The sequence below is a fragment of the Ylistrum balloti genome, unplaced genomic scaffold (genome assembly GCF_031769215.1).
Source record: "Ylistrum balloti isolate Yb309-2 unplaced genomic scaffold, AGI_CSIRO_Ybal_v1 Utg370288, whole genome shotgun sequence".
NCBI lineage: Eukaryota > Metazoa > Mollusca > Bivalvia > Pectinida > Pectinidae > Ylistrum > Ylistrum balloti.
In genome coordinates, this window is record NW_026782219.1 from 744,564 (window position 1) to 1,032,921 (window position 288,358).

At 35.1% G+C, this 288,358-nt stretch overlaps 13 protein-coding genes across 14 annotated transcripts; 7 read left to right on the forward strand and 6 right to left on the reverse strand.

Moving 5' to 3' along the window:
• The first annotated feature begins 4,556 nt into the window (after positions 1–4,556).
• LOC132552944 (uncharacterized) lies at positions 4,557–18,693 on the forward strand. The gene is made up of 9 exons (XM_060217143.1): positions 4,557–4,643; positions 7,863–7,926; positions 10,062–10,195; positions 12,018–12,199; positions 12,803–12,987; positions 13,255–13,351; positions 14,839–15,016; positions 16,093–16,210; positions 18,620–18,693. The coding sequence occupies exons 1-9, from the start codon at positions 4,557–4,559 to the stop codon at positions 18,691–18,693; spliced, it is 1,119 nt and encodes a 372-aa protein (XP_060073126.1).
• A 21,962-nt stretch (positions 18,694–40,655) lies between these two features.
• On the forward strand, positions 40,656–41,531 carry LOC132552946 (carbohydrate sulfotransferase 14-like). Its single transcript, XM_060217144.1, has one exon. The coding sequence runs from the start codon at positions 40,656–40,658 to the stop codon at positions 41,529–41,531; it is 876 nt and encodes a 291-aa protein (XP_060073127.1).
• Positions 41,532–44,876: 3,345 nt separating this feature from the next.
• LOC132552947 (carbohydrate sulfotransferase 14-like) lies at positions 44,877–45,752 on the forward strand. The gene has a single exon (XM_060217145.1). It carries the CDS (start codon positions 44,877–44,879, stop codon positions 45,750–45,752), a length of 876 nt encoding a protein of 291 aa, XP_060073128.1.
• Positions 45,753–55,989: 10,237 nt separating this feature from the next.
• On the forward strand, positions 55,990–56,865 carry LOC132552948 (carbohydrate sulfotransferase 14-like). Its single transcript, XM_060217146.1, has one exon. It carries the CDS (start codon positions 55,990–55,992, stop codon positions 56,863–56,865), a length of 876 nt encoding a protein of 291 aa, XP_060073129.1.
• Positions 56,866–66,843: 9,978 nt separating this feature from the next.
• On the reverse strand, positions 66,844–80,634 carry LOC132552949 (sialin-like). Its single transcript, XM_060217148.1, has 12 exons — positions 80,475–80,634; positions 78,903–78,991; positions 78,406–78,499; positions 76,761–76,906; positions 73,497–73,584; positions 72,505–72,594; positions 72,220–72,353; positions 71,551–71,700; positions 70,993–71,125; positions 68,855–69,000; positions 67,475–67,567; positions 66,844–67,005 (listed from the first exon to the last, which is right to left on the reverse strand). Exons 1-12 carry the CDS (start codon positions 80,632–80,634, stop codon positions 66,844–66,846), a joined length of 1,485 nt encoding a protein of 494 aa, XP_060073131.1.
• Positions 80,635–82,196: 1,562 nt separating this feature from the next.
• LOC132552960 (amyloid-beta precursor-like protein) lies at positions 82,197–128,482 on the forward strand. 2 transcript variants are annotated; one of them, XM_060217160.1, is made up of 11 exons: positions 82,197–82,329; positions 92,182–92,376; positions 94,215–94,332; positions 96,810–97,028; positions 120,062–120,273; positions 122,254–122,349; positions 123,397–123,555; positions 124,093–124,321; positions 124,814–124,942; positions 125,145–125,368; positions 125,700–128,482. In XM_060217160.1, the coding sequence occupies exons 1-11, from the start codon at positions 82,255–82,257 to the stop codon at positions 125,967–125,969; spliced, it is 1,926 nt and encodes a 641-aa protein (XP_060073143.1). In that variant the 5' UTR covers positions 82,197–82,254; the 3' UTR covers positions 125,970–128,482. The 2 variants fall into 2 exon arrangements, with proteins under 2 accessions (XP_060073143.1, XP_060073144.1); XM_060217161.1 differs by having other exon boundaries at positions 82,197–82,308.
• Positions 128,483–133,540: 5,058 nt separating this feature from the next.
• LOC132552919 (large ribosomal subunit protein mL37-like) lies at positions 133,541–143,089 on the reverse strand. Its single transcript, XM_060217120.1, has 9 exons — positions 143,040–143,089; positions 141,991–142,114; positions 141,225–141,374; positions 140,298–140,395; positions 139,314–139,450; positions 138,729–138,853; positions 136,965–137,147; positions 135,955–136,094; positions 133,541–133,875 (listed from the first exon to the last, which is right to left on the reverse strand). Exons 2-9 carry the CDS (start codon positions 142,094–142,096, stop codon positions 133,594–133,596), a joined length of 1,221 nt encoding a protein of 406 aa, XP_060073103.1. The 5' UTR covers positions 142,097–142,114; positions 143,040–143,089; the 3' UTR covers positions 133,541–133,593.
• A 233-nt stretch (positions 143,090–143,322) lies between these two features.
• Positions 143,323–146,596, forward strand: LOC132552921 (transcription termination factor 4, mitochondrial-like). The gene is made up of 2 exons (XM_060217122.1): positions 143,323–143,409; positions 145,122–146,596. Exon 2 carries the CDS (start codon positions 145,157–145,159, stop codon positions 146,360–146,362), a length of 1,206 nt encoding a protein of 401 aa, XP_060073105.1. The 5' UTR covers positions 143,323–143,409; positions 145,122–145,156; the 3' UTR covers positions 146,363–146,596.
• Positions 146,597–155,688: 9,092 nt separating this feature from the next.
• On the reverse strand, positions 155,689–161,089 carry LOC132552950 (uncharacterized). Its single transcript, XM_060217149.1, has 2 exons — positions 158,855–161,089; positions 155,689–157,728 (listed from the first exon to the last, which is right to left on the reverse strand). Exons 1-2 carry the CDS (start codon positions 161,087–161,089, stop codon positions 155,689–155,691), a joined length of 4,275 nt encoding a protein of 1,424 aa, XP_060073132.1.
• A 9,427-nt stretch (positions 161,090–170,516) lies between these two features.
• LOC132552958 (fibroblast growth factor receptor 4-like) lies at positions 170,517–197,637 on the reverse strand. The gene is made up of 20 exons (XM_060217157.1): positions 197,625–197,637; positions 188,012–188,199; positions 187,417–187,645; positions 186,947–187,097; positions 186,491–186,630; positions 185,657–185,814; positions 185,014–185,245; positions 183,243–183,387; positions 182,653–182,798; positions 182,009–182,128; positions 180,185–180,304; positions 177,079–177,233; positions 176,124–176,195; positions 175,670–175,853; positions 175,187–175,297; positions 174,486–174,664; positions 173,710–173,832; positions 173,081–173,192; positions 172,133–172,229; positions 170,517–170,694 (listed from the first exon to the last, which is right to left on the reverse strand). The coding sequence occupies exons 1-20, from the start codon at positions 197,635–197,637 to the stop codon at positions 170,517–170,519; spliced, it is 2,853 nt and encodes a 950-aa protein (XP_060073140.1).
• Positions 197,638–224,676: 27,039 nt separating this feature from the next.
• LOC132552951 (tetraspanin-7-like) lies at positions 224,677–238,352 on the reverse strand. The gene is made up of 6 exons (XM_060217150.1): positions 238,287–238,352; positions 234,466–234,696; positions 226,608–226,715; positions 226,177–226,362; positions 225,556–225,639; positions 224,677–224,766 (listed from the first exon to the last, which is right to left on the reverse strand). Exons 1-6 carry the CDS (start codon positions 238,350–238,352, stop codon positions 224,677–224,679), a joined length of 765 nt encoding a protein of 254 aa, XP_060073133.1.
• Positions 238,353–242,194: 3,842 nt separating this feature from the next.
• Positions 242,195–257,156, reverse strand: LOC132552917 (sodium/potassium-transporting ATPase subunit alpha-like). Its single transcript, XM_060217118.1, has 19 exons — positions 257,106–257,156; positions 254,990–255,163; positions 254,551–254,754; positions 254,329–254,442; positions 253,677–253,811; positions 253,106–253,223; positions 252,570–252,838; positions 252,024–252,222; positions 249,928–250,039; positions 249,516–249,648; positions 249,034–249,226; positions 248,474–248,649; positions 247,605–247,959; positions 247,377–247,478; positions 246,833–247,082; positions 246,412–246,586; positions 245,943–246,073; positions 245,309–245,410; positions 242,195–244,951 (listed from the first exon to the last, which is right to left on the reverse strand). Exons 1-19 carry the CDS (start codon positions 257,136–257,138, stop codon positions 244,831–244,833), a joined length of 3,096 nt encoding a protein of 1,031 aa, XP_060073101.1. The 5' UTR covers positions 257,139–257,156; the 3' UTR covers positions 242,195–244,830.
• A 14,780-nt stretch (positions 257,157–271,936) lies between these two features.
• LOC132552955 (protein amalgam-like) lies at positions 271,937–277,486 on the forward strand. The gene is made up of 8 exons (XM_060217155.1): positions 271,937–271,997; positions 272,601–272,746; positions 273,297–273,516; positions 274,757–274,917; positions 275,735–275,846; positions 276,111–276,258; positions 276,674–276,822; positions 277,263–277,486. The coding sequence occupies exons 1-8, from the start codon at positions 271,961–271,963 to the stop codon at positions 277,379–277,381; spliced, it is 1,092 nt and encodes a 363-aa protein (XP_060073138.1). The 5' UTR covers positions 271,937–271,960; the 3' UTR covers positions 277,382–277,486.
• Positions 277,487–288,358: the final 10,872 nt, after the last annotated feature.

A 288,358-nucleotide genomic window follows, 5' to 3' on the forward strand; every position in this document is an offset into this window, starting at 1 on the left:
TCTGCAGAGGGTATACCCCAGTTATGTATATTACGTCACGAATGGGGATGTCCTCGTCCAATTGACATTTGGGGAACCTCGGCAATGTCAAAACGAGGCAAGGGAATTTCCCAAATCGATAAAAGTTTATTTTTAGAACATTTGTTTAAACTTCACTGATAGGAGCATTCTTCCGTCAGTTTATCGATACGATGACAAATCTTTTTCTAGACCGCATGCACAGTCGAGATAAAATTATTCAACATCGAAAAAGTTAATTATGTTTTTTTGTGGTATTTGAATTCTTTAATTAAGTAACTGTACAATGGAAAATACACGAATTATATTTCTCTTGGAAAAAGCAGATCGAAGCATCAGAGATTTATATGTGTAGACTAGAGACATGTACTAAGATATAAGAGCATTTTGCTTATGTTCAAACTAAATATACACCTGATGGAGATAATATGTGATCAATGACGTCATCGTGTTAATTCTCAAATTTAGAGGTTGACTTAAAATGTTTTCCTACAATTTATAAACGATTAGTTAAAATACTAGGGATATTAAATTCTTGGCGTCACTTTTTTTTCAAATAAACAGCAAACGAAGAAATCTTTATTATGAACATGTCCTGATTGTCAAAAAAACAGTGTGCCCTTCCAACAGCGCTTATGTAGCATGTATACACACAGGTAATCTATTAATACCAATATATTGGTGTTAATAAACATGCTACAGTGTTCATCATCTGCGTTCAAAAATCCGTGACAAAAGACAATTTACCACAGTGTGTTCATCGTATAGACCTCCAATAAAGAAAGAAAGAAAGAAAGAAAGAAAGAAGGAAAGAAAAAGATAATGTTAGGGGATCTGAGAAACTGTTACAAGCCAGAAAAATTACCTGACATGTTTTTGTTTTATATTCATTCGTTCATTTTTAACTCTCTCTCTCTCTCTCTCTCTCTCTCTCTCTCTCTCTCTCTCTCTCTCTCTCTCTCTCTCTCTCTCTCTCTCTCTCTCTCTCTCTCTCTCTGCTCCTCTCTCTGTCTCTCTCTCTCTCTCTCTCTCTCTCTCTCTCTCTCTCTCTCTCTCTCTCTCTCTCTCTCTCTCTCTCTCTCTCTCTCTCTCTCTCTCTCTCTCTCTCTCTCTCTCTCTCTCTCTCTCTCTCTCTCTCTCTCTCTCTCTCTCTCTCTCTCTCTCTCTCTCTCTCTAACGTTCGGTCAAAATTTCACATGAACGTTAACACTGAAGTCTCCTAAATGTCCGTGCACGTGCCACAATAACATGCTCATGCTCATTAAAGTCTCATGCTTACGTACAAGACTGTACAGTAAGTAGCTCATATGATTTATTATTGCGACAAACACAAATATATAAACAATTTAAGGCAAATAACGAATGTCACCGGTTTAGCAATTGGTTATAGTGTGTATAGGAATATGACTCTCGGAGTTAGCTCCCTTCTCTCACAATGCAATGTATTTCAATACAAACCAAGCTTTATTTTTCTATCTCTACAAAATGTAAACTTCTGTCAAATGAGAGAAAAAAAACAATTATTTGTTAGTAAAATGAAATGAACACATTTATTTGTAACTTTTTTTTTCAGAGAAGCCCCAGATATCTAAACATTTTGTTGTGTGTAAGTTTCATTAACATCTGTATAATATTTTTATAACGGATTGTTTAACTGGAGTCGAATCATTGCACAAGCTACATTATACTGTCACATCTGCGAAGTTAAGCGCAATAAACTGGTTTCAAAAATATATAAAGTGTACTCATATATGTCGTTGCACTTAAGAAATATCCTTAAGAAAATTGACAATTACACAATCTCGGTTATCTAAGTGATTGAACAGTCCCTACTTACAAAGAACCTCAATACGGGACATAAAATACAAAAAAAAAAAAAAAAAAAACCTTCGGAAAAAAAGATAATTTAAAAGCCACGATTAAAACTTTGAATTTTCCTCAGTCGCCTCAAAGTTTTTAAAATTTAAGCCTAAACATTCCTGATGAGTACTTTGACGAAACAACTGTAATGTTGCATTTTAATTCATTATTTGGCATTACTGCATACAATTTCTAGTTTGTATTAAAACTGCTATGAATTTGTGTGTGTTTTGTGCAATCATAGAGACGAAGATATCTTATTTCAGACATCTCAGTGATTGGGCAGTCCCTGTCTACAAAATCTGTGTGGACACGGTAAACAGAATAAGGGCAAATTTATCCATACCTGTCCCGAAACGTTTCTGTGTCAATAACTCAATTATTGTAGGGATATTCATATGTGTCTATGTTATAAATAATTGTCGTGTCTCAACTGACTTTTGTCGCCCTTCTGACACCATGAGTAAGGACCACGATAGCTCAAGCGTAGACGGAAAGGCTCTCAATATCTATCTTCTTGCCTTATCTCTCGCGACAAAGCCATCAGGAAATCGCTGATAGATATTCAGAATCTTCGGACTAGCTCAGGCAACAAGGAAATCGCTGATAGATAAACATAATCTTCGGACTAGCTCAGACAACAAGGAAATCGCTGATAGATAAACATAATCTTCGGACTAGCTCAGACAACAAGGAAATCGCGGATAGATAAACAGAATCTTCGGACTAGCTCAGACAACAAGGAAATCGCTGATAGATAAACAGAATCTTCGGACTAGCTCAGACAACAAGGAAATCGCGGATAGATAAACAGAATCTTCGGACTAGCTCAGACAACAAGGAAATCGCGGATAGATATTCAGAATCTTCGGACTAGCTCAGGCGATGAGAGCCAAGGTTACAGTTACGTTATTCGACGCTCCCTACCCATGGCAGTTTGTGTTTCTCATAAGTTATATTCTTAGGAAAAAATTTTACTTTATTGCTCTAGACAGCATGCGGCGGGCCTCCCGTTTGTTGTTCAGCGAGGAAACTACCACGATAAACCCAGCAAACAAACAAACCTGACTTAATGGAGGGTTTATCATAGTTCACTTATGGTACAAATAGTATAGATGTAATATTCTCCTCTTATTCAACTATCATTACTAACTGCTCTGGAGCTTTAATGACTAGCCTTGTATATCATCAACAGTTTTCTTAATCAAATAGGAATAATTCGGCAATATCATTTTGAATTTAAAATTTGTTCCTTTCTTTTCGGAACAAATACTACTCACAAAATTGAAATGCATTTTTTACATTCACATATATATATATTCAGTTTGCACGACTTCCAGTCAAATGAAACCAATTCATACTTATATCGACACGACCTATTTATGTCATCGGCCTCTTTGGACACAACAGTCTTCGGTGAAAATGTCGACCATCTCCGAGTTGCTTACTCCGCATAAGAATGATTGTAAGTCCAAAGAACGCCATCTTTCTTGTTAGGTTTGCAGACGACAGTGCAAGTTGTTTCGTATACATTACGTCATCAAACCCGACGTTCAAATTTTTCAGCCAATGGAATAATTTAATTTTTCACTCGATGAAATTTCGTTATATAAATGAAATGAAATTGTAAGGTTTAATATTGAACGCATCTTTCTTAAATCTGTTTGAAATATTTGAATAATTCTGTTACGTTCTCCAAGCACATCTTCAACACCTCAGATATAGCCTTTCCGATAAAGATTATTGGAGGTGGTTATACGTTTAATGTATTACTAGAAGGTGAGATAAGAAATTGTAGAACTGGTCACGCTCTGGTCAGACGTTAAGGACCAACTCTTAAAATCACTGTCACGAAACCCCGACCCCCGGTCCATATATGGTCACTATAATACATATATATGGTCCGTGGGTCGGGAATTCCTGTAAAACTGGTCACGCTCTTTTTAGTCATTAAAGACTCACTACTAACATCAATGCTACTCACGACCGGATTATGGTTAAAGGTACGAAACCCCGACCCCCGGTCCATATATGGTCACTATAATACATATATAGGGATCGTGGGTAGTTTATCTTATAAACACAGGTATGGCCTGCTTCTATAAATAAGTCGTTAAAAGACATCTGTCGATGTTATGTCAATATTGCTGGCTGTCACTTAAGAGTGAATCATACTGGCCAACCGCTCACAGATATTGTAACGCATGCGCTATAAAGTTAATTATGAATAATGTGATACCACGGACTTGTCTATATTTAAGTCCGTGGTGATACGAAGTTTTTTCCCAGTCTCGAAACATGGTAAATTTTAGGTTGGAAGAAACATTTAAATCTATAACAAGTTTTTTTGTCTAATTTTTGTTTCGACTGTAGAAGTGTCATTATTTGGCAATATTGCTTTTAAGTCTTAAAAATTTTGAAATGAATTTATGATCAGAAAGTTACTTCTGATTTGTTGAAATTAAACATGTCCAGCAGCACAAGAGGAAACTCGTTAAAATTAGTGAAACTTCAGGAAATACAACTTTGCACGCAGAATAGTAGATACATGGAACAGTCTTCCTGAACAAGTAGTCTCAGCCAGGACAACCAACCTTTTCAAGAACAGAATTGACAAGCTCCGGGAAAACCACCCTCTAGGGTTTGACTTCACAGCAAGCTATGGACCAGATACCGGAATGACGGCATTTCATTATGGGGTGTTTACGAACAATTCTGAGCTGCCTATAGAGGACAGTAGGTCCTGCAGGTGGAAACAACATAAGGTAACATATTCGTAGAATTTTAGCTATATGCGTTCGTATGTAACAGAAATCAGCCTACCGTAAATATTGGACGTGGCACATTGCGGCAAAACTTTTAGCGCGCGCGCGGAAACAGCACGTGAGAATGCGAGTGAGATACTGAGCGGATGTGATGTAATGAGCAGAAAACCTGTTTGTCCAGTAAGTATTGTCTATGTGTAGTAATTAAGTGTTGAATGTAGGGAAGTTTTACCTGGCCTCACTTTAGTAGAGAGCCCAGAGCTTCAACATCGAATTATGATAATAGCCAGCCTAGCGACCATGAGAGGTAGCGGCACTAGAGCCTAAAAAATTGTAAACGTAAGTACTATGTGTAGAATATTAGCGTAATCTAATCAGGTATCTATTTAATAATATATTTGATTAAAGGCATATTTTTGTTTAATAGTAAACTTGATATTTTGGAAATGTGTTCATTCAAATTTCGGGCGTGGTCGATTTAGTAGACAGGGAGTCGGAAGGAGCATAGGTTTTAACGTGTGAATTGTTTTATTTATAGTGTGTTATGAACGAGTCGGTCTGAGAGCTTGCCGGACTTAGTGCCGAGAAAACCCTCTTCACACTGAAGGGGTGGGTATTTTTAATATATGTAGTATAATTGGATACCAACTGTTATTTCTATATAATTTATAGATTGATTTTACAGTTGTAATGAATATGTATATTCAGTATGTCAAACCAATGTAACTGACTACGGTCAGAGTGATCTGGATATATGGTTATATTATATGGTTATCTTATCGTATGATTGTGTTTGTATTGTAGTTATATGATGTATTTCATGTTACAAAGTTTTTATTTTATCAATAATAAATCTAAGAGCAAAATAACCCAGTGATCTTATATGATGGCCTTATTCCATGTCCATCTATTGTTTTATATTCTTATATTAAGTATGCATAAATTCAAGCTATGTGCATAGCTTATTTTATGCAGCGACACACACACACACACACACACACACACACACACACCCTCTCACACACACACACCCACACACACGCACACACACACACACACACACACACACACACACACACACACACACACACACACACACACACACACACACACACACACACACACACACACACACACACACACACACACATATATATATATATAAGTGTAACATATTTACAGTGCCTCTTTACTCACTAAATCTGACCATTACTGTTTAAGGGTTTTTATTAGCCCTGCGTTCTTACTGTCAGCTGGTTTGACGATATATTTATACTCAGTCTCCAGGGAAAAAGTAGAAAAAAATGGAAGGAAAAAAAAAAACTGGAGCATCGTAGTTATGCAAAGGAAAAAAATCTCCAATGCTAACCCCACCATAATACCACCTTTATTTCTATTTTGACGTTTTATGTTGGTCGTTATGCAAGTCATGTATGATTTCAACACTAAAACAAATATCCCCTCATATCAACAGTGATCTTATCGAAAAATATTCCATTTCTTTGTGCGATAAGAAGCTGGACGTGTTTTATACTCGTTAGTTTGACTGTTGGTTCTGTTGTTGTATACATTGTTCTCTTTTGAGTACCTGACATTACTCACTTGGGTTAAACCTAATCAACATGAAGAACAACATGAAAATGCCGTGATATTTATAATAAATAGACAAACCGTTACATTCTCCTACATTTCTTTTAACTAAATACATCTATCGACAGATTTAGAAGCATTATGGTCCGCAGTTACCCTGTTCATTTGTGTCAAACAGGGTTGCGTTATCATGTTGCACAGAGACATTACAATGTCAATACATCTGCTCTTAGTCTTGCCAAAACAGCTTTAGCATTACTCCTTTTTAGAAGCAACTCATGGCAAAGTATATATCGGGACATTGTAATTGATTGGCATCGTTACCCGATCCCGGAGGTAAAAGGGACAGACAAAACCATCACATACCTACGATTTCTACTTTTCCTTAGGAGTATTTGTACGGTTTCCAGAACAATGTATCAAACTATACCCTACACGTACGAAATGTCTTTGCTAAGTTCCTTAAAATAGGACTATATAGTTGAAATTGGCTTTATGAAATTTGATATCGCTGAAAATTTACCTAACCTTATCATGGACGCACGTCCAATGAAGATCATCATTCATAAGAATTATATAACACATTTATAAATTCTATGTACTGAAAAGGTTTTTGGTATCAAATCTATTACTGAAATAACTAAAATTGTAATATTGATAATAATTTGTCAAAATTTTTCCAAAAGGACACACATTAAGTGTTAATGATCTTGAATTTCTAAGTCGCTAATCTCCTATCTCCAATTACTAATCCGATGCTACCTTCAGTTCCCCCCTTGGATATGACACTGTTTTCACGAAGACCAAGATAAACGATTCCTTTTGAACGTATTTCGGATAATTTTCAATCTGTCAACCAGTTCTAGCTTAATCTGCTTAAAACAACCGCATGTGGATGGTGAATACATCTTGAGATAAGTAAAATGATATATTAAAACATAAAGGTTAAATTGTCCGGTGAAAATAACTTCGAATATTACGAATATGATTCAGAAATGAAAGCACTAATGCTTAATATATTCGACATGTTGGTTTAAGTTTTTTTTATAGATATGTTTTAACAAACTAACAGTTTCTTTTTTCACCATTATATCAAGGCAAAACTTGGGATTTCTGTATCATTTGCAATATGCGTGTTCATGCAACATGCTGGGTCACATTTTCGTGTATCACGGATACTCACCATCATCAGTTCTAACTGGGTGCATTGGTGTCGCATCTATGGTTAACGACCGTGGCATTGCTTCCTTGTCGTAACCGCTTGTGACACAGTAAGTTTAAATAAGGAGAATGTCCTTGATTGCCGTCAGTACCTTTCCTTGGTGTCAAAGAGGACAGACAAAACGATGATATATCTGCAATTTCTTCTTATCCTCGTGAGTATATATAATATGATGTATGTATTTGTTACTATTTCAATGCAGCAATTTTGTGTGAAAATGATTTCGTTTGAATAAAACAAAATGACCATAGACGTCTCTAAAGATATTACTGAAAGCCTGCAAGTGTCGTAACAATTTTTCAGAGTACAAGGTGAGTTTGAAGATCTCTACGAATAACAGAGTAATTTCTGTAATTTTTTAAAATTTTTGAATATTTGTAGTAGATTGCTGTGTTTTTAAATTTCAGTCCTCACTGAGTTATGCCGTCGCCTTTGTGACTCCTAGCGATGTTTCAAAGCTTCTTTCGTATGGTAAGTTAAAACGAGGCACTGTGAGACACAGGGACTTGGCACGAACCATATATATATGTATTATAGTATCAAGGGTAATAACTCCCGTGATGGGAATATTAAACATATTTTTTAAGAATCACGTTTTTGTGTCGACTGCAGAGCTGGCGGACACTTAGGGATCACTTTGTCGGCGGCGTCCGTACGAAAGTTTTCCAGACTTTTTTCGGTTATGCTTTAAGTTGTCTAAATGAAATTTAGTATATGGCTTCTTGTTGGAAGGGTACAGATTACTTTTGATTCTTGGCTGTCTGTGACCCTTCTTGGCAGTGATATAACCCTTTGAATTTGGAAAATTTCTCAGGAATAATGCTTTGTACAGTTTTCTCTTTATGCTTCGAGTTATAGAAATTTAATTTGGTATTACAACTTTATGGTTGAACGTTGCACATCCAGTTCGATTTCTGGGTGAGCGTGACACTTTATGCAGGTGACACATACAGTTCCGAGGAACTCTTGTTATATTCTAGGAGCAGATCTTAGTAACACATACATTAAATTTAAGAGCAATGCTTTATCTTTAGAACGAGTAGTTAATGAATGATATTGGCCAAATATTGACCAAGCTATGACCTAATTCTGAAACATATGTAGAAATGGACAGGTAGTCATTTCCCTTGTCCGGTTGAAATACGCTCTCTTTTCTAATGGATATCTCAATGACAAGAAATCTTCAAATCTGTGGTTGTGGCGGTATACAATACCTATGACGTGACCACACAACGTCCTTTGATATTGGTACGTCTGGTATGTTGCAGAAATTCCATATTAACATCAAAAAGCGCAATTTCTTCCACAACACCTGTCATGTTTTCTTTAATGTTGGCGGTCACTGGTGTACGCCGTACTCAGTCTAATTAATACAATTAAGTAATAATAAAAAATTAAAAAATCAATAATTTTCTTTAAATATATCTTGAAATATTTTTGAAATCTTACACTTTGAATGAATTAAATACATTTACATAATTGTTCATATCAGCGACGTGTATCAAGCATTCGTGTTCACATCGGCGATTTGTAGTTTGGAGGGGGTGTAAAGGACCTCTTTCACGAACAATCTAATTTTGCCCACGACCCGATTTAATCCAAACCATGTGGCATTTATAGCATCCCAATGCACTTCCCGGAAATAGCACTTAAAAAATTCAAAAGGCCCATAGGGCCTAAATTATTATAGATTTTGTGACATTTACTGAGGGTATAAGGTAAGGTTAAGAAATGGCTCCATAACAAGGCAAGGGTTCATCGCAAGGCTTCTTATAACCACTTATTTTGTTCATTGGAATCTATTTGTCTATTTAAGCAAACATTATTTGTCAAATTTGGCATAAGAAAAAAGTTATGATCAATTAAATGAAGAAAAGTGTGTTTTTTTCTTGATTTTTGGATCAAAGTTTGATGTTAGGAGGAGTGTTTCAAACTCTTCCGGTTTCGGTGCACCCAAGCGCTTTTACTATAATTTGGCCCCTTGCATTTGCTGTTTGCCGAAAAATTGAAAAAAATCGTGACCGGTAAGTTTGTCAATTAGCGGCTTAATTGCGTGGAGTCAGAATATCGAAAGTGACGTCATCAGATGCCGTATGTATAATTGGCACACTAATCTTAAAAACTGTAATAAATAAATAAATAAAGAAGCCGTTTTTAAGAAATCAGCTTCAAAACGAGTAACATTTCCTTTCTAGGAAAAGTGATTTTAAAGAAAAAAAAAAACCTCAAACATTTTGTAATCTGACAATGATCACTTAGTTCAATTCTGTGTACAATTTCACGGGAACATCCATACCAACTGGAATTTGCGAACACGCCTTTTTTAAACTAAAACTCTACACAACATTCGATATACAAAATGGAAATAACAAACTCAGAAACAAAAACTGCATTATTCGATTTTCCAACAACTCAGTATATGGATGGTTTTAATGTGTGCGTGCAAAGTTAGCAGGCGCTGGGCTAGAACCACTTTGTTGCTTTTATTGGAATCCTAATGAGATATTTAAACGGTATCGTTTTCGGGATTACCGTTTTTTGTAGTGTTTTTTTTTTTTTTTTTTTTCTTATTTATCAACATTTGACCTTTTGTTTTTGTTTATTAGACTGTTTACCAGATGGAATAATTCATGTCCATGGAGTTCCAAAGGGGTATACTATCACCAGTATCCACGGTGGATCTAGCTGTCAAGTGACACAGATCGAAGCACATGACTATGCCCTTGGACGTTCATGCACGGTATATGAAACATTTAAATATTTTTGGACAGATAGTGTGCATTTTGATAGAATCAACAATTTGTATATATGTTCCGTGTAAGTGATATGAATTTAAAATAACAGAAGAAGGGTATTCATTTTTTCTTTTCGGTCAATATTATCATCATGAATGTTTATTGATGTTAAACGTTTAACTTTATAGCTACCTATTTCCTGCATATCGGGATATTTTCGTCCTTGTACTATTAATTATACAAGAATTCACTTGATATCTATTTAACCCTCCCAGGCCAATATAAATGGGTTTGGTAAGTGTGACAAATTTTCGTCCCATGTTAAAATTCCATGGAGTCCATGGACTCGGGTGTTCTAAAATTAGACACACATATTTTATGTATCTGTGTAAATAATACAGCATCCTCTAAACTAGAAAATCATCATTTAAAACTTGTTTATTAAGGTGTTGTATATTCATACCTTGGTATAATAAATGTTTTAATGAAGTATATTTTGCAATAGGATACTAGCGTCCATTTAAAGGTAAAAGTTTCAGTCGAAATCAGTAATATTTGGCACTGTAATCGCAACAATAATAGAATTTGAAAATAAACTGTTATTCCATTTGTATTTTGACATATGAAATCAAAACAAATTATTTCCGGAAGAATATCTTCATGGGCAATCCTGCTACAGGTTTTCCCCTAAAAATCTAATCAACTGCGGCTTGTTAACACCAAAACGAGGTTGGGAAGGCAGAGATGCTACTTCCCTACCTCAGGAAATTCACAATGGGAAATTCGAATGAGAATCTGACAGCCCATTATAGAGAGCTGTCCCTGCTTGGCTTGTTAGTTAAAATCGAAGTAAGTGGTGGACATAGACGTATATAGTATGTCCCAATTGTTATGTTCTAGTGATTATAACTCGTCTGTCAAAAAAAAGTGACACATAAAGTTCCTAAAAGTATGTCAAGAGCCTGTTAAAATCTTGTCACCAAACTCAACTAAGATATTGTTAACAATAAAACAAAAATTACGTCGTGGCTTTAGAAGTTTACTGCCGTTAATATTCATTTGAATTTAACATACTTTGAGGAAAATAATATTTGGTACAGCATGGTACGGGATAAGAAGAATCAATTTAGACCCAATAATAAGAAACAAAAATTGACCAAACAATCAGATCGCCTCAACTTTCAGTATTCAAAGCTTTAAAACCATACATGTGTAGACTCTGCTGTTGATGATTTCAAATATCTGAAAACTACGAAATTTATTATTTGTTTTGATAATTTTCAACCTTTATTCTTTTGTAATTTCTTGTTCATTCTCTCAAGTTTGTCTTTTTTCTCTTAAGTATTCTTTTCTGTTCATATGCTGTTTTTTTTTTCTAAGAAGATTTTCATCGTTAATGTAGGAAATTGGAGACAAAAATATCAAGAATAATTCTATTATGCATACAGGGAGACATCAACTATCACATGTTTTCCATCAAGAAGATAGTGCATCTACATTTTTATCATTCACCTAGTTTTTCGACATTTAAAGCATTTGGGATCACTGACGACTCCTAGAAAGAGGAAATAGCCGAATGATGTTTTGTAAATAATTGTATAAAAAAGATGTTCTTTGTGTGTCTTTTGTACAATCCTTAGTGATTGCCGATGGTAGACTGTTCTTTCACGTTTCACGCCTATCGATGTTCAATCCCATTGGATAGTGGTATGGTTAAGAATATACAATTTCTACATGTACACGAGGAAAAAACAAAGCACAGTATATTTTTTAATCGATTTAAAAATAAGAATTCGAAATGAAAACATTACGTCCCGTTTTTTTCAGCAACATGAGTATTACAACTACCCGTACTACAAGTACTTATATCGCGCTGACATACAGATCAGTCACTCGTCCTCAAACATCGTTGGAGGGAATGGCTTTAACCCTTTCCGTCTGATATGTGACAAAATCCACTCAGGCGGAAAGGTGTTCGATCTCGTAACACACATGTATGTCAACGACAGGTACTGTATCTGATATTGTGTAAGTAGAAAATTAAATATTATCAATGAATGTAAAAATGGCTAATCAATTGTACGGGTTGAATTTTTTTAAATAACAAGGTAAAATGTATGGTCATGCCCCACTTGTATAAAACATCTCAACTTGAGATTTCATCAAGTCGAGATTTTCCTCAGCTGATATCTCCTCAAAAACGGCTTGTATAAAATTTTCTCAATGAACAGGAGGAAGGCATCGGCTAGGATGTCCTGAAATTCCTTGAGAAATTTTCATACAAGATATTTTCAAGGAGACATTAGCTGAGGAAAATCTGGGCTTGAGGAAATCTCAAGTTGAGATGTTTTATACAAGTGGGGCCAGGTCACCAAATGTAAGGTTAAACCTACCATTCGCCTTTTCCTGAATTTGTTGTAAACACTGTACATTTGAAAGGTTTAAATTATCTCAAATACAAGTTGACATTGTATAATAATCTTTCAAAATAAAGAAATGAGAAATAAAACAGAGTAGTTATTTTGCTGAGATATTAAAAAAAATTAGCCGTTAACATTGTTATAATAAATAGCTCAGATTAATGAGTTTTATTTCTACTTTTTTCACAGGAGTTCTCGTTATGGTTCCAGTGTTATCCCGACACTACCTTACGCCAGGAAATCAGAAAATAACCGGAGATATACACGTCAACCTGAAATGTTTTTCTCAAAGTCACAATATTCAAATTATCCTGACTATTATAATGATATTATCACCGGAAGCTTGGTATATGTTCACATCAGTAGCGGTGACCAACGTAAGTAGCTTTTTGTCTATATCAGATGATATTTTTGAATAGTAATCATTATCAAAACTCGTACCGTTTGACTTAGCACTTCATACCATTTCTACTGCCATTCAAAACATGTTGTTAATAATGCTTATTTGCTGTTCTTTCAGCGGTTTTCTGATTTTTGTAGAACAAATTAATTATTGACGTGTGACAATGGAAATGCAACAGGGTTGGGCGGAAATATAAACATAGTGAAATTATTGCTGAAGCTAGTTGTGTTACCTTTTGTAGACTATGCTGTGAGACCAGAAAACTGTACTGCCAGAGCATCGTATTACGATTACGGTGGAGATAATTCAGTTGAACTATGGGATGTCACGAAGGACAGGTACATATTTCAAGGATAGTTTTGGTCACTATGGAACCAATTAGCAGCAACACCAATCAAAAGTTACAAATCACAGCCTACAAGACTACTTATGTTGTTTCCTTTGTTGTCTCTACCTGCAGGACCTGTTGGTCCTCTATAGGCAGCTCCAATTAATCACAATTTGTGTATGTTGTCCTTCTGATGTCTGCTCCATAGTTTTCCGTGTGATTATATCCCAGTGGGTGTTTGTTCCAGTAGGCATCTAGTCTATTTTTGGATTGGTTTGTTGTTGTTGCTGTCACTACCTGCTCCGGGAGGCTATTCCAGGTATCCACTATCCTGTGTGTGAAGCTGTATTTCCTGATGTCCCTGTTGTACTGCTATTTATTGAGTTTTAGTGAATTCCCCTGGTGTTCCTGGCTGTATTTAATTTCAGTAGATGTTCTGTTACTTATCATATACTCCCTGTATTATTTTGAAGACCTCGATCATGTCGCCTCTCATTCTTCGGTATTTAAGTGTTGGCATCTTTAAGTGTTTTAATCTCTCTTCATAGATCATGTCTTTTAGCTGTGGCAGCATTCTTGTTGTCCTTCTCTGCACATTCTCTAGTAGCTCCGTGTCCCGCTTTCTGTATGGTGACCAGACCAAACTAGCATATTCCAGGTAAGGCCGAACTAGTGCCTTAAACAGTAGGCAGAAGGTTCTTTTGAATGGATGAGACCTTGCACTTATCTGGATGGAATTTAAGCAGCCATTTTTCACTCCACTGAAGTAGCTGGTCGAGGTCTTGTTGTAGTAGTAACGCATCACTGCCGTCCTTCATTTCTCTGAAAATTTTCGTGTCGTCTGCAAACAAATACACCTCTGATAGTACACAATCCGGTAGGTCATTTATAAGAATGAAAATAGAACTGGCCCCAACACAGATCTTTGAGGTATTCCACTGGTAACTTCATGCCATTTTGACTGCGCTCTATTTACTTGGACACATTGTCTTCTGTTTGATAGAAAAGTATTCCACCCAGATACATAATCTCTCATGTATTCCGTACATTTTCAATTTTTCCATAAGGCTACGGTGTGGAACTTTATCGAAGGCTTTCATGAAGTCCATGTACACTGTATTTATGACTCCTCCTTTGTCTAGGACAAGACGGAAGAGGTTGGATAATGTAATGGAGAATATATTTCAAACACAAATAACTTATCTGATGAAGAAAGGTCGTGGCATTTAAACGCGGGTTATCGCTCTCTTCGGTCATTATTCAAAGCTAACAAAACCACGAGCTTTACATTTCATGATTGATATCAATTCAACGTCAGTTTGAAAGTGGTAATGACGATCTTGCGAAAGTAGACAACAGAATAAGAAGTCGTTTTCGGTCAACTCATATGAAAATACGATTTTATATACACCGTCAGAGATATTATGAAACAAGTCATTAATGGTGTTTTCTATATTTAAATTTTTTGTACATAGACGTTTCTATGTTATAATCTAGGTGTGTGCTGGAGCCGTATCTGATGGAAAAATTTGTCAGCAGAGACAATGACCAAACCGCGGTTTCTGCACCCCTGTATGCATTCCATTTTGGATCCAGGTCCGACTACAACACTCACGCTGTATATTTTGAATGTTCCGTTCGTGTTTGTAGCCGTGGATCTTTCAGCTGCAATTTGGTAGATATATCCTCATATGTTACATTATGGTTTTTTTTGTTTTCGTATTCTGAAAAAAGGATTTTGACAGATTTTGTTTCTTTCCTGCGATTGATATTTTATAATCATCTAGTAATCATACACTACATTTTACTTTTCCTGTTTCAGTACTCATAACCAGGGAAAATTAGCACACGTATACGTGTGTGTTAGGAAGACGGTGTATGTGTTTGTGTATATATGTACGTGCATGTGTTAGGAAGACGGTGTATGTGTTTGTATCTGTGTACGTGCATGTGTGTTAGGAAGACGGTATATGTGTTTGTGTATATATGTACGTGCATGTGTGTTAGGAAGACTGTATATGTGTTTGTGTATCTATGTACGTGCGTGTGTGTTAGTAAGACGGTATATGTGTTTGTGTATCTATGTACGTGCATGTGTGTTAGGAAGACGGTATATGTGTTTGTGTATCTATGTACGTGCGTGTGTGTTAGGAAGACGGTATATGTGTTTGTGTATGAATGTACGTGCGTGGGTGTTAGGAAGACTGTGTATGTGATTGTATCTATGTACGTGCATGTGTTAGGAAGACGGTGTATGTGTTTGTGTATGAATGTACGTGCGTGGGTGTTAGGAAGACGGTGTATGTGTTTGTGTATATATGTACGTGCATGTGTGTTAGGAAGACGGTATATGTGTTTGTGTATGTATGTACGTGCGTGTGTGTTAGAAAGACAGTGTATATGTTTGTATCTTTGTACGTGCGTGTGTGTTAGGAAGACGGTATATGTGTTTGTGTATCTATGTACGTGCGTGTGTGTTAGTAAGACGGTATATGTGTTTGTGTATGTATGTTCGTGCATGTGTGTTAGGAAGACGGTGTATGTGTTTGTATATATGTGCGTGCGTGTGTGTTAGGAAGACGGTGTATGTGTATCTATGTACGTATGTGTATGTGGCTTAGATGGCATATGTGTGCGCTATGCTTCTTCATCTGCTCTTTACAGAGAAAATCATACGTCTTTCTCGTGATTTTCGAAGGTGGTAGTAATGATGACATGACACCTATTATCTTAGGATAATATGTATTGCAGAATGTATGTGATGATGTAAGGCGGGGAGAAAGGAGTGCTGAAGACGATGATGATTATGACCATCACTTGGTGACAAAGACATTGGAAATACGACAGAATGGGAATAGCTCAGACAAAAGTAAGTATCTTGTGCTGGTTTGGTTTAGTTTTACATTATTAAAGACATATTCCGCCCAAGTTAGGATTTCATAAGATGTTTTCTTTGCCGGACTCGATTTCCCTAAAAATCAACTTTCGCTATTAATTTGATGAAAATTGGATCTCTTTACAAATGTTCACGATGTCCCCTGATGACGTCACAGCAGGTTTGCGCCTAGTAATACACTGGAAATAAACGAAAATGGCGACTCCCACGGAGACACGTTTGTAGCAACACTTATTTTTCTTACAGGAATATTAATACCTGTTAGTATTACTTCAACGACATTGTGGTTTTGCTTCGCAGCCTCGCTTCCAAAATGTCACGTGATGAACGCGCTATATTTACTCATTCTAATCTTAAAGTGGTCAAGGGGTGTTTCCATCAATTTCGCCTGTCCGACGTGACCACAGGAAGGATATTTTAACGCTTACAATAATTTTAATAGTCATAAGAGATGCATTAAAATTGAATGGAGCAACAAACAATCTTGGTGAAATATACCTGTAAACGTATTGTAAAGAAATATTGTCAATTAAGGAAGACCACCTGACGTGTGAGTGGTGCGTGTACATGTTAACAGGATGCGTGCGTTTAAGCCTCTTTGTGACTCAGTCACTTCACAGGCCCGTGAAGAACTCCGAATGAAATACTGACTACAACACAGACTTGCTATGAACTCTGGTTAAATACAGTCATTTGTAAGTTTTGTGAGTGACTTGGAGTTAATAATGTCTACAGCATTGTGAGTAACTAATCACTAATCGAAATGGGTATGTCCCCATCACCCTGATTCCCCTAGGCATGGAGTTCATGAGTGAGTTTATCCTCCTCATTGGGATGTTGGCCCATTTTTCCGAGAGAGCTGCTTTAACTTTGTCAGAGTAACAGGGGGAGGCTGCCGTCGTCGAAACTGTCTATCCAGCTGGTCTCGCAAGTGCTGAATAGGGGATAGGTCGGGGTTGTATGGCGGCCAGTCCAGTGGACGGCTATTGTTGTTTGTGAGAAAGTCGCGACAGATCCTCGCTACAAAGGGCCGAGTTTGTTTTGCCGCAAAAATGGGACAACATGCGGTCTGATGATCTCATTTCAATACCTAGCGGCAGTTAAATTACCCGCTACCACAACCAGTGGTAATTTAACTCCATGTGAGATTCCTCCCAATACCATAACCGATCCACCCCTAAATCTATCCATCTGTACTACGCAACAGTCGGCAAAATGAAGTCGGTATACACGACATCGAACGTCTGCTCGAAACAGGGTGAACCGGGACTCATCAGTAAGCAAGACTCGCCTCCACTTCCTCAATGGGAATATTCTGGAGGCATGTGCCGCCACCCAAACCATACGACGCTGGCGACGAACAGCGATAAGGGGCAGACCTACAAACGGATGACGTGCCCGCAGATCAACTTTCCACAATCATTTCCTTACAGTTTTTGCAGGGATAGGACGATTATGAGTACCTATGGTATGAAGGACAGATGCAGTGGCAGTAAGGTGCGGACGCGCGGACGCCCAGACCTAGGTCGGTCAGAAACCAACTCAGTTTCCCTTAGACGCCTAAGAAAACATTCTATACTGCAAATATGGACACCGAAACCTGTATTTGCTTTTAATTTTGCATAACCATCCCAATGGCCGCACCCCTTTGAACTTCTGTCAGCCGTGCCATTGTTTAATGCTATCAGAAATTAATCAAAATATCAAAAAAATGATTTGTTTCTATGAAGACTGCCTAATGGTATGACGAGCATTGTAACTCAATGTCACAACACTGCTGTGCACGAGATTTTCCCGTTTCGTGCTTTCCCCGGAAGACATCGTCATGCAATACAATAATGCAACATTCGATACAGGACCACGTGCACTTTAACCTAGAGAGGTGTCTGACCGATTTTCATTGTTTTTTAACAACGCGTTCGCAAGATATTGCAAATAATGTCTCCCTGTGTTTATTTATCCCTTGAGTATATATATATTCTGTACTGATGAGTAAATTTTGATAATTTTACTGAGACTAATGCGTCGCTAAGAAAATATAGTGTCAATTGAGCAGAGACTTATTAGAATGACTCCGAGAAAATATTTTCTAAAGTGCAGATTTAAAATCTACCCATCGACTCGTGAACACCTACGAGAGAAAGTTTCCACAAACATGCGTCTTTGAATAAGTTGCACAGCTTTGTGAATCTGTATAAGGACCATCTATGCTACGCAATGTTTTCAAAATTTCAGAACAATTGCACAAGGTCTCTTAACTCAGAGTCTATTGTCTACTCTTGTGTAGAACTAAAGAGTTGCTTAAGGAGTCAACATGATGAAGTGCTATTGTAATTTCGGCAAAATGTCACTTTTTTTATTGTGTTGTGTTTTCTGTTTTAGAACGGTGCTCCATCGTCACTACTGTGCTTGGTGTTCTTGCCATGGCATTTTCCAGGAAGTTCATGGGCATGTGAATCAGAAAACCACAGTACCTACATTATTAACGACGAATATAAGTATACAGAAACAAATGAAATATGCTGAAACTCAGAAGTCGATTGGACATAGTGAAATTAAATGAATGTATTGATAAATTTGTTGAAAAAAATTAATAAAATATTATTGAACAAACAATTGTACAAGAGATATACAACTGAATAACACATTTTGATTAAGATGAAGTGCAGCCAAATAAAGATTGACTACTCTCCTGCTTCGTTCTTTTGACCTGTCAGTGATGCCCCGGACATGAAGAGTTGACATCTAGAAGGCGACGAAGGAAAATCAACCATTACCGTATTAACGATAATAAACATGATAGGTTAGATAAGAAAGTGCACTCGTCCCATACTTCAGTAAGTTTGAAACAACCCATATGAATTAAAATGTTGATTGTACGGCTAGGGAAAGGCAGCATTTACATCAAATGATTGTACAAAACACTCTAAACACCTTGTAATATCGAGATAGAATTAAACTGCACCATACATCTGCTTCGTCAGTCTAGGATTAGTGATGCCATGTCAGTGAAAATTTAACTTAGACAACAGGAAATCAAAATTGATCGAAAAGGATGATAACTGTCTAAATATTAAAGTAGATTGGATGGTGCTTTAAAAAAAAGAAAATATGACAGTAGAACCTCATTATCTCGAAGTCGGCGGAACCGTGGGAAAGCGTGAAGTTATTCGAGTATTCGATTTAAATGAATGCGAATGTGAAGTACAGAGAAACCGTTAGGTCACTCAAAGACCACTGAAAACATAATACCGTACACTACAAACCCACAGTCAGGCTATTCATAAAACAACAAAAATTACAACCCTACACAAAAATTATTACATAAAACAGTACGCGTTTTAATCCCGCAAGATTTTTCAGTGATTCACGCAATTTTAAGTGTCGACATTTTTACGAGGAGGAAGTATTATCAGCAGACATAACTGTTGAAATAAACATAAGGATTTAGACATGCTTTTAACACTTTTATACATGTCATTTATTTCCAGCATTGAATAATTCTAAAAGATTATCAAGCACCGATGCTTTGATGTCTGATTCATATCTACAGACTGTCAGTGAACCTTTTCTGTTTATCAACTTTGATAAAGGAGTGACTAGTGAAATTTTGACACTGTCATCCTTTCAATTTCCACGTTTTAACACATAATGTTTGTTTTTAAAAGATGCAGGTTCGCACGCTAGTTGTATGCAGGTTGGTGATAGTTATGGGGTAGATTTATAGTCGCCATAGTGACCTCATTACAAAATATCCTATTCCGTTGTGTGATATGAAACTGGACGTGTTTGATGCTTGTTAATTTGCCTGTTGGTTCCGTTGTTATATACCTTGTTCTCATTTGAGAACACGACATTACTTACTTGGATTGACCAAGGTTTACATCACAGGTGTCGTCGATGAAGTAGAAGACACTTACTGTTCCAGAACACCTGGTCTTGTTGGCCTTGTTCTTTTTCAGAAGTCTCCATGTAAATCTTTCTTTTGTTCATATAAATCTGATCGCCTGCATTCTCTCAGTGAGGTAAGGTTTTGTAAATTGCAAAAGGACACCCCATTTGTTTTAAGTTAATGTAAAACTACCTTATAGTTAACCGTATTAAAAAGTTTGCCAACGTTTGTTAGAAAACAACACATGTAAGATGTTCTTTATCGTTGTTCTTCAACCTATCATCTACAACACTGAATGATTTGGTCGAAAACCAAACCGGCTGACACATAATATTTTGCTTTTAATCAAACTTTTGATAAAATAATCTAAGAGAAGACACTTGGTTTCTCCTGCTAATTTCCGTAATTTTTCCCCTCAGATATTTCTGATATGACTTCAATGACTTCTGATTTTTGACGTTGCCCTAGTTTCATCAAATTTGAGTTTGAACTAAATGCACTATGTAAAGTAATTCCTAATATGTATACACTATTTACATCAAATAACAGCTATATTTTTGTCCTTCGTCGGTATATGTTGCACATATTATATCACCGTAATTCAGAGACAAATTACTTGTATATGACCTATACATTAATCTTTTCAACCACATTAAAATTAATTGATTCACTGAAATATTTCTAACGTGTGGGGCCCACATAAAGATTTTCGATAAGAAACGTGAAAGAATTTCTATCTATCTTGTAATAATCTTGGTTAAGACATAATAATTATGTCTCCATAAAATAAAGTAAAAAGTGTTCTGAGCTTTTAGTAAATATTAAATTTATCTTTAAAATGTTAACAGTTTGATAAATATGTATCCTTTTAGCCTTTTATCACTCAAGTCGATCAACTTCTTATAGCGAGTTCAGTAACCTAAAAAAGCAGTACGTGGTCACAGTATGTAATTTATTTATTTTGGACATGAACCTGCGCTGTGGTGTTGAAACTAATTGATTTTGCCATATTAATTACTCTAAAAGGCAAAGTTCTTGAATATGTTGATCTTTCGACATATACCTTAAATTCAACAACGTGTGGTATAAACAAAATGTTATTCAACAGTTGCATTGCTTATCCAATGCCCTGGGAGTTGAATAGCACGTGGTATTGTGGTAGAAACAATCAATACAGAATGTCTTTCAGGGGATTTTGTCAGTGTAGTATAGATATTCGTTCCTTTCACCTCTTTTTCTGTTGATAAAATCAAAAGAAAACACTTTAATCCCAATACATCAGTTGAAACATACGAAACTCTATACCACAAAGATGAATAATAATTGTTTACTAGTGACATTTAGTGCATTTTATCACTATTTCAGTAACTGACTGTTTTCAGTAACATCATAAACAGTAAAATAATAGTAAAATGCTGCTTAAACTATCTGAAAAATTATGAAATGAATTTGAAATTGATCTAAATATAAATGCGAAATCAAATTTCAGATTGCGGATTCGATGTCGCTTTTGTGAATTTTCCTCATCCAGACAGTAGCATACCTACTACCTTAGTTTTGCATGACGGTAGTTGATTCGATATTCCAAAGTTTGTTACATAGATCGTGATTGTCTTGAATGATGTCAACAGCAAATAGAAAAACATACATCGCCGCTTCCCATCCAGCTACGTATATCATGACTGACTTAGTATTCATATAACCATAATTGAAAAGTTGCCAGACATAAAAAAAAATACAGATTATTTATATTTCCTACATAGAAAAAGTACTTGCCTTGCTAGATAAAAGAGGTAACCTTACCTACATTATCACATCTTTCCATAAAAGAAAGACTGGCTGATCACGCGTCAGTATTACAATCATTCAGAGTGCCAAGTAATGGTAAGGATACGGACCTCCTTTATTGATACTAGATTCGTAAACTTCACTAGGATCTATATAAACCATGTTTCGTTGCTGGCTCGTCTAGTTGCTCAACTAAACCTGAATCTTACTACCGGCAATGGTATTATCAAAACACGGTTACTTCAAAGAGCCACGTCCAATTGTGAACATCCTTTTCTAAAAATACCTCTTCTAAAAGAGCCTTTGATTTTTCCATAATGTACTCTACCATATCCTATTCCAAATCAAGAAAACCCATCATATTCAAAAATGATGGGCGGCGGTGGGATCTCTGGCTTACTAGTCTGACGCTCCACCAATCGACTTAAAGAGAAGTTCTCTCTAACGGCTAGTATTTTACCAGGGTTACAATTGTTAGGAAAGATTTGGTATAAAATAATCTCGGTATCCGGTTATTTTGCGTATGAATTTATAAATCAAACAGTAAAACAGTTGTTTGTTTTCATTTGTATACTTTTCTTTACGTTATATATATACATTATATTGTCACTTTGTAATATCAGATTTTGCTTTAGATATTTACGAAGTCAGACTCTTTATCTGTAGCAAATATCAAATACGAGCTTTCAACTTTATATTGTTAGTATTTATCACGCAATCATGGCAATAAATAAATTAATAAATAAACATGAAATGATGAAAGAAAACACAAACATCAAAAACACAACAACATCTAGATTGAAGTTGGATTTGTTCAGATAAAGCCTCAACTTTTTCTCAGCAACAGGTGATCAAACAGACAATGCTAACGAAAGCCAAAAACAAATTATAGTGTAGATATCGTATGATGGTTATTATGTTAACCTTTGGTGTGGAGGTGCTATGTTGTAGCCGAATAGTAAGAAATCTTTCATGAATACTGTTTGTACTTTCCTTATTGTTTCGTCACCTACTTCTTCGTAGGCATGGCGAACATACATCTCCCTTTGTCTTGTCTTCTCTTCCATCGTCATTGGTCGTGACGTCATGATTTGGATAATAACGGAAGTAATTGTACTGGTTTTATAGTCAGAAAATGTTTGAAAAAAACGTTTTGGGAATAAAGCATCTTTACTGACATGTCCTTGTATCTGTAAAGTAGCCCAGACCTTCTCCATGTGTAAAACACGAGACGGACAATCTTTCTGGTAAGTGGTATAATCTGACAAATACGAGGCAATGAGTGAATGTATCGTTTGTTCAATTCCCTTTGGACTGGTAGCTGTTTTTATTGCTGCTCTTTTGGTCTCTGTCAAGTTTACCTTATCAAGGAGGTATAACATGTCTCTGTTTAATGATTCTTGTCTACTCAACATGTCGTATTTTATTCCGCAAACATCACAGAGGTCAGAAACTGGAACCAAATGTTCGTTCATTTCCTCACCTGCCAAGGCTGTCTCTGTGACGTCATCCAGAAACTGATTGAAGGTAATACTATATCCACACGTATTTCCGTCGTGTTGATAGGGACCTGCGCCAACAGCTTTCATAAGTGATCTCCCAAGTCTTCCGAGTAGAAAATATTTATCGATAAATACCGAAAACAACCGAGTGTAAGGATCCCTTGTGACAAGTACTTTTGTATCGAACTTCGAAACACTGTGTATATTAATTTCATTATGACCATGAATGGCATTTCGGTTGATATTAAATACATTGTGAGACCTATTGGTTGATTCAATGGCCATGATCACTGCTCCCCAAAACGAACTTCCTGCTTTTGGAACTTTACAACACGAAATATTTGTTGATTTCGATCGGAAAAATACTGGCTTTCTTCCATTTACTTTTAAAAAGGTGTAATTGGTATCACATGCCTTTGACATGAGGTTCAAGCGGTTTTTCAGGACATTGGTTGTATTGTATTCCTCATAAGTTGAAGATAGAAGATTCGAATTGAATGAAACACTAGCCAGACCTGAGTTGACCCATTTCTGTAATATTTTGGCCAATTGTACGTCAACGACACGTATTGGTTTCGTGTTGATTGTTTCTGAAATATAGAAAACATGATATGTTTATGAAAAGCTTTTCCCCCGGCTTGAATAAAATTCTGAAGTGAGACATAAAAACTGTACTGAGTAAAGTAAACGTTAATTGCATGTACACTTAATGCCTTCCTTTGTAGCAATAACTTCTTTTATTTCATTAGAAGTGTTTGTCAAAGTTCACGGTAAAAAATTGGAAACCACCGAAAAGGTCTTTCACAAGGAGTACGCATGCCAAATTAAAAAAAACCAAATATCTTATGATGCAATAGTTATAACCAATATTCATTTTTTCAAAGGTAGGTCAAAGGTTACGGTCAATGTCACATAGTCAAAAATTATGGCACAACCAGTAAGAGTTTGTCACCAGAAACACCTATCAGATATGAAAGCCCTACCTCTTACGATGCAATAGTTATTGACAACAGTCAAACAAGCAAAATGACAAGCAAACAGCACAAAAAACATGCGTCTTTCGATCGGGCGAAATGATGTACATTTCTGGATAGCCATCTTCGCAATTTGGTGTCACTTTTGAAACAAAGAATCGTTATGTTATAACATACTTATTGTCTTTAACATTCGACTGAAGTTTTTTTTTCATATCCGATTTTCGTTTATTCATTCACCAGAAGATCATAAAATGTCTTCTCGTATAATGTGTTGAGATGTAATGTATTTGAATAAAATTAGATATATATTTTTTTGGGTATAAACTTCTGGCAAATGGACCACTTTATCGTAAATATGTCACGTTCTCAAATAAGAAAAGGAATAATACAACAGCGAAAGCAACAGGTAAACTAATGAGCATCAGTACATCTAGCTTCATGTCACACAAAAGTGGAAGATTTCTAAATGACAGGTCACTACGTCGACCATAAACCTCCCCCATAATTTTCATCAGCCAGCCTACAACTAACGTGCGAAACGTTTGAGGTTTTTCTCAGGATAAGCACTTCGTCTATGCTTAATAGCACTAGTTGATTTAAAAGAGTGTATTTGTTCCAAAGTCACACGTGTGAATATCATACTTAAAAGTCAGTATACCATACATATACGTGATAAAACTGTGCATTTGTCTGTATTACACAGTTGTTGTCCTTCAATGACTCGTTAGTGATGCTTCAAAATAGAAATTTTAGGATGCGAATGAAGAAAATAGTCCAACAATTTTTCAGTGCTTATGATTTTGAAATTACGTCAAGTAAATTTATAAAAAGGCGATTCTAACTTACTGTGGATTCATTTATTTTCGTTGGGTTCAATTTTCGTTGTTTCTACAAATTAGACAGTTTCGTGGACTCATAACTTCGTGGATTTTTGATTCTGTGGGAAAAAAATAAAAACGTTAGAATTTTCTCTTTTTGCTTCCAGTCGAATTTTTTTCTGTTTGTATTAAGGCTATGTTCACAGGAATTAACACTAATGACAAGAATAAAAGAACGTTTTTTTTTCAAGATGGCGTCCTGTGTTTTTATAACGCTGTTTACAACAGTCTCGCATTAATATCAAACCACAAATCAGTATATATCCTGGCGTGTAATCAATCGGTAATTATCAGAAACAATTGTTTTCAGTGGATAAACATTGTGTGCTGATCAGTCGGTGTACCGCAGTCATATGAAAACACCACGCGTATCGATGGGACCATGTGTGTAAACAGGTGTGTAAACAAGATCTGCATTATTAATAATTATTGTGAACCTGTAGTCGGATAGAAATACGGATCCAATCTTCAATCGACAGGATGGTCCGATCAAGCCTAGTGTCCACAGTATCGCTAACGACTGCGATCCCATCATACTTAGCATCACAATGGGTACTTACCCTTTGTTATGTTTAATGATATATAATTATATATCGTTGACACCAATTTAGCGTATCCATGTCGAGCCTCAGACTACCCGACTCCCGACTAATTACGGGGCTTCTGTCATTACCGGTGGACGTTTCCGGTGTCGGCAAAGATTACTTGGTCAAATTTCAAAATTACTTTAGTAAGTAGTTCATATTTCGTTGTGTTTTTAAATTCGTGGATTTGCTCATCCATGAAAACAACGAAAATTGGACCCCCACGAAATAAAATGAATCCACAGTATATAAAAAAACTAACAAACCTTACAACATTGACGGGCTTGCCAACTATATTTAATCAACACAAGACTTTATATGTTTTAATCAGAACTCGGCTAAAAACAGAAATACAGCTGGGCAAGACGTAAGGGTATGCTGATCAATGTATTTCTTATCACAAGTTGGAAAGTCACAATAAAGGTAGTTGATAAACCTAGTGAACAAGGCATCTTTTATCAAAATTTTAACAGATGGATAGAGAATAAACGATGATAAATTATAAACTTAGAAACGTGTCTGTATTTTTTCACACTAGGAAAAAACTTGAGGATTTTTTATCATGAAATAATGCATTGTTCACTGCTTTCCATGAACAGCATTTCGGTTGATATTAAATACATTTCCAGACGTTTTGGTTGATTCAATATGGTCACTGCTCCCAAACACAAACTTCCTGCTTTCGGAACTTTACAACACGAAATATTTGTTGACTTCGATCGAAAAAAACTGGATTCTTCCATTTATTTGTGGCAGTGATACGTTTTTTAAATTTTTCATTTAAAAGATAGGAAAACAACTGAGCAAGATTTTTTTTCAATTTACTTTTGTCGACAATAAATTAATATCCCAACAAACTGGGATCTCAAAATAAAGGAAGCTGATTTAAAACCTAGTAAGCAAAGAATCTTGTTTCTGACAGATACAAAAACATATTATATCTGTTTACCAAAACTTACTCTTTAATATACTTTGCTGGATTATCATTTCATGAACACAATCTATAGGACAGCACTGCATATTTTCATAAGAATTATAATAGGTTTCGGAATGTTTTGTCTTTCAAAGAAAGTAGTAACTGGATAAGTTGATAAACTTACATGCTTGAAAAATTAAGGTATTCGCACACCTCAGGTTTACCAGTCCTGGCATTCTGTCGGTACCGTATTTTTTTTTACTCCTTTGTCAAAGCTTACACCTTATTACCTACGTGCGGTTGTTCAACGCCTTCTGATCTCGAGAGGTACGATAAGCTGCTTTTTCACGACATCTGATTTATATAAATAGTTCGTGCGGATTTATTGCAATACCACAAGCCTTGAATACGCGCTTAGAAATAAAGAAAGTTGGTTCTGGTGATTTACGTTATAATCAGTAATCAATCTGGATAATTAAACGGAATTCCCCGTCAACAGCCATAAACATCAAAATTACGACATGAAAAAAACCCAAACCCAAAACAAAATAATAAATAAATCAAAATTAAAACGAAATAAATCGTTCAGCTATAAAAAATGATAAATAAATAAATAATGATAAAACACAAAATAAAAAGGTTCAGCTATTTGGATTCAATGTACATGTATCTTTATGTTGATTTGTGTTGAGGTATGGTAGTGGACTCATTTCTTAGGATAACTGCACTTTTAAAAAAAAAAATCCTTGGTCGTCTCCAAAGTTTGAGACTCTCGGTATCACAGATGTATTTCAGCTGGAAGAATTTTCTGAACAATGCAGTTCGCCGCTACTGCATCTAAATATTATTTTTTTAGAATGGTGTTATTCATTTGGTGTTTTTTGTACAATGCTTTTAATTTAATCCTAAATCTATAAGTCAAACCGGTTTATTATTTTTTATCCTGATAGAAACGAAAATTTGTTTCATCTGATTGGATGATAGATTTGAAATACACGTGAAAGTAAAAATAACTTTTTTTCTCGTTTAGAAATCTTTTCGTGTAATTTTACAATATATATGTGCATGATATACATTCCCTCAAATAGCGCTGTTTTATCTAACTAATTGTTTCCTCATGGCAGCTGAGACATTGAATCAATTATCGCATTTGTGTTAAGAGTTTGTCTATTTGCTTTGGGTCCTGTATCAAGGATATACATACTTTTATGAATGGTTTGTAATAGTTTATAGTTTTCGCATTTAGACATTATGAAGGATAATATTTCATAAAAGTCATGAATTGGTCTTTGTTTCATTTTTATTCATTTTATTTTAAAGATATTTATGTTTGCGATTGCTTTCTAAAAACAGTAAAATAGCAATAGTACGTACAGCGAAATAAGTAATCTTTTATGACCCTGGTTAAACGCTCAATACGGAAAGTAATATAAATGCATAACATATTTAGCAGGTTGTTTTTACATAGAATCAGTCACTCTGTTTCTCATCACATTAAAACCAACACTTACTTGAGCAAGGCTGCCACGTTTTCCCATTAAAGACATTAATTATCAATAATGTGCCAGCTAGAAACATTATCATTAAAACCTTCCACCTGGTCATGACATAAAGTTTCGCTCGATACATATTTTGTGTCTGGACTGAATGTTGAACAGGTAAGACGAATGCATTATCAGCAGGTATGGTAATCGGGGTACTGCAGATACCCAATCTGATTGGCGGAAAAGCATGTTACTTCCTCTTGTTCTTATCGATCCTTTCGTGCACTTTTTTGTGTCAGTAAATATGATAAATAATTGAGTGATAACCTCCAGGTGATGATTTCAAAACTTCCTCAACAGCGTTTATGAAAAAACAACCCTGTTATCAGTCGGAGGATATCCAGTAAATGTGTACCATGTCATCAACGTAATAACACCAAATTGTATAACTATCCTGTTATAAATATGACAACAAATATTATATACCCCGTGCTGAGTGTGAAAGCACCCAGAACGTAGCTACCCTGATACCAGTGTCAAAGCATTGAATAAACAATTATTTATTTTTAGAGTGAGAACATATTTTACAGAAGTACCCTGATATCAGTTTAATAACAATCATTGCATGACTTCCTGTTATCAATGCGATAACAGCCGTTCCATAACTTGTTATCAGTGTGATAATAACCTTTCTATAGTATTCATTATAAAACGCATAGCAGTGGCAAACGAGAAACATAAAATTAGCTTGAGGTTTGTCCTCTCAAAAAACAAAAATAATGTTTCAAACGATTCATATTTGTTTCTGACAAACTATAAGGTTCTACTCAGTGGTTAACAATACTAATTCAGTATTACTGTTAATTAGATTACTACCTTTTCTAATCGTTTTAGTAGCAGGGCTGTATAAATTAGTGTCAAGTTAGCATAAATATGCAGGAAGTTTTTTTTTATATCTTTTCTCCTAAAAAGAACACTCGTAATAATCGTTCATTTAGTATCTTTTAAAGTGAGTAGAATCGGATAAATAAATGTATGCAATAAAAAAACGGAAACAAATGTATAATTTTGATCAAACTTTCTTTTTTTCAATGAGTAATCAAACGGTTCAATTGCCTTCAAAATTAAAGCAATTTCTGTTTGAAATAGTTTAGAAGTTTAGCAAATTATTTGAACATTCGAAAAGATTATTGAAAAATATATATCTAATTGGGAGCATATGAAAGGTAAACTTCATAGAATTCATCAATATAGAAATGAAGGTTTTACATAACCTAAAACTCAGCATCAGTTATTATGCTGGGTTACTATCTAATAACAATAATTTATATCATTACCTTGTTTAGGCATTCATGAAGTGCATATCTAGATTTAGATTGTTCGTTAATCGTACGGTTCGACGGAATGTTAACAAGAAAAGGAAAAGCTGTAATTAGTCTTATCCTTGTGTACTTATTACATCAACTTCAAAATGTCATATGTAAATTTCTTAAATGACGTTGTTGTTGTTTAAACGTCACAGTTAATTCAATATTCAATGACTTGTCAATGTAAGGATTTTCGTGCAGGACGTCGGCATCTGACAAACTCACAACATAAGGGTTCGAGAGATGTAGGTTGACGAAAATAATTGGTGAGTTCTACGGTCCTCATGATGATTTCATTTGGAAAGATGAACGTTTTTGATGTTCCTTGATATACCCGTTGGATTCATTGATATCTATCATGTTTTCAAGACTTTTCTTTCTTGGATTGGCCAAGATTAACATGGCGGGTGTTGTCTATGAAGCAGAAGACGATCTTGATCCTCCAGGCCTTTTTCTCTTTGTATTTGAAGGACTTTTTGTGTAATTCTTCCTTTTGTTCTTATTATTCCAGACCTAAAAATTAAAATATTTTCAGTCATGGCATTCATTAGATACCGTATTTTACTTAATTCCTTTCTCCATATCTGACACTTTAAAGCGTATGCTCCGCGTTGCTTGTGTGCTATCGATCAGAACGTTGTGATCACAAGAGGTTGTTTATATCACCATAGACTCGACCTTAACTGATGTCAAATAAAATATCATCTTTTAAAAATGTTTCGCTCGTAAGTATCCCCGCAACAACTGACCTTCAGTACGCGGTTAGCAATAAATGTGAGTATTACTGCTTCCAGTCTCGTTTGAACCCACAAGCAATACTTTGTACGCATTAGTATTATGAAAAATACAAATAAATAATAAATATGTTGACAAATCAATATGGTAAATGTGTTTGAGAAGATTATGTAGTTTCAATACAGTCACAGCACCAGTACCTACAATAAAAAACTGAAACATTGTTAAATGAAGAGAATCCCATTTCAAAAGTTAAAATTTCTATCAAATGGATAATAATATTTAGCTTTAATACATCTCTGTTGTATTTAATTATTTACATTTATGCAGTTTAATTCAATTCTCGAAAATAGGTTTTAATCAAAAAATATATATTTTATGTCATTGGTAAAATTCAATACGGAAAGAAGTGCGTTGAAATAGTGACTAAAGAGGCAAGTTGTTTTCATTGCTTTATTTTTATTTATTTACGTATTTATTCATATTTGAATATATGATTAATGTATTTGGATGTAACTGAAGGGGTAAGTTAGCGGTTTTGCGTTTTAGTTTTGATTTCTATTTATCTATTTGTTTATTCATTTGAATATATGAATATTTTTTATGAAGTTATTTTGCATCTTAGATTTCTTTTTTTTATTCTCTTTTTTTATTATTTATCATTTATTTATCTATATCCTTATTTAGATATATGATCATTTTATATCAATGTTACTGAAGAGGTAAGGTAAGCTATTTTGCGTTTAACATTTCAGTCTAATTTCCATGTTTATTTATTTATTTATTTATTTATTAACCGTATTTTTTGTTGTTTTTCCCATTAAACATTCATTATGGAATAGATCAATGGAGTTATCACCAGATTCATCATGCTTATTACAAACCCTACCATTGCACATTTCAAACCATTCACTATTCTGACATGCGCACGTTATTAATAAATATCAAAAAAAGTGAAAGTAAATTTGTTTTATCTAAACTAATGCATGTTTTCATATTATTTGGCAAATTGTCCATTGCACTCAGGTAATACCGAATTCATCTGTATTTCTTTACACCTTGTCCTCACTTACAAACAACATTCCCTTTATATAAATTTTGTTAATAGTGCGAGCGAATATATATTGCATTGCCAAAATATATAAAGACATAATTGTATTTAGAGATAACTTCGAGCGACGAAGAGTCAACAAAACATTCCGTAGCTCGACAGATAATCTTTCTGGCTTGGTTAAAGGAAACTCGGGGTTACAATGTACGTGTACAGTGTGCAGTTCAGGGGATTTCTCAAGCTTATCGAACTCCAAAGGTATTATATAGCTATTATTAGAACTTTTCTCATATAAAAGAGTAAGATGTGCTATTTTGATTTTTCTTTTCCATTGTAAGGTTAATCGATCGTACCATAGTCTTTGATCAATGATTTGATATGTTGTGTTTTGACGGGAAAGCTTGGTGATAGGAGAAGGTTACAGGTCAAACAATGCTTAATACAATAAGGCTTTTATCCGTAGTGAAGTATCAGTATTACTATCGACCCAAACGGTCTCTGTCAAAGCCAGACTATAACCTGACAAATTATCAATAAAAAAAATCACAAAATGAAACGATAGAAAAACGTTAATCAACTCCATGTTTCGTTTCCAGTGAACTTAGAAATTATTAACACATAAAAACGTCATATCATATTTTGTATCCTTTTCTGTTAGAGTTTATAAGAGGACATTTCTACTTTTGGTTGATTTTGTTTTGATAGTCAACTCCAGTTAGAATCATCAATCAAACCATACAACCACTTATAATATTTGTAGATGGGATATGGAATCCTGTGTTCTGTAAGATTATATGTCTGCAGTTAATATCATTCACGGAATTTCTGCTATTTGGATATTTGAATATCGAAAAGAAAAAAAATACCAACACATCAACATAATCATAATCCAAACCAATATTACATAAAACTGGGATAAAATATGAATAAGAGAACGATTAACACGGAGATACCTTAAAAAGTAAAAGGAGAATAAGACCAGGTGTTCCGGAAGAGTAAACAAAATGTAACATCATTATATAGTGGGGATTTTTTGCTGATTTCGTGAATATTCTTAATTTAGGAAACAATATTTCACGATGTGCAGCAAAATTAGCATTTTTTTAGTGGATAAAATTAACACTGCCTGTCTATGGATAATCGGCTGTCAACGAAAGAAGCATTTAAAAAAGGGAGGGAAGCGGGGTACACGAAACTTGAGCCCGATAAAACGTGTGATTAGGTATTTTTAATGTTAAGAATCAGGTGTCAAAGTTATAAATCTCTCTCTCGCTAAATGCAAACAGTAAGCACAGCACGTCAGCACTTTCTAAAGATATATCTTATCAATTTTTGCTTCAACAACGACAATGTCCATGTCAGTCCTAGTCAATTCAATTACGTAAATTTGTACACGCCAAGCTACCTTTTTATTAACGACCTAGCGTGTAACCTTCAACATTGAAGTCTTTCGTGATCGTGCCTGATGATAAGAATATTGATTCTTACCCTGCGTTTACTTTGCGTTCACTTGGTTGCAATAGGAATCACCTGTATTATCACCTATTCGATTCGATTCCTGACTACTACTCCTCTAAATTAATTCAGCAATTGATAATGGAACATTAAACAATATAAACAAATTGAACCTCAATGACATTCTAATTAGACGGATGAATATTCATGTACATAATGAGATCGTAAACCAGATGTCCAGGAGGAGTAAGCGTCTTCTGCTTCATCGACGACAGCCGCAATATAAATCTTTGTCAATCAAATGCAGTAAAACTCACTTGTGTCGAACACGCTTTAATCGATTACATCGGATAATTCGAATGTTTTTTTTTCGCTCCTGTTTTTTCTCCTATTTATCTTAGTAAATTGAACACGAATGGTTAGAACACTGTTGAGTTGAATACTGTTTTTTGTTGAATATATATTGTCATCCCTTCTAAATTCTATAAAAAAATATTTTTTGTGTCGAACATTCAGGCTTTACCTTATCTCAGGTAAATATTTCTTGGCTTCGGTCCCAATGACTGAGCATGTTCGGTCACCCGTATATGAGCTCTATTGTAATTTTCAATCGACATTGATCTCTGCGTTTACACAGGTCACATGTGACAGTAGGAATTTAAACAGAATAAGGCAACCAAACTTAAAACAAAATACACTACAGTATGTTTACTGTAAATCTACAGTGTTTTGCGCATGACTGCCGGAGACCAAAACGAAAAGACAAGCGATAACTACCGCACCGATGCAGATTAATAAAAGTACTAGTTAGTCATTGACACGTTTGCTTACTATTTTAATATAAACAAAGTTCGAGGTTTATTTCATTCCGGTTTACGGTATGTGCTCTTACGGTGCTGTACCTGTAAAGTAATGCTTTAATGACGTTGCCGCGGCCTTCACCTTTTCGTAACTGACCTCAGTGCTATCAATTTTATATCAATGTAGAACGGGTACGTATTTAATGAGTGTTATATTAAAACATTGTTGACAGGGCTTGTTACTCTTAAGGATATTTATGTGAGTACAATAGTTGTATTACTTAAGATATCGATTCCGAATTATGTGTATGACAGTGGGTGCGTATCCCCACGTGTGCTGTATTTTTTGTTTTATATTTGTACTTTTTACTGTTTATCTACAAAAAGATATTATTAGTGTATGAAAATATAAAATGCTTTATTTGTTTATCATTCATTACTGTGACGTCATGCTATAAGACACATATGCGGTATACAACCGATCAAAATAGGGGCTATTTTCGATGCACAATGTCTTTGTTCATAGAAACACGGTTAATGTCAAGTTCTCAATTGAGAACAAGGTATTGAACAACGGAATCAACGAGCAAACTAACTAACATTAAATACATCTTTCTTCGTATGGCAGAAAGAAATAAGATATTTCTCAATGAGATCACTATGATGACTTAAATCGTGATAATGGGAGCAGGCCATAGAATATCGAATCAACTGCGACATATACACACCATAGGTTGGGAAGGTAGGAATGTTGCTATCCAGAAATAGAAAAATTCTCAAAAGGTAAATTGAAATCATCACGTTTATCATACAACTTAGTGGAAAGCTGTCCATGTTGGTTTCGTTGTAGGAAAATATCGCGATAAGCAGAAGCCATTCTGTGGTGTTATTATTCACTTCATCAAAAATATCTACTTTATTCATATTACTACAGTTGAGAAACAAAACTTTTACTTCACATTGGTTAATGGTCACATTGAAACGCGCACTTTAAAAGATCAGTTTGATCAGTTTCAGGCAGAGGAAAAGAACTTTTTGTGAATTAAGATAATCCTATAAAAGTCTTTAACGTCAGATGACCGTAAAGGCCCAAGGGACTCTTCTTGGTCAATGCCACGTACGTATGAAAGATATACAAGTCTGCTTGCTTTCTCCCATGTTCAATGTCACAAGGGTGAAACATATCAAGATTTGTTTTCCAACCTGGAGGATATGTTTAAATAGATATGTATGATATTTTGCTGAATTAAAAATTGTTTAATTAAAACTAAAAATTTCAAAAATTGGTGATAATAATGTCTGCTTATATTTTATTTATTTTTTATTCTATTTAAGTACTTCAATCCTCAAAAATATCCTTCTGATAATTATTGATCTCGGACAGTCCGGCATCGGTTTAGAACTTCGACTGCTGGACAGTACTAGCCTTCAAATTTAAATAATTCAGATGATATGAAATCAGGAAACTGCGTTTTAATTGTAAAATACAAATGAACACATTTTACCAACATTTGTTTGTATATCAATTTTGAATCGCTGGATATTTGGTTTTATAGCTGTTGTAATGGTATCTGCAAGATCAAAAATAATTATTTCATCCTTTTTACAAAATATTTTGGAGTTTTTACTGGATTTATAGAAATAAATGTTTACTTTATTCAATGGTTAATATTTTAAGCTGGTGCTATCATTGTATGAAAAGTGTTCAATGTATATTGAATTGAATATCCCAGGCCCTCTTTCAAAGCACAGGTTTACTAGATTCTGGTCCTTTCTTCATAGGTATGCATACAGGCTGCGACATCATCTTTGCATTAGATATCAAAACCTATTGACTTAATGTTTTAATACTCTTAACTTTTCTTCAATACAGTTGAGTGTTGTCCAATTTCGATCTGTCTTTTTCCGGCAACGCATTCTTTGAACAACTTCTTTAGAACCATTTGACGTAGGTTTATGATACCTGCTTGACAGCTTCCTGGAAACTCAACAGAATTTTTGAAATGCCAAGGACTTATAGCCTAGTTCACAGGAGGTGACTTCTATAATGCATATGAAACCCTCAAACACGGTCTTCTGATACTTTGCTTCTGATCTAGCTTTCTTTGGTCAACAAAGGTTTACCTTGAAAAAAATGGGTCATATTTAATAAAATGAAGTTTTCTTTCTATTTATTGAAAAAAAAAGTTGGTTGGTGGTTATGATCTTTACCCAGAAACTTACAGACATTTCGTAGTACTTAGAAGGTCTGCAAACAATTGCGATAACCATGACCTATAATCAATGTCACACGGATCAAAAATGTATTTAAACACTCCAATGATTTCAAACCAAAAGATAAAACATTTGCATGTACTAGCAGTCGAGAAATACACATAAAAAAATATAATTTTCTTTATTAACAACAAATACCACTTCTCTCCCTATTAGTAACACGATTGAAGCATGCAACAGTTGTGTCAATTATATGACATACAAATTAAACACATTTCTGATTCAAAATTCTAGTTCCAATACTTTGGTTTCATATGTGGCTGTCAAAACTGACATTTTGAACCAAACAGCTATATAGCAATTTTTTATATATATATTTTTATATATGATTCCTATGACTTTAAAATATCTTCCATACAAATACGGTGAGAACATTTTGTTATGATCTCCCGCCCCTCTTTCACTCGAGGATTAACAGTCTAATTAAATAATATAAACAATAAATTCAGGTGAAATTGATTAATACTGTTAATAGAATGGATGATTGTATTATCCGTGAGTTCCCTTTAAGTTGTTCTCTGTGTTATTGACGCAACAATATCATATTATTTTTTTGTTTTACTGCACAATATGGCGCCATTGGTTTTATCATGTTGTCACGATATTGGTTAATACTCTCGTCAATCACAACAGTTGGCATATGGTTAGAATCAAATATCACCATCAAATTATTATAATTCCACAGCCAGTGTTATCTCGCTAGCAAAGATTCCCTATCGCCTTGATGGTTTCCGACTTCCGTCACTTAATCATGGTTGATCAACAAGCAGAACGTTATTCTCTGGACTCTCTGGACCACCGACGTTATTGCGATGCCGTTTCCTTGAAACGAACCCAATGCAGGGTCGCCTTCCTTTTAACTGGTAAACTTTCAACCAGCTGCCGATTGTTTGGGCAGACACGCAGCACCCAGTAAACGTCTGATTAAGTCAATAGTTGTCACAAACTGATTGCGCATGTGTACCATCGTATTCAACCGTCGTCGCCAGCGGTTGTCACGTGGTGTTCATGTTTCTAATTATGTATTAGGGCTAATAGATAGACCTTTAGAACGTATTTGAAAATCAAGATGAAAAAATATTCCATATCAATATCATGATTGTTGTCTGACCCGAGGCTCTGACAAAAAATCAACCCGAGGGTGGGAGATTTCTCTGTCACAACCTCTGAGGGTAGGGGATGATTATTATTCTCCCACCCTATTATTTCCGCCACGATGTCAACAAAATATATATATGTAGTATATATATCAATCGTGAGATAATTGCATTGAAACGATACAGCCACATAAAGCTTAGGCACTATGTTCCGGTCGAACTTCCGATTAAGCACGTGCTAATCGGCACGTGGCTATCTCACCCTAGGAGGTGACAAGCTGATCTATCCCGGCTAAAACGGGATACATGGCTGTGAATGATGGGAGAATACCTAATCATCCAGATGGTAACACGTGGCGAACAAACGATGCAAAGTATCAATAAAATTCAAACACAAGAAAAGTTATGTATTGTTATATATAGGTCTATAACTCGTCAGCTGCAACAAGCGGTAACAAACAGGTGAAATGAACAACCAATCAAATTCGATGTTTTAAATACTTGATATACGACAGTTAGCTGAAAACCTTTACTGGAAACATAATAAAAACGAAAAGGACAGTGACTACTACAGTTCATACAACACGTGTTAAACGATTCACATCTGAACGATGTCAAACTTTAAGGTTCCAGTCAGACGGACGTTGTTAATGCTATTGATGTTGACTGGAATAATAACTTTTCTATTGGTGATTGGTTCAGAACGAAAAAAAAGTTCGGTGCCAAGTAAGTATAAAATTGCTGGTCTTTTTATCGGTTATTTTGCTCGGCACAAGACCATAAATACATACATAAAAAGTAAACAGAATTTTAAAAGGAAACATAGCTATTAACGAACCGAAACTAGATTCATAACTTTTAAACTGGTCTTATTCTCCCTGTACCTTTACAGGCTTTCAGGAATGGCCATGCAAATTTCTCTTCTGTTCATCTTGTTCATAGTTTTCTTGAATTTGATTTTGGGTTATGGTTATTAGATAAAGTTAGAAAGAAGGTCAGAAATAAAGGAGGCTGGTGTTAGTGATTACGTTGCAATTAGTTATCAATGTGTATGAAAATTGAAAGTGTTTTCCACCAGAAACTGTCATTTACACCTTTAAACAAGTATGTCCTGTTTTCCTGTTCCTAAAGTCGTGTGAAGCCACAATGTACATATAACTGTAGATATGTCTATGGGGATTATGTAGTGAAACTCTGATCACAATCCAGAACAAAACAAAGGATGTTTAAAGTTACTTTCAGTCGCCTTTGTTTGAATATTCATGTCACTGACGTATTCGAGAAGGAAGAAACAACTGTATGATAAACTTTGATTGGCGCTACTCCGTCGCTTTCTCAATTAATATTGAAAGTTGAATTTCGTTCGTACAATCATTTGAATCAAACCCTAAATTTATCAGCACACCTGTTGATCCTTATGATGCACCTGGAAACGCCGATTCGTTTCCTTTGAAGAGATGACATAAAGATTGAAATATAGTTCCCTCGAATCTGACTCAAGTTCTAGCAATATTTCATTCCAACTTACTCGTGACCATAGTTTATGTTTCGAAGAAATATTTCACGAGTATCCCTGTAAATATTACTTTTGTTAATATTTTCTCCTACTTTTTTATTTTGGGTTCGATTGTGTTCACATGGTGGTATTTTTGGTTGTTATTGAGAAGTTGGTGGGTACTTCTCCGTCTTAAAACGGTTATGATACCAGCTACGTAAAATTGGACTGCCTCCAAAATCTTGCTATTATGATACAGGTAAAATATTTGTAATTGTACACGACGTTTTGTATAATACTGAAACGCATTTTTGCTCATGTCAACACAATCATAATCCGTAATCAGATTCATTTAAAGTAGAGCAAAATATTAAAAAACGATTTACACAGAGACACGTGAAAAAGTAAAATGCTAATAAGATCAGGTGTTCCGAAACAGTCTTCTGCTTCATCGATGACAACTGCCTTGTAATGTCACGTTGTCGAATGAGAACAAGTATATTACAAATAACTTACAAGCACTAACAAACACGTCCATCTTCCATCTGTCGTACAAAGAAATATGTTTCTCAGCGTCATTACTATATCTGAAAGTGAATTTAAGCGACTTTGCAAGGTCTTTGTAACCTGTTTTGAAAACAAAAACAAGTTAGCCAACAGAGGGGCACATTTAGTTCCTGTAACTTCGACAACCGTCAACTAGAAGATCTTACCAACAGACGGTTGGCATACCTTTGGGAACTAACTACGCCCCTCTGTGGCTGACTAGCATTTACTTTCATACAAGGCTGAATTTATTGAAGGGCTTATTAAAATAGGTCACACAGACCTTTCAAGTTCGATTAATTCCACTTCCAGATATGTTGATGACGTCTTGTCTTTAAAAACTAAGAAATGTATTTAACTCGTAACATATATACCCACCAGAATTGAAAATAAAAAACATGACAGACTCTTCTACATCTGCTGACTATTTCAGTCTTTTCCTTAAACGAAACCGTTCTCAACCTATGGTCTTTATATGTCACATTTGGTTCGATATCCAAGGTATTTTCCCCATTGGCACATGCAAGAATTCGTCAACTTACCCACATACTATTTATAGAGTGTTTCAAAAGATGCAGGCTAATAAGAAATTGAGTTTTCGGTTGCTAAAGTAATATCATTTCGTTGTTGTATACATTGTTCTCGTTTTAGAACGTTTTATCACATTCTTTACATGTGTTATTCTTTCTTTTGTTAGTATGTTGCCCTAGTCTTATGGAATTTGGGTATTGGTAATGGTTATGCTGACATGTTGGTATTTTCTTGAAGTTTCTAGTAAAGCCTTAAAGTAACAGAATGCATTTTTTTCAAAGTAGACTGGTATCGTTTTCTCTATAAGTTTTATTTTCTATATATAAAATCTCATTCATTAATAAACAATTACAATGCTTTCGCCTATACATATATGATATATAGATATATATATCTATCCGAAACCAATTTATTAATATGCAAATGCAATACTTTCGTTTTCATGTATCTACAAAAAAACTCAATTAATTATGAAATATCTGCAGTGCTTCCGTATTCATGTAAATATTTGCAGAACATCTGTGTTTACGTAATTACATTATCATTAAATATCTTCAGTGTTTCCGCTTTTGTGCTTACATTATTACATTGTCATGAACTTTTGCAGTGTTTAACCATTGTTTTATGTAATTACATTTTTATTAAATATTTGCAGTGTTTCCGCGTTTGTGTTAACGTGATTACAATATTATTGCAAATTTATTTTGCGTTCTCGTTCTGGTACCAATACCAAACGATGATATCGCATTTTTTTTTCAATTTCAGTAAGACAAGAAATACAAAGAACAGGTCCAACCGAATCAACCAATGTACATCTCCAATGGCTTACGATTGGACAATCTGGTTTATCGAAAGACGAAGTCTCATCATTTGACGCTGGCGACAATCTGACACATCGTTTGATTCATCTGAAGGAAGCCTGTAGTTATAAGGTATCACTTCCACAAATAAATGGAAGAAAACCAGTATTTTTTCGATCAACATCAACAAGTATTTCGTGTTGTAAAGTTCCGAAAGCAGGAAGTTCTTTTTGGGGAGCAGTGATCATGGCTATTGAATCAACCAATATGTCTCAAAATGTATTTAATATCAACCGAAATGCTATTCATGGTCATAATCAAGTTAATAAGCACGATGTCTCGGAGTTCGATACAAAAGTACTTGTCACAAGGGACCCTTACACTCGGTTGTTTTCGGCATTTATCGATAAATATTTTCTACTCGGAAGCCTTGGGAGATCACTTATGAAAGCTGTTGGCGCAGGTCCCTATGAACATGACGGAAGTACCTGTGGCTATAATGTTACCTTTAATCAGTTTCTGGATAAAGTCACAGGGACTGCTTTGGCAGGTGGCAAAATGAACGAACATTTTATTCCAGTTTCTGACCTCTGTGATGTTTGCGGAATAAAATACGACATGTTGAGTAGACAAGAATCATTAAACAGAGACATGCTATACCTCCTTGATAAGGTAAACTTGACAGAGACCAAAAGAGCAGCAATAAAAACAGCTACCAGTCCAAAGGGAATTAAACAAAAGATGCATTCACTCATTGCCTCGTATTTGTCAGACTATACCACTTACCAGAAAGATTGTCCGTCTCGTGTTTTACACATGGAGAAGGTCTGGGCTACTCTACAGATACAAGGACATGTCAGTAAAGATGCTTTGTTCCCAAAACATCTCTTTGAAAACAGTTTTGATTTCAAAGCCGACAATATTACTTCAATAATTCTCCGTTATATCGAATCTCATCCTATGACAGATATCATGAAAAAGCAACAAAGAGCGATGTTTGTGCGTCGTGCCTACGAAAACGTAGATGATGAAACGATAAAGAAAATACAGATAGTATTCATGAGAGATTTCATATTTCTCGGCTATGACATAGAACCTCCACACAGAAGATTATCAGAGTAACTCAGAATTAACACGCCAAATGGTCCTTTATTTGTATAGTTTATTACACTTTCAGTTTATTAAAACAGCGAAAACAACCATCATTGGGATTTATCTTTTACGGATGTAATGAACCAAACGACGATTATTTCACAAATGTTAATCAACCACCGCAACCTAGCTGCGACCTTTTTTTTTTCATTTGAATAATGACACGGTTGAAAATATACTGTTATACATCACGACATTTTTTCAAGTATTTTGGAATTTCCTCAGTGGTACGATACCGTCGTTCTTGAAGTGACACTCAGCTCCCGTAAATAAGATATTCACCGGTTGTGGAATTGATGTATATACAAAATTTAACTTATATTTATTAATTCTAATTATGAATTAGGGCTAATAGTTAGACTTTTAGAACATATTTGAAAATCAAGATGAAAAAATAATATCTCTTTCAACAACATATATATGTAGTATATATGATCGATCAGAATTTAGGCCTTTAACATCAATGATGCATTCTGGAAGGATAGAACGTCTGTATGACGCAATTTGAATAATTATTTCTCTGTACTGTATTTAATTCAAATCCAGATGGTAACACGTGGCGAACAAACGATGCAAAGTATCAATAACATTCAAACACAAGAAAAGTTTTGTATTGTTACATATAGGTCTATAACTCATCAGCTGCAACAAGCGGTAACAAACAGATGAAATGAACAACCAATCAAATTCGATGTTTTAAATATTTGATATACAACAGTTAGCTGAAAACCTTTACTGGAAACATAATAAAAACGAAAAGGACAGTGACTACTACAGTTCATACAACACGTGTTAAACGATTCACATCTGAACGATGTCAAACTTTAAGGTTCCAGTCAGACGGACGTTGTTAATGCTATTGATGTTGACTGGAATAATAACTTTTCTATTGGCGAGTGTTTCAGAAAGAAAACAAAGTTCAGTGCCAAGTAAGTATAAATTTGCTGGTCTTTTTATCGGTTATTTTGCTCGGCACAAGACCATAAATACATACATAAAAAGTAAACAGAATTTTAAAAGGAAACATAGCTATTAACGAACCGAAACTAGATTCATAACTTTTAAAATGGTCTTATTCTCCCTGTACCTTTACAGGCTTTCAGGAATGGCCATGCAAATTTCTCTTCTGTTCATCTTGTTCATAGTTTTCTTGAATTTGATTTTGGGTTATGGTTATTAGATAAAGTTAGAAAGAAGGTCAGAAATAAAGGAGGCTGGTGTTAGTGATTACGTTGCAATTGGTTATCATAGCAAAAAAATTCCCTAATTCCTCTGGACGGCATGCAACGGGCCTCCCGTATGTTGTGCAATAAGTTGCTACAGAATAACCTAAAAAAAATAACCTAAATTGTTCATCAACCGATTAACCAAACAAACAAACAAAACAAATACATGTAAATGCAAATAACAGGGACAATTCGATGCATTGTATGGAAATTTTGAAATTCTTCTCTTCATTATGGTATATATTTCTTATTCCTTATACTCAAAGGTTTATTTTAGCTCGTCTAGCTGTTCAACCAATCCTTTGTCAAAACTACTAACCACCAAGTACTCTCTAATCTAGGTTAGTTATTTTTATACTGTTTACTCAAAAAGTGGAATAAATAGTATGTGGATTTTGAAGAACTCCAGAGAGCTTTTGACCATTCTTCAACAACCCCTTCTAAAAGACATTTTTTCTATAAGAACATTTAGTATTTCAACCCAGTACACCACCATACCCCATTCTAAACTGAAGGAACGATTTCGTTCTCTTGCTTAGAGAGTTTTTCCAGGAAAGGTGAACAGCGGTATAAACATATGGCTGTGAAATTTATTTGAGCGTATTTCGTTAAAAACAATAGATCCAAATCAAAGATGAAATATAATGAGGACGAAATCATAAAAATGATTGAGTTTTAGGTTGACAACATATTCGTGGAGTTTTATGGTCAGATCTTCCAACAGACGGTTGGCATACCTTTGGGAACTAACTACGCCCCTCTGTGGCTGACTAGCTTTTACTTTCATACAAGGCTGAATTTATTGAAGGGCTTATTAAAATAGGTCACACAGACCTTTCAAGTTCGGTTAATTCCACTTCCAGATATGTTGATGACGTCTTGTCTTTAAAAACTAAGAAATGTATTTAACTCGTAACATATATACCCAACAGAATTGAAAATCAAAACCATGACAGACTCTTCTACATCTGCTGACTATTTCAGTCTTTTCTTTAAACGAAACCAATATGGATAGCTTTTCTACAAGATGTCTGATAAACGTGATAATTTAAATTTCCTTAATGTGAATTTTCCAGTTCTGAATAGCAATATCCTTCCGTTCTCAACCTATGTTACAATATATATGTCACATTTGGTTAGATATCCAAGGTATTTTCCCCAGTGGCACATGCAAGAATTCGTCAACTTACCCACATACTATTAAGAGAGTGTTTCAAAAGATGCAGGCTAATAAGAAATTAAGTTTTCGGTTGCTAAAGTAATATCATTTCGTTGTTGTATACATTGTTCTCGTTTTAGAACGTTTTATCACATTCTTTACATGTGTTAATCTTTCTTTTGACATTTTGGTATTTTCTTGATGTTTCTAGTAAAGCCCTAAAGCAACAGAATGCATTTTTTCAAAGTATAAAATCTCATTCATTATTAAACAATTACAATGCTTTCGCCTATACATATATGATATATAGATATGTGTATCTATCCAAATCCCATTTATCAGTATGCAAATGTAATACTTTCGCTTTCATGTATCTACAAAAATCTCAATTAATTATAAAAATATCTGCTGTGCTTCCGTATTCATGTAAATATTTGCAGAACGTCCTTGTTTACGTAATTACATTATTATTAAATATCTTCAGTGTTTCCGCTTTTGTGTTTCCGTAGTGACATGGTCATTAACTATTTACAGTGTTTCCATCATTGTTTTTACGTAATTACAATATTATTACACATTTCTTGTACGTCCTCGTTCTGATACCAATACAAAACGATGATATTGCATTTTTTTTTAAATTTTTTTTTTACAATTTCAGTAAGACAAAGAACAGGTCCAACTGAATCAACCAATGTACATTTCCAATGGCTTACGATTGGACAATCTGGTTTATCGATAGACAAAGTCTCATCATTTGACGCTGGCGACAATCTGACACATCGTTTGATTCATCTGAAGGAAGCCTGTAGTTATAACGTATCACTTCCACAAATAAATGGAAGAAAACCAATATTTTTGCGATCAAAATCAACAAATATTTCGTGTTGTAAAGTTCCGAAAGCAGGAAGTTCTTTTTGGGGAGCAGTGATCATGGCTATTGAATCTACCAAAACGTCTGGAAATGTATTTAATATCAACCGAAATGCTATTCATGGTCATAATCAAGTTAATAAGCACGATGTCTCGGAGTTCGATACAAAAGTACTTGTCACAAGGGACCCTTACACTCGGTTGTTTTCGGCATTTATCGATAAATATTTTCTACTCGGAAGCCTTGGGAGATCATTTATGAAAGCTGTTGGCGTAGGTCCCTATGAACATGACGGAAGTACCTGTGGCTATAATGTTACCTTTTATCAGTTTCTGGATAAAGTCACAAGGACTGCTTTGGCAGGTAGCAAAATGAACGAACATTTTATTCCAGTTTCTGACCTCTGTGATATTTGCGGAATAAAATACGACATGTTGAGTAGACAAGAATCATTAAACAGAGACATGCTATACCTCCTTGATAAGGTAAACTTGACAGAGACCAAAAGAGCAGCAATAAAAACAGCTACCAGTCCAAAGGGAATTAAACAAACGATACATTCACTCATTGCCTCGTATTTGTCAGACTATACCAATTACCAGAAAGATTGTCCGTCTCGTGTTTTACACATGGAGAAGGTCTGGGCTACTCTACAGATACAAGGACATGTCAGTAAAGATGCTTTGTTCCCAAAACATCTCTTTGAAAACAGTTTTGATTTCAAAGCCGACAATATTACGTCAATAATTCTCCGTTATATTGAATCTTATCCTATGACAGATATCATGAAAAAGCAACAAAGAGCGATGTTTGTGCGTCGTGCCTACGAAAACGTAAATGATGAAACGATAAAGAAAATACAAATAGTATTCATGAGAGATTTTATATTTCTCGGCTATGACATAGAACCTCCACACAGAAGATTATCAGAGTAACTCAGAATTAACACGCCAAATGGTCCTTTATTTGTATAGTTTATTACACTTTCAGTTTATTAAAACAGCGAAAACAACAATCATTGGGATTTATCTTTTACGGATGTAATGAACCAAACTACGATTATTTCACAAATGTTAATCAACCACCGCAACCTAGCTGCGACCTTTTTGTTCATTTGAATAATGACACGGTTGAAAATATACAGTTATACATCACGACATTTTTTCAAGTATTTTGGAATTTCCTCAGAATATTTTTCGAAAATACTGTAAAATGATTCATTTTTGTTGGGTTGATTTCATGGGTAATCATAATCCGCGAATTTATATGTCGATGTACTGCTAAAATTGATATAAGTAAATCTAGATCGTCTTTACAATACAACAATAAACTAGGTTCATCGTATACACTCTACTTAACTGGAAATCAATGACACGGCAGACTCTTTTAAATCTTTTTTTTTAAAAACTTCCCTTAATCATCCATATAGAAAATTCAACTGCTACAGCTTTATACCAATATGTTTAATAATTTCCATTGTAAATTTTCCATTTCTGGAGGGCAACCACCCTGTTTCCCAACGTATGGGGCTTTTTCTTTGAAATTCAAAGGTTTCGCAACTGAGAAACTTAACACAGGGTTTCGAGAGACACAAGTTGATAAAGATTATGGAAAAGTTTTATTGTCGTCATAATGATATAATTGGTATATGAATGTTTCCTTAAACGAAATGAAGTTAGACGTGTTTGATTCTGTTGGTTCCGCTGTTGTTTACAGTAATCTCATTTGGGACGATGCATTACATACTTGGATCGACGTATGTGTGCAGTGGAGTGTATACGATTAAGCAGAAGATGTTTACTCTTCCGGAACACCTGCAATTTTTCAGGAGTTCGTCTAAGTATTTTTTGTTCATATTTTGCTCCAGATTTATTGGATTTGACGTCGGTATTTTGCCATGTCCTGTAATACATCTTAATTCAAACTCAAAATCGCTGTAACGATGGCAAATATGAACTAAAGAAAATCTGTCTCGGTTGCCCTTGAAAGACTGCACGGAGAATAAATCAGTCCGGTGGTTAAGAAGGGTAAGTGACTTTTACTTAAATGTTATATATTGTGAATACTTAAAAGACCCTCGCCCGTTCATATGATTCGCTGCAATATCTTTTAAAGTATTTTGTACACGCTTTTTAAACATAGTTATCAGAACACATCCTTCATATCTCACAGATGAGTTTAACAGTACTCTGTGATTGGGCCGGTCAAGATCACATTTTGATTTTTAACTGCAATGTACTACTTGGATGTATCAGTATATTTGTACATTTCTTGTATTAAGAATTTTGGATTGAGGATCAATTAAGTTAACATTTGCGTAAAAGTAGCGTAAGCATCCGTCTTCTTACCGAATAAAAGTTGGAACTTCAAAGATTAAGCCTGTCGGCAAATCTTAACTGATGTAGTGAAATAATGTTGGCTCTCCACTCCTTTCTAGACTTTACCTGAACATATCTATACATCTGTAGGTCTCCGATCCAATTATGTACATGAATATTCCTCCATCTACTAGTAATTAGAATGTCATTGGCGTTCAATTTTATATTTTATCAGTTGCTGAATTCATTCAGAGGAGTAGTAGTCAGTCTTAAGGAAACGAATCGAATAGGTGACAATACAGGTGATTCCTATTGCAACAAAGTAAACGCAGGGTAAGAATTAATATTCTTATCAACAGGCACGATCACGATTGACTTCAGCGTTGCAGGTAACACGCTAGGTCGTTAATAAATAGGGAGCTTGGCGTGTACAAACTTACGTAACGGAATTGATTAGGACTGACATGGATATTGTCGTTGTTGAAGCAGAAATTGATAAGCTATATCTTTAGAAAGTGCTGACGTGCTGTGCTTACTGTTTGCATTTAGCGAGAGAGAGATTAATAACAGTTTTATTGAATATGAGTTTGGATTATGATTATGTTGATGTGTTGGTATTTTTTTAATTTTTTTTTTGTATTATTCATTAATTAATTTTTTTTTCGATATTCAAATATCCAAATATCAGAAATTCCGTAAATAATATTAACTGCAGAGATACAATCTTACAGAGCACAGGATTCCATATCCCATCTACAAATATTATAAGTGGTTGTATGGTTTGATTGATGATTCTAACCGGAGTTGACTATCAAAACAAAATCAACCAAAAGTAGAAATGTCCTCTTATAAACTCTAACAGAAAAGGATACAAAATATGATATGACGTTTTTATGTGTTAATAATTTCTAAGTTCATTGGAAACGAAACATGGAATTGATTAACTTTTTTCTGTCTTTTCATTTTGTGATATTTGTATTGATAATTTGTCAAGTTATAGTCTGGCTTTAACAGTTTGGGTCGATAGCAATGCTGATACTTCACTACGGATATAAACCTTATGGTATTAAGCATTGTTTGACCTGTAACCTCCTCCTATCACCAAGCTTTCCCGTCAAAACACAATATCATTGAATCATTGATCAAAGGCTTCAGTACAATGCATTGATAATATAACGTTAATACTAGTGAAAGGCGAAATCCAAATAACATATGTTACACCTTCTATAGATGACTAATAATAACAACTATATAATGTAATTACAGTTCGAAAAGAGCAGTTGGATAATGTTAGTTCCCAGCATAACTATCAAACATCAGCTTAAGATGATTTTACTCCTTATAAAGAGCCTAAGGCTTCCAGGAGGGGATATTTAAGATACTATGAAATAACTCCTTCAATAAATCAACTTTTCTACGTTAAGAACATTTGAAAATATAATATTGTCATCGTTCCAAACGTGTCATATAGTATTATTTAAATTCTCCAGTCCACAGTCGAATTGTACTAAAGCATCTATTGAATAATAACTCATATTTTAACACAAATTAACAATTAGATGTATTAAAGTCAAATAGTATTGTCCATTTGATAGAAATTTTAACCATTGAAATATTGAGGTGGCATTCAGGTTGGTATTGATTTTTTTTTTCTCTTCATTTAACATCGTTTCATTTTGTTATTGCAGGACAACATAATCTCCTCACGTATATCTACCTTTTTGGTTTGTTAAACTATTTCATTTCTTTTCTGCTTTTTTATAATATTTATGTGCACAAAGTATTACTTGTGGGTTCATACGAGACCGGAAGCAGTAATTCTCGTGCACATAAATTACTAACCGCGTACTGAGGGTTAGTTGTATCGGGGTTACGTACGGGCGAAGTATTTCTAAAATCTTAGATTTTATGAGACATCAGTTAAGGTTGTGTCTATGGTGATATAAACAACCTCTTGAGGCTACAACGTATTGATCAATAGCACAGAAGCAACGTAACGCATGTGATTTAAGGTGTCAGGTGTGGAGAGAAGGAATTAAGTAAAATATAATTGTAAATTGTTAGTGTGCAATAATATGAACAAAAGAAAGAATGACACAAAAAGTCCTTTAAAAACCAAAAAGAAACAGATTAGGTGTTCCGGAAGAGCAAGGGCGTCTTCTGCGATTTGTAAAACTTGGACAATCCAAGAAAGTACAGTCATGTTCCCAAATGAAAGTTCAACTTCATACAGCACGACGAAATAGATTAATTCCATATGAAATCACTATGTCGACCGTAAAATTTATTTTCGTCAACCTGCATCTCTCGAACCCTTATATTGTGAGTTTGTCAGTGGACGACATACTGCTTCAAAAATCATACATTGACAGCAAGTCATTGAATATCGAACTAACTGTGACGTTTAAACACCATCAACGTCGTTTAAGAAATTTCCATATGACATTTTGAAGTTGATGGAATATCCAGATTTCATCATGTAATAAGTACACAAGGATAAGACTAATTACAGCTTTTCCTTTTCTTGTTAACATTCCGTCTAACTATATGCATGACTAACACGTTAAATCTAGTAGCTATGTGATGGGTGTTACTGCAGTGATATCCAGAATACTTATGTTGTGGGTGTTATCATACCGAAAACAAGGCCTTTATGCGATGGGTGTTACTGCAGTGATATCCAGAATACTTATGTTATGGGTGTTATCATACCGAAAACAAGGTCTTTATGCGATGGGTGTTACTGCAGTGATATCCAGAATACTTATGTTATGGGTGTTATCATACCGAAAACAAGGTCTTTATGCGATGGGTGTTATTACACTGCAAGGTAGCTATGTAATGGGTGTTACTGCTGTGATATCCAGAATACTTATGTTATGGGTGTTATCATACCGAAAACAAGGTCTTTATGCGATGGGTGTTATTACACTGCAAGGTAGCTATGTAATGGGTGTTTTAACACTGATAACAATTATGCGATGGGTGTTATTACACTGATATCAAGGTACTTTAATTACACTTAAATAGGGTAGTTATTTCGTTGTGTGTTTTTAAGCTGATTACGGTGTAAAGGTGTTAATAGTTTTGTTTTCCTGATGATGGGGTAGTTATGTAATACGTGTTATCACACTGATAACAGAATAGATATGAGATGGATAAAATTACACTGCTTAGTTATGGAAGTTGTGAGCTTTCACTGACAAGGTGGTTATGTATTGGGTGTTATAACACTGATAGCATGGAGACAAGAGAAGGTATGGTTTGGGTGTTATCATAATGATACCAGCCTAGTTACGTGATGTGTATTATACTGATAACAGAATAGTTATGTTAGTTGTGTTATCACACTGATAACAGAGAAGGTATGAATTGGGTGTTATCATCGTGATAAAAGCCTAGTTATGTGATATGTGATATACTGATAAAAGGATAATTATGTTATGGGTGTTATCACACTGATAACAAATTAGTTGTTATTAAGGAATTATGACTGTATCACGTGGTAGTAATAATACTTTTATAATTTGAAATGTTTAATGAAATAGAAAATATTCATGAATTGATTTTGGTTCAAACGAAAGTATCATGCATTTCCACCAATCAGATTGGGTGTCTGCAGAAACCCGATTTCCAGACCATTAGTTCCTTCTTATCTGATAGAAATATCACTCCAGACAAAAATATGCACCGGGTGCATTTATGTGCTGGTTAAGTGGAAGTTATTCATGATAGTGTTGCTAGATGGCACATTATATATAATTGACATTGAGAACTCGGTTTTGACCCCATAAGGATTTGAACCCCTGTGTTATGAATTGTTACTCAAATCAATTTGAAAATCCATATTGATTTTGTTGTAATGAAATCAATAAAGCAACATGCAAACTTTTAACCTAATATTATAAGAATTATAGATTTTATAAACGTTTCTCCGGTGCACAGTTTCTTTTTTCCGTTAGTATATAATCATTTATGTCTTTGATGTGAAAAAGTTGCAGAGTCGCAGCCTTGTTCAGTTAAGTGTGGGGTTAAATGTAACGAACAAATAGAGTGACATATTTCATGTAAGCAAATGATGATAGTTTGTTTTCTTAAAATGTTTTATGGTTTGTTTATTAATATGGCAGTTATGAAATGGATGTTATACTAATAACAGGTTAGCTATGAAATGGTTTTAATCGTACTGATACCATGGTACTTCAAGGAAGTGTATGATCACATTGAAAACAAAGGATCTATTTAATTACTGTCATGACTCAGATATAATGGTAGTTACGTATTTGATGTTAACACACTCATCATGGGGTATATAACGATTATCACAGTTATATCAGGAAAGCTATGAAATGAGTGTTATCAGAATGATAACATTGTCATTACAAAATGTTTTTTAGTACACTAATTATCGGAGTAGTTATCTAATGAGTGTTAATCACATTGATAATATGGTAGTCATTTAATGGATTTTTTCCCACTGATAACAGGATAGTTATGCCATAAACGCTGTAAGGGAATTATAAAATTATTATTAGTTATCTCTCAATCATTAATTTTTTTTACTGAAACAAAAAAAAAAACAAACAAACAAACCAACCCCCCCCCCCCTCAAAAAAAAAAGTGCATGTGGATTGATAAGAACAAGAGGAAGTAACAAGCTTTTCCGCCAATCAGATTGGGTATCTGTAGTAACCCGATTACCATACCTGCTGATAATACATTCGTCTTACCTGTTCAACATTCAGTCCAGACGCAAAATATGTATCGGGTGAAACTTTATGTCATGACTACCAGGTGGAATGTTTTAATGATAATGTTACTAGCTGGCACATTATCAATAATTTATGTCTATAACGGGGGGAAATTGCAGGAGTCGCAGCCTTTCTCAAGTAAGTGTGGGTTTTAATGTAATAAGAAACAGAGTGACTGATTTTATGTAAAAACAACCTGCTAAATATGTTATGTATTACTTTCCGTATTGAGCGTTTAACCAGGGTCATAAAAGATTACTTATTTCACTGTAAGTACTATTGCTATTTTACTGTTTTTGGAATGCAATCGCAAACATAAATATCTTTAAAATAAAATGAATGAAAATGAAACAAAGACCATTTCACGAGTAATGTGAAATATTATCCTTCATAATGTCTAAATGCGAAAACTATAAACTATTACAAATCATTCATAAAAGTATGTATATCCTTGATACAGGACCCAAAGCAAATAGACAAACTCTTAACACAAATGCGATAATTGATTCAATGTCTCAGCTGCCATGAGGAAACAATTAGTTAGATAAAACAGCGCGATTTGAGGGAATGTATATCATGTACATATATATTGTAAAATTACATTTCGAATATGCGATGAAATGAAAAGAATTTTAAACGCAAAAAATTAAGTTATTTTTACTTTCACGTGTAATTCAATTTTATTTCGCTTTGTTTCCCGTATTGAGCGTTTAACCATTTATGATCATTTCTTCCTTCATCTTGATTTTCTTACTGCAAAAACTATTGTTATTTTGCTTTGAAATCAAAGTAAAAAAAATGAAACAAATACCGTTTCATGACTACTGTGAAATATCATCGTTGTTCTTCATAATGTCTAAATGCGAAAAATATAAACTTTTACAAAACATTCATTGTTCCAATTCCTTCAATGTCTCAGGAGCCACGAGGAAACAATAAGTTAGATAAAACAGCGCGATTTGAGGGGATGTATATCATGCACATATATATTGTTAAATCACATTTCGAATATTCGATGAAATGAAAATAATTTTAAACGAAACAATTAAGTTATTTTTACTTTCACGTGTATTTCAAATCTATTATCCAATCAGATGAAACAAATTTTCGTTTCTATCAGGAAAAAAATAATAAACCGGTTTGACTTATAGATTTAGGATTAAATTAAAAGTATTGTACAAAAAACACCAAATGAATAACACCATTCTAAAAAAATAACATTTAGATGCAGTAGCGGCGAACTGCATTGTTCAGAAAGTTCTTCCAGCTGAAATACATCTGTGATACCTAGAGTCTCAAACTTTGGAGGCGACCAAGGATTTTTTCTTTAAAAAAAGTGCAGTTATCCTAAGAAATGAGTCCACTACCATACCTCAACACAAATCAACAATAAGATACATGTACATTGAAGCCAAATAGCTCAACGATTTTTTTTAAATTTATTTTTTGGTTTTATAATTTTTGTTTTTTTAAAGAATTTTTTTTTTTTTTTCAAATTTTTATTTTGTTTTCTTGTTTTTGTTTCTTTTTTGTTCTTATTTTTTGGATTTATGTATTTATTTGATTATTTATTTTGTTTTGTTCAGATAATTATGACGTTTATGACAGTTGCTGGGGAATTCCGTTTTAATTCTTATACAGATTGATTACTAATTGTAACCTAAATCACCAAGACCAAATTCCTTAATTTCAAAGCGTGGTATCACAGAAACATCCATATGAAAAACATCAAGGAAATGCCAACATGACAACATAATCATAATTCAAACTCGCATTCCGTAAACTAAGGGCAAAATATGAACAAAAGAAAGATCTACACGAAAACTCCTGAAAAAGTACAATGAAAAGAAGACCAGGTGCATCAAATATGTCCATCTTCATCCTACACAAAGAAATTGTCAATGGGATAACTATGGCGACCATAAAACCCATAATTTTCATCAGCCTCCATTTTTAAACCCTTTTGTTAAGTTAGTTGACGACTTCTTACATGGAAATCGAGATAATAGGAACAGACTCTTGAATATCGAATTAGTTGTGACTTATAATGACATAGGTTGGAGATATTGCAATTCAGAAATGGAAACAAATCACAATAAAGAAATTGAAATCATAACGTTTATCATGCTGGTTGATGGAAAGCTGTAAACGTTGGTTTCGTCTGTCGTATTTTTGATTTCCTGTTCTGGTGGATATATACAATGGACGTTGTCAATTCATCTGAAGGTGAAATTAAACGACTTTGCAAGGTCGTCACGGTATTACATTACATGTGATAATTTGCACGTCCTGGAAGCCTTAAAGAAGACAAGGATTGGTGTTGTTGTAAATTAATTGCGATGCTAGCAAAACAAGGATACTGACTTACTTTCATGTTATATAATACCATATTCTTCACTTATGGGTTGATTATCTCTATATCTGCCTACATTACATACGACGTGAAAAAGTCGCAGCCTTGTTAAAGAAAAATGTGGTATACTTGCTAGCTGTTTTAACACAATATGATGCAAGACTGAGTGACTGATTTTATGTAAGCAACACAGGGTATCCTATTAATAACCAATAACCATTTTTACAAGACAGAAAACACTAGAAAACAATCTCGGGATTTTTTTTAAATTACTCATTCAGTGTATCTCCATTTTTCGTCTATATACTATGGACCCAACACCTGTGTCAACTGTTCAGATATTGGATTTTTTGTTTTGTACTGTTTTGTACTTTAGCCTTAACATGGTACGTTTATGGTAGCAAATTAAACGGATTCATACAGAAATATAGAAGGAGAAAGAAACAAATCTTTTCGACAAAAATCACTTCTAGGATACGTTTTTTCCCTAAAAATATGTATTGATCATCTCCGTTTGATTGACAGTCGGTAATGTCATGTTGAGTACATACAAAGACTTGAGTATTCTCTCATAAATACACAAGTTCAAAGCCTATAATTTGCTTAACGCTCATTACATAATCTGGAACACGTTATATATATTTTTTCTTAATTATCGATAAGAAATGTAAACTACTGAAAGCATTGTAACAATCTAAAATAAAAATCGATATTGAATTTATTTATTTCTTGTTAAGGAGTTCAAAAATAATACAAATTTTACTATATATTTTCATGAAATAATACGTTTTCGACAACTTGACACTTAATTAAAAATCGTTCATGAAACTCCCCTGCACTAATACATATGAATAAGTAGGTATTATCATAAAAATGCCATAGAACCGGAATAGAGGTACGCATTACCATTTAACTTTTATGTAAACCCTGACAAATCATTGTCGTCGACTTTTTCTAGGTAGCTTTCATAATATAAAAAATCATCATGTTTGCCCTAGCTTCGAAAAAAAACGAACATGTTATCATCATATTCATATTTCTCTGTTGAAGTGTCGAATTCTTAAGCACTTGAAACAAGATTCTTTCCTCACTAGGTTTATAATCACCTGCCTGAAAACAATCTCTTACATTTCACACGCTAGTTGTATGCAGGTTGGTGGTAATTATGGGGTAGGTTTATAGTCGCCATATTGATCTCACTGAGAAATACTTTATTTCTTTGTGTGATATGAAGCTGGACCCGTTTGATGTTCGTTAGTTGGACTGTTGGTTACAATATTATTAAACATTTGCAGTGTTTCTGCTTTTGTGTTTACGTAATTACATTATTTTTAAAATATTTGCAGTGTGTCCGCTTTTGTATTTACGTAATTACATTATTATTAAACATTTATTGTGCGTCTTAGTTATGGTACCAATATAAAACGATAATATTGCATTTTTTGTTGTTGTTTTTTTTTTAATTTCAGTAAGACAAGAAATACAAAGAACAGGTCCAACTGAATCAACCTATGTACATCTCCAATTTCTTACGCTTGAACAATCTGGTTTATCGATAGACAAAGTCTCATCATTTGACGCTGGCGACAATCTGACACATCGTTTGATTCATCTGAAGGAAGCCTGTAGTTATAACGTATCACTTCCACAAATAAATGGAAGAAAACCAGTATTTTTTCGATCGAAATCAACAAATATTTCGTGTTGTAAAGTTCCGAAAGCAGGAAGTTCGTTTTGGGGAGCAGTGATCATGGCCATTGAATCAACCAATATGTCTCAAAATGTATTTAATATCAACCGAAATGCCATTCATGGTCATAATGAAATTAATATACACAGTGTTTCGAAGTTCGATACAAAAGTACTTATCACAAGGGATCCTTACACTCGGTTGTTTTCGGTATTTATCGATAAATATTTTCTACTCGGAAGACTTGGGAGATCTCTTATGAAAGCTGTTGGCGCAGGTCCCTATCAACACGACGGAAATACGTGTGGATATAGTATTACCTTTAATCAGTTTCTGGATGACGTCACAGAGACAGCCTTGGCAGGTGAGGAAATAAACGAACATTTGGTTCCAGTTTCTGACCTCTGTGATGTTTGCGGAATAAAATACGACATGTTGAGTAGACAAGAATCATTAAACAGAGACATGCTATACCTCCTTGATAAGGTAAACTTGACAGAGACCAAAAGAGCAGCAATAAAAACAGCTACAAGTCCAAAGGGAATTAAACAAACGATACATTCACTCATTGCCTCGTATTTGTCAGACTATACCACTTACCAGAAAGATTGTCCGTCTCGTGTTTTACACATGGAGAAGGTCTGGGCTACTCTACAGATACAAGGACATGTCAGTAAAGATGCTTTGTTCCCAAAACGTCTCTTTGAAAACAGTTTTGATTTCAAAGCCGACAATATTACTTCAATAATTCTCCGTTATATCGAATCTTATCCTATGACAGATATCATGAAAAAGCAACAAAGAGCGATGTTTGTGCGTCGTGCCTACGAAAACGTAAATGATGAAACGATAAAGAAAATACAAATAGTATTCATGAGAGATTTCATATTTCTCGGCTATGACATAGAACCTCCACACAGAAGATTATCAGAGTAACTCAGAATTAACAAATGATCCTTTTTCGTATATTTAACCGCATTTCCTTGTGTATAGTTTAATATCTTTTTACAGTTTATCAAAACAGTGACAACAACGAAAACATAAGGATGTATTTTATACGGATATCATGAACCAGATTTCAATTTATTTTGCTAATTTTAACCCACCATCGTAACCAAACTGTGACCTCTTCAGTCATTTGAATAATGGCACGGTTGAAAATATACAAGTATACATTACATTTCTTTTAGGTACATTTAGGACATTTCTCAGTTTCATTGCAATGTGACGCGGTGCTTCAACGCCGAACTTTTTTGTTGTGATTTCAATAAAATTTCGACTACTGAACCATTGAAATCAGCAGAACATATAACATAAATCAAAGTAATATTTACACCCAGGTCCTTGAAAAATGCACAATACTTACAATACCAGGTTTCGGGTAAGTGTCTTCTGTTTTCAATATAGTATATCAATCCCGGTCAGATTGCCCCATCCAGATCTTTATTTTTATTTCGTCTAATTTAGATTTCTCTGCGTCGCCCCCTTTTTTTGTAGGTAAACATGTGCATGACGTTTTCATGTAATCACCCAATATTTTCGATATGAGAATTTATGGAGTAAAAAAACAAATATTGACCGGGGTTTTTAATGTCGTTATCAATTGAGTACTACACGGATTAAACAATATTATGATGCAGGTTGATTTATCACATGTATTTGGCTACACTTAATCAATTTACATAGAAAGGTGCCATCCACCTTCGTGTCTTTTTACGTTTCCGGCAAGGCATTGATTATCGAAACGTTTAATAGCATGCTTGGTTTCAAGATTTTCAATGTGATCGTTTTGGCTCGTCATATCTTCTAGCTTGTAAGGAAAAAAATCGACAAAGAGAAAGAAGCATATCATAAAAGTATTGTATATAAAGTATCATAAAGTATTGAAAGACTTTGCAACTAAAATTATTCCACATATGTATCGTCAACTATACATTTAGTCAATACTGTTAAATCTTTTTAAAACAATACCAAAAGCTCAATTATCTACTAATACATATTTTAATCGATATTTGGACGTGTGAATTCGCACATTAAAAATGACCCATGAAAATTAACACTTGCACAGTATGTTAGATCTCCTTCGTGACTTAAGAAATACGTTCACCCAAAAATGTAAATAAGAATGTACAAGTATGATATATAAGGGGGAAAATGGGTTCTGATCAATTTATAATAATTTGTACTGCATCTAGTATACATAGCAATTTACATTTGTATATTTAACAGAGGAGTTGCTAAGCGCCTACATTTTATTGACACTTGTATTTTTGATATAATTGGCTCTCTTAATGTAAATTTTAGTGTATCCTAGAGCATCTGAACATAGTTTGCATTCTTTCCGGAACACCTGGTCTTATTCTCCTGGTGTTTTTTTTTCAGGAATCTGCGAATTTATCTTTCGTTTGTTCATATTTTGTTCTAAATTTGAGTTTAGATTATGATCATGTTGATATGTTGGTATTTTCCTTGTTGTTTTTCATGCCATGAATTTTATTCCGAATTAACATTTTGTTAAAGATTTCAATACATTTTTGAACATTGTATGATAAGACTTAAATACTAAAATGGGTTTCACTTATCTAGAGTTTAGAAAATATATGTGTTCAACAATGTCTACAATGTGTATTATATTTATTCGTAACCATTAATTTACAAAATATCTAATATTTCAATTTCATATAGGAAATTCAACTGCTACAGCTTTATACCAATCTGTTTAATAAGCGTAATTTCAATATTTCTATTGTAAATTGCAGTATCTGGGTCACCAACAAAAATGAATACGTTACACAGTTGTTTTAATATATATATACATTTTATCAAGATAATAACCACTAACATGTTTAGCGCCATTTGCTTCGACATGTTTTCCTATTGGTAGTCATTGCAATGTGACGCGGTGCTTCGACGACGAACTTTTTGTTGTGATTTAAATAAAAATTTGACTACTGAACCATTGAAATCAGCAGAACATAAAACATAAATCAAAGTAATATTTACACCCAGGTCCTTGAAAAATGCACAATACTTACAATACCAGGTTTTAGTGTCTTCTGTTTTCAATAGTATTTATCTAATATTTCAATTTCTTATATATCATAAAGTTTATGATGCAGTTTGATTTATTTCCAGTTGATGACAATGTCTGCAATGTGTTTCTTAGAAACTATAAATTTATTAAAATATCTAATAAATCAATCATTTAATTTCATATACATTTTGTTGTTTGTAGTTGATGACGTCTCGTCTTTGAGTAACAATACAACAATAAACTAGGTCCATCGTATACACTCTACTTAACTGGCAATCAATGACACGTCAGACTCTTTTAAATCAGTCGCTTTCCTTAATCATCCATATAGGAAATTCAACTGCTACAGCTTTATACCAATCTGTTTAATAAGCGTAATTTCAATATTTCTATTGTAAATTTTCCATTTCTGGAGGGCAATCACCGTTTCCCAAACGTGATGTTTTTTCTTTGAAATTCAAAGGCTTCTCAACTGAGAAACTTAACACAGGGTTTCGAGAGACACATGTTGATAAAGATTATGGAAAAGTTTTATTGTCGTCATAATGATATAATTGGGATATTTATGTTTCCTTACACGAAATGAAGTTAGACGTGTTTGATTCTGTTGGTTCCGCTGTTGTTTACAATAATCTCATTTGGGACGAAGCATTACATACTTGGATCGACGTATGTGTGCAGTGGAGTGTATACGATTAAGCAGAAGATGTTTACTCTTCCGGAACACCTGCAATTTTTCAGGAGTTCGTCTAAGTATTTTTTGTTCATATTTTGCTCGTCGGTATTTTGCCATGTCCTGTAATACATCTTAATTCAAACTCAAAATCGCTGTAATGATGGCAAATATGAACTAAAGAAAATATTTCTCGGTTACCGTTTAAAGACTGCTTGGAGAATAAATCAGGTTCAGGAGGGTAAGTGCCTTTTGCTTCAATGAAGACACTCTTCGTCAATCCAAGTAGGAAATCTCACGTTCTCAGACGAAACCACGGTTTGTAAAACCTAGTCATGGTATAGTCAATGAAGTATTATGTGGTCCATTCTCGTGTCAGTAAAAATATATGTATTTGAAGGGATGTCATATCAATGTGACTGCAATAAGGCATTTCAGTGAAAAGTCAGCTACCCTGGCCCATCGGGCCAAGAGGGGTTAGGTTGCCATCCGGCATCAACTTTTTGCATTACACTGTAAGGAAAGAGTTCATACATTTTGTCTATTATTTCATTCTTATTGTATAGGAGATCTGGATAACGAAATATTCTGCTATGAAACAAATATTCAGCAAGTCTGTTTTCAACATTTAATACATATGTTTGATACAGGAACATATATATTTCTGTAACGACACACTGCTAATAATTTATTATGACAAAAATATACCCTACATACATGTAACATTGGTATATTCAACCCTTTATTATAGATATATATTACTTTCACATCACAAAATCCAGCTTTTACATCATACCTTCAAAACCATTGTCTACACATAAAATTACATTGACATCAAATATTCGGCACATACACATATCATATGAGACATTTCTTAAAACTGGCTATGAAAGGAATAGTTAGAATCAATTTCACATTTGCCTCCACATGTTAAACAACGTGTTTACCTCCCTTGTACATCATATCAGGGTTAAATCTAATCAGAGCTACAACTAATTAATTATCTCCCCATGTACATTCTATCATGGCAACTTATTAACAATCTACCCTACTCTTGTTTAATTACAAATTTACCTCCCCTTGTACAACCTTTCTCTTGTTTAATTACCAAGTTACCTCCCTTTGTACAACTCTTCTCTTGTTTAATTACCAATTAACCTTTCTTTGTACAACCCTTCTCTTGGTTAATTACCAAGTTACCTCCGTTTGTACAACCCTTCTCTTGTTTAATTTCCATTTTACCTCCCTTTGTACAATCCTTCTCTTGTTTAATTACCAAGTTACCTCCGTTTGCATAACCCTTCTCTTGTTTAATCACCAAGTTATCTCCCTTTGTACAACCATTCTCTTGTTAAATTACCAAATTACCTCCCTTTGTACAACCCTTCTCTTGTTTAATTACCAAGTCACTTCCCCTTGTACAACCCTTCTACTGTTCAATTACCAAATTACCGCCCATCGTACAACCCTTCTCTTGTTTAATTACCAAGTTACCTCCCTTTGTACAACCCTTCTCTTGTTTCATTTCCATTTTCCTCCCTTTGTACATACCTTCTCTTGTTTAATTACCAAGTGACCTCCTTTTGTACAACCCTTCTCTTGTTTAATTACCAAGAGACCTCCTTTTGTACAACCCTTCTCTTGTTTCATTCCCATATTACCTCCCTTTGAACAAACCTTGTCTTGTTTAATTACCAAGTTACCTCCCTTTGTACAACCCTTTTCTTGTTTAATTACCAAATAACCTCGCTTTGTACATACCTTCTCTTGTTTAACTACCAATTTACCTCCCCTTGTACAATCCTTCTCTAGTATAATTACCAAGTTACCTCCCTTTGAACAATCCTTCTCTTGTTTAATTGCCTAGTTACCTCCCTTTGTACAACCTTTCTCTTGTTTAATTACCAAGTTACCTCCCTTTGTACAACCCTTCTCTTGTTTCATTTCCATTTTACCTCCCTTTGCACAACATAGTAGGGTTGAAACTAATAACCTTTTTACCCCCTCTCCCCTATAACACTGTACATTGTAAGAGGTACATCAAATTGCAAGTATTAATGAGAAAGATTTACAGAACATGATTTAGTTCTTGTCCTTCGAAGGCAAGAATCTTGGATATGCCGGTTGTGACAACAAACTGTGAAATTTGCATGTGGAAAAATAAACTTGTTACATGCTATATATTATATGAAATATACAATAGCTATGCCTTATGAATATCTGGTGGGTAAAAGTTTACTGTCTCAAGGCATTTCCATCAAATCAAAAATACATTATATTAAGAGGAGATAACTCACAATGAAACATCAAAATAATTTCTTTCAAAATTAAGTACTGTGTCCCTAATAAAAAAAATTAGTGATGGGAATAAGATAAAATGAAAAAAATCAACTCTATAAATAGATCTGGGATGTATTAACATTATCACATGGACAGCATGATAATAAAAGTCAGTTATAACAAGAAATAAATTATTAACAAATGAATTTTGATTAACACTGAATATCTCACATGTAAAACGAAAAACCAAAATGCTTATTCATTGTGCATTTTGGCTGTGATTTTTCCAAATACAGAAACTGCCTAACAGAATACCCTGAGGCCAATACATTACATCTAGGTCTAACAAAATTCAGGTGAAAGTATTATCACAAAGGAACCAAAACATATAATTGTTAATAATTGGAATAAACAGAATATAAGTGGGCATATGGCTAAGTATGTATGTATTTCTAAATAGATCTATTGATGTAACCACTAAATAAATTGTTAATTTGTAACAGCTGAACACTTTAAAATTCAGTATTGATGGTTCAAATTTTCATGGTTTCACCAAAAGCATGATGCAACAAGGATACTTTATAGCATTCATGAGAAATGGACCTCTCTTTTATGTATTTATTTCATTTCTCGTGGTGCATTTTATTTATTGATTTTTTTTTTTAATTCCATCTGTGGAAAAATACAACCCCTAGAAAATAACACGCTTTTCAAAAGGCTTACTTTTTAAAAAAAAACTTCTACTATAGGTCTTTGAAGTAAAAGGTGTTATTCATTTGTGTCTTTTCTACAATCCTTTGAAGTAACAGATGGTAGACATTGCTGGTGAGTGTTTAGTTCACTATAGCCATAACATGTATACCACGTTTTGATTCTTTCCAATTATAGCAAGGTACATAATATACACATTTACTTGAAATTCTTCTCTAATTATCAGATATATGAAAATTATTTATAGAATTATTGAGCTAGTGTTCATTCACGTCTAAACTCTGACATTACTTTCGATCACTTTGGGTTTTCCTCAGTAGCCTCCTAGGCTTCTGAATATAAACCTTTAGCATCATTGATGAGTCCTAGATAAAGAGCTTGGCTGAACTGTATCTGATTTTATTTGTATCAAAGGGTACTATTCACTTGCCTCTTTTATACATTCTTCCATGAAGTGAAAATTGAGGACAGTAAGTGACATGTTTCCAGCTTTCTGAGTATATATTACTATTTTTTAAAACTCAAAATACATAACAGCATTATGACATTTTGATTTCATCACTGACTTCTCAAAAATATTGGAATGTTCAGGGCTTTTTTCACTCATTTTGGAAAGGGCTATTTTATTTCATTTGCAGAAGAAAATTGCTGAAATGAAAAAGAAATTTTAAGATGTAAACTATATAGAAAACTATAGATTTTGTGAATTTGGTAATACAATAAAATAAATCCAAATGGGAATGGCGCCTATATTCAGCCATATACAGGCCCCTGAAAAAGCCCTACCTAATTCTATTGTTTGGAATGGTCTGAAGTCTGAATGTCAAATGTGTGTTGGATATAACTATAAAGATAATTTAATAAGTATCATTAGTTTCATTAAAACAAATTAGTAAACAACAATTAACATAAAAATCAACAACATGTAAATAATTTTCATCACTCTATATAATGCAATTTTATATCTACTGAGTGGCAGGAATTTATTCTAAATACGCTTTAGTCATTCTGCTGCGTAAATTTCAACCACATGTATGAGTTTGAATATGAACCTTGCATGTACAGTTTTCCTACTGAAGTCACGAAATGGAAATAACAAGTTTACAGTACCGTATATCAATGAAAATAAAATACCTTGAACACAAACATGACCATTAAGATTTACAGCTGTCTTTAATCATATTTATATATACATGTTTAAATATGACGTAGCATCTTTATATTACAGCTGCAAGTTAATTGACTAGATATAAAAAATCTGGCAAAATAAATAAATAGATAAACAATAAAAAAACAGAAAATTAATTGACAAGCAAATATATAAGAAAATTATTAAATCAGAAATTAATTGACAAGTTGAAAATATTTAAAATATTTGAATTCAAATTTTGAACAATCAATAAAAAAAAAATTAATTGACAATATAAATGAAAAATAAGAAATCAGAAATTCATTGACTAGTTGAAAATATTTAAGAATCTAAATATCGGGAGTTCATTGATTAGAAAAAACTGTTAAAAAAAATAAAATCTTAAATATATATATTTCTGTATGTAAATCCTTGATGAAAACAATACTCAATGCTAGGTAACCTGTAGCCGAACAATCACAGACAACATTTTTAATCACAAAACAATATCATAATACATACAAGTAATCACATTGTGATGGAATATTTCCAACAGCAGTGGTACAAATTTTTTCTGCTTATCCTATTTATATCTGTGAAACCCCTAATAAGCCCAGGGTTTGTACACATTACATGGGCTTTAAAAAGACAATGAAATACTGTAAAAAACAAATAGTTTTGACAGATTTGCTTTAACAACGTTTGTAAATTAGAACAATCTCAAAAAAAATGACATGCCCCAAACAAAATAAATATCCCAATAAAATAATCGAAGATGACCATATTAATACAAAAATATTGTTATAAAATAGTGCAGAAAAGGAAAATTGTGGAAATTTTATTATTTGTCATTATGTTTTAACAGCAATAGTTATGGGTGGGCTTATTACCATGCATGGTCTTATTGAAAGATAGAATTACGGAAAAATACATTGTGTGAAAAATAGGGTATGAATATTTTTGATTAGGTGAATGAAAAATACACATGACTAAACTTGTGAATGGTTGGTCTATTGTAACACTACTTACTGAGGATATTTAACTCATTCACACAAAATTACTGAATTCTTACTTCCCTGTCTCAACTGTACTTCTGTATTTTTATGAAACCAGATCAGAAGTCATTTCTTCAAAAGAATCCAAAATGTGTTGAAAATTAATGTTTAAAGTATATCAAAATTTTTCTTAAAAAGAAATTATTTGACCTATACAATCAACAGGATGTCAAATTTCAATGTCATATTCATAAAACAAGGTCAAATTGGCATGTAGTGTAAACTACAATATTCCCCTATTATTTTAATTCTTTCACAATATGTAAATCTTTTGCTCAAAGAACAATTCAAAATGTGTTGAAAATTAAGTTTTATGGTGAACCAAAATCTTTTTTGAAAAAGAAATTATCTTACACAATTAATAAGAAGTCAAATTCCAGCATCACACTTCATAAAACATTAGGTCAAACTGGCCTGTAGCATAAACTACAAAATAACTCATTATTTTGAAGGAATTTTTTCAAAATAATATCATGACTTTGACCCACTTTTTTTCTATTGAAGATGTTTTGAAAGTTGATGTGAGACAGATGACTAGTTAACACTTGTTGCAGCTCAAATACAATTAGGGTCAGTGATTTAAAACCTAGTTATACTGTCCTTTTGTCCAGCATTGCTGGCATAACATTAATGGGTTTGGCACTATATTCTGGGAAATGTAATTATTTTATTTCTAAAGGAACAAAATAAAAATTTGTGAAGTTTATCAGCATTAAATGAGGTAGCATTAAAAATCAGAATTCTGATATCATGTAATACAGCTTGCTAGTATTTGTCTTGTGTATCAAATACAGGTAACAATGAACAGTCCTTTTCAAATCTCGCATAAATTTTTATTCATAAGAATGGCTAAAACCCCTCAAGAATTAAGTATCTATATTAATGTTTAAAATAAATTCAAACAACATCTGATAACTTTAAGCAAATATTCTTTCATTTTTCGAATAAAATTTTCTTTGATTTCTAAATATTTGCTTCCCTGTAGCAGCAACAAAGTTTAAAACTACTATACATAAGTCTCTCAGTGTCTTTCCTGCTCTGTTCATGATGAAGTGCCACCAATATCTAGTTGTCAACTAATATCTTGTTATTCCTTCAATTATCAAAGATGACAGGGCATTTTAAGAGACATTCTACTCTGTTCATGACGAAGTGCCACCAATATCTAGTTGTTAACTAATATCCGATTATTCCTTCAAATATCAAGGATGACGGCATTTTAAATGGGCATCATGGAAACAGATCATAGTTATTACATCTGGTGATTCCATCAGTTTCCGAGATTGATGTAATTTATGATATGGCCAATATCGGGTTGACCTGACAGTAGAAGGTAAGTCGGCGACACTGCTCAGGTCATAAGGAAAAATTTAATTGTATTTAACCAGGAATAAGACCACCTTTATACAATTAGTCTGTATTGGTCCCTGGGCTTATTTCAGGATAAATATTTCTTTTGATGCATTTGTTTGGCATGAAGAAAATTTGATGTTTATATTCGGTGATTTAAAGAACAAGAGTTGTGGGATTGAATATGTTTGTGAACTGCAGATTTCACTCGTGTGAAAATGATTTAATAATGACAAGCCCATTCATCACAACTTAAATAAATATATATATAGGTATTAAGACCAACATTTTTATCTTTATGCTTTTGTTGAGACAGGAAGACAGTAGTGTTGTTTTGCAGCTAATAAAAAAATTATGCATTCTTAAAAATTGAAAAAAGTAACCATCACCTCCCCCTTCTCCACTTCCCCTTAAAATAAAAAGTAATGGGTTTTGTAGTAATTATAAATTAGAATTTCAAGAAGAGACCAATACCAGGAAGGTCACTCAGAAGGTCAAAGATCATTGATGTCAAAAATCTGACAGTACCTGAATTTACCAAACAATGATAATTTCTTTCAGTATTTCAGAATAGGAAATTTACTGTTGGTCATCTTCTGTTGGAACTTAAGAGTGGTCAGGTCAAAGTTCAAAGTTCAGAGGTCATCTCTTGCTTTATCCAGTTCAACGGATAGGTTAAAGCTCAGAGGTCATCCCTTTCTATATCCTGTTGAGACAAGTAGCCAGTCGGAACGTCAGCCCATCGTTGACGCTCCCCTGAGGCCAGCAGACCAAACAAGATACCACCTACCAGGTATATACCAGCTGCCAGGTAAAACACAATTTGCCACAGACCAGTATCTCCCTGCCAATGAAAAATAACATTGGACATGATCTTTGTTGATAATCCAGAGTTTCTCTGTCAATTAATACATTAATATTCTACAACTTTTCATTTCCTTATCGACTTATGATACAGAACTCTTCAACTTCATCTTATGACATTGAAGGAAGTATAAATAAAAAGCAAATCCAACATACACTTCATTAATTTTTTACCTTTTAATAAACTTTATTTATTTTACTACAATTGCAAAGTTTTCCCAACTTATATTAATCACTCTTGTTGGCTCAGATGGAAGCGCATGAGGGGTCTTAGTGTGGGAGGAAACCGGAGTACCCGGAGAAAACCCACGTGGTCGGGCAGGTGACCCCATACCTTTCCACATCCATTCTGGAAATCAAACCCCGGACGGCTAGGTGAAAGGTAAGTGCCTTACCAATGCACCATCCGACCACCCATTTTTTTACCTTACAACATGGTGGATACTGACCTTGTCCTCAACGATGACACTAGTCAACAGTGGACTCACAATACCAGGAATAGTAGCAAACGTATTGGAAATACCCATCAGGATACTGGCATACTGAAAGATAGCATTCAAAAGCAAATATACTATTTACATTAACATAAAGCATATCTTTGCCTTAAGAAGCCAATGTTTGGTAATAAGCCCATTCATGTCTATAACTATTAAAGGGACTAAATGGTTAGATTTCAATATTTTTTCCCATGCATTTGATTTCGCTCCAGCTTTATAATACTTCTATTCATACTCTTCACAAAATTATCACACTCTCTAAGAGAAATTGATAAAGATTATCAAGATGATAAAGAGTTCTAAAAGTGACTTTTTGTAGCCTCGTTTTAAGCCGCCATTTTGATACAATTTCTTACTATGTAAAATTATGTAATTAGCCAAAACTTGTCATGTTTCAATTCTTCCTTTGTAGAATGACCGCTTGTTTCACGCTATATGCGTGACAGAGCAAAGTAATAAATCTGAATTAATTTGAATCTATAATATCATGTGCAAAGACATTGTTTACACTCTCTGAATGATACCGTAATAGGAATCAGTGTTGGGTCGCTCCTATTTTCATGTTGATAATGAAATGGTGATGCAAACTTGAAAATATTACAATAAGCAGAAATTACACAATTTAAAAAAAAAAATAATGTTATAATGCTTTTATCAGTTATGAATTGAATATCTAACCATTTAGTGCCTTTAAGTAAAAACGTAATACTATCTTCAGTGCCTTGTAATAAACTCATCCCTACTTTGAGTCAAAGTTCATGAGTGCCTTCACCCCCTTTCATCCATCCATCAACCAGCAGGCTTATTACAAGATATATACGTAAAAAGAAAATCAGGATGTTAGCTTAATACAAGACAATAATAACCTTTACTCATAAAAGCATTATAATATGGTTGGTGTGCTCATTACCAAGCTTAGAGCTGGTAAAATGGTCAGGCAGAAACAGAGCAGTACCCCCAGGAAACATTTACAGTCAGCTATCAGTAACTGTATTATGAAATGTACTATATATTTGAGATTTTGTCTAGCATTACTAGCAATTAACCACTTGTCAATGAAGGACATTTGTTATGTTACATTATTGAATATGTTGCAGACATGCTTGTACGAAAGGAAATTTTCGTAATATTGTACAAAAGCTTACATAGCAGTCCTGGTGTGAGAACATTTTACCTGTATTTATCTGTGATGTGGTCACCAGACCTGTGAAAAGTCACCTTTAATTGTATCATATTTGTGGTGTTATAGTCCTGGTGTGAGAACATTTTACCTGTATTTATCTGTGAAGTGGTCACCAGACCTGTGAAAAGTCACCTTTAATTGTATTATACCTGTGGTGCTATATCCAGATGGTTAACACTAAATCCTGCCCATGCGAATCCTCCAAGCCCCACGGCTAAAATAAGACAAGTGATTGCTCCTGTTGAGGAAGTGGAATAGCCAGCACTGACCATGAAAACAACCTGGAATCCAAACGCTGAAACACAAATATTAAATTATCATGATATTAGTAACAACAAGGGCCATCAGAGACGGGTTGTGGTACCAGAATTGGGATTTAAGTATAAAAATGAACAAAGGGTGCTAAGAGAGTTATGATTCTTGTGCACTGCCCTCCTTCTTGTTGAGATTTATCTACCTAGGAAGTTTCATGTTGATACCTCATGTAGTTTTAATGAAATGCTCTGGACAAAATTTAAGCATGAAAAATAATGAAGGGCAATAACTCTTAAATTATACAAAAGAAAGTACTGCTTTTTGCACTGCGCTTCATCTTGTTTAGATCTATCTACCTATAAAGTTTCATATTGATAACTCATATAGTTTTTGTGTTATGCACCAGACAAAATTATGACGGACAGACAGTACAGCCACTATATGCACTCCTTTCGCAGTGCATAACAAACTACCTGACCTCAAAGAACACATTAATAATTCCCAAACTTTTATTTTCTGTTTTGATGGTCTTATTTTTATTTGTTTCCCTTCAAAAATATTTAAAATTTTGAAAATCTAATTGTTTCCTATCAAATATCATAAATATTTTAAAAGTAGGATAGAATATATCTGTATTTTCATGTGCATTTTGCACTGCTGAAACATATAGATATTCTGTCATACTCTTGAATAAAAATAATATGTTATCCCTAGGAAACCGTTGAATATCCTCTATATATACAAGAGATCCCAGAGGGATCTTGGCACCCACCATTTGAGGATCTGTTTTCAGTTCTTGAAGATTTGTTTATTTTTGTTTGTTTGTTACAGGTGTTGTAAATGTTCATGAACTGGTGGTCTTCATTGAATGTACTCAATGATGGCACAAGATATTTTTATTAAGCACCTATTAGCAAATATCATTTGAAAAAGATCCCAAAGTATTATTAGATAGCAGCCAGTTATAGGTGGATAATGGACAATATGCTTGTGCTGTATTCCATCCAAGATGGCTGCCTGTGGGCCACCTTGATTTCAAATCAGTCCAAAAAAGGTACAATGCACAACTAGGGACCAAGGGAAACCAATATCTATGAAATATCCGAAGAATCCATCCAGTACTTCCTCAGATATAGCAGTAACAAGATTTTACTCTCAAAATCCAAGATGGCTGCCTGTCAGTCATCTTGATTTACCAAAAAGGTATAATGCACAACTAGGAAATAAAGGGAACCTGCATATGAAATTTGAGAAAGATCCATCCAGTACTTTCCAAGAAATAGCGGTAACAAACTTTTACTTCCAAAATCCAAGATGGCCACCTGTAGGCCATTATTTCCAAAAAAGGTACAATGCACAACTAGGGACCAGGGGAAACTGCACATGAAATTTGAGAAAGATCCATCCAGTACTTTTCCAGAAATAGCGGTAACAAGAATTGTTTGTGACAGACGGACGGATGGACCACGGACGCAGGGCGATTTGAATACCCCACCATCTGATGATGGTGGGCTAAAAATACAGAGCTTCTGCCCAAATTGATCCTCATCAAAACTGAATATTTTTCTTGATACTGAGCCAATTTGATATTGATTAATCAGGACAGAGTATCACAGATCTGAAATGAAATTTGTCTCCAAACATGTTCAAGATTTAACTCATAAGGTGTAAACTATCATATCTGGTGTACCTCCAAAGATTCAAAGTAATTCCTTTACCTCCATAAGTGAAGAGTTTCAAATTCATTTCCAAATGTGTAAATATTACTTTTCAAAGATTTAGAGTTATTTATTTCCAGATGTGAAATGTTCCATATTTAACTAAGAATTTGTCAAGTATCTACTTCTGATAATTTTGGTGTTACTTCTTTATCTCCAGTTGTGAAGAGTTCCGGATCTGATTCCAAAGAGTATAAAATAGCTGCATCTAACAATTTGATGTTACTTATCTATCTCCAGGTGTAAAGAGTTCCAGATCTGATTCCAATGAGTATAAAATAGCTACATCTAACAATTTGGTGTTACTTATTTACCTCCAGATGTGAAGAGTTTCCTGACCAATCCAGTGTTAAGCTGGAAACGTGCACGTAAATGGTCAGCTAGGAATCCAGCTCCTATAACCACACTCCCCATGACAAGGTAGGGCAGAGCAGACAGGAACCCAGCCTGATGTATTTCACATAAAATTAGTATTATAATTATTACAGTAATGACAAATAAAGTAAGTGGTTGCATGTTTGTAATATTTCCCATTTTCCAAAACTACTGAAAACAAAATTTTGAACACAAATTATTTTGTTTAATCATCTGAGGATCCTTTGTACCAAATTTATTCCAAAATAAGCTTGAGGGCAAGGAGGAAATTCTTGTTGTTGGGAGAGCTTTCAGTGGGACAATGAAAAAAAAAATTTTGTAATTCTATTCCCATGTTAAATGCAAGAAAGAAATTATGGCTTAAAGAAAGAGGGTGTGTTTATAGTACAAATATAATTTGTTGATAATTCTACTAACACTTTAATTGATGAGTGGGCTTATTACCAGACATGGGCGTGTTGCTTGATACATTACTGCACCTAAATCTTTATACTTACTTTTTGGATATCAAAATCCAGTGCAAATTTCATGAAGGATGGCAGTTCTGTTAACCAGGTGTAAAATCCCCAGTTCTCTGCAAAGTGAGCGACCACAATCGCCCATACAGCTGGGGAGGAGATGATCTGGATCCAGGGTGGTCGCATGTTCTGTCACAAATAAAATCAATAATTTATAAACAACTCAGTTGGTAAAAGGAAATAATCTACACTTCAAAGATATTTTCCAACTATTGTGATTAGTTCATTTCTTGCCTAATGAAGATCGTTAATTAATGTTAACTCATAAAGACATTCACAGGGTAAGACCAACAAATGTTGAATGTTTTGTTCTTTGTTTGCAAGGGTTATTGTCTGTGAACAGCCAGGGTCATTTTGACACTGGATTTCTTGAAAGTAGCTGAGGGCTACCTCACTGAACATCATGCAGGAGTCCCATCAAATATCATCAAAAGCAGTGTGGTCTCAGGACACATCAGTGCACAGTACGATCTGTTATTTCAGATTCCCGAGTAACAAACCACTCCAGTAGGGATTTTACTGTACACATTGGATCTTCACAGAGCTTGTAAAGTCTGATGATCTGCCAAATGAACTATTTTGACTCATTTTTATTTCCTTGTGAACATGTTCAGCTGCAGACTATCCAATCTTACACACATCACTTACGTGGGACTGCTCCTCTGTGTAGCCTATTTTAGCCTGGATGTATTCCAGTTCAGAGTTGGAAATAGATGTGTGTTTGGCAGGACTCTCCACCACAATGTAACACCACAGCAGAAACCATATAACAGCTAGAGTACCTGTAATTATGGACACAATCAGTAAATAATGACATCAGAGGTTAATGTTTGACATCAACTAATCTGAAATCCATGAATTACATAACTTATGACTTTTTTCTCTTAGCAACAGTTTAACTTCAATATTGAATGTGTAGTAAAGAGCTCTTACCAAAGACATAGAAAATGGAAGGCCAACCGGCAGCACTTTGAGCCAAGGCACCAGATATTGGCATTGATATAACTGTCCCAAAGTAAGATCCTGAAACATGAGAACAAAGAAAAACAAATTGAGTAGAGGTTCACTTAACTACACCCTTAAACCACTGATCAGAACAAGTAAGATCTTTAACTCTTAAACCTTGAACAATGACAAAAATTAATGAAATGTTAGACTTGGTGTTACAATACAATGGTATGAATAAAAGCTCTATGAGATATGTACACAAGCATTTGGCTATGGACTGACAGACAGACAGACAGACAGACATGCACAGATGGACCTAAAGACAGTCAGTAAAGAAAGGAACAAGTTAAGTATCCTGTCAGCAGACGGGTCAGAATCAGATGTCAACACACAAGTCTGGAAGAGTTATGTCCCCTTTGTCACTGGAACCAATGTTATCTGCGGTACATAGTTAGTAAAAATCTGACTCACTGCATGGCTGTAATTCATTCATTTATTGTATGTAAAGTAGAATATCAGAAAACAAGGCAAAGGTATTACACAACAATCCACAGTCTCACACTGATGCATTGTATGTGTCAAGAAAACATTTTCGAAAAAAAAAATCTACCACATTGTAGAATTTTTGCAATCAACATCCAAGGTCAAAGATCAACATAAAAGTGCAGGACACCTTCATCCCAAGGTTCATCCCAGATAAAACATAGGTAGATATGATAGCATTACATCAAATGACAACAAGCTAAATCAAGCTATTACTGTGATCAACATTAAAGGTCAAATTGAAGGACACAGTGACCTCATTTTCAACAAACACCGACATCACCCTCACATTCATCCACTGTATGACATAAGTATCAGTAAATGGTTTAGTTTTGATAAATATGTCCAACAACAAGGTCATGAAAGGATGGATTGAGAGGATGCAAGCATATAGGCCTCCAAAGATTCCTAAATGAAGACTATAAATTACTTACCTGCAAATGCAAAGGTAGCGAGCTTGGTTTTTTCCATAGGGGGTGCCCAGTTGGCCCAGATTGCATGGATAGAAGGATAGGTAACACCCTGGCAAAATATATAGAAACCACATTTTTAAGCAATGGTACTTTTGTATTGCTACAGATATGGTATGTTTTATTACTTGTCATAGCTGATGTATTTAAATGTGAAGTGTGGAGTGAATGTGCAGAGCATAAACAATTGTTTTGAGCATTATTTTTTTTGTTGTTGTTTTCATTGCCTTTGAAAAATTCTGAAAATAACATGCTACAAATTCTAAGACTTCAAACAAGTGATCCCAGAGGGATTGTGGTGCCCTACATTGTTTGGTCTCTATTCATTCTGTAAAAGTTTCATTTCCGATCTTTTCAATTCTTTTTTCTGTATCGTTCTTAATTATATTCGATTTTAAAATTCCATTTAAGAAAAAGCAAAAAAATCTTTGTTATATCCAAGATACTTGCAAATTTATATTTTTTCAAACTTGCCTTCTAGATTTCCCTAACAGAGGCCCTTATTATCTCTGGTGAGTCCATGAAGGACAAAACAGTTCTATGATAATGTTTATGTCATTGTTTGGATTGTTTGGCTCTAACGTTTCTAATTCTAATTTCTTATTAAAAGGAGTTGGTCACTTGTGTGTGCTTTGTACAGTCTTGCCAACGTCTCACTGGAGAGAAAAATGTGTGACCAACATTTCTGACACAACATAATACCTCATACATTCCGACATTTCACAATGTAAAGAGAACATTAATTAATGTATATGTAATTAATATTCTTAGATAAGTTGAAGTATTATTATCATTATAATGACATTCTTAACGGCCCGTCAACACATAAAAGGTCATTAGGGCCATCAACCTGTAAGACACAGAGATCCAAAAAGGAAATGACATTCAAACAACCAAAAGGTAAAAGACAAATGCTAAAAATCTTAAATGGGTATGTTAACACAAAAGATTAAATTGGTACATCATAGTGTATTATATAGACCAACATCTTTCAGCCAAAGGGAATATTAGACATGTAATATTACGATAAAAACATTATCCAGTAGACCGAAGATCAATGCAGTCCAATAAAAAATGTTTAACGGTGAATGGCTCATCACATCCTATGCACAAAGGATTATCTTTGCCTTTCAACATAATTGAATGTGTAAGGTATGTATGACCCATCCGAAGGACAACTTCGTCTCGCATGTGTCTCTATAGCTTGGAGACCATTCACCGATAACAGGTTTAACGGAGTGCAATTTGTTTTTTGGTATAGGTATTCCAATCCTCCTGCCACTGAACTTTTAAAAATTGTTTGATAAATGGTTTAAAATCAGTTATCGCTTCCTTTGCAGCACGATCTGCTGAGTCGAAGTAAGTAATGTACATGCACAACTATAATGTAACAATTATTAAAGTTAATAATCAGGGTCAACTATGGATTTACAAATAATGAGATTCTCTATGCCATAAGATTTATTTAAAACTTTCATTGATGAACTCACTCGATGACAGATAATAACATTAACGATTATCTGGATATTGATGATATGTATCTCTAAATATGATGCTTCAGGAAGAATTTGTTAAATTGAAATGAAAAAAAAAAAATTGATGATATGTTATAAAAATTTCAAGCTACTGACGATATTTTTGTGGGAAAACACGTAAAAAATAAAGATAAATGAAATAATTTTTTCATTAAATTAAAAATATCTTAATCCAGAACATATGGTCCATGATATTTGAAATTCTGTTTTCACTTTGAGATTGATGTTTATGAAATAACTGTAGACAGACAGAAATAGAAAATTTAGTCGAGATTCGTTTCTATTTTGCATATCGTAGTCACTTCCTGTTCGCCCATTTAGTTTTTAAAAAAAATAACCCACATTTCTGAATTTCATCAAATTTCCTGTAACTGAAATGCATATTTAATCCACGTTTTCACTTCAGGATGCGGAGTAGTTTGAAAGATTAATATGATCAAATTAATGACAGTTAAGTCTTTGCGAAGCATTTTCCCATCAACAACTGTTGGGGTTTTGTTGCTACTAAACTTTGTATCATTAGCTGGTACAATCAGGAACTTGGTCCTTTCCAGTTGTTCGTTAATCACTACTTCAAAGGTCTTTTGACAGTTTTTCAGCTTGTTTCCTCGAGTTTCTCTTTGATACATGCTAGTATAATATAAACTTTATTTATTTCACAACAATTGTGAAACAAGTAATGTCAACTTATACTAATCACTCTTGTTGGCCCAGATGTAAGCGTGTGAGGGGTCTTATTGTGGGAGGAAACCGGAGTACCCGGGGAAAACCCACGTGGTCAGGCAGGTGACCCCTTACCTTTTCACGTCCGTTCCGGGATTCAAACCCTGGTCAGCTAGGTGAAAGGTGAGTGCGTTACCACTGTGCCACCTGACCACCCACATACATGCTAGTTCTTTTGTATATCTGGGATGTGTATTCTTCCTATGTCTAACAGAGTTATCCTCCCCTTGGTAAATAACAAACTGATGGATCAGGTCTCATCACCTTCTGTGATAGACCACTACATTTTCAATATTTAATTCTTTAAATCTCCCTGCTTTGTGTATCAAGACACAGGAGCCCAGGAATCCACTATTCAATCCTAGCCAGTATTTGCCCTGTCTTTTCTTTTACTATGGTAATAACTACTTAACAGTCTAAATAATGACCTAATCTTACTTGGCTATTTGCCGGTTGCAACTCCCCGAGTCCTTACCAATGGCCTAATGATATTTGTCTATTAATTAGTGAACACCAGGCAGTACACAGGTGCGCTCCCAAGTGTGGGTGTTACAGAGAATTATGCAACCCTGATACATAATTTCGCAATATACTCATCTAGCTTGATTATGTGCTCAAGCGGTCAATTTTATCTGTTACTGTTCCGATTTGACAAACATAGCAAGGTTAGTTGCAACCTACCTACTGGAATCTCTGACATCAGAAGATAATGCCATTATTTTATGGGAAGCAGGGCCAGGAAGGGAAAATTAGGACACAAACCTGAATCGGGAAGGTTGGCAAGTATGTAACCCTTTGTGCATATTAATGTATCTATTGCAAAATGTTTCTTTTTATCAGATCTGAACTTATTTTGATTTAATAAAAGAAAAATTTTCATCACATATTGAAAATTTGCATAAGTTAAAAGATACAAATGTGTCTCTGCAGTGATAACAAACAAGAAATTCATGTGTAAACGACAAATTACCTCAAAAAGCCCCTCAATTACTCTGATGGTAATGAGGAGGTAGAGATTCCAGCGAGCACAAACAGGGGTTAGCAAGGTCAAAATGCCTGTCACCAGGATACCACCCCCAAACAAATGTTTTCCTCCGATGATATTAGCTAAAAAACCTGCAAATTCAACAAAATTACTAAATATTAATACATACATTATATATATATATATATACCATGTACAAATTATTGAAAATCATGATAATAAAAATCAAGAGGCCCAAGGCGCCTTAACGGTCACCTGAGGAATATATGTCAATAATCTGGGGATTTTAAAATGTTGCAAAAATGTAACAACACTTGTGCAGGATCATGTATAAAACATCTGTACCAAGTTTGAACATGATCCACCCAATGGTTCTTGAGAGGAAGTCCATAATGTCTTAGCCAAACAGAGGCCAGGGTGGCCATCTTGGATTTTGAATCACCCCAAAAAGTTAAAACACTTGCCAGGACCTTGTGTAGAACATTCGTATCAAGTTTCCATTTTCCCCCCTCCTGGGGCCCCTATTGGGGCCACGCCCTTTTTCTTCCCAAACTTGAAGCGGCTTCCCATGGGGATGCTTTGTGCCAAGTTTGGTCAAAATCCATCTACTGATTCTTGAGAAGTAGTCATTTAATGAAGGTTTTTACATATGGCCCCTTTTAAACCCCTTATGGGACCCAAAGGGGACATAATCACTTTTTTCAACATAATTTCATATGTCCTTCACTAAGGGATGCTTTCTACCATATTTGGTTGAAATCGGTCAAAGTTGAATTTTTGATCCTATTGAGTGCCCCCTAGTGGGGCCGTTTTTTACCCATTTTTTTTTTATTTGCAAACTTTGTAGACCATGCCATAAGGACCCTAAACATCAAATATGAACTTAATCTGACTCTTGGTTCATGAGAAGAAGATATTTAAAGATTTACCTAATTTTACACCCTTTTTCCCCCTCCTGGGGGCCCTATTGGGGCCATGCCCTTTTCCTTCTTAAACTTGAAGAGGCTTCCCATGGGGATGCTTTGTGCCAAGTTTGGTCAAAATCTATTCAGTGGTTCTTGAGAAGAAGTCGAATAGGTGAAAAGTTAACGACGCACGACGAGCCTTCGCCCCAGGCGACCTAATTAATAGCAAAACCAACATAACTCCAAGTACTTGTCAAATTTCAATTCATTATCCTCATCTATCAAGCAAATTAACAAAAATTAAGAGGATTTTGAAATCCAAGGGCAGTAACTCTAAATTACAAGTTCACAGGAACAAATTAGGTATGCACATGAACTTAATGTTGAATTTCAGTTCAACACCTAAATTCACCACTAAGAAAACTACTGTAGGTGCCTCTGGAAATTTTGAAAGTCAAAGGATTATATCTCTGGAACTATTTGCTAGCTGTCACTGTCAGAACAAAAAATGAACTTAATCGACATCTTCTCAAAACACACTGTACAAATATATGTCTATTTATCTTCAATATCACTATCCTGCTATGAGAAAATAAGCAAAAAATTATTGCAAATTCCCCAGTTCATAAGCTAATACTATAATCTGATATCACAACAGTGTTATCACAGGTGTGTCATATATTACATGACCTTTCAGGTCAGTTATGTGATAAATGAAGTGTTACCTCCAGGGAGCTGTGTAACAATATAGCCATAGAAGAAAGCTCCAAGAATCAGTCCTTCTTGCTGACGGGTCCACTGGAACTCAGGGCCAACCATCTGGGCAAAAATAATAGAATATTACTTTTCATCTGGGATAGACTGAGATAGACAGGCCTGACCTACAACTGGAAATGCATGCCCATCCTCTGCTTTAACATTTCCACTGCAGAAATCCATATTCAGAAGTACCAGTAAATGTTTTTAAATTTCTTGTTACAATGAGAAAACAGACATTTTTTTTATTTCAACCATCGGGTAAATAATAATAATAATTTTCAAATTTCAAATATCAACAGAATTTTTCAATGATCATGAAATCTGTTCTCAAAAATTGAAAGTTACATCAAAAACATTTTTTTGAAATTGCAATACTAAAAAGGAATTTCTTCCATTTAAGGATTGTAGTGAAACTTCACAGTCATTAAAAGTAGTAATTTTCTTATTTCACTATGCAACATACCTGCTTAGTTCCATTGATGTAATAAGTGTAATTAGTTGTCATGGCAACCAAAGCGACACTGAGATTTACACGTAGTGCGTACACGTTACCTGTACAAATGGACCAAATATCTCTTAAAATGAAAAAAATAAATTGCATTATCAAAACAAAGCATTAAATCTCAATTTGTAAGTTTGTTTCTCAAGATAAAAGAAAATAGAATTTAAAAATGTGTGGATATTGTACATTAACTGAATCTATCATGAATTTGTTTTTCACTTTATGGGCAATATGAAACTCATCGAAGACATTTTTTCACTTGAAATAAACACCATATATACCAGGTATATTGATTATTCCAATACATGCAGTTCAACACTGCCTGAACTCCATTGTTTATAATACTCTCTTTCTACTGTTGTTTTCTAAAAGAAATCCAACCACAAAATTTCATTAGGCAATAATTAAACAAGAGATCCCAGAGGGATCTTGGCGCCCACCATTTGAGGATCTGTTTTCAGTTCTTGAAGATTTTTGTTTGTTTGTTACAGGTGTTGTAAATGTTCATGAACTGGTCTTCATTGAATGTACTTAATGATGGCACAAGATATTTTTATTAAGCACCTATTAGCAAATATCATTTGAAAAAGATCCCAAAGTATTATTAGATAGCAGTCAGTTACAGGTGGATAATGGACAATATGCTTGTGCTGTATTACTGTCAACATCCAGGATGGCTGCCTGTGGGCCACCTTGATTTCAAATCAGTCCAAAAAAGGTACAATGCACAACTAGGGACCAAGGGAAAAATTTATGAAATATCAGAAGGATCCATCCTGGACTTCCTCAGATATAGCAGTAACAAGATTTTACTCTCAAAATCCAAGATGGCTGCCTGTCAGCCATCTTGATTTTGGATCAGTCCAAAAAGGTATAATGCACAACTTGGAACCAAAGGGAACCTGCATATGAAATTTGAGAAAGATCCATCCAGTACTTTCCAAGAAATAGCAGTAACAAACTTTTACATTCAAAATCCAAGATGGCCACCTGTCTGCCATCTTGAATTCGAATCAGTCCAAAAAAGGTACAATGCACAACTAGGGACCAAGGGGAACCTGCATATGAAATTTGAGGAAGATCCATCTAGTACTTTCACAGAAATAGCGGTAACAAACTTTTACATCCAAAATCCAAGATGGCCATCTGTCGGCCATCTTGAATGCGAATCAGTCCAAAAAAGGTACAATGCACAACTAGGGACCAAGGGGAACCTGCATATGAAATTTGAGAAAGAATCCAGTACTTTTCCAGAAATAGCGGTAACAAGAATTGTTTACGGACGGACCACGGACCACGGACCACGGACGCAGGGCGATTTGAATAACCCACCATCTATTTGAATAGATGGTGGGCTAAAAAGCCCACACCTGCTGGTGTTCAGTACAGTGACAAAAATTTCATTATAATATGCCCCATGACTAACTGCTGACTTTATGCAATTAAGTCCTAATATTACCTGAATTTACCATGTATGAGTATATTATTTTAATGACAAAAAAAAAACAAAATGACTTATTATGAAAAACTTACAAAACCCAAAAAATGCCATAATTGCAACAATGTATCTTTTTGGAAATTTTCGCAACGACCAAATTCTTTCACAGCCCTCATGACTTTCATCTGCTGGTCTGATTGGCTGCTTCTCATTGTACGCTTCATCCAATCCAGTGTATCTATTTAAATCAGTCATCCTGTATTGTTATCTATGATAATAAAATTCTGAAAAAAAATGAGAAAAAATTTTTTAACGTGATTATTTATATCACATGCACTTTTGAAAACAAAAATAAAAACAGACTTCTCATTCACTAAGGAATGAACATTTCTAGTATCCAGTGAAGAATCCTTTGAAATTTAAACTTAAAATGTTATATCAAACTAAGATCATCTGTTCTCCTAGCTGCTCAACAATCAGAATTATGTTGTTAGAAAATTTACATATACATGCTTGAACCAGCCAGCAAGTACTGGTTTAGAAACTAACAAATTACCATGCCCAGGACCCCCTCCCCTAACTGAATACATATTGCCTATATAGCTTTGTCAGTGTGTCAAATGGTTAAAACTTTCTGCAAAATTATATAAAGTTTGATAAATTTGGGGAAACTATCACATTTTTGTGAAATGTTCTTCAACAGCATGTTTTTGAACATAGTATTCTGTTACATAGGTTGGAGGTCCCTCGGAAAGTGATGCTGCCTCGATTTTGAAAGACTTAATTTGTATTTTATTAATGAGTGGGCCCTATATGATACCTAAAATTTGAAACTAATTTCATAGAAAGTTGAAATACTTTAAATTGTAATATGTAACTCGTTTTTCGTCATGTTCCAAGCTTCCAAATCACAACTTCAGAGGGAAATGAATCATCAAAATTCAAGACATAGACATTTTAAACAAAAGACGTTTAGGATAATGTGTGATTATCAATTAAATCAGACAAATTATAAAATTTTGTAGCTAACAGCCTTTTTCAATACCTTGTCTTTTTGTTTGTAATGTCTCTAGCGCTTTAGTGCAAGACTTAATTTGAAAATTATCAAATGAATTATCGGCGTTTGATAATGGGTAAAGCGGTGCAGGGAAGGGATTATGCCTACACGGTGTAACTCTGATGTAATTTTGTGTCAATGATAAGTTAAGTAGATCCGATTAGGCCACGGGCAAATGTTCAGATAGCCTGGGGGTTTACCTGTCGCAATGTCTGTAAATTACAGAAGTAGGACAGTAAAAAATCTTAACAGACATCTATTATCGGTTGTAGAGACGCACAAACGAATATTAACCTCGATTCAAATGTTTTCCGAGCAAAGATTCAATGTCGACCTGTGTGCACGATGCATCAGCAGCCGATTTACGGTATTTTCCTTCAAAAGCGCCGGCATATGGTCGACGAACACAAATTTATGATAGCCGCCATCATCTGTTTATTTACACTCAGCAATATCCCTACTGGTTTTGTAAACTAAACGCTGATTGGTCAGCAGATTTTCGTCTGATATTGAAAATAACACGGTTTTCTTATTTTTCGTCGATTTTTATATTATTTTTCAAAGTTTATAACAGCTTTTTATATTAATTGTATCAAATTACAACTCATACAATGTTTTGTAATCTAACCAAATTCTTATTTTATCATAAAATATTAATGCCATTTCCCATGGAATGAAACTGAAAGAACCAATCAAATCATCTGTCAGTATACCGCATAATGATATAGTGACGTCACTGTCAGTGTGTATTCAGAACCAGTGCCCGACATTAGAGTCGAAGAAGAAACATCTAACTTGGATTGCTAGGATTCCTCAAAATGGGACCTAAGAACGGCCCATTGGTGCTTATAGTTGTGTTAGCGACACTGAAGGTCAGTTTTGGGTACATTGAGGTAAAGATTTGTTTATTTTCTTTTGTTTTATTCGTTAGTTGAGTGTGGTGTGAGAATGGAACGATGTCAGATTTCACGATTCGCCACGACGACCGGCTGATGTAGAAGTGTTTTTTTTTGTAATTTTATTAAGCACATTGTATTTTTATGAACATGAAACGAATTCTAAGGAAACGTTATGTGAACAGAGTAAATAACATAATAATTATTTTCCGAAATGTCTGTCTCATCATCCATAAATGATGGGAGCTGATAGACCACACAGCATGACCTATATCCATTGATAAAAGACCTGTATTACAGTACTTATAGAAACAGAGTAGGATAAGGTGTCGGAAGTTCTCTGTCATTTAAATATCAAATTGGCGATGAAACAAAAAGGAAGTAACATGGTTACACATATGTTATTTTGGTATGCTTCGTAGAATATGTGACTAAGACACGTAATTAATTCTATAAATGTGTGACGTCATTCTGTTGGGAGGCCCAAAATTAAAATGACATCTCATAATGGTAGTAATTGACATTTTTTGTAATATCTTGCTTTATAAATTGCCAAGAAAATTGTCTCTTACTGTTAGCAATCAGGAGTGAATAGTTAACGACGTCTGTAATTTATAAGTATAATTATAACTGGTACAATAATATATAACTCAGAAATCAAAATATGTAAATTGTTTTTAGGAAAGAGCAGAAAATATATTTTTTACAGAAATTTTGTAATTTCCAATGAATTCATAAATAAATACATAGGAATTACGAGTGAACCAGGAAATGCTTTTCAAATGATTCACTGAATGTAATTGCTGTCATCAGGGTTATTACAACAGAACACTACAGCAAACCTAATATAGAATAGATTTCTTGATCCTAATGCACTACTGTCTGTTTCTCCTGCAGTAATCAAACCGCCTCGGGACTAGCTTCCGAATTTTGATCAATCGAGGGATAGGCATATTTCAGGGTATTTTGATAGTGTTTTTTTTTAATTTTACTGACCAGACATGGCTTATTGCCAGATAGAAATAATTTTGACTTTGTATCACTGTGTTCTCACTGTATGTTTAAACATATGGTTAATATGAAAATATTGTCAGCTGAACATTGACTTGAAAATTAACTATTATATGTTAAAATATAAGCTGGTAACAAAATGGATCGCCTGACTCCATTATATTACTTTAGATCTTTATCATTGCTGAGCTTTCTTTCTGCGCTTTATGTTGCTCTCTGCGTGCGCCTCCTCTTGTTGCCCGACCTCGTATGACATTGGCTGTTGTGAGGACATTCAACCTTGTAAAAACAAGATGATCAATCAATAACAGTGTTTCTGCCATCAACCAGCATTTAATGGAAACGGTAGTGATGGTTCATGTGGATATGAAACTCACCTTTCACCTCTAGACATTTAGGTTTGATTCCCCTATTGGGTTTTTTCACGGGTATTCAAGTTTCTGTCCATAGTAACACACTTTGCACACTTCAATTCAGACAGAAAATTTTTATTTCTGTTTTTTGTAAGTTGAAATACAATACAATTTTTCCATCTTTTCAAAATACTGAGTTATCTGCTCTTTTGGGTAGGTATTGATTTTATGTTATTAATATTTATGAGATAACAATCCATACCAGCTCACAAGAGCAGATAACTCTACATTATGAAAAGAGAGAATTGTTGTGAAATAATGTATAAATTAAGACTGATAAATTCTACAATTAGCTAGACAGCCAGATAAGTAGATGCACTCAGAACAGGACATTGAAATCCTGTTTGTCATTAATTCATGTTAACAGTAATGAATGACTTTGTTTATAATTAGCAGCTCAAGACACAAATTTTGAAGGGTCAGGGAAAACTTTGAAATATTTTTCATCTCTTAAATAAATACTGTTCTAGATTTATATACAGGTATATGGCCAAAGTATTCCTTACAAAATATTAGGTCATGATTACCTTATGTTTTTTTCTCTTTTATTTTGGTCTTTGCATCTGTATCCAGATAGATATATTAGAAAATACAGGTTTTAATTTTAGATACAAAGATCATTCCTACAAGCTTGACTTATTTTCATATTCTTTTCTTAATTTAATATGAATTTCAAATTAGAAGAAAATAATCAGACATTGCCTTATCTTTATATTAGAATATTGCAACTCTCTCTAAGATCAGTTATCATGATAAATTTAGTGCAATGAAGATAATGTATGATGACATAGCTGTCAACTTCTCAGCTTTATTGTCTATAATACACCTATATGTATTATAATGGATTATTTCAATTTCATATGGAAATCACTGTGCAGTATATCAGCTGTTCTTTATGAAATACACACTGTTCATATTGACAGAACGCCAAAACCTGGCAATAAGATTTCGTAACAATAAAAAGAAGGTTAGTCTTCACATAATGAACATGGTATCAACCAGTCGATATAACAAAGAAATGAAATGGATGTCTAGATTTAACAGAATCATGTATATATATAGATACCTGTACACAAGTATATTTAGGTGTGGCTAAGATGTGTCAAGTTCATTTTGTACATATTTCTGTATAAGAGCAGTAAACCCCCTGGCAATCACACCAGCCCATATAAAGGGCGGCTAGTCACTGTACACAAGAATGAGAGATGATGTAATTTGGTCAGGAAAGACTTTCTTCATTCATATTTAATGTACAATAGTGATGTAGTTTAGTCAAAGCTCTGTATTGATTTATCAAATGTATAACACTATTGCAGTCATTTCTTTAAGAAATACATTCTTAACTGAATATGCTTATACTAAACTATCAAAAACTTTAGTTTTAAAATTTCAAATGATCTATAAAACACACATAGATGTATAAGATCAATTAATACAAATTTTGAAACCTAAACAGGCTGCAATAAAATTGTGACATTTTACTCATGTGTTTTGTACAAGATGTTGTCACATCAATAATGACATCATTTTCTATTGAAATATACCTGAAAGCCTCCCAAGCAATGAAAGTACTAGTCAGATACAGCTGTTGGTATTGTTATTTATGTCAACAATAAAATTATGTACACATTTGATACAGGAATAATGGTAACTAATGTGCAATAAGCCAATTGCAAAGGCACTTAGGTTGACATATTAGCTTGACTAGATATGACTTTTAAGTTTGCGGATGTGGTTTAAAAGGTCACTGATATTTGCAGCATTTGTTGGTGAATATTGTCTTTACTGCAGTAAATATGGTTGGGCTTATTATCAGACATGTATGTTTCAACAGCTATAGGCTATAGCTGTAGACTTGTGACCCTTGTGGCCCTTGTATGACAGATAATAGGACCTTAGTCATACAGGAAGACTGTCATTAATTATTTTTCAACAGAATGAAAAATTGAAAAGTAATTAATTTGTACAATCAGCAGTTTTGTCAGTTTTTTCTTTTTTTTCCAAGCGAGTCTAAAACACCATTTTCAAAATAATGTTGAGTCCCATTTCTAAGAGCTAGAGGTTGTCATTACATCTAGATGAGTCCCACAGGAAAATCATAAGTCCAGAATTCAAATGTCTGAAGGCCCGAATATCTCTATATGGTACAGAATGAAATCAAGGACAGATAAAAAAATGTTTGAAGAAATTTCTGGAGCCTGTGATAAAGCAGCCTTTGTATGATAATTGACTGAGTCGGAAAAATCAATTTGTGTAATAGGTTGGGTCGGCTGTTCCCTACATATGTATCATGAATTTATTGAGCGAGTAAGAGATTCTGACTGGTAGCCTTTAGCTATAGGCCATAAAAAGTTATGATAACACTATTGGAAACTGTGTTGCAATTCCGACTGTTTCTGGAGACAATGTGGAGTTTTCCAGTATTGGACTTGGAAATGTCCGATCTACGATGGAGAAACTGCGGTGAATCATGTCAGAACACTGTATACAGGCAACCTTTATTGACTTTCTTCTTCTGTATATGACACATCAATCAGCATCTTTCTGGTTCCATAAATGATGTATTTATATGGCAATAAGTCCATGCTTGGAAAATAAGCCGACACACTAATATTGATGTAGAATATAATTACAAATAGCGCAATATTATTTATCCTGTAATAAGACCAGGCCCCGCTTGTATAAAACATCTCAACTTGAGATTTCCTCAAGTCGAGATTTTCCTCAGCTGATATCTCCTCAAAAACGGCTTGTATAAAATTTTCTCAAGGAACAGGAGGAAGAAGTTATCGGCTAGGATGTCCTGAAATTCCTTGAGGAATTTTCATACAAGATATTTTCAAGGAGATACTAGCTGAGGAAAATCTCGACTTGAGGAAATCTCAAGTTGAGATGTTTTATACAAGTGGGGCCAGATCTTTCAGCACCCCCACCCCCTAGGCCTACGCCCCTTTTTCTCTTTTATTAATTTATAAATCTGCTTTGTAAATTCACTAAAATAAAGCATTTTCTTATTCTTAGATAATTCCAACCTACCAATTCCCTGTGTCAAATCAAAACAAAATGTCTGAAAGGCTTTAGTAAACATGTTAATTTTTAGAGGATTCGAAATCATCCGACAACCTTTATTAATATTCATTCTGCAATTAACACGGTTAAAAATTTATCACTGACTTAATGTAAAGGAATGGGATTATCATAGGACAAAACTATGGCAGTATTTGTTTCTAAGATATTCTACCAAGCAACACTAGATAATATGTGGTGTGTTTCTTGTCTGGCCCTGTCAATGTTTCTCGATTTTATAGCAGTCTCTGCATTCATAAAATGAGAAAATCTGGATTGGTCTTGCTTCATTTTGGGAAAATGATACATTTTGGTTTAGTGAAACAGCATTTTTTTTAGGTCTAAAACAGATCAAACATAACCACTGCAAATGTGACAGTAGCATTTATTCAGCTTCTCAAATTAGCATCCTAACATTTATTCAGTTTCCTAATTAAAACAATTTTTTTTTCTATATAGAATTTTTTATTCCATTGTAAGTGATGATTTTGTGTACAATGGATTGTCCTTGCAGACACCGGAGCTGGTGTCTGATTTAAAGCTGTTAGATCTCTATAACAAAGATGTACAGCCATATACATCTGTAACCACCTCCAGCCTGTCTACCTACACATATAGGTAGGGCACAAAATACAGTTTATGCTTAAGTTGTTCAATTTCAAGAATGTGTAGGACTTTTGTATGTCGCCAACGTCTGAGGTTTGTGTAGTAATAGGGAGAGGATCCTTTACCTGTAGCGTTCTTGTCTTTTTACAAAGCCTTGTCAGCTTAACAGAATACAAATACTGTGATAGCAATATTTAAGGTACAATTATCAAAATAAATTAAAATTTGTTCATTATCATAATTCATATATCATAAAGTTTGAATGATACTAACTAAAAATTTCTAAAAGAAATTGAAATCAGAATTTTTAAGAAAAATGATAAACAGTAATTGAATTAAGCTTACTAGGAATGAGGGACATGATCCAAACATCACCTGCTTCCAGGTGGTGTGTAAGCTTGTTATTTACTGTAAATAACGTACAAGGGGACATTGTCCAGGTATACTGTTGATGATCATTACCAGGTAAGATTGACATAATGTAGATAGCTGACATACTTAAGATGTGTATATTGTATTTCAACATATAATACATATAATCAGTTAATATGTACTATGTGATGGCAACACTGAAGCAATTAATATAGACTATTATTTTCGTAATTTGTGGCGACAACAAACACACGAGCAATAAAAACCAATATAGAGTAACAGACGACTGTTAATTCATGGTCATTCATGTGTATAGTTGGTTAGTAAAATCACAAACATTGTATTTCCTTGTCCTGTAATAAGCCCACCCTTTGACTTAAGATAAGGGCTGATTATGTTTGTCCTGTGTTTATTGAAGATTAAATACGGTACAGGATACAGGAAGATGACTCAAATCCTGGGGGTTAAATATCAAAGGCAAAAACCACAAGTAAAAACATTTTCTGATTTCTTCATTAAGACCAAGAAAAAAAATTGAGTAACGTTTAAAAACAGTAGAATCAAAAAGGTATTTTTTTACCATTAGATATAAAACACTAGAATGATATATGGTATTTTGAACAAAAAAAATATTTCATAGTATTAAAATATAATTTAAAGAACACCTGGCACAGGTGCAAATTCACGTTTTCTCGTTAGGTAATTCTAGGTACAGTTTGAATGTGTTCTAGTTTTATGCTTTGAGTTGCTGAGTTGGTGTAACAGGTTAGATTTTGCTTTAGATAATGTTAATACCGTATTTCACTAGTCACATGTACATACTGTAAATAGTCCTAACCATATACATTTCTGTTCTCCCTTGTACTTTGAATATGATATTGTTTATATAACGAGAGTTATTGAAAACTGGGAAAACAGGTCTTGAATATTACCAATTTTAGAGGTTTGTAGTATAATTAAGGGATTAAATGAAATACTGAAATTATAAACTGTAATGCTTTTCATTGTCCTGAAACCAGCAACCAAGCAAGCACACGCATTTCATGCTGAAAGAATATGTTGTGCAAATCCTTCTTTGCTCTTACTTCCCAAGAACAGATGATTAAATATGTGCTGAATGGCAATCATAAGTTTTTAAATTCAAGAAAATCCTTTTTTGTAGTTCTTGATGAACTACTGGAAGAATCTCTGAACTTAAGCTAAAATGGCCACTGAAAGACTTATACATCCTGAAAATCCTATCATATTATAAATAAAGAAAACACAACCAGGATAAAACATCATGTGTCTAACTAGGACAAGACACCATGTGTCTAACTAGCACAAGATATCATTTGTCTAACTAGGACAAGACATCATGTGTCTAACTAGGACAAGACATCATGCATCTAACTAGGACAAGACATCATGCATCTAACTAGGACAAGACATCATGCATCTAACTAGGACAAGACATCATGTGTCTAACTAGGACAAGATATCATGCGTCTAACTAGGACAAGACATCATGTGTCTAACTAGGACAAGACATCATGTGTCTAACTAGCACAAAAACTACAATCCCCTAAGTTGGCAGGTATTTATGTTGTCTGTACAGAAAATCATGTCAACATTTAGCTTTAAGAGATCACCAGCATCCAGTGGTGTAAATACATGTTATAAGCTACGAGAGTTCACATACATCATTGAAGCAGAAACTGCTGGAATATTTGATTATTTAGCAGTCAGTTCTGCCTAACAGTAGAACCATACTGATGCTAAACAGCTCACTACCAACAAAATCGATACCACGACAGAGACGGAGGATAAGCAGAAAGGTCTAAACAGTATATTGATCTGGCCAATGTGTTTTAGCACGGTGGAAAATTTAAGGCTGCATTTCCTCCTCAGAAATGTTAGAGAAGGATTTTAATGTATTGTAACCTTATTGTGGGTAATTGGATTTCTAAGTAATGATATTTATTACTTTAGGTCTGCATGCTTTGTTTAAAATGCTATCAGACATGAGATATTGAATTTGTGTAGACCAATTTATTTTGTACTGTCTACTAAAATCAGTGTTTTTCTGGTGAATTAGATAGATGTTTTCACAGAACACTACCGAATGTATCAGCATCACATGTTTTTATACCACAAATTTATCTTCTGCAAAATATTCTAGATTTGTAGTTATGTAAAAAATGACCCACAAAGAAATAATTCATCAATTTCTTTAATTAACATACAAATTTTAAGTTAGTGTAGTGTGATATAAGTACATTATCACTTTTTGCCAAATTAGCATAATGACAAACTCATACATCCACTAAAATTAATCTGCATTCCTAGCACAATACTTTCAGTGCTGAAATAAGTTTACCACCAAAATGTATGCATTGACAGTATACCTTTTCATCCTAGATTCAAGGTGTTAAATCACCTTGTCATCCAATATCTGTATGAGCTGCCTGGTCTGTTTAACTGTCTTTAGAGTTATGGACAATTTTGTTTGTCAAATTTTTAATGATTTTAAGTACTTCTGAATAAATGTACTAAACCAGTTTTAATGTGTAAAGTGTACTAGCCTGTTTCATTTTGATTCAATTTTATCTTCCATTTCACTCTGTCAGCATGTGTTGTAGGCTAGTCAGCTGTTTTATAGATAATTGATTGAGTTCTTATAGACAAGGGTCATTCCCTGGGTCACTCACCCATACTGGTTGGGTTCTTTTAATTCTCATCAAAGATCATGTGCCATGCACCTTTAAGAATGAAAAGTGCAATTGACACAATCCCAAACCTCCTCTTACCCTCCCCCTTTCCCCTACCTGCCCCCAGCCTTGGGGATTCATTTTAGGGAATCAGCATCTCATCCATGACACTTGGATCAGGGGGCATAATTAGTTTGTCGGGGACGTAGGTTTCATTATATTAACTATTTCTCTTGTAACGGAAATGTACATCAGATATGGTTGAGAGAACCATTAGGTATCATGATTCGTAATAAAACTGTACTGTTTTAGTGTTACCAGGAAAATCAGGATCAATACCTGTTATAGGAAATTATTAGAAAAAAAATCTACCTATAAAAAGTAAGAAATTCTATAAATCATATATTAGCTGTTTATAGATTTAATTTACTTAGGATCTGTGACTTTTCATTTTGTCTAATTGGATATTAAATATAAATGTAGAAATGTTACAAACATATGAACATATTTTTAGATTGTCAATGTATATCCATAAAAAGTGTTGAATGGTCCTTGTGGGATCTCATCATTTTCTTGTAATCATATACCGGTATACAAGCCTCTATTGAAATAATACTTCATGGTGTTTCAGTATTACACAAGAACTGTTTTGTTCGTCCATATTGTTAATACTGTAATGTGACCAAGTAGGATATCATGTTGCTGTGTCCAGGTTATATTGGCATTTCAGTGTGATTAAACTATAAAAGCATCCATCAGTGACTCCATCTTCCATGAACATAGCCTTTACATGAGCCTGGCTATTGTGAGGGTGTTGAACCTTTAAAAACAACACGAAAATACCAACGTGTGAAAATAATCATAATTTGAACTTAGATCCAATAAAATGGAGGCAAAATGTAAACAAAAGTTAGATTTACACTCTTGAAGAAGTACAAAGAGAATATGCGTAGCTGTGGCAGTTGTACGGTAGATGTGTGTGTGAGATGGTATAATTAATCTGAGAGTGTTGAGCTGTAGCAGGTGTACGGTAAATGTGTGTGTGAGATGTTAAAATTAATCTGAGAGTGTTGAGCTGTAGCAGGCTACGGTAAATGTGTGTGTGAGATGTTATAATTAATCTGAGAGTGTTGAGCTGTAGCAGGTGTACGGTAAATGTGTGTTGATATATGATGTCTATAAACAATGTTTTTTTTTATTTTGTTTGTTATTTTATATTGTCTGTTGGTTTTATATACTGTGTCTTCATCAGAATAGCAAAAATCCATGATCATTGTTAAAAGACACATTTTTATTTCTGTTTTAAATTATTTTACTTCATTTTGAAAAAAAAGTGTAGAAGATTACAATGACAAAAGTGTATTATATGGCAGAGAAATCTTCTGTATATTCTACTTAATGAATCTTAATCTTTTAATAAGATAACTTATAGATGTGATAGAAACTTTTTATCTACCCTATTTATGTGACAGTAAACAGTATATGCGCAATGCTGGGCCCCCATATTAATTTCTGCTGACTGATCAGTCCCGTTTAACTCTGGTATTAATGAATGATATGTCAACGTTACATAATAAACCCATCTCTATCTGGAGTCGGAAGTAAATCGTAGTATTCTTTGTAGGACTAGTATGGTAAAATTTGTGTGAACAAGAAGACGTTGTCAATTTAAATATTGCCATTTGTTTCAGGCTCTAGCAGCCAATGTCGATGCCGTTTCTCAGACCACAAAGGAAAAGATGACCTACATGGTCGCTTATTCCTGTCTTCAAAAAGATGCCCCACTTATGTACAAACGTGCCGATCAGAAATGGGAGGCAGACGTCCGAACACGACCCTCAACTTGTCTCGATAACTTACGAAGCATCTTCGATTTCTGTAAAGAGGTAAGTCTGAGTCTTAGAAAGGAACAATGTACATGTTTATGTAAATTTATTAAATTTTCTAAAATTTGAAAAAAGGAAGAAAGTATTCTAGACATTATATGTATATAATTAATTGAACTTCAATGTGGATGGAAGGCATAAGAATCGATTTTCACAGAATTAAATTATAGCACTTTGGAGTGAAAATGATAAAGACTTCCACAGAATTAGGGAGGGTGGACAGGTCTTAAAGAAATTGAAATTTCAGTTTTGATGGTATATTAGGACATATATGTATGAATAAATATTGTAGAAGATTAAAGAATACTTAACTTTCCCTTCTACTCTTCTGGGGTCAAATTCCATGAGAGGGGAGGGAGGGGGGCTCCTGTCTGACTCTCCAAGTCCATTGGCTTTGTTTTCCTACAGTAAGATATCTGTCCGACATTCCACATTCTGCTATTCAGACAAACATAGGTTGTTAATATATTTGATATAACATGTTTTACAGTTGTTGTAAAATATTTTAAGATTTCAGTTTTATTATTATCATTATTATTATTACAAGTAACCGTGAGCTAATGAGGAATGTGCTTTCCACTGGTGTCCATGTATGTGTTACATCCCCGTAAACATTTTAAGTCGTAGGAATAAGTGTATAGGGTAAAATTTTTAGAGCACCTCAAGTCTCAAGTGGACCATCAGTATTGTGATCACCTTTTCCGTCTTCAACAGGCTATTGTATGTCATATTCAACTTTTTTCTCAAAAATTTTGATTAAAACCGACTTGCTCCCAAAATGCTATTTTCTCAAAAATTTTAATTAAAACCGACTTGCTCCCAAAATGCTATTTTCTCAAAAAATTTTATTACAACCGACTTGCTCTCAAAATGCTATTTCATTCTCCCACAATGTTTCAGTATGCTTCCTGCAGTAAATGTGATAGTTATTCATATTTAGTACCGATATCTGTGTCAATTACCTTAGTCTATGAATAGTAAGTAATAATAGGTGGGTAAACTAATATGTAATATAAGTCTTAAACATACATCATGTTGGGGCTGTGTAAACAGGACTAGGGTGACCAAGTAAGTGAAAGTTTGAGGCCAGGTTTCTTTTTATACCCACCATTTCAGAGATATGATACATACTGACCTAGAACTGTCATGTCAGGTACATATACTAGGGTAGTATTCATTGTAGTTAGATAGAACAGCCGTTCAAGTACCTTCCTACCCGAGTTATCGTCACGCTTATTTACCAGTGTGGCCCTATACACTGTGTGTCTAGGTCTGGCACTTGTATTGTATATATTTTATGAATGAATGAATAGATTAGACAAATCTCCGTCTTGGGGAGGTCAGTGATTTTATATTAATGACAAAGTGTGTCTCTGAATATGAACAATTATTGTGACAAGGAGAATATGATTATACAGAGGGAACTATGATTTAAATTGAAAATTCAATCTTTTCATTTAAAACAGTCAATTGTACACAGATCTTAACGAGGTTGTTATTCTGACAAGAATGTTTTGATATTTTTTTCAATATTTATCATTGTAAATGAAGATTTAGTAGTGTGACCCCAGTTTTGCAGTTGTCTCTTAACTTAAGAATATTTTCTAAATGATTTTGGTCTGTTGAAAAGCATCATTACAGAAGAACAAATATTAATAAGAGATGTTTCCATGAATTTTGTGTGTATTGCTTTAGTGTGGAAAAATAAAAAATTTATGTCAAAAATTTTTTTCAATTTAAGAAGTCTTCACAGATATATATATGTTAGGCTGATTATATCTATAATAGTTATGTATTGGGTCATATTGTCTAACCTTATCTATCATCAATTTTTACAGGTTTACAAGGATGCTGATGTGACCAACATTGTCCCTGTCGAGAATGTCGAAGTTACATGGCCAGACAAGTTTGGACATCTTCACACTGACCGCAACTTCCAGGTGTACAGCTGTCTCAGTAAGTATTTGAAACAAGATCATAATTAATTCTTAACAAAGTCATTGCTAGGTGTTTACAAGGTTATTGCAAGGACATTACAAAGTTATTACATGTAAACAGAATAGGTGACCAGATAATGTGTTAGAAGCTCATTACATGGTCAGTACAAGGTCATTGCAAGGTCATTACAATGTAAAATCAAGGTTGTCACAAATTCATGGAATATTATTCCAAGGTCATTGCTAGGTAATTACAGGGCAACAAAAGATTATTAAAAGGTTGTGCAAAGGTCATCCCAGATTAGTGCAAGGTCATTCAAGGTCATCACAATGTTATTGCAAGGTCAATGCATGCACAATGTCATTGCCATGTCAAGACAAGGTCATTGTAAGTGAAGTATACTTGGTAAAGACATCATATTTAGGCACGATTATTGGTTATTTACCGAGATATTCAGCACAAAAATGTTCCTAGCACAGTTACTAGTACGTCACGCCACTATTTTGCTACCTGGTGTTTTTTGCAGAGAATGATACTTCTTTATGTCCCAAGGTTAAATGTGTTCAAGTATAAAGTAACTAGACTCACCAGCAAACAACATCTGTGGAAAGTCCTGGGAAGACAGTTCATCTTTTGATTATTTTTTTTTCTAATTGTATCACATCACATCACATCACATTATTCATTCTTAATAGTCTGACATTCAGGATAAAAGTGGCCCGATTTCGTTTCAAAATGGCAAGGCTTTAACTTACCGTCAAAAAAACTGTATGACTTGTTGGTCTGGTTGTAAGATTTCAAAAGGAAACTGCTATCATGTAGTGTCTAGTGTTATGCATGACTGATGTTGCTGCATCAAGGAAATGATTGCCAGACCGAACTACCTAATGCTGTAGATGTTTGTCCTAATAATAGTAGCTGTATATACACTCGTGATGAATAAACGATGCATAGACAAACTCATATATATATGTAAAATATATGTATGTGTACTTGTTGAAGACATGAAAAAGAAAATTCAGGAAATTAAAAAAAGTTTATTACCATGCATTCATTTAGATATGGTAAAAAATCTAAATTCTGCAGGATTGGCTTCACATATTGAAATATTAGGTGATTCTAAAATGTTACAGGTCTACTCAAGGAAAAGCCATAGATTAGCAGAAATCTGTTAGGGTTTTATAGAGGACTATTAGATTTTGAAATATATATATATTCTTGGATGTTTTTGACAGAAGTTTTGTATTAATGATCAGTAATAGTTTTAAACTGTGTGAGAGTATTTTTATAGCGAGGGATTTCAATGGCTCGATCAGTTGGTAGTCTCATCTGGAGGGCTGTTGTAGTGGAGATCAAGCTTGTTAATTCAATTAATAAACAAAAATAAATAAATAAAACATAAATAAATAGATACATAAATAAATAGTCAGTAGACAAAATCAGACTGACCAAATATCAGGTGATCATGAATCCAGATATAAAATTTTGATTCCTCCCACAGAGGGTTTGTGAATTCCAGGAAGCTTCAAATACAGACAAACCTGTGATGTGTGTCTTTGATATGATTGTTAGTTTAGACGTCTAAATCTATTACATTATACAGAAAGGACTAAACCCACCCAATCCTCCTTTCAAAATAGCCCTGGCTGTTGTTTGGTGGGGGGGGGGGGGAAGCACACAATAAAAGTAAACACCAGTTCCATATCTAGTGACTATCACTTGGTATTATTTGTGATAAAAGATCTACTGTTCTCATTGGTCTAATGTACCAGAAAATTATGTAGAATTCCCATGAAGAAATACACATCCTGAAAGATCAGTTTTCTTTTCAAAAAATTTAATTGGGAATTTACATAAAACCAGGATATATTGTCAGTTTAATGAATTATTCTCTCAGTTTTACTTTTTTTCTAAAAATAGATTACATAGAAAGGGAAGTAAGAACAACTCATATTGATATCAGCTTCAGAGAAATGAGATTAAAACCTAGGTATCTACAGAACTTATAGGAGGTAGATACGGTGTCCGTATTTAGTAAAATAGGGAACTCTTTTCTTGATGTTTCCAAAGTTAGTCGATTTAATCGATTTGAAAATTACAAGGAAATTTTATAGGGAAGTAGTAGATATATATAAGCTTTGGATATATCTAGTGCAATCACACTGACATGAACCTGGTTCCCTATAATAGGGATAAAACATTCACCAAGACGTGAAATTGCTGAAAGGAACAGATGTTATAAAGTTACTTACGTGATGTCGATACACAAAAAAGCTGTGAATAGATCATAGGTTCTTCAAGAACTTTTTGAGTGAAGGAATCAATAGTGAATCATCCACAGCTGGTGTTGAGATACAATACTGTTAAAAAAACATAGAAAAATCAACAGAATCTACATTGTCTAAGGAAAATACAGGAAAAAAAACTTGTATACACTAATTTAATGATGAGATACAACGGACCGAATTTTATTTTGTTTTTACTTCTGTGTACAGCTGGAATCTTCACAAGTGAAGCCCTTCTGGTTCCCCAGGGATGTGAGTTCCAGCATCTTAAGTACAATGAGTGTGCATCATACACATTCTGGAAGGAGAAATCAAACTTGACCTGCCAAGACAAGAACATGTACATGGAGAACTTCTCCATGTTGCTTCCCTGTAATGTTGGTCTGTACTCTGGTGTGGAGTATGTCTGCTGCAAACCCCCCAACACAGGTATGTCACTGTTGTTGTCACTGTATTTGTGAAAATTATCTCCCTTGATTTTTTTTTCTAGGATGTAACATATTATCACAGATTCATGGATAAGAAGTGGGCTAATCTTTGTAATTCTATTAAACAGCTGTGTAACAGCTGTAGACAAAGATAGGCTTATAACAAGTCATGAGCTTATTGACAGATGGATACAGTTGATTATTTCCCTTAAATTATTTTATGTCATCCATAGACAGGATTTTTTCTTCCACCCTCAAAAAATTACCTTAAAAGAAAAGGTCTGGCAAAACAGAATGCTACCAAAAATGCAAGCTCTGATGTCATTGTGTCTGATTTTGTATTTTGTAAACAGGAGATTATCTGAGGTGTGTGTAGCATGTTAGTTCCGATAGAGCTTTGAAACATGACAGCGAATGATTGCAAAATGAGACAAAATTGTTGATATTTATCATGTCAACTGTTTGATCTGTTCTTGATTCTATCAGTGCAGCTTAGTGCTTGTTAATTGCTTGTGACCTTATCAATAACCAAGCCCATTCCTTGTAATAGGTCCGCCTACAGGTATAGATTTACAAAACACTTCCGTTTCGAATCCTGTTCTATTTGAAACACTGACGTATTTAGAACTATCATGATTTTAAGACACCTGTTGAAGAAAGTTTTCTATAACACTAGAAAGGTAAGTACACAAAAAAGGAAGCGTTTGGTAATGTGATAAATGTTTTAATATTAATTGTGAATACAGCTTTGATTTTTTGCAATTTGTTTAAAAAAAGGGGTTAAGTCTTTAATAAAATGTCACCTAGATGTCAAACCAAGGTAAAGGAATATTCCAATCAAGAATTTTCCATCATTTTACCAGATTTTTTTTTACTGATATTGACTTCAGCCATCTTATACCTCATGCCTAATTCATCAAGCATCTCTGCGATCTTGACAGCTGAGAAGTTGATCTTCCAAGCATTTCATTGATTAGAACTCTATGAAAGCCATGGAGATGGGTTTGGATTTGTTCTTACAAATTCCCTGATGTCCGAGTCTAGTTTCATTAGGCTAGTATATTTATCAGGAACTGTAGTGAGTGTAGCAAACATTTGTCTCCACTAGTTTTTCTTCACATATCAGCTATGTACTCAAAAGATTAAAAAGAGGAATTCACGCAGAAAACTCTCAGACAGGAATATACAATTTACTTGAGTGGTAGTCCAGACAATTACAGAAAAGAATATTTGAAATATAGCACACGATATAAATGAATTTACTAATCCTGAAATTCAGTTTAGAATGGTAAGCAGTTTTTACTTTCAGGTCACAATAATTTTTTATCAGATTAGCTTTAATATCATGCTGTAGTACTCCTTGTCCTTGGGAAAGACACTTAATCCCACTATCTTTGGATAGCATGTGATGGTCCTCCAGTGTGGTGTTCAGTGAGGTAGCCAACAGACAAAGAGACCCTACTTCAAAATGTCTCTGACTGTGGAGGTGTTGATCTGGCCAGCTATCAAACAAATAACATAAAAGCTTCCATATCAACTTAAACAGTTCTTCAATTATTTTTGACATCAGGTCCGGTTACGTTTTAAATCAACATACCATATATGATTATTCTACAATACGATGTCTGGTAATAAGCCCACCCCTATCTATTATGTTCATCAGAATTACAAGTCAATGTTTATCGGCCTGAAATAAGTCCAATTATATTTTTTACGATTATCCCCTGGGCTTATTTCAGGATAAATATGTCATTATTTTACCTGGTATATAGATAGTTCCTAATTTCCTCACATGATAAACATTAAAGCCTACTCATTAAATATTCCTTGTATCCTTTTCTGTTAGCCTTTAACATTTAATATTTTCTTCCTGTCAATTTAGAACTGCTCTCTGATTTTTCTGTATGATAAAGCTGAAAGTTTTTGTAACAAGAATGCAAGCAATTCCATTAAATGATTTTTTATGTTTGATGAAAGGTCTAAAATTACATCATATACATGTCACTTTCCATGTAGTAAAATTTTACAGCTAAGTTAACAAACAGTGAATTTCGATCGCCTACACAATGATAGGATGGGAACATCTTTAAAAGTCACTCAGGTGTGTAATATTAGCATTCGTTAAGCTTCACTGATTTTGTCTAAGTATAATGTATTCATTTTTTTTTTCTTTAGGGAAGTAAGTAATTTATTCCATAAGTGGACTTTTCTTGTTTTTGTGGCTGTTTGTATGAAATTTATTACAGAGATGAATAATTTCAGAGTATTGATGTTATATGTACCTGTCATTACATACAAGGACACTTTCTGTAAAAATCGTCTTCATATTACCTCATAAATTGTCAGACTTATTCTCATACATGTTTGCAAGATTCATATCGCTCTGCAGCAGAGCATTGTGAGTTGTACAGATAAAAAACAATCATTACGCTCACTTCATGAATTGTTCGTGTTGTTCACTTTTTGACTGACCTGCTTGAACGGTTGACAAGTGAGTCAACCATCAGTCTAGCATCAAGTTTTCAGTTTAAACAAAATTCTTTTCAATAACAAGGCCCAGAATACTGATATTATACTTAAGTATGTTGGGATAAATTTAAGTAAATGAACTTGACCTACTTTAAAGGTCACAGGAGTCAGATGCTCTAACATATTTTTTTCAATATCAAATAGGCCCTGAATTTGTGTTTCATTAATGTTCTACAGCATGCAACTGAGAACTAATATGAAAAAAGCCTATGTACAGTATATTATATGCAAGGTTTACCACACCATATGATATGAGAACATATTAACCTTTCCAGACAAACAAAAAGACTACAGTAGTTTCACAGTCTAGTGTTGGCAGGCTATATATAAATCCATTCATAGTTTGAAAATTTTTTATAAAAATTTGTATTTGCAGTTATATACTCAAACAACGGAAACATATATCAAAATTTGCTAATTCAGATGTATTATTTGTAAAGTTTCTAGAAAGCTTTGTGCTACATGTGATCAGACGAAAAAAAAAATGTTCAGTACAAAGGAATCTGGATTTGGCAGGCTTGCTATGTTGTGTTGGAATGGCTTTCAGACCTGATGCAATCCCAGACCTTCTGTATTGATTCGTAGAATACATCCGTGGAGTGTGTCATCATGTGAGGTGAATCACAGGGTTATATAATGCGTCAACATGTCGTTTTTATTTCAGATTGTTGGTTATGTATCATTTATGTGTACAGAAGATAATGATTTGGAACTCAGTATAATCTGGTCATAAAATTTTGTCCAGAGAATATTTTTGTTCAAGCTAGATGTTCAGGCAAACTCTCTATAGATGATATAAAAGGAGATCAATAATTTCATGATTTTTTTTTAATTATCTGAGTTTAAGGCTTTTTATCATGGATGGTCGTTATTGTCAGATCTGTTATAAACAAGACAGATTTATGTGAGATGGTGTGCTAGGAGGAATCTTATACAGTCCCTGTTCAACCTGATATTGTTTTATATCGCAAACACATGTCGTTATTTTACATTAGATCTGGAATATCACAAATTTGTCAATATGTACAGTATAATTTATTATTTTTTCTGTTAATCTCCATTAAGTTTGGATAGGCAAGCATAGGAAATTCATTGGTATACAAGAATCCAGTATAATGGTGTCAGTTAAGATCATTTGGAAGCTGGACTCATTCAGTGTTGGGCTCAGAGCTTTAGAAAAATCATCCTTTGACCTATTGTCAGGGAGTAGCCTCATCATAGGACAATGAAACTGAATTTTTCAGTAGTCCTGCTAAATTTCCGATGAGATGGGCTTATTACCAAACATGAGCATAATGTCTAGTAAAATTAACATATAGGTTCTAATCACTGTACTAATTAGTCATAATAGATCTGTAATAGCATATTGAAAAGAGTCTGTATTTAACATGTACATGTTAGAATGTGCGGCTGTAATGATTTAGTAAGTGTATTTGTTATTTGAAACACAAGGATTTACACAAAAGATACAAAACTGGCACAAGTGAATAACCTTGCAATTAGATATAGCCAAATATTGAATTTCACAGCGTAGGACACAATACGCAATAGGCAGCTACATGGTACAATATGCAAATATTGGTGTTCCACTAATTTAAATATAGTTATCTGATGTCACGGGAAACAGAAATGGAAAATCACCAGTATACAAACATTTTAATTGATCTGTCATCCATTTAGACTTATTCAACCGAGGATAGTTGAGGGCTTCAACAATGAATGCAATCGACCTGTCGCATGTTGTTGAATGCTGAAACCAATAGCTCAGGTTTGGTACATAAGGCATCAGGATCAATATATTGAACCACACTGTGGCTCTGACGGGAACTGAGTCACGAGACGTGCGGTAGTCGCTATGACTACACTTACATCATTTAAGCGTACGATGAACAAAAAACATGATGATGATGCTAGTACAGTATCTATTTATTAGACTTGGGGCGTGATGAATCGATCGCTGAACCTCTGGGACCTTGGATGACATCCCTAGATGTTGCCTTCATCTTTCTGAATTGACAAATTATACGCCAGTATAAGGAAAATTCGACCGAAGAAACCAATAATTCTAAGTTGTTTCCCATCAAACTGTCAGTGTTGGTAGAGTCTGTCACAGCTACAGGGGAATGAGATTCAGGTTTAGAAAGAGACATGGGATTCTATTTGCATTGGGAAATGTAAAATAGTCACTGTTTGTTTAATTTTTCCTAATATTAGAGCTCTCCATCCTCCATTAAATTGGTGGAGGAGTTGGAGGCTGTAAAAAAGGGTAACCTGTGTCTGTCCTTTCTTTATTCTTTCAAACAAAACTTTTCATCAATTATAATTTTGACTACAACATGATCACCTCAGATGAGTAATTGCTATCAAGTTCTGAGGTCAAGGTCACATTCACTATCTGTAGAAATTTTTCAAACAATGACACTGATTTGCATGGAGCTAGGAAATTCAGTAAATTTGATGATAATTTTTTGTAAGTTAACACGAACCTGATGTAAATTAAGTTTATTTTTGAAATCATTTAACCAGAACCCCTCGAAGTTTCTAAAGTTTAATGGCTTCCGAAGTATAATGTTGGACAGATAATCAATAATTGAAGAATATAGCAGCACAGCAAAGGAAGTGAATGTGCAGACTCCAGATTATAGTGAGGATTTATAAAGATGTAATCATTGATTTGGTTTTGTCATGTCAGAAGACAGTTAGTCTGGCTAAATATTTGTTCTGTCATTTCAACATTCCCACTTAACATTCTATGTCTGTCTTTGTCAAGGGAGAAACTCATCTCTCCTGCCAATTAGCTGTACTAGGTATTGGTAATAAATCACTCTTGTGTATAGGATTTAAGACCAGGTATTAAGGTGTTCATTTCGGATACATTTAAATTATTCTTATTGATTTTAAGTCTTAACAGATGTTAGTCTCATACATCTTACATGGAATGTAACATTTCTGATGGATCAATCTGGCTTCTTCATATTAGTATTGTGTAGGAAATGTCATCTTTTCCTTGAAGCATACAATAACCACTGGCATATGCTATGTATTTTTTTAATTTAGAATTGAAGCAAATTTGGGTGGGGGGGGAGTTGGTGAGGCCAGATGGAGGGAATAGGGGAGGGAGGATTGAACATTTGTGTTGAGAAAGGTCATATGTTATTAGCTTTCCTTGTTCCCACAGACAGCCCTCTGTCCTATGATTAACAAAATATAGACAAAGCTTCACCTGTTTCACACTGATAACCGTCCTTCCCTTCTGATTCACTGATATTTGTATTGGTCATAGATTGTCACACATTTACAAAGTTCTTGATAAAAAAAAAATCTTGCAGTGGATAATTTAGAATTATCTTTGCCAGGATATGGATATGTATAACAGCATGTACTGTTCAGGTCAGAAAATCTCACAACACTGCTGGTTAATGGACCTTTGACCTTTGACCTTAAGATAATAAACAGACTCCATCTTGTATGGAACTGACCTGACAAAGGTGCTTTGTGTAATGTATATGTACCAGATTTAGTCTATTAGCAGACTTTCTCCATATGTATAGAAAATAAATGTAACATATTGCACCAGAATTAGAGAACATTTAAGGCTGTATGTCACTACTGCATGCACAATTTGTAGTTACATGTGTGTTCCCTCCATATTAATGTTTAATCACGTTGAAGATTTCTGAAATTATTTTCTGATATCAAGCAGGGATTGAACAGCATTCTATATAAAAAGATTATTTTTCAATATGAATTTCTTTCCTATTACTTTAATATTGATGTTTAAAAGGAAATCCAATTCATGAAAAATAGTGAACTCTTCAGTATTAGAGATAGATAACTGTTCTGGAACTCTCTACCTTAATGCATTAGAAATCAATACAAGATTATAAATGGTTTAGATATAGTGTGCATCAGGTCTAGAACAAATCAGATATTCATGAGAATTTGATAACATCTTTGTGACTATTCTAAAGAGTGGTGAGTTAAGACCAGGCATAACAGCTATGTTATTTGTATGAATACAGACTGTCGTATCATGTTGAGCACAGACTGTCAAATCATAGTTAGGTTAGCACAGACTCATGTCATGGTTAGCACAGACTGAGACTGTCAGACTGTCATATTATGGTTAGTACAGACTGTCATATCATGGTTGTTATAAAATGGTCGTGAAATGTTTGTAAGGTAAAAAATGACACACTATAATGAATTAACATAACATGCTGTCTGTTTTCAATCAGGATGTGTAGGCTTGTGCCTTTAGGTAACACTTGAGCAGTTTATCCCTGATGATCACAATATACCTGTCCAGATACATAGACAGTGATAATCATCTGTAGACTCGTTGTGATGCCGTGCTGAATAATTTATTGGTGATCCGCCTGGCTGCTTCTCTATCAAGGGAGAGTTCCTGTAGTACAGTAATCTTGAATCTCAAGCTTATATTGTTTTCTGTAGTTAGGGGTTGGCTACTTGCTGGGGTAATTCCACTGTCAGAGACTTTCAAGTTACATGGTTTGTGTTGTCAGGGACTGTTAGATTACATGGTTTTGTGTTGTCAGGGACTGTTAGATTATATGGTTTTGTTTTGTCAGGGACTGTTAAATTACATGGTTTTGTGTTATCAGGGACTGTTAAATTACATGGTTTTGTATTGTCAGGGACTGTTAAATTACATGGTTTGTGTTGTCAGGGACTGTTAAATTACATGGTTTTGTGTTATCAGGGACTGTTAAATTACATGGTTTTGTGTTGTCAGGGACTGTTAAATTACATGGTTTTGTGTTATCAGGGACTGTTAAATTACATGGTTTTGTGTTGTCAGGGACTGTTAAATTACATGGTTTTGTGTTATTAGGGACTGTTAAATTACATGGTTTTGTGTAAAATGTATACATATCTTTCTGGTTCTTATAGTGTCCAAACAGATGGATGGTAATCTGGGTTATTGCTTTTTGAGGTCAAATATTTATTGTAGGTCAAGGTCAATAGTTAATTTGATTTAAATATAGATAATTTCTAAAATGGAAACAGAAAGATTACTTATCTCTCTGTAATAAAGGGAGTGTGTTACTCATCTCTCTGTGATAAAGGGAGGGTGTTACTTATATATAGATATACCTACCTCCAGACAGGACATATTGTTTGGGTTATAATTGTAACTCATTGTAAAATGTTCCATCTAGGGTCTGTTTAGTGTCTAGTTGATTACATTGGCTGGTCTATAAGATAAAGCGCTTTGGTAACATAGGAAAGAACAAATGGAAACAAACTCACTGTTTTAATTAAAACAATTGATTAAATTCTGTATGAATTTAAAATTCCATTTAAGTTCCATAAAAGTTATGTGTAAATGTGATAAATTCATGTGTTAATTATTTTGATAATTAAAATATTATTGTCCTTTCATTAATTCTGCATGGTAAACAAAATTGTTTCTTCTGCTTAAAATTAGATTGAAGAGAAGGACCAGAGATGTAGGGTGTGTTTCATTTCTGAATGTCAGACTGACATTTATTGCTGTAGTTATGCTGTTGATTGCTCGATTGCTCACACTGAAAAGCAGATTAAGCTTCCCCAAAACAAAGCCTGTATCATTATCAGCCAAATGAATTGAAATTAGTTGATAATGTGATTAAAAGTCACTGATGGAAGGGCATATTCCTGTTAAACCCCTCCAGTTCTCTTCATCATTGTGTCTGTCAATTTTGGGTCAGTTGGCACCGTGGCAACACACTTAACCCATGTTAATCAGGGGTCCAGGAATGGAGTGAAGAGGTTTTAGGGGCACCTTTCTAACTATATGGGTGTTTTGAGGTACTCCAGTTTGGTCCCACATAAATACCCCTCACAGGCTTGCAAGCGTCTATCATTTCAATCCAGACTAACTAGTGTTTAATATCAACCTATATAACTATGTCTATATTAGTCTCAGTTTCACTCCATCAATTCCTCCCTTCTTCCAGCGTGTTTTTATCAGTTATACCATTTCGTTATTAAATCTGAAAACTCTGTTGTTAATTGTTCTGTATTGGTAGCCAAGCTCTCTTGTATTGCTTTCATTCAGTATTAACTCGCTTGGACTGGGTCATTCTTTTTGAAATATATTAAATGATTCTGTTCCTATTTTAGAACAGACACAGAAGAAGTTTGTGGGTGTTTTTTTCATTCCTTACCCAGCTATTCAGTGTTAAACATATTGAAATTTTGGGAGCATGTTTTTTTGTTTTTGTTGTTTTTTTTTTTTTTTTTTTTTTTTTTTTGTTTATTTTTGGTCTTTTTTTTTTGGTTTTTTAGGGGGTTGGGGGATGCTATCAGGATCCTCATTTAAGTACAAATATAGAAGAACAGTGGTTTTTTTTCATTCCTTACATATCTTAATGAAACCTATGTTTATTAAGAAATATAATGATAATTTTGTTATTTTCTGTGTTTTAATGGACACTGAAAAAAGTTTGCATCTCACTATGTTTAAGTAGTCATTACAATAGAATTATCATTGACACAGCCAGTGTATCTGATATTGGCGCTAAGACTTGTTACAGTTGATGCAGATATTCTGCTTCTTCCACAAGTAAAATTGCTGACGAAGCATAGTCTGCTGTATCTGGTAGGATTATATATCAATATCTGTGATACATGCACAAGTGCAGGCATACAGCTAAGGAAATAAATGGGAAAATCGAGAGGACATTTATTCTTTGGCTCAGGGCCAAATTAAACAAGAAGTATCATTCGAACTAATACCTTGAGACCTATAATTCTGATCAAAGTACCTTTCACCAACATCCAACATATGGTATGTTCTTTTAAGAAATCGGAAAGGAGGGGGATCAAAGTTTTCGGAGAAGTACTCGTCTTTCCAGAATTTATTTCCGTGAAAATGCAGGAATTATTTGTGATTGAAATTTTCAAGTTGTTGATTTTGGAGACATTATGAAGTAATTGTCTGCTGTGACTGCGGTCAGTCGCAATAATTACACGTAAGGCGCAGACTTCTGAGGAGACGCATAGATTTTCTGCAAGATTACAACATCTCTGCATGCATGTAACTGAATTAATGATCACATGTACGGGCAATCTGGGTTGTCTCGTCTGTCCAGTACTACTTTGATGCATACAGATGTGTATTGAACAAACAGAATCCAACAGTGTTTATGGTTACAATCTGAAAGTTCATCAATTTCTGGTATATACAGTTAAAAAGAGAAATTGATCGTTTTTGTGCTAATTTACATAGAAAGTGAGGGAGAAAATGCTTCGGTTGCCTTTTATCAGTTCTAGATTGATTTGTGAATAAAATCAACACAAAATTCCGTCTACTTTGAATCTATTTATAAAGTTTTAAGTTTTCTTTTCTGAATGGAAGTGAAGTTTATTATATCAACAACTCTCACAATGAAAAGAAATTTCATTTATAATTCTTTGTCTGATATCATTCTGTTTGGTAGTGTTTGTGGATCAGTTCGAACTTTTAGTAAATTTCATCATTCAGCATTTGTTATTGCTACAAAGCAATTTTTTCTGAGTCTGCAGTACATTTCTGTAGGTTTCATAAGCAGATGGCCTTTAACCTAAAGACACTTGACTTAAAACCTATAGTCACATGACCGACGACCTATTGGCAGATGACTTATGACATTAAAAGACAGGTTATTTAAATTATTAAAAGCATCTGACTTCTATAACCTAAAAGCATATGAGGTATAGCCCCTAGGCAGATGACCTATAACCTAAAAGCAGATGACCTATAACCTAAATGCAGCTGACCTATAACCTAAAAACAGATGACCTATAACCTAAAAGCAGATGACCTGTGACCTAAAGGCAGATGACCTATAACCTAAAAGCAGATGACCTGTAACCTAAAGGCAGATGACCTATAACCTAAAAGCAGATGACCTGTAACCTAAAGGCAGATGACATATAACCTACAGGTTGCATGAGATGCATTATTTAAGATATAAAGACAGATGACGTATAATAATTAAAGGTAGATGACCTCTAACCTACAGACTGATAACCTTTAACCTATATAAATCATACGTAAGAAAACTACTGTGCAAGCCTCTTTTATCATGCAGCCCCAAAGCATATAATCTGACCATTAAGTTGTAGGAAGGATTGGCCTTTCTATATACAAACTATCTACTGTTGTGGATTGGGGAAAAAAAGACATGTTTAATATGATTTTGTTAAAATTATCTGGCTGTGGGCAGCATTCCTGATATGTAAATATACACAAGTAGGAGAGTAAATGTTAACACAGCATAGTATTTTCTGTATAGTTCTCCTGACTGAAAGCACCTGAAACCTTGACAGAAATACATTAGTGAAGAAAACACAGATTCTGAACATGACATTGATAGGCCCTGTGGCTAGCTTCAGCAATCAATAGTATAACATTCCATGTTACAAGTGTTAGAGCTGAGAATGTTCCAGTGATTTTTCTAGTCAGCTTGTCTATACTTGTGATGCTGACCAGCACTTACCCCTCTCAGCCAAAAACTGGCAGTAATTCCCCTGAGGAGCAGAGTCATGTTAATGCTTGGCTAAGAGAGGATTTGTGGATGTTTGTCTTGGCACTGATGAGGTCAAAGAGAAAAACCAGATCTTTTGGCAGTAAGGGGACTTAACTCTGTACAGAAAACAGCTGCTGACCATAAAAAGACTAAAAGATGTTTCATGCCTTTAAGTGAGCTTCAATCTATAATAGTACAATAAGGTAATAAGGGGACATTACTCTGTAGAGAGTTTTGTGCCTATAAGGGGCTTAACTCTAAAGATAAAACATGACTAGTTGCAATCAGGGGACATCACTCTGTATACAATAAAACATATCTGGTACCAAAATGATAATGTATTAATAAAACAACTTGTATGGCTGCTAAGGCATCTTACCTCTGTAGAAAAGTTAACTATCAGGTGACTTCGCTCTGTATAAAAAAATTCTAGAGACTATAAGGGGAGTTAACTTTGTATAGAAAAACATCATGTGGCTGTATTTCATAAACCTGTATAGAAAAGTATATCTGGTAGGTTTAAGGTGACTGAACTCTGTACAGAGGGAAAAAAAGAAAACAACAAATACAGTGGAGAGTTGGTTAAGGAAATGAAATTCTTACCAATTTAAGCAAGAAAGAGATCTGCTCTATACAACGAGGTGTTAAAAAACTCCAATTAATTGAAACAATTTTATGGAACTTTGTAAAAGAAATCACCTTATTTTCATAGTGAATTAATTTTTCCTATATGCAGGGAATCTCTCCTGATCTCATTCATTCTGAAATGAAATAGAATATATCTTTTATACAATAAGACACATGGGAAAATGAGTTGATTAACTGTAGATCAGAACCCTATCTTTGTGTTCATTGAGGTCTTATGTAATCTGACCCAACATATTATCTGGCTCTCTAGTTCCTTTGTTTTCAGGACTAGGTGGGAACATACCTATTAAGCAGCCAGTATTGATTTTCTTTTAGAATACTTATTCAGCTCCAATAACATACAGGCTTCTAAAGCAGCTGGCTTTTTTACTGTTGTATAGTATGCTGAAGGACTTGTTAACTTTCAAATAGAGAATCAAAATTCTGTCTTACATATATTTATCAAATGAATTTTGATATCTGAAAAATTCACACAACCAATATCAACAATTACTTTTTCAGAAACGGTCATTAATTTTGAAATAAAAGCTATTTCACTTTTTCGTATCTGGCGAGGTGATAAAGTATTGATTATTTCAATACTGATGAATCCGGGAGTCTGTACTGAGTACGAGAGATTTTTCAAATTGGCAGTTTGCCAGGAAAAACATAGCTGCTGTATGATAGAAAGGCGCCTGATTGGTTATTTATGCTTTGTCTTTTCCTCGCCACGGACATGAATTATGAATGAATTTTACTTGAAATACCGTCTGTACTCTCGCTTTTATCCCCATACAATTGTGCCTGTAGTCTATTGAGAACAAGTATTTTGAGGAGACATAGGCACCTCTACCATGGCACCATTGTAGATAAGATTTTTGAAGAGGAGGATTTTATTGTTTTTGACACATAGTGTACTGAAATTTATCAGACAACAACAGCTAGTCTTTGATAATATAGGGAGTTTGGATACAACTCCACGGAGCTATTTTCCTCTTGTTTATGAAAAGGCCTTTTTATCTCAATTTTGGGGGGAAAAATATTAGTTGGGAATGAATTTTTTTTTTAGTAAATTATATAATTTGTAAATTTGGTCATATTATGAAATAAATACAATTGAGAATGGGACCTTATTCAGCCCCACTGAGGCCCCAGAAAATGACCTGAAGTCAGGTACCTCGGTGTTGAAACAGTCCGGTTGAAACTTCCCAGAATCATTCTCTGATAAGCAAAGATAGTCGACACATTCCCTCTGACTCAAAGTCCTGAGAACAAACTTCATCACAATGAAACAGCAGTTATCAGGATTACTATGATAACCAGGCATAAGGTTATTAATTACATGGTAACTTTGATTTGCTTTCTGTGCCCTAGAAATTGGTGGGTGGGTGGGGGAGGGGGAATATATTGTTATCCATGTGTTCTCTTTATCATGTTTTCCCCTTTCTGAATCTTTGTCATATTTTGAGAAAACTTCGACAGTCTGAATCTGTGTCATATTTTGAGAAAACTTCAAACAGTCGGAATCTGTGTTATATTCTGAAAAAACTTCGACAGTCGGTATCTCATGTCCACATTGGTGTATAAAAGTGGTCATCAGTCAAGGTTAAAAGTTCTTTGTCATATTCTGAGAAAACTTATGCTAATTTCTGAAACAATGAAACTTATATTCATTTGGAGTAGGGGCATTCATGTCTGACAAACATTTTCATCATAATTGATTCACTTACAGTTAATTAAGGAGTACACAAAGCAACCCCTTTATAGAAAATGCAGAGAAAATTGTTGGCAAATATGCCAACTGATGACAGAGCTCGAGGTATCAAAACAAATCAAATCTAATTGTGATCTCATCCTTTTCAGAAGAGAATGGAAAGTGATCTTCTGATTGGTCAAAAATACAATACTGTTGAAAAGATAAATTAGTGTATTTCGTGTCATTAGGAAAGACTTCCACTCATTTAGTTTAAATGTGTTTGAAAAGATATCTAAGGGAAGTCATAATATCGAACTCAGCACTGCATGCATTGGAACGGCATAACCACACAAACCGTTCTTCACAGCGCCAGAGAATTAATCATCAGGTCTGAGATATGTTTGGTCTCAACAAGTTTTAATCATATTAAAAAAGATAAAGTGTGCTGTACTCGCGTCGATCAGTCTGAATGCTGAAGTATAAAGGACAGTATAGATTAGATGTCACACAATGGGACTTGTGCACTCTGCTTGTGGGGTCATAACATGATTAAACTTTACAATGCTGAATACCTGTGATTGATTTTGATATAGCAGAATTCAGTAACCTATTTTTAGACAGGCAAGTGAAGGATTGTGGGCTACATTTCAAGTCTAGAAGGAGTTGTCAGAATTTCCAGTATTTAACATTTATCATGCCATAAGTCCATGACTTTTTACAGAACAATGAGATTGTATTTATTTTCTTGTCTGCTGAACAGCAATAAATATGAATAAACGTAATATATACACAATGCATTTAAACTTTAACTTTAGACAGTTGAAAATTTTATCGGGAAATTTTTAACTTGCCATCATCAGATGGGCTATTCAAATCGCCCTACATCCGTGATCAGTTGTCCATTCGTCCGTAAACAATTTTTGTTATCACTATTTCTTGAGAAGTACTGAATGGATCCCTCTTAAATTTCATCTGTGTGTTCCCTTTGGTCTCTACTTGTGTTTGTTTGATGTTGGTACTTAATAGAAGAAAAAAAAGGTTTCCTGGCGACCATTTTTGAATTGGAAGGTAAATATTATCATTGCTATTTCTGCAAAGAAATGTTGAAATTTCACACATTAAGAACAAAAACAGAGAAGAGAAAAGATTCAACTTTCAAAGAGCAAATAAAGATCGAACAATGGTGGGCACCAAGATTCCTCGGGATCTCTTGTTTAAAAACAGATCTGGATTACAATCTAGATACAATGCCAGGAATCATATAAAGTATTTTTGTGGTAGTTCATTATAAGGAGTAATTAGTTTTATTAGTAGCCAATCGCTGGCTGTGTCTACTGTAAGACTGCAGTTCTGTGGTGTTATCACTTCTACCAAGAATAAGATATATGATTGCCATATCAGTATAACATATTACATCTAAGAGATACATTGATTTTGCATTCTTCCTGTCTTGATGGTAATTGATTGGAGATGTTCACTGAAGCCATCAGTCTGTTCTGTAGAAGGATGGTTTACAGCGAGACAGGTATAAAATGTGAGACAGACATGGAGTCTATGATCACTGTCTCTGTTGAATCCTTAAGTGTCAGAGAAACCATGTTTACATTGATTTTCTGCCTCCCAGACCATGGAAGTGCTGAAGAGAAATAAAGTTAAATGATACATTTGCAACATTGCAAACAACTACTAAGTAAAATAACAATCTATCTTCATTTTCATGTCAAGATTTCACACACTTTTCAAAAATTTGAGGAATGAAGTTCCAACATTTCATTCAGTCAAAGACTCAATAGATTGCCAAACTGGTACATTAGTCTCTAAGACATTTGTACAGTATCTCCTGTGTTTGGCTACTGACATTTAGGAAAGACAGGATATTTAATGGACCTACTATTTCATAGAAGTCTTACTCTTGTCTGTCACTTTAGTGTTAACCATATCTGTTATACCCAATACTGCTTTGTCCCACTCTGTCACATCCCATACTGTTGTGTCCCACTTTGTCATGTCCCACTTTGTCATGTCCCACTCTGTCATGTTCCATTGTGTCATGTCCCACTTTGTCATGTCCCACTCTGTCAGGTTCCATTGTGTCTTGTCCCACTTTGTCATGTTCCATTGTGTCATGTCCCATTTTGTCGTGTCCCACTTTGTCATGTCCGACTCTGTCACGTGTCATGACCCACTCTGTCATGTCCCACTCTTGTCACATCCCTCTTGGTCACATTTGTTGCATCCTGTTCTGAATCTGTTTCATTCCTTGAGTACCTCTCAAACAGTTTAGTTCCTCTTTACCCCAGTATCATAACATCAAGTTCTATACCAGATTTTTTTGAGGTATCAATCAAATAGAGGGTCAAAGGTCACAATGATGCTGCATGTAAGGGAGCAGTGGTATTCATGTCTGATCGACTTAAATGTTTTGATGTATGTTTTCATAATAATTTACTTTAAAAATCAATAGAATGCATAAGTATTAGCTGGTTAATGTACAGAACAAGAGATATTCATTTACAGCAAAACATCAGTTAAGTTCCTTGCACAGAAGTTCCATTTCCTGAAACAAACACACATTCAATTTCTTGTTAAGGTGAAATAATTATTTTTCAAAAAGGAAATTTACTTTAATTACTTTTAGAATCATATTTCTACTTTGAGATTTCGGAATGCTTGTGTATTCCGTTGAAAATCTGAACAATTCAAGGTCAATGCTTTGTTTAATTCTTGCGAGATTTGATCAAGGGAGATTATGTTGGTTAGATGGTAATTAGCGAGAGCTTTAATGCTCAGTAATCAGTTAGAGAATCGTGTCTTGGCAGCCACGTTCAGTCTTCTGCTCTGACATCATTATTTGGATACCGAGTAATCATCACTCGTAATTAACGCTCGCTTGACAATAAAAATGTTGTGGCAAGATTGCATTCACTATATTATGCTAATTTCATATATATTAGGTATGGTTACAAAGCTAATAACATACTATATATAGTCACTGTCCATGATTACATACCATACATGGTCGCTGTGCAGATTGATACACCAAATATGATTACAATGCAAATAATTGCATACAATTAATGGCTACAGTGCTTAATAACATACCATATATGGTCAAAATGCTAATTGCAGACTATATATGGTTATATATACTTATTGCATATATCAAGGTCATGTGGAATTCAAATTTACCATATGTGATTATAATGATAATTACATACCATATATGGTCATAATGATATTGGATACCATATATGGTAATAATGCTAAGTACAGGCCATATATGGTTATTATGCTAATTCCATGAATATTGTTTGGTCATAATGATACTAAGCATCTTCAATTGAGGTTGAATGGCAGTGTTCCAGTGCATTTTGTCTCGATCGACATTGACTAGAGACAAAGTACAGGCTTTATCGTTATTTACTCGGCCAATGATTGGATTGTCTGTATAAGTTATATTTATGTATAGTTATATCCCTTCTGAGCCAGGAAATCATTTACATGGAATTCCCACCAGGGAGCAGCACAGTCTCTTAACACCATACTGCACACCAGACAAAATCTCACAAGACAGCCATGCATGCTGATCTCAGCAAAACTGTAGGCATGTTCTCGGAATGACAGACGAATGTTGATGATTGTGCAGTACCTGTTGGTGATCAAATCTGAGTCAGCATCAGAGAATGGTGCTCAGTATTTGCTTTCAAATTTGACCTCTGTCCCTGATCATTTTAAATCTAGAGAACATGATTAATTCAATTTCACTTTTGTATAATTCTAAATTTGAACTGCATGCAAGTACATCTGGAATGATTTGCGACAAACCTCATTAATAATATGGAGTATCCATCTAAAACTAGGCTTTGAAATATTTTCTGTCGACTATTGATTTCTCTCCTATGACAGGTTGTCTCAGTTGTAGCTGCCAAGTATTATCACAAGATGAAATAAATCAGTCCCTCTTTAACTATTTCACTGTTAAAAGTTCATGAAACAGACTTTAAATCTAGTCTTAGGCCAGACAAAATGGTGCATATGTTTCCTGTAACATGTTGAAAAAATTTAGGGTCATTAGAAAATTTAACTTGATTTTCACAATGTATTTATTTATGTAATAGGTTTTACATCCACTATTGCAGCCTTTCAGCAGATGATTTAACAAACAATTTTATATGGTTTATACAGAGGACTCTAACTCTAACAATGCTTCTTTGAATATTGCCCTAAAAAGTTCAGGGTAGGCACATAATACAACAGTAGGTAGTGGATACTGGAAATAGGAAATACTTTTTGTTTGGCCTTAATACATCTTTTACTTTAGAAAAGTACAAATTTATCCAGTCATAGAACTACTAGGAACCAAAACATAAATGTTGACTCGTAAGTATGTGTAACCCCACTGTGCCCCCGCTCGCGTTGTGTTTCCCGAAGAAAAAGCCAAGTCCAAATTCCTTTCTACTTGTTGTTTATATAGCACAGTGAAGTCCACAAGAAGGCTCGCTCCCTATCACGCTTCCGTAGAGTCAGTCCCACAACCGGAAGTTGTCCCTTTGGCATCCCTAGATCCAAGTGCCATGAGCAGCGAAAACTGCCCAGTATTTATAGGGGAAGCCAAAAGTCGGACAACTCCGCAGGTGGAAATTCCTCAAGAACAATGGTTGATCCTGGCGACCCAACCATATCAAGATTCTGTCAAAATGATACCGATTTGGACACAAAATGCAGAATCTTGGGCTATTTGTTATTGTGTATGGGATAAGTGTTGATGGATTGGGGATGCACATTTAGTGCAACGACCGTTGATTGGTCCATTCCCCAATCCCAGGAAGCTATTGTCTGGAATGACAATTGGTACTACCAGTCTTCAGACCCACTGCATATTGGTCACTATTTACATATATAATAATCAAATACTTAACAATTACGCAGAACCTAACATCTGCTAAATCGGTCATGTTTATCTTACATACTCATAATGCTGTACTAAGCAACTATATACAATTCACTATCTAAACTATTATTTTCTCATGACCTTGAAATATTTTACGTTATAATTATACAATCATCGTTACTCTAACTGTACTGCACTGTTTATATATACACATCACATTTGTTTATATGAATTCTGGCTACCATTGTTTACATAAGTCCCTACTTGGCTATGCAGTGCTGGACAGGTAAAGGTCATATTTGGTGCAATATACTATGTACATATTTAACACTCAATTCCTGTTATAAGCTAAATTAAACAACAATAAATTCATGAAAATTATTATTTTCATATTTTAAATTTCCAACCAACATTATATACAATAAAATACTGCTTCCTGTTCATATAACCATTTCCGGTTTAACAACAGAGTGATCTACTTGATAGTGTCACATATGTGATGAGTTGCTTTAAGAATCTGGAAACAGCATTTATGATAAGCAGTTCTCTACAAATCAAACTACAGGCTCATTCATCAATAGAAACATCAGTAATATTGTTGTGTGGATTCATAACAAAAATTACTTTAAATAAAAAATATATGAAAACAAACAACGTGTCACTTGAGTTACACATGCAGCAGAACTGGACAGGGTTGTCCATCGGCCACCAGTTAGCTTAGTAGGTAGAGCATCTGTCTAGAGTTTGAAAGGTCCTGGGTTCGAACCCCAGTCTGGTCGTGCATTTTTCTACGCCGGTTACATTTGATGCCATGATCAAACCTTGTTTCAAGCAGTATGTGAATGCTTAACAAGGAGATACCCAAACCTTGATTGTTAGATGTGATGTCTTTGGGGGCAAAGACTAAAAATAAGGAGGGAGGAATGTAGTGGAACTAGACAGGGTCAATCATCGGGGACCTGTTAGCTCAGAAGGTAGACCATTCGTCTAGAGTTTGGAAGGTCCCCGCTTCAAACCCCAGTCTGGCAGTGTATTTTTCCACTCCTGTTATACATATATATGCGTTTTGCAATGTGATTCTTTGTGACTACAGAAGGAAGGAACAGGATCTATGAGCTTTACCAAACTGCAAGACAATGGTTTAGGATTTGGTGATCAGGCTTAATGCCAGGAAATGTTTTCAATATCATGTCACTGAAAACAGAAATTGCATTATCTCATTGGTTAGTGGAGACTTGTTGTGTATATATATACTTGTGTTTTTGTCCTGTACTAGACTTTGATAAGTAAACCTTGTAGAACTTCAAAAAGATATAGATCAGTTTCAATTATTCTGGTCTCCCAGGTGCTTGTCTGCTATGAGTAAAACATATTGATCTTATGTAACAACAGAAGTAGTAAATGTTACCATGTACTCACAAGACCATAACTGGCAGGGAGCCTACCTCATTCTCAAGGGAACACTGAGTATGTTTATGTTGGTAGATGTAAAAGCTGTTTATTTGAAATATATTCAGGCACTAGCCGAAGTGTTTTCTGTTATGCAATGTGAAGGATATATAATTCTTTGGTTTAGAAAAAAAAAACTTTAACTGAAAGATATTTAAAACCATCCCAAGTCAACATTATACTTTGCTTTTTATTGGAATTTAATCAATTTTCATACGAGACCAAAACATATTTTTTCCAAATCTTCATCAATAATGTTACATCAGGAAATAGTAACTCTATAGTTTGTATTCATGGGGGATTTCTTTCTTTTTTTTTTTTTTTCGATGTGGATTACAGATAGTGCAGAATCAGAAATGCACCAAGATTTTTTAAGCGAAGCTGAGAACCTCAGAAAGTGTATTTTATTATATGTGGCTGCTGAACGAGTGTAATTTAACACCCATGATCAATTCCTAATTTAGAGAAAAGCGAATTTTTAGTTCTAGGAAATTAAACAACTATATATACAGTACATATAGAGCCACTTGAGTGAGGAAGTATTGATTTGAAATATGTAGTCATAAAGACAGTACAGTTTGTGGTATATGAATTGTCTGTGCTGGATGTTCGGAAAACCTTTGTAGTTTTCCATTATTTTTGGATAATTCTGTTACATCTCGTCTTTCTCTCTCATGTACACATCTCCGCACCAATACACCAGCAATGCTATTATATTACCATGGCTGAACACCATTGGTAACACTACCTCAACAGAAACTCGAGCAGAATCGATTCTACAGCAGCCTTGTATTCAAATTTTTTTTATCAATCCCCTTTCTGGTACACTTTAGAAGAATCGTTACCAGTATTTCATTGGTCTTTACTCAGATAAGGGTTTTATTTAGATTTTCAGTAAAATTGAAACATCTTCTAAAGTTGACCAAGCCAGGAGAGGTGGCCCTGACATGATAATTAGCTTTCAGGAAATGTCACTCTAAATATCAGGCCTAATTTACACACACAATGTGTTCTAGGCAATTTAACATTATCTGTAATTTAACCCCCATGATCAATTCCTAATTTAGAGAAAAGCGAATTATTAGTTCTAGGAAATTAAACAACTATATATACAGTACATATAGAGCCGTTTGAGTGAGGAAGTATTGATTTGAAATATGTAGTCATAAAGACAGTACAGTTTGTGGTATATGAATTGTCTGTGCTGGATGTTCGGAAAACCTTTGTAGTTTTCCATTATTTTTGGATAATTCTGTTACATCTCGTCTTTCTCTCTCATGTACACATCTCCGCACCAATACACCAGCAATGCTATTATATTACCATGGCTGAACACCATTGGTAACACTACCTCAACAGAAACTCGAGCAGAATCGATTCTACAGCAGCCTTGTATTCAAATTTTTTTTATCAATCCCCTTTCTGGTACACTTTAGAAGAATCGTTACCAGTATTTCATTGGTCTTTACTCAGATAAGGGTTTTATTTAGATTTTCAGTAAAATTGAAACATCTTCTAAAGTTGACCAAGCCAGGAGAGGTGGCCCTGACATGATAATTAGCTTTCAGGAAATGTCACTCTAAATATCAGGCCTAATTTACACACACAATGTGTTCTAGGCAATTTAACATTATCTGTGGGTTTCCAGTGTTGATGATGCCAAAAATGCATTAACTCACTACATGCGTGCAGTATACTGCAATATGCCAAGGGGACCAACATATTACCTTTAATTTAAAGAAATGACTTTACTATGGAAGAAGTCACCGCGAGTTTGGTTTACGAGGGACATAAAGGAGAATAGTTGGATTGTCATTATTTTCAATCCTTTCTTTACATTTATTGTTGTTTGCGATATGACTTTCTCATAATTCTTCAATTCTACTGTAACATATTTCTCTCTGCAAACTTATTAGTTCTGGACTGCAAGTCACAGGGTGGACTTAATCCAGGTTTTGGAAAGAAAGTTGCAGAAGTGGCAGGGTAAATTATCTGGCAGGGATTTATTGCAGACTAAATGTCTCCATTCTGACCTATTGCCTTATATATACAGCACACATGTCCCTGATCCCAATATATTATGGCATTATTATAAAACAAATGAAAGATTAATAAAATGGTTACAGTAAATATGATAAAATTGCCAAACAAGGAGAATTGAGAGACAGTGAGACAGAAAAGATAGAGAAACAGACGGAGAAAGTTTGACAAAAAAGGAACAGACAAAAACAGAGATAGATAGACAAAAAAAAGGCAGAAAGGAAAGACAGACAGACAAAGAGATAACAAGACATTAGAGACAGAGAGAGTTGAAAGACATGGAAAGAACTGAAATCATAGGAAATTCACTTTCACATGGTGCCTTGCCAGATTCTTGTCTCTATAGTACCCTTGGGTACATCTTCCTTAGCACAATGCAGTGCCTGACGATATTCCTATGAAACTGTTTTTTTATTTGTATTGTTTGCCGTTAATTCTAGTTTGAAATATCCCTGTATCAAATAAAAAACACACTACAGAATTCTTCTACCTTAAGTATGTATGCTTCAAGAATACATTGTTTGTTTTAACAAGTGCCAAGAAATCCTGCTTTCCCGTTCTGACTAAGAAGTAAAGCTTGTGTCTCATGATTCCTAGCTACACATATTCTGTTTCTGTTATCCAGCAACCATTTATCAGCAATACTTGCATCAAAACAAGGCAGGATGTAATAAATGAGGTTTAAACTTGGGAATGGATTTGGAGGATATTATCGATCTTACAATATCAAGCCCAGGGGAGCGAAATATTTTCCCTGGCTCAATGTCAAAGGATGGGCTTATTACATGACATTTGCTTGTTTGCTGGGTTTATCACCCTCTATATAGCCAGTCATTTTGAGACGGGTATCCTTGTAGTAGTTGATGGTTACTTCACTGAACAACATAAGGGAGGTCCATCGCATGTCATCCGTAGTAAATTAGGTAAAGTGCCTTACCACAGACACAACCACAGCAGAGATCAATACAAACCACACAAATCACAAACCACACACAACATACCTGATCTTCACTTAAGGTTACATGCGCAGTCTACTCACTGACCTGTTATTGCAATGTTATTATATATTATTATCACATTTAAGGGAGCTTAACGGATAGGAAAATTGCCTGATAAACCAAATAAACCAATAATAAATGCCCCCCCCCCTTTTTTTTTGTTTTTTTTTTACCTAGTAAATTTGATTTAAAAATAAAATGCAAAAACTCAGAGCTGTATGAAAAATATTATTGTAACTTTAGGTGTCACAGATATTGACATGTCCTATATTTATGTATTTACAGGAAAGCCAGTCGACCATCCCAGAGTCATTAGCTTGCCCAAGGAGGACAAAACCAAGACCGTGGTGATTGACAAGGATGCCAATGTTGATGATGCCTACCAGGCATACCTCCGTAACGATGAGGAATACCTGTCTCGATACAGAAATGAACACGAAAGGTTCAAGTCTTCAGAAATGGCACTGAACAAACGACACCAGGACCGCATCAACAAGGTACTGTGATGCTGTATGAACAAGATGGATATTAATCCGAAAATGTTTTCTCTTGCGCATTATAGTTGTCCACTTTTATTGGTGCAAGATTGATAGAATCCTTTTTTTATTTTAATGGAGATTCTTATTCTAAGGTTAAAATGAGCTATGGGGTCGAGTGATTAAAGTGTCTGTCTGTCTGTCTGTCTTTATCTTTGCCCTTCACCTCTGGGGTGCAGGTTCAGGACCTATGTGGGGCAGTGGCCCGGTTCTGGCGACATGTTGGTACTTTCTTCCACCACCCAAACCTGGCACATTCTTTAAATGACCCTGGTTGTTGCAAGGACATAAAGAAATAATAAAAAAAAAATGAACTGAAGCAAGGGTAGAAATTATGGATCTCATTCATTCTAGGGTGAAAATTATGGATTTCATTCATCCTTGGGTGAAAATTATGGATTTCATTCATCCTAAGGTGAAATTTATGAATCTCAGTCCAAGGGTGAACTTTGGACCTCATTCATACTAGGATGAAAATTATTCATCTCAGTCCAAAGGTGAAAACTTTGGACCTCATTCATCCTAGGGTGAAAATTATGCATCTCATTCATTTTAAGGTAAAACTCATGAATCTCAGTTCATGGATGAAAACTATGCTTTTCAATGCAGAGTGAAAAAGTAAGTGGTTCAATCCAAGGGCGTAGATAATTAACCTGGCAAGCACAAGAGTTTTGACAAATTTGAAATTCTTGTGATTATTACCAACCAGATTAGTCCAGTAAAATTTATTCTTTATGGCAAAAAACAAAGTCCCATAAACAACAATCTCTACAATACAATATATATCTCAGATTTTTAAAAATCTGTTTCACCACATCCTGTACAAAAACTGCCAGTCCTGTCATATTTAATAATAAAGTCAAACAATGAATGATGATGACATCATTGTACTGTAGGATTTGAAATAACTCAAATTGTGTGCATTGGATCTCAGAATATGCAAATGAGCTGATTTTGATGTTAAGAATGAATCATAGGCGTCCCTGAGGTGCTTTAATGTCTGTTATTGTCGTAATGAGCACAAACGCTGATGAGGGGATGTTTTAAATTACTGTATTCAACACAAACTAAATTAAAACCATGCAGCAGCAAAAATGTCCAGGTGTCATTGACTTCGAGAAATCCCTGATAATTTGGAATCTCAGTTGTGCTGGTATGCGGTGCCATATTAATTGTTGAATTCTTGAGTACAGTTCACTTTATCACTGCCATATCCTTATTTGGATTGTACAATTTTCTGTTGAAATGTATTTCCACCAGGTGGCACCAAAACATTGCTGTAATATTGCCTTTGTGTTGACTAGCTATTACAGCTAATGCTGAAGCAGAAGAGGCTATCCCCTTACAAACACCTGGTCTTATTCTTCTTGTACTTTTTAAGAGTCTCCAAATAAATCTTTCTTTTGTCCATATTTTGCCCTAATTTTATTTAATTGTGCTTGGATTTTGATTCAATTATCATTAATTTTCTTTGTTTTTCTTGACCTAAGTGAGGTATAAATTACATGAGGTTTTTGTAGAAAAGGTAATTTGATAAAATTCGGCAACATGTAACCTCATTTGAAATCTGGTGAAGTCATTAGATATGATGACACTAGATCCTGATTTCTCTAACTTACTTTCGATTTAAAGTCTCAGAAATGTATTTCTTATTAGTGAGATTGCAAAAGTGCTTCCCAAAACGATTCATATTTACATCTTTGATTGATTTTGATGTCACACTTTACAATTTTTAAATAAAAAGCCACGGTACAATACATCTCATGAATTAGGTGTTATTTTCCTTTGTTATATCAGGGACGTATATAATATGTCCCTGGTTATATAGAGGAAACACAACATCAATTCTGCAGGAAAATTATAATTTGAAGAAAAGGAACAATTTTCAATTTAAAGTGACATGTCTATAGGTCAGTGGTCACCTGTGCCATGTATTTCTAGATGATGAAGGAATGGGAAGAAGCAAGAGAACAGATTGCCGAGATGAAAAAAACAGATGTCAAGGGAGCTGAAGCTCTTAATGCTGATGTCATGAAGGTATGTAACCATGGAAATATACCTGTAACCCTAGCAACCCCATCCTGTATCCTAGTAACTTGTGGCTGAGGCTCTTAATGCTGATGTCAATCAGTGTACAATCAGTGTACAATCATATATTTTCTTGGTTTTTTTAACAAAAAACAAACAAAAAAAACCACTATTCAGTAGATATTTGATTTCATTGATAAATATAGTGCAATAGATATCCTTATTTCAGTTTGTGGACATTCATAGATTTAAAATACCGAGGCCAATCAATGAAAATTAATCATTTCACAAAAACATTATTGTAATTTTGTAATACAGAAAGGACACCTTTGCTGTTTTGGTATAAATTTACTCACCTAAATCACATTACTGAAGTAGAATTAGAATAAAACATTTGTTACCATCAGTAGATACCGAACCTCATATTTCAACCTCATCACTTTTCTTTGTAAACAGGAAACAAAACACTGTCATTATAACCAGGCAATGCATCCACATAACCAGCACAATACAACAACATCATCAGAACAATACATCCACATTATCAGAACAACACATCCATGCAACCAGGAAACACATCCATGTTACTAGGAACACATCCACATTATCAGAACAACACATCCATGCAACCAGGAAACACACCACTTTAACAGGAAACTCATCCCTGTAACTAGGGACACTTCCACATAACCAGAACAACACATCCACATTATCAGAACAACACATCCACATTATCAGAACAACACATCCACATTATCAGAACAACACATCCACATAACCAGAACAACACATCCACATTACCAGGCAACACATCCACGTAACCAGGGACACTTCCACATTACCAGGCAACACATCCACTTAATCAGAACAGTACAGCCACATATTCAGAACAACACATCCATGTAACCAGGGATACTTGTACCAGGCACTACAAGAGACCCTACCTTGAAATAACTGACTGTCGAATGAAAAATTTACCAAACAAACTTCACTTGAAATCTTTACAAGATCGCAATGACCTGTACAGCTAATATGTCTAATATGTTTGTGTTACAGAGATTCCAGTTGTTGTACACTGGCTACGAACAGGCTGATGCTGCAGAGAAGAGGCAGCTGGTGGCTCTCCACCTCCAGAGAAGACAAGGCGAACTGAACAGAAAGAAGAGAATCAACCTGGAAAAATACATGACTGAATTACAGAGGCCACACGTTGATGTACGTATAACACAAAGCTGTTGGTCAAGACTTCTTAAATCACTGGTGTGGCAAAGCTATAAGTAACCCGAGTCAGTTGACTGAGATTTCTAGGGTCAAATTGACTGAAATGATGTTCTACTGTTCTTGAATGGAAGATTTTATATAGAATAATTCAAATCTTGAGTGAACTTTCTTCTTAACTCAAACTTGGTTAGAAGCCTTAACATGGGGCAGCAGTTAATGTATACACAATTTATATTTGCATTATGTTTACAATATAGTTAAAGTTATATCACCTTTTTTAACAAAATCGTTTCTATGGCATGTTACAAGAACAATTGTGACTCAGATGACCGTTAAGGCCTTGGGCCTCTTGTTTTTTTTAATTTAGGGCCCGTTGTTGAAAGAATTGCAAAAAATATGACATGTGCATGGTTGCAAGGGCATTCATGTCTTGCAAATATTAAACTTATGAAATTTTCCTGATATCATTTTTAGTTCTGTAATATGTATACAGCTGTAATAGTGTTTACATAATATGTACCGTTTTTACAGTTCCAGAGAGTGTTCAAGTTCCTAAAGGAATACATCAAGGTAGAGGAGAAAGATCGTACCCACACCCTCAATCATTTCGTACACGTTCGTAACACTGATATGGAGGAAGCCAAGCGTATCCAAAAATCCTCACTCGACCATCTTGATGTCCTTGACCAGCGTATCAGTCAGGCCCTTGACATGCTCGACCACTTCCAACAGATCAAACAGAAAGTCAAGCCAATGATTGGTAAACATTTTAAAAATTACAAAAATCCAAGATTTGGAGCGAACCACTTTTATTTTAATAAAATCTACGTATATCTGTAATGCAAAAATCAGTTAACTTTGTGAATCAATGAGTAAATTGGTAGATTTCAATTGGATCGTTTCTATAGTAGACAAACATCAGTGCTGTCAAGTCAAATTGAATTCTTTTATTCACTAATGTGTGACATGATTTAGACTTAACAGTGGGGTTGGGGCAAATGTTTCACAAACATCATTTTAAGTGTTACTGCTGAAAGACAACATAAGTCCCTATAATGTTTTGATTTTTTCACAAATTTGCAACTTTCATGAATGCATGATCACTGAATGAAGGCTTTTTCAATATTATGTCCCACAAATATTTCAGATGTAGGTTAAATGCCAAACTTGTTATCAAAACATAAACTGGTTTGAATATCTCTGATAAAACATCTCTGATATATTTCTATATTTCACTTTGTCACTTTTGTAGATAACTTCCTTCGTGAATACCAGGGACTGGCAGAGTCTGCTAGGAAGGTTGTGTCACGACCCTTCACCCCAGAGGTCGACTCCGAGGAAGAGGAGGAGGATTCATCAGAGAGCGAGGAGGATTTACCACGTAAAAACTGATTTTAAAATTCTATAATTTGAGGGCAGAAGTTTCCCTGTATACTTAAACTTATATACTTGTTTACTTAAAGAAAAATGTTAAAAGTGATTTAGATGATTTTTGTAAATATCTTGTGGTTCCTTCGCACATGTATGAATGGGTCTAGATTTCAGATCTAATATCTCTATTGATTTCTGTATGTTATTTGTAGCTGCTGACAACAATGCAAACCTTGGACATGAGGACACTATCATCCCTATCCACAAGGTCGCAGAGGTCGTCCCGCTTCCATCCAACACCATCGACAATGACATATTAGATGACATGATACGGGAAGATGATGGAATCAACACTTTTGATGAAGAAACGATAGAAAACGAGCACGACACCAACTTTGTAGCTCACCATATGCATGATAAACAAAGTTTCGAACAGGTATAAAAAAAAATTTGTTACTATACAGTTTGGTTGAGTTGGAGCACCACCTAACAGTGGACTTAATGTACATAGCAGTTCTTGTTGAATTTCCATTTCAAACTCATATTTATGAAACCAGTTTTCAAATAGGCTAGTGCTGTGATGCAAAAGAATACACAGGTGTATGAGAGGCTAGGGTAGTGCTTTGATATCCGAAAGTCCTTGAAAGGTCTTTAAATTGTATATGTCCGAGTGTATAAACCTTGTAGCCTGCTAAACACACAGGATGACCTTTACAAATTGTAGTTGTTACCATAGAATAATACAGAGTCATGAATCTTATTTTCAGGCCATCGGAAATGCTGCTGGCATGCAAGTAGGGACAGCAACAGGAAGCATTTTTGGAATCGCCATCGGAAGTGTCGCTGTGTTTGTCATTATTGTTGTCGCAGTGATTATGCTGCGTAAGCACTCCCATCGCCGCCCAGTCACTCACGGTTTCGTCGAGGTTGACCCAGCAGCATCACCAGAAGAACGGCATGTTGCCAACATGCAAATGAACGGCTACGAAAACCCAACATACCAATACTTTGAACTGAATCAGAACCAAAACGTATAGAAGAAAGTCCTATGCATTCCAACATGGACAAAACTAAAGAACGGATGAGCGTTTAAAACCACTATTGAAATCATCAGTGTTGAAGTATAAGCATCCAACTCTCCTGCCTCTAGCTTCCAGATTACCATAATGTTGGAACTGAAAAGTTGTTGTACAATTTAGATTTCATCTAAAGCAATTGATTTCTTACCTTTGTGCTGGTTTTTTTTTTTCGAACAGAAATCATGTTTCAATTCTGCGATTTAAAAGCTTAAGAATAAGCCCTAGTTTACATACGGGAGTTGGAAATTGTGTATATAAGCTTAAGATCTGATAGTTATGTACTTGTCTTGTTTGTTTTTATATATAATACACTCGGCTTCAGGCAATACATTATTAAGTATTGGTTGTGTATCTCAACAGCTTTGTAGCGGCCATTGAGGCCCAACTTGGTGACGAGTCAGAAATTACAACATATGTGTAGTTTCCATTTCTCATGCAAAATCTTTCAGAATACAAAAATGATCATTCCAAACTTGTGTACATGTTTTTGTCAGGAAATTCACCTGGCTGAGAAATGAGATAATTGTGATATTTTTTAAAGTGGCACGAGTCAGAATTTGAACATGTGTGATGTGATATGGATTCTCTACTGTTGGCGAGACTGATTTTCCATATTTACTCAAAGAGCTCTATTGCATCGTGATGGAACACACCTACATGGATAAGTCCATTATATTGATATAGGGGTGACAGGGAGAAGTTGTCCTGTCACAACACCTATGTTCAAATTCTTTCAGTGAACAAAGCTTGTTTTTGACCAAGTGTGAATTTAAATCGTGTTTAGATAGTGTACATAATTTTGTGTTAATAAGTTCCTATCAACTTACAGATGAAAACTCACTGTACATAATTTCCTTGCTTGAAAAGTTTACTAAAACTTTGCTGTTTTTTTCTCCTCTTGCTCCGACTTTTTTCAACAAGTGTATTATATTGTTACATTTTGTATTCAAGTGACCACTTTACATTAAATATTATCATCATCTTTATTTTACCAAAAAAAAACCCATTGTGAGTGACTAGAGTAAATTCTGATATCACTTGTATTTATCATATATATATTATACATTGTATCTATACTGCTTCAGGTCTTTGTTGCAATAAATACATTTGGCTGGTGGAACTTTACCAACTCGCGTATACATTGATGTTTCCTTTATTTATTGAAAGGAAATGAAATGTTTATTTCAAAAAATAGGATAAGGACAAAGACTTTGTTATATATATATAGGTGTAACCTATACATTTTTAAATCTTGCGAGTTGTGTGAATTTTAAAACATTATCATTTTTTTCCAAAGATTTTTTGTGACACAAATTTATCAAGATAATTTTCCATATTTCACAAATTTATTTTATTTTATACATGTGAACCTATAAAATATATACATATATACCGCATTGGAGTTAGGTTGTATATATACATAGTTGTTGACTCGGCATCAAACGTGATTTTCATCAACATAAAACGTCGACCAACATCAGAAGTTTTTGTTTGTGGTTGTTCATGGTGGTTGTTGCAGTTTCATGTAAAAATCAGTTGTAAAATATATCATTTTAGATTATCTCCCTTGATTTTGTGCCAGTAACATTATAAATTAACTAATATTACTAAATTCAACTGACATCCCTAATATCAAAAGGTTAGAAATGAAATCCAAATATCAAGAAAATTCTTGTTACAATAAAATATCTTTAAAAATGATCAACTCTAGCTCATTTAATTTTAATTTAATAAAAATGGAACAAATTATTTCTATTTATTTAAACAATTTATTTTAAACATGAAATAAGTAATAGAGAAAGAAAATTAATTTCAGGGAGGGGAGAAAACTCTGAGCATTGTAGCAGTGTGGTGCCACCTTTTTAAAATAAATTTTTAGTTGAGTGTACAAGATTTAACTTTCACGTTCGTAAGATTTTTTCACCGTCTGATTTTGACAGCTGCCTGCTGGATTGATGTTGAAACAGGAACAGATTTTATACCAGTCAAAAATTATTTTGATGCATTAGCACATTCATGAAAGAAAAACGATTCAAATATAATCCTGAAATCCTTATTCAGTGGTACATGTATAGAATGTAACAGTATAAAAGAATTAAATATTTATGGAAAACGTGTGTGCTTGCATTGAACCAATGAACAGAGAACAGATAGATCTGTTATTACACCAAGAACTTCCTGGAAATGTACTTAAGTAGGCATATTGAAAAAAATATGTAAATACCAAATTTAAATACACTGAGATATGTATCAGTTTTAAAATCTATTTTTTATGTAAAAGGTGTATCATTCAAAAAGACGGTGAAACAAACTTCCTGAACAGCATTTAAGTTTTTGATTAGTCAGGTCTTCAATGTTGTCCAAATAGCTTCGAGTCGTTTACCATGTTTTTACAGGGATATTCAAGAAATGTGTACCTATATATGTATAAAACACATGTATGATTTTGTTAATAAAACTTGTACACTCAGTGTCTGTCTTGTGTTCGTCATTAACTCAAAGTTTCGGTCTTAGGTTGGTTTTGTCTTGCCTTCAACAAAACTAGGTTGGGTTTTGTCTTGCCTACAACAAAACTAGGTTCGTTTTGTCTTGCCTGCAACGAAACGCTTGGAAACAAGACTTTCGAGTGCTGTTACTTTACCAGTGGTGTTGTCAAAATTTCACCAACTACAGTTTGGCATTTAAATCCTTTGATCAGAAAATCTACGTCCAACTTGAACTAAATCTGGTCTCTAGATTGTTTAGTGAACTAAATGCTTCTGAACCCTCCAAATAGAGTTCTTGTATCACAAAATGCAGATTTTGAGAAATTAGTACAAATGTTTATGGCTTGGTTTATCATCGTATCGAGACAATTACTGAAAAATATTTGAGAAGTTTATCTCTCTCCTTAGGAAGAATTATATTATTGAGATAAAAATGCATTATTTCACTGAATTTTGTATAGCAGGATGGGCAAGATTCAAACCTAGCGAAAGATTTATGGAGAAAACAAGTAGGAGACATTGACAAGACAAAGCCTGGCAAAAGACCAAGTCATGTAAATGGAAAACAGATAGGAGACGCTGTACTGTCATATCTGTCTTAAAGAACCTGTGTGTAAAGGACACTTTTTTGGGTCCTTATGTAATGAATTTCATAGCAATTGGACCTCTCTATGAAGCCCACTTTTCTCTGCTCCCTTAAGTGGTCTCTATGGACAGTTGACAAAACCATGACAACTATTGGTGAGAGAACTTTAGACTGAGTCATAGACATGGAAAACTAGAAGATATTGACGACTGTTGGTGAGGCAAAATCTAATGATTGAGGGAGTAATTGTGATGGAAATCAAGTGGAAGACAGAGTACACATTGATAAAACATTGACAAGTGTTGGTAATATCAAATCTAAAGATGGGCCGGGAATGGAAATGGCAAACAAGTAAAGGTCAAACAGAGGACACATTGACTGAACACTGACGACTGTTGGCAGATGAAATCTAGTGTCAGAATACAGAACTGACGACTGTTGGTAAGATAAATCTAGTGTCAGAATACAGAACTGATGACTGTTGGTAAGATAAATCTAGTGTCAGAATACAGAACTATTGACTTGGCAGATGAAATCTTGTGACAGAATACAGAACTGATGACTGTTGGTAAGATAAATCTAGTGTCAGAATACAGAACTGATGACTGTTGGTAAGATAAATCTAGTGTCAGAATACAGAACTGATGACTGTTGGTAAGATAAATCTAGTGTCAGAATACAGAACTGACGACTGTTGGTAAGATAAATCTAGTGTCAGAATACAGAACTGACGACTGTTGGTAAGATAAATCTAGTGTCAGAATACAGAACTGATGACTGTTGGTAAGATAAATCTAGTGTGAATACAGAACTGATGACTGTTGGCAGATGAAATCTTGTGACAGAATACAGAACTGATGACTGTTGGTAAGATAAATCTAGTGTCAGAATACAAAACTGATGACTGTTGGTAAGATAAATCTAGTGTCAGAATACAGAACTGATGACTGTTGGTAAGATAAATCTAGTGTCAGAATACAGAACTGATGACTGTTGGTAAGATAAATCTAGTGTCAGAATACAGAACTGACGACTGTTGGTAAGATAAATCTAGTGTCAGAATACAGAACTGATGACTAGGCGAGATAAATCTGGTGACAGAATACAAAACTGATGACTGTTGGTAAGATAAATCTAGTGTCAGAATACAAAACTGATGACTGTTGGTAAGATAAATCTAGTGTGAATACAGAACTGATGACTGTTGGCAGATGAAATCTTGTGACAGAATACAGAACTGATGACTGTTGGTAAGATAAATCTAGTGTCAGAATACAAAACTGATGACTGTTGGTAAGATAAATCTAGTGTCAGAATACAGAACTGATGACTGTTGGTAAGATAAATCTAGTGTCAGAATACAGAACTGATGACTGTTGGTAAGATAAATCTAGTGTCAGAATACAGAACTGACGACTGTTGGTAAGATAAATCTAGTGTGAATACAGAACTGATGACTGTTGGCAGATGAAATCTTGTGACAGAATACAGAACTGATGACTGTTGGTAAGATAAATCTAGTGTCAGAATACAAAACTGATGACTGTTGGTAAGATAAATCTAGTGTGAATACAGAACTGATGACTGTTGGCAGATGAAATCTTGTGACAGAATACAGAACTGATGACTGTTGGTAAGATAAATCTAGTGTCAGAATACAAAACTGATGACTGTTGGTAAGATAAATCTAGTGTCAGAATACAGAACTGATGACTGTTGGTAAGATAAATCTAGTGTCAGAATACAGAACTGATGACTGTTGGTAAGATAAATCTAGTGTCAGAATACAGAACTGACGACTGTTGGTAAGATAAATCTAGTGTCAGAATACAGAACTGATGACTAGGCGAGATAAATCTGGTGACAGAATACAAAACTGATGACTGTTGGTAAGATAAATCTAGTGTCAGAATACAAAACTGATGACTGTTGGTAAGATAAATCTAGTGTGAATACAGAACTGATGACTGTTGGCAGATGAAATCTTGTGACAGAATACAGAACTGATGACTGTTGGTAAGATAAATCTAGTGTCAGAATACAAAACTGATGACTGTTGGTAAGATAAATCTAGTGTCAGAATACAGAACTGATGACTGTTGGTAAGATAAATCTAGTGTCAGAATACAGAACTGATGACTGTTGGTAAGATAAATCTAGTGTCAGAATACAGAACTGATGACTGTTGGTAAGATAAATCTAGTGTCAGAATACAGAACTGACGACTGTTGGTAAGATAAATCTAGTGTCAGAATACAGAACTGATGACTAGGCGAGATAAATCTGGTGACAGAATACAAAACTGATGACTGTTGGTAAGATAAATCTAGTGTCAGAATACAAAACTGATGACTGTTGGTAAGATAAATCTAGTGTGAATACAGAACTGATGACTGTTGGCAGATGAAATCTTGTGACAGAATACAGAACTGATGACTGTTGGTAAGATAAATCTAGTGTCAGAATACAAAACTGATGACTGTTGGTAAGATAAATCTAGTGTCAGAATACAGAACTGATGACTGTTGGTAAGATAAATCTAGTGTCAGAATACAGAACTGATGACTGTTGGTAAGATAAATCTAGTGTCAGAATACAGAACTGACGACTGTTGGTAAGATAAATCTAGTGTCAGAATACAGAACTGACGACTGTTGGTAAGATAAATCTAGTGTCAGAATACAGAACTGATGACTGTTGGTAAGATAAATCTAGTGTGAATACAGAACTGATGACTGTTGGCAGATGAAATCTTGTGACAGAATACAGAACTGATGACTGTTGGTAAGATAAATCTAGTGTCAGAATACAAAACTGATGACTGTTGGTAAGATAAATCTAGTGTCAGAATACAGAACTGATGACTGTTGGTAAGATAAATCTAGTGTCAGAATACAGAACTGATGACTGTTGGTAAGATAAATCTAGTGTCAGAATACAGAACTGACGACTGTTGGTAAGATAAATCTAGTGTCAGAATACAGAACTGATGACTAGGCGAGATAAATCTGGTGACAGAATACAGAACTGATGACTGTTGGTAAGATAAATCTAGTGTCAGAATACAAAACTGATGACTGTTGGTAAGATAAATCAAGTGTCAGAATACAGAACTGATGACTGTTGGCAGATGAAATCTAGTGTCAGAATACAGAACTGACGACTGTTGGTAAGATAAATCTAGTGTCAGAATACAGAACTGATGACTGTTGGTAAGATAAATCTAGTGTGAATACAGAACTGATGACTGTTGGCAGATGAAATCTTGTGACAGAATACAGAACTGATGACTGTTGGTAAGATAAATCTAGTGTCAGAATACAAAACTGATGACTGTTGGTAAGATAAATCTAGTGTCAGAATACAGAACTGATGACTGTTGGTAAGATAAATCTAGTGTCAGAATACAGAACTGATGACTGTTGGTAAGATAAATCTAGTGTCAGAATACAGAACTGACGACTGTTGGTAAGATAAATCTAGTGTCAGAATACAGAACTGATGACTAGGCGAGATAAATCTGGTGACAGAATACAGAACTGATGACTGTTGGTAAGATAAATCTAGTGTCAGAATACAAAACTGATGACTGTTGGTAAGATAAATCAAGTGTCAGAATACAGAACTGATGACTGTTGGCAGATGAAATCTAGTGTCAGAATACAGAACTGACGACTGTTGGTAAGATAAATCTAGTGTCAGAATACAGAACTGACGACTGTTGGTAAGATAAATCTGGTGAAAGTATAAGAACTGATGACTGTTGGCAGATGAAATCTAGTGTCAGAATACAGAACTGACCACAGTTGGTAAGATAAATCTAGTGTCAGAATACAGAACTGACGACTGTTGGTAAGATAAATCTGGTGAAAGAATACAGAACTGACGACTGTTGGCAGATGAAATCCAGTGTCAGAATACAGAACTGACGACTGTTGGTAAGATAAATCTGGTGAAAGAATACAGAACTGATGACTAGGCAAGATAAATCTGGTGAAAGAATACAGAACTGATGACTAGGCGAGATAAATCTGGTGAAAGAATACAGAACTGATGACTAGGCGAGATAAATCTGGTGAAAGAATACAGAACTGATGACTAGGCGAGATAAATCTGGTGAAAGAATACAGAACTGATGACTAGGTGAGATAAATCTGGTGAAAGATGGAGTTTTTGAGATGAAGACAAAATCAACAAATGACTAGCAAGCTAGCTATAAAGTAGGTTGAAATCAGTTTGACCAACTCAAAAGAACACATACATATCTCATTGTCAGGAACTTGTTTAATAAAATAAAAGTTTAAGTTTTCATACAAGGTTCAGTTAGTGATAAGCATTTAATTAATATGTGATTGATACAGGACCAATTGGCCTCTTGTTTAATTCATCAGACCTAAAGCAAACTGAATATGTCTAAAGGTATGTAATGTATTCCCTTCCAAAGACAAGAGAAAGAAAAATGTCTGTATTATTTATTTAAAACATCACATTATATCACACAATCTCCATATTAAGATGGATTTAAGCCATACTGCATCACTGCCAGCAATTTACTGAAGGGTTCCGCAGTAAAATCAGTGTATTGATGGTTTAGAAACTCTTCGCCATTCCATGGCTGCGACAGAATTTTTGTATATAAATTGTTTCCGGTATCAAGCCATGCTTGATTTTTAACTCCGCTTTGTGAACTAAAGTCCAGAGTATTTAGTTGGAAAAACACAAAATTTAGACCAGTTTCACCAACACTAGCAGTCTGTACACAGATTGGCTCTGGGAGAGTCTGCACATCTTTCTGTTGGACAGAAAACAAAAATAATGTCAGTTTCCACTAACCACAGAAAATGAAACATCATATCATGAAATCATATTTCAAGGCGTTCAATTTTCACTATTTTCTGAACTTTGATATCATTGATAGAAATTGTTTACAAAAATACATTAACAGTAAATTGAACTTTGATAATTCTAAATACTCGTTGTATCTTAAGTTTTTGTACGGTCATAAATTCTATCCCTTACTTTAACTGCTAACTTACACCTTTATGAATCAAAGTTTTATAAATCAAACTTTTCGATGTATCAAAGTTTTTTCACAGACCATAAGCTGTGATAACACAGTCATTGACACCTCATGATTCAAACAAAATATTAACATGTAATGTACAGGTATTTTCGCCCCATGACAAAATTTCACACATTTCAACGGAGAGTGCTACCTGACAATGGGATTATGATAGCCGCAATCATTAGCTCTGTGTTACGAGATTAATTAATGACTGGACACTGATTAAAATATAATTGCTAACTTAAAAGCTATGACATTTAATCTTAAGATAATAGGACGTCGTGTGATGATCACTGTCGCCAATGTCGTAATGGCATATACAATGACACGCCACAAGTCTTTGTTATTTTACTATATAGTTTTTGTATTTCTAACCTTTTTCAATAAATTTTGCTGACTTCTTTTATGGACTACATTTAATGAAATTTTGTACACTCCCTGAGAATTGTGTCCTGCTTCATCTCATATTATCTCCATTTTTTTTCCATTGTGTATAACCAGGGCAAAAATAATTTATTTGCAACATGTAATTTTCAGGATGACATTTTGACGTTCCTTTTGGTAACCGTAAATAGGAAAATGGCGTCACATGGAAATTAGCAGTGTAGATAATTCTGTATTACTCCTGGTGCAAACAATGGAAAATTAAATGAAGATTATGGGAAGAAAATATGGATAGAATTGTACAATTGTAAAATATTCTCAAAATCCATCCCTAAACAAAGTGAAGAAATTTCATGGAAAAGATTTGAGAGTATAAAGAATATAAGATTAAATTGAAAAAATGTGAAAGACTTATGTCATGTTACTGTAATCAGGTCTTGGTTACAGAATTATGAAAATAATCTGAAGATATACTATCACTTGTCTGATGATTTCACTTGTTCCCAAAGTGTCACTTTTCAGTTTTAAGAATATATGCACGAGAAACACAGTAATTTATCTGTCAATCATGCATTCTCTGATTGATTCAGACTAGCCGTCGTCAGAACATCCATAAACACTCTTGTAGTTTCTACCACCTAAGATAGTTAGTGATGTCATTTCTGAACAGAATACATTATGATATTAATTTTACTCTCTTTTAAATTCATTAGTGCCTATAACTTTTATGTATCAGTCTTAAAATAGTTACTTCAACACTTGACCACTTTGATGCTACACATTTTTTATCTAAAATTAACCGTTAAAATACATATACCGTGTGACATGATGGCACAAATGCAAATGTAAGCAATCAATTTCTCTTCGATTTCTATTTAAAGTTATGTTTTTATTTTTTCATAAACAAAAATGTTTTAGATAAAATTGCATCTTTTTACTTACATTTGTGTGTTAGTATTTGCTGTGTTTGTTCAGGTAGAAATATTGTGTCATCAGCTTTAGTCATGAATAAAAAAAATTTAATAGAACACACCACCAATGATTTGAAGTCTTGACATATCAAAGTTCTTAGGTCTAATTCGTGTTTCAGCTGCTAGATCATCACATCCACAGAACAGTAGTTATAAATAAAACTTACCCCAAACCTTAGTCGTGTCTCAGCTGCAAGCTCACCACATCCACAGAACAGTAGTTATATATATAACTTACCCCAAACCTTAGTCGTGTCTCAGCTGCTAGCTCATCACATCCACAGAACAGTAGTTATATATATAACTTACCCCAAACCTTAGTCGTGTCTCAGCTGCTAGCTCATCACATCCACAGAACAGTAGTTATATATATAACTTACCCCAAACCTTAATCGTGTCTCAGCTGCTAGCTCACCACATCCACAGAACAGTAGTTATAAGTATAACTTACCCCAAACCTTAGTCGGGCCTCAGCAATGGTGTGGGCCAAACAATACATCATGGACCTAGCTTGTCGTGAGTCATCATTCCAATAATCACAGTTGGATGTTATGAATATGTGTGGATGAAACTCTGTGCTACTTCTAAAACCTGAATTAAAAAGATTCTACGCCTGTAGATAAACTACTTATTACACCTGTAAAAGTACCATTCATGGTTTTGGCCTTTATTGGCCCAAAAATCTATCAAATTTTAAAACCCATCATAATTTTTTGTTGTTGTTTCAGCTATAGTTGTCATGGTAACTGACTGCATCATCAAAATGAACTTTACTATTTCATTCAAATATTTTATCGACAATACATCCAAGGAATTGACACGAGAAATAAGTATAATATTGAAATCAATTTAGACTTGAAGATCAGGATCTCCCCAGAAGTATTTTGACATGAGAACTCAGAATAATATTGAAATTAACTTGGACTTGAAGATCAGGGTCTCCCCAGAAGTATATTGACATGAGAACTCAGTATAATATTGGAATTAATTTGGACTTGAAGATCAGGATCTCCCCATAAGTATATTGACGTGAGGACTCAGTATAATATTGAAATTTATTTGGAACTGAAGATCAGAATATCCCCAGAAGTATATTGACATGAGGACTTGCGTGGATACCAAATCCAACAGAGAAGCGAAAGTTTATTGGCCTATATCCCAGGTAGTAAACAAACACATCTATTTTAGGTATCACTGACGAAAACCTTAACTGATATAGTTAACCTGATTGAATGTCTATTTTCAAATTTTTGAAAATGGAGAGTTTGACTAGACCTCCAATTTCCTCTGGCATCAAATACAGAAAGCAAAATTTTAGGGAATGTGATATACATGTGCATTAAAAATAATTTTCAAAAAAATTACCTCTACCTTATTTTTCACATGGTGTTAGTTGTTAATGTTTATCAGTAACTTGACTTCAGGAAGACAAGGAATGTGTTTTTATATCCAATGACTCACCAATATTGTTGATTAAATCATAAAAGTGGGTTGATTTGAAGTCGATTGTTGGCAGGATTGGGTACATATCTGGTATCACCTCATCATTGGTACGCCTTACTGTATCCTCATCAGTAAATCGAGGCAGTGGATTGGGTCCCATTAGAAGGTAGTTTGACGTGCTCTTTATCACAATTTTCTCACCTACAGGTAAATCAATTAACTTGGCCATATGTAAACTCAAATTAACTGGTTCAATTTGTATAATTGTCTTTAAAAATATACTTATTGAACACATAGGATCCTACAAGAGGTTTTTTTTAAAGAGCTTTTGGTGATGACAAATGCATGTCAGACAATAAGCTTATTTCTGACAACACATGTCTGACAATAAGCTAATTTCTGACAACACATGTCTGACAATAAGCTCATTTCTGACAACACATGTCTGACAATAAGCTAATTTCTGACAACACATGTCTGACAATAAGCTCATTTCTGACAACACATGTCAAACAATAAGCTCATTTCTGACAACACATGTCTGACAACAAGCTAATTTCTGACAACACATGTCTGACAATAAGCTCATTTCTGAAAACACATGTCTAACAATAAGCTCATTTCTGACAACACATGTCTGACAATAAGCTCATTTCTGACAACAAATGTCTGACAATAAGCTCATTTCTGACAACACATGTCTGACAATAAGCTCATTTCTGACAACACATGTCAAACAATAAGCTCATTTCTGACAACACATGTCTGACAACAAGCTAATTTCTGACAACACATGTCTGACAATAAGCTCAGTTCTGACAACACATGTCTGACAATAAGCTCATTTCTGACAACACATGTCTGACAATAAGCTCATTTCTGACAACACATGTCTGACAATAAGCTCATTTCTGACAACACATGTCAAACAATAAGCTCATTTCTGACAACACATGTCTGACAATAAGCTCATTTCTGACAACACATGTCTGACAATAAGCTCAGTTCTGACAACACATGTCTGACAATAAGCTCATTTCTGACAACACATGTCTGACAATAAGCTCATTTCTGACAACACATGTCTGACAATAAGCTCATTTCTGACAACACATGTCAAACAATAAGCTCATCTCTGACAACACATGTCTGACAATAAGCTCATTTCTGACAACACATGTCCGACAATAAGCTCATTTCTGACAACATATGTCTGTCAATAAGCTGACTAACATCTACTGTAAACATATATAAGTGACAATTAGCACAATCAAATTGCAACATAATAGTTTTAGCACTAAAAACAATAAAATAAGACTACCACAGAAATATGTAAATCTGAAGTATTGCAGTTTCAGTATAACTGATAAATGCTTTACCAATTTCCTGTAATAAGCCCACCCCTAGACTTTGAGTCAGAGATTATGTGTTGCCCCTCAAATATCATTGTCCTGTAATAAGCCCACCCCTAGACTTTGAGTCAGAGATTATGTGTTGCCCCTCAAATATCATTGTCCTGTAATAAGCCCACCCCTAGACTTTGAGTCAGAGATTATGTGTTGCCCCTCAAATATCATTGTCCTGTAATAAGCCCACCCCTAGACTTTGAGTCAGAGATTATGTGTTGCCCCTCAAATATCATTGTCCTGTAATAAGCCCACCCCTTGACTTTGTACCAGATTATGTATTGGTTCCCTCGGCCTATAACAAGATAAATATGCTATGATTGCCAATCTAGTCTTTGTGAACAAACAATCCCCACTTTGTTCTATCCATACCTACCCATGAAGGTGTAGAATGCATCAAATGCCGGCTGGATAATAAGCTGTTGGTCCTTAAAAGCCGCAGGATAACGTGCATTAATGAGACTGTTGGCCAGGCGTACCATGTTTGTACCAAGAATGTGACTACAAAATAGAATAGATAGGTGTATTGTAGGATAAGACTGCTAACTAGAGAGTGTGACTATAAAATAAAACAGGATTAAGTCTTGTTTGATAAGACTGTTGGTTAGATATAAGGGTAGAGTTGAGTTGTGTATATTTACACTGGATAAAGTTGAGTTGTGTATATTTTACACATGGTAAAGTTGAGTTGTGTATATTTACACTGGGTAAAGTTGAGTTGTGTATATTTACACTGGGTAAAGTTGAGTTGTGTATATTTACACTGGGTAAAGTTGAGTTGTGTATATATACACAGGGTAAAGTTGAGCTCTGTGTATTTACACAGAGTAAAGTTAAGTTCTGTATATTTACAATGGATAAAGTTGAGTTGTGTATATTTACACTGGATAAAGTTGAGTTCTGTATATTTACACAGGGTAAAGTTGAGATGTGTATATTTCTATGATTTCTGAATACTTACATACTTTTGTTCCTAGGAATACCATATTCACGTTGGAAATTCCATTTGATACAGGATTTATCAATCCTTCTGGGAAGTTTTTGTTGGCTTGGATCCCATACCTGACTCTGAAGGATAATCCTCTTCAGAAGGTCATTCTGAAACAATTTATAAAAAATAATGACTTCTGATTCATAGACAGTAGTGAAAAGAAAATTCTCTTTCCAATTGTAAATTACAATAATAGTGACAAGAGTTGTGTGCCTTGAACAATGAACATAGGAACAGCAGCAAGCAAATCTTAAATTGATTTCTAATGTAACAAGGCATCGCAAATGATAAAAATCCCTCGCTCACATAAAGTTTGTTACAGAACACATTCCTTGTGTTGCATCTAACAGTGTCTTGTCAAATTACACTAGCAACTTCATCCTCTGATAATTAATGTAATTGTGTTTAAAAATTACCAACACACATGTAACCTTAACGTTGACGTTAACGGAAACAACAACTAGTTCAAGTTATGATGATACTTGACCAATATGATAAAATGTTTGATCAAAATCTGTTAAGAAATGAAGTGGCTTGAACGATGACAATAATTTTCTATTAATAGTAAGTGACCTTAACGTTGACCCTGGCACACTAAAATAAAAACTCATTCCAGGTTTTAATGAAATTTGACCAAGATTCAAAATTTGATAAAAATCAATTCAGAAATGAAATGGCTGGAGGGACGACATAAGTGAACATACATATGCATGTATGTAAGAAGGGGACATTATATCACTTCAACAGTTGCCGGCCGCAAGGGGATGACAAAAACAGTTTTTTGAAGAAACACACATATGATGGTCTTTAAGTTAACAAATATTGGTCATTTAGATTCTGACATTAATGTTTCCACAGTAACCTGATCGGTACAAATATGACCTTGTCCACACCTGGCCAGTATAAATATGACCTTGACCTTATCTAAAAGAATAACTATGGCCTTGACCTCACCTGGTCAGGGTGTTCCACTTCATTCATTAAAGCAGACACACTCTCTGGCATTCCACTGTAGACCACAGTTTTTGTCAGATTCTGTGCTTGTTTTATACCTGTAACAAAAAAAGATTACAAGTTCAAATAATTACTATATAAAGTTTAATATTACAAAAACTTGGCACCTGATTTACACTACAGGGGATGTAATGTTGATATACTGACAAGCATAAAAGATAAAGTTAAACACTCAGCTCAGCAAACAGAGAATAATAGAAATGTATGACATATCAATATATTAAATCTACGTTAAGCCAGGGCTCTCACACCCCATTTTGGGACTGTGGCCCCGGGCCCTCAGAATTGGGAAAAATAGCTGTGTTTTCCTTAGAATTGGGAAAAATAGCTGTGTTTTCCTTAGAATTGGGAAAAATAGCTGTGTTTTCCTTAGAATTGGGAAAACTTGGTGTCTAAATTGGGAAAAAAAGATACTATTTTGCATTGGGAATGGGGCCTGATATCGGCCCCAAATCTGGCAGATCGAGAGCCCTGCAAGCTAAAACTAGGACAACTGTGAAGTACAAGTCCTGCACACGAAAATAAATCAAATTCTAAGAAAGCATTTGTTATCTGTCTACCTACATGGATACCAATGATAAATGTATAGACATCCCGAAAATTTAATTCCCAGGTATCTTTGCCAAACTAGGATAAGTGCAAAATATTAGTCACAGCAAAAACAATTATACAGTGAGTTAACAAACAAGTTTTATTGAAAAACATTTGTTCTCTTTATCAATGTTTGGAGATTTCATGAAAAGAATTTTAGGGGTTACCTTACTTATAAAATCATGAATATTTCCAGCATGATTTGAATCATGAGATGTAAAAATGTGATTTGAGTGTCAATAAAGACTGACATAAAATTAGAGCTGTTTGAAGTACCTTCAATAAACCGATTAATATTGGTGAATTCCCATACTGGCTGAGTGTTATAGCCTGGAAGCTCCTTCTCATCAACAGATTGAGATGCAGGTTCCAAATCTTTTCTTCTATTCCACTCTGTCTTCTTTAATGGGTCCGAGATTTCAATATCTAAAATAAATGCAAAACGATTGTAGTACATGTTTCCATGTCACTAACATACAATAATTATTTCACAAATATAATTGAACTTGTAAATAAGTGACCTAAGCTCACAAGGACTGGTTGACTTGAAATAAATTGAAATACACTGCTTTCACTTCAGTATATTCACAAAAATAAAATGTGTCCTCTAGCAGCTAAAACAAGTATTAATTAGCATATCTAACATGTTTAAGTCCAAAAAATAATTGTTCCATTTGTAAAATCAGTTCACACTCAAGGGAGATAATTCATTTTAAAGCTCAGATATTTGAATCTTGCACTCATGATTTTGCTGTCAGACTCACTCAAATTTGGAAAACCCACCATATATGTTAGCTATGGGACTCATCAGAATGTTGGATAAAGTGTTCTTGACTCGCTTGAAAAAAAAACCCTAAAAATTTTACTGCATCTTGCAAAGTTGGATGATTTTATTTATTTGAGTGAGTCCAAAAGCAGAAAGTGGCCCTTCTGCATGATATTCAGTGAGGTAATAGGGCTCCCTATCTGCTTATATCAGAAACTGCTTCAACAAAGACTGGTAAAACTAGTCTATTTGTATTATTTAGACATGTTTCCTTACCGTCTGGTATATCTGGCATCTCTTTCACTTGGTATGGGTACTTGGCAGCCCAAGCCCTTTTAAAGGGCTTTGCAATTTGTTTTAAAAGTGGTTGAGTTACTCTCATCTTGGATTACTGAAAGACCTGCAACAAATCAAAATCGTTTTTAAGCCTCTTTCTTAAATCTCAATCTTTGGTGGTTTTTCATTAGGATATAAAGGTACTGAAAAGGATTTTTTTGCAAAGAATATGAAAATTATAGTGCAGCTGTTTTCAAAGTTAATCACAGAAATATGCTTGAAACTACTGGAACCAATTCATATGATGAATTTATCATGAAGCAATTTCAGTTTCAAGGTGTTTTCCAGGGATTTTTCAGTAACTGAAAAAGTGATTTTGAAATCTATATAGGAAAGCACTAAAACTGTTTAAAAAAAAACTATTTGATGTGTTTGTATTTATAAAAATAATAACCAAAAGAGGTGCAAGAATCAATTAAAGATGCTGAATTCTGAAATTTTGGTGTTTAGTATCATAATGGATGCATTCAGTTGTAAAATACAAAGAGGTCGCAGAGTAAAACTGAGATAGTCTGAGACAGAGGAAATTTCTTTATAAGCTAGCTATCCTGGCCATGATAGTATTAAAGAATCTGAACAGGCACAAAGAAGAAATATTCTGTGAAGTGCCACAACACTTATTATGAAACTTACCACTGGTTGACAGAAAACTCAGGTCATTACAGTTTTAAGTTCTGACGCTAACTACAGGCTAGAAGTGAATGGGGCACAAGTAGATATGATTTGATGACAAGCTATTAAGCGGGGCGGGAATGGCGGTGTGTGGGGGGTGGGGGCAGGGGCGAGGTATTGAGAACTATTGGCGTACACGGTCACGGGTGAGATATATCACTACTAGAGAGATTATGATCTGTCAATGTCGTTTCCATTTCACTGTGTCTTGAACCATCTGTAAGTGTGTAGTCTCACTCAAAAGCTGTAAATATAAATATTAGTATACCTTGGTGAGCATTACTATGCAAATTCTAAACATCATAATTTCGGCTCACCTCAAGCTCTAGTTTGTTAGAATGACCCCATGCTTCTCTTTCAGCGGGGAGCGTTCAGTATCTAACATTTTAAACTAGTGCATATGAAAATAAAATATTTATGATAATAACCAAAAATATCTTAACACTTTGTAATAAATGAGGATGTTATATTATTCACTAAATTAAAATGATATATTCAAATAATTACCATATCTCTTTGTTTTACTTTAAATAGCCGCTCCCTTTGCGGTAAAACGCACCTCCTTTTCAAAAGAGCTTAATTGGATATACTCTGAGAACGTGTTCTGCATTGGTAGAACTGTGTACCGTGTTTGACATGTAAAGAAACACACGTATGAGGTCATCTGAACCAAAGATATTTTGGAAAGTATGTTTTATTCTAGTCCACTATAGACTTAAGGGCTCGGTTTCAGAAAATCATGTCATCATATATCAGGTCCTTAAATTGACGGCATATGTACGATACCGACAATCAAAGATACTAGCTTCGTCTGTCGATACATTCATACTTATAAGTGTACCGGCAGACGAGGCCGGCACATGTGCACAAATTTTCGTATGATTTCAAAATGGGTATGAATTTAACCCTGGTAACATACTAATCGCAAAATACTTCTGGGCTCGAGAGAACTTTTGCTCGACCGGTTGACCAACAGACTAGTGAACCAGGACTCAGGAGTCCCGTGTTCGAATAAATTCACTGTATGCACCTTCATGGGTGCCAATTGTAAGGGTTTGTAAATGACAATCATATTGTAGGGAGGGGGTATTTTTTCACATCACGAGAAGAGAACAAACACAAGATAGAAATGTCCCAAAATAAAGATTATGTTATTTAGTCTTGTCACGTCGTAAGTGCCAATGTCACATCACATGTCAAGACATGGATAAATTGAAAACATACTTTAAAAAGTTTAAAAAGAGCAATTTTTAAGGTGGCTAACACCATGATATAACATTGACAAATATATTAAGCTAGCTCAGACCATATATTTCAACACATGCCTACATATTTCAAACATATCTGACAAAACAATTACATATACAAAAACACGCATAGATATATATTTACATATAAATCACAACATGTTACTCAAAATTCTAAAACTGGGTCCCTGTGTAATTTGCTTAAACTACTGTATCTGGTATCTGGAATTCTTAGCTTTAACTGCATTTAGAAGATGTTCTGGGATTTCAGCCCTTCCTAAAATCATCTCAGTTTTCATTTAATTGATAGACATTGCCCAGAATGGAAAAAGATTGTTCAGGTATGTTATGACTTTTTATTTGTTTTTTGATTACCGTTCATTTACTGGAGCAATTTTTGCCTGAAGTATACAACCCTGTTATTCAAAATCATCAGCATTATAGTGAGCCAATTAAATCAGGTGGGCAGATCCAGTACAATATGCCAATTAAATTCAATTACTACAAATTTCAGATTTGATCAGATTGAAACAAAATCACACAAAAACTGAGTTTCTGTGATATTGTAACTTGAAGGGCATGACATGGAATGCATATATAGTTAGGCTAAATGTTTGTTTTTACTTTTCATATGTTCATACAAGTGTAATTGAACATTTTAAAATAATTTTGCACCAATTAACTTCTTTTAAAAGGAATGTGTTACTTGGTGTCTAAAATTATAAACTTTATGATAAAACATCCTTCAAATATAACTTTGTTCTGTTCATATTAAATCTAGAATTTTTGAAAATATAGCACAATATATCTAATTGTGCTGGACCTGGTAGTGTTTATAATAGATTGGATAATTTTTGCTGTTTATCTTTAACAGATCAAAACTATTGATGTAATATTGTCTAAAATTAAACTGTGACCAAAAAAGTCCTGATTCACAGGAATATCATGGTTTTTATATATAATATTTTTTATTTATTTTTTTTTTTTGTTTGAAACAGAGCTGTACTTTCACCTCTCTACATGCTGCAGACATGACAGTGATGTGTGGCAGAATGGTTTAATATTTGCCTAAAGTTAGAATGACCACAAGTTGCTAAACAAACAAATTTTACACAGTAGTAAATCTATATCTTCGTGTCTATGTTTTTACAGGAAGTGATAAGGGTTATCCCTACAGCCTGTCCAAGATGAAGATTCTACATGCTTTGCGCCCTATGTTGAGTTGGAAGTATGTACTTTCCATAGTGGGGACGTATTTGAAACGAGGGGAGACAACCCATTTGAAATTTTGTGGACAAAATAGAAGCCTGAGTATATACCTAAAAGGTCAGTTACAGAATACCTCCACTCCAAATCTGAAATTCAAAAGGGTGTCTCGCACACAAGAATCATGGTTTGGAAAGTCAGAAGGTTATTTATACTCTGAGTGTGTCATGGTCAAAAGACTTGTTCATGTTGATCATGGTGGGAGAGTAACAAACATGACTGATCCAGACACGGACGATAGAACAAAGGGAATGATTGCACTGGCAGAGAAAATTGAAAACCAAATCAGAGAGATAATTTGGAACGTCGTGAAAAAAACCAAGGAAAATGAGATAGTTGGAGATGATTTGGAAAAGGAGTTGGAAAATTGTGTTCGACACTTGTATAGTTTACGTTTGTCTCCAAATCAAATACATTTGATGACAGTAGAAAAAAAAGAATTATCAAGACATAATGCGTTTATACCTATCACACATTTTTTGTACAAGAATGGTCTGAATGGCAGAAGGACATGCAAGCTTGTGACAATGTTTCCAGAGGTTTTAGACATACCAAAAGATGTGATTAGTGAAAAGATTGAAAATTTACGTGAACTTGGCTTCATAAGTCCAGATATTTTATTGGTCATAGAAGGACTACCAGAGGTGCTCCAAATGCCAATGAAGGCTGTGCAGAGACGTATCTCAGATCTTGAAAAATTGTTCAAGACCAAAGATGTTCTGGATCTTATAAAGAAATCACCATCCATTTTGACTGAAGATTTAGATGTAATCAAGAAAAAATTTGACTATGTTTTTCATGAGATGGGTATAACCCAGAGACAGATCATGTACAGCAGTCTGTTTAAACACAGTCTCAGTCATATCAGACAGAGACATGTGTTCTTGGTACGTGCAGGGTTTTATAAAAAGAGAGTGAAAAAGGGAGAGATTAATCCCAATCCTATCCTAGAAGATATAGTTGATATCTCAACTCGTGCTTTCTTGAAAAAATATGGAAATATGACCATGTCTGACTATGTAGCATTTTGTGAATTGTTTGAACGGGAAGCTGCTGAAGTTCAGGATGATGGTGAGGAGGAAGGAGACGATTCAGACGATGACAAATCTTCTGGATGGAAGAGATAACCTTATATTGATTTAAAATAAAATGATAATAACAAATAAAACCCTAGAATTTTTTATACAATTCTGTTTCTGATTTTCGGTGTATAATACTATTAGGATACATTAACATAGAAATGAAAATTCTGACAAAAATTCAGTTTCTGATTTTCGGTGTATAATACTATAAGGATACATTAACATAGAAATGAAAATTCTGACAAAAATTCAGTTTCTGATTTTCGGTGTATAATACTATAAGGAAACATTAACATAGAAATGAAAATTCTGACAAAAATTCTGTTTCTGATTTTCTGTGTATATTACTATAAGGATACATTAACATAGAAATGAAAATTCTGACAAAAATTCAGTTTCTGATTTTCTGTGTATAATACTATAAGGATACATTAACATAGAAATGAAAATTCTGACAAAAATTCAGTTTCTGATTTTCGGTGTATAATACTCTAAGGATACATTAACATAGAAATGAAAATTCTGACAAAAATTCAGTTTCTGATTTTCGGTGTATAATACTATAAGGATACATTAACATAGAAATGAAAATTCTGACAAAAATTCAGTTTCTGATTTTCGGTGTATAATACTATAAGGATACATTAACATAGAAATGAAAATTCTGACAAAAATTCAGTTTCTGATTTTCGGTGTATAATACTATAAGGATACATTAACATAGAAATGAAAATTCTGACAAAAATTCAGTTTCTGATTTTCGGTGTACATTACCATAAGGATACATTAACATAGAAATGAAAATTCTGACAAAAATTCTGTTTCTGATTTTCGGTGTATAATACTATAAGGATACATTAACATAGAAATGAAAATTCTGACAAAAATTCAATTTCTGATATTCAGTGTATAATACTATAAGGATACATTAACATAGAAATGAAAATTCAGACAAAAATTCAGTTTCTGATTTTCAAATCGTATTAACATGAGGATACATTGATAAGTCTATGTCAGATAATAGGCCTAGGGATATAAGTATACTTTATTTACTTCAGTAGATATTCATCAACCCCTTCTTAATCTCATTTATTCACATTTGGAAAGTTTGTTCACTGTTGAGCCTGAACAGTGGGTATGTGTCAATTTGATCTTTATATCAGCATCTGACCTTGAATTAATGTTAACTCGCCTTGGACTAGAATTTTGTATTTTTAGAAGTTTTTAATGGACATGGAGAGAAAAGTCAAATAAAGTTGAACATGTTATACCCTGATATACATTAATGTACTGTTAGTAAAGAATCAAAAGTGGAACTAATTTTGTTGTGATTTATTTGACCCTTTCTTAACATTTTCAATGTTTTGTCTTGTAATGTATTATTGAATACTGGCAGCCATCTTGAAAGTGTGGTGAAGTGTAAATTATGGTATGCACTATTAATACCCATACACATGTGCTCAAAGTGTTTCAAGAAGGAAAAATTCAAAATCCCGCAGCAATTCTTAAGAAATGGCACACTCTACTTGTTTATTTCAATGCAACTGTTTGTGGCCATCTTGAAAATGTAAGGAAACTCAAAATTCAGCATGTGAAAGTAGAACTGGTACTGAACATATCTGTAACGTTTCACGGAGATTCCTGAAGAAGTTCCTCAGTAATAACCATACAGAAGCTAACCTCGAATGACAAAATCCAACATGGCTGATGGTAGCCATCTTGAAAATGTAATGACACTCAAAAATCAGTTTGTACAACTGTCCACTGTTTGTCAAACTTCAATCTTTACTAGGTTGAAAATTCCTTGGAAATGGCAGTAACAAGGATCCCACACTACCACCATGAGGGTCCATAGGGGGAAATACAGATAAGACTTTGACATACTGTCAGAATTTAATGTGGAGTTATTCCTTGGCAGTTTACAAATTTTATAAACCTAGGTGTATGGAGATTGTAATGAATAGGGTAAATCTAAATTATTATTATCATTATGTTTTTATGAAGCAATTTATCCACACAAAACCAGGTAAATGAGTGAGACTTTCTCGCCAACTCCTGCCTGCCTCCCCTAATCCCTACTTCTCTTCTCTTTACTCCTAGGCCTCCAGGCCCCCTGTCTACCCCTTCAGCAAGTCCTGACCAACTGGAATCGAGTCTTAACCTCCGGGAGACGCACGGAATAAAACCAGAGATGAGACATAAAGAACATAAGGGAAAAAACATACATCAACTTCAGTCGCTAGTTTTTCAAACCTTACTCGGCTTCAGAAACTACGTTTGATTAATTTCAGCAAATTAGATTATCTAGGTCTGATGGCTGAACTTGATATATGCCTTTTCGTTATATCACAGAGAAATGCTTATAATTATTGTCTTTTCGCCGAGACATAAACATTAACAGTTGTTGAAGACAGTAGCCAGGAATATTTACCCAAGCTTATTATCGTTACCTCGAAATAACAAAACATGTAGTTATGTCGATGAGTTGCGAAGTAACGGTAATCTGTTTTGTCTTTCCCGAATTACGGATAACGATTCTCGTTCTGTTGCCTTTCGGAGCAAAATGAAAACAATCTTCATTTTTTGTAATGCTACTTGAATTTATTTTATCAAAATAACAGTCAATTTGGTTCTGTTGCTCCGCGGAGAAAAGTAAGAATAATCTTTACTCTTCTGTTCTAAAGAGTGAAACATCTATAAATAACCAATTAAAAGATATATCTTTAACGATATATTTGTACCGTTCTGTCGCTCCGAGATATGTTAATTTTCGTTCTGTCGCCCAGCAGAATCAAGTAACTATCAACTCCGTTTTATTGTCTGCTGAGTGAAATAACAGTTAAACTATCGTTCTTACGCTTTAGAATAATGTAAATCATTCGTTTTGTCGCCGAGAAACGCGAAAAAATTAATTTCTTCTCACGCGGGGCGAAATTACTACAATCTTGGCTATTTTGCAGGACAATAAGATATAAAGTAATCTCTGCCATGTTAGATCGGTTATGAAACAACCTTTTTCATTTCCCCTCTGACTTTCGTTATAACACAACCACAGAACGATATTCCTCGTTATTTCGCTCAACCGTAGTATATCTCAAATGCTGTCGTGATCCGAAACCGCTCAGTGAGCTGGGCGAAATGACGATGACGAGCGGAGCGAAATATTAGGCAGAAAAGCGAATTCTTTTTTTATTTAATTATTTATTCATTTATTGTTTTTTTTTTCAGTCTACACTAGCGAACATAGTTTCGGATAAAAATAGTAACTATGGTTTCACCGCCGCTTTATGCAAATTAATGGCGAGCAATTTCTGTAAATGGTTTTAGTTATATATATATATCAAGTAAATTTGTCCAACATCCCAATGTTGCACTGACCCCGTGACTGTTTAAAAAAAAACATTTAACTTCTATGACCTTGACTACGGGTTAAGGTCATTACATATAAAATCATTTGTCATCTCTATTTCAGGAACCTACATGTATCAGCAAAATATTATTCAAAATTTTTTGGTTATCACCAATCGTCATTTGAATATTTAAACAAATTAAACCCCGTGACCTTGAAAAGGGGTCAGTGTATTGTTTATTTAAGACTCTGTCTTGGTTCGTTTCTGGAACATCTAAGACAAATGACATGGTTCTAGACCTTTTGGTTTAACCAAAGAAACTCTGACAGGAGACCCAGAAAGATTACTCGAGGCATGTAACTGAAGATGATTAATTGTGGGTCGAAATTTGATTCTCCGAAGCTTTCTGTTTTGGGTAAGATACTTTTCCCTAAATTGTTTTCAATGTAATTCGACGGTCCTCTCGCATTGTGTTCAATGAAGTAGACCTCTGCTACACGTACTTTATTTGAGATAACATCTCAATATAATATTGACTGTTTAACAGGCGACAAATACAGCAAACAAACAAACAGATATGTATACAACTGCAAGACTGGATAAAAGTAGATTTTTAAAAACTTTTCGTTTTTCATTAGTAGTTTTTTTAACTTGTTAGAAACTGATCTGACATTCGCCATTATTTTTGGATAGCCGTAACATGTTTAAAAATTGTAACGACCTTCATGTTTGTAATCCGATTTCGCGCCTGAAGTAAGTATTATAGAGTAGAGTTTTTGTGATTACGTAACGAGAGCGTACCATATAAGTAACCTAAGTATGGGACAATGGCGAGTTAATTATAGACATGCTTTAAAAAGACACGTGGACGGCCACTTTCGTTATGCTTTAAATAGACACGAATACGGCCGCATTCCATATTTATTTTTAAAGTACAAATATCAAATACAATTAAGGTGTTGACGTTCAGCTCATTCTAGCAGAAGAGTTTTTTATCTTGAAACAATGTCGATTCTCACGGGTATGTAAGCTGGCAGATGACCGACACCAGGGAAGCCAGTATGTAATCGACTGATTTCCAACTCTAGATTAACACGAATCTAGAGCTTGCTTCAACCTTTAAAACTTACAAATATATAAAAAGGTCTTTCGTTTACATAACAGTGAGAATAAAGTTATATCAATTTTTACTAACCATTGTTGATTTCCCGGGTTGAAGCCCTGAAGAAGTGTTACTAAGGGAGATAACCGAAGTTTCCAAGGGAAAACCCATGTGGTCGGGCAGGTGACGCATACCATGATCCAGGAATCGAACCCCGATCGACTAGGTGTACCTGACTAATATCATATTTCTGTATGTATTTAATAACTTCATACTTAAATGGATAAACTTTCTTTGTATTAGCACAATTGTAAACAAGTTATTTCAACTTATATAGTTTTTTTTGTCCGAATGTAAGCGCGAGAGAGGTACCCAGGGAAATTTCACGTGGTCGGACAGGTGACCAATACATTTCCACGCCTGTTCCGGAAATCGAAACAGCGGGTCGGCTAGGTGAACGGAGAGTGGGTTACCAGTTCGACACCCGACCACCTTCGTACTTTCTTCAAATTGATGGAATAAAGAATGTGTAGGATTTCGTCATATAAAAGGTTTTGGCATGAAATAACAAAGCTGAAAAAAAACCTGGAAAAATGCCAACCATTCACATGTAGTTGACCAAATGTTGCACATTCTCTCTTTGTTCATACGTACACTGAACGGTTCATCTGTCACATTCTTATGTGTTCGTGGATTGAAATTAGTATTTCAACAGTCCAGGCTTGACTTGTATAGATAGCGGGAACGATAGTTATGTCACTTCATAATGACCCAAGGTATGACAAGATTCTGTGCCATTTCCGATGTATATCTCCACAGAGGGCAGTCTACCGTCTAACCAATTATAAAAGAAAGAGGAAAAAAGAGAAAAAAAAACATAACAGAAAAATATTATTGATAACACTCGAAAATCAAACATTTTCCAGAAAACATGTAACGTTATGATCGTAGCATGAACAACCAAGATCCCTGAAGTGGGATTTTATTGTAATAGATGGTTGTTACTTCAATGAACGTAATGCGAAAGGCTCGGCGCTTGTTCGGTGTTGACAAATATGATATTTCTATTTTATGAACAAACTCAGTATAAGTGTAATATTCCTATTAAACCATTTTTTCTTAATATTTTCATACATTTCTGCTCTAAATGTTGTTTAAACATGAACATTGAAAACCTATGAGTACTCATGTTGAAAAAACACCACGCATTCAAAGTGGAAAAAAGTTGCAGTAATCCAATACGTTTTGTACAAATATGACATAATTTGAACAATAACCGCTTTGTCCAAATGACTATCGCACAAGGTTTTAATACGAGTATAAGACATCTGATATGGGACCCAATACCCATTTCACAATCAGCACTCTATATGTATTACTAGAAACAGTAAATTTAAACTCGGAGATAAAATCTTTCTTGGTGGAGAACTTGTATCATGTGATGGACCTGACCAGTAATACTGAAATCCTATGCTATAAACGTGACAGCGCTAGCAGGACCAAGTTTACTATGTCTGTACCGGCCACACCTAAATCAATGCTGTGATTGTCGTCCTGATATATCAGGGCAATTAAGATAAAGCGTTTTATCTATAGACAATGTTACCAGTTATTTAAGAAGTTTCAATATTTCACTTTTTTAAGAAGTTTTGTTATCATTTGAAGTAAATGTATTAATGAAAGACGACCGTAACATTCGAACAGAAAATGTTTTTTTTTGCTTTGTATACACCCGTTTCAACTCCAGGGAGTAAAAACTGGCACCTTACCATTTCTTACAACTTATAGATAGTTTCCATGGAAACATTAACAAAACCAACTTCCGTATCGAAGTTATTTGCTACTTCTTAATGCAATTTTATCAAGATTTGTCGCTTTTTCGTTGCCACTTTGTCGTTGTCGCTGGGTCATTGTCGTTGTTTCGTTGTCACTTTGTCTCCTCTACTGTGTGGTGTAAGAATCATACGTTCCCCATTGCTTTATCATTAGAAGCGACTTAGTGTAGCCATACATGTTACTGTGTCCATGTTGTGATATTTCAGTGGGATGACACTACAAAAATGTCCGTCAGTGGCAAACTTTCCCTAATATGACCACAGCTAAAGACGATGTTTGAATGTTGTTCACAAAATGTCCACTATAATTAAATTATTCTAGCTAAGCGATATTTGAACAATCACAAATATGATTTACAATGATTCTGTTTAGTGTTGTCCCAATGCCTTCTTTTCTTCATTCTTTTTCTTTCGTCCTTGCTTTTTTTTCTTTCTTTCTTTCTCTATCTCTCTCTAGATATTTCTTTAGAAAGCACACGTGTAACAATTTCTCTTTCTTTCTTTCTTTCTCTAAGTATTCTACTTTTTTCATCCCTTTTCTTCTTTCTTTTTCTGTGGTATAACAGTGGAGTTTCAAACCATCAAATATCGTTCTTCTGTTTGTATCAATAAAATATACTTTCAATATATCCTTCTCATTATAAAGATAAACACGGAATGTTTTGTTTTTGTTTTTTATTTATAGTTCATAATAATAGATTCATCAAAGAACACACAAAAAAAATGACAAAATAAGTCCAAAATTAATACACATTTATAAAGTTTATAATAACCCATTACTATAACGTGAGTGTAGATATTCCAGAAATATTCTTTTGGCGTATTGGCGCTGACAGCATTGCGCTCAAAAATGATAGCGCATGCAATTTATGAATATGTCAGTCAGAGTGAATGCGCTAATTCCCATTTGTGTTAATTTACAAAAAGAACTGCGATGCGCTAACATTCGATTGCCAAAAATCAGGTATGTTTACAGTAACTGCTGTCTCATTACAGATTTAAAACCGTATTCGTTCAGGTATGAATACACTTTGTAAACAGATAATGGGTTAAAAACTTTTTTTGTTAAATCTGCCGTGACCGTTTTGTTATTGAATTTCATTCTTAAAGTGGCGTTATTTCACTGTTTTTGTGGGTTGGATGAATATATGGACATTCAAAGCCCGATTCATGGTTTCCTTGAAAATGACAACTTAATCACTGTAAAGCTTTTGGTAAAGTAAAGAATACTTAAACCATTGAAACATGCAAATGTTACAGTATACCTTTATACAGTTGTGAAATAGGTCGAACCAGCGTTGCCAAAACAATCTCACCAAGCAATATTAACGAGGTGTTAGTTGCGGGATTACCATGAGATTATCATATATATACCAACCCAATGATTGCGGAGTAAGCCAGACGGGAGTGGACTTTGAGAAATAATACGAAAATGATTTCAAAATTTGAATGAGATTCAAAAACAATGATTGTAGTGACTTTTCTTTATCAACATGATCCCCTGTCTGTTCTGTTACAACTTTTTAATTATGTAATATTGTAACAAAAGAATAGTTATTGACCATGCTGCCCTTTGGGGTGCTCTGCGCACTGTGACAAAAATGTGACAACACATCACCTGCTTTATGGCCAATGTTAGAACTGTAGTTCTAAAACAGATCTGCACAAGTCAAATGGGTTTGGCATTTGAACTTCTATCACAAAAATATTTACAACGAAACAAGGAAGTATCGTTTATGTAATACAATTGCCTTGAACGTGTATATAGACACTAATTAGCCAAGACAATTTCTAATAATGGCTCTGGAAAAACAAACAAAAAATAAATATAATTTCGGTAGAAATGTCAAAACGTGTAAACAAGTAATAAATACTTAGATTGTATGAAAGAATATTTATTTGATTGAGCAATAACTACAAAAAAAAACCTGAACCGTAACGGTGTCGAACGAATTGTAATATTAGGAATAACATGATAAATCAATATACAACATAATATTCAACAATTACAGCACATGGCGAGAAGAATGTCTTGAAAAAATGCCAAATGTAATAGATATATATGAATGGCAACAAGGACCATTGCCACACACGGACGACCATTGTAGATCGTTATGTCTACAGATTTAAGTTTACATCCTGTTACTATTTATAGTATCAAACTTAGGGTAGGTAACTAGGAACCAGTAAATGCGATCAAAGCTGCCCAATGAGCGCTATACACAAATTTGAGAAGAAAAATAAACGCCATGACACATTTTTTGAAATATTCAAATATAGTAATGATCGGCAGATGCTTCTTCTTTTAGTAAAGAATTTTCATAAAAAAATAAAATTTTAAGAATTGAGCTGATGACCAACATTTTTCGTATTAATCAAAATGTGTTATCTGATTAGTGACACAGAAATATGAATATTTGTTACGTCACATGTCAGCTTTAGAATATATACTGTTTAGCCGGGTATTTTACCGGGGGTGATGTTTTCCCTACTTCACGGTTCATTCACATGACCGCAAAAATGGCCCGTAAAATAATGACATACGTGTATATTCAATGTTCAATGAAATCACGAATTATTCAATTCGTTAAAATACAGTTCGACCGTGTTAAAAGCAAATCACGAAAATTTCGACCCGTAAAAATAATCAGCTATGCTGTATATTTCTTAGCTGTGTTAACAAAAGAGAAGAGTCATAAAAGGCTTGACTAGGTGCTGGGATCATACTGGAACATCAAAATAACTCATGATTATAATTATTTTAATAAGTTCCGATTTTATCCTGCTTCAGTAGAGTGACCTAATTAGGCCTCGGTTTGATCCTGGTCCAGTGGAGTGACCTAATTAGGCCTCGGTTTGATCCTGGTCTAGTGGAGTGACCTAATTAAGCCTCGGTTTGATCCTGGTCCAGCGGAGTGACCTAATTAGGCCTCGGTTTGATCCTGGTCTAGTGGAGTGACCTAATTAAGCCTCGGTTTGATCCTGGTCCAGCGGAGTGACCTAATTAGGCCTCGGTTTGATCCTGGTCTAGTGGAGTGACCTAATTAAGCCTCGGTTTGATCCTAGTCCAGCAGAGTGACCTAATTAGACTTCGGTTTGATCCTGGTCCGGTAGAGTGAACGATATCTCTCCTTCATCTTCGATAGAAGCACACTCGGCCCTGTCATCAATGGAGTCATCGTCTTTTTCCCCCACATGATCAGGGTATTTACCGTCCTTTCCCAGTTCAATGGGTTCAGATTGATACATAGCATTAGCATGACATTCAAAATCATTTCTGTCACCATCAAGCACGTTAAATTGAATAGTCTCGCTGCCGGAGTAGGATTTCTCATTGTCTTCACGGATTATTTTTTCAGTGGAATTCGTGGATAGATCATTTGATGAAGTAGACAAACGTCGTTGTTGAGATATGCAAATATCTTTGATAGAATCAAAGCCGTTATTCTGAAGTTTTTCACTTACCGTATTCACTGAAGTCCTTTTGGGCTTAGTTGATGAAGACAGAGTAGTTGAATGACTGCGTGACGCACTTCCGGTGTATCTGGATCCAGGTCGACGTCTGTTTTTCTTCTTTTTGAAGTTTTTCCTGCTCAGATACAAAATTAAGATCCCCTGGGAAGCATTAACCAATGTTACAATAAAAGAAAACACTGACAACGGAAAGAATCCGTCTATGACCTGTAAAATCCAACTTGATCCGCTGATAATGAACAACTTAAGAAACAGACCTAAAGAAAATTTGTTGTCTTTTTTTATCGACTTATCTGCAATGACACTTCGACAATTCATTGATGTGTTACGAATATGACGGACAGTGACCCAAAAGAAAACTGCATCCCATCCACAAATCAATATCACTGGCACAATGAATGACAGTATTTTTCCGGGAAGTGACGTCATGAAGCATCCATTCCCGCCATACCCGATAGTTGCTCCACCAGTTATGGCTGCTGTGAGCCCTATATTCAATATCACCACAATCCCCGCGAAAATCGCAGTGCATGTTCCGTAATGGCGGAAACTTGAGTATCTCTTATCGTCGTCAATAAAGTAATCATCCGATACGAAGACCCGGTACATATGTAACGTACCCACCCCAGTCCACGCGAAATACACGAGCCACAGCACGTGCATCAGTATTCCAAATATGGCACAAACGGTGTCATTTCCTGTAGCGGTAAAAGTTTGTATAATGAAGATTAACTGTACGATAAATAACGACGTCATCAGGCCGACATTATTTAATCCCGACAATGTCCGGAGATAAGCGAACTTGTAGTAAGGAATGACCGAAATCAGGATACAGAGAAGAGACAAACATACGAATACCAGTGTAAATATGCGATAAGCATTTTCAAATGTATTCTCAACACTTTTCACAGGAAATACCGACGGCAATCTACTCTCGCATACCCGAACTTGGCCATTTGATATAGATTCAAAGTCAGGATAGTGTACCATGACGTCACTTCCGGCAAAAGTCAAAGTCATTCCATCTTCATCGACTTCATATTCATGCTTGTCAAGAAGCACTTGTCTGCACTGTAGAAGTTCACCTACCTGTGATCTCCTGTACGACCTATGGGGACTAAATTTAGACGACAGCATTTGTTTAGTGTAGCACTTGTGATTAAGACTGGTTTTCTTGATAAGAGCCGACAATATAAAGGCTTTCTGCTGTTTAGATATTCTAAATGGGCTCAATTTCTTCGCATATCTCACATCCATGATTTTACCTGGAAGTTCCACAAGTGTTTTTTCTGTTTCAAATCTGTCGGTGTATTCATTTTGAATTTCAAAATGGGTAGATATAAGAATATCAAGAGAGCTTCCAGACTGAAGGACAGACGTCCGATCTGGACACCCAATGTTTGACATTACATGGAATGACGATATCGTTATACTATCGTGCTTGACGTTAAGGATTCGTTCAAGGTGAGCATGTACGTCATAACTGATCCCTTCTAGTAAGTCAGTGATGTAGACTTCAGTTATGTTGATTTGTCCGTGCAAACCTAGTGACAGGGAATACGACAGATTGGTGGTCGTCTTAAGCAGGGGTACGCAAGTTTTGTTGTAAAGATGTCGGCCAGGGTTACATGTTAAATTCCGACATTTTTCCTGAAGAAGAAAATAAAAAAAAATGAATTCAGATATAAATAAATAGGCGTGATGATTTCAATTTCCATTTTGTTGACTTTCCATTTCTGGATAGCATCAGTCTTGTCTCTCAGTTGTTTCGATATCAAAGGACCTGTTTCAATTTTCGCGAAATCGTCAACTGACGGGTAAACTCGTAACACAGGGTTTCAAAAGATGCAGGTTACTGAAAAATATGGGAAAGTGTTACGGTTTGCATAGTGATCTCAATGCGAAATATTCTACTTCATTGTGAGACGTGTTAACTGCTCATTATTTTGTGGATTTCGTTGTTGTATACATTGTTCTCGTTTGAGAACGTGACATTACTTACTTGGATTGACATGAATTTACATGGCGGGTGTCGTCGACGAAGCAGAAAATGCTCCCTCTTCCGGGACACCTGGTCTTATTGGATATTATTTTCAATATTCTCTTCATGCTTTTTTTAGGAGTCTCGTGATAATATTTCTTTTGTTCATATTTTGCCCAAGTTTTATCGATTTTGAGTTCGGACTACGATGGAGATGATACTTTTTCGTTTTTGTAATCTACGCCCATATGGAAATAAAAAAAATAAAAAGTTAAAGAAATTTCATTTCCACCAAGCTTAATCATACTCATTTCGATTTTTCTATTGTGATTTTTTCATTTCTAGATAGCAACCCCCCCTACTTCTACTATGATACACTTGATTCCCGATACCACAATTTTCGTGCGAGATGTAAAACATTAGCTTACTCAAAACATCGGGTTTTGAAAGATGGAGTTAGATGAAAATTATGGGGAAGTTTTGTGGTCGTCATAATGATCTCTTCGGAAGATCTATATCCTTGTGGGATTTGACGTTTGGCATGTTTGATGCAGGTTGATATGCCTTCTGATTTCCTGGTTGTACACTTTGTTTTCATTCGAGATCATAACATTAAGATACCTGGTCTTATTTTCTTTTTACCTTTTCAGGGATTTCCTTGTCAACATTTCTTTTGGTCATATTTAGCCGTAGTTTCATGGAATTTAAGTTTTTTGTTGACTGTATTTATTTATTTATTTATTTTTTTTTTTTTTATGGAAAGAAAATTCATTCAATGGCAAGGCATATACATACCTTCCACACGTCATAGATCTGGTTGTGTTTGCAGGTCACGGGGACGTCCTCATCATTTAACGGCTGCTCGTAATACGTAGTAAAAAAACTTCGAAGGGTGGTTCTAGGGTAATCGAGAAGATTCAAGTCATTGAGGTTATTCACTGTCCCAAGCATCACGGATTTCTTCCTAAAAGTTCTTGACCACTCAGGAGAATTACATCTCTGACATAAGCCGTTTTTGAATGGTGACGTTTTTTGGATTGCAGGGTACGACAAACAAGCCTTTTCTAAATCCTGGTTATAATGTCTCCATACACGTGACATGTTACAGGACTTGAAGAAAGCCGGATTCGTTTTAGAAGGGTTACAGATATCACAAAAAATGTTTTCAGAATTTTCGAAAGGCGGGAAAATGTCAGTGTTTTCACAGGCCCATTTGACATCCGGGTCCCCCTCTGTCCATGCATTTACTTTATTGCACTGTCCTCTGTTTACTTTAGCCACGTCACAAGTCAACATCAGATTTGCGGGAACGTACTGAATGGTACAGCTTTCGGTTTTGGCGCGAGAAATTATATCACTGATTGATAATTCATTTTGAAATGGAACTGGCAATGCACAGACAAGTCTGATTGTATAAAAATCCATTTTTCTCACGAAGACGTCATAAGAATCAGCCATGTCATTGTTTAAGTGACAGATCGCACAGAATATATTCTTAAATGCCATTTTAGATGCAATGCTTTCGACTGGAACCAACTGGTAAGCAGAATTTACCTCATCATTTTGACATAAATACGATATGACGTCATCATCATAGTCGGCCGGACATTTGTCGGTTACTAGCCATTGGTTGACAGTATTTAAGCCACTGGGAGTTGCCGACAGCCCGAACTCATCGATACATTTCGTTCGCGCCAGAAGTTTCACATCCGGGCAACAGACATCTGTTTTGCTAAATATACAATTAAGGTTACATGAACAGTTGTTCGACCTCTCGGTAAATGTTACATTCAAGAGTGAAGGGGTACAAATGTCATACGATCCGGTCCTCAAATAGATTTTGAATAACAAGTGCGTAATATTTACTGTAGTCCCGTGAAAATCAATTTCGCCATCGTTTTCCAAAATTTCCTGTATCATGCTTTTGAACTCAGTTTCTGTGCTGTTGTCACTCATTCTTTGCAACTTCACAATATTGACGATATTTTCTATATCTACACTCTGAACCGTGACGTCATACCGTTGTGCGGGATAGTGATTCCAGGAGGCGACAGTGTCGAAATCTATAGTAATACTTCCGTCCAATAAGTCAACCGTAGACGGATCTGCATTGTTTTGGTTACATAAGCGACAAAACCAGTTTTTATAGGGTTGTTCGCTTCGTGCAAGTGGGTAGTATTCACAAGCTTTTCTCAGACCTTGATCCAGAAAGTTCCATTTCCCTGTGACGTTACAAGTTGATATCACGTCTGATTTTACAGTTTCACTTGGATTACAAATGTAACAGAAAACGTTTGAATGTGTCAGAGAATGCCTCCCCATTTCCGGTCCCAGACGTGCACACAGTTTGTCTACGTCAGCGTCATACGTATCCCAGAATCCCGTGACATTACACGTGTTAATAATGACATCTGTTGTGGGTTTATAGTCTGTAACAGAGTCTTGACCGTACTGGATATTGCAGTTCGAGTTATTTAACACAGTCGAAATTTCCTGAAATGAAGAGCAATAATTTAAGTCGTAAAATGAGGTGCAGCTTGTATCTAGATACCAACTCGTTGTGACGTCATATCCGTGACAAGTGGCATAGCAGGCACTGCGAAACGGAAGATGATACGGTCCAGCAAACACAGGGACGTTATTAAGTACGTCAGCTAAAGCTGGCCCTACCTCACAATCATGATTTTCATTCGGACATGTGGCAATCATCTTGAAGTGCGAATCTGTTGTAGACTCATTCATGGTCGGAAAGACGTTTGTTTTAACCTCGCTGAAGGCTGGGAACGATAAATACAAATCCGGACAACAGTCTCTTCGTAACCAGCAGTTTGTGTCACATTTACACTCCGGACAGTAAGACTGAGGAGAATAATCCAAGTCTGGTTGAATCTCAAACATCGACGAATTGCAAAGCACCATACCACACACGCTGATATACTGCTCTAGTATTGTGATATCGTCGACAGATCCAACAATAGGAATTGCAGACAGTGATATCAAAAAGAGACAAGTCACCATAGCGGGAGGCATGTTGGATCGTGTAGTGATTCTCAATCTGTTTCTGAAAGTGAAAACGGTTTGAATGAATTGAAAATAAAAAAAACTTCATAGAATTATTAAGAACTGACAGTATCACGACGTTCAATCAGATTGGTGTCTGAAGATATTAAACAGGTACTCGAACAGTCAAAATCACCACTACCCACATATGACGATTCTCAATCCGTGTCGGACAACAAATGGACGAATTAATTATTTTATATCTGAAGGTATTACACGATTCCATTATCGCATTTCATATTGTTCAAATAATTATGATTTATCAAAACTAACACCCTGTAAAAATATAATTATTCCACAGAATTATTGATTAATTATGTTTTCCAAATAATTGTCATAAAGCATTTCCGGGTATTTGAAGAAATGAAACTAGAGTTAGCATACAATTTGACAATTACATTCTTAACCAATATATATCAATTTCAGATAATCCGTTTGTTGTCATAATTCTCCCTCGCTCCTACCTAAGTGCTAATGTATCTAAAATGATCACCTTTATATATTAATGCACTCGTTGCACTGAAAAATCCATTAAAATACTACTCGATAGTAGGGTTGTCTAGTTCACAGGGATATTTTGTGTAATTCGCCATGCAGGTGGATTTATTGAAACCCTTGAATATATGTCAACGTAATCCAAATTGAAACATGGGACATAGTACCATTTATCAGGAATTAATGTGTTATGTTTTATTTATTTTTTTTTCTTTCTATTTCTGTGTCCCTAATGAATCTGCTGTAATGCGGAATCGGCTTCAATAAGACTTAATTTCTAAACCCATACAAAACCCGTACTCTGTCAACCTGGATATATGAAATCAGAAAACAATTGGATGATCGAGTGTTGCTATGGTGATAAATTCGCCTTCCAACTAGGCGATCACTGTCCAATTCACAGATCAGACACGAAAAACTTATGGAGTCACCTAAACGACTATGTGACTTTCCCCGGGTATTCTGATATCTTGACAAGGTAAGATTACTGGAACGCTGCTTTCCTAATAAAATTGAATTTTTACCATAAACCTCATCAGAATAAAAAAGAAACAATCTTGTGATAATTTTTCGGACTTTATCTTGTTCTTTATAGCCGTTATAAAGTTTGATATGTTTATCGTTAGTTTGTTTGCCTGACGGTTCCTTCGTTACAACCACGGTTGTATTTTTGAGAACGTGACATTAACGCTTAGTTTCAAAGGTCGCCGAATTATCAAGTGGTCTATAGTTAAACAGAATGATGGAAGTCTCTTTGACACATATGATGAAGGATTTCAATTAGGAGCAATGGTGTATATAGAGGACGTATGTATAGATTTGATTTGTAGAATTATGTTGAATAATTTGACCAATGTAGAATTCACATTATTATCATATTCAATTACGTAAATTATTATTTTCATTTTATTTAATTATTTAGAATTATATTGCAGGATTAAAAATATTAATAATGATTAAGATTTATAACAGATATTTCTGTGTATTTAAAATTATGTTGAATAATTTGATTTAGGTTTTATCTTATAATTCCATTGAGTGATTTAAAATATTTTAAAATATGTAGAAGGAAAGAACATATAATAAGGAGTTATTCTTTATCAAAACGACAAAGACAAAATATGAATTATGTAGCCTGTTGTAGCATAATAGGATTAACTTTACAAAATCAAAATTGAAGTTTGTCTTTATCAGTCGTTATGAAGCTTGTTAAACAGAGTGAAATTTAAAAAATATATTAGAAGTCATCAGAATATTGCTTAAGTATCTAGTTTATTGCACAAAACACTTCAAGTAATAGCAGCCTTCAATGAAAATTTGATATTAGCTACAATAGAGCCAAATAGTAAATTTACATCATACAGCTGTTTCGTCCTTCTAAGTTTCGTTAGTGATGATTGTGGTCTTGTGATTGATTTCAACCTACTAGGCTACAGAGGAGAAGAGTGGTCGAAATTAAGGTAAAAAACATAAGGGAAAGTAACCTTACCAATAAAGTTATTTCAATTTCAGAAAACAAAATTAAATGATTATATATCGAAACACGGGGACATAACATTTTTTTAAACAAATCGTTGGAATGTGAAGGAGTAATGAAACACACCCTGCTACCGCTGGGGTTCGAACTAGTAACCCATTCTACCGCTCGACTGAATAGAAAGTCCCACTAGGTGAGGCTAGTAAGACGACCTGTACTCTCAACTTCTACTCTACTCCCTCCTTCACAAAGTCTTCGACCCCAAAGACAACAACAACCCAGATTCAATATCTCCAAGTAGGCATCTCAATCTCCTATAGCTTCTACCCTTGGAGTGGTCAACGTTACCAAATCTGTTACAGGAAGGAGTAATGAAAAACACCCTGCCCTCTGGCGGGATAAAAAAAAACTAGTGACCCTCGGTCTCTAACTGGACACTATCGCTCGACTAAAGGTAAATTACCACTAGCTGAAGTTTCTGCAGGAAAGTTAAAGCACAACAATACATTCTTAAATATTGACAATGTTGATACAAACTTAAATTTGCTTATCTACTGAAGAAAATATATGATTTGTTTTCTAATTCTCTTCTCGCTATAATCTATTATATAAACTGACGATATTTTAATTTTATTAAAATTATACACATACCTTACTATCCAAAATGTTGAATGATGAAAGTTTTGTGCTGGAGTAGTTTGTTATCCATCTATCTACTGGTGCAAGGATGGCAACTGCCTTCAGTGCCTACTGGTACCCACAAATTGAGATGTCTGTCGCCTTGTCTAGAATTTGTAATACAAACATGAAGCGCTGTGTTCACCGCTATATGCCAGTATTATCCAAATCTCAAATGATTGTGTACATGAAATAGTCTGTATACATGACCAACCTATGTAATATTGCATTTAGGAGACAACTTCCTTGTTGAGAAACAAAGTCGAAATATGTTTGTAAGGCAGATTACTAGATAATATCTCTGCAGGTATTATTGTTACACAAAGGCAAAACTATCCTCGTGACTAGACTTCTAGTTGTCAATAACATAACTATTACATGTTAAATACTGACGTAATTCTTGTTTAAAATACCTTAGTATGTGTTGAACAAATTTATAGGGCTTTGAAATAAAGTATGCACCATGCAGTTTGGTTTTATATTAAGAATATTCAATAGCATTTCGTGCTGCGCACTTGTGAAAGATTCTAAAATATTTGACACACCTGTGAAATATATTTGTTATTACTGGATACACTATTAGATATTATATTTTTATCACATTTTCACAAGCAAAATAGCCGAATTACTGACATAAAGAACAGTTATAAAAGGACAAAGCTGACTAGGCTTTTCGCGGACACTACTCACTCATTGTGTCTTCGCAGTACGCGACAAAATATACGCCATTCTATAAAACAAAAAATCATCAAAAATATATTTACACAAAAAATATTTTGGTATTCACAAAGCAAGTGTTGCTTATTCATGTCACTAACAGAAAACATTTTGCTCTAAAGCGTTCCGAGTTTAACCTTTAACAAGTTACTACACGACTAAAAATATGGCGACAACATACAGTTGTCGCTGTTGATGACAAGAATTCCCTTTAAATGTCTAACATGTTAGCTCCACATTCAAGACATTTGGTTGGGGATTGGGTTTGGTGACTGAAAAGTTCATTTCTGTCACATTGTATGCCGACTTTCATAGAAATGAAAGTTTACTATGGAATTGAATATCGTGTTACTAGTAAACAACACTTCAAGTTTCTAGTTTTGTGTTTTTATTTTTGTATCGGGCTTTATGATTTGTCAATTTCATAAAATTATTTGTGCTCTCTCTTTTCATTGGTGTAAATACGTTATGTGTTATTTTTCATCAACGAAAAATGACAAAAAAGTGTTGTTTTCATTAGTGAAAATAATACTTTTATCAGTGACATATTCTCTACATTTCACTGGCAATGACGTAATAAGGTTATTTCATCATTATTTTCCCCACATCATTCAAGAAACGTTATGTAAAAACTTAATATTATTGTGGATGTTTAAATCATATGTTAGTAAAGGGAATTTATTTCTTAAAGTTTTTTTTTATCAAATTTAACAAATGTTGATCCAAATTTGATATCGGATCTTCAGTGATGGTGATTAACACAATATTACTCAATATATATATTGTACAAATACATGCTGTCAGTGAAAAGATCGGTTAAATGAATAAAATTCTTAAACTCACATGAATAGAAAATCATACAGGTTTAGTGAGGTTGTAATATAGTTCTGTATTAATAGAGAGCAGGAAGTTCGAGATAACATCAAACTGTACAATAACTTTGAAAGATGAAATGTTAGGCCTAACAGACATCGACCTTCCTCTCTTACACATACGGTATGGTTTTCTCCATAATATAACGACGGTATATTTTACTCTGGAGTATTTCTTCAAAATTAATTTTTATTGATTTATTGATTGATGTCTATCAATATTTTCCTTTTTCATCGATCTGTCCTAGCAGCAAGACAAAATACTGGTACAGGGTACAAGGTAAACAAGTTGAACTAGAATATAGATAGGTTAAAACAGGAAACAGAGATCACGTGACAAATAAACAGAAAAAAAAAACATTAAATCTCTTTAGCCGGCTACAGCCGAGTCTTTTTTTCTAAAAAAAAAAAAATTCACTGGAAACAAAACTTAGACGTCAACATATTGATTTCTATAGTCCGTGTTAGATTAAGACGGGTCGTTTGTTGCTGCTGTGACCTGATGGCATTGATGCTTTGAACATCGGTTTTTTATTTAGAAACAGCAAAGAATTATACCGATATATCATTACAACCTCAATAGCATTCATGTCCAATACAGATCACGTGCACAAAAGGTTTACACCGAGACCCATGAAAAAAGTACAAGCAGACCAGGAGTTCCAGGAGGATATCACAACAACAGTTTCACTATCGTGACCGTGCGATGGGTAGGACTTTTCAAGATGGCGGACCAACGTAAAACCGGAAGGTAAGCTCTGCTTTCAAACGGTAATATCCATAATTTATATACTCACTATGATCATGACACATATTATATCTGATTCGCAAATAGTGCTAATATTGTTGTACGTATCTATCTGGATGATGATAGACTTCAAATGTAGTGCAATCTGCGTGTAAACCTCGTCAACATGCCGATCTGTTGGATACGTTTGGCATCTTGAAAAACCCTTCCAGCGCAGGATCACGACAGTGAGTTCCGAAATAAAAACACGTTAACAACAATGGACTCATCAGGCACACTACGGACCACAGATCAGTGTTCCAGTAGAACCGTGTAACACACTTAAAAGTAAGCACCACCATTCATCAATCTCTATAATTAGATACAGCACTGCCAAATATTGAATCAAACGGCACCATGCAGCTGTCTTGTTCATTCTAAGGTCATTGTGATGCCTATCAAACTTTCCTCTCTCCACGCTATGTGTTGTGAGTTGATAAATAAAAAAAAATACTTCCAGGCGCTTAAGACATTATAGAATTGACAACGTAGATATGCATTTTGTTTCCAAAATTCCGACTCGGGTACATTTATAATTTTCCACAGGAAAAAAATTAAGGAAAAAAACAATAAACACAGGAAATATTCTCCAGTTAGAATCTTTATTCCAAGTCATTGTTATATTTTATTCTTTCACTAGTACTCTAACACACGATGTATTTCTATTGCTCTCATCAAATGATCACCCATGTCTATTACATATCATCAAAGATTTGCGTAACATATACCAACATGGATATTTATATATGTATATTTTATATAAATTGATAAAAATAAAATGTGAGGTGCGTTGTGAGCGGATGTCTCTTTCTCCTTTAAAAGGTAATACCACATTTTCCTTTTAAAACAATTGATTAAAAATAATGATTGGATTTCAAATCATAACATATGTATAGTTTCATTACCAAGGCCCTTGGTTTCTCATGTATTATAAAGTACGTGACATTGAAACCAATATATTTATGAGAAACGGTACTTGGTAATGTTAAGACAGCTATAAAACGATTTATATAATTCGGTATTTTGAATCGGAAATACAATATTCGAGAATAAATGATATTCTAGAATACTTGGGAGCCATTTATCGTAATATACCACAATTATAAAGTGAATTAGGATCAAATTCAAATTCATGTTAAACACTAGCGTTACGTGGATCGTTTTTCAAACATTAGCAGACAAAGCTGTAATTTAAGAACCTGAAATTATATTGACAAGGAGTAAATGGTTGAGGACGCAGCAATTACCTAAACTGTATTATATATGGAGTTATGTCCCTTACTTTTCTTCAGTCATGCGCTCTTTTACGCATCTAATAGAGAAATTATTCTGTCAATATCTATATTTTCATATCAAACACAGGACATTTATTTAATTTAAACACGTACAAAATATTGCATTTATTCATGCTTGCAGTAAAAGTCCGTCAATAACTGTAGTTGACAGGCACATCAAAATGCTTCATTTCAATAGGAATATTCTATCTGTTAATCAGAGCGATTTTTTAACAATGTCTACCTAATAATTACACACAATTATCACCCAAGCAATGGATTTGGTTAACTCCGAGTAGCGAATAAAATATAAATAAAATTGACATTTTGAAACCTTTTAACTCTTTTAAATCAAAGCAAGTAATATTTCAAGCGCCTTTAACACACTGATGAATTAAATGTTATAAATTGATCATCGATATGTAGTCTCGTTTGATTTACAATAGTTCTACATGTAAACGATTTCATCCTTCAAACGGATTCTATATATAGCCCTGCGAATTCAATATAAACACATGTTACCCTGCAGTTTAAAAGACATACCCTGTGGAAGTTAACACGATAAAGTTTATTTCATAACATCCTTATTTTGGAGTACAGCTTGTTAAATGTATATAATCGAAAATACGTCACTCATAAAGGTGCTATTTGTGTTTTTATACAAAAATGACAATGAACAAAACTGAATTGAAACTTGCATTCATCTATATCAATCCAATCTTGTAAGGTGGTTTAGAGGACTATGCAATGTAAAACCCTGTACACAATGATTCACATATTGATTTGAATAAAAAAAATAAGAAATTCTCTCAGACCAATGTAGGATAATGAATGTACAACCATTGTTAAAAAAAAAATTTTCACATATTTTACACAGTTTACATAAAACACCAATCGAAACATGTTGATTTGAAACAAATTAACAAATGCTCTCAGACCTATGAAGTCTTCATAGGCATTTGTTACTTTAAAGTCAATAACACCAAAACAGAAACTGATAACTTTTCAGCACGTTCTGTCCTCTGTAAAATCATATCTTTTCACGAGAGTAAATTATTGTTCTTATTTTTTTATGGTGAAATATATGGATATGTTTATGACAAGTACGGCAATGCCAACAGCAGACTACGCTGTACCGTCGTCTCCGTTGTCATGGTAATGACGTCAATATATGAAAGAAACATAAGCTTGGCAGTATTCCACTTGCATCAATGGGGTAGAGGCAAGCAAACTGAACGACGCCTGTTTCATCGGCTCCGAATCAGCTCTTAATGCAGACCAGTTAAACCGATAAGCACTGCACTGTACTGTACAACCGTTATTAGCATATGGCTGAAAATTCCAGGGTTTTTCTCCTTTTTGGATGAATATGCACGAAATCTACTAATACTGAAAAAAAATGATTATTTGCAACACGAAATTTTAAATATTTACTGAATCAACGAAACCAAAATCCCTACAACTAATCAGGTTACGGTAAGACAAATAAAGGAAAACTAACAACACGTGCTTATCGTTAAAAATCCTCACAGAAATGAAAGATTAACTGGAATGTAATTGTTTGTAAACAATGTATGTTTCTACATAAATTGTTCTTACATACCTGTCCAATTCCATGTTACCTCCTGTTTGTATCTTGCCGCTACGTCTAAACTACTGTAAATCTTCCTTAATAAGGGTCAGTTCTGAGAGGTCTGACAATTGCGTGTAAAGGGTTTCTGTATCCTACGTTCACGGGTCTAAAAATAGTATATACGTTGAACAAATTCTAAGCTTTTTTTCAGAACGAGCTAGGAGGCTCTATCGATCACTCTTGTATAAGAGAGTGAGATGTGTCTAATTTGCCCAGGAAACATGAGTACCGGAGATATTCGACATAGTCGGGTAGATGGCCCACCATATTCCCACGTCCGACTGAAGAATCGAACTCAGGTCGCATGGGTGACAGTCGAGTGTGTTTCCAGTTTGTCATTTAATCATTTAGTTGTTGAAAAAATTGTAGACAACGGTATATCTATTGTCTAATTACAAAAAAAAACAAAAAGTTGGTTATTTAACTGTTTTGGGTTTTTTTTTTTCAAAATTTTCTACGTAATACGTTATTGATTCATAAGCTAATCCGAGACGTTAAAAATTTAATACTCTATATAAAATTATCCTATAGTAAGGACGCTGTATAACATGCACTATTTGTTGTTATCAGGAAGTAAGTTTGAAAGGGATTCGATATTTGGCCAATGAAGATCCATAAGCTGGCTCATAAAATACATCGCACATTAACCATTACATTATTAAAACCTATCACGCAATTGTGGTATTGATAATCGATCGCTGTCGATCAATAAATCACACTTCGAACACCCATACACGTCTAGTTATAGATATCAACTTACTAGACAGTTATTTAACAGCACAAATATAAGAATTCAAAAATCGCATATGTAGTGATATCAAATTCAACCACATCAAATGCATGTCTTATATCAAAGTATATGTTATGTATGCTGCATAATACTTATCAATTTAGCAGAGTTAATGTCCCTTTTCACTCAAAAGCTGCGATGTATTTGTGTCTCGTTGTGGTTTGTCAATTCCTGCTCGTCTCACTCAGTCAAACCCTTGATTTCTGCATACATTACGCTAAAGTTATAAAGCGGCTGGGTGAGTGAGACTTCTCGTTATGCAAACGGTAACAGTCGTGTTATTTCTTTGGTGATTTTTTCGCGAGAGAAAAAAAAACACTTTATATATTAATTAACTGACATGTGATTCTGTACAGTCTGTACCATGCCACTCAAATATCACAGTTAAAGGTTCGCCGAAAATCCTCACAAAATCCTTCCTCGCGAATCTCATGAAGTGCCGTTAGAAAAATAATTAAGTAACATTTACATAAAAGGTAATGTTGTTTTTCACAATGTTCACTTCACATCAATCATATGCATTTTGTCATTCAGCTGAAATGGTCAGTCACGCGCATCAAAAGTCTCACTCAGGGTACACATTTAAACCCAATGCACAAGACTCTGCAATTGTTCCGCAGTATTGGTTGTCACCCGTGGTACACACTATCCAAATTGTTTGTTTACGGAATTGTTTACACGCGTTCGTCCACCTTGTCTGGATCTAGACAACCGTATTTTGATTCTTCCAGAGTGTCGAACGAAATATATTCTGTCTCACACTCGATAAGAACTTCCAACTCTTTGGCGATCTCACTGAAACTAGGCCTCTCTTTGGGTTCCATATCCCAGCATCTTGTCATAAGACTATACCTTAAACACAGATATACTCAAGTATATTACTTTCAGAAGCCTTTACTTTTCTACATAAGTTCATTTATTCACATGTTATCAGGTGATATCAACATAACACAGTTATTGAAATAGCCCAATATCGGGTTGAGGTTTCATATACACAAACAAAACTCGGTAGGTTAAGCCTTTAACATAAATATCAACCCGAGTATACAATATTATAGCATCTTATCATCAGATTTAGTCTTAAACAAATATATTAACCAGAGAATATAATATTCTAGCATCTTATCATTAGGTTTAGTCTGTACCATAAACATTAATCCGAGAATACAATATTGTAGCATCTTATCATCAGATTTAGTCTTTTAAACATATTAACCCGAGAATGAAATATTCTAACATCTTATCATCAGATTTAGTCTTTTAAAAATATTAAACCGAGAATGAAATATTCTAACATCTTATCATCAGATTTAGTCTTAAACAAAAATATTAACCCGAGTACACAATATTCTTGTATCTTATCATCAGATTTAGTCTTAAACAAAAATATTAACCCGAGAATACAATATTCTAGCATCTTATCACTTAAACATAAGATATATTGTTGTTGTAGCTTATCATCACATTTTAACCCTACTTATAAACATGACCACGATATAACATCTAGTTTTCAGGTCATAGCTGGAATATAAATTCAACGCCTGTACAACCTTTTTTAGTTATCTTTAATATAAACATTACTACATTTAATTACATACAGCGTTTAGACCTTTAATGAAAGCCTCCAGACTGACCTTTGAAATAAACAATAATATCAGTGTAATATATCCAAGCATTTTGTTTGAGACAAAATGGAAATGATATAGAAATGGAAGTGATATGTTGGTGTAAGCCCCTTTTGATAGCGCGAATTTAATGCCGATTTCTAGTGTTATCACTCCGACGTATGCCACTGAAGACCAGCGGATCACCACACCCTGTCACATTATACTTATTACCGATCTTCAATCGTTACATTACAAACATTCTTAGAGTAAACAGAGAGTTTTTGTATACCCTGGCCAGGGGACAGGACCAAGGGCCAACATTCAACCCTGATGAGACAATTTAAATGGTGACATCAGAAGAAAATAATTGCGCAGAATGTAAAGATCAGATCTCATATCCAATCGCCTCTTGTGAATGTAGGACAGTAGATCTTAATTTTCAGCCCTACCTGCATGGCGATGTGACACATGACTAATGTTGCATAGTCAACTAGTTTAAAAACCCGTATTAGGATAGGAATGATTCATGAATATTTCTCTTAGATTATATTGTAAATATCTTTTAAGTCTTTTTTTATTACGTGGTTGTATATCTTAAATATTTTCGAATCTTAAAAGTACTTAAATTTTTCAATAATTCCTTTTCTTTTTAAAATGTGTTATTAGCAAGTTATTTTACTTACAGTTCTTGTTTACAGTGAAGGGGGCACTGTAACCACTTCCCAATGAGAACCGTCTTAATGACCTCCCTTGCTGTCATACCAGGGTAGGGGGTGGCACCTACAAACAAATTTCAATATCCGAATAACTGTATTGTACTAAAAACATCCACGAGAATAGTACATGATTAGGAAAGTGACAATATTCGGAGTATACCTATGTTATTGGCGTAATTTTGAAGATATACGATTCATGAACATTACAATAAAGTATTTAATTATTAGGCTAGTAAACCCCATGTCAAGATTTCGCTTTCATTTTAAAAGAATTCTTCCATAGCCTCCTAGTTTTTAAACTATAGGCCCTTGAAATCATTGACGAGTCTTAGTAGGACGAAATAGCTGTGTGATGTAACATCATTGACGAGTCTTAGTATGGCGAAACAACTGTATGATGTAGCATCGCTGACGAGTCTTAGTAGGGCGAAACAGCTGTGTGATGTAGCATCGCTGACGAGTCTTAGTAGGGCGAAACAGCTGTGTGATGTGTTATAAAAATCATACTCGGCCAAATTAAGACACAGAGGGAAATGTTCACTGGCTCAATCATATCATTCATTTCATATTTTTCTAATGTTTTGTGATCTAAAAATAACGCCAAGTGGATGTGCATATCATACGATCAATGCTAAGTTTTACATGGATCTAATTGCACTGAATGAACTTTTATTGCTCCTAAAAAATCCAAACTACTTAACATTCAATCATAAAGCAATGTATTATGTTGTTAAATATAGTCTGTTCTCATAACACTTTTATCTTCATATTATTTTATTCTACGTAGAATTACAAAAAATGATACGGTATGCATGGTCGACTTTTGCCAAAACCTGACTTAAAGTTACAATAAGAAAATTCAAATTAAATGTTTTAACTATACAAGGCATGAACTGTGATTATTTGGTGACTTACCTAGGGTAACGATCTCCCACAAGAGGACTCCGAACGACCACACGTCGCTTTTCCGGGTAAAACATTGGTCTGACAGTGACTCTGGCGCCATCCATCGTATAGGTGACGGACCCTATGATTGAAGATATGAAAAATATGACTAGGTAGTCTACTTCAATCGACAACATATACTGTCCAAAATGTCTGTATTAAAGGCAAATATTTCTTTGGTCATTGCTTTAATAACTTTAGTTAAATGTTAAGGTTCAAGTAATTTTATTTCTCAAAATTAAACAAATAGAATACAGCTAGTGTCCTCATGGAGGATATTCATCCGCATCATTCATAGACAATATGAATTATAAACAGAAAGATCTACTGCATTGTCGGTGCAAATGGACAAACAGGTATACTATGGTACTTCTTAACTACGGTGTAGATTCCGGACAATTTGTCAACAAGTTTGTATTCGGTTCACTGATGCGAGATTCCTACTTAGTATTTAGACCAAATTTACAATCAGTTATGTAAATCAGTTTGTGGTAGAGGCGCTAGTTTTTCCTATATACAGAGGTCGTTTTATCCTATATGTTCATGGACAATGATAACGGAAAAAGATAATAATACAGATGTTTCAATAAAAAGTATACCTTTGAGGTCCGCTCATACATATCAGATCCTTCCACGTCCCTCGCCAAACCAAAATCACAGATTTTTGCAATTTTGTTTCGACCGACTAAGATATTTCTCGCCGCTAGATCTCGATGTATGATCTGAAAAGGTGAACACTTCATTTTAGCGTTGTCACATTATGCTACAGTGGGCAGAAATTATACAGCTCAAGAGGCAAAATAACAGCAAAATTTTGTAACATGTATGATTATACAGAGGTGGGATAATCAGTAGTGTTATGTAGATGTAATCAGATTAAGTGCGTCATCACACATGATGAAATATTAAACACTTAGGGTTTGTCCAATTGGTTTCGTTAAAGGGATCATTGCACTTTCACTGGTTTAAGGGATGTGGGTCCATGTGGATGTTGTGTTACCTGTTGATGATTGACAAATGAAATTGATTGTATATCTTAAAATGGGCGTGTACGTATCTGATGTATCTGTGCATCTGTCCCTGTCGAAAGCTTAAGCATACGTAAATGGAATCTTCCTTATTCTAGTGTTATCAAAGAGACGCGTTGGTATTTCTTGAAGCTCAAAATTCATAAGAATATATTGGATTGAATCCAATTTGAACATAAATAAAAACATTGTGAAGCATTTTGTTAGGTTATAAAACAGTATAGAATAGATTTTCTTACATCAAGACCTGTTAAAATTATACATTGGACATTTTGATGATTACACTGTCACCTACACAAGTATCTCACCTGATAAAGGTATTAGTGATCACGTGACTTTTCACTTACCCCAATCGATGATAGGTATACCATTCCCTTAGCAACATGGTGCGCATGCGTCTCAAGCTCCTTCACTGAAGGCGTACTACCTTCCTCGCTTGTTGTAGCCAGCTGGCTGGGACGGCACTTCCGGAGCTGAGACTGAAGGTTGCCGCCAGGGACATACTCCATAAGTATGTACAGGGGATCTGAGTACAAACAGGACCATGACTATATGAGTATGGGAAGACTATGTACAGCGAGAGACACAAAGCTGACAAATGTTTAAAGGTTATTTCGGCAATACTTTTCAAAGCATAAGTATGCACGTATCATAGAAATTTGCTCTAATTACAAGACATGCTATTCTATGCAAATAAATCTGATTGGATACCACGATTGATTTATCGAAGTTAACTCCATGTGCTTTAATATCTTAACTTAGAGATTCCCGCGTAACAAACTGAATTCAAAAGTAAGCCTAACCGGAAAATAGGCATGCATTTGCTGACTATTAAAGAAAGTAACCCGTGTCTAATGTATGGTATTATGAGAAGATGATTATTCCAAATATTTAAAAAAAAACTTTTTTTTTACCCTTCATGGTACTTCACACATATTGAAAAGCCTATTTCTAAATACAAGTAAAATATAATTATCCTACAGTTTTATGTGAAAGATATTTAGTGCAGAAATACAGGTTACCACTCTATTATGATAAGTTTCGGTACCTTGTTTTGTACAACACCCGAGGTAACTGACAATGTTGGGATGTTTGTCAATACTTCTCATGATTTCCAACTCTTGGAACAGGTCCTCTTTTTCTAAATCAGATGCGCTGTCTGTTTCAGAAGATAATTAAGACGTGCCATAATTGCAATTAGACATCAATTTACATAGAGATATACAAAAAATACACCTAGATTTCACAACAATATCTTGACTGCTGGCACTATTATTTTTCATTGATAATTCAAATTATTATAAAATTCAAAGTTACAGTATTATTGCTGTACAATTTGTATCACATTGTCACGTGATCGTCTTTCACCATTACCGTTATAAGGATAAGTAAATTAGTTATTTACAGTTGCCGTAATCGAAATCGAGATTGCTCTTTTCTCAATGGAGAAACCAAATGCATGTTTTGGTAATTATGACCTGTCATGTGATATCTATACGATACATTAAATCAATGTGAAGCTTTTCGTTACCTCTACAAGTTTTTACGGCAACCATTTCCCATTTTCCCAAGCCAGAAACATTTAACGCTCGTGCCATCATGACTTTTCCAAAACGACCTTGTCCCAGATCGATGCCAAGCTGGAGTCTTTGACGCGGGAATTCGTCGGCAGGCGTTGTTTTGGTATCTTTAGTGTTAGTAGAATGATACTTTGCCTGAAAAACATAACATTTTTGTCACATATTACACACAACAGACAATAATTAAATCGTTGTTCAGAACAGTAAATCACAGTTATGTCATTTAGCTAATATACCACAATAAATAACGTAATGTTATATAGTACAGTAAGTACTGTAATGGTATATAGTAAGTTAACATGGCAAGAAAACGAATAACGTTAACAGAATTGAATTGAGAATATAATTTAAGAATATGTATTCATGTGAATTGAAGTGTTTCTTTTTCATGCGGAAGCTACTCACCATGTTTATTTCGGAATTTGAGCCACTATAACCTGAATTAACTGAAAATACGGCTTTCATGGGCATCTCCTCCTGAAGAAAGACACACGTAATCAGTAAACATCTAAATCATGTCAATACAATCGGAGATATCACCATTTGTGGTATGTTGTACTTAATTATCACACAAATACGTCAGACCTGTCACGAACAGGTATTAACGCTTTAGGCGCCATTTTAATCCGAGTAGGTTTCCATAGTTACACATACGTTGTTCACTGCAGGTATATTTGTGATGGTGATGTTAAACATAAAATTGTTAGGTGACCTACATTGTGATGAAGGTGTCTACCGATATTACCATGTTAGGTCTCATTTTCAGCACTACAGGAGTATTCGTTCGGGAAACACACCCTTATTATCATCCCAATATAACAACAATGACGTCCTAGTTCATAAGGTGTTCTGATTTAATTCCTTTTCGAATTGGTTTATACAGAGAACACACTCTGGTTGTCTTAAGAACTGAACACAAATCGTTCAAGTAAGTTTTTAAAAATTGAACAAAATCATTCAGGTCAGTTTTTTTTTTAAACTGAACACAACTCGTTCAAATCAGTTTTTAAAAATTGAACAAAATCGTTCAGGTCAGTTTTTTTTTAAACTGAACACAACTCGTTCAAGTCAGTTTTTAAAAATTGAACACAGAACGTCCTGGTCAGTTTTCAATAAATAAACAAAAATCGTTCAGGTCAGTTTTTAAAAAAACTCAACACAAATCGTTCAAGTCAGTTTTAAAACCTGAACACAAATCGTTCAAGTCAGTTTTTAAAAACTGAACCCAAATCGTTCAAGTCTTCCAAGCTTTTAAAAGTTAAAGATGTAGCCGCCTGCTTTACGCTTATTAAATAAATTAGATAGTCAACCTGCCATTCAACATTTTGCACCACAGATGAATATTTTATTTAGTCCCTACCTCGTCTTTCTTCCGGCGACACCACACGACACAGAGTATGAGGAGAATGATGACGAGTAAAGCGCCGGATGTGACTCCGATAATAGAATAAATCTCCTCCGCTTGTATGTCTTCTTCGTCGCTATTCTCGTCAGAGTTGTCGTTCATATTGGTACCTGGAGTAGTGAAATATGTCGTCATGGTAAATCTACAGGCAGTTGATGAATTCTTGCTACATGTGTTTACATTTTACAATAAAAATGACAACACTGATATGTACACCACATACTAGACACTTTGAAATAACAAATATTAACGTCATTTCCGGTTAATCACGTGATTTTTGTTATCATTCCTGTCGTGATGAATTTATATGTCTTTATTTATGAATATCAATGTCACTAACGTACCAGTGGAAAGATGGATCCAGGCGGTTTTGTTACTCTCTGTTGTTTTTCATTCACGTTTTTCACGGTTGAATAAATGATTGAGAGTCACATACATTTATTTTGTAGTGTTATCTTAAAAGTACTTCGTGTTTCTAATTTGTAAGTAGACATCATCATGGATGCCATTAAACGTGAAAATAACTGAATTTATATTGGCTCTTTAAAAGTTTAAGTACTTTTTTTGTTTGAGATGAACACAAAGATTATAATGGTGTATGCTTACCAACTTTCTCGCATGTTTCGTTTCAGATAAACATATACGATGATATTTTTGCTGACATTGTTAACAATTGTGTGTTAATATGAATTAACTAAATTATTTGTGTTTGTTTCAGAAACATATTTGTATAGATAGGTTCAGATGAACAAACAAAATGGTATTTAAAGTTGTTTTTTTTTCAGCCATAGCATATATTTCGTCCAATTGAACAAAAGGGACGTCTTACATGTTGGGGAAGTTCATGTATAATTTGTTTGAGCTCAAAAATAGATTTTCATTTTTCAACGTTTTTCATATTTTTGTTGTAATGGACACAATGCATTTTTTCGTAAGTGTTTGAAAGTCTTTGTTAGTTTTGTTTGAACAGAAAAAATGAGATGGTTTAGACTCTTAGCATCACTGATGAATCCTAAAAGAACAAAACCCATGTATGACGCAGCTTGATTTAAGCTAAACTCTTAAAAAAACTATTCACTTTTTTTTTGTAGAATGCAGGGGTTAGACACTGCTATTTGAGTCTAAGTCCCGAGCTTGGCCGTAACCGATTATTTTCCCTTTTAAACAATCTTTTATATTTTGTTTGGTTAAACAAACAGTTTGTTTTCGTGTTTGGATGATTTTATATACTTTGTTTGAAAAGAACAAAACACCTTCTGGTCTTTAAATATTCTTGAATGTGTTTGTGTATTTGTTGATCTAGAATTGGCTCAGTATTGTTTCATAGTATTAAGTTCTTCGTAATGAAATGATCTTGAGAGTGGTGAGAGGATGACTCTTTAACAGGTGTACAGGTGATAGTTGGTATAACAATCAATACAAGCTGTCTCAATATCAGATAAAATATAACAAGACATTCTCTTTCCGTACCCCTCTTAATAATGTCTTAATACAATAAAATATTTCATTAGTAATAGAATTTCTTATGCACATCGTAGCGCTGCTCGAAATCGAATTTATTTTAAGATGATGTTTAAAAGATTGAAATATATGATATCAAATGATTTATCCGGTAAGATTAATTTTGAGAATCTTTTTATCTTTTTATCCTATACACCCAATGAAGACTGAAATTTCCTTAATAAATTTCATGGCAACCTTTGCCCCTTGCATCACTTCTATATTTAGGATATATGTGTTGTGGTTTTATACGCTGCCCTGGTGGCGAGAATACACAAACATTGTCGTTAGTAATCGAGATTTTACATGTTCTATCTTCGTCGCAAGAGGTACATAAACGTCCTGTTGTAAATATTATATTGCTAGATTTTGAGATATACTTAAATGTTTTACTTTATCCGAGTCCTCACAAGAATACAAAAACCCCGACATTTTAAGGGTATCATAATTTAGACACAAATTCGATGAAATTACAGCAAAGTATGAACAAACGAAAGATTTATACAGGCACTCTTACAAAAGTACAAGGATAGTAAGACCAACATTCCAAAAGTGTAAGCGTCTTTTGCTTCCACTACGATACCACCATGTAAATGTTGGTCACAGTAAGTAATGTCAAGTTGCTAAATGAAAGCAAGGTCAACAATAACAGAACCACATAGAAGAGATAAGATCACGATCGTGAGTTTGTCAGCTGCCGACATCGCAAATGAAAATCGTGATATATATATATATATATATATATATATATATATATATATACGTCATAGGTTGGGGATGCACAAATGTTGTTATCCAGGAATGGAAAATTCACAATAAGCAAATTGAGAACATCAAGTGTATTATACAGCTTGGTGAAAGGCTGTGTTTCTTGGTTTCGTTGTAGGAAAAGATTGAGGTAATGTAAAAGTGTCTTTGGTGTAATTTACATCTTTATTTCGATAAGTTCACTCTCGTCTGAAAACAAAAACATGCTCGCCAAGAGATGGGCACAGGTTGTTCCCATAGGTAGAAAAACTCGATTGAGATATTGTTAACCAGGAATTTGATCACTTTTTATGATTTTTGTCCCTAGTATATTTTTCTTTGATTTGAGGGTATTATTTGTGACGTACGCTTCAATATAAGATAACCTCTTTCTTGGACAAGAAAGCTCTTGCGATATGGTGAGCACAGAGTTATACCACTGTCGTCACAGCCTTCGTGAAAAGAACACAAAAACATTCGTTATATTGAGTACATTGCCAGTCTTCGAGATGTACGTCATTTTTTGTTTCTCGAGGTCCAAGAATCTGCCCTCGCGACAAGAACACACAAACGTTCCGTTGTTTAGTCAGTGCCTTGTTTGACTTTGAAATAACTTACGTGTTTTACCATTGTCGTCTAAAGTCCAGCCCTCGCGACAAAAACACAAACGTTTCGTTGTTTAGTCAGTGCCTTGCTTGACTTTGAAATATACTTACATGTTTTACAATTGTCGTCTAAAGTCCAGCCCCCGCGACAAAAACACAAACGTTTAGTTGTTTAGTCAGTGCCTTGCTTGACTTTGAAATATACTTACATGTTTTACCATTGTCGTCTAACGTCCAGCCCTCGCGACAAGAACACATAAACGTTCCGTTGTAGTTAGTACAGAGCTGTTCACATGCCACCTTCTCAGTCAGCTGGCACTCGTTCACATCTGTTCAGATAAACAAATGTTTTGAGATAAACATATTTATCAATGGTGATAAGCTTGTCTGTTTTTTTCCAAACTTACATTTCACATTGCAGCAATATTCTTTCAATGTCTTCACTTTTACTCAATATTCGTATATCCATATTTTCAACACCTCCCAACCCTCTACTCTGTACCTTATTCACAATCCATGTACCGTAAAAATTGTAATTTTCGTGTGCTTCTGATTTTCACAATTTTCGAAGATGGAATATTATCGCAAAAAATAAATTGAAAAATTACGGTAAAATCATTGATTTTCGTGGGAGTTTCATTTTGGTTCGCTACATATTTTTTTAAACGAATATTGAGGCCCAGTAAATTACCTGATTTTACGGACGTTGAGAACACAAAGTACATTTCATCTTTACTTCAATCATTTGGTTAAACCGTGAAACTCTAATACATTAAATAGGCACCTTTTACATAATTATTCTAAGCCCTTCGTGATACTGTATGACTCAAATTTCATTATTGTATACAGATATATATATTTTTTGGTTGAAATTTCATTTTGGTGGATAAATCTTTTTGATGAAATTCACCAGTGCTGGTATTATTTCTCGGACATGTAGATTCAACAAAAATTAACTCCCAAGAAAAATCAACAATATGAATTGTTGATTACATATCTCGGAAGAAAATATTTTACATCTCTGCTCTCTTCATTGCATTTCGATATAATTTAAAAAATTAGTTTTCATAACTTTAAAAAAAAAACAGTTGTCCATTTGTTTTTTAAACCAAGAAATGTGTAACAAAATAGGATTTAGATATATTGTTACCAAATGTGGTTTCGATATTAGTGTATCTCAGATACATAAGTCAGTAATATTTGGCTGACTGGTTGTAGGATTAATTTTATCAATATGTAATATCTAGAGGACTGGATGTGAAAACTGTATTTACGGTAAACAGCACTGATATCTACTAATCCTATTAGTATATTTTATTGATAACTTTAACTATCTTTCGAACTGCCTATTGGGAATGCCCATCGCGCCAAAGATTAAAACTCTCTGAAACATGAGATTTTCCGGTTAACATGTATTAGGCAATCTAATAAACAGAAGTCCACCCTGATATGAAACTCAATCAATTGGGCATTAGATCGTCGCATTTCCATGACAAAATCCGATAGAATATGGATAAAAAGGAGGTGAGTTTTGGGGTGGGGGAGAGAGCTCACTAGCCCTATGGACAGGCGGGGGGAGCTCACTAGCCCTATGGACAGGCGGGGGGAGCTCACTAGCACTATGGACAGGCGGGGGAGCTCACTAGCCCTATGAACAGACAGGTTACACCATGATGAACAGTATGAGGAGTGGGTATTTTAGTGTAAACCTTAGAAGTACTGTTTTTATACAGGGACAGTTCTGATACGAGACACAATGTGAATTACTAGTGTATAAACTCTTTATGTTGATGAGATGTTCCTTTTGTACATGTAACATTATTAATATTCAACATGTAATAAACATGGCTAATACCAACAAGTACGTGTGTTTACGCCAGCTTTGTTACAAATGCACTGTGCTGTACGTCACACGTGACGTTAACACGTGATTACATAACTAAGTGCAGGACGGTCAATATTTAGAATTACGTAATAGGTGTCCATCAACACTAAACTCAACGTAGGTGTCACGTGACAGTGCGTGGTCTTACCTTCACATGTTTTTTCGTCAGACATCAGTTTGTAACCACTTGCACATGTGCATGTGTACGTGCCTAGTCCATTTATACAGTCGTGGTGACACTGATGGTCAAAACTACACTCGTCAACATCTGAAAGTAAAGTAACAAAGTGTTTCTGAGCTCAAACGTGAAACAGGAATTATTTTGGTGGACGAAAATGATTTTTATCACAGCTGTAATCAGTACTTCAAAGCAAAAAAATGAAAAACCAACAAAACAACAATAATAACAAAAGAAAACAAAAAATAGGATTTGAACCGACAAGAAATTAAGTGATGAAGAATGGAGGAGGTTATCTACTAAAAAATCTGGAAGTTTTTTGGAAGTCAAATAAAGTTTAATGTAAATATGATGACCAATAAATTGTTTGGAACGGGTCATGTGACATTTTCCCCTGCGATAAAGGTCTACGCTGGTTTATCTAAACAATATTTAGAATGTGTTGATATTGTATGACCTTGTACGACCTGATGTGACCCAAAGTGACCTTGTAACAGCTCTACTGACATTATAAAACATTGTAGTTAATTTGACCTTGTAAAACATCTAACGAGTTTGTATGACTTCGACTGGCCTTGTATGACCTCTACTGACCTTATATAAACTTAACTGACCTTGAATGACCTGCACTGCCATTCCATGCGTGACGCTGTTGTATGCCTTACAAGTGTAGGTGCCAAAATCATCCTCAGTGATCGATTTGATTGTTAGGGTCGCATTCTGTTCTACGGAATTCACTGTGGTCAAACTCTGCTCAATCCTGAAATAAAGAGCATTTATCTACAGTTTTGTAAAGGCAGAGAACTTTACTGTCATATATTACAGAACATTTCTTATCTGGTCTTAACATACCTGATGTTACCTATTTCTGCGCACTGTGGGCACCACGATGATAAAAGTTATTACACAGCGTGGTGAGGTTTTAGTTATAATGACGTGTTACGAACGATAGTTTTTAACTCAAAGTGACATATTTATTTCCCACAAGGGACTGGCGTCCCACATAGTTAAAAAGGATGAACTTCATGTATTAGTTCCTTCTCTCTACGTCATGCTTTGAATTGAGAGCATTTTAAACTAGCGTAGTCTATCGGGTGAAAGAAGTGCACAGATGCATATTTCTCAATATAATGACGTAGCACCATACAAAGTGACGTATCACACAACACAGTAACGTAATACACACGTCACGTACAACACATACCTTGATGATGCCGAAATCAACGCGTCCTCGAAATACCACAACACTAATGTTGGGGCGGGATTAGCACATATCGAGCAGCTCAGCACCTCCTTGTGACCAAGTAGTCCAAAGGTCGACAACTGTGAAGCCACAACGATAGGAGCACCTACCACAAGAGAGCGGTCAAAGCATTAGAAATGGAGACAAAGTCAGAAGATTGAATAGTATCAGCTTTCTTTTTGGGTGTCACTTTAACAAGTAATTCAGAATATAACTTTAACCTAAAATGCATTGACTAAAATGCAGCTTTTTCCGTCGCTGCAAATTCCAACAAAAATATATGCGAGAGGTATATTCTGACAATGGCGGTTTTCATCTCTATGGGATACATTCATTGACTTGAATTTTAAAAGCCTATTTACATTTGTTATTTATAAACAGTAAACGATAGGATATGTTACGTAATGGACGTATACAACGTGAATGAATACCGGACCACAATTATTCTCTATTATAAATTATACACCACCATGTAACTAATAGAGCTAGCCCCGTCGACCCCAGAACAAGATACAGCAACATTTTGTCGTTCAAATATATCACCACCACGAAGGGCACATGTAGACATTCCTTTTTTGCCAGTAGAATGACACATTGAAATATCCTGTCAGTAGCAGCAGATAACACTGCCATTGAGAGTTTCGTGGCATGCACGTGGCCTACGTAATCCCTCTTAAAACCAAAATAACACGTCTGTCTATACCTTTGATGAAAACCACGATTAACTAGCACGTTAAAAAATCCACTGGTACAACTTTGCGTTAGGTTAATCGTCAAACCTGATGATATATTTATATAGAAATTGATGTGTTTTAAAGCAATATTACGAAATCTCCTTCAACTTGGCACCGTTTAACCGAGAGAGTGGACAGGGGTCATTACTTACTTACTCCGACAGACGCTCAACACTGTGACCACAAGATAATTATTGCCAAATGAAGGGTTACGGAGTGAATTGCCAGCCATGGAGGTCAGGGTCCTTACATATAAACAATAATAAAACGAAAAGGTATTGGTCAGCCACAAAGGGTGATCAACATTGCCAAATCATATTCTCATATCACTAACACTGCAAAGTGTTGAAATTCGGCCGGAAGTACTGTTTACAAGATTCCCCCCTCCTTCCCCCCCGTCCCCCCTCCCCACCCCCCTCTTAAAATCGTGGCATTGATAACGGTGAGCTTCCGATCCATAGACAAACGAGTCTCTAGTTGTTTGCTTGCGAAGTTTATCGCCTCTTGAACAGCCACTAACAGACAGGTTGCCCGCTAACAGCCTTGCAGTATCCATTGGCTACTCAAAAGGCAACATGTTGGAGACCTTTCGCATGCCATTTAAAGCGGAGAAGTGTCTTGCCGAAGACCACGGCCAAGACAGTTCAGAGAGTGTTAACAGGAAGGGCCCTAAACCGCCAGGGGAAGTCGCGCCGACCCACTAACATCGGATCATTTCGGAGGTTGTTAGACAAAAAATCTACCGCGTTATTACGGTCCTTATATCCTTAGAGTTTATCTAGAAGAAAAGAAGATCCCTATTTAGCCGCCTCTTACAATTCTTACGCCCTACCTGTCCACAGCCTTGTCACTATAAAGATATGATCATACAGGTAATTACTACAGACTTCATACATGACTTTTGGTATTAAGAGGGACTAACCAACATCAACAGAATCCAACCACCATCAGTCGTATTGTTGTTGGTGAGTTCGATAGTCTACTTTCACTTTCCGTACCTGATACAGTGATGTTGATAGTGTCCTTGCTGACGCCGTCGCGGTGAAGGATTTCACACGTGTAACTTCCGGTGTTATTGTACATGACAGGGTAGTACATGAGATTATAATAAAACCCTGTAGCGTTTTCCATGACGTAGGTGGTGATGGTGACGCCATCATAGCGACGCTCTTCTGAACCCGAGAGTTGCAGTTTACGGCCATCTCCGAAACTTCTAATGCGCCAGAGCATCTGGAAAATCATGTAAAATTGGTGCGTTGAAAAAAAAACACAATAAAATAATGGTGCTGAGTTGTTAATATTGCTGTTCATATTCATATTATTATTTTTATGGGGGTGGTTGCAATTGGTGTACATTGGTGTACATGTATTTAGTGTGCGAATGCAGAATGCACATGCAGGTGTTTGTGAATGAAAAAATGTAGGATCTGGTAAAGTTGTATTAATGAATTTGTCACGAAATATTATTTCTAGAAATGCCACGAATTTTTAACTTCACGAAAATGTATGATTTCTATAGTATCCCCTACCGAAAAAAAACTTTTTTTTCTATGAAGCACACATGATGACATCATAATGAACACGCACTTTGTTTACCCATATGAAACAATAAAGTCTGCTTGAAACTATCTATATGTTTACCTTTTTTGGTTGATGTGGAAACCCGGTTACAAGACACGTGACCCGGAGAGTACCTTGTACTGCTACACTGGCATGGTACCGACTCGGTTCAACTATCTTAGCACTCTTCAGAGGTAGAAACCCCATTTCCGGTGTTCCACTTTGATTTGAGACAAATGCTGTAATAGATACAATAGTGTTTGATTATTGAGTCTGTCTTCTGGATTCGGATACTTAACTTAAAGTCCGTAGCTTTACCGATGAGTCCTAGAGGGACTAAACAGCTGTTATATATTACCTGGTTATACTTCATCTAATGCAAAATTTGTATTGTGTTTGTATCTAGGTATTGATTCTCTGTCTCTGTCTCTGTCTCTGTCTCTCTGTCTCTGTCTCTGTCTCTTTCCATTTCTCTCTGTGTGTCTTTCTCTCGCTCTGTGTCTCTCTCTCTTTCTCTTTGTCTCTGTCTCTGTTTTTCTCTGCGTCTATCTTTGTGTCTGTCTCTGTCTGTCAGTCAGTCTGTCTAGCTGTCTCTCTCTCTCTCTCTCTCTCTCTCTCTCTCTCTCTCTCTCTCTCTCTCTCTCTCTCTCTCTCTCTCTCTCTCTCTCTCTCTGTGTGTGTTTCTCTCTCTGGGTCTATTTCTGTGTCTCTGTCTCTCTCGATCATTTGAGATCTAGATAATTAGACGTGATATTGAATTGAACTGAGTATCAGTCAACAATGTTAAAAAATCGTCAATAACATTGAAAAGTTCATAGAAAAATAATTTTAATTAAAAAATGAACCAAGACATAAGTTGATCATGTAAATCTTATTGGTGCACAACGTGAAATACTTTGTTTTCTGATAACTTACTGTACAGCCAGATCTGATGACTTGATAACCCTTTGTCGTTCCTAGCAACACACGTGTAGCTGCCCTCATCGTCATGTGATACATTCAAAATCATTAACTTGGTCAAAATCATTTCTGTTCCGCGATTAAAGATGAAATATCTGAAACGAAAAAAAAACATAAAAGTAAACAGTTTAACAAAAGTGAACTAGATTTCCAAAACTTTCTTTTACTCTCCACAAGACTTTTTTCAGTAGTGCTTTACATAAAAGTCAACACACGTATTTATTCATTTTGTCAAATATAAATAACACTATGACTCTAGAATATGGTAATATTTTTAAACAATATCATTCTTACTGTCTGTCGTTATTTCGAACTCTAATAATGTTTGGCATAAGATGGCTTTTTCTTAGAACTTTCTAGTTTTTCTAAACCGGATTTCAAGAACCTTATAAACCGGACGTTAAGACTGACCTTTCATCCGTGCCATTGCTGATGATATCGTTGTTCCGTTCCCAGACGATTTCCTGGATTTTCGGTTCGGCGAAAACTTCACAGGAAAGTCCCGCCCAACCTCCGATAGGAGCCGATATATTGCGAGCGAAGACATGTAGCACGGGAATATCTGTAATAAGTTTCGCCTCGTTTTATCAACACAGATGATGTGATGATGTGAAGACATAGATCTGTTCTCTTAACAAAAGATATTGCAATGCGAAGCACTTTCTTATCATTAAACTTATTCGATCGAGTGACTGACTAGCCAAATAAATGTTCCAGAATCGATTGATAAAAATGCTAGTCTCTAAATGCAGATGAGATAAAAAAAAAAGAAAAACAAAGAAAGAAAACAGAAAGGAAAAAATGAACTATGTTTTTTTCCCCAAATTTACTTAATTTTGGTGATTTTTTTAAGAATCGTGCAAGTTTGAAGAGGTTCTTACCCTCGACCACGACTTTGAGCGCGCCCTCGATTATACCGCCTTCATAGTAGGTAGAACAAATATACTGTCCGCTGTCCTTCTGTCTGACGGACATTATGGTCAGCGTGAACGTGTCCCCGTCACTGGAGGAGGAACTGGCCACATGATACTTGGTCGGATCGTCGGGTGTTTTCTCTGCGGCACTAGTGATAGGTTTCGGTCCGATGCGTGTTTTAACCGACCAATCAACCTTAAGGGATAGAAAAAACACTAGACCAATGAAAAGACGTGTTTAAGAACCAATGAAAACACGAAACCATATCTGTATGTTACCAACATAGGCTGATCAAGCAAAACCACTTGTCTTCGTCACTTGGAAATATATTTAATAAAAATAGAGTATTATTTTCAACAAATTATGCAACATAGTTACATTCCAGACTTTCCCTGGAATACTTTGCTTCACAAAATTTAAAAATTGATCAGAATAATCACTTTTCCTTGTTTAAGAATTTTCCCCGTAAAATGCTCGTATTTTTCTGACACGTAAAATTTTCATATTCCGCATTTTAGTAACTACCGTTTAAGAGCAGAGTTTCCGTATGTTAGTACCTACCCTATAATCCTTGACGAAGTTCACACCAGTGCACGTGATTGTGACGTTGGTTCCATTACTTGGCCTGTATTCGCGGACATTCGGGTCTGTAACTGTCAATCTCGGCATGTCACTTCCGCCACTGCCAGACGCGCCACCTGCCTTTCGCCGTCCGCATACCAACAGTATGGCAATGCCAAGGACGACAACTGTTCAAAAAAAATGGAAAATATCTTAAACACATTGATCATTCATGTGGTGCTGATATATTTCAGAATATTATGTATTTGCATAATCAACAAACATACAACATGAGCACGTGAGGAATTGTTTTAATTCTTAACCACATTTTCTGTTTCATATATTTTCTTCATGAAATACATTTTTCGAATGAAGAGATATAATTTATGATATTTGAGTTTATTTGAAGCCATTTGGGGTGATTGCCAATCTGACCGGTTAAGACAGATTATTGATATTGGAAACACGTGAAAAAATTATAATCAGTTTCTGCTCATTCCAAACAGGTCGTCATAAAGACAATTAACATTCAACACTGAGGATCCAATAAACGCATTTTTTTCTTTTATCTTTGTGAAATTTTAATCGAGACCGCAATATGTAGGTAAACAGATGTACAAATGATGAAGAAAAGATAAAAAAAAAAGTCCAGATGCAACATATGGTGTCGTGCAGTAATTCGTCAGACAACGTCATCAGTTTTAGAGCCTGGTTTTATGACGTCACACAAGAATACTCTCATCGTTGGGTATCATTATTTCTACATATTTAATACGGCACATGCATCCTTAAAATAACTACACCCGCCTACCCGACTCTACCTCGGCGGCGAGACTAGGAAATGTGTCTATCGCAGTCCAAACGGTTTGCTCGGAAAAGACCTTGGAACACGATGCTTGTTCGTTGATGCGGAAAAAACAGTTCGGCGACCTGGTAATTGTAGCATTGCATGCAAATATCGATAAACACCTCGAAAGGCTTAGTCATGGCGCGTCAGAAAGTAAAATAAGACAATAAAAACCATCCCAGTCCAACTGATCCAATCGATAAAAAAACGACATATTCAAATGCCTTAAGGAGAAATGCAGGTCCATCTCAGGTGAACAGGTTTGTCCTCATAAAAGAAGAGACCCCATATGACGTAATCAATGTCAAGAATGTTTACCCCTACAATTCAGTCGATTTCAATATTACGGGTTATAATTGACGGCATGATGATATGCAGTCATCTAGGTTTTAAATTTCTACCAGGAGATATTTAAATCTAGTTTTAGCAAGAAAGACTACAACTTAGTGTATTAGTGTCGGGAATTGGAAGCTAACATTACGGGGTTCTTTACGTATGGTCGATATCGTATGGCTGCACACTAACTCACACTTACTAAAGAATTGGTTTACTATAAACACATCAATGATACCCTGCGTGGAGCTAGCGATCCTATACATCTTCATGTCTGTCCGGAGTCTGTTTTTATCATATACATCTTCATGTCTGTCCGGAGTCTATTTCTATCATATACATCTTCATGTCTGTCCAGAGTCTGTTTCTATCATATACATCTTCTTGTCTGTCCAGAGTCTGTTTCTATCATATATATCTTCATGTCTGTCCGGAGTCTGTTTCTATCATATACATCTTCATGTCTGTCCAGAGTCTGCTTCTATCATATACATCTCCCTGTCTGTCCGGAGTCTGTTTCTATCACATACATCTTCATGTCTGTCCGGAGTCTGTTTCTATCACATACATCTTCATGTCTGTCCGGAGTCTGTTTCTATCATATACATCTCCATGTCTGTCCGGAGTCTGTTTCTATCATATACATCTTCATGTCTGTCCAGAGTCTGTTTCTATCATATACATCTTCATGTCTGTCCAGAGTCTGTTTCTATCATATACATATTCATGTCTGTCCGGAGTCTGTTTCTATCATATACATCTTCATGTCTGTCCAGAATCTGTTTCTATCATATACATCTTCATGTCTGTCCAGAGTCTGTTTCTATCATATACATCTCCATGTCTGTCCAGAGTCTGTTTCTATCACATACATCTTCATGTCTGTCCAGAGTCTGTTTCTATCACATACATCTCCATGTCTGTCCAGAGTCTGTTTCTATCATATACATCTTCATGTCTGTCCAGAGTCTGTTTCTATCATATACATCTTCATGTCTGTCCAGAATCTGTTTCTATCATATACATCTTCATGTCTGTCCAGAGTCTGTTTCTATCATATACATATTCATGTCTGTCCGGAGTCTGTTTCTATCATATATATCTTCATGTCTGTCCAGAATCTGTTTCTATCATATACATCTTCATGTCTGTCCAGAGTCTGTTTCTATCATATACATCTCCATGTCTGTCCAGAGTCTATTTCTATCATATACATCTTCATGTCTGTCCAGAGTCTGTTTCTATCATATACATCTTCATGTCTGTCCAGAGTCTGTTTCTATCATATATATCTTCATGTCTGTCCGGAGTCTGTTTCTATCATATATATCTTCATGTCTGTCCGGAGTCTGTTTCTATCATATACATCTTCATGTCTGTCCGGAGTCGGTTTCTATCATATACATCTTCATGTCTGTCCGGTGTCTGTTTCTATCATATACATCTGCATGTCTGTCCGGATTCGGTTTCTGATTTTATGAATTCATTTTTTCTTCCTTTTCTTATCTACTTGTCTATGTATTTTTGTTTAACACAATACAAGTTTTGTGTCTGTCTGTCTGTCATTTTTCTAAACCTTTACATTATTTATTATTTTACAAAAAGTTAGACACAGAAAGTTCTGATAACATTTATAAATGTTTTTTGATCTTCATGCCAAATACACTATAGTATTTCAAAGTGTGCATTTATTATGCAAGATCATTGTAAACAGTTTTTTTTTTTTTTTTTTTTGTAAACACTCTCATTATTCCAATTCTAATTGAGTTGTGTATGCAGAAGAGATATGATCTGCAGCTAATGTAGAGAAAATAATCTGTGTGCTAAATCTCTCCCTGAGATGTAAATCTGTTCCCGAAAATCAATTTATGTAACAAAATTAGCGATATCTTTAATCTCAAATATTAAAGTGCATAAAAACACTCCGACCACGTAAACATAAATTTAATTTCAAAGTGTTATATTTGCAAAAAAATGACATTTGAATTTCTAACTATGTCTTATCGACTATTTTCAATTACATGTCTCTTCTATTTTCGAGGAGTCGAGTTTTGTAGACAGTCATTCGAAACAAAAAATATTAACTGGTAAACAATATTTAATTATATGTGGACATGTTTGAGCTGGAATGAAATTCTTATATGGATGCGATTTCAAATTTCTTTTTTGTTAAATTAAGAAAAACAACTTTGCCATCATACAATTTTAATGAAGGAAAGGATAGTTCGTAATCGTTTAGTGCGCACGCGTGTCTACACATCCGGTCGCGTGGGGGTATTCTTTCCGACATCCAAATTCGGCAGCCAAATGATGATTTGTATGTAAATGCAGACTTTTTATGCGTGAATCAGATTGTTTAAGAACGACTACTTTGTTGTCTAAAAGTACAAAGGATTATATTTGTCGATTTCAACATGTTTTTCTTTCTTACAGAACATGTAAAGAAATAATTTGAACTACAATGCCAACGGTCTCCGAGACGACAAAGAGACGCATAAAGTTTTTGATGATAAATACTGACTTACAGTAGACATTTGTATTCCATATCTGTGCCGGTCATTGAAACGATACTGTAATATACATTTTAGTGTCATGAAAACTTAAGGGTTCCAGGTGACAGAACTACATGTAATTAAGACAAGACAATTCAAGATGGCCGCTAACTGTACTTTTGGACCCGAGCAAATTCTAAACGGAAGCAGGTAAGTGACAACATAATATTGAAACCATTTAAAGTAAAGGATTTGAACTTTAATAACGATACGTATTATATAGATTTCAATCAAATCGAATCCTTTTTTCACAATATTACAATAGAGATACAACATATATGAGGTTGAAGTTTTAGTTCCAGTCGGCCATATTGAATTTCTGATCAGTGTCGAAATCGGAATCCAACAAGACCTAAACAATGCAGGGTGCAGTTTGACCGTACACTCGTGACTGTGACTCACAAATTACCCGGATATAGTTTCTCCACTACATTGTTATACAGGTGTGCTGTTTTGTAGTGTACCTGTGTCTGTAATCATCACAATGTATTCAACATGTGTTTGTATTTATCAAACAGTTCGATATTTCTGATGTTTGTTTGTATTTTGTTGTTTTTTAGGTCACCTGAGACAAAGTCTCATCGTGACCTTTTCTAATACCCTTCATTTTTTTGGGGAGGGGGGGGGGGGAGGGGGGAGGGGGGTCTTTCTTTATTTAATTACTATTTGTTTTAATTTTTTTTTTACTTTGTTTTATTTCATTTCTTGTATTTCTTGGGCCTACAAATAACATTTAATACTTTATGGTATGAAACTAGGACACGATATGATTTATAGAAATAATAGCAGAAGCTTCTGAACTCGTACAAAGGGAATAAGACAAGGCAAACAGCAGCACAGTTGTTTCGTCCTTCTTGGACTTATCATTGATGTTAAGGGTCTAATGTTTTAAGATGTTAAAAGCGACGGAGGAAAATCAAAAGAAGTCGAAAGGCGGAAGATTATTGAAAAGTCATGATTGATTGATTGATTGATTGATCGATTGATTGATCGATCGATCGATCGATCGATTGATTGATTGATTGATTGATTGATTGATTGATTGATTGATTGATTGATTGATTGATTGATTGATTGATTGATTAAATTAAATTTCTGGTTTTAGTATAGTTATCCTTTTCTCAAAACATGTGAACAGATTTTTTTATCAAATCTGCAGACATCTAAGTTTACACAATTTCAGCCATCGATAGTGGTACAAACTCGCCCACACGTAGAAACACAGTGGCTATTGTATACAAACAAAATAGAATGTGTGTGTGACGTGTAATTATGTAATTACAAGCTTTCAAAAACATAAAAAGAAGTATTTTTCTACATACAAAAGATATATAAGGTAAGTTTTTACCCAATTAGTTCAACATGAAAAGATATCAACATTCAAAAATTGCTCTCCCAAACATGTACGTACCTAGTTAGCGATGCTTTACGTAAGGTGCATATGACTGTATTTCAGTATCTACCTTTTATCTACTTAAGTTTATGACGCAATAAAACCAGCGAAGCACGAGGTAAATTGCGTTTATCAAAAATTTATCAACTTGGATTTACGACCTCATAAACTAAACAAATTAAAATATTACAAACGATACAAATTGCCTCGCTTTTCATTATTCAATTAGCACAAGAAAAAAGAAGGTCAATTATATAAAATTTGATTTAATTCCACAGGGAATTATGTCGCTAGAGTGCTGTCAAGAAACATAATCTGAATGACACTATTTATGATCTTATTTGATTTGTAAATAAGCGCCACTAAATATTGAATAATTGATTTGTTTTCTAAAAAAAAGTAAAAAAAAAAACGTTCATCGCGAGGGATTTCCGGATAATAAAAGATTAACATATACATTTTGAGTTTAAAAAATTATAACAGCATTCAAAATGTTATGCATAATCTACATCGAAGTATATTCTGACGTCATATTCTTCCATGCACAATAGCAGCCAAAACTTCGCCTACTTATTCCGTGACAACAAAATAACATTATTGTAGTTCAGTCATTTTACTGACAAAAATCGCAATATCTTGTAAATTACAACAGTATCATAACTGTACTTTATGACATACATATCTTAGTCTACATTCTAGTGGGTTTTTTTTTTTTTTTTCTTTTTTTGTAAACATAGACACGAATTATGCGGAAAGAAGTTCGTCATTATTTACATATATTCATACGCGATGACCCGAGTCACGTCCTAAATTGCAGTTATGGAGAGATATTGATTTAGAAGCAGTGATAATTGTAAATATAAGCAATTAAAACATGTTTTTAAGTTTGAAGAGGGAAGAGCTCCCAGTTACTGAGAACCTTTGAGCTCTCTTGAGAGTTCAGCCGAAGGGGAGATAAATTACAACAGTAGACAAATGAGAAATACTAGTCAGACATGCTGTCTTCGACCGAAAGTAATATCACATCTGTTTTGTCTTTTTTTTATCATGAATAACGATTTTAAACGTTTTCTGTTGAAGCACCTCGGAACTAATCAATACATCTACTATATTTTATTGATTTTGTATCTAACCCATGTTTGAGTCGTTTTCTATAAAGATTTCCATTTCTAAGTAATGATCTCGTGTCACCAAAGATTATACCTGGTTCAGAAATTTAAAAACTAGATAGTACAAAACATAACACGTTCGTCTACGTTAGGTTTAAATCCATGAAATCAAAGACGACGCTGATCTGATGAGGAAATATGAACAACAATCGTAACACTTAAGTAGAATATTAAGCCGAGAAAGGAAGTTCAGAATAGTAGTGTGTGCATATACGTCTTTCTTAGAATGGAATTCATGAAGTATGCTTCCTGTGTAAACAATATCAATTACAGTTTAGGTTCTTATTAAAAGACTAGGTAAGACAGCGGTGAGTTGTAGCTCCTTAAGAATTTTGTCATCCAATATAAACAAAGGATGTCTGCACTATAATTTTCAAAAGATATTCACTAAAGGTGTATCATATGAACTAAATTATTCCGTATCAAGCCAATTTGCACGCAGGTAATGTGACGATGTTTGAAGAGATAGGGTTATCGGATATCGGAAATCTTGTCTACAGAATGATATACTTATTCAGATCTGTGCGAGTTTCTGGATTCTTTGCTACTTTTTTCCTTCGTTGAAATCTCATGTAGCTTTACATTTTGAATTGTTCATCTGATCACAACTTCAAAGGTTTAAAGATGTTAGAGACTGTTTCGTCATTTTTCTGCTGTTGAAACGCTTAGAATTCCTAGCTAGTTGTTTATGACAAGTTTTGAAAACTTAATTGAATTTGAATACACAAAAAGAGACTAAGCAGTCTTGAATGTTATCTCAAGTAAGCAATATTGAATATAAAGCTTATAGGGTAAGTAGCCTTTAAGTGGTATGAGAAAGAATCTGTGGCATTGATGAGAGTATGACGTCTGTGATATGTTTTAAGTCCTTTCGGTTCAGTGTCAATATATACACACCGCAAAAACTGGCATTAAATATTGATAATTCTTACCAAGTTATTTCCAATGGAAAATAAAAAACATTTTACTCAAATTGCAGTTTTCCTATATAAACTCTAGTAAACTTGACACCTCCCCACGGGACCCTGGGGCCATGGAATTCACTATTGTGGTAAAGCACCTTAAGACCCTTCCAACCACAATGGTCATCTGATTCTACCATGTCTTAGTTCGGAGAAGAAGATTTTTGAAATTTTAGTCAATTTGACCCCATTTGGTCCCGCCCATCAGCCCCTGGAAGTCAGTCAGGATCAAAATTTGTATACCAGCACATTGTCATCCTATGCTTATAATTCTAACCAAGTTCGAAATATTTCTTATGGAAATTTTAAAAATTTTGCTAAAAAATGTACTTTTCCTATACAAACTATAGTAAAGCTTACCCACCCCCCACCCCCTCCCCAGGCTGAAATGTACGACCCTGGGGCCATGAAATTTCACAATTTTGGTAAATCACCTTAAGACCCTTCCATCCACGAAGAGCATTTAGCTCTATAATGTTTGGATGTTGAGAAGAAGGTTTTAGAATTTTTAGTCACTTTGACCAGGGGTAGGAACAGTATTATTCACTATTTTTGTTTGCCTTTGGCATTGGCAGGTTTCTGCCAAAAATTCATTGAAATCGGTTCAGGGTTTTTTTGAGAACTAGTCGAAAATGTTAAAAGTTTACGGACGCATGACGCCGGACAAAGGGTGATCGCAATAGGTCATCATGCGACTTTGTCTCAAGTGACCTAAATATGGATATCACCGATCATCTCTACACTAAACCGGACCCCCACCCCACCACCACCAACAGCCCCTCACCCCCAGATGACCGGTCACTTGCCTTTTGGGATGAGCGTAACAGCTAATTTGATAAATAAAAGTGAAAATTTATTTAAAGCGGTTGACTGACCATTCGGCTTTTAAGGTGACCGTTATACCAGACCACAGAAACCTATGTTCGTCCATCACATTCATTGTACTATGATAGCCCGGGGGTGGTATCTGTGTGACAACAGTACATACTACGCTCGTGGTACATACACACATATGTACCATACAGATTTACTCTAGGGCGATATGCTCGCCATATACATGTACACTCAATCGTAGATTTTCATATTTATCTGACCCAATCCCTTCGAAAATTGAAATATTATTCTGAAATACGCTCGCAAGCGTACGTTTCATTTACGTCAAGAAAACTACTCAAAATTTACTTGTTACACCCTTTAAGGCACTGTTACTTCCATATTGAAGTTAACCTAGATAATATCTTCACCTGATGCACTTTTTGTCAGGTCATTCATGCATAGAATATGCATAAATATGTATGCAACTACATGCACTTTTATCTGCAGGTAAGGATGTTGTATGGAAACATGTATTAATATACACATTTTACTTACCGTGTGTACAAATACATTTTTCAAAAGGGAAATACACAAACTAGAAACATTTTATTTCAGTAAAAGTCATAATTGAAAAACGCTACTTTACAGTATTAACGAAATTTAAATATTTCATTGCTTCAAACAATAAGTGTTCATTAAGCTGTTAAAGCTGTCTGTAAAACCAGGCTGTTGACATCCCAGGGGTGCGGGGATGGTGGAGTGGGGGGGGGGGGGGAGGGGGGGTCTAAAAGAAAGACATACCCCAGTTTCAACCACCCCTTATCACATTAGACAATTTGACAGCTAAATCTCACTGCAGATGCCCAATCAGAACGTCAAAAAGTTTGATGTTTGGGACAGAAAAAAAACTACAACTACCCGGATGTTAAAAGCAGAAATCAGGATTTAAACTTTCAAGTTTCAGTTTTAAGGAGAGGCGTGTTGTATCAGTTGTATTGACCGGATGCTAACACTACCGTGTAACACTTTTAAATCTGTGACCTTGTATGACCTTCTATGACCTTATCGTGTTTACCCTTTGACCTTTTATGACTTTACTATGTTAACAATATGACCCCGTATAACCTTATCGTATGATCCTGTATGACCTTTGCTGTCAATTTTGTGACCTTGTAAACTTGCCCGCTAAATCACAGGGAAAAAATCAAGTATGCTTTAGACTGACATGTAAATGCCGTCTAACTTGAATTTATTAGAACAAATTATTTCCCAAAGTGTCAACAGTTCCATCTGAATATTTGTCTTCCAAATTTAACTGAATACTATTAATTAGGAAGAGGTTTTTAATAATATTTCAAATATTTTGTAGGTAAAATAAAAATAATTATGTTTTATATTCGTGGTCACCGTTGGTCAATGCCGTGTCGAGATATGTACTACAATAGTCGTCTGTGTACATTGTATATCGACTGAAAACACAGGGCATTTTGTATATTTGTAAACAAACAGTAAAGCTAGGTCTGTACATTTTGTATACTTACCACGAGTGGACATGCTGATACCACGCTACACAAAAATACAAGTAGTTGAATGATAATCCATCTTTACCACGTTACCACTCCACATATTTTCCACCACACGGAATTAGAGTTACGTTCTGTTAATTGTCTGCTCAATACTAATCACTGCCGATTGTCAATACCTGTCAGGCTTCACCTGGGACCTGTACTTAGTCCCATAGTTCACCTGTCTTCGGGCAGGGTCAGTTCTGTCCAATACACGCCACGTGTAGTCGTATTGTTACTGACCATACTCTGGTCACACGAAATTTGAGTTTTAAGGCTCACGTATTTCCTATTTTGTTCCAATATGGCCGCTATATGTACACATGTTTACACTTTACTTAGGCACTAAGAACAGGCATTGAACCATGAAGAGTATTGCGACACCCGATTATATTTTATGTACATGGTACATGAATCTAGTCCATGGGGTTCCGAAAGTCTGTATGGATATATACACTATAAAGTAAGAGACTTCCAACTAGAACGCTATGTGTGTTACCTGACATGTGTCTATGTACATAACTGTCGACTTTATTACACATATGTGCGGTCAACTGTGACGGATCCTCTATAAAACAGAAATAAACATATCATATAATTTTGCATGATACTTCCCTCGTAAAACTCCATGCTACATATGAAATGATGAAATCTGAGTTTAGAAAAAAATATATTTTCTGTAGCTATAAGTCTGTAGAGTTTACATATGTAAATGAAGCTTCACTTAAGTAAACGTATCAAAAGATTTTTCTTAAATGACGTCATTGACTTAAAAGGTCAGAATCGTACGAATAGAGGCCAGGACACAATGAAGTGTGTCTAGTTTACTGAACCAATCAAGCAGAATTTCACACACTTAAATTTTTAAACTGTATTTCGCAGCAATTGTGAAACAGATTTTAATTTTAAAGCCAAATAAATAGGGTTTTCTCTAAAAGAGTGCCAGGAATACCTACAAAGTTGAACAAGTGACTACACGAAACCTCTGGGAATCGAACCCCGGTCGCCTAAAAGACGAACGAACGTGCTGGGATTCCAATGGAAGTGTACATCGATTTGCTTGTGATACGATCATTTCAATCCGACACCTCAATAGTCCGGATACTTTGTATACTGACCCAAGTCTCCATAACGACGCTCTTAATATAGACGATATATGCCTTTGTCGAAGGGCTCACGTAATAGGTGACACAGAATTTAACAAATTAAGAAAAAACTATTAAACGTATCTGGTATGATGCTCAGATAGCAATGTATTCATACGTATTAGATGAGTCCTAGATGTATATGTATGCTGAAAATATCTGTAAAATGTAATTACCACAATGACACAGCATATACGGATAATTGATTTAAGATTGCGGGTAAGGACTGTAAATGTGGATAGTATAACTAAGGTATGTGATGATGAGAGGTTACAATTATTTAAAATAAAGCGTTTTAAGAGGAAAATAGGTTTTAGTTATGAATTTGCATATAAAAGTTAATAAAAGGGATATTTTTTGTGAAGGAATCAGTGAAACCAACTAGGATGTAAGTCAAGTCTAGCTGTGCTGGAGCAAGGATATCTGTGCCTACGATATATCATTGTATGTATGTCATGTTTGTTTGTCATTAATGTTTCAATTGTTTCAATGTGATGCCATAGTTTCACTGATTACATGTATTATGACGTCACTAAAGAAAGACATATTAGATGAACTCATCGTCAGTTTTGATTTAATATCAGTGTCTAATTAAGTGCTGTTTTCAGAAATGCTGGATAAAGTATATCTACGTTATGTGATAAACAGAATCTTATATTCGAAACACATCACCGTTTTTCTTTCATATCGACAGAGACTCGGTTAAATGCAAAAATTGTAGACTCGTTCAGAAAAGATGTTTTATGTACAGTTTTTACATTTTATTATGCAGAACAATAATTTAAATACCTAATGTTAATTAATGACTACAGAAGAGAATTTTCTAAGTATGTAACACCACAGGTTGAGATGTAAATGACAATGTTTCTTAATTAGCTATGCGCGAATACCTGTTATAATTACCGTTCAAGTCTGCGCTATTAATGTTTTAAAAATGCATTTACATATATTTCATAATTTTTTAGATAACAAGAAAATACCAGTTTGTTAAAAGAATCGTAATATGAAGTCTATGTCGATGTAATTAATGAGAAAAATATGACGACGGAAAGATTGTTAAGTAAAACATGGAAAAAACAAGGATTAAGACCAGGTGTTCCTAAAGGTTAAGCCGTTTTCTAATTCATCGACGATATCCGCCACGTAAATATTTGTCAATCCATGTATGTAATTCCACGTTCCTAAATAAGGGCAAAGTTTAAAAACAAGAAAACGGCTTGGTGTGCTAACGATTATTGAAAAATCTAACTTTGTGTAGATCACAAGACATTGAATATCGAATCCACAGGGACATGTCAAAGAAGTACAAAAATATACATTGTATTTTGACAAGTGGATATATCCCCAGCAGACATTTCTCACACAATATAAATAATTCTAAATCTATCTCGTTTTATCAGATATCAAGGTAACCGCCTTTCATTGTTAGTAGGTGACACTAAATTAAACAGAGGCCATCTTGTTCTCTGGAACAAGTATACTCTTACCGAACGTACTATAATTTGTATTACCTCTGTAGAGATCGTATTGAAGGTAATGACGGCCTTGTTGCTTAAGTATTGTATCCAAGAAACCAAATGTTTTACCCCATACTGGGGTTATGTGGGGCCTAAATGTTTGTACTCAGTGTGTTAAAGTCTTGGTAGAGCAGCGCCTGTCTCTATCCGAACCAGGCTTATTCAAATTTGTGTAGAAAGATCATAACTACTCTTGCTAGCAGGTATAATCTAGTTTACGTAAGAAGAAATGTACATATATGTAATATATATATAAAACTGCTTATAATAGCATGCATACTGAGTATTGGTGAAGTTACATGAACGTGTCCGCTATCCCTCCCCCCCCCCCCCCCAACCCACCCAACCAACCCCACTCCAACCCCGCAAGCTATTACGTGTTTAAAGTAAAGTGTGTGACCTTGGACGAGAATCCCTGAAAAAAGTCGCTAGAGTTCTGACTATGATTTTCTAAAAATAGTAACAGTGACATTGACCTTGACTCAACAAACCTGAATCGCGAGCTTGTCTACGCTAATACAACTATATAGTAAGTGAGGTTTAATTTAAATCCTATAAGCAATGAAGCCGTTAGAATGCTAACGATTTTCTAAAAATAGTAACGGTGACCTTGATCATTACCCAACAACACGTGAAACCCATGCTGGTTCAGTATATTTTGGTGATGTTTAAATGTGAGAATTTTTGTGATAAAGAATGACGACGCTAGGCCACTGATACTTATTTTCCATGACCTTGGAAAAGTGTTTTGTTCGAGGACTGAGCTCCGACAGCAACAGCGATTTTCGTGAAATTAGGATGCGTAATGGCAGGAATCAAACCACACACCTCGATTATTCAAACGAGGTTGCACCGAACCCCATCTATCGTGACCCAAAGTTTAGGGTGTCATCAGTTGTCAAGTATCAAAGGAAAACAATGCGACGAGTCCCTGATGTAGGCTGTGCTAAAGGGCAACGACACGGATCTCGGGTCACTGATTCTTGTGTATCAAACAGCGGCACAAGAATCTAATTTTAGCTCCGTTGGTTGTGCATTTAAATCGACAGTCGTTCCATTTTCTGACAGCGGTAATCCCTTTATGTGCTTTGTTAGTTCTATAACGGTTAGAGACTCCTACGCCTGGATTTCTACACAACGGTGACCTACCTTTTTTTCTCTCTCTCAACCACCGGTATAAACACGTGCCTACATCAATGAATTAAGGTTCTCGAAATAAAACTTTAAATTACTGTATCTAAGTCGCCAGTATTATATTAAATAAACTGACTTAATATTTCAAGAAAATTTCTAATAAATTCTGTAGTTCAACTGGAAAATATAAATATTAAAACAATAGAAGTTCTCATACACAAATAATTTATTTGTTTAGTTTGGTTGATGAATAATTGTCTCGTAAGCAATCAGAGACAAGTAGAAGTATCATTGTTGTTGGTTGGTACCTTACTGAACCACATACGGGAGCCCCGTCGCATGAAATTCTGAGCATTTTAGAGAGTTAATTGTCTTGTTTTCTGCCACAACCACTTCAACACAGTTCATCTTCCAATGAAACACAAACCGGGTAATGAGCGACAAACTGCGCATCTCGACTTGTGAATACATCAAATCTACTGAGACAATCACCTCTTCGGAGACTAAGACAAACTCTGTTGATACTAAGTTCTACTCTACTAGAAATAAGATCCCCTATGCTGAAGTTGAGACTAACTGTTGATACTAAGTTCTACTCTACTAGAAATAAGATCCCCTATGCTGATGTTGAGACTAACTGTTGATACTAAGGACTACTCTACTAGAAATAAGATCCCCTATGCTGAAGTTGAGACTAACTGTTGATACTAAGGACTACTCTACTAGAAATAAGATCCCCTATGCTGAAGTTGAGACTAACTGTTGATACTTAGGCCTACTCTACTAGAAATAAGATCCCCTATGCTGATGTTGAGACTAACTGTTGATACTAAGGACTACTCTACTAGAAATAAGATCCCCTATGCTGATGTTGAGACTAACTGTTGATACTAAGGACTACTCTACTAGAAATAAGATCCCCTATGCTGAAGTTGAGACGTACTGTTGATACTAAGGACTACTCTACTAGAAATAAGATCCCCTATGCTGATGTTGAGACTAACTGTTGATACTAAGGACTACTCTACTAGAAATAAGATCCCCTATGCTGAAGTTGAGACTAACTCTACTTTGAGTGAAACCAAAGCATCTTGAGACAAGGACATTTTCTGCTACTATGACACACTTCACAACGTGACTAACGCCGACGTGATTCCGTGTTAAATATACATTTTAGATGAGAGAGGATTCCATGTCACCTCTCCTTATACTCAATAACTACATAATCGTTTCTCATCGTGTATTGATTACTGTCACGTGATATCACAATCTTAAGCCGCCATGAAATTGAAATCTGAACCTACACACCAGAAATACATTTCAAACCTAGTGTTGATAGGATTACAATGCTGGTTACGTGATTATTTTCTGATTCACATTTTATGACACTCGTCCAGCTATTTAGTGCAAACAGGATTAATTACAGGGTTTTAATAAGCACATATATTTCTATTACAAAACTTTGTCTTCATAGTGATACCTTTCCGGATATCAATATTTTGTTTGATACTTGGTATATCGTCCCCTAAATATTTTGAGGTAAGATCTCCTTGTACTAGCTTATGACTACCTCATTGAGCATTATACGGGAGGCCCGCCACGGGGCTATTTCAGAGCAATTGCGATAATGTGTCTTGCACGTGCAAGTCTTTTATTCAACTGCACGAAAAAATATACACCTCGGATCTTCACCAAAGGTTACATAGGCAAACATTCTACCGATTAAATTATAGTGGCTTCGAGTAATAAAGTATATGTTTGTATACAAAACGATAGGAAAACGAAAGTAATACAGAAGTAATGAAAATAAAATTTCCTTCCCGACAGTATGGGCGATGGTGCGATTTTCACTTCGGGCCGAGGATGAAAAAAAATCCGTTTAATGTTTACATATATGATGTATACATAATGTGTGTTCATACACTAAGGCTGGTCACGTGTGACAAACACTTAAAATGATGAGTTTATATAACTATTCAACCCCTATCTGATAGATCGAGTTGTTCACGTCATATAGGTATGTCTTAATTATGACATATACTTAGCTGTATTCTTACATATTAAGAAAATAAATAAATCCTTTCCCACATTTATCTATATGTCTTTTGTGCGAACGAATCGCCTAACGTCTACACAAATTTGTGTTATTTCGACCACTTTTCCTGTCGTGCGCACATTGTACAGACATCGTGCAGACATCGTACAGACATCGTGCAGACATCGTACACACATCGTACAGACATCGTGCAGACATCGTACAGACATCGTACAGACATCGTGCGCACATCGTACACACATCGTACATACATCGTACAGACATCGTACAGACATCGTGCGCACATCGTACAGACATCGTGCGCACATCGTACAGACATCGTGCGCACATCGTACAGATATACATCGTACATACATCGTACAGACATCGTACAGACATCGTGCGCACATTGTACATAAATCGTACAGACATCGTGCTCACATCGTACAGACATCGTGCGCACATCGTACAGACATCGTGCGCACATCGTACAGACATCGTGCACACATCGTACATACATCGTACAGACATCGTGCGCACATCGTACATACATCGTACAGACATCGTACAGACATCGTACAGACATCGTGCGCACATCGTACATACATCGTACAGACATCGTACAGACATCGTACAGACATCGTGCACACATCGTACAGACATCGTGCGCACATCGTACATACATCGTACAGACATCGTACAGACATCGTGCGCACACCGTACAGACATCGTGCACACATCGTACATACATCGTACAGACATCGTACAGACATCGTGCGCACACCGTACAGACATCGTGCACACATCGTACATACATCGTACAGACATCGTGCGCACATCGTACAGACATCGTACAGACATCGTACGCACATCGTGTAACGTTGTGCGATCCCACAACTGTAGAATCGAAAACATTGGAGAAGTGAAGAACAAATGGTTTCAAACTGAATCACCTAATTAAATCATACAATGAGGTACAGGTCTTACGTCATACCTGCAACATAGTGCCGGTAAACATGAACTACCGTTGTTGAAATGAACACTAGTTTTTGTTTATCGACTTCCTTTTGATAATAATAAAAGATGTTTACCTTTTCGACGTTCTGGAGCCCCACAAGTTAACGACTTGTAACCATGCTACAACCGAACATTGGGGCATTGTTCTCATCCTAACGTGATTGTGTAATCGATGACTGAACGAAATGTGACTCTATACCTTAAACAAATCTCTGCGAATTTTTTTAATTACATGGTAGTTATTGTAAAAAGTAAAATTCAATGCAATCATTAATGTAGATATGAAATAAAAGGAATTTAAGGTAACTCAGGGTTTCAAAAGTTACAGGTAGATAAAAATGTTTGAGAAGTTTTATGGTTGTCATAGTGATCTCATTGAGAAATATTTTATTTGTGAGGATGGACCTGTTTGATGCTCGTTAGTTTGCCTTTTGGTTCCGTTGTTGTATACCTTGTTCCCATTTGAGAACATGACATTACTTACTTAGATTGACTAAAATTTACACAAGTGTCGTCAATGAAGCAGAAGACGCTTACTCTTCCGGAACATCTGGCCTTATTATCCTCGTACTTTTTCAGGTATCTCCGTGTTAATCTTTCTTTGTTCATATTTTACCAATATTTTTAGACTAGAGTTGGGTTATTTTGACATGTTGTCGTTTTCTGTACAAAATATAATCATTCAATGTCCATCGGCTGTAATACACAATACTGATTGATAAATATTTATAAATCCACGTCAAATAGAACAAGCTGTAATTCGATGTTTCTATGGAAGGTACGAAATTCGCTGAATTTCTTATCTGATATTGGTTCATTAAATCGATGAATCTAACTTAAATACTGGTTTGGTCTAGAATTATTGAATTAAAGAAATAAAGTACCTTCCAATCTCGATTTTAACGTTTCTTTAGACCAATTTTTTGTTTCAATTTATTTTTTATTTCTACTGACGAGTTATATATTTTATTGGTGTATGTATAACTCTCTTTTTAGGCCAAATGCATCACTGACGAGTCCTAGAAGGACGAAACAGCTGTATGATGCAGTATCACTAACTTGTCCCAGAAGGACGAAGTTTAGTTTAAATATGTTTATTGCCAAACGATAGACAAGGAATTATGGACAAGTTAATGCAGCTTTATCACCGCCTTCTCTCAATGTACATTTAAAATGACATTACAGTACTGACAATACAAATATATAATTATTGTTACAATTTGACGGCAAAATCAAGGCCAATATGAAGGAAGTCGGTAGAGTGAAACATTTTCACGGTTTGGATCGTGTAGTGACTATAAATATATTTTATGTAAATTATGAAAATTAATCAAAGAAAAATACATTAACATGTATGAGGGTATCAATAGGTCATTTATAATTTATACCTGAAATTAGATCACTGGTAGGATTTGTTCAAAACTTACATGAAATGTCAATATAACTTGATATAAGGGTCAATTCCTGGAAAGAAAGAAGGACGAAACAGCTGTATGAAGTAGGACGAAACAGCTGTATGATGTATCATTACTGACTTGTCCCAGAAGGACGAAACAGCAGTATGATGTATCATCAATGACGAGTCCAAGAAGGACGAAACAGCTGTATGATGTAGGACGAAACAGCTGTATGATGTAGGACGAAACAGCTGTATGATGTAGGACGAAACAGCTGTATGATGTATCATTACTGACTTGTCCCAGAAGGACGAAACAGCTGTATGATGTAGGACGAAACAGCTGTATGATGTAGTTTGATTACTTGCCTCTACTGTATCTGATTAGATTTATTGTAATTCGTATCACAATACCTATCAGAAAAAAATACTATTGAACAATGTACTGAAGTATTTAGTAAGTTAAGTTAAAACTGGATTCCAACAAGAGCATTTTTAGCAATGGTCAATGTTTTGATGTATTATTTCAATGGTCAAACAAGCAAATGTCTCTAATTTCATTGAAAGTTTCAACACAGTCAATAACCTACAAGACCTTAGGGTTTTCGTTTCAATATATTTGAAACAAACATAAGAGAAGTGACCGTATGTATCCGTATTTTAAGCTTCTCATAACAACTGTATGCCGTGATGTTTTCGACCCAAGTTATTTTCACTCTTGTACCATCATACACGAATTTACCTCATGTTCATTTCGCCCTCTGAGGATTATATAGACGAGTGATATAAGTATATCAAATGTTTGCCCCCATCTTAAATTCGCCCTCCCTCATCATGGACGAAAAGAATGAAATTAAAACGGGGACGAAATTCATAATAATTAAACAATTGTTTTCACACTTTGTCTGAATATCTTACCCTGAATGATCACAGCTATCGGCCGAGCTGGTCGCTGTAGGTTGAAATCCATGTCCCTTGACTTAGGCTTTTGGTATATTTTCAGCCCCTTCGTTTCATCCGTAATCACGAATACTCTTGTCGCCTTTGGTAATTAATCCTCTCCTGGACATCAATTAGTATCACAAAATAGAGGGAGTATGGCTCGCGTGTGTTAGACTGACTCACTGGTCTTCTAATTTTACAAATACCGTTTGGTCACAACAATGAGCAGTAAGCACATTACTTTAAAACAGTCATGATCACAGGTCTATCCATTACCAGCTAGTGTTACGTAACACAGCCTAATTTTACAGTATTTGAATCAACATCAACATTGAACATTACTTTCAACGACGTCACTTTTTTTTCTCGCCGTCTGTCGAACAATTATTCGAGTACAAGTATTTTCCAACACGAACAGATTATAGATTTGCATTCCAACAATTTGTATGGCTTCAAGATCAATTATTGATTATGCAAATCTTCAATACACATATTTCTTCCGAGTTGTGTAACCCTGTCATATTGCACAGGAAAAATAACCACATACATACTTATAATGAAACATGGCATCTGATAACCTATTTCTACCTGTTCTGAAAGAATTGCTACCTGTGGTGCATTTTGTTAATCCTGCCCAGTCATCCGTGACGCGACAGTGTTTGTGACTATTTATGTTCCGTGTAAACTTCGCTCCTATTTGCTCGTCAACTGAAAGACTAATATCAGAGTTAAACACCCTTAAATGAACGAAATAACCCGCTCTCCTTCTGTTCTCGACCATACAGTGGATCGTTTAAAATACATTGCAATACTATACCCAATATGGTTTTCTGAATACTCTATTGCATTTCCATAACAATCAGCAATATGACTGGACATAAGTTATAACAACATTATTTAAGCCGTTTCCTAAAAATAACAATACAGAATTTGACAAAACAAAGAGGACATGAATGTATAATTATAAACATACTGCGCAGTTATATCGATCTCCGATGATATTTAATGCAGTGACATATCTAGGACCAGTGTCTGTGCCAGATTAGTTTTGGTTTTTTTATATGAATGTGTTGTGGGGAGGGGGAGGGGGAGGGTAGGCAGCCTTGACATGACGTGGAACTGGCCAATATAAAATTTTATAACACTCCCTAGCTGGCCATGGCAGAGAAATAATTATTGGCTATGTGCATTCAAATAGAAATGTGAAAACGAAGGCTCGGTTACTGGGGGCGAGATTTTGCAGATAAATGGAGTTTTACGGTTTACTGTTGAAGCAAAAATGTCAGTTTTAAACACGTGTCAATGTTAACTACGTTTTACTCGTAAGTAATTCATTGACAAGTGCAGAGAGGAACTTTGTAGCAAAGTATACCAGATATATCCATCAAACGGACACGTCAGTGATGCTACATCATACAGCTGATTCGTCAATCTAGGACTCGTCAGTGATGCTACATCATACAGCTGATTCGTCAATCTGGGACGCGTCAGTGATGCTACATCATACAGCTGATTCGTCAATCTGGGACGCGTCAGTGATGCTACATCATACAGCTGTTTCGTCAATCTAGGACTCGTCAGTGATGCTACATCATACAGCTGTTTCGTCAATCTAGGACTCGTCAGTGATGCTACATCATACAGCTGATTCGTCCTTCTGGGACGCGTCAGTGATGCTACATCATACAGCTGTTTCGTCAATCTAGGACTCGTCAGTGATGCTACATCATACAGCTGATTCGTCAATCTGGGACGCGTCAGTGATGCTACATCATACAGCTGTTTCGTCAATCTAGGACTCGTCAGTGATGCTACATCATACAGCTGATTCGTCTTTCTAGGACTCGTCAGTGATGCTACATCATACAGCTGTTTCGTCAATCTAGGACTCGTCAGTGATGCTACATCATACAGCTGTTTCGTCCTTCTGGGACGCGTCAGTGATGCTACATCATACAGCTGTTTCGTCAATCTAGGACTCGTCAGTGATGCTACATCATACAGCTGTTTCGTCCTTCTGGGACGCGTCAGTGATGCTACATCATACAGCTGTTTCGTCAATCTAGGACTCGTCAGTGATGCTACATCATACAGCTGATTCGTCAATCTGGGACGCGTCAGTGATGCTACATCATACAGCTGTTTCGTCAATCTAGGACTCGTCAGTGATGCTACATCATACAGCTGTTTCGTCAATCTAGGACTCGTCAGTGATGCTACATCATACAGCTGATTCGTCTTTCTAGGACTCGTCAGTGATGCTACATCATACAGCTGTTTCGTCAATCTAGGACTCGTCAGTGATGCTACATCATACAGCTGATTCGTCCTTCTAGGACTCGTCACTGATGCTACATCATACAGCTGTTCCGTCCTTCTAGGATTCGTCAGTGATCCTACATCATACAGCTGATTCGTCCTTCTGGGTCTCGTCAGTGATGCTACATCATACAGCTGATTCGTCTTTATAGGACTCGTCAGTGATGCTATACCATACAGCTGTTTCGTCAATCTAGGACTCGTCAGTGATGCTACATCATACAGCTGTTTCGTCAATCTAGGACTCGTCAGTGATGCTACATCATACAGCTGATTCGTCTTTCTAGGACTCGTAAGTGATGCTATATCATACAGCTGATTCGTCCTTCTGGGGCTTGTCAGTGATGCTACATCATACAGCTGTTTCGTCCTTTAGGACTTGTCAGTGATGCTGCATCATACAGCTGTTTCGTCAATCTAGGACTCGTCAGTGATGCTATACCATACAGCTGTTTCGTCCATATAGGACTCGTCAGTGATGCTACATCATACAGCTGATTCGTCTTTCTAGGACTCGTCAGTGATGCTTTACCATACAGCTGTTTCGTCAATCTAGGACTCGTCAGTGATGCTATACCATACAGCTGTTTCGTCCATCTAGGAATCGTCAGGAATGCTACATCATACATTTGTTTCGTCCTTCTAGGACTCGTCAGTGATGCTACATCATACAGCTGTTTCGTCCATCTAGGACTCGTCAGTGATGCTACATCATACAGTTGTTTCGTCCTTCTAGGACTCGTCAGTGATGTTACATCATACAGCTGTTTCGTCCATCTAGGACTCGTCAGTGATGCTACATCATACAGCTGTTTCGTCCTTCTAGGACTCGTCAGTGATGCTACATCATACAGCAGTTTCGTCCTTCTAGGACTCGTCAGTGATGCCAAGAGACTAAACAGAAGAAACATACATTCTAATAGCATATTCCACCATCAATAATAAAAATGACGACATGCACATCAATAAAAGTTGACAGAGAAAACACTGAATAATATATATCACATTGTGATACCATTGTACCACAATGAAATAAAACACTTTTGGGGCCCTAGCATCAGTGTGGGTATCGAAAATCGACATCCGGACAACTCTGGGGCACAGTCATACTTTAGTCTCACCCAGTGAGTGTACTGCTATCTGCAGCATCGACATACGGATAACTCTGGGGCACAGTCATACTTTAGTCTGACCCTATGAGTGTACTGCTATCTACAGCATCGACATACAGATAACTCTGGGGCACAGTCATACTTTAGTCTGACTCTATGAGTGTACTGCTATCTGCAGCATCGACATCCGGATAACTCTGGGGCACAGTCATACTTTAGTCTGACCCAGTGAGTGTACTGCTATCTGCAGCATCGATATCCGGATAACTCTGGGGCACAGTCATACTTTAGTCTGACCCTATGAGTGTACTGCTATCTACAGCATCGACATACGGATAACTCTGGGGCACAGTCATACTTTAGTCTGACCCAGTGAGTGTACTGCTATCTACAGCATCGACATACGGATAACTCTGGGGCACAGTCATACTTTAGTCTGACCCTATGAGTGTACTGCTATCTGCAGCATCGATATCCGGATAACTCTGGGGCACAGTCATACTTTAGTCTGACCCTATGAGTGTACTGCTATCTACAGCATCGACATCCGGATAACTCTGGGGCACAGTCATACTTTAGTCTGACCCATTGAGTGTACTGCTATCTGCATCATCGACATCCGGATAACTCTGGGGTACAGTCATACTTTAGTCTGACCCAGTGAGTGTACTGCTATCTGCAGCATCGACATACGGATAACTCTGGGGCACAGTCATACTTTAGTCTGACCCTATGAGTGCACTGCTATCTGCAGCATCGATATCCGGATAACTCTGGGGCACAGTCATACTTTAGTCTGACTCTATGAGTGTACTGCTATCTACAGCATCGACATCCGGATAACTCTGGGGCACAGTCATACTTTAGTCTGACCCAGTGAGTGTACTGCTATCTGCAGCATCGACATCCGGATAACTCTGGGGCACAGTCATACTTTAGTCTGACCCATTGAGTGTACTGCTATCTGCAGCATCGATATCCGGATAACTCTGGGGCACAGTCATACTTTAGTCTGACCCTATGAGTGCACTGCTATCTGCAGCATCGATATCCGGATCACAGTCATACTTTAGTCTGACCCAGTGAGTGTACTGCTATCTGCAGCATCGACATACGGATAACTCTGGGGCACAGTCATACTTTAGTCTGACCCTATGAGTGCACTGCTATCTGCAGCATCGATATCCGGATAACTCTGGGGCACAGTCATACTTTAGTCTGACTCTATGAGTGTACTGCTATCTACAGCATCGACATCCGGATAACTCTGGGGCACAGTCATACTTTAGTCTGACCCTATGAGTGTACTGCTATCTGCAGCATCGATATCCGGATAACTCTGGGGCACAGTCATACTTTAGTCTGACCCTATGAGTGTACTGCTATCTACAGCATCGACATCCGGATAACTCTGGGGCACAGTCATACTTTAGTCTGACCCTATGAGTGTACTGCTATCTGCAGCATCGATATCCGGATCACAGTCATACTTTAGTCTGACCCAGTGAGTGTACTGCTATCTGCAGCATCGACATACGGATAACTCTGGGGCACAGTCATACTTTAGTCTGACCCTATGAGTGCACTGCTATCTGCAGCATCGATATCCGGATAACTCTGGGGCACAGTCATACTTTAGTCTGACTCTATGAGTGTACTGCTATCTACAGCATCGACATCCGGATAACTCTGGGGCACAGTCATACTTTAGTCTGACCCATTGAGTGTACTGCTATCTGCAGCATCGATATCCGGATAACTCTGGGGCACAGTCATACTTTAGTCTGACCCTATGAGTGCACTGCTATCTGCAGCATCGATATCCGGATAACTCTTAGGCACAGTCATACTTTAGTCTGACCCTATGAGTGCACTGCTATCTGCAGCATTGCCTTCAGTTTTGATACTGATAATGTAAAGTTTGTTTATTTTACAACAATTGCAAAACAAGTAATTTCATCTTATGTTAATCACTCTGGTTGGCCCGGATACAAGCGCGTTCATACTTGTTATACTGTAAACGTAATGTTTCAACGATTCTCATTTTCAGGATTTCGCGGTGAAATGATCGCGCAAATTGCAGAAATCGTTAAACGCACAAATTGAATTTCTTGCCATTTTGAACAGAAATCTCTATAATATATCATGTATTCGGTAAATCATGTCAAGACCGTTGAACCAAGAAGGGAAAATTCACACGGTATAACGTGACGCCTACTTGTCATTGATGGACTAAACAGGTGTGAGAACCTTTGGTCATGCTCTTATGGAATACATCAACGTCTTTTTACAACATTAATTGAAAAAAGTAATTAAAAACTCTATGTGCAATGCGATTCAATAAGTAAAAGAGATACTTGAGAAAAGTTTGTATAAGAAAGTTTTATGGATGTATAGTATTTTGAAATCTACTCGTCTAAAACGTATTCAGTAGCTTATATACACACAGATTTGATCAAGGATTATGAACTTCTTCAAACGGCAATGACAGAAGGTGAAAGAGCAATGTCTTACTTTGTCCTATGTGAGAATATCTCACTATGATCAGTTTCACCTAAATGTCACATTATGTTCGAGTACAAAGGTGGTATGATTAAAAACGATGGGGAATAATTCCCTCCCTCTTCTCTCAAGATGGATATTTAAACCTTTTAAGTTCCTTATTGAGAGACCCTAGTATTTCTAACTCAAACATAACGGTTACACTACTAAATTATCGCCATCTAAATTGAAAATTTGAATAGTAAGAAATACATACATATTTATATCTGAAGATTTTTTAAAACTAGATAACGGAACATGAAAGATAAAATCAACATGTTATCCTAGTAAAACGCATAACGAGGAAAATAAAACCAATTATTACAAACTTACTTCAAAGTCTTACGTTTTCGTTGGGCTCGATTTTCAAGGTTTTTCAATAAGTCTTTATTTCGTGGACATTTGATTTCGCGGAAAACCATTTACTGCTGCATAAATGTACCTATGATTATTATTACTGTTTGTTGATATATATATTCATAGATTAAAATTTACCACGGAATCAACGAAAATAATTCCACCACGAAAATTAATTATTTTACAGTACCTTTAATACAGATTATGCAAATAAAAGTGACAGGGGCACATATCTGCGACAAGAAATTTTACGTTATGAGAGAGTATCATATTTACGCGAATAATTATGATAAGTAAAAAATAGGGGAATGCTTGATTAAAAGGTTGACGTATTTTCCGGCTGTTTAAAATGATTACATATCCTGAACATATAGGTAGCTAAATAAGAACATTGTTTTTCTTTATCTATATTGGGAATTTGACAATGTTAGAAATACGTTACTTAGTGTAACTAACCCGGTTATAATGTTAAATCCCATCGTAAATATTTCAAAAGTATATTATAATGATCCCAATACTATATACGTCATGTCAGTACAAATTCACCAGAAACATTTCAGAAGTACGTATTTAAAGATCAATATTATCCACTGTGAAAGCCAAGCAAAGTAAACATTTCTACAACGTGTAATTTAAGGTTAAAGAATGAACACATGCGAACGTGGCTATACAACGCTTTATTGCACTAGCAGTATTGTACAAGGTAAAAAAAACGAGTTGTGCCGCTCAATACCAATAGAATTAGAAATAGTATTGCGAAATAGTGAATGAAAAACATACAACAGCTGTTTCGTCCTACATTCCCTAGTTGACTTTTAGATGTTTCGTCCTACACCGCTTAGTTGATTGTAAGATATTTCGTCCTACATCCCTTAGTTGACTTTTAGCTTTTTCGTCCTACATCCCTTAGTGACTTTAAGATATTTCGTCCTACATCCCTAGGTTGACTTTAAGATATTTCGTCCTAAATCCCTTAATTGACTTTTAGATGTTTCGTCCTACATCCCTTAATTGACTTTAAGATATTTCGTCCTACGTACCTTGGTTGACTTTTAGTTGTTTCGTCCTACAAGTCCGTGTTGACATTTACATTCCCTATACATATCGCTGACTCATACTACAAATTATAACCCAATTTCACTACGGCTGATATAATCATTTAGTACCGACAAAATGATCCATAAAATAGAGAACACCTGTTTCGAAGGAAGGTTTTTTGTTTCTATGCCAACAAAATAATGATGTATTATATATTCATGCGTTGGATGTCAATTATTGTACAATAAACAACATATCTTTATGATTTATTTCGTCGAAATCTTAATATCATCATAAATATTAATATATGACCAAGCCTACCACTGGTGTAACTCTGATGTAAAACGACGACAATGCATCAGAAAACAATAACATTGCATAAGAGTTACCCGGATGTCTATGTTCCAGAGGACAGTCACCTGTGCGGCCAGGCGGCCGACAGTAACACTATGCTGGTAGCTTTCCTAACGCCACGCATTGTTTTCTGATCAGGATTAGTCAGCTGAGGATTACGAAAATGTCACTGTCTCATTGATTTTTTATTCCAGCTTATTTTATAACGAAGCGTTCTGATTATCCGTCACTAGAGGCAATCTCGTATAGACAATAACGTATATTATCGTTTAGATACAAAGAACACCGGAAAGCAAAAAAAAAATTAGGTTCAAGAATATGTTTTATAAACAAGTTGTAATACTTCTATCAAGATGTTCCAGATAAGAATAACGACGGACGGTAGTGAAAATTGATTCAAGAAAATGAATACAAATTAATGACATCTATATTTTAGTGGAGTAAGATGGGTAATATGTAATTATAATAGTCATCGTAGTTTCGCACATACAATTGTACATTTTTTTAATTTTGAAGAAAAAGTATTAGAATTTTAGCTTGCTGTTTTCCTTTTAAATGAATCCACGACTTTCTTTAGTTCCGTGTAAAATTTCACTAATAATTATTTCGACACGTTTCTTCAAAATAATTAATTTTGATATTTAAGATATTTTAAGTTTACTTAGATCTAGATCGGCATTTTAATATACCTGACTACAACACAGATTTATGTAATTCTGGCTATAAATAGGAAACACATTGTACCAGTGGGTCTAATCACGAAGAATTTTACAAAAATACAAAAGTGAAAAGCACATGCATGCAGGTCCAGTTTCCTTGCCATCATATTAAATTTGAGTTCAGATACACCAGGGGAAAACAAGGTTGTCTTTTAGTTAACTGTTCTAACATATTAGGGAATCTAAAGGTCAAAATGTATGCTTCTCTTCGATTAGTTTTAAGATGTTTTATGTGTTTACAATATGCATCGCCTGTTTCTATAAATGCTTCCTTTAATTTAGGGATAAATTATATCCAAAATCAACATTACATACAGAGATGCCAGGTAAAGGTCTGAAACAGATATCGGTGTAAATATACATGGAGTTCCACAAAGTGATCTGATATCATACGAAGTCGAGAGTAACTGAGACAATAAAGAAATTCTGTCATGTTGATAAAATCTCAATCTAAACTTAAGAAAAATCAAAGAAAATGAAGTAAAGGGAGATTGGCACGGAAACCTTTGAAGGACGAGTATGTCCTGTTTTAACGATTACACAATCGCCATGTACATCCTTGGCAATCAAAGCAAAAATATTTTTAAAAAATAATAAAGTAAAAATACCAACATGACAACATAATCACAATCGAAACTTAAATTCAATAAAACAAATATGAACAAAAGAAAGATTTACACGGAGACTCGTGAAAAAGTACACAGAGATAAGACCAGGTGTTCCGGAAGAGTAGGCGTCTTCTGCTTCATTGACAACACTAGCTATGTAAATTTTGGTCAGTCCAAATAAATATATCACGTTCTCAAATAAGAGAAATGTATACAGCGACACCATCACCAAACACACTATCAAGTGGTTACTTTGTGTCTTGATTATTGAAATATCATACTGGGAACAAACCGAATATCGCATCAGTTGCGAATGTATGTAACATAGGGTGAGAGAGCAGAGATATTGCTACATAGAAACTGAAAATTCATAACTAAGAAAATGAAATCATCAAGTTGTCATTGTTGGTTCCGCTGCATAAACGAGGAAGTAAGTCTCCTCAAAATATATGGTAAAGAAGGATGATGTTGAACTGTGGGATGACTACCGGACATCTTGACATGTATATTGGTATATTGATTTCGGCCAATGCAATTTGATTCAGTATCATTTACTAGTTTAAGAAGGATGGAACGGCTTTTTTTTCGTGCAGTTAAATTCATTATTTGGCTCAATTGCATATAATTCTGAACTTTTATTTAGAGGTGTTACCCACTCGTGTCCCGATTGTGCAATTTTTAAACATATGATATTTCTTGTCTACCCATACCATATATATGGTGATATCACCCGATACAAAACAAAATTCTGTACAAAACCGAGCTACATTGTAACTGTGCTGACATTCACAGAATGGTGTCATATAATAGCAGCTGAACTAGATTATGTACAAACCCTACAACAAAACATGCACCAAATGACGCAGACCGGTGTTCCGTTACAGAGGGCTCTTGGATACTTCATAATATTTACGCACAAGTCAGTTTTTTTTAACCCTTGGTTTGGAAAATTGACCAGCTCACGCATAGGTTTGGGTAAGTCGATTATGAATTAGAGGGATGGTAAGGTCGTGAACAATAAGCAGTGACAATATCGCGTGACTTTGTCTGATAACAGTTCTGTGGAAGATTGAGCCAACATGTTGAATACACGCGTTGCTTAAATCGATTGATATATTTTTTAACTGTTCCGTACATTCTTCGCTGTGTTCAGCACAATTAAACAACATGGACAATCGTACGTTGATATAACGCGGTATTTGATTGGTCCGGTAAAAAGAGGGCGCTTGCATCAATGAAAAAACTATTTGTTTAATCGATTTCGTTATTGAAACAGTACCTTCCTTTGAGACCTTTCAATTCATCAAGGACATAGGCAGTTAAAAAAACTATTTAGCTTGTTATAATTTGTTGTAAAATATTGATTTTAATTTTGAAGAAATCTGAGACAAGAGTGTAGTGAAAATTTGTAACACAAATTTGAGAGACAGTGCTAATGGTCCTGTTTTAGTTTCAGTTACTTGCATGCATCGTTTTAACCCATTCGCTTTGTGGCACTGTTCAGAATTAACATATTTGTGAATTATTTAAATATCTATCTATGGATGTACAAAGGACCAAAACCAAACAAAAGGAAAAGTTACTACCATGTTATATGTGTAAAAACTCAGTGCATTTTCTACAACCGTCATGAATGAACGTTTCATAAAATATTGAAAATAATATATATCGAAAAAAGCTATTTCTGCAGGAATCTGAAGACTGTCAGTCATTCCAAGGACGCTATTCTGCCTGTCAGTGTAACTTCAATATATTCGTTTTAAAATTTGACATTTGACTGACTAAAGCTGTAGGCGATCAAGCACTAGAATGCTTAATCTTCAGAAACCCCACAACTAATTCTAAACTTTTAGACTTAAATTTTTTTTATCTTTATTCAATAAATTAAAATCAATATTCTGTTGACGTCGTGTTATTAATTTGTCTGTTTTATTTAAACTGTCTACATTGTCTATGATCAAAAACTTAAGAATGTTTTGATACCCATCAGTCCCTATTTAATAATATTCCTAGAATACATATCATTCCTGTTTGTTTACATATTTCAATATTCCCACTGAATTCCACAGATGGGTGTAGACGCTTATTGACACAATGAAGCGGTTACGCATGGTTGATCTAGGATTTCGTGTGGTCCTTCTCAAGGTCCCGTTAAGCAATATTTTATATCTTTGACAATATCTGAATTCCTTGGTTCTTTCAGCAAGAAAGTTTATTGGTGAGATATAGAAGATATTTTATAGTAATTTTGATCTCTGTTTTTAATTGGTGTAAATCTGCAAAAGTGATGTTTTCAAAAAGTGGAAAATAACACTGTTATCAATGAGATATTTCTCTGTATTTCACTGGTAAAATTGTACCGAAGAAAGCAATTTCAGAAAACCAGATTTTATGAAGATATATTTTAAAACTTCACCTGCCGTTATATCTACATTTCGAGTATACATCTAAAAGAAGTTTGGATAGTACTAGGTTAAACGGTGACAGATTTCCATATAAGTAATTCTGTAAGAATTTGAAATCCAGAACTCGTAGATAACAAATGTTTCTCTTAGGTTTGTTGTATACAGTGGAGATCAATGCGCTGTGTGTTTTGTAAGTTATTTGGAGGTTTTGTCAAGTATACACGTACAATCTGGTGTAGTATTAACGCATTAATTGTATGATAAACGACTACCTTGCATTAGTTCCCAGTAGCTGTTCGTGATGTAGAGGTCTGTATGGAAGCTGATCCCTGCCCAAACCATCACTGACCCACCACCAAAGCAATCATGCTGGACAACACAGCAGTCTGCATAGCGCTCTCCTTGGGTTCTCCATACCCTCCTCCTACCGTCATGGAAGTCAACACAAAACCTAGACTCATCTGTGAACATAACATTTCTGCAATGACGTAATTGCCAATTCAAATGATGAGTGGCCCATTGATGTCTGGATTGTCGATGACCTCTGGATAAAATTGGTCGGACTCTCGTAAATTAGACATGGAGTCTGTTTCTGATTGTCTGGGATGAATTTCCTGTGATCAGGAGCACAAAAACCGCTGACGTCGTGCCGTGAGTAACTAGGACCAAGAAAAGATGGAAACAAAGGAGACATTTCGTTAACATTATAGCTCGCGCGGCTTCCATATCATTTAAACCCTAAACAAATTGATTAAATGTATTCAACTTTTTTTACAATTTCAGTCTGTAGTTCATTTCACCATAGTTAATGAAGACAGTCAACCTTTGACATGTGCATCTATTCATGATTTGAATTTTTAAAGATATTATGGTCACAATTTATGATCCTTAACTTATTTTGTCCAGTATACAATGGTGCATCATTTTGTAAAATTACTTTACATGTCTACGTACATGTGTTCACACGTAAAATAACTGTTTTTATTTTTGCCAATGAAAAATACAGCGTCATGCTGACTGCAATGACTTGTAGCCTACCCAATGCTTGAAATAACATAACAAATCTTAACTACTGTTTGAAACTAACTGTGAGCTGTCGGTCGGCTTTCCAAGTCTAAACTCGTCCTGACCACTTTGTTGTTTTAAGCTATAGCTGTGAGTGTTTTGATATTGACGTTTTATGGTTATTTGTCGTGGTTTGGTTTCAGACCTTTTTGTCCACTCTTTTTTACCTTTTTATGAGCAGTTAAGAATACAAAGCTATCAAATGATCAGAATCAATGATATATATTTGATATGTGATAAGTCCGGTAGATATTTCTGTAACTAGATATTCCTGTAACGATGAACTGACAACAGATCCCGAGAATTTGTCATAGTCTAGGTGAATATGTATCTACCCTGGTATACACGCTAACGAGGGATGTAACGTTCCCCAAATGTGGACTAAACACACACCATCACCACCTACTCTCTCGAACTCCGAAGCTTTAAAAAAAAACATAGGTCCATTTTACCTACACTGTGACAATTTTTTTGTAGTGACGTTATGAGAATAGCTCGAGAAATATACATGTATATATATACTCGCATTACATAACCACCAATTTGTACAACCGGCTGGAGTAATACGTGTTGTCCGTGGTCACGGATGAATTACTTGTGACGCCAAAACTACGTGTGACATTTAAAATGCGTTTTAATTAATCCTGAAATGGTAAATTTAAATAAGATATCTTGTCTTCTCAGTAGGTTATATAATTTAAACCTCTACCTATTTGTGACGTAACTTTCCTAAAACGTTGATCAGGAATGTTATCTGTTAAAACAAAAAACCTTACATTATGAAATATTTTTATTTCCATCCTCATTATTAAGCGGTAATTCTCATAAGATATACAGTTATTTTTCACCTTGACAAAGAGGATAGGTTTTGATATACAGCGTAAACACAACATGAGGAAATGACTAAAAGAAACGAGTTTTCCGTGGTAAAACCACAATTATACATTTTAAAACGATCCGGGTTGAAGGAAATCTATTGCGACGTACTTTCGTTTTTTGACAACAAAACAATTACAACAAAATTCATGAATAAAAGAAAACGCGAGAATAAATAAAGAAAATAAATCACGAGTTGTTTTAGATACAGAAAATCATTGATATTCTTAAAACACTACTTAAATTAAGTTAATATATGTAGATATGTTGATTCGTTTTAATTTTCTTTAAGCAGTAGACTTCAAAAACGTGAAGTTCAATTCACCTCTGTTTTCATTAACGTCTGTTCATAGCAGTCTATGGACCCGCTCATCTCGGTTTAGGAACGGTCATGCACGATTTATCCAGGTGACATCCTTGACATGTCGCTTCAAAATATCGCTCTTTATACACACCACTTTTTAAAGTGTTGCATATGTACATGCATGTTCGTTCCAATCAGCTAGATTACCAGCCTCCTTTGGTTTACGTACCTGCTTGGTGTTTACGAACCAATAAATGTCTAACCCCAAATACTCTCCCAGTCTCTCCAATATAGAAGGGTGTCGCCATTCATGAATCCAAATAAATATGATGGTTTTCATTTCCCAGTTATGAGTTTACCTGTTTCTTTAAAGTATTATTTCTGCTCCCTCCGCCTTGTTTACAAACTCCGTATTCAAGTTTTTTGGGCACCTTAGCACATATTTTCTATCAGAAGTTGATATTCTGTTTCTCATTTAACGGGCTTTTATAAAATAGGTGTCAAAATATATCACCTAGTTAATTTGCTCGTTCGTTCACTAGTCTTTCTCATTGAAGTATAATTCACACCAAAACACGCATAAAGTGAACAGACATGAGATCTGTGTAAAATTCAAAATTAGAGATTTAAAAAAAGCAAGAAAAAAAACCCAAAAATATATAAACAAACAAACAAAAAACAAATATATATATAAAAAAAAGGAAAAGGTTAACCCTTAATAAAACTATAAGTTGTTAAAAGTAAAACAGTTTTTAAAATGTTATTATAATGACTAATGTATGTAGGTCACATGTACCAAGCATTTTTTAAACACAAAATTATAGTAGAAACCAATTTTAGGGCCTACACTTAAACACGTAATGTGCACAATACACACATATGGATGCTTTAATCACATTCTAATAACGCTTGAGAATCAGATACATTATAAAAACCAAATGATTTATTAAAATTCAATGTTATTTTTCATGTTTTAGTAATTTGTCAAAACGTAGAAAATCCAAAAGAGTCATCTTACTTTTTATTCAAACTTAAATTTTAATTAAGATTAAATCTCAGTTTAATCTTAAATTCTTTTAAAGTGTGTAAGTACTCAAAGCAGTCTAACATTAAATTGACTACGCTCAGATTATTTTCAATATTTCGTTTTGAATAAATTCAGTATTATCACACAGATCTTAATAAAGAGTTTGTTGGTCCCTCTAGGACTAAGCAGTGATCCTAGCTGCCTAAAATAGCTACGTCCACGCCTCAGTTGTTTAAAGGCTGGTACAGATGACGAGTTGTAAGCGAAAATGTCCCAACATAAATTAAACAAAATTGGACACATTTTTGAAAGTTTTACGGCTGTATGTTTGTTGGGAGGGTCATGTTGGTATATTCTGATTGTTAATTTTGCAATCTTGTTTGTTAAGTGGTATTAAATATATTTTCATTAACACTGGTTAACTGTAACTAACTTTTGACTTACCGTAGCCAGAGGGCTAGTTTGGAGATTTGAAGTGGTCCAGTGTATATAAATTCGATAAATCGGTCAAGTACATGTGTATATTCTCAACCGTGTTACTCATCACAAATATGTAACCATGGTGACTGAAGTCCTCCAGCAGAGTCTACAATCCGGCTATCTAATGGAGTTTTATATTATCAGGAAACAAGGTTAATTATACATGTATATAATGGTCGTTTCCGGAGCTAAAACGTAGTACGCCATTTTCTTTCAATTGTAAGGCGGTAAGGGGTTTAGCCGTCTAATTCGACCTGAATAATTTTCTATTTCAGCTAGTTCGGACAGGTAATTTCAAGTAACGATCAGAAAAAAATATCTTGGTAATATGTCACGTGTTATTACGCTACCTTAATCAATACGGTTTTCTCAAATTCAAATGCATGTTTGACTTTTAGGCAACTGATCCTGATAATAGAAAAAAATGAACTTGGACCAAAAGCGTCCATTTTCCATCTTGAACTTGCGTTTAAAATGTAGATAATTCGTGTATCAGTGACTTAAGCAGAGACCGTAAGACCATACTCCATACTTAAGTTGTAATTCATGGAGTTGCACGTTCAATCTCAGCAACTGGTATCAAAATATTCTTTTTCAAATTTCATTTCGATATATTCTTTTTAAAGTAAGTTAAGTTGCGAGTGTCCTTTCATTTAATTATTCATATCAATTTGCATTGCAGCTATTACTTGCCAAAACCCGACCTATCAGTATCTGTGGTGATAATGAATGTAGTATATGAGCTACAATATACTCGTGGCTAGTGGTGGAGACATGGTAGAATGTCTTCTGAGTGCTCAATACATATTCTGGATTATTAAAAGTCATATATGATGCATGTCTTTTTTTTTTTTGTGATATATCGAACTTTTGAACCATAGAAATGTTCTTTCAAACAGCTTTAGGATAAGTACCAAAACTGTTTGATATTTGTGACAGAAAACATTTTGCTATTATCAACAATATTGATAAATTCTACACTAGAAAGTTAAATTTGACTAGCAATCAATCAGATTTAAAAAAAAAAAAAAAAAAAAAAAACTTAAGCCACATTCTGTCATAAGGCACTATTACAAGGCAAGGCGATAACCCCTCAGTAATACCAGAGTTATCTCCCTTAGCGTGTAGACTGTCGTGTACAGGGTCTGGAGAGGCGGACATTGACGTCCTTATCTATGCCAAAGCTACGACCAACTTCGAAATGTATATGATGTCTAATAATGAGGACCTCTAGGCGATATTATGGATATTTAACTATAAGTTTCCTTGCTCCCATTTCAAACGCGCTGTTTTCACATTTGTGCGTATGACATTTAACATTTTCAAAACATTTTCAATCTTAAATACATATTTTATATCAAAATATTGGTTCTTAAGTGAAAGTAGTTTTCAGCGGAGGAACATAACAATCATAATAGGATTTAATAAATTAATTAGTTTTTAAAAAATACTATTGTTTAGCACTCAAATGGCTAAGTATGTGACCTTATATTACAGTGGTCATAAATATCATCATAAACAAAGCACGCGTTACAATTTCGGGAAAGTCACCACTTCGTTGTCGAATTTCCAAAGAAGCTCAGTTTCAAATGAACTCGCTTTGAAAACTTGCATATACATATGTACTAAAAGTGTGTGTAACGAAACAGTGATTAAAAAACCCAGATGAATTTGAAATCCAGACAACTGCTCAATTGTTGACATCCTATCTTCTTTAAATGTCCTACCGCGGAAAAAAAGTTATACAGCTGTTTCGTCCTTCGTCGACTCGTCAGTGTTGCAAGGGGCCCAAAGTTGCATTCAGCAATCACGGGACCACTGCTCGCAAAAAAACCAACGTCTAGGACTAGTTTGATAAAAAGTATGAAATATAGACTCCTGAATATCAGATGTGAATCTCTGAATTCTTTATATTGAATGTGTATGATTCTGAATAGGCAATCAAATTGTGCAATTTTAACGCAGAAACGATATTCACGGATACCTTTGATAATGTACAGACCATGTGTTCCGGAAGATTAAGCGAATTCTGTTTCACTGATGGACGTCTTTCAAGTAAATACTGAGAGATTCTAAATAATGGCACGTTTCAGAAATAAAAACCGCATTATCAACAAACTCATCATCTCTTTTACTATGTCTCACTGACAGGATGCAGGTACACATATCAATATAAATTCAACTCTGGACTGATCGGCGAAATCTTGATAAAAAACACAACCAAGATTTAGAAAATCGAAATTGAAAAAAGCTAGACACAACTTCATACAAAGTGACTCTACAAAACCAGAGTTCAAGGTCACGACCAAATGTATCTACACGTTGTGACGTGGGCTTATCTTCGTGGGAAACCAATCAGCTCTGTGTAGATATTGAAATACTTGTCTTTTGCTCTTTTCTTTAACGTCTTTACAACAAACTACCCCGGAATAAAATGGCTACTAAGTTTATCGGAGAAGTCCTCCGAACGTTTGAAACTTATGTCTGTTTTCCACTAATCAGTATGACCAACATTGGCCTCGGTTTGGTGCATTGTTTACGAATACAAATGAGGGTTTTATATCAAAATATCGTCCAAACTTTATGGCTACTCGCACTGAAGCCCGCGTGTGGAGTGCTCAGCGAAGCGCGCAGTTTTTACCGGAAGTCGACGTCCTTTTCTGCAGGTAGCGGTCCCGTCTTTTTTCGCTGTCGTGAAAGTAGGAATGCTGATATCACTGTCATCAACTGGAACGGTCAATAGTTTGTAGCATTAATTACAATATAGCGGAAACAAGAACAGTTTATGTGACTATAATTAACACTTGTAAACAAAATCTCCTTAAATTACTCTGGCAAATTTTAACGCCTATACATTGTCCGGGATACAATACAGTATAGTGAAATGGTATAGTAGAATAAGGTAAACTGATTAAAAACAAGCAGATAGTCCTTCTAGTGGTCCAAGGGACTAATCTTGAAATAAAATATTGGTTCAAATTTATATCAATATATGAGAGTAAGTAATGCCTTTTTGTTGGGAGCCCTTAATTTAAAAACATTTTGTCATTCAATTTAAATTTCAACAAATTTTATTTCATAGATATTACAACAAAGGATCGGACGCACTTTATCACACAATGTCGACATCCTCTCTATAACACACGTATAAACGTGCAAAATTACTAATTACCTCATCATAATCAGTACATAATATATTTACAGAGTATTTGAAAAGTGGAAGGATCAGGAAAATAGAATAAGGAGTCAAAAATCAGAAAGTCGATGACGCTTCGCATATTGTGTATAGACCGGTCCTTGCAGTATCTCATTACATCTTGGAAAGGAACTATTTTTTCTAAAGTGAAAAGAATTTACAATATACACAACGTGAAAACTAATTTAATGGAAAAAATGATATAAAACAAAGCAAAAAATGCCGTACGAACAACTGTAAAACGCATTTTCATGATTTTGAACGCAACAAAAGTGCCAAAAATGTTTATATGATTGTAAGAGTTATGCCCCTTGACTTACCTCAAGGAACAAGATGGCGCTGCCTATGCCTATTACATAGGCGACGTATGTTTCAAGGAAGGACTTTATCTTGTCGTAACAACCCTAAAGAGATTCAAAAGTACGTTACAGCAAAGAATGCTGGATACGATAACAAACGACAAACGGTAAACATACTGAAGAATAATGCTTAAACGGAAAAAACATATCACAGTGCCTTTATCAGGCCTATGTACGGATAAGATAGAATTTTGTGATCGACGCAGAAAAAGTCTTGCGAATCATTTAGTAATAAAGAATAGCATCGATGTCTATTCTGTACCATTACTAATGGAGGCGGTCTTTTTGGTGTAATTTTGTCTGTTAGACGTCACGTGCACGCCACATGATCATAAACGCTCAAAGCGAGGTTAGAACTACCCATTTGTTAGAAAAATTTTCAAACCACCTTATTCAAGAAACAAATTCTCTATCTTTTCACAGATGCAGTTTTTTAACAGGCAAGCTTGCTATTTTTTGGGTCCAAGTTTTGCTCTTAAAATCCCTTTTTACAGTTTTTTTTAGCTGCTAACTTCATCATAAGTATAATATAAAAAAGTGACAATCAAGTCACGACCAAGTTCGGTATATTGCAGTCTGTACCTTAGAGATATTGGCGTTTGATTCTGTCGGCGTCGTTGTGCAAGCCGCATCCGCAGGGTTTCCATAATTAGGATAACTTCCTGGTAATACACAACACGTGACTGGTATGACGTCACTACTTCCGGTTCTATTCCATTTCACAGCCAGGTGAAGGTCAGTATAATTAGTAATGCCACAACATTTATACTGAAAAAATATCATTATGTTGTCACGGTGTGTAGAAAAACATGTTACAAGATCAAGTTTTGTTTTGTTTTTTAAGGAATGGATGTCCCGGATGTCTTTACCTTTTGATTTTATATGCTTTTGATATGAAATAAAATAAGTTTTATTTATAAAAAAAATATGAGTTTTATTTATTGGCAAACAAAAAGGGAATACGAAATGTTGGTTTTTTTTTAATGATGATTAATGTCGGAATGCTGACATACCGTTACAAAAGCATAGTTCCAAGCATTGGAGATGCTATCTGTGACGTCAGGGCCACCATATTCGTTGTTTATAGTTGTTTGAAAAGCTTCTTTCAGTCGGTCATCTACCTGAGGAAAAGTACATTCAGAAAGTGACAGCTGTGGTTTTGAGGAAAAAAAGGTTTCCAATAATGTCACATTTTGTATCTGAATGCAAAACAAAGCGCAGTCAGTTTTTCACAAAAGCAGTACGATAAACGGGTGATTTCGTTTCCCTTATTGAAATTTTAGTGTTGTAGATAGTAAGAACCTACGTTTGTAGTTGATCTGATGTTTAACGGTTCTGTTATCGATATTAATATCTTGTTGACAGCTGACGTATAAACTTACACACAGGGTCGCGAGAAAGGCAATTTGATGAAGACTGGAATGTTTTATTGTCACCAACGTTATGTCATTGGGAAATTGCATATTTCCTTATATGGAATGAAATTATATGTGTTGGATGCTTGTTGATATTTCGATGCTGTAAAAATTCTCCTCTGAGAACCTGTCATTACATACAATGGTTTGTCCGACATTAAACTGCTGGTGCCGTCGATAAAACAGAAGACGCTTTTCCTGCCGAACACCTGGTTTCGATACTTGTACATTCAAGATGCTTCCCAGTAAATATCATGTTAATACTATTTTGTTTTTGATTTTGTGATTTAATGAATTTAATATTTTGGTATTTTCTTTTTGTTTCTGTAGATACAGTGTCATTTATATCGGATATAAATACAAAAACAAGTCAGTTCCATTCATAAATTTGTGTTTAATACACTAGCACTGTAGTGTCATATTCGACGAAAATTCAAAATGCGTCGTAATTGTCAGTCGGTCAATGACATTTACAGTCTAACCAATGCCATGTAAGGACGTTATTGTACACAAAGATATGTATCGATTTGAGCTGCATTGTGTTCAACCAATACGATATACACAAATATCACAAATGATTTCTATGCAATTAATTCATAGGAGACATTTTCAATCGATTCAATCCCACACTTATAAACTGATCGAAGCTTAAAAACACTAATTAAATTAGCATATTGGAAGGAGTCATCAGTCAAAATGTCGGACGTGTCTTGAAAGTGCGTTCATACACAAGATATTAATGTAAATCACTCCGTTGAAACTATATGTACCTCACCTGAAAGGTGACAAAGACATAGCTTATTATTTTGCTGAATCGAGTTCATTCAGAACAAATATATTATAACCCCTAGCAAATAAACAGACCGCAATATTTTACAAACAGTTTTCCATGTATGTCTGTTTGAGAATCAGCGCCCTCGCCTTGGGCACATTAAAACGGTGTCCATGGACTGTTGTGTCAATGACTGAAGGTTTTCTTATGCAATCACACTGAAATGTCATAATCCTTCGGTCACATCATACCGACAACGAGATGACCGGTACTGAGCATTTAAATATTGATGTCGTTACTTCTTCGTATTAGCCAAGGTCATATGAAGACGGTGTCAACGGATTGAGGGGCCACTGACAGAGATATTTATAGTGCTATCACACTGGAATGCCATTATCCACCTGGTTTTATTATCCTGACAACGGGCTTGCCGATCTTCAACATGAAAACTTTTTGACGGTTTTAAGCTGTTACGTTGTCGCAACAGACAGTCATAAATAGATGGTATCAGTGAATGACGGGGTCACTATCGAACGCTTTTTGGGCGTCGTCAGGGACGGATATTATTTCAATAATATCAGTATTGGATGTCATATATATCTTTACTCCTGAAATCAGCGAATCACTATGAACGACCACCCTAACATATTGATCATACAGACGTCGAATTTTTTTTCTTCAATTGGTTATGTTTCCGGTATATTTTAAGCTTTTAAAGCGTCCGTCTAAAGCGGACAAAGATACCGTAATTATACTTTACAGCTCACGGAAACCGTTCGTGATGTATCCGTGTGCACCAGCGCGTACAGAGAGTAATTTTGCTCAAACAATGTCATATAGATACAAGCGAACAATCCTTTCTATCTAGCTCTCCTTTGTTTTCTCGGATTCATGCGGTGAAAAAAACCTATGCTGAGTATTTAAAGGTTTTTTATTATTCATATATATTGTTACAGAAAACAAAAGTATGGACCACGTGACTACCTAAACATTATACAAAGCGTTCTGCATATATCACCGATCTACCGATGTTTCTTTCATTATTCAAGAAAATCACGTTGTGTTGTTTATCGTAAACCCTTGATTTATTATGAGCTTGCAAAATTGACAAGAGAAATTCCTTGAAGTATTGAACTTTCATGATATTTTTCTCAATCCTTTCTCCTATTTTATATTTTGTGCCTGTCTAAATCCTTCCAAGAATACCAAAATTGACAGGTGAATTTGATAGCTTGAAGTTGATTAACTGTGTATAGAATGTTTATGTATAACGAACAATGTATCACCAAGGTTGCCGGGAAATGTGAAGGTTTATTTACTTACAGCTGTCCCGAGAGCGATTTAGTTTTTACTTGTCTTTCGTAATCGACTAAAAATCATTCTCAGTTCTTAAAAAACCGTTCCGATTATCATTAGAGACAGGTGACTAGGAAATCTGGAGGATTTGACTAAGTGCGTAATTTTGTTTCACCTAAAAGATTGGCCTACTCACCCAAGTGTCCATAGTCGTACACACGATAATAGCGGTCATCTTCGCCAGTAGCAGAAACAACATTATCCCCGCATACTGAAAACAGACATTATCAACAATATACCACGTGATCTCCGTCTTCCGAAAAATCAGACATTCATATATATACATCACCAACATAATACCAACGTGATCCACACATTAAATAAATAATATATAGGTAATACCCCGTGTAAAGGAAAAAAGATATTAAGTACATATAGGTCATCACACCACGTGGTCCTCGCGTAATGTATAATGTTTATATAGGTCACCAAATTTATACTACGTGGTCCCCGCGTGCAGTAAAATACATATATAGGTCACCAACATTACACCACGTGATTCCCCGCGTGCTGAAAAATGTATATATAGGTCACCATTATTACACCACGTGGCTCTAGTGTAATGTAAAATGTATATATAGGTCACCAACATTATACCACGTGGTTCCCCGCGTGCTGAAAAATGTATATATAGGTCACCAACATTACACCACGTGGCTCTAGTGTAATGTAAAATGTGTATATAGGTCACCAACATTATACCACGTGGTTCCCCGCGTGCTGAAAAATGTATATATAGGTCACCAACATTACACCACGTGGCTCTAGTGTAATGTAAAATGTATATATAGGTCACCAAAATTATACCACGTGGTCCTCGCATGCTGAAAAATGTATGTATAGGTCACCAACATTATACAGCGTGGTCCACGCGTTCAGTATATTTCGCACATATGAAGGTCGCACCGGTATATATATATAAATACGAATTGATTCTTCACACGTACTCATCTAATAATTGTTTAGCGAGGAACTATATACAAGTATTGTAATACTACAGGAACAAAACTTGTGTTAATAAAATGGTGATTCCGGATGTTCATAAACACAAGATTTGGCATGAAACACAATTTTTAAAAACGACATCCAACATATATAATTATACAACCATAACAGATCGTTCGTGCAAAACCAGCGACGCGTGAAATATTTGAACTGCAGTTAATCATTAAAACAAAGACAATACAATGTTTATTCTGAATCCGATTTCAGGAAGTACGTGTCAATTAAAATGTGACATGATTATGAGTTCGCAAATATAATCTCGCCAGAGTAATAAGATTTTTTCTGTGTTAATCACCCTATAAACAGCCAGGTGAATCAGATTTTTCTGTATTTACCACCCCATGAACAGCCAGGTGAATCAGATTCTTCTGTGTTGATCACCCCATGAACAACCAGGTGAATCATATTTTTCTATGTTTATCACCCCATGAACAACCAGGTGAATCAGAGTTTTCTGTTTTGATCACCCCATGAACAACCAGGTGAATCAATTTTTTCTGTATTTATCACCACATGAACAACCAGGTGAATCAGATTTTTCTATGTTTATCACCCCATGAACAACCAGGTGAATCAGATTTTTCTGTGTTGAAAACCCCATGATCACCCCTTCCAGGTGAATCAAATTTTTCTGTGGTTATCACCCCATGAACAACCAGGTGAATCAGAGTTTTCTGTGTTGATCACCCCATGAACAACCAGGTGAATCAATTTTTTCTGTATTTATCACCACATGAACAACCAGGTGAATCAATTTTTTCTGTATTTATCACCACATGAACAACCAGGTGAATCAGATTTTTCTATGTTTATCACCCCATGAACAACCAGGTGAATCAGATTTTTCTATGTTTATCACCCCATGAACAACCAGGTGAATCAGATTTTTCTGTGTTGGTCACCCCATGAACAACCAGGTGAATCAATTTTTTCTGTATTTATCACCACATGAACAACCAGGTGAATAAGATTTTTTCTATGTTTATCACCCCATGAACAACCAGGTGAATCAATTTTTTCTGTATTTATCACCACATGAACAACCAGGTGAATCAGATTTTTCTGTGTTGGTCACCCCATGAACAACCAGGTGAATCAGATTTTTCTGTGTTGGTCACCCCATGAACAACCAGGTGAATCATTTTTTTCTGTATTTTTCACCCCATGAACAACCAGGTGAATCATTTTTTTCTGTATTTATCACCCTATGAACAACCATGTGAATAAGATTTTTTCTATGTTGATCACCCCATGAAGAACCAGGGTGATCAGGTATATGAACTACTTTCGAATTATAGGTAGTGAATGTAAAACCCCGATACAGTGTTAGATATATCGTACCCGTTTCCCATAATAGCACTAAAAAGTATGTCTACATTTGAATCAATATCGTGTTGATGTGCCAAGCGACAGCGTGATCAATTTTGATGTTTGTAGTCGATAACCACTTACCTATATGTTATTCAGATACCTATCTACATTTACCCCAGAATATTTATATGTTCTCTGTTATAATGGGTGGTGTAGCATTAAATTTAAATTTGACTGAAGCCCAAACCATGTAGATCTATACCAAACACTTTCGCCTGAATCCTTTTATATGTATACTGAAACATGAAACCCTTTCATGCGTAACAAAATTATATAGATAAAAGATACTTACAGACCTAACGTATGTTTTTACGTCGGAAGTGAATAAAACTGTTAAGAAATTTCCATGTTTTTAGTGGGTTTTGATTTCCTGTTTACAATTTAACAATAGATTTCAAATGTTTACAATGCACGCGTGAAGAAAATTAAAACAAAACAATGAAAAAAAAAACAAAAAACAAAAACAAAAAAAACAAAAAAACAAAATATAAAAAAGAAAACATAACAAATTGAAAAAAAACAAGAAATAAAAAAACAAAAAAAAAAGTTTTCCTGTTTTCCTCGATAAACATTCGTATAACATCCGAGTACACATCTTATTTGATGGACACGACACCGGAAGTAGTAGTGAGAAGAGATCTCGGTCAGAGGTCAAGGTCACCCGTTCGAGGTCATAGAATACTCGTCAGAAGTCTTCAAGTTAGACAGGTAGATGTTTTTTGTCTTGCGTTATCAATGGTGAAGTCTATTGTCAGCAAAACAATATTTTTTTACGAAATACATGAAAAAAAGACATTCTCCCCACCAAACTAGACACTATAAAACATTATAATCTTTGTACGATGATAAAACGAAACGCCGCAGGTAATATCTGAAGCCTTCAAAGAAAACGGCAAATTAGTATAACGTATAACGATTTTTTTCGAATGAAATGCAATTATCAGCCATTTTTCCATTGTACAAAATTAATGTTAGTTCTTTATATATTCAGATTTAATTGTTTGCAATGGAAATTTATAGTTTAGATCATTGAGCGATCAGCTTGAGACATGTTAAAGATCGATAAAATTATGAATGGAGTCGAAGAGCACATGTTTGTTATAATTCCTGGTCCACAGTATCTGACTACAAATAGTAATACTTTTTAAGTATAAAATACTAGATACACTTCCTGTCGATAGGTCACTGGTCAACAGTTCTTTGTTTTGGCTGGTAAAGATGATATTTTACATCTCAATATTCTAAAGAATTATTGGTGGACGGTTTGTTATTTCGAATTTTAGAAAGTACATTAACTTCGTAAAGAGCACGTTTTAATTTCTAAATGCTTATTCCTTACTAGTTAAGAACGACAGAGAATTATTTTAGCTCCGTATAGCTTCAATTACAGAAATAATGTGAAACCAAAGGGACACCACAACAAACTGTACGCCTGAAGCAGGAATCTGAAGAGACACAAAAATAAACTTAACGATTGAAATAGGACTCTGAGGAGACACAAAAATAAACTTAACGATTGAAATAGGACTCTGAGGAGACACAAAAACAAACTGAACGACTGAAACAGGAATCTGTGGAGACACAAAAACAAACTGAACGACTGAAACAGGAATCTGTGGAGACACAAAAACAAACTGAACGACTGATACAGGACTCTGAGGAGACACAAAAACAAACTGAACGACTGAAACAGGACTCTGAGGAGACACAAAAACAAACTGAACGACTGAAATAGGACTCTGAGGAGACACAAAAACAAACTGAACGATTGAAATAGGACTCTGAGGAGACACAAAAACAAACTGAACGAGGAATCTGTGGAGACACAAAAACAAACTTAACGACTGAAATAGGACTCTGAGGAGACACAAAAATAAACTTAACGATTGAAATAGGACTCTGAGGAGACACAAAAATAAACTTAACGATTGAAATAGGACTCTGAGGAGACACAAAAACAAACTGAACGACTGAAATAGGACTCTGAGGAGACACAAAAACAAACTGAACGACTGAAACAGGAATCTGAGGAGACACAAAAACAAACTGAACGATTGAAACAGGAATCTAAGGAGACACTTCGTCAATTTGAACGACAACAGCGGAACAGGAACCATAAATACGATTACACAAAGGAGCAAAATGGACTGCCGAAAGAACGGGAAAGAGACAAACTGAAAAAGAGACAACAAAACAAAGGGACATACAACAACAGAAGGTCACGATGTTTATCATCATCTGACGTAATGACCTAAACGACAACAGTAGAAACACATTTACCCTTATTGTAGAAAATTACACTGTATGTTGAGATGAGATTACTGTGAATATTAATCCGTGTGGGTTTTATAATAGATAGGTTTGTGTTTTCGGTAAGGTGCCAAGACTGTAAAGATACACTCGTCACTTAAGTATACATACGAATCCCATTCTCTTACAGTGCATCATATTATTCCTTCCCTATTCATTTTCCTACGTTTCTCGTCCCCTGAAAGGCCGAAAGGCCGTAATAGTGGACATGAAACCCGTTAAATAAATAAATAAATAAATAAATACATGACATATGTATGATTAGAAAATATTAATAGCTTGCTATCTTGAGTATACATACTCTGGGCAGCAGTCATTTGTTTTGGGTCTGGTGTGAATAGACAGCTGTTTGGTTCTATCAATCAATGCTATACTCAGCGATCCTAAAACATTAAGGATGGTAGTGTTATGGACTTCAAAGAGTTTTTTTTTATCAAATGACCTGTATAGTAACATAGATTCCATATCATTATGTGTTATCTGTCTGTCTGTCTCTTTCTCTCTGCCCCCCCTCTCTCTCTCTCTCTCTCTCTCTCTCTCTCTCTCTCTCTCTCTCTCCCCCTCCCCCACCCCCACCCCACCCCCATCCCCTCTCTCTCCCCCTCCCCCCCCCTCTCTCTCTCAAACATATGTTAAACTGACCGTGTACAGAAGACGCGGGTTAATATTGCATGCTCCACAACATCCCAATGTTCCTAAAACAAATATGGCCGCTCCCACAATGATTATAGTTGCTGCAACATAGGTGAAAAATGATCCTATGGATCCCGACACTTCCGGAAGTGCACTGAACAGCGCCACCAAGTAGCCACCGGTGAGATTTCCACCAGTGATCAGTATACAGCCGATACAGAGAACCATCACTCCAAGCACCTGAAATATAACACCATTCGTTTATCTTTCTTGACTAAATAGTTCAATCTAATAAGTTAGAAGTCAGTGTATGTTGAACCAAAAATGGCTCATATTCTGTTTTTATTTTATTTTGGTAATGAGAGTCATCATATCAAAGATAGCATTGATCGATAAGGGGCCAGTGTGCATTAACGGTCAACTGACAGAGGTGGTACTGTGAATATCAGAGGATTTAAACCATTCCGAATTTCAGCAGTCAAGGAAACTGACACAACGATTTCGTCTGTTCAATTTCTAAAAATGCTCGACTAATTTCAGCATAACGACACACGTGGAATTGGAGATATTCAAAATGTATTTTTTTAAATGGCAGCCTTATTGGATTTTAGACTGACCTGGATAAATGAAAATATTTGGTTCAAACCATCTCATTTTCATTTTAGGCAAACTTGAGCTGAACCCCACGCTTTCAGGAAACCGTGGTTTAAAATGGCCACCATGGCTGCGATGTCGGAGTTTTTAGGAGCCCAAATAAAAAATGTTGGCTTTATTTTATTGATATTTCCGTCATTTTTCATCTTGATAAGAAGTTTAAAATGTATTTTTCTGAATGTCGTTCACGGCCATGTTGGATTTCTTACAAACTCGAAAACCAAGACAAGTTTGAACAAAGGTTTCAAATGGGGAAAGTCATACTAAACACGGTGATTGTGTGTCAAATGACGTATTTTATTTAAATACAACAATGTGAACATGGAGACCGGAAATTATTTCAATCTAGTGACAACTATTCGCGATATAATTTTGATTGGTTTGGTTACAAAACATGGAGCAGTGTTGGTGTATGAAACACGAAACGAATTTGAACTGTGTATCAGTAAATATATACCACAGAGTAAGGTAATTACATATTGTGCAAGAAATCGATATATCGGCTTAATTATAACCGTCATAAATATATCGATCTATATTGTGTATATCCTTAAAAGATTTTAGACCAAGGTTCTTCATTATTTACTGAGAATAATACAAAGAACCGATCGACCGTGTCTTTAGGCAAGACACTTCTACCTTATTGCACTGGACTGCTTGTGACGGGTCTCTCGTATGGTGTTCAGATAGATACATGACAGCAATAAGGAAACCCCGAGTGAAATACCTCTGGCTGTTAACGAGGCGATCAACCAAGCAACAACAAAGCAATGCCCAAACTACCACATATACTCTATTCACTGTAATCATCACACGCCTGTACTTACCACAAATAATTTATTCACCGTACTTACCACAAATAAACTGTTCAACGTGATCATCACATACCTGTACTTACCACAAATAATATATTCACCGCAATCATCACACGCCTGGACTTACCACAAATAAACTGTTCACCGTAATCATCACACACATGTACTTACCACAAATAATATATTCACCGCAATCATCACACGCCTGGACTTACCACAAATAAACTGTTCACCGTAATCATCACACACCTGTACTTACCACAAATAATCTATTCACTGTAATCATCACACGCCTGTACTTACCACAAATAATTTATTCACCGTACTTACCACAAATAAACTGTTCAACGTGATCATCACATACCTGTACTTACCACAAATAATCTATTCACCGTAATCATCACACACCTGTACTTACCACAAATAATCTATTCACCGTAATCATCACACACCTGTACTTACCACAAATAATCTATTCACCGTAATCATCACACACCTGTACTTACCACAAATAATCTATTCACCGTAATCATCACACACCTGTACTTACCACAAATAATATATTCACCGCAATCATAACACGCCTGGATTTACCACAAATAATCTATTCACCGTAATCATCACACGCCTGTACTTACCACAAATAATCTATTCAACGCAATCATCACACGCCTGTACTTACCACTTCACCGTAATCATCACACACCTGTACTTACCACAAATAATCTATTCACCGTGATCATCACACGCCTGTACTTACCACAAATACTCTATTCACCGTAATCATCACACACCTGTACTTACCACAAATAATATATTCAACGCAATCATCGCACGCCTGTACTTAACACAAATATATTAACCGTTATTATCACACACGCCTGTACTTACCACAAATAATCTATTCACCGTGATCATCACACGCCTGTACTTACCACAAATAATCTATTCACCGTAATCATCACACACCTGTACTTACCACAAATAATCTATTCACCGTAATCATCACACGCCTGTACTTACCACAAATAAACTGTTCACCGTGATCATCACACACCTGTACTTACCACAAATAATCTATTCACCGTGATCATCACACACCTGTACTTACCACATATACTCTATTCACTGTAATCATCACACGCCTGTAATCATCACACGCCTGTACTTACCACAAATAATATATTCACCGTATTATCATCACACGCCTGTACTTACCACAAATAATCTATTCACCGTAATCATCACACGCCTGTACTTACCACAAATAATCTATTCACCGTAATCATCACACACCTGTACTTACCACAAATAATATATTCACCGTAATCATCACACACCTGTACTTACCACAAATAATCTATTCACCGTGATCATCACACGCCTGTACTTACCACAAATACTCTATTCACCGTAATCATCACATACCTGTACTTACCACAAATAATCTATTCACCGTAATCATCACACGCCTGTACTTACCACAAATAATCTATTCACCGTAATCATCACACACCTGTACTTACCACAAATAATCTATTCACCGTAATCATCACACACCTGTACTTACCACAAATAATTTATTCACCGTAATCATCACACGCCTGTACTTAACACAAATATATTCACCGTTATTATCACACACGCCTGTACTTACCACAAATAAACTGTTCACCGTGATCATCACACACCTGTACTTACCACAAATAATCTATTCACCGTAATCATCACACACCTGTACTTACCACAAATAATCTATTCACCGTAATCATCACACACCTGTACTTACCACAAATAATATATTCACCGTAGTCATCACACGCCTGTACTTACCACCAATAAACAGTTCACCGTAATCATCACACACCTGTACTTACCACAAATAATCTATTCACCGTAATCATCACACACCTGTACTTACCACAAATAATCTATTCACCGCAATCATCACACACCTGTACTTACCACAAATAATATATTCACCGTAATCATCACACACCTGTACTTACCACAGATACTCTATTCACCGTAATCATCACACACCTGTACTTACCAGAAATAAACTGTTCATCGTGATCATCACACACCTGTACTTACCACAAATAAACTGTTCATCGTGATCATCACACACCTGTACTTACCACAAATAATATATTCAATGTAATCATCACACACCTGTACTTACCACAAATAAACTATTCACCGTGATCATCACACACCTGTACTTACCACAAATAAACTATTCACCGTGATCATCACACACCTGTACTTACCACAAATAAACTGTTCACCGTGATCATCACACACCTGTACTTACCACAAATAAACTGTTCATCGTGATCATCACACACCTGTACTTACCACAAATAAACTGTTCACCGTGATCATCACACACCTGACCACCGTTGCCAGGCGACAGGCCGCCATGATGTGTCTTTATTGTCCTAATTAACTCCTGGTCAATCTAACATAATTTATCATATCTTATATTCGTCGATGTTGTTCGTATCTAAGATATTTTTATGTGTTTAAGGTGAAGGCCTTCAATCCGTCCCTATAATTCGCTGTACTGGTGACGTCCAATCATCCGGCCTCTTTGTCGTAATTGTAACTTCATGGAAAAACGAAAAACATCCAGAAATAAGATAAAGTAACTCTAAGATTCAGATTACACCCTTTTGACAAAAAATTAAGAAATTATACTTTAAACGCTATTAAATTGTATATGGTTTTCTCTGTTTCTGAAATTGTCAACCTGTTTATCTCACTCCTGTAATGAATCTAGTCACTTTCAGCTGTTGACTTTACGTTCGGATAACATCTGATACACTAAAAGTGTGTAAGGTAAATCCAGTACGTATCGAAATGACTTTTGCAGTCCACTCTTTGTGGTATCCTTCTGATGTTATGACTATCATTTACATAAAACGTCCAGACGGTGAACAGTTTTACCAGCTACCATACAAAACGCTTCGTTTTGAATCGATAATTGATGTGGAGTCCATGTGGTTCACGACTTAAGTAACATTGTAACGTCACAGCATTCAGAATGGTGAAACTGAATCAGAAACGGTCTCAATATTATATTATAGCATATTTACTGTTAATTAAGAACACGTGACTACAGACTTCATCAAAATATAAGCCCAACAGAGGTAAATACTTTGATAATTTAACATTATACTTTAAAGTATAGATGCAGGAATGTGGCTCTAATAAAGAGGGGTTTCTGTACTGAAATAGGCAATAAGGGATATCTCAACTGAAATAGGCATCGTGGTATATGTCTGACTTACTAGACAACAGGGGATATCTCTATTGAAACAGAAAACAATGCAGTTTTCTACCTTAGTAGATAACAGGGGATATCTCTACTGAAACAGATATCAATGTGGTTTTCTACCTTAGTAGTCAACAGGGGATATCTCTACTGAACATTACAACAGGTGATATCTCTACTGAACATTACAGCAGGTGATATCTCTACTGAACATTACAACAGGTGATATCTCTACTGAACATTACAACAGGGGATATCTCTACTGAACATTACAACAGGTGATATCTCTACTGAACACAACAGGTGATTTCTCTACTGAACATTACAACAGATGATATCTCTACTGAACACAACAGGTGATATCTCTACTGAACATTACAACAGGTGATATCTCTACTGAACACAACAGGTGATATATCTACTGAACATTACAACAGGGGATATCTCTACTGAACATTACAACAGGTGATATCTCTACTGAACATTACAACAGGTGATATCTCTACTGAACATTACAACAGGGGATATCTCTACTGAACATTACAACAGGTGATATCTCTACTGAACATTACAACAGGGGATATATCTATTGAACATTACAACAGGTCATATCTCTACTGAACATTACAACAGGGGATATATCTACTGAACATTACAACAGGTCATATCTCTACTGAACATTACAACAGATGATATCTCTACTGAACATTACAACAGGTCATATCTCTACTGAACATTACAACAGGGGATATATCTACTGAACATTACAACAGGTGATATCTCTACTGAACATTACAACAGGTGATATCTCTACTGAACATTACAGCAGGTGATATCTCTACTGAACATTACAACAGGTGATATCTCTACTGAACATTACAACAGGTGATATCTCTATTGAACACAACAGGTGATTTCTCTACTGAACATTACAACAGATGATATCTCTACTGAACATTACAACAGGTGATATCTCTACTGAACACAACAGGTGATATCTCTACTGAACATTACAACAGGGGATATCTCTACTGAACATTACAACAGGTGATATCTCTACTGAACATTACAACAGGTGATATCTCTACTGAACATTACAACAGATGATATCTCTACTGAACAGGTGATATCTCTACTGAACACAACAGGTGATATCTCTACTGAACATTACAACAGGGGATATCTCTACTGAACATTACAACAGGTGATATCTCTACTGAACATTACAACAGGTGATATCTCTACTGAACATTACAACAGATGATATCTCTACTGAACATTACAACAGGGGATATCTCTACTGAACATTACAACAGGTGATATCTCTACTGAACATTACAACAGGTCATATCTCTACTGAACATTACAACAGGGGATATATCTACTGAACATTACAACAGGGGATATCTCTACTGAACATTACAACAGGTGATATCTCTACTGAACATTACAACAGATGATATCTCTACTGAACATTACAACAGGGGATATCTCTACTGAACATTACAACAGGTGATATCTCTACTGAACATTACAACAGGTCATATCTCTACTGAACATTACAACAGGGGATATATCTACTGAACATTACAACAGGGGATATCTCTACTGAACATTACAACAGGTGATATCTCTACTGAACACAACAGATGATGTTGTTATAGCTGCTTAAAAGTAAAACACGATTTTATTTGCAGATGTCTCCAGAAAAGCACAAAGACCGATTTACGTCTCGTTTAAACACACGTGCTTCATCACATTTTGCGTCCATGTGTATTTATTTACGTTTCCACTTACTTTGTTCCATAACTATGTCTACAGCATGTAGAAAAACGTGAGAGGTGTTTTAGGTTCTTCTCTGTACAGCACGTTATTGAAATGCTTTGAGTACTTGTTTGCCTGTTTTAACTCGATCCAATGGTAGATATCGGTTATTTTTGAAAAAAAAATGATTGCACCAAATAACATCGTGTATTAAAGAACAGGTATTGTCAGCTGAATGTTTGATGTACCATATTGCTTAATACTTGATTAAATGTAATTCAAAAACGGAAATTTCATTGACGTTTCTAAATTTGAACCTGCTATTAACGGTCTTTTATTAATCATAGTAGTATTTCCGATAGCTCTGGGATGGTTTTGGGGAAAGCTTGTAAATTATTTAAATAACAAGAACATGGTTGTTGATGAATATAAAGATCAATTGATTATCGATATTGATCTAGGACAATGAATGCCAATGTCAACAGGCGTACGAAAGATTAACAACCAAATGTAGTGTCACTGATAGGACAAGAGTACCGCCGGACAGAATATTGAACGCCCATCCCACTCCAAAGAAATTGTCAAACTTCGGTATTTCGAACTTCAATATTTCGAATTTCTCGGTATACGGAAATTGTAAAAATTTCATCAACATTTTATGAGGGAAAACAGTACCATGTTTTAATGATAGATGATGTAGTGAAAACAATACAAAATTGCTCCGTGAATTATTGAATTATTGTGATCGAACCTGTCCGAGTTATCAGGGTGCGGAACCGTCCTCTGAAAGTTGAAGTTGATTTCTTGGAAACTATTTTCGATATCGATGGGATACTGTTTGAGTAATTAAATAATGGGCCATAACTGCGTAGTTTGGTCGTAAAACTGCAATCATCGAAATTGTCCAGATCTATCATGAAACTTTCAGTGAAAACTGTTAAGTTATCGAGGGGACACTGCGTCTGCCAGCTCTTCCGCTCACATAACATAATACAATCAGTCTTTCCACGGGTGTATACAAATGACTTAAGTACACAATATTGAATTATAGCAATTGAAGACTTACTAATAAGCCATATTCAGATCAATTTGTTTATGTTTTAACAAATGAAATTGGCATATCATGTATTTTTTTATTTGTAAACAAGCTGCACTGACAGCACGCCTTGGACATATGATAATCACGTGATCGTCATGGCTTTATGAATACACAACAAAGGTCACGTTTAGATCTAAAAGGTTTATTTCTTCAAAATTTTAGGTGTCAGTTACATCTGCTATGACGTGAGAATTCCAATACGCAAAGAAATGAAAGACGTCCGAAGGGGAAAAAAAGGTCTCCGTATTGGCTTCACTAGAAACCATTCTGACTAAATAACACAACAACTCCAGACATTCAGGTCATCTGACATCATACCAAAGCACAGGTCAAAGGTCAATCCCTCAATGACATGACCTTGCTGTGAGGTCAAACACGGCAAGCCAAAGAAAAATTGTACAATGGACCTGTTCTGGTTAAAACGGTAAGATAAGCTGTAGGTCAATCACAACATGCAGATTTAACAGAATTTAAAATTCAACATCGTCAGAAAAAGTCCTAGGAAGCCGAGGGATGCACATATATTATAAACAGAGACCGAAGTCTTCCCGTCTGGTCTAGTGTTATAAAGCTGTGTTAGTTTACGAACTTGTTATAAAGTTTTTACCTTTGGCAATTGAATAATAGTGAAATGACAGATGACCAACCTTAGTCTCGTACTATAATTTTCTGTGTATCCCCATAATAAAAATCTCATGACCAAAGAGAAGTGGTCTTCATGATAAAAGATGTCTACACACTCAGGGCTATCCAAACGGAGATCTCCTACTAACGACACAGAAAACCAACAAAAAAAATTCCTACTTTCTTGTACAGAAATCTGATCAATTCACTCCCAAACTCCCTTTCAGGCAAGATGACTATTTGCAAAAAAACATTCAATTAAAAATATTAACAGGAAAAAAAAAACAAAACAAAACAAAAAAAAATTTCCTGATTTTTCTATCGAATTTAATGAAAAAAACGTATTGCTTGGTTATATATGTATATATATTATTATGCCTAAATATTGGTACGGAGTTATGGGCCTTGTTATACATTAAGAGGTACCATATTTTGGAATGTAGCTCGTCCACTTTGTGTTGCGTATAATTTATATATGCCTAGGTTTCTATATTGTATAGAACTGAGGATATGAGCAAAGATGAATAGTAATATAAAAACATCGACAATTCACAACATCAGCATCTTTTTTATACACAAAGTAATGCCAACATCCACAGAAGCATTCCTTTAAATCATCTCATGTACATCGACACATAACTTTCGACATCCATGGGAAAAATCCAAAGTGAATCTCTCCACAGATACTTGCTGCAAAAATATCCCAAAAGGAGCATGTCAGTACAATCTCAACCAAAAAAATACTTGACAAATATAAATCTGGAAAATAGATCACGGTAAATGCAATTACAACGATTTCTAAGAAATCAGTAAACCTATCATACCACAGCCCCATCTGATTAAACAAAAACTTGCATTGACAAGCATCAACGTGGTTCTTCACGGAACACATTCAGCAAGATTCTAGGGTGAAGTGGGGATAACAGTTTTTTTAAACATATTTCATTTCTCTGTCAACTACAAATTTACAAAGTTCCTTTCTATTTTTTCTATCGGCTAGATAATCAGAGGAGTCAAAGCTACATAAACAAAGAAAATGCAGAAATTCATCAAAGGGTTGAGTATCAAACCTTACATTATCAAAGCTGTGTCACAAGGGGAGACAACTCCGATATCGTAACATACACAACTAAAAGAAGACATGCTCCAGATTGTTCCCTTTTAAAAATATTCCCGCTGTCCTGCTAGACACTATTCCAGTTGTACTACAACCTTAAAGACCTGAAGTTCATAAAAACACAAACTAGAAATATATCTTAAAATGGTAGTAAAATCTTTGAAATAAAAGCGAAGGACAGCTTTGGCTTATGAATCAATATTATTACAATCAGATCTTATTTTTTTTTCATCTCTAGATTAATCCTCTGAACACACATTCCAAATTGTATTTACGATGTTATTTTGATTCAATCTGATGTATATATATATATACTATTGCATCATATTCCCAGATATTCAGACCTTTTGCTACTATAAATGCAAAAATTTTAAACTACAAACACTGGAAACATGGGAAATTACTATGATTTTTACTACTAGATGGAAAAATGATTATATTGTGTCCACTTCTTGAAAAATAAAGTTTAATAAAATGTACAAAAAATGTTGGATGTGTTGTGTAAAATGAGTCGGAGTAGAAGTAATAAAAACAAATTCTAAAATCATATGGTTTCACTGACTGCATACTGTCCCCCAGTGAAGGGGACTGCACACTCATACAAAAACACCTACACAACAGTACAACGGGCACATACATATCTCCTAAGTCAAATACAAGCCTTGGAATATCATTGGCCAATTTCCGTAGTTATTTCATACTGAACCAAATCAAACAGAATCTGTCTTCTTTATTACTGACATCCTGTGATATTACGTCATTATGATAATATTAATGTACAAAGATAGTTACATCACTTGATAAATCTATCTTTTTTCTTCTTGTGACATAGTAATACAAAATCTGTCACAAAGAGTCCTTGCTAACAGTGATCACATGGTTAATGATCCTGATATATTTACAAACAGTCCACATAAGTTGGTGTCGCCGATACCAGACCGAATCTATACATCATATTAACACATATCGATGAATTGAAAATTCAGTTTTATAACAATAAGAATCTAAGTTTGTCAATTTGTTAATAGTAGGTCTCCCGTTCCACAAAACCTCCCGGCGAACGACGGAGGATGGTTTTTCTACATTCATCATAAATAAAGATGGCCAAACTGAACGGCATTGCAGGAAACCACCATGTCCACCTGGAAAAAGGAGATACATGTATATCAGAAAACACTAATGCAAGCTGTTGTGTCAAATACAAAAATCCAACAACACGATGATTTAAAAAGATCAACATTACGATATCTACGAATAAAGAATTGATGCTAGGTGACTCATATGCCAACTAGTGAGTAAACCAGTTAGAGTTGTTCTCCATGACTATGTACTGCCAATCTTATTTCTTTCGTGGAAAAATACCTAGAAAACCTCGAAAAGTTTAATCATTATAACGCATCTGATTCAGCAACATCTACAGCAAAAATGGAACACATTGAGAAAAAAGACAAATTTAAACTAAAGAAAATGAAGAGAACTAAGTGATCAAAAATACATACCGTAGGTTTTGCATACGAAGACCTTGATCAAGACCCGGGCAATATGTAAGGAATGCAGCAAGTGCTGTCTCGAAGAACAGACCAAACGTGAGATGGTGATTTCTGAAAGAAATAAACAGATTTAGCAAAAAGTTTTCAAACAATACATAAGACAATTCTAGATGTATTTCATATTATTTTTTTCAATGTTCACATCTTAACTGATTTTTAATGGGTTACATTTCCTATTTCTCGATGGACTAAAATGATTACATTCTTTATCAAACAGAATTTGCATTTCATAATATGAAACTTTGATAGGTATACATCCTGATTTCTGTAATGACATGACATTCAAGGTATGGTAACCGAACCTTGATGTTGGAAGATTTTAGATTCTTGAAATTCATGGATTTGGTGGGGGTGAGAGTTGTACCCTAATAAGCAGGAAATGGGGTACATTGAGAATATTCCATCATTCTAAATACAGAAAGACTTCTTTTTTGACAGTAATCTAACCCAGATGATGTTAAATGATGAGATTTGATGATCAGGAAGTATGATCAGAAATTATTTCATCCCCCATCAAAAATAGAGAAAGATTTCTTATTTAACAGATAATGGTAAATGGCGAGGTTTTATAATCAGAACTTACTTCATTCCTTGTTGGAATAGAGAAAGTCTCCTAGTCTTACAGATGATCAGATCGGCCCACTGTACGACGACAATGGACACGAAGAAAGAGGTATGACAGGTGTATTCCAGCGTCTTCCTCTGGTCATAAGTCTAAAAGAAACAAGAAGTTAACGAAGTTTTAACTTATTTCACAGACATAGAAACATTCAATATCTAAAACTTCAGTTGCTCTCTGCGTTATGGAAACTAGTATGGTTTCACTTATACAAGCACTGCGTAATTACATCTCAAGGATTTGTTACTAAGAATCAAGTTTTTATTGATTGCAATAGTTGTTTAACTCAGATAAATTATCAGTGTTTTGATTCTAGATTCTTTATGTGATACTTTTGGTTCAAATAGTGTGGATTCTGAAATGAATACATTCAGAAGAAAGATCCAATATAGAAATTTTTTTCACAGGACAGAAAGAATATTTGCTGTCTTACCCATTCCTGTCCATAGGAATCCTGAAGATCATTGACAGCCATGGCGTCCCACTGTTCACGGATACCAAGAAGTCTGCTCATCCAGAATCCATTCTCACCCATGATGACAAAGTAGACGAAGAATCCAGCAGAGGCCTGGATCATACCAATCTGTCCGTAGGCCATACTGATCAACCTACACAGGGGAAGACAATAAAAAAAATAAAAAAATTACTAAATTAAATGCTGTACAGTGAGGTTATCCAAAATATTTTATCAACCTAGATATGAGAGATTTAAATGAATTTAATAAGTTATCACATTAGATTGAATGACATATCTTTTATTGTATTTGGACAAAATGTACATTAGGAGTGGATTACCAATAAATTGATAAGAGTTGCAATGATTAGGAAATATTGATTCTCTTGATAAAATGTACCTTTCGTTGACAAGTTTATCCTTAATGGGATCACGAGGCTGTCTCTTCATGATGTCACTTTCTGGTCCTTCATAGGCAAGGGAGATGGCCGGTACCATGTCAGTACCCAAATCAATACACAGGATGGTGATGGTTCCAAGGGGCAGGGGGATGTCGAGGAGAATGAAGAACAAGAATGGACTGATCTCGGGGATGTTAGATGTCAGTGTATAGGCAATGGACTTCTTCAGATTATCAAAGATAAGACGTCCTGAAATGTAAAGTTCACTGATGAGAATAACATTCAATATTATTTAGTACAATGATCAATATCACTCTTTCTTTGTGTGAATTGCATTTTTTTCGTTAATTTCATAAATTTAACTCAATACAAATTCAGACGTTTTCCTTTTTCAATTTTATAATACCAAATACAAAACATTTTCCCCCTTTCTTTAACTAACTTAATACATAGAAGATTCATTCCTTTAATGTATAATTTCTATATAACAACATGAAGGTCAGCACGGAGTATCAGAAACTATAAAACCAAAATGATAAATACCTTCTTCTACTCCTGTTACAATAGAGGCAAAGTTGTCATCCAGCAATATCATGTCGGCAGCTTGTTTGCTGACATCACTTCCGGCAATACCCATAGCAACACCTATAAAATAAACACAAGCAATGATACATCACAGCATTCTATAGTTAAGTAAATCACAAATGAAAATTGTCTTTTTTTCTCACTCAACACATTTTTGACAGATATTGATTTCTAAACAACACTTGCCAATGTCAGCCTTTTTGAGAGCAGGAGAATCGTTGACTCCATCACCAGTGACGGCCACAATCTGTCCTTGTCTCTGACAACCTTCCACAATGATGAGTTTCTGTTGTGGGGAAGTTCTGGCAAACACAATCTCAGGATGGTCTCGGAGGATTTCGTCGATCTGTGCTGGGGTCATGTCTCTGAGGTCAGCACCGTGGATGACAGCAGCACGAGCATCTCTTGGGTCAACATCTTCCACCTTGATTCCACGTTCATTAGCAATGTCTTCTACGGTCTTGCTGCCATCGGAGATGATACCAACACCCTTAGCAATAGCCTTAGCTGTGATAGGATGATCACCAGTCACCATGATAACCTGAAAGATTATAAAGGGGGACCAATTAAAAAACTTAAGAATTGGTAGAGTTATGAAGAATTTTAGAAGATACTTGATTTCTAGAGAAGACAAAAGCTGTTCAAATTGAAAATTTCAGTGTAAGCTTTCCTACATAAATAATTTGAGAGTGAAAACCATTGAGACAGTGGCTACCTAACATCAGATTACAAGTTATGAAAAGGAAGAAATCATTTTTCACAGCACCATGAAGTAAACCAAAACTCATCCAGAGAGTAATGCAATTTATTTAATCAATATTTGGTTCAACATATCCAATAGATGTATGTGCTGGGCTGATGATGGAGATAATCCACACTTTATTAGCAATTTTTATCAGAATTTGTTATCATATTCTCTGTGAAGTTTATTTTAAAATAGACATAGTAAAATTTGATGAACAATATCTAATATCACCTATCTGTATCTTCTATGTTTACACTTGATCATTGAAACATTTTCTAAAACAAAATAGACAATACATCACAGATCATACCTTGATTCCAGCACTCCTGCATTTTCCTACAGCATCTGGTACAGCGGCCCTTGGAGGATCTATCATAGACATCAGTCCAACAAATCGCAGTCCACTAAGAGGGAAGTTCTCCTCCTCGCTGTCAAAGGGATATCCTGGCTGGTATTGGTCAGAAGGAAGGAAGTAGTCACAGAAACCTGGAAAAGATAACAATTTCCTTTTTTTCTGTTTCGCAAACAATTGTGTGTGTTCAATATTTTGTGAAATCTTTGTCGGATTGAAGAGTGCACCAAATTACGAGAAATCTTCAAGTCTTTTATACTTGTATTCACATCAATAGAATTGATAGTTACAGAATCCAGAAATTTATTGATAGAAAAACATATTGAAAAAAGAACTAAACCTACGTAAATGTTGCCACACATTGTGATATGCTGTGGTTTCTGTCGCTATGTACATAAACTATCTAGATAATATTTTACTAAATTACTTTAAATTTCTATTGTTTTGCCGTAATATGGTATAATCTTGGCCCAATTCTCAGCCTGTAAATTCTAATACATTGTAAACTTAAGCCTTACCAAGCACACGCTCTCCAAGACCTCCCAACTCCATGTATGCAGCATTAAAGGCAGTCCTGAAGTTGTCATCCAATGCAATATCCTTGCCATTAAACAAAACAGTTGAACACCTGTCCAGAATCCTCTCAGGAGCTCCCTTCATCACCAACAAGTAGCGGGGATCGTCTGGGATCTCGGTCTCATGGACTGACACCTAAAGAAGAATGTCAAATTGTGAAAATATAAGTTTAAACATGAATGTTAAAATGGTAGAGAAAAATCTTGTAATTCCATGTAACTTCACTAGAATTGAATATTCTTTGTTACAAATAACCTTTCTATTTTTCATTCTTCAAAAGGATTCATTTTCAAACAGTTGGTCATTAGTTTAAATAAAAGGTTTTGATGCTGGGATTGTAAGAAGCGGATTTGGATATAAAAGGTATTTGACAATATTATGTTACGTAACTTTGGGTCCAAAGTGTCAACACATCCACACTTACCTGGTATTTGTTGGAGGAGTTGAATGGAATTTCACAGATCTTCTTGTTCCTGTGACGGAAGCCTGTTACATCTCCAATGGACAGTTCTACACACTTGAGCAGGGCAGACTCAGAAGCATCACCGTTACATTCCCTGTAACATTCAAATCACAATAATTATATTGATTTATCAAAATTAAAATAGGTGAGGAAAAAAACCCCACCAACTATGAATTCCCCTCCAAAACTTACATTTTAATTAATAATTGATCACAGATTAGGTTTGCATAGAGAATGTAAATATTAAACACACCTCAATGAGTGCTCTAGTGCAAAATATTAAAGAATTTTTTGCATAGATGAACCTCTTTCAATTGAATAGTTTTGCCTATTTGTTTAGATGCTTGTCTTGTAAATATCTTGCTTTACCTACCTCTTCAGAACAGGTACATTTTCTTGGCCAGACTTGAATTCAGCTCGGTTACACAACATAGCAATGCGTGCCAGTGACATCCAAGTCTCATCTCCAGAGCCATAGGTTGCATCTAAAATTATCAATAGTTCACATTCAAGTACAAAAGAAAAAGAAAAAAGCTTTGTCATAATATTATTTGCTATACATCACCAGTGTAATTCATTATAAATGTTATTTTTTAAAACTCTTTCCAAAATAAAAAACATGGATAGACACTTCAGATCATTTATACATGAAAAGATAGTTTAGACATGTTTTGGGAGGTTTCAATTAGAAAAATATTTAAAATTTTACAGGACTGTTGATATCTATACAAAAATCATGAGCATTTGAACAATTCACACGTTCCTCATTGATTATCAATCTACATACTGCTCTTTGGAAATAAAGTTCAATTTAAACAAATTAAATCTACTTCCAAAGGTCTCCAAAAAAAATGCTTTAAAAAATAATCTTAATTTTGTTTAAAACAGGAAATTTCAGGGATTTAAGCTAGGGCTGTCATAAAATACCCTTATAACCATTTTCAGGTAAGATTTCAGGTTGGAAAACATGTTTTGAATTCTGAGACCATATTAAGTTTTAGCTGAGAATAAGGAACAATGCATACAAAAGAGGATCAAAGTCATGACAAACTTATTCACTGACACCAAATACATTTAGGTTGAGAGTTTCATAATTATGACAGCCCTCATTTGGCAACCATCAGACAGATGGCATCAGACAATAAACCACGCGAAATCTTTATGTAAATAGTATATAGTATAACAGTATAATACTGTGCCATACATTATAAATATCTATGTATTTATACTCATGTATTGTGTGCATACTTAAGTACTGTTGTTTTAGCAGGTGCTCTTTAGAAGACTCCAATTGGATCAAATAATAGTTACTTTTCAAAGAGAATTTTTCATGATTTTTCTCAAAATATTGTGAATTAAAATAAAAAAAACAATGTCATATGCAATGTCAGATAATAGGTGTTGAATCTTTTTCAATTAAAAAATGCCAGAAACATTTTCTGTATCTCAAAAATTATAGAACTTTCAAAGTTTCTGAAGTCTGAAATTAGCTTGCAAAAATCCTTGCTTATACAACAGTGCTAGAATCACAAACAAAATCAAGTCCAAGGATTGGTGTAGTGCTTCAATGTATGTTACTTAATTAACACTAGTGTAACATTGCTACCCAAATTGTATCTTATCTGTTCTGTGCTCTGGGACACAAGAAAATTGATACTATGTTGTATATAAGAGCAGGGATCAATTTTAAGTCATTCTAATTATCTGTTTCCCAGTCTACCTATCTCTTTATATTAAAAGCAGACTTTCCATAAAATTGGAAATTAATACAAGTAAATTTGTCTGCAAACTTTACTTAATACTTTTTTTATTCTGCACAAGAAAATTTTCTTCCCAATCTTAAAGAAGCGTTGATTAATCCCTGCTGTAAGAAACACACCATGCATTCAAAACAAACATATCTTATTTAGTTATGTGTGTGGTGCAATCTGCAGCATACTAGTGATACTATTGTGGGTTACCAGCTTTATTCCGGAGAGTTGTCTCTAACGATTACAAAATATACAAAGTCTTAATGCATGCGTGTACAAAGAGTCTCAACATCAAGAAGATTGCCATTTTCACGATCTATAACTCAGTGATCATAACCAATATCCATTATCAATATCAGATAGGAACCATTTTCCATGTTCATAATCAATATCTGCGAGATCATGATTATTATCAATTATCAGAATTTGATATGCTGACCTTGAAAAAGATACCTTCATGTGTATTCCCATTATCATAAATAAATATACCAAAATTTATATTTCTGAATTTCTCATTTAAGTTCTGAATTTTCCTATTTGCTGACAAATGAACACTACCACCTGTTAAACATTGATGAAAATTGTTTTAGTCTGCTAGGTGTAAATTGGAGTAAATAAAACATTCTTAATTCTGTAATAGAACTACTAATACAAAAGTATCAAACTAGATATCTTGTCTTAAAGAAGAATGCTTCAAATGTAACAAGAAATCACATACTTGACTGGTCATCGCTGGTATCTGCTTCTACAATGTGACCATCAAACCACATGTGAGCAACTGTCATTCTGTTCTGGGTGAGTGTACCAGTCTTGTCAGAGCAGATTGTAGAAGTGGATCCAAGCGTCTCGACAGCCTCAAGATTCTTCACAAGACAGTTCTTGGAGGCCATACGTTTGGCAGTCAGGGTCAAACATACCTGGACAAAAAAAGTAACACAGTACAGGACTTTTTTCTGATAACTTCTTTAAGAGTCACAGAGTCATGTGTCTAATTCTTTAATGATGTTAATCCGGTTTTTTTTCAAAATTATGTCAAAACCTTTCTTTTGAAAATGAGAAAAACAGCCCTTCATTGTGGATGTTGATTTAATTTGTCTGAAAGTGACAAAGTTATGAAACATAATAAGACCAGTCTGTCATAAATTTTACATTTCAAGGACTGTTTAAGATCTAGAAGTAATCTAGAAAATGATGGAGAAGTGTGACCATGTCTAGTAGAGAAAACATATTTAGCACTTAGCAATGCTTGAAGTGAAACACTTACTGTGACAGTAGCCAGCAGACCTTCGGGTACATTAGCCACAATGATACCAATGAGGAAGATAACAGCATCCAGCCAGAAGTATCCCAGGATGAAAGCGATGATAAAGAAGGTAACACCAAGGAACACAGCCACTCCAGTGATGATATGGATAAAATGGGCAATCTCTTTAGCAATGGGAGTCTCTCCGACCTCGAGACCAGAAGCAAGGTTAGCAATACGTCCCATCACAGTCTTATCTCCAGTCTTCACAACAATACCACGGCATGTACCTATCAAAATAGATATTTAAACTTGTCACCAATGATCAAACCACAGTAGGCATATGTCTGTTCAGGAAATCAGTAATTGCACCATATGACTAAAACATACTTGTTATTATAGTCTAGTCGGACCTACATTCTATTGAAACTCAATAAAATATATGTACCCTAAAAATTAATAATAGTCACGTTATATCTGCTTATCTGCTAATCCATAATCAGACGAAGGATAACAGCCCATTAATAAGTACTTTTTGACTTAGAAATTAAACTCACCTTCAACAGCGTTGGTAGAGAAGAAAGCAAGATTTCTGGTTTCCAGAGGGTTTTCATTAGTGAAGTCAGGTGAGCGAGAACATGGCTCAGATTCTCCAGTAAGTGAAGAGTTATCAACCTTAAAAAATAATTTAATCAGTATAATTGATAGAAGACCCTGTAATTAACCATGAACATGTGTGGGGATTAGGGTGTGGCAGTAAAAAGGACCATTTCTCCAAACATTTTGAATCGGATAAGCATGCATACACAACAATATTCCCGAAACTTTCATCTTACACCTGTACAGAGGAAGGCAGATTCCATTTATTCTTTCTGCTATTTGCAATGGTGATACAGAAAGACTTTACACCTGTTCACATATTTAGCAGAAGGCAGACATTTGTAATACCTGATGTTGGTTTGGTATGTATGACCAAAGCCCCCAACAGACACTCGGTGGACTCTACAGATCTTTTAATGACTACACCCAATTTTAAACCAGATTAATGAAATTGTGTTTCTGACAAACAAAATAATTAATAATAAGATACATGTATGTTACTTAAATTATATTTGAAAAAAAAAATACCTTAAATCCCTGTGCGGTCATTAAACGGATATCTGCAGGAACTCGATCTCCAAATTTCACATCAATAATGTCGCCAACAACAAGGTTTTCAGCTTTCAAATCAATTTTCACTCCACCACGTGTCACCAGGGCAAACTGAAATTTAGAGACAGTTCAAGTTTGAGAAAATAATTCTTGCGAAATAAATTAACAAATTAAAAACCAATAACAGTATAATTTCATGTTTACCGCGAGAACCTGTTTGGAAAGTAATCCTGACATCAACCCATCATCATTTTTAATGACAGAGAAATTTCAGTTGAACCTGTTTTTCTATTCTAACTTTCAGTCTGATGCGTTCACGATGGGTTATTTGTCTATCACCAGATTTCATGTTGTAACACACTATAATACCATCTAGGATATTTTTTTACAACAAATTTTCCTGTGTTGCCCTTTTTGGTCTTGATGTTATATAGACACTATAACATTAAACACTATAATTATTTCACAAAATTTATTTTGACATGAAAACAGTAACATAACTTATTCTTGTTATGTAACTATTCTCAGTTTTTACCAGAAATGGAATGTAGAATTGGGATCATCTTGAAACCTACAATATTTCTTAACATACAGCTCGCAAAGGTGAAACACATGATATGATCAGTACCTGAGGAACCATGCTTTTGAACGAATCCATAATCTTGGAACTCTTGGCTTCTTGGTAATATGAGAAACATCCTGTAACTACCACAACAGCGGTCAACACAACTCCAAGGTACAACTGAAAGAGAGATTTACCGTGATACAATACACATTACACAGCAGTGCAATACAAAGCCAAAGATTCATTTATACTGCAATACAATTCCAAGTATACTGGTGTACTTACGTTATCACCAGGGGGGTCATCATACTGACTGGCTTGGATGGAATAGGCAATGAAACAAAGGATGGCTCCAATCCACAAAAGCATGGAAAAACCACCAAACAATTGTTTACAGAACTTAACCCATTCTGGTGTAGTGGGAGGTGGAGTCAGCTCATTAGGACCATCTCTTGCCAGAATCATGGCAGCTCGCTCAGCTGACAAACCCTTTGAAAAAGAAACACCACATAACAGTACCGTATTAAAATCAATGTATAATATATATCAATATTGATTTTCCAAATCTACTTACAAACCAACTAAATAAAGTAAAGTATACCAAAATTCTTCACTTCATCTACACATGTATATTAATTCAGTTTTTCTTCTGAAATACTATTTTTAATACAGAGCTTCAAATTTCAATACTTCATCAATATTATTATTGTTTTTTAAGCCTTACATTGTTTGGATCAGTGCCAAGTCTGTCATACAGTTCTTCAATAGGGATCTTGTGTTCGTCCATCTCAAGCTCCTGCTTGAGCTCATCCAAGTTCTCCTTCTTCTTCTTCTTCTTGTTTTTCTTGACATCTTCGCCACCTGGTGTGATAGCTACTCGGTAGCTATCAGCCCGAGGCTGTAATCAGAAATGATAAACAATTTATTTCATGCTCAGCGTCTCTGATTCAGTTTTCCTTAAACTATCAATGATCATCTTAATATGTCACATTAGTAAGAAAGATGTAATTGTACACCAATACACAAAACCGAAATCAGTTTTACTACTGGGGAGTACACAGGGTTTTCCATAATTTTGTTAGTAATAGGCTGTGTAGTGAAAGTAGGAGGCTGGCCTGCCGTGTACGTGTAGTCATGTACGGAACATTATTACGGAACTGGATTGGTGTAGGCGGCCAAATGATAAAAGTAGCCAGTCAAATTGGCCGGCAACCGGCTCTTATGGAAAACCCTGAGTACACCATTGGTTTCTGTATATCTTTGTCAACACCCATCTAACAAGAACAATTTACCTTGCCTTAAGTTGGACTGAGGGGAGGAGACAATTTGCAATTTGTATTGGGGACTGGGGTTAGAGGACAATCTAAGTTGAGTTGAACTTATGGAACACTGGTTTGACCTGGACCTGAAATAATCTGAATTGAAAAGGGGCTCTGAACTGGGTACTGATGGGAAAGGGAGATGGAATTAAAAAACTACTACATGTACATGCCATCATTTATAACTACCTCAAATGACCAAGATTTTTTTTTATCATTTTATCCATCAAACAAACATTTACAAAGGCATGGAATTCATAAACATGAAATCAAAAGTTTGGTATTAATAGTCTCTAATGAGAATTCCCCCATCATTATTTAAAGGAATTTGGTCTGGCTTGGCCTAGTGTATATAGCTAAATTGCATCCCTGACCTACACAAATATGGTCCTCGTGTCAGCTTTACTATTAACATAATGATAAATTGTTAACATGTAGTTGTTAAACTTCATTAAAAAGCCTATTTTATGTCACATGACTTGTATTTTTTTTTTAGATTACACAATAACTTGTGTGTACTACCTAAATAATGCAAGTTACTCTCAGATGAGTCTGAGGCGGAGTATAAACCAACATCGATTAGCTGATCAAAGGCAAAGTCAGACAAAAAAGTATGTATATTCATCTAAAATTAATAAAATTCACTATCCGTTAAGAAAACACCCTCTCCCAATTGCAATTCTAAGTGAAAGGTGAGCCGGTGTTACCAGACCTTCAAGACTTGTAATTTGGTCCAATGTTTAAAGAAACTGGAACTTGTGCTTTTGGTTAACATTTATCGGGTCAGACATTTAAATAATGTATAAATAGTAGATTTTCAACCGATACGCATTAAGTAAAATCACTGTGCCGGTAAAAAAAATAGATGTCATAAATACGAAAAGTCGGCTTAGCTAACGAAGACAACTTCACGCTCTGATAGCGAAGCTATCGGCATTTTCCCAAGCTTTCCTGGCGACCTCTAATTTTGACCTCTGTATCATAGTACTAGGAATGCTATGTTCACATAGCCAAACGTACGAACTAAATAGAGATTTATTGTAATGTGCTTCAATTTCAATTTCAGCATCAAGACACAAAAGATTAATAATAATGAATTAACCTTTAAAAATAGACGAACACAGATTCACATGCGGAAAAACCCTTACCGGCTGACCGATGAATATTCATGAGGTTATATTACACTGTCGGTCTTATCAATTATATTCTTCATAACGATCTTCCATCAAATCAAAAATTTGTCAGATATCTAGATAAGTAACATCCAACAATATTATAACTCGGATCTAGATCTAGAAATATTTTAACAGCGGCACATAGATTTTTTTCCAGCGACATAGAAGGCATTGCCGTATATCACCCATGTCGTTTAGAAGTCTCAGAAACATGGAAAAACAATGTTTACTTGACAAATAAAAGACAAGCTTATAACACAAATTATTGATTGAAACATGATTTCAAAACTGAGGTGAATATCACTTCAGATATTGATGCATATTTCCAAAATTCTAGGAAACATACCTGTTGTGAAGCTTTCACCTTGGACGACGCCATCTCTCTCCTGTCGGTCACAGAAAGGGGGCTCTGTAGTCGACCAATGAAATGTATTCTTATAAATTACGTCACTCTGAAATGAAGAATGCGTTATTCATTAACATATATGCTCGTTTAAAATTAAAAAGATATATATTGATCTGAGCTGCCTTTCATAAACAGTTTAAATACGAAATAATATATATTTTTTATCGACTAAAATATAAGTACTTCTTCGTATTTCGCAATTTAAGTCACGTGATCTAAAAATGGCGACGACCTCAAGGCACCGCCCAACCGCATAACACTGAATGTCACCTTGTATTTATAATCATAAGATAAATGAGTGACTAGGTTGCGAAGTGCAATTAATGCATCCGAGACAATGTACGATTAGCCCAAGGCATATGAAATTTGCATACGCACGGATCATAACTGAGTGATAAGTTTAACAAACAGACCGAATTACACGAATGATAAGATATGTTGGAATGGATAGAAAAATATGTGAATGATCTTAAACGTGTTTATCTATTCTAAACTCATTTGCTTACATCTACTTACAGCTGTTGGTGCTCGCAGTTCTGTATTGTAATATAGCTTTTGAAATACTCTGTATGTTTATAACCCTTACTATTTAGCAATCAACTTGGATTTCGCAAGTATACAATTTTCATCAGAATACGCAGCAAGCAGTATTTCGTAATCGACTTCTCAGTGTTTAGACCTATAACGTTTTCACATGCTCAATGCTTTATTGTTACTCTTACAGGCATATTGTCTCTAACCTTTCTGTAATTAATCAACCACGTTAGTCTAGGGAATATCTAGGGAATTATTAAAATCTGTATACAGTGTAGACTAAATGCTGAGACGTAACTATTATATTGAATAAAGAGAAATTGCCATGTATATAGTAGATTATTTACCATAAAGGAAAATTAAACTCTGTCGTCTTATATGCAAATTAAGGACAGAAATTAACGCAATGTGGGTTATGATTTCTATATCGAATCGAACTTGTATTACTAAGTGAATGTTGTGGGACTCTATAAAACACTTGGTTATTTTGTCTATACTTACGGATGTGGCCCGCTGTGGCTGTGGCACATAGCCCCAATAAATATTCAGCTGTTTTATTTTTGACCTTGCTATTCATATTCGACAACGACTGGTATATTTTATTCCGTCCGTATCAACCCCAGGGCATGTCAGAGATGTCGAGCGGTACAGCCCCTAGGCGACAGGCACATTGCACCGCTCGTCACCTACAGGCAAAATTGCAACTGATAGTTGGCGCTTTGGGGATTCATTATCTTTTGAAACCGGTTTTCCTTACTTAGTTGTGTTGTATGAGTGGCTTTGTTTATTTTTTTGTTTACTGTAGAGTGTGCCTGTGGTATTTCCCTTTGTTGTTTGTCTACTTATAATTGTTTTTTTTTCCGACTCGTTTAACATTTTGTTAATTCATAGTAAAAAAAAAATGACATTTATATTTCCTTACAATTTTTGGTGTTTCATGATATACGGGCTTACTGCAACACAGACAGTGAGGCAGTGTATCGTGCATTGTGTTGAGTGCTTTAGAGGAGTTGTAAATTACAGGCGAATGAATGAAAATCAATTGTGACGAGCAAAGCGGTGTGCCAGCATATATTTTTATACCTACGAGAAGGTCATTATCAAGGTAACACGCGGTTGTTAAATTTCTCCTTGGACCTCGATGTTCGTTTCCTAGCTGTTATATTAACCGTAGGTAACATAGTGTCCTCACAGTTTAGGCCCCTTCGCCGAGATAAGTTATGATAATTTCTTTTCTACAGGTAGTTCACAATGCATGTTTCACACGGGATGATAATATTAAGTAGTGTTACCATATTTAACAGTCCGGAAATAACGAGAACACAGGGGCATGAGGACCGCACGACATACTGTTATACGAGCTCATCCTTCAGAAAATATTACTAGACACTACATGGAACTCGGTAAAGCTACCCGCGGTCCTTTATTGATTAATTCTGTCAAATCTGTGTAATAAGTCTATCAAAAGATGTAAAAAAAAGTTGTATTACATTGTATAACGATGTTCATTTTAATACACGACATTACTTAGTGGTCCAAACCATGGACGTTTAAAGACAGGTAGTTGAATATGGTCTTTACTAAAGGTGAATTTTACTATTCAAAGGAAGCAAAGATCTTTGGACAGCCTCGTGTTGACGACGGCCGAACTTGTGACTTTGGGCATAAATACGTGGTGCCTTCCGCATGATATTCATTGAGGTAACTATCGGCAATTACCTTGACTGTAGCTTAAAGTAAGTCGCAGGGTTATGTCGACAGGAATTAATTAAAAATCAGCTGGTTTACTCACATTATATATTAAAAAATGAACTGATCGTGTTTTCGAATATTCCTCGGTTAGAAAGTCGTGATCTTTAAAGCTAGAAAAGTCCTTATTCATGTGTTTATCCGTTATAACTTTAGTCCTCCGTGTTAAAGGTGACAAGAATGCGTGACGAGACATAATGTTTTCTACTCGATACTGTCCAGTATTTAATAACGTAATATATTAGGCACGTTGATACAGAAATGGTGCGGTGATTTTAAGTGACGAAGATAGATAAAAAATTTGGAAACTTTAGATTAATAATCATTTAAGATGGAATCTGGAAGATTGAACAATATTGACAGCAGAGACAAAATGTCAACAATTTAGCAGTCCACAAATGGGAGAGGGGGTGGGGGTGGGGGTGGGGGTGGGGTAGGGGGTTGACTTTCACTAATTGCCTAAGTATACAACACTTTCTGAATTTAGAATATCAAACATTGATAAACACTACCGGCTAAGACAATGAATATAATGCATTTATGGACACTACCATCATTAATAGAAATATTGTAATGTAAATATATTAGTTTGGTATTTCTGGTCAATCGTTTTATAAAGGTAAATAAACATGAATTAAATCGATAAATCAATTTATCTTTGACTTGTTAGTGAAGTGGTTGTGTCCTTGCGCAAGAGAATTCACTCTTTAGGCAACAGGCGACGGCCTTCCGTATGTTGTTCATCGAGGTAGCCAGTTGCTTTAAGGAGGCTTTGTAAACAAAAAATAATTTCCCCCATGAGTTGTCACAATAATACTATTTTTCAACTTTGATTATTAAATGCCTGTTTATGATATTCAATTATCTGGTTTTTATGTTAAAAATACACTTATCAAACGAAATTATCCATTTAATAAATACATGAAATTGTCTCTAATTATCTTCTTTACCTAATCATGTAAAATATTATCGGTCAGCTTTTATTTTATTTTTTTTTAATGGAACATGACCATCGTTGTACTACAAGGTGTCTACACATTGTAACACAATGGTGATTGTTCGTTAAAACTACGTTTAACATAGATTACAACAATGGCGCGTGGTTAGTTAAATGTTTGATACAACTCGTTATTGTTTCTGGACGAATTCTTTCTGATGTTATCACGAAATGATAATCACGATTAGTGGAACAATCCGGTGCGTCTGTGTTATCTAGTTCACACACAGGGGCTTGACACAAATTCCTTATCCCATGGTTAGTAATACATTAACACGTAAGTATTAACCGTATTGTTAGGAAATCTTAGCAGGTCCCTGTGAGTTGATCTGAATGTTTGGTATTATATTGAATTGCCACAGGTTGTAAAGGTTTGAGATTATCATTAAAACCTAATTACAAAGAACAATTGTTAAACAAATTTGATACAGAAGTCATTCTTTTTATGCATGTACTTTGAATCATGAATGTGTAACTTCAATTAATATTTGTTGGCAACCTAGCTGAACCATTTTCTTGTGAAAATACCAGTATTCTTAATAGCTCGTGAACGTTTTTAAAACTGTTAAAAGGCTGCACTATCAATGAGTTGACATCGTCAATGGTGCTTTGGCGTCCTGATACGGATTCAGACGTCATGCTCTCTCACTCGCGATAAAATTTCACGATTCCATTCAAATGTAGTAGCGAGACGAACTTTATGGAGTGACAAAGTAGCTCCAAAAGATGAAGCGTCCGTCGCTATGATAGTTGGATACTGATTAAAGTCACTATTTGAATACATTGACATCGTTATTTCATTGTCTTTATCGCTTTTACTTGATAAACGGAGTCAGTGTTGTAAATAGCTGTCTGAAAGACCGAAAATTTATGTCATAAAATGATAACTTAATGTCAATATTCACATTTATTCTGTTGTTACTGATATTCAGGTTTTTTTTTTATTAATTATGTTTATTTTGTATATCATATATCAATAACATGATATTGAATGTGAAAATTGTTATTAAATTACCATTTTAGTGATAGAATTTTTCGGTGTAACCTTCTGACAGTTCAAGCGCTTTAATCACATCAAACTTCATCAGTTATTTTTTTTAATATGCTCTATACAGGTTACATAATGCAAATAACGGGCATAGGCGAATGAGCACTCGCAAGCTTAATGTTAGATCAGCTTCCAAAATCACATTTTATATCGTAATATTTAGTGCACTTCGACACAGAATGAGCTTACATACACTATGGGAAATTCTTAAATAACGCATTAAATATTTCGTTCTTAAATCAAAAAGTTGTTGACAGACTAAAAAATGGAAATTTATATTCATAACACACTTTGTAAATATTCTATCATTTCTTTATCAATACAACTGGAGAGACAATTCAATGTTGATGAATCAGAGAACCCGGGTTCGAATCCCGGTTCATCTCAGTATACGGCATTTACAGGTCACGCGAGTGTAATGACATGGATACAGCTAATTCGGTTAGGTGAATCTCGAGCATCCCCGATCTCCATCACATGAAACCTCTTTTTACTCCATATTTAGGCATACAGGTTTTATATATACGATTAATTATGCTAATTAAAAGGTAATTACTACACTTTCGTTGATGTTATATTTTACAAGTAGATTTATGATGTCGTATCGGTACATAAACACTTGAATATGTATTTATACTAGCCGTGTAGATAATAAAGCACCTGTTGGTTATTTTGTTAGCTTTGTATCATGTAAATTATACTGTATCCTATCGGGTCTGGGAGAATAGAAGCCCGGAATTAAAGATGTATGTACAGTAGGCTGACAGGTTAAACTCATATTTCATGACATTGTGAATTCAACATCCGTTTATAAAGCATATGAAGCGGAAGAGTGAGGAAGGTGTGTGTGTGTGTGGGGGGGGGGGGGGGGGGTCATATGACTTAGATGGGGGCATTTATGTTTTGTTTTTTGTTTGTTTCTCCGAGTGTTTTTTTTTCAAAATAATTACAGATTTGGCTGCCCTTTCCTATTTCTCACGTTGACCTTTAAGATATACTAGAAACGGTGATATATTTAATGTTACCAGTTATGATCGATATTAAAGATACTACAATAAACACTCCAACATTTTTTTTTTCGTTCTAAAGATTATTCTCACATTGGAATTATTCACGTTCGTTATAATTCAACACGTACAACAATGTTACTTAACAATTTCTCATGGCCGGTCTTCAGTTTCAAGCTAACAATGCTTCTTGACCGCTCTCTTATATATAACACGTAAGGCAACAGGGCAATGTAACCCTCGTATGTCATTTGGCCGGTCGATCCCACTTCAACTGTATGCTGTCGTTTTATTCTGGCTGTAATGACAACCAGCCACCAACAGAACGAGTCTTAGTTTCCAGAACTTACAATATTTGTATGAAATTTAGTTTTAATACTGTATTTTATTTTTTCGTAATTTTTGGATTAATAATGTTTAATGACTGGCTTCATATCACAGGAATTCAAATTTCAAATTGAGTCGCAGCGACCTATTTTTGGGATGATATAAAAAAATAGTCACATAGTTAAATAAAGTGTTATCAAACATGATGTTGCGTGACCCAATTTTTTTCATGCGTTTTGTAAACTAAGTTTTCACGACCACATGACGTTAAAATAGACACACATTCCACGTGAACACGTAGATCAGTAAATGTGGGGTCGGGGGATGTTTAAAAATACTTATCAAAATTATAATAGGGCAGGCCAGGAAGAGGAGCCAAATGTGTGTAGGAACCTCCCCACCATTCTGTATAACATACTTGTTGGGCAGGGGCTTAAAATACGGAGTCTTTGCGAATAAACAAATGGTAGTCTTGTGTTATCTACTTAAATCTTAACCAGTCCGTGATAACACGACAAGCCAGATAATTCTGATATCACAGGCTACGGGTGATCTCTTGTATCTCGGATTGGAATATGTTGTCCCAGACGCCGACTAAAGCGTGACGTAACGAAAGCCTCTATGTGTTTTACGTCTTTCCACTTGTTGTGCGGACGTGGTCAGTGTTATTGGTCAGTTTGGCCGTGGGCTGATTTTTATCTATTTACCTTAGGACAAAGGATGCCATCCAAAGCCGAATTATTTACGACAGGTTGCCCAAAGTTACGTCACAAAGCGAGCGAGTCAACAATTACGTGTCAAAACGAACTCACCAAGGGCCCAGGGAGCGGTCTGTTAATTATTATCGTTTACAGCGAGGATTCGAAGACACGTGATCAACATCATGTGACAAGGCACGAAGGGTTATGAATTTATGTTCTAGGACTAAACAACATTAGGGGAATGTTTCACATCAAACTCGTAACTGGCATAGTTTTCGCCCGTCTCCAAGTTTTACGACTTAAAAAATATTTGGCTCGATATATGTTCTGTTGCTGGTGTCACAGACTGACCATTGTTATTAGTTTTAAATAGTTCATTAGTTTTTATTTCAAGTTTATAAATATGTCTTATTCTGACAAGACAGTGATAAACTAATTAAGGAATTTAGCCAGACAATACTTTATAAAACTATAGACTTGTATAACTGGCTCCACTTTTAAAATAGTTAGTCTCTCCTCTGACATGCAGTTTAATAAAAACCTAATGAAGAAACGAGCAAATTATCACTAATTAATATCAAGTTGTTGATATGGTTTGAATGTCTGCTAAAATCGGATTTGCATTGCATATTTTAAACCGAAAATACCCCGGAAGCGTCACAGACTATTGTATACTCAGTAAAGTACGTCTTTCAAAGTCGGAACACCTTAGATTTGTCGCGTATGTCACGACAGCCCTTTCATACTATGAGACGGCCCTTAACACAGACCGGGGAGTTTTATCTATAACAATGGTCCCCTGGCGGACAGGTGAGACAACACAACACCTGTTAACACGTATAATAGCAAAGTCAACACTGCGAATCCTTCTAATCCGTCGTTTTATGTTTACAGTCTAGTGATAACGTAAAACCAGGGACGTAAATATACCTCCCTGTGTCAAACCCGACTTTATCGTTTTGTATGGTACAGAATTTACACGCTGATATTATTTATACATCATAGTCACAGTCACACAAATAATGGACGCGTATCCGTAAACATAGGCGTGAAAGTAAGCAATGCGTATTCTTAGACACACAAGTAACGAACACCTAGCCACACGTGTAACGGACATATATACGTAGCCACACATATAACGGACACCTAGCCACACATGTAACGGACATATATACGTAGCCATAAAAGTAACAGACACATATACTTAGCCACACATGTAACGGACATATATATTTAGTCACAGATGTAACGGACATATATACATAGTCACAAAAGTAACGGACACATATACTTAGCCACAGATGTAACGGACGTATAAACGTAGTCACACATGTAACGGACACATATACTGAGTCAAAGATGTAACGGACGTTTAAACGTAGTCACACATGTAACGGACACATATACTGAGTCAAAGATGTAACGGACGTTTAAACGTAGTCACACAAGTAACGGACACATATACTTAGTCACAGATGTAACGGACGTATATACATAGTCACACATGTAACGGACGTATAAACGTAGTCATATAAGTAACGGACATATATATTTAGCCACAGATCTAACGGACGTATAAACGTAGTCACACAAGTAACGTTCACATTTACTTAGTCACATATGTAACGGACGTATATACATAGTCACACAAAAACGGACACATATACTTAGTCACAGGTGTAACGGACGTATATACTTAGTCACACATGTAACGGACGTATATACGTAGTCACACAAGAAACGGACACATATACTTAGTCACAGATGTAACGGACGTATAAACGTAGTCACAAAAGTAACGGGCACATATACTTAGCCACATATGTAACGGACGTATATACATAGTCACACAAAAACGGACACATATACTTAGTCACACATGTAACGGACGTATATAAATAATCACACAAGTAACGGACACATATACTTAGTCACACATGTAACGGACGTATATAAATAATCACACAAGTAACGGACACATATACTTAGTCACAGATGTAACGGACGTTTAAACGTAGTCACACAAATAACGGACACATATACTTAGTCACAGATGTAACGGACGTATATACATAGCCACATATGTAACGGACGTTTAAACGTAGTCATACAAGTAACGGACACATATACTTAGCCACAGATGTAACGGACGTATAAACGTAGTCACACATGTAACGGACGTATAAACGTAGCCACATCAGTAACGAACACATATATTTAGCCACAGATCTAACGGACGTATAAACGTAGTCATATAAGTAACGGACACATATACTTAGCCACACATGTAACGGACGTATATACGTAGTCACACAAGTAACGGACACATATACTTAGTCACAGATGTAACGGACGTATATACTTAGTCACACATGTAACGGACGTATATACGTAGTCACACAAGAAACGGACACATATACTTAGTCACAGATGTAACGGACGTATAAACGTAGTCACAAAAGTAACGGACACATATATTTAGCCACAGATCTAACGGACGTATAAACGTAGTCACACAAGTAACGTTCACATTTACTTAGTCACATATGTAACGGACGTATATACATAGTCACACAAAAACGGACACATATACTTAGTCACAGGTGTAACGGACGTATATACTTAGTCACACATGTAACGGACGTATATACGTAGTCACACAAGAAACGGACACATATACTTAGTCACAGATGTAACGGACGTATAAACGTAGTCACAAAAGTAACGGGCACATATACTTAGCCACATATGTAACGGACGTATATACATAGTCACACAAAAACGAACACATATACTTAGTCACACATGTAACGGACGTATATAAATAATCACACAAGTAACGGACACATATACTTAGTCACACATGTAACGGACGTATATAAATAATCACACAAGTAACGGACACATATACTTAGTCACAGATGTAACGGACGTATATACATAGCCACACATGTAACGGACGTTTAAACGTAGTCACACAAATAACGGACACATATACTTAGTCACAGATGTAACGGACGTATATACATAGCCACACATGTAACGGACGTTTAAACGTAGTCATACAAGTAACGGACACATATACTTAGCCACAGATGTAACGGACGTATAAACGTAGCCACACATGTAACGGACGTATAAACGTAGCCACATCAGTAACGAACACATATATTTAGCCACAGATCTAACGGACGTATAAACGTAGTCATATAAGTAACGGACATATATACTTAGCCACACATGTAACGGACGTATATACGTAGTCACACAAGTAACGGACACATATACTTAGTCACAGATGTAACGGACGTATAAACGTAGTCACATAAGTAACGGACACATATACTTAGCCACACATGTAACGCACGTTTATACATAGTCATATAAGTAACGGACACATATGTTTAGTCACAAAAGTTACGGACACACATACTTAGCCACAGATGTAACGGACGTATAAACGTAGTCACATAAGTAAAGGACACATATATTTAGTCACAAAAGTTACGGACACACATACTTAGCTACAGATGTAACGGACGTAAAACGTATAATTTAAAATCAACAAAATAAATAAGTTTGTTAAAATAATTTACCGTCAATAGTTTTATTTATCTCTTAAATGAGGTGTAGTTTCCAGTATCAGACAACGCACGTTGTTGCTGTAGGTCTATAATACATGTTCTAGGGGAATGCAGGTAGCGTTTCAGACGGTCACTTTCACTATCAATCCACATGTTCATTACATATATTTATGTATGTATGCAGCCACACGCGACAGGTAAATCTAAATTAACATGTCAGTGTATAAACTCTTCTCTACTGACGTAGAATTAACCTTGGACGTCCCTGAATGTCGCTAAGACAGTAAGATGAATGCTCTCCTCAATGACACACGTCACGTGTCTACCTCACGCTGACACGAAATGACGTTTGTTAGGAGTGTTCCAGACCACAGTTTTAATTTAGGGACATTTTCCATAGTGTGATGTTATCCGTAACTACAGTTATATCAACACTTTCCTGTGGGAAATATTTAGTGTGAGATGATTTTCCGAAGTCGACCAAAGTTCTTTTAAATGGAGCCAAGGACATAGCTAAGGTTAAACACTAGAGGTTAAGATAGGCGAATTTCACGTGGTGCTTGGTAGGGCATGTACGTTGTCACGTGACCATTGTTCTAGCAATATACATGTAATTAAAAGTGTACCACGTTTGTTATGTTAATCAGTTTCCTATGTCCGTATGTAGTCTTTCAGGGTCATTTCAGCATTGAACAGCGCTGCATTTGTGGTCCTATGACGTTTGATCATATGAAAAAGGTCTTTTGTCAATTACAGTGTCATAAATGCTATTTCCATACTGAAACAATATTGTTTGATCCAGTGTCGATATAAATCCAAGCTGTGTGACAGATGAATAAGATGATGGCCGTCAAGGTCAGCCATCGGAACTAACCGCTCTTAGAAGGGTGTACACATGACACCTAAAAACAGAAGCTTATGACTGTACGTGGAAATGATGATAGGGACAGTATAGTCAAAAGTTATTTAAACTCTATCAGCAATATGCGGATTACAGGAAGTCTCTTACACAATCATGACATTAACCCGTCACTGCCAGGAGAACAATGTTAGGTTAAACATCTAAATTCTACGGTGCCACAGCTATAACCTCCCTAACGTACTCTCTCCATTACATACGCCGTATACGCCACGTGCATAACACGTGCAAGTCAGCCGCTATACACTTAAATGTGCATCTGGACCAGCCATATATAACAGCAGGGAGCAAGAACGTGTGCTCCCTTACACTAATGTACGACTGAAGTAAACATTAAACGAAATGGAGACTTGGTCTCCTGTGATTCAAGGGAAACACTTTTGGAATAACTTGTTACTCTCCATATATCCGTGATGACAGGAGAGATTAAAGACTGACAGATCAACAAATACGTTGTAATAAACTGCGGAAGGCGGAAAAAAATCCTCAAAGCTGATGATCACTAAGTTATAGAAATATTGCTTCAATACGTCTTAGTGAGCATTCTGATCTTCCAGAGTTACCTCCCTTCATTTCACTTGGTCTGACGGTAGAGTGATGACATCCGATTGGGGTCGAGAATATTTAGTGAGACGCTATATACTTTATCCATACAGATCTACTCTCGCCTCGTGAAAAACAACATCTCAACATCACAACATCTACACACTCAATAATCATGCCCCCTTGTGTTCAAGCGACAATACCTGATACAACACCCAGACTGTCTCTCTCTCTCTCTCTCTCTCTCTCTCTCTCTCTCTCTCTCTCTCTCTCTCTCTGCCTCAGTTCACAAGTACGTATACCGTGATTAACCTCAACAGTCTCTTTGACTCAATCCACATGTAGTCACCGTACGGTACCCAGACACTCACTGACTCAATCCACATGTAGTCACCGTACGGTACCCAGACACTCACTGACTCAATCCACATGTAGTCACCGTACGGTACCCAGACACTCACTGACTCAATCCACATGTAGTCACCGTACGGTACCCAGACACTCACTGACTCAATCCACATGTAGTCACCGTACGGTACCCAGACACACACTGACTCAATCCACATGTAGTCACCGTACGGTACCTAAACACTCACTGACTCAATCCACATGTAGTAAGCGTACGTAACCAAGACACACACTGACTCAATCCACATGTAGTCACCGCACGTAACCAAGACACTCACCGACTCAATCCACATGTAGTCACCACACGGTACCCAGACACTCACTGACTCAATCCACATGTTGTCAAAGTACAATTCCCAGACACTCACCGACTCAATCCACATGTAGTAAGCGTACGTAACCAAGACACACACTGATTCAATCCACATGTAGTCACCACACGGTACCCAGACACTCACCGACTCAATCCACATGTAGTCACCGTACGGTACCCAGACACTCACTGACTCAATCTACATGTAGTTACCGTACGGTACCCAGACACTCACTGACTCAATCAATGACACAGTCAACACCCAGACAATCAATGACACATTCAACATCCAGACTCAATGACACATTCAACACCCAGACAATTAATGACACATTCAACACCCAGACAATCAATGACACATTCAACACCCAGACAATCAACGACACATTCAACATCCAGACAATCAACGACACATTCAACATCCAGACAAAAATTGAAAATTCAACGTCGATATTCTTAATGACGAGATATCCATAGTTATACGTTTTGTTTGTTATTTTCAGTTACCGATTTCTTGGCTAGTGGATGCTTCCTTTCGGCTTGCTTCTCCCTTCATTCACCTTTCAACCCTTTTAACTTCCTAATCGCCCAACTCTATCCCCAGGTGTTGATATCCCCGAATTCCCCATAAAAAACATAAATCTAACCCAAGAAAGGTATGAATACACTAAGCAGAAATATTAAGAAAAGTTGGGTGAAAATACTTCCTAATCGCCCAACTCTATCCCCAGGTGTTGATATCCCCGAATTCCCCATAAAAAACATAAATCTAACCCAAGAAAGGTATGAATACACTAAGCAGAAATATTAAGAAAAGTTGGGTGAAAATACTTCGAAATTTGACTTAAAATTAAAATGACACGATTAAATATAATGAAATAATAGGAAAAAAAACTCGACTTGGGTAAGTTCATTTGCCACTACGGGAAAGTATTCTATTCGGCGCAAACTAGATTTTTTGTGACTTAATTTTGCAAATACATGTTTTACAATGGCTTCAAACATACACATATAACTATAACCCTGTGTATTGTTCCTTACTGGGTTACAATCGATTACATTATATTGCCTACTTATGCGGTAAAATAAACCTGATACAATGGTGTACAACACACTATACTTCAATTAAAATGCTAGATATTTCTCGGACGAATGCTACCATTTTATTTATAGATTAAACGTAACTGACGTAAATGCTATTTAGATTGTTCTCTCATTGGTTACCCAGCAGGTCCGCTGGTATCGTACTCGTGTGAATAATAATCCAACAAGAGTTATCTCTCTTTGTCGAACTAAACCACAACCCCTCTCGACTGATTGAGTGAAACGAAGGGCAGTAACTCTTGGAGATCATAATGGCGGTTTATATACCTTTTAAAATAAGAATGTCATTTGTGTTGTGCTCTTATATGTATAGGCATTTATTCCACGGTAACGAACTTATCTGTGTTGCAAGGAAAAGACACAAACATCAAAATGAAACCAAATCCAAGTCAATATCTTTGTGCACACCTAAACGTCCTGGGTTCGATTCACCGCACGGACGTGTAAAGGTATGAGGGTCATCCGCTTGACCTCGTTGATTTCCACCGGTTACTCCAGTTTCCTCCCTTGCGCACACATATCTTTGCCAACTACAGTGATTGATATAATTTCATAACTTTTTTAGTAATTGTTGTAAAAATAAATAGATAAATAAATAAATTTTATCCTTTTAGAAAATCTTTGAGTGTATGTGACTGAAAAATATTGCTTTTTTGTTTCCTACGTCTGGAAGAATTAAAGTAATTTTATGTAAAGCTAGTAAATAATTCAACAGAGACCGTTATTACAATGATATAATATATTTACGTGTACGTCTCAAGCTGAAACCAACAAACTTATCTCCCCAGAGAACATCTCCAAGGAAATAACAACCAACACATGTACATAACTAGAAATCTAAAACAGTCCATTTGTTTCCACTGCACAAACAAGAGTAATTATTGGTATCAGATAGATGATGCATTGAAGCGTCCAAAAGTCTTTCTTTTTAACTAATCGTGACATTAAAATCAATTATTCTAAACCTCTGTTTGCTGTTTTTGAATATGTGTTATTTTTGAGCGATGAAGATATCAAGGCGTTACGATTTGAAATGAAGTAATTAATTCCTTTTTTTGTATGTTTGTTAAGATTTTGACAGATTTTCTTTTATACATATTGTGTTTATAAGGAAGAAAAACAAAGTTGTGTCCCAATTTCCAGCTTTTACAAATATCGTTGAAATTAATGCAAAAAATCATTTTTTTTAATCCCTAAATTAGCAAATGTTTTTTTTTTAAATCGGAAATTAAAATTACAATTCATGTGCTTATGGTGAAATAAGAAACAATGATAACACATTTGTGGAAATTCGTCTATAAAAGTTTTAAGTCTAAGCTATTTTGCAATTGAATAATTATGCAATGTGAAATAATTACACAAAATGAAAGTCGATCCAGGGGAGGTAACTCTCCTTATCGCTCACAAAACGGGACGGGAGATAACTCTCCAGACAGCGACTGTGACTCACCTGTCCGCTGCACAGGTAAACATCCTCTGCGCATGTCCATAGGTGTGCGTCCATGTTTGAAAGCTTGGAGAAGAATTTCAGCTATGTACTGAAGTAGATATATTGTATACAATGATTAGACTATTATTACTGGCGCTTTTACCAGTCGGTAAGTTAGAACACACAACTGTAATATATTTGACGATGATTATTAATCAGTTAAAGGTGAGATCAAAGCTACAGGTATGTATAAACTACTATGAAATGACTCAGATACTTCCGGAAGTGGATGTTCTAATGCAGGTTTTGGTAAAATAAGAAAACCCTGTTATAGTACAAGTATATCTTTTATGTACTTAATGGTAGACCCTGTCTGTATCTGTTGATAGGCAACAGAGGTAGGCCATCTCTGTATTAACAATTGATTTACAGGTGGAACCTGTATGTATTTATAGGTAGACCCTGTCATGTTTACAGGTTGACCATTTCTTCATTTACAAGAAGACCAGATTCTCTGTATCTATAGGTAAATCCTTTTTGTAGGGAGGGTATTTATACAGGAAACCCTTATTGTATTTACAGATAAACTCACTAAATTAATAGACAGACTATTTGGTAGACCATTCAGTATTACAGGTAGAAATCTCAACAGACATTATCCTTGACATCCTCTTTAGCTTTGCCCCCCCCCCACCTCCCCCCAATTCCTCACATTCACCACTGTAGTGTAATGTAGTCAGTGATCGTAATTAGTATTTGTGGTTTGTTATAGCCATTTGTGTCGACCCAGAAGTCACAATCAAGGACACCAACCCAGCTACAAAAGAGTTACCTGATGGTACAAAACAGATTGTCATCAATAAAAACAAAGATGCTTACTTAACATGTGTTGTACACAACAAACAAGCGGATACTGAGGTAAGAACACGACATCCCATAATATCCTTACAATAACCCCATACATTGTAATAATCCAAACCCTGCCCATTGCTGTTCAGTCGTGTTTAAAAATATAAGAAATATAGGCTATCTCCAGCGATTTTGAATGTGCGTAACTTTTGGATGTATATAAATAATGTTCAGGACCCTAATCTCTGAAAAAGACTATTTGATCCTGGGTGATCAGAAAAAAGGGAGTCTGTCACAGGAAACAGAAAATTTAAATAAAATGAGAGACATGATTTATATAAGGTTGGCAGTCATCTTGCAAGTGTTTTTGTGCTATTTAGGATATCAATAGTATATGCTCAGTGTTACTGCTCTGTTAGGAAATTTTACACTACAATTTTGTGGGATTTTACATTTCATATGTTGTTATGTATGAAACACGCTGCTCCCTGAGACCAAAAAATCAGTTTGTTGTGACTATTAGTTTAGTGTGATTTATTACCTTTGACCTTAAGTAAAGCTCATCATTAATAAAATCATATGTTTCTAACATCTGTGATGTTGTATATATTGTGTTTAGGTGGAATGGAGACTGGTGTCCGATGGATTCTCCTTCACAATATCCGTTGGTCAAGATTCGAAGGATCCCTTCCGTTACCAGGTTGACCAACCGTCAGCCATTTCTTGGCGTCTTAAAGTCCAGAATGTGCAAGTTTGGGCCTCAAATTCTCGTTACGTCTGTCAGGTCCTGATTGGTGACAAGAAATATGCTCGAGATGAGCGTACAATCCGGGTTGTAGGTAAGCCAGCTTGGAAAAGCCTGATAAGACTATACCTTACAAATATTTCTGGAATTAGGTTGTCCGTCTATCAGTAGATGCAACAATGTACCAACTACTACTGAATTGATATCAATGATTCTTGCTGGCTATAATCCTTACACATTGTAGATGTGAAAAAACTATATCAGGTTGAGTTATCTCCCCTTTTTTGAAAGTTATGCCCTTTTTGGGAACTGCTGGAGAGGAGGTATGTGGTCTAGTTTGACAAGTGATGTATGAAGTGGGTTATAAAATCAAGTTGGAGAGTTTGATCTAGTTTTTACTATCCATGTCGATGAAAAAAAAAACAACTTTTTATTGTCTTGTGTGAGTAGACAATGAGAATTTAGTGTCATAACATAAAAAATATAAAAGTTTTAGTAGCAGAAAAGTTTAGTAGTATGAGAATTAGAAGTGTAACTGAGTTTGATAAACTCTTTGTTTAATGTGAAATCAAAAACAAGAGGAGGATTTAGGTAGTAGGATTTTCTAGACAAATTATTGAGCTAAATTTCAATACTTCAACGAACATGCACTACAGGGATAGAGTGATTAAAGGAATTAAATAAAGGCAATATGTTGTCCCCTTATTTACATACACAAGTTTGTTTTTGTTGTCTTTATCTCACACTACATAACATGAAGTATTTAAAATGTTTGTAGAGTAGAAACTATTAGTGTCTTGGTGGTTGAAGACAAATAATGAAAATGATGTAAGACAAACAAAATACTTTCAATAAGGCAAGGATTTGTAATAGTTATGTACATGCCACCAAATGTTTCTATCCTTGGTGTCAGATTTAAGTCACAAGGGAAAGGTCCTACAAACATATGTGAAAGATTGATGAAGTTCAATACTGAATATTGACATTTCTGGTGTGTATTCTCATTTTGGTTTTACAAACAAAATATATGTTTTTAACACTTTAGCAACCATCAAGTCTTACAACATTTCCTGCCAAAATGGAAGTGACTGTTCTGTCAGTGTGTATAACATTTTAATGATTGTTATATTATAAAGTAGCTTAACTCAAAAAAATAGATGTAATAAATTCCCTTTTTGTTGTTAACCGGTGTGTAAACTTGAATTTTCTTTAAAGATATTTCAAAATTATACCCCAACATACGTCATTTGAAATATCTGTAAAAAATGCAGTTTATATACCAATAAATGAACAAAAAAGAAAAGCTTTACTTAAGTACTATTTATATTTTACAGATCCACCTAAGATCCTTGACCTGTTGACTGACAGTGATATGACGATCGAGGAAGGCAATCCATTGGCACTCCGGTGTAATGCTACTGGGGTTCCATTTCCAAAGGTGAAGTGGCAGAGGCTTGCTGGAGGTCTCCTACCCAGTGGTGGTGCTGAACACGCTGTGAGTACAGTAAAATCACACAAATATTGTACTGAACACACAATTTTTATACACCGCCACAGGTGGTCGTATATTGGCGTCATCTCCATCTGTCCGTCCGTACGTCCGTCCATTTTTGTGAATACAACTCCTCCTAAAATAATCATCAGATTTTCACAAAACTTGCTCAATGTCACTACTACAATGGGTAGATGTGCATGAAGGGGCGATTTTTCGGTTCTTTGATTTTTGTAAGATTGATGCCATTTATGATCTCAGGCCCCTGTCTCTTCCAGCTATGCTAACTGGTCTCACAGACTTCATTTTGAGCTTATGTATACAGACATGTTAAAAGCAATAATTAAAAGGACCAATCTTGATCTTTATATTTTGTGGCAGCATATAATGTGTCCATGGCACTCTTGTTTAAATAAGGTCACAAGAATAATGTAGGTCAGTGTGTCAGTACAATATATTCAGAATAATGTAGGTCAGTGTGTCAGTACAATGTATGTAAGTACAATATAGGTCAGTGTGTCACTATGATGTATGCAAGTACAATATAGGTCAGTACAATGTATGTAAGTTTAATATAGGTCAGTGTGTCACTATGATGTATGTCAGTATATCAGTACATTGTATGATTGTTACAATAAATATTTTCAAATATTTCATTAATGAAGGCAGAGACAAATCTGAAGCAGGGACATCAAAGGAACCCGCTTTAAAACCTATGTTTACAATGTTAAATAAAAATGATTATTTACTTACCTAGGTAAGCATGAAAAGAATGAAATCTCATACCTACTCAGCTGATCATGATTATTTTGTACTTCAGGATTTTACCATGAACATGGGTTTGGCCACTCCAAGTCACCGTGGGGCCTACAAGTGTATTGCTCAGAATGATGCTGGAAAGGACACACGTATCGTCGTCATAAATGTTGTCTGTAGGTATACAAATGAAGATAGTTAACACATAAAAATAGCTGCCATATTTCAGTTTGTCTAAATATCTCAAGTGATCATGATGGGTACAAAAGCTAAGGTTTGGCCATATGACCACATTTTGTGGTGTGAAAAAGTTTTTTTTTCATACAAATCATATTTTAAATATTCAATAACTTTAACAAAAAGTATAATAGGAAGACATATCAAACATATCTATCATTAACTAAGAAGATAGTGTGTATACTTTCATGTTTTGTTTGAAGTCAAGCCTCGTGTAGTACAGCGGCGTAGGATTGTATCCCAGGCTGTTGGGTACAGAACAGATCTAGAATGTACGGCTGCAGGCTACCCTATACCGCAGGAGAGCGAGTTTATTTGGACAAAGCTTGGCAAACCTGTAACAGGCAGCAAGTAAGTATACATAAAGAATTTTATTGGAAACTTCTGGTAGCATAAGTATCTACTACCTGGCATATTGGTCCAACAATGAGCCAATGTCTGGTAATAAGTCAATCCATTTCTGTTTTGTAAAATTTTAAACCTTTGTTTTTTCATTGTCCTGTAATAAGCCCACCCCTGAATTTTAGTTAAAAAAAGTTTGTTGACTCCTTGATATCTCAGGTCATATTGTATGACGTCTACTAATATGTTAGAACTATTGCATAATTTGTTGATGAGTGTAGCTTGATAGGTAAGTGAAAGTGTAATGGTAACTAGTCAAGGGGAATAACTCATAAAATATTGTAGTAAGAGCTGTTTGTTATTTTAGTTAAAAAAGAATTGAGAATTTAAATATATGGTAACAGAGTTGTATTTGTTTTTCTAGCTACAAAGTGACTTATATCCAAGGAGCATCTGACCGTGTCTTCAGCAAACTCACCATCTATAATGTACAGCTCTCAGATTTTGGTCTCTACAGTTGTACGGCTTCCAACATCAAGGGTGACTCTACCCCGGCTCAGATAGAACTGAAACGTAAGTGTAGACACAATCTGAACTCTAAAAATTTTATCAGTGTGTAAATTGAATAAAACAAAAGAGAAAATATGATAAAGAATGAAAATTTTGAATGTTGAAAGAACAACTTACATACTATACTTGTGTTTCATTATTTCACAGACAAAAATTAACATGGTCTTATAAACGTACCACAAAAAAGCAAAAAGACCATCCCAGAGGAAACAACCAACTGTATAGCATTTTTAACTGTAATGACAAATTCAAGTGGTACAAATTTTAAGGATTAACTGGCAACTAAAATTTTGAAGCAAAAAGGTTCATTTCTATGACAAAATATTTCAGTTTTTTTTCAAATTTTGATTCATCGAAAATGGATGAATTTTTTTTTACAAAAAATAACAAATATCGCAATATTGTAATTCAGGTCGATTAATGAAATTTTTTCTTCTTTTCAGAATCAAATACTCCCTCACCAGACAGTACAGGACAAATCCGCAGTGGTGCCGGTATTCTCAGTGTCAGCATCACAACAATTCTCACGCTTCTGCTGGTGTGTCTACTACAGAAAATGTAAACACCATCACGTCACTTAACTCAGTACACAGACACCCTGCATTTGTCTTCCTTCTACACCGTTCCATTTACTGGTGTAATCCATAGTGTGATTTTACTTTATATTGTTAAGGGTCACCTGACAAAAATAATTTATGATGTTAAATTATAATTAAAATTTAACAAAATTTAACTAAAATTTTGCAGGTCTATAAATTTTTATTTCATTTCCTTTGTAAATTGTAAAATTATCAAGTTATTCATTTGGATAAGGAGTAAAAAATTAATCCATATTTTAAGACAAGTTTTGCAATAAGATTGAATATGGTTTCAATTCACTACTTTAAGACAGCGATAAATTTCATGTAATTTGTCTAGATTTATAGAAATATTTTTCTTGGTGTGTAGTCGGATACCAGAACTGTATGTACTTCAGTAATCTTAATAAGGTTTCCAGGAGGTTTACACGTAACAAGTCTGGAGGTTTCATATTAATAACCAGGAACTTCCAAGCTATAACGTCATGTGTGGTAATGCATCTCAGAAATAAGTAACATTTTCAAAAATGATTAATATTTGTGATCATAAAATTATAATATTTTGACCAAAATATACACTAATTTTTTGCAGTAATGTATTAAAAAGTTTTGTCAAATTGGGAGGAAACTTATCCTAATTGTTAGAAAAAAATAGAGTGAAATACTTGTTTTTTATTTCAAGTTTTATTTTAAGAACATCTATTAAAAATCATTCATTTATGAAGTGAAATCTTCTCTATCATATTTCTCTGAACAAAACATCATTCATTAGTTATGCCAGAGAAAAACCTATCCTTTCTTTCACATAGCCATATGTATATAGATAAAATCATGTCAGTTGGTTGTAAACAAATTTTGTGAATATTAAGATTTGTAGATATTGTAAAAAGCTCCATATAATTATATTTTTCTAAGCAACATAATCATAGGTTGTATATAGGAATATTTTTTACCATTTCAAAACTTTAGATTTACCTTGCAAACTTTTTCAGGAATTTTTCACCTGTCATGTAGTTTTTTATTTGCAGAATAAAGGACAAACATTTTTCGTCAATTTTTTTCATGTGATTCCAAAATACTATTTCAAAAAGTTAACATGTCTCGTTATTTTGAGATAAAGAAAAAATTTTAATATGTGCATGAGCCCCTAAGGAAAATTATAAACCTGAAACTCAAGTGTCTGAGTTCCAAAAGACATTGGAGATAAAGATGAGCTGGATATACTATAAGGGGTGTATATTTACTTAATGTAGATATATGTCAACCTAGGCTACTATTTAAAAAAATATCAATGACATTTATAAATTCTGAAAAATAAAATCTTCGTAAAAACTTATTCTGCCTAAAAATATCAAACTACACACATTTCAGAGGTATTTCTTACTTTGTAATTATGCAATATACATTTATATAATGAAATTTTGAATGTTTGAAAGGTGAGTGAAAGAGTTGTATATGTAAAGAGTGCTTTTTGTATATAGTTCATAAAATGGTAAGATTTGAAGTGTCATATTTTATAAATGAACATTTATGTAATGGAACATTCCTAATTATCAATAATGTTTTTATATTTCATCATAATAAAATGTACTCTGAAGAGATATTACATTATTTTCATGACACGTGTACAGTGTCATATATCCGGGACCAAATCTTCATAAGATGCACAATAGCTTGATTTTTTTTTTCTTGCTAATTTCAAAAAGTAGAGGTTTGTGCTCCACCTACCTACCTCGGCGAAATCTTCTTTTGTAAAATACAAGTCTGATTTTGTGGAAATAGTTTAAGAAATTTTGACATTCTTTAAGAATCTACAATTTGCAGAGAAATTAAAACTTCAAATGTAGATATATTAGTTTAGAATTGAATAGTCAAAACTGACATACATAGCTCATGAAGATGTTTAAAATACCATGATAGCTGTAATGCAAGGAATTGGAAGTTTTTTTTCTATACAATCTAAATAAAGTGGTTTTTATGGGATATCATATGATTAATTTTGAAAAATTCAAACAAAAAATCTTGAAATTAACAAAAAAAAATCAAAGTGTTATAAGTTTGAGATGATAGAACTGTTAATTTTTTAATATTCATCCAGCCATATGTAGCCATCTTAACAAGTCAATAATTGTGAAGCTGTTGTGATTATTTTGTACTGTATAACATATCATTTGTCAAACAGAATGACTCATCATTTAAAAAATAAAGTGATCCAAATCCATGGGGTCAGTTTCCTGTTTTTGATTTCTAAATTTTATTTCAAATTTGTGTTTATTTCAAAAGTGTTGATAAGGGATTTTGTTTTCCCAATACATTTTACCCGTTCCCTTTTAGTCTTGTCTTCCAGCTGTCCGTAACATCCTACACCAATATCCGTATCACCTTATGTGACTGTTACGTGTAAACAGTATGCGGTTAGAGATGGCCCTCTCATGGTCACTAAAGGGGGATAACTGGGGTTCTTACAAAAATTTACCATTTTTAGTGATCCCGAATCTGGGATATCATTATCATAATTTTCACAAAATATTCTTCCTCTCTCTTTCATGCTTTATGATACAAAAATAAACACAAATTTTGTGTATTTGAAATCTTTGGGAATTGTTTTCTAGAAATACATGTAGTTAATCTATTATAACTTCAAAGGTGTTATTCACTTGTGTGTCTTTTTCACAGTCTATGAGACCACAGGTGATAGGCACTGCTGGTGGACTTTTAGTCCCCGAGGTAACCTGCATGCCAGGTTTTAATTCATTTGAATTGTACGTAATGTTCTAAAATGATCAGATGAAAGAAAATTTACGAAATGTATTGAATGAAAGGCCGCCTTCCCATTTAGAGTTTTACATTTTTTCAATCACTTAGGATTTTTTCTCAGTCGTCACATAAGACTGACAAGTCCTAGAAGGGCGAAACAGCAGTATAATGCAGCTTCCTTTATTGTCTTGCTCTTCTGTATCGAACTCGGAATCTAATATTCACTTCTGTTAATGTGTACACAAGGCAGTATTACCCGTCAGACATGTACTACACATCTAGACGATTGTCCGGGAAAGAACAATACTAAACAGGTAGAAGTAAGAGAAAACAGAAAGATCATGGCAGTCGTTTTGTTCTCACATTTGCTTCAAAATAAAAAAAAAACCTTCCCTTGAGTCACAGTGGAGTTGATCACCATTCCTTTCATCCTGACAAATCTGTAAGAAATGAACCCCTGACAACTGTTACCAAATGTAAAATAACCTTCAAAGATACATTGTAATAGTCCATGTTTTCTGAGAATGGTATTTGAAGATTTAAAAATTGTGGAAGAAAACCTTGTTCAATTTGAGATCGTGAAAAATGAAGTTTCATAATCCAAGATGATCGCCTGTCGAGAATTTTCCTTTATCATTCAGTTCCATGTTTACAAGAAATACAGATTCTACAACATCTGTTTGAATTTAACCAAGTCTAGATATTAATTGAAACAAAGGGCAAACAATCAAACTAAACGAACAGAATAGGAATGCTGATGAATTACAAACAGGTGCACTGAAATTCAAAATATAACTTTGGACAGTTAGCAAGTGAAAGTTTTGATGCAGTCCCTAACTGATGTAGCCTATAACTGGTGGGTTTATGAGGCAAATGTTCCTGGTGGTGTGCCTGCTGAACAACATTAGGAAGGTCCGTCGCATGTTATGCAGTGGAATTAGGGTGAAGTGTCTTATTCAGACACAGCCAAGACAGTATAAACAAGCCTATTTCCCCAAGAAACAATTCGTCCCGAATACGGATCGAACCTGCACGTTTCAAAGTTTCATTCGAGGTTTAATAAACTGTTTGCAGTACCGATATTTCACGGTCTCCTCCCTCTTCACCCCCTCCCCCCAATTGTGATATATGACCATGAAAAATATTGTAAAGGTTGGAATTGAAAAATGACCCATATTGCCTAGTTTGGTGTCTGATTGTGATGTATGACACACAAGTAAACGATCAATTCATTGTATTTTACGTCAGTGGAATGCACGTTAGTGCGTGTTAATCAATTTCAACGACACACACTCGCCCTCAAACAAAACGGGAAAAAAACAACAACCAAAAAACAAAATAAAAAAAAAACCCATAAAAAAAAAAAAAAAAAACAAGCAACAGGTTCGAATAAGGTTTGTATTAATCAATCACGTGATAAATAAAACATACACAGTACATTTTAGTCAAATAACTTGTAAATATATCAACGAAAACAAGGAAACAGCACTTATCAGGAATGTATTAACTCCGTAACATGAATAATATTAAACATTAAATTTAAACAACTGTCGCATTGAATTTCCAGCATACAAAATCTGTATTAGATCGTGTACATTTCTGAGATCCGTTACAGCTAAGTCGAGATAGACCATGATATGTAGTTTGATGACTTATAACATCCACACCTTCTTTAACTAATTTTGGCGTCAATCGCTCTGAAACTGTACATTTATTAGGCAAACCAGAGTTATAAATCATTATAAATGTATGATATATTATGATAAATGTATGTCGGAATCCCTTCTTTGACTTTATTAAAATTGTTAAGCCCATCAACATACACAAGCATAGAAAATGTTAACTGAAAATAGAAAGAACCCTCTCTTAAATCTGAAAAATTGTAAAAAAAACGTGTTGGAGATCTTTATGAAAATTTTGCAAAATGTTATAAAAGAAGATGAACAAACCACTTGTAAGTATAATGTAACCGATAAGCATGCCTTGCTGCTGTACAGAATATGGCATTTCAGTGTGATGGCACTGTAAAGTCGCACGCCAGAGCCCATCATCGGTGACTCCTTATCAAAGTTCTGGCTTCCATAAGCATCAAAGAAAACGTTCGACTGTTTTATTATGTTTTATGTTGATTTATGAATCTTTGTTACAACTTTTAAGTTAAATTAATACATTTTGGACGAGAAAATAACCAAATATGATCCGGCAATCTTTATCTCTCAAAGTAAAACTGTTTGAAAATATGGTAGAAATAACAAAAATAGAAAACATCAACATGTAAACAAAATCATAATTCAAAAACAATTAGATTGGCGAGTTTTAAAGAAATTAATTATATCACAGTTGTTTTTATTTGTGCCAAACAGAAACCGAAAATCACCAGGGACTTATGCTTTCTGACACACATAGGACACACTACTAGGTTTTCTTTTATATTGAAAGGGATTTGATTTTAGTGAATACATGTTCCTACATTCTAAAGTATGTAATAGTGATTAGTGGCTGAAATATCCAAATATTAGAATTACTAGGACACCCCCCACCCCCCAAAACAAAAACACATCTGAAATAGCTTTAAAGCATATTGGAGTTTGTGCCAATTCATATACGCTTCAAACTGGTCGTTTAACGTGAAGTCATTAAATCTTCTCCTGGTTTTGTCATAAAAACTTTTATTCTTTTGACATTACCAACAAGAAGAAAATGAAATACAATGGTTTTTGCTTTTTCCGTAAATTGTTACAACTGTCCTCATAACCACGTAAACCTATTGTACAACTACTAAGTAATGCTTGTCATGAAAATACGAACACAATATCAAAGTAACTCAATAGAATAATAGAATGTAAGTACTGTGGTATATAAATATGTGGAGATTTTCTATGTTTGGTTTATTGCAAAAGTAAATTTCCCCAATGAAATATATTTCGAAACAAGGTAGTTTATGTTCGTGACGAACACCAAATACCGTGTGAACAGAAGTAAGTCAGTTATTTCATTAAGAACATATTGCGAGTGATTTGGCAATAGGTTCCGACTGTCAGTCGGGCTATGGACAGGTTGAGGAGGTGAAATCGCATACACGGAGAATATCATTCCATTTCAGGCCGGGCGGGCATGGCTGTTGATACTTAAGTCCCCACACACAGCTCACAAAGCCGTGACACGTATCACACGATTGGTAAACTCCTGCAGCCTTGCCCTTACAGTCCTTCACACACTCTGAAAAAACAAAGAAGTCAAGGTCATGCAGAGGTCAAGCCTTAAAATATTCAAACATTCTGTAATACAATGGTCAGGGTCATACAGAGGTCAAGTTTTAAATATTCAAACATTCTGTATTACAATGGTCAAGGTCATACAGAGGTCAAGCCTTAAAATTTCCAAACATTCTGTATTACAATGGTCAAGGTCATACAGAGGTCAAGCCTTAAAATATCTAAACATTCTGTATTACAATGGTCAAGGTCATGCAGAGGTCAAGCCTTAAATATTCAAACATTCTGTAATGCAATGGTCAAGGTCATACAGAGGTCAAGCCTTAAATATTCAAACATTCTGTAATGCAATGGTCAAGGTCATACAGAGGTCAAGCTTTAAAATTTCTAAACATTCTGTATTACAATGGTTAAGGTCATGCAGAGGTCAAGCCTTAAGATATCTAAACATTCTGTAATACAATGGTCAAGGTCATGCAGAGGTCAAGCCTTAAAATATCTAAACATTCTGTATTACATTGATCAAGGCCATGCAAAATCACACCCGAAAGGCTTCGAAATATGTTGAAACAAAGGTCAATGTGTTTTATGCAAGTCCTTGAAACTTTATGTAATACAAAGGTCAAGGTTACACAGAAGTCTTTGTGTTGTTTGAGTATCGTTTTACGGATCATCAGGACGCGGAGTTTAGACGATAAAAATGAAAAACATCAAAGTAAAAAAAGTATATAATTCTTATAAACTCACCACAAAGATCTACAGAGGTCAAAATCCAATACAGCGATCAAGATAACAGGGAAAAAAATAGAAAGGATCTGTATACAGAATTTCAGATAAAATAAACAAATCACCGCCTATGACGTCATAACTCAGTACTTTACTTCTCTAGATGTCTTCACTTTTCATATCCTGTTTATGTCCATGATCACTTAAGTCGTGAAGGCAGTGTAGTAAGTACTCAAGACTTTTGATATCCTTCTAAACACATGATCACTATAGCTGTAAATTCAGTGTAGTAAGTTCTCAAGACTTTTGATATTCTGTCTAAACACATGATCACTATAGTAGTAAATTCAGTGTAGTAAGTTCTCAAGACTTTTGATATCCTTCTAAACACATGATCACTATAGCTTTAAAGTCAGTGTAGTATGTTTACAAGACTTTTGATATCCTGTTTAGCCAATGTAATGAGTACTTACGTCGTTTGACACCTTGATTCACAGGCTGGACAGGGGCTACACCACTTCCTGTAAGTCACAAGACAATACAGTTACATTATGAAATATAAACACCTTTTTACAATATCTAAAGAAAAACCGAAAGCCAATACGATTTCAAATTCCGTTTTTCAGGTCTTGGCAACAAATTGTATTCTTAGAAGATTGCATTATATGTAAATTGAGGTCACATTTCAGTGAAAGTAGTATTTTTGAATACTGAAGTAGCAAAGTGCACATTTTGTTACCAATGAACATAAATCAATGTTTTCATCGGTTGAAAGTGGAGAATGAGTTGTGTTTAGGGTTTTAATTCTAGTGTACCGAAGGAGCCTGCATATTGAGAAATGGCATATGGAAAATTTCCGAGCCTTCGAGAAGCTTTCCCATACAGAGTTATCGCTCCTGATATAACGCGTGATCTAAAAGTAATGAGCTTGTGAAGGCACATCAAAACTGAAAATTCAAAGATTAGGGTTGAGTAGAGAGTTTGAAATACATATTACTTAAAACCAGTCAAAATGCCTCTCTTAATAAAAAATGTTGGTTAAGAATGAACCGGGACTAATATGGTGAAAGGTCACGTGAACCTGAAATGACAGGGACCTAGACTGATGTACACCAAAGTTACTCACCTGAAGCGACTGTATTGTTTGATAGTATAACTCCAGCGCTGACATTCCCTGTTGCCGTGGTAAGTTGTGACTTTGCAGAAGAATTTCCTGATACGAAAGTAAAGATGTATTTTACATGGCGAAGACTATAGAAAAGGAAGGTCCCAATGATCCGAAAAAATCACTTAATAAAATGTCATAGGTGAATTATTTCAAAACACCTTCAACGCATGTGTTTATTCTGAACTGTTTTACCATTTGAATAATTCAGAAATTACTATACAGGTTGCAGTAGACCTTTAGTGTCTACAACCTGCATTTAAGAAGATATCTTCGTCTTTTTCACACGAACATAACATTTTCAGAGAAAGGATCGATATAGCGCCTTTAACTTTCTCTTACAAATAAAATTCAGTCTTCCAATTAGATAAACATTTTTTTATTAGAACTCACCAGAAAGAAGGGGGCATCCTATCAGATCAAACCTCATGGAAATATGGTTGTTCCACTCCAGTGGGTTGATTCGGACACATATGGCGATCACAGGACACTGGAAAATGTTGATTTTGGAAGTGTTCTCATCGTCGTTTCCTTTAAAGAACTAAAAACAAAATAAATATATTATCTATAGCTGATAATAATGGCCACGTTCACTACCAGTGTTCATTCTTAAACAAGCACTGTTTCTTTAAAGTTTCAAAGTACTGGCATATGTCGTAGTTTATTTTGTTTATTTTTTGTATTATTCATGGAAAAAACTTCATTAATGAAAAAAAAAATCAATTTGAAAAGAATAATTTAAAAAAAACTCGAAATATTGAATCTTAACGTTGAGGTCAATGGCACATTGCAGACATGACGATATCTGTTACCAGTAGATCATGGAGTGGTAACGCACTCGCCTTTCACCTAGCCGTCCGGGGTTCGATTCCCGGAATGGATATAAAAAGGTATGTCACCTGTCCGACCACGTGGGTTTCCCCCGGGTACTCCGGTTTCCTCCCACAATAAGACCCCTCGCGCGCTTCCATCCGAGCCAACAAGAGTGATTAGTATAAGTTGCTTCGCATTTGTTGTAAAATAAATATTTATTATCATCAGAGACAGGACAACAGAGCGGTCCTAAATCTTAGTAGGTAGAGATGATAAATACATACGGCATCTGCTGTGTTAGGACCTCCCACTGGTCTCCAGTTAACACAGTCAGGACTGTACAGGACGCGGAACTTCTTCACCCATTGTTTACAGCAGCCATTGCGACCCTGAGTGACTACTCCTCGGATCACGGTGGGGTCCTTTAATTTTACCTAAATGCACGAACCAAAATAACCAATGACTTTGTTGGTGTCAATATCACGTCATGAAAATAAAATATATTTACTGGAAGAATGTAAGATTTTTCTCAGGGTGAAATTAATTTAACATGTTCATTCAGAGTTACAATTTAAATCAAACTGTAGGACTACAATATTAAAGTACCATATTTATGAATATTTTCCTACAGACCTGAATGAACTGGTCGACATCGTTTTTACCTGCCGACCATCCTCCAATCAGAGTCTTCCCAGTGGTATCTTTAAGTTCCGTTGTATTCAATCTCCCCCTTGTTGGACCGTAATCATGTTTAGGATCAGAGTTGTTTCCATACGTAGATGAAGCCGACAAGCTACCATCGCTGACACGAGTCAGTCCAGTTAAGAAATGATTTCTGCACATATCTGACAGCAAAAATGACACATTAAATGGTGCGGTTCGAAATATATGTTTCACCTGTTTCTCCTTGGTCACGTGATGGTTATTAAGCAAAATGATTTTGATTGATAATATGTGAACCCCATAGTTATTCTAGTGTCGCGTGTATTGTACAACATGGAACGGAAATTGTGTAAATAACTGCAAAACTCGGGACGTTTTTACCACAAAGAAAGCACTCTTCCGTAGCAGGAGAGAAAACTATTATATTTAAAGTATTTAGTTATAAATAGGAAGTAAAACTTAGGACTTCTCAGTCGTATCTGAAATGATTCGTTTTTTCCCCAAAACACCAAAATGTAAATTTAGATATCCATGCAATGATGTCACTTTAATGCAGGGTTAACCGGGATAGCATTTGTGCGTTATGTTAAACTGAACTAACACAAAACTTATACTAAATCTTGATAGTATCACTTTTTTTGAAATTTCGCCCTTTGTGATAACAGCTTGGAGTTCTTTTCATTGGAAGAGACATACCAAGACATTAAAACACTAGAGTTTGCGATAGTGTAATGAGATAGGGCGGTAATTATCCCAAACAGTCTACTTCATAAAATAGGCATCAGGTTATATCAATGATTAAAATAGCGAGGAGCAATGAAAACTGAAGTTGCTAAAGGAATCTCAATCAAGGCATCGGGTACTGGAATAACAAGCAAATTATTTCACGCAGGAACAACACGCAACATTCGTTAGAGGGCAATCAACACACAGCATTTTGGCAGTAAAACAACAAGCATATTTAACAGAGGAACAATATATAATCTTTGTAAAGGGACAGCAAAAATGACACATATTTGACAAAGGGACAGCAAATGATATTTTGTAGAGGCACAGTATTGCTTTTGGCAGAGGGATAACAAACATCATTTCGTTAAGGGACAAATAAGTATTTGTTATAGAAACAACAACACAGTATTTGGTGAAGGGGCAACAACACAGTATTTGGTGGAGGGACAACAACACAGTATTTGTTATAGAGACAACAGCACAGTATTTGTTGGAGGGACAACAACACAGTATTTGTTATAGAGACAACAACACAGTATTTGGTTTAGGGGCAACAACACAGTATTTGGTTTAGGGGCAACAACATAGTATTTGTTATAGAGACAACAACACAGTATTTGGTGGAGGAACAACAACATAGTATTTGGTGGAGGGACAACAACACCACACTTTTACACGGAAAAAGTATAAATTCGTGAATTGAATGCAATTCTTATCAATATGTAGCTGACAGAAAAAATACAAATGTTTAAAAAATATAGAAATTCTTACACTTACCTTGACTGCTGTTCAACGCAATCAGACCTGAAACTTTAAAATTTTAAAATAAATCATAACGTTAACACAAACTGTTTTCAATTGTTTACATCATCGTAACATTCAATTCAAGAGTA

What these genes read in the sequence shown, in the direction of transcription:
- LOC132552944 (XM_060217143.1), top strand. Translation starts at nt 4,557, where the DNA reads ATGACGGCATTTCATTATGGGGTGTTTACGAACAATTCTGAGCTGCCT. An exon ending in CACATGTATGTCAACGACAG is followed by an intron (nt 12,200 to 12,802) that starts GTACTGTATCTG and finishes TTTTCACAGGAG; the next exon opens with TTCTCGTTATGGTTCCAGTG. An exon ending in CATCAGTAGCGGTGACCAAC is followed by an intron (nt 12,988 to 13,254) that starts GTAAGTAGCTTT and finishes TACCTTTTGTAG; the next exon opens with ACTATGCTGTGAGACCAGAA.
- LOC132552946 (XM_060217144.1), top strand. Translation starts at nt 40,656, where the DNA reads ATGGCTATTGAATCAACCAATATGTCTCAAAATGTATTTAATATCAAC.
- LOC132552947 (XM_060217145.1), top strand. Translation starts at nt 44,877, where the DNA reads ATGGCTATTGAATCTACCAAAACGTCTGGAAATGTATTTAATATCAAC.
- LOC132552948 (XM_060217146.1), top strand. Translation starts at nt 55,990, where the DNA reads ATGGCCATTGAATCAACCAATATGTCTCAAAATGTATTTAATATCAAC.
- LOC132552949 (XM_060217148.1), bottom strand. Translation starts at nt 80,634, where the DNA reads ATGACTGATTTAAATAGATACACTGGATTGGATGAAGCGTACAATGAG. An exon ending in TATGGCATTTTTTGGGTTTT is followed by an intron (nt 78,992 to 80,474) that starts GTAAGTTTTTCA and finishes CCATTTGTACAG; the next exon opens with GTAACGTGTACGCACTACGT. An exon ending in GTGTCATCGTTGAGGACAAG is followed by an intron (nt 67,006 to 67,474) that starts GTCAGTATCCAC and finishes TTTCATTGGCAG; the next exon opens with GGAGATACTGGTCTGTGGCA.
- LOC132552960 (XM_060217160.1), top strand. Translation starts at nt 82,255, where the DNA reads ATGGGACCTAAGAACGGCCCATTGGTGCTTATAGTTGTGTTAGCGACA. An exon ending in ACCAGGACCGCATCAACAAG is followed by an intron (nt 120,274 to 122,253) that starts GTACTGTGATGC and finishes ATGTATTTCTAG; the next exon opens with ATGATGAAGGAATGGGAAGA. An exon ending in TTAATGCTGATGTCATGAAG is followed by an intron (nt 122,350 to 123,396) that starts GTATGTAACCAT and finishes TTTGTGTTACAG; the next exon opens with AGATTCCAGTTGTTGTACAC.
- LOC132552919 (XM_060217120.1), bottom strand. Translation starts at nt 142,096, where the DNA reads ATGAGAGTAACTCAACCACTTTTAAAACAAATTGCAAAGCCCTTTAAA. An exon ending in TATTAATCGGTTTATTGAAG is followed by an intron (nt 140,396 to 141,224) that starts GTACTTCAAACA and finishes TTTTTGTTACAG; the next exon opens with GTATAAAACAAGCACAGAAT. An exon ending in ATTCCTAGGAACAAAAGTAT is followed by an intron (nt 138,854 to 139,313) that starts GTAAGTATTCAG and finishes TCTATTTTGTAG; the next exon opens with TCACATTCTTGGTACAAACA.
- LOC132552921 (XM_060217122.1), top strand. Translation starts at nt 145,157, where the DNA reads ATGAAGATTCTACATGCTTTGCGCCCTATGTTGAGTTGGAAGTATGTA.
- LOC132552950 (XM_060217149.1), bottom strand. Translation starts at nt 161,089, where the DNA reads ATGCCTCCCGCTATGGTGACTTGTCTCTTTTTGATATCACTGTCTGCA. An exon ending in AGATCTATGACGTGTGGAAG is followed by an intron (nt 157,729 to 158,854) that starts GTATGTATATGC and finishes TTTCTTCTTCAG; the next exon opens with GAAAAATGTCGGAATTTAAC.
- LOC132552958 (XM_060217157.1), bottom strand. An exon ending in TTCCACATCAACCAAAAAAG is followed by an intron (nt 185,246 to 185,656) that starts GTAAACATATAG and finishes ATGATTTTCCAG; the next exon opens with ATGCTCTGGCGCATTAGAAG. An exon ending in TATCAACATCACTGTATCAG is followed by an intron (nt 183,388 to 185,013) that starts GTACGGAAAGTG and finishes CTCTTGTGGTAG; the next exon opens with GTGCTCCTATCGTTGTGGCT.
- LOC132552951 (XM_060217150.1), bottom strand. Translation starts at nt 238,352, where the DNA reads ATGGCGGCCTGTCGCCTGGCAACGGTGGTCAGGTGTGTGATGATCACG. An exon ending in ACCCGCGTCTTCTGTACACG is followed by an intron (nt 226,716 to 234,465) that starts GTCAGTTTAACA and finishes ACTTTTCCTCAG; the next exon opens with GTAGATGACCGACTGAAAGA. An exon ending in CAAACGCCAATATCTCTAAG is followed by an intron (nt 225,640 to 226,176) that starts GTACAGACTGCA and finishes GAATCTCTTTAG; the next exon opens with GGTTGTTACGACAAGATAAA.
- LOC132552917 (XM_060217118.1), bottom strand. Translation starts at nt 257,138, where the DNA reads ATGGCGTCGTCCAAGGTGAAAGCTTCACAACAG. An exon ending in TTGGCACTGATCCAAACAAT is followed by an intron (nt 254,755 to 254,989) that starts GTAAGGCTTAAA and finishes TCTTTTTCAAAG; the next exon opens with GGTTTGTCAGCTGAGCGAGC. An exon ending in TGACCGCACAGGGATTTAAG is followed by an intron (nt 253,224 to 253,676) that starts GTATTTTTTTTT and finishes TTATTTTTTAAG; the next exon opens with GTTGATAACTCTTCACTTAC.
- LOC132552955 (XM_060217155.1), top strand. Translation starts at nt 271,961, where the DNA reads ATGATTAGACTATTATTACTGGCGCTTTTACCAGTCG. An exon ending in ACAAACAAGCGGATACTGAG is followed by an intron (nt 272,747 to 273,296) that starts GTAAGAACACGA and finishes TATTGTGTTTAG; the next exon opens with GTGGAATGGAGACTGGTGTC. An exon ending in GGCTCAGATAGAACTGAAAC is followed by an intron (nt 276,823 to 277,262) that starts GTAAGTGTAGAC and finishes TCTTCTTTTCAG; the next exon opens with AATCAAATACTCCCTCACCA.